At 42.6% G+C, this 268,045-nt stretch overlaps 4 protein-coding genes, 2 long non-coding RNA genes and 1 pseudogene across 8 annotated transcripts; 2 read left to right on the forward strand and 5 right to left on the reverse strand.

The window, feature by feature from the left end:
• Positions 1-745: 745 nt before the first annotated feature.
• Positions 746-9,677, reverse strand: LOC106567403 (heat shock protein beta-1). The gene is made up of 3 exons (XM_014136598.3): positions 9,103-9,677; positions 3,211-3,274; positions 746-1,793 (listed from the first exon to the last, which is right to left on the reverse strand). Exons 1-3 carry the CDS (start codon positions 9,563-9,565, stop codon positions 1,565-1,567), a joined length of 756 nt encoding a protein of 251 aa, XP_013992073.1. The 5' UTR covers positions 9,566-9,677; the 3' UTR covers positions 746-1,564.
• A 2,814-nt stretch (positions 9,678-12,491) lies between these two features.
• Positions 12,492-183,420, reverse strand: LOC106567404 (uncharacterized). The gene is made up of 14 exons (XM_014136599.3): positions 183,184-183,420; positions 76,149-76,450; positions 53,447-53,548; positions 43,914-44,030; positions 39,137-39,217; positions 38,344-38,412; positions 31,249-31,284; positions 31,044-31,094; positions 29,692-29,802; positions 29,179-29,365; positions 19,384-19,691; positions 18,454-18,723; positions 18,079-18,201; positions 12,492-16,464 (listed from the first exon to the last, which is right to left on the reverse strand). The coding sequence occupies exons 2-14, from the start codon at positions 76,436-76,438 to the stop codon at positions 16,257-16,259; spliced, it is 1,953 nt and encodes a 650-aa protein (XP_013992074.1). The 5' UTR covers positions 76,439-76,450; positions 183,184-183,420; the 3' UTR covers positions 12,492-16,256.
• Positions 60,775-65,656, forward strand: LOC145860047 (uncharacterized). The gene is made up of 2 exons (XR_014380107.1): positions 60,775-60,918; positions 63,895-65,656. It is a non-coding gene; the product is annotated as an uncharacterized LOC145860047 (long non-coding RNA).
• Positions 183,421-189,152: 5,732 nt separating the features above from the next.
• On the reverse strand, positions 189,153-228,180 carry LOC106567405 (carbohydrate-responsive element-binding protein). The gene is made up of 17 exons (XM_014136600.3): positions 227,760-228,180; positions 223,033-223,139; positions 222,351-222,433; positions 222,090-222,179; positions 221,932-221,973; positions 209,659-209,833; positions 209,187-209,267; positions 200,161-200,312; positions 199,212-199,902; positions 198,936-199,009; positions 198,552-198,825; positions 198,329-198,441; positions 195,293-195,412; positions 193,526-193,653; positions 193,322-193,445; positions 192,873-193,002; positions 189,153-192,677 (listed from the first exon to the last, which is right to left on the reverse strand). The coding sequence occupies exons 1-17, from the start codon at positions 228,128-228,130 to the stop codon at positions 192,532-192,534; spliced, it is 2,901 nt and encodes a 966-aa protein (XP_013992075.1). The 5' UTR covers positions 228,131-228,180; the 3' UTR covers positions 189,153-192,531.
• A 9,022-nt stretch (positions 228,181-237,202) lies between these two features.
• Positions 237,203-242,004, forward strand: LOC106567407 (RPA-interacting protein B). Its single transcript, XR_001320061.2, has 4 exons — positions 237,203-237,274; positions 238,808-239,112; positions 239,247-239,310; positions 241,342-242,004. It is a non-coding gene; the product is annotated as an RPA-interacting protein B (long non-coding RNA).
• Position 242,005: 1 nt separating this feature from the next.
• On the reverse strand, positions 242,006-246,766 carry LOC106567406 (complement component 1 Q subcomponent-binding protein, mitochondrial). 2 transcript variants are annotated; one of them, XM_014136601.3, is made up of 6 exons: positions 246,361-246,766; positions 245,344-245,494; positions 245,015-245,108; positions 244,812-244,907; positions 244,488-244,631; positions 242,006-242,537 (listed from the first exon to the last, which is right to left on the reverse strand). In XM_014136601.3, the coding sequence occupies exons 1-6, from the start codon at positions 246,611-246,613 to the stop codon at positions 242,388-242,390; spliced, it is 888 nt and encodes a 295-aa protein (XP_013992076.1). In that variant the 5' UTR covers positions 246,614-246,766; the 3' UTR covers positions 242,006-242,387. The 2 variants fall into 2 exon arrangements, with proteins under 2 accessions (XP_013992076.1, XP_013992077.1); XM_014136602.3 differs by having other exon boundaries at positions 244,488-244,613; positions 246,361-246,764.
• Positions 246,767-252,189: 5,423 nt separating this feature from the next.
• Positions 252,190-256,403, reverse strand: LOC106567466 (ATP-dependent RNA helicase DHX33-like; annotated as a pseudogene). Its single transcript, XR_014379943.1, has 6 exons — positions 256,267-256,403; positions 255,864-255,953; positions 255,459-255,587; positions 255,123-255,326; positions 253,888-253,974; positions 252,190-253,630 (listed from the first exon to the last, which is right to left on the reverse strand). The product of XR_014379943.1 is annotated as an ATP-dependent RNA helicase DHX33-like (transcript).
• Positions 256,404-268,045: the final 11,642 nt, after the last annotated feature.

Here is a 268,045-nt window from a genome sequence, read left to right on the forward strand (position 1 = left end):
AAGTTGGAAATAAACAACAACTAGCCTCTTTCTACTACACCTCCAACTCAGACAGACCTTTCCAACTGCAATGAAGGTTGGAGAAAACCAAACAACTGTAGTAGTAAGTTAATTCAGCCTCGCAGGGAAAATGTCAGAATGGCAAATCTATAGCATAGACTGACATTTTGAGTTATACACAGGAACTTCAGTAGATGGCATTAGGTAATAGCATGCTGCTGGAGGGGACAGTATGTGTGTGTGTGTGTGTGTGTGTGTGTGTGTGTACTAAGGCATGGTATAACCATGTAGGAACAGTGACGGTAGGGATTTTAACACTTCCTCTCACAATATCCTTTTCTAATGCCAGTCCTGGGTTTCTCCATAGTGGTCTGATCAGCACTTCGTGTGAGTCCTCTACTGTACCTGCAACCATGGAAACAGGTGTGTGACAAAGTGTGACACAGTCAGTGATCATCACACCCCATCATGTGTATTGGGATGTGATTTACAGCAGTGTTGCTCAATCTCCGGTCTGGCCATCTATCTACCTGATATCTATCGCTCCTTTCGCTCGTTCTCTCTACAGTATTTATCTTCAGACTAACACATGGTAGATTGTCAGATGCTACTGATGCCACCGCCACAAACAAATATGACATAATTGATATCATATTATTCAAAACAACATGTTAATAATTGTGCTACATCACTCAGATCGCATCTTACCTAAATAGAAGAGATAACAGATAAAGGAGGCCCAAGCTATTAGGATTTTTCTTTACTCACCATTATACGTGGGTACAGCTTTCCAAATGCAACTACAGTACAGACCAGTATTAAATACCATATTTTAACAACAGTGATTGGCCAGTAACAGTCAGAGGATGGTGAAATCATAGAAAAAGAATGAATAGAATTTCTGTGCTGTGCTGGCCCATTGGTTCTTTGGTGTTCTGTGTGTATCACTAGCCTGGTCCAGATCAGTATGTGCAGTCTTTCCAATTCCATTGTCAACAAAATTATCTAGGACTAGGCTACAGAATCACTGGTGTCCTGGCTCTTCTTGGCTGTGTTAATGTCTGTAAGGAGAGAGAGAGAGAGAGAGAGAGAGAGAGAGAGAGAGAGAGAGAGAGAGAGAGAGAGAGAGAGAGAGAGCGCGAGAGAGAGAGAGAGAGAGAGAGAGCGAGAGAGAGAGAGAGAGAGAGAGAGAGAGAGGCAGCAAGCACAGAATGATGATGCAACAGCAGGGCTGCAGTCACTGTTTGCAGATCTAATCGTTTTCAGTTCCTAGCAAGCGCATAATAGGAATGAGGATTGTGTGTGTATGTGTGTGTGTAACTGTTTTTGTTGTTGTTGCTTGACTCAAATGCAGATAGTAATTACTGCAGTGTGGAATAGAGCAGGCAAGTGGTGTTAGTGTGAGCACACGTGAAACGTATAACATCATAGATGCATTTCCAGAGCCTACTGTAACTATACAATACGTGTGGAATTATCACAGTTTTGCCTATCTTCCCTCTTTCTGTCTAACCATTTCATCTGTGTCTACTATGTGTGTGTGAGTGTGTTTATGTTTGGAGTTTCACTCCTCTTCTTCCTTCTCTTCATGATGCTCATCATAATGGTGCCCATTGCCACTTCCCTTCCTCGTCGTCATGTCGTAGGGCTTGGTCTTGCTGCTGCCCATGGTGACAGGGATGGAGATCTCTGCAGCCTTGATGGCCTGCCTGTTCAGAGTAGTCTCCACGGTCAGCACTCCCTCAGGAGACAAGGTGGACGTCACCTTCTCAGCGTCAGCCATAGGGGGAAGTCTGGACCAGTGAGGGAAGGTAACATTACAGTCAGGCTACTATAGAGTACAAAAATACTTTACTGAGGCAGACAGTGCTTTTATCTCGCAATATACAGTATCTTTAATGTAATTTGATATCAACTTTATTCAGAATCACTGGTGTATAAATTCAGCTTCAGCACTAGGGGGCAGTCTGGATGCAGGGATGAGAGATAACAGCACAGTCGTTACTGTACAAGACCAGACACGCTGGAAAGCTGTTATCGATGGCTTATGCTCCAGGGGGAGTATGAGCCTAAGCAAGTAAGGAAGGCTTCTATTTGGATGCTGCCTATAAAATACTTTACTGAGACATCTTAATTTTCTTGAAATGTAATTTGATAGAACCTTCATTTATTATAAGCTTTCCAGCCTGCCGGTGGGGCAGTGTTGATTGTCAGAGTCATGGTATATGTAGTGGCCCATGGATGGCGATACAGAGACCCATGCAGCTCAGCTCAGAGGGAGGACGGCTGGCTGTACAAACACAGTCAGTCGCCGCCGGTATTGCTTTGCTCAGCCTTCCGCTACACTCAACCCTCTGCAGGCTTGACCAATCAACCAAAAGAGGCTCACAGGACCAGACCCATGATAACAGTATCACTGGCGTCTGGACTAATCCTGGAGCATGCAGAATATGACGGAAAGCTGACAAAAGCTGCCATGAAGTAGCATAACTGTCACGTCCTGACCAGTAAAAGGGATCATTTGTCATTGTAGTATAGTCAGGGCGTGGCAGGGGTTGTTGTTTTTGTGTGTTTTGGGGTTGGTTTGTTTCATGGGGATTTGTTCTAGTTTTCATTTTCTATGTTCATTTTCTATGTGTGGCCGAGTATGGTTTCCAATCAGAGTCAGGTGTCTTTTGTTGTCTCTGATTGGAAGCCATACTTAGGCAGCCTGTTTTTTCCTTTGGGTTTGTGGGTGGTTGTTTTTCGTATAGTCAATGTTACCTTACGGAACTGTCGTGTGTCATTTTGTTCATTTTTGTTTAAGTGTTCACTTTATACGTTAAATAAAGAAGATGAGCACTCAACACGATGCGCCTTGGTCTCCATTCAACGACCCCTGTGACAATAACCAACCAATTTCTGTAGCAGAAGATTTAGGAATAGCTTTGAAATAGCTTTAAACAACCCTCCACTGAAAATATACTTTTGTTGATGAAATCAGGGAGAGACATTATTTTGGCCAGTCATTGACAGAGACACTACACACATTTTTATGATGCCTTTTTCAGCATGGTGACAAAATTGCTACGACGGGTTGTGCAACAATGAGTTATTCATTTGTTGCACAGTCTGCCAGGTTCGTTGATAGGAGTGTCACTGTGAGTTGTATCATCGTTATTAACATTGGCAATGATGTGTCAATATTGACAATGACGTTGTGTTACTTACGTGTATTTCCTAGTGAAGCATCTGGACACAAATCCATGCTCGTCCTTCCTCTCCTCATGCTTGCCTGTGGACACAAAACACACACGGGTCAGTCTTAGCCCTGTCTCACACTGGGGACTGCAGTCACTTCATGTGCCATGACCACTGTGTATAAATGTTATTTTGTGCAAAAACACAAGCTTCCTTGATACTTCAACACTATCAAGGGAGCGTTTTTTTAGGAAAACCTTATTTTCTGTTGGACAAGGGGCTGAGAATAGATGTCATGTCCCTGTCCCTGTCCCCCTGCCTGGTGTCTGTACTGTACATGCATGTCCCCTTTGACATGTTCCCTAGCATGTTACCTGTGTGATGTACACTCAGTAGCCAATTTATTAGGCACACCATCTAGTACCGGGTCAGACACCCCTTAGCATCCAGAACACCCTGAATTCTTTGAGGCATGGATTCTACAAGGTGTCGGAAACATTCCACAGGGATGTTGGTCCATGCTGACATGATGGCATCCCGCAGTTGCTGCAGATTGGACGGCAGTACATTCATGCTGCGAAATGCCCATTCCATCTCATCCCAAAGATGCTCTATTGGGTTTGGTCAGCAATAATGTTCAGATACGCTGTGTTTTTCAATCGTTGCTCAGTTGGTATCAAGGGACGTAACGTATGACAGAAGAACATTCCCCACACCAGTACACAACCACCACAAGCCTGTACCGTTAACACCAGGCAGAATGGGTCCATGGACTCATGCTGCTTAAGCCAAATCCTGACTCTGCCATCCTGACTCTACATGACCCAACAGGAACCGGGATCCATTGGACCAGGCAATGTTTTTCCACTCCTCAATTGTCCAGTATTGGTGATCGAGTGCCCACTGGAGCTTCTTCTTCTTGTTTTTAGCTGATATGAGTGGAACCCGGTGTGGTCGTCTGCTGCAATTGCCCATCCGTGACAAGGATTGAGTTGTGCATTCCTTGATGCTATTCTGCACACCACTGTTGTATTGTGCTTCTTAACTTGCACAATTCTTGCCATTCTCCTTTGACCTCTCTCATCAATGAGCTGTTTTCGCCCACAGGACTGCCGCTGACTGTATGTTTTTTGTTTGTTGTACCATTCTCGGTAAACCCTAGACACTGACGTGCGTGAAAAGCCCAGTGTCACGTCCTGGCCATAGTAAGTTGTTATTTTCTATGGTAGAGTAGGTCAGAGCGTGACAGGGGGTGTTTGTCTGTTTTTCTATTTCTATGTTCAGTTTCTAGTTTTGTATTTCTATGATGGTTTTTGTTTGGCATGACCTCCAATTAGAGACAGCCGGTTGTCGTTGTCTCTAATTGGAGGTCCTATTTAAGTTGATGTTTGTCCCACCTGTTTTTGTGGGTGATTATCTTTCGAGTAGTGTGTTTTCCTCTCTGCATCACGGTATGTTGCTTTTGTATTTTCAAGTATTTAAGTGTATTGCATTCAGTTTCACATTTAATAACTATGTGGAACCACAACCATGCTGCGCGTTGGTCCGATCATTCAAACAGCCGTGACACCCAGGAGGGCGACCGTTTTCCAGCGTGCCTGGCACCGATGATCATACCACATTGAAAGTCGCTTAGGTCATTCATTTTGCCCATTCTAACATTCAGTGAACAGTAACTGAATGCCTCGATGCCTGTCTGCCAGGGGCGGAAATCACGGGGGGGACGGGGGGGGGGACACGACCCCCCCATCCTGGGAAAAATATGATTTGTCCCCCCCAATATATCACTGAAACATAACTATGTAATTTAAATAATTTAATAATACGCAATGAAAGCAATTGTGCTGATTATAGACACTTAATAGCGCGTTTTTAAGTTTCAAAAGATTGCGACCCCCTCACCCTTTGCCTCACAATGGTTTGATCCACTGCCAGTTCCTTAGCTTGCTACGTAACTGACGTGAGGTTAATCCAGTCAATCGCGCACACACACTAGCTGAATATGCAGAGCTAGCGCGCAAATATTAACTATTAAGCTAGCTAGTACCTATTCCATTTATGTGGCCTCGTCAAAGATGGAATCTTTGCTATCGTCAGTTTATTCCAAGATCAGCATGCATGTAAGTTAGTGCTGTGATAAGGTTAGCGATAAACTGAACAGAACTACACTCTCTTCTACCATTGTTTTAAATATATTTAATGGTCTCGTTGCAAAAGCTAAATTGTCGCAAGGGAACTTTTATTTATATATTTTATTTCACCTTTATTTAACCCGGGTAGCAAAGATTATAGCAAACACCACTGAATTGGTGCTCGCTAGCTTTGCAAATTCAGCTATTGTTAGAAGCCAGCCAATATGAAACAAACGATTAAAATTACAAAAGGTTGCAGCATATGTTGTGTAAATGGTGAACTCATACAGCTGTCAACTCTTGTCACTGCAATCCGTTTCACATTTGCTAGCTACCTTTTAGATCGAAGCCCATATAGAATGATAGAAGATAAGATGATAGATGCCCATCTCCTACTGTAAATAACCTACATATTGTGTGTGTAGCCAACCAGGTAGAAAAATGGCAGAAAAAAGACGGACATCAGAGCATTTTTCAGTACACCAAAACGCAAAGTAAGAACCCTAGTAGCCTAATATCTCAAAGACTAGTTGATAAAATGTTCATAAGAAAGAAATGAAATTCTAATGGAAATGTTTCACAATGATGTCATTAGGCAGAGCAGGCAACAGATGGCACACAGACAGCAGAGTTGGGGACAGATATGCAGGGACAGACTGGCAGAGACAGGGAGTCTCAGGTAAGTTTGTTGAGTCTTTGTTTGGCAACATTATGAAAGGTTCTCAATTTTTTTTACTTGTAAAATAGGAACATATTTGGAAAATGCCATGGATACCCCCACTCTCAACTTAAACTGGTGACTGAACTAAGATTTGTTAAAGGCAATGGTATTGCTGTTGTGATTAGTTGTGTAGTTTTGGGTACCGGTAATTAGGAGTACGGCAAACACCTTATTTCTTTGGTTCCTCAATATACATTTACCATATTAAACATAGGCTATGTGTTACAGCACTACTTTTGGTGTCCCCCTCAGGAATTGCTCTTGAGAAAATGTAATGTAATTGTCCCCTCCAAAGTTCATATCAGATTTTCGCCCCTGCTGTCTGCTTGCTTTATATAGCAAGCCACAGCCACGTGACTCATTGTCAGTAGGAGCAATCCATTTCCTTGAACCTAATAAACTGTCCACTGAGTGTATGTGCCAACTGGTATATATCTCTATGTCTCTCACCAGGTCCCTACAAATACACATGCCAGGCTTGAAATACTGACAGCATATCTTTTTGTTATGATTATGTTATGACAACAGCTGATCTGATAATAGGAGTTTGCCACAGGGACCAGTCCCCTTTCCTGCAGGACTACAACACTGATAAACAGCCACACCACTTTCTCAGCTTTGATAGGAACATGAGAAGTGTGCAAGTGTTATAAGCAACTATACAAGGATGCAGTGTTCATTCCCAGTGTCAGAGCTTTGTTGATCATAACCGTCTGCCGCTAGAGGAGGAGAGAACAAGAATATGCTCTGGAACTGGACCAGCAGCCCATTTAAAGTAGCAGATCAGAGACACAGCGAGAGTGAGTCACGGATAAATTTCCTCCTCTCTCTCTCTTTCTCTCTCTCTCTCTCTCTTTCTCTCTCTCTCTCTTTCTCTCTCTCTCTCTTTCTATCTCTCTTTCTCTCTCTCTCTCTTTCTCTCTCTCTTTCTCTCTCTCTCTCCATCGCTCTCTCTCCCTCCCTCTCTCTCTCTCTCTCTCTCTCTCTCTCTGAGTGGATATGGCACCAGAGAGGGTCTGGGTTCTCTCATGGATTTGATGATACCATTAACTATTCTCCGACATTATTAATACAGGTCCTTGAAAGTGCTTTCTGCTCCAGACTAACCAACAAGTAAGTAAGGGAAGATATTCAATGTCAAGATGAAAAAGTGTTATTTTAAGTCCAATCTACAGTTTGTACACCCTAACCCTAACAGGGTATGTTATACTTCACCATACAATACAGGGTCCTTATTACATTTTATTCATTTAGCAGACACTCTTATCCAGAGCGACTTACGGGAGCAACTAGGGTTAAGTACCTTGCTCAAGGGCACAGATGTTTTACCTAGTCGGCTTCAGAGATTCAAACCAGCAACCTTTCAATTACTGGCCCAACGCTCTTAACCACTAGGCGACTTATTGTAAGTCTAGCTTACAGTTTGGACATACTGCCCAAGTCCCCACTATAAAACAATGTTATTGTTGTAATAGTCTACTCAAAACTAGCATATGTAACACAATAAAATGGGTTTGGACATAACGTTAAACCCACTTGATGTTGTTGTAATGGTCTTCTTCCACTAGTGTACAGTTCAATACATATCTCTGTTGTTGTAATGGTCTACTTCCACTAGTGTACAGTTCAATACATATCTCTGTTGTTGTAATGGTCTACTTCCACTAGTGTACAGTTCAATACATATCTCTGTTGTTGTAATGGTCTACTTCCACTAGTGTACAGTTCAATACATATCTCTGTTGTTGTAATGGTCTTCTTCCACTAGTGTACAGTTCAATACATATCTCTGTTGTTGTAATGGTCTACTTCCACTAGTGTACAGTTCAATACATATCTCTGTTGTAATGGTCTACTTCCACTAGTGTACAGTTCAATACATATCTCTGTTGTTGTAATGGTCTGCTTCCACTAGTGTACAGTTCAATACATATCTCTGTTGTTGTAATGGTCTACTTCCACTAGTGTACAGTTCAATACATATCTCTGTTGTTGTAATGGTCTTCTTCCACTAGTGTACAGTTCAATACATATCTCTGTTGTTGTAATGGTCTACTTCCACTAGTGTACAGTTCAATACATATCTCTGTTGTTGTAATGTGAATAATGAATCAGGAATCTATGGGCTCTGTTCCAGCAGCCCCCAACCCCTCTCTCCCTCTGTCCATCTTCCCCTCCCTCCCACCCTCAGGTCTACAAAGACCATGGCTGTGTAATATATTGTGATGTTATGTGATGTGACTTTGGGCTAAGCCCTTCACATAAAACAATCAACACAGGGCTACAACAAGTGTTACTCTCACTGTCCTCCATGTCACAGCAACAACTCACTTACTATGACAAGTGAAACACTACAGTGTGCTTAGTAGTATTTAGTAAGTGAGACATCTCATGTGCCTCATTCATCGTTAAATGCATGTGTAACATATACCCACTAAAACTCATTAGGTCCAGGTCCAGGTCTCTCTTGAAAAATTTATTTTTATCTCAACGAGACTAACCTGGTTAAATAAAGGTTAAATAAAACATTATGATGCTAAGAGATGCAAAACAGAAACCAGCTCCACTAGACACAGATGCTGTATTCATTCTAATAAAATAAAATGTTTTGATGCACATAAACAAATTCTGCATATTATGAAGTCAATTGAATGTACTGTGGTAGCTACAAAGTTATACTGATTTTGTCTACAGAGACAGACACATAGACACAGGGAGAGAAAGAGACAGATACAGAGAAAGGGAGAGCCAGAGACAAAGCAAGAGCCAGAGACACACACAGAAAGAAAGAGACAGACAGAGACAGAGCCAGTGAGACAGAAGCAGCCTAATTCTGATCGTTTGACCAATCACATCAGATATTTTCTCATCAGTTCTTTTTCAGCGATGATCATATTGGTCAAACGACCAATTAGTGAGAGAATTTAGTTAAATTGTGCTGCCTGTGTAAACACAACTATAGAGAGAGAAAGATACAGACAGAGACAGCGCTAGAGACAGAGCCAAAGCCAGACACAGAGCCAGAAACAAAGACAGAGCCAAAGCCAGATAGAGATATGAGTTTATTACCAGTGATCTCTACCACGCCATCCTTGGTCCTGACCACCAACTCTTCAGGGGAGAAGTGGTTGACGTCCAGAGTGACCTTCCAGGCTTCCTGGGTCTGCTTGATCTCAGACATGCCAGTGCTGAGCTGGCGGGAGAGGGCGCGGGCGTACGATGCTGCCCCAGCCTGGGCCATCATGGGGGCCTGGACCATCATTGGGGCTTGGGGCATCATTGGGACTAAGGGCATCATTGCACTCTGCTGGTGGGGCATCATAGAGGACATGAAGCCGGCAGAGGACAGGTCGTGGCCGAGGGCGGGGCGCATGTATCCAGGCCAGTGGGTGCTGGAGAAGGAGGGTAACCCCTCTGCGTGGGCAGGCATACCGAAGGACTGGTCGAAGAGTCGGTTGCCCTGGTACCAGTCCCTGTAGGGGTCCCAGCTAGGGGTGCGGAGCAGGCTGAAGGGGATGCGTCTCTCTGTCATGTTTTCTGGAAGAAGAGGACTAGTACTGTTGCAGTAGTAGAGCTGTGAAGCTGGCTGGCTGTAGATGCCTTTGGTTGGTGTCTCTCAAACTTCCACCGAAAGTACCGTCTGCTCCTCGGCAGAGGGCTTTTATACACACAGCCACCGCCCACTTTTAGTCAACACTGTCACTGACCCTCCCTTCACACCCCATCTGCCTCCCCCTCCCAGGACAGATATTTATAGAATGAACTAGGTCTATTCGTGGCAGACGTAGCACTAAAATGGAATCCATGTCCAAGGCAGTGGCGTAGAGCAGTTTCGCTGGGATTTTATAGCTAATCTCATGCTATTTTACATACTTGCCATGAGGCTTAGAGAGAAAATGTTACTGTTTTAGAGGTCATTTCCTGCTATTCTACACATTTTGCCATGAGGCGGAGATAACATTTAGCAGTTTTAAGGCTAATTTCCTCTTATTCCCCCTAAAATTGTCATGGCATATGACGTGTTCATATGCTATCTGCAACTCCCAAAGCCTGGGGACAATGACGGGGTGTGCCACACCAGTGCAAAGGCCCTCCCCTTTACCCCACTACCCCTCTAACAACTGCCCAGCACTCCGTTTCACCCCCTCCTCCGCCCTTCCTCCCAATTGTAATCCCCCTCTGAGCCCATCCTAGCCATGACACAGGGCTAGAGGAATCTGAGAGTCTGTTGTAAAGCAGACAGCCCTGCTCAGCAGAACTAGAGCCCCCCTGCATAGAGGGGAGACATAAGTATGCTGTTTCTAACACACAGGCTGGTAGAGGACAGGGCATTATGTGACAAGCCAACCAGCCACATACGTGCTATTAGAATGCACACTATAATCCTAGGAGCTCGGACAAGCAAAACACAACACAGACACCACTGACAACACACACCCACACTCAAGCATGCTTGCATAAAGTACACACCCACAAACCCGCGAAAACACACAGAGACTGCACACAAACATGGAGGTATTTGGTGTGATATGAGTTACTCCTGATATAGAGGCATGGAACCAGAGCTTATTTAGACAGGGGTTGATACTGATGTAGATCCTATATCTCCTTCCTATTTCTGATAGCAAAGTCACCTACAGAATGGCATCCCACTAATCTCATGGACACCCTGTTTAGTTTCACATCTGTTCCACTGCTGTCTCTATGCCCTGTGCTATTTTGGCTCCAATAATTATTTTTTACCAATCTTGAACAAGGACTTGGTTTTGGTATGCACCTTTTAATGCTCAGCTTACATTATATTGATTTCAGAAAATGTGGATAAATGTTAGGACTAATGTCCATTTAGTCCATGGTATCAATACTGCTCCTGTACAGGTAACATCAGAGATGCAGCGCCACGTCTGATTGAAGAAAATAGAATTATGCCACAGATAACATTTTAGTCCCAGTCTAAAAATAGTAAAATGTACTCTGGCAACAGTCATTTTTTCTGAGTTGCATTCTCTCAATTTAGTCTTGATATTTAACTCTGCATCATTGCGTTTCACTCTGTACAGTATTAATTGAAAATAACTTTTCCTTTTTAAACTCCCTGTAGTGTTGATCAGTGTTCTAGAGTTAATTGTTTACTCTCACAGTAAAATCGCAAGAGCTAATTCAACTCCTATGGAGTCAAATGCAGCGCTAATTTGGGGTTAATATGGTCCCATTTGAGGTATAATGGTGTTTAAGTTTCATTTGCATATTTCTTAACGTGTCACATTATGGTAGCTTGCAATGTGACATCCAATCTCTATATGACATCTGCCATAGATTTAACTCTCTGTCTCTGGTTACTCTTATTGGTTAAAAGTACTCAGTCCCAATCAACTCCAGTTATCAACACTAACTCTGGGGAGAGTATCACTCTGTTGAGTTAAAATAACTCCAGTATAGTCAATTTAACTCTTAAATGTTTAACTCTTAAATGTCGCCTTGATTTACTGTGTAAAATTGGAGCTACTGCTTGGGTGGACCTCATACTTGTGTGAGCCTGGCAGTCTTTACATCACTATGGGTCTACATGTTACTGTACTATTTCCATAAACTCATGGACCTAGGGATGGGATGGGTCGTTGGCATACTGTACTGCACAGCTAGGTATTCGTCTTTGCTGAATCAGCACTACCACTAACTTGACAGTTCATCCATCTTATTTGAGGGTTTTATTGAGGGGGTAATATTGCCTTGTGTCTCTTCCAAAGAGCAGCACTGGATGGGAGTCAATATTCCATCACATTAACTCAGACTAGACTGAGTTGAATGCACAGTCCAAATATTTGAAATTCTCAATGTGTATTTGGTTTGGCACAATGAAACCAATGGAATAGTTCCAAAAGTACACACTTCATTTGCCAGGCAAGATAAATCAAGCACACAGGTTTAACTCGGACTCAAGAGTGCAGTGCATGGTTGAACATACATGAGCTGGCTTTTTTTTATTTGCCAACTCATGTCAAACGATACCTGTTGTTGTATAGATCAAAAGTACAGAGCCTAGGGTTATGGTTGTGGTTCAGGTTAAGGTTAATGCATTTTCATTCATTCATCAGACTGTGCCTCAGACTCAGACAGATACAACAATAACGTTGTAATTTCCTGGGAGCGATGCTGCCTGTATTCATCATATATTCACAGGTTACATAACATAGGTTGAATTTATGGACTTGGGAGGAAAGATAAACAGGGAGTTGGAAAAGTACACCAGGTTACAGAATATTTCAGTCCTTTTCTCTCAGGCCAGAGGTTTCCAGTATCACTATGAAATAAAGTAAACATTTACATTAGTAACCTCTGTTGGTGGTACCTACAAATAGCACATGCACATATTACAGTATGAACATCGTGTAGACCTCAGTGACAACATGTTATTCCCATGTCAAAAAGAGTATCTATCGAAAGACAACACAAGTAGCTCATTTTTGGTTTATATTTATTGTCCTGTATAATAACTTTTACACTACAACTAAATTACTTTTATACAATCCAAAGGTTTAGCGCTGTACTCTTAATATCGGAACAGGTTTTGTTTAATATCATACTAGGTTACAGTAACTCTGGTTACATTTTTAATGTAACACTGCATGAGTGACAGGAGGCTTGACGAATGGGAAGGAAGACTGAAGGGGTTCCCTGATTGCATCATCACCAGCAGCTGTCCTATCAGCACAGAGTAATAAACTGAGGCAGGGTACATGATGGGCTTCTTGTGGGACTACCTGTGTCTGGGTTCCAGCGTTTTGAAAGCAGGGGCATTTGCTGCGTACGTAGTTTAGCTGACCACCGGCTTGCAAAATGAGTAGACCCTCTGTCTGAGACCTCATGCCAGGTCAGAGCCAGTTACTAGGACACCTCTGGTAGAAGCAGGGTGCAGGGGATAGGGCCAGCCTGTTACAGTAGGGGCAATGTGATTGGTTAGACCAACAACAAACTAGCCCAATCAACACGTCTATGTCTGGAGGGAGATAATCCAGGCCTGATCAACGTTTTGGACAGAAGGAGTTGGTAGAAGTGGACCTTTGGAGCCCTGCAGAGTAACAGCCCCTCTACGTAACTTTAACTATGTATCCCCTGCACCAGGAAACAGACAGGCAGAAGAATAACAGATTGCATCAACACAAACTTTTAATACATGGTCTCTGTGGACTGTTCCATTACTGTAATGAACCCTGTGTAAGAGCATTATAAAATACATCAGGTAAGGGAACACCGCCATAGAAACAAGCTACCGCCAACTCAGCTCCCTCCCCTATTCTTAAAGGAAGCAGAAGCTTTCATCACAAATAAAAAGGATTTGGGTTAAAACATCAATGGGCATACTGTATATTCAAAGATGAGAATACATACATTTGCAGCAATTCTCCCATGATATATTAGTATCTCAATGACACGATTCTTCAAATTACTTTAAAAACATTTGATGAGACAAAACAAATAAATAATCAAATAAATAAACAATAAATAACTTAATAGATAATTGGAATAAATAATGTAATAAAGAGCTGTGGATAAAATATAGAACCACAAGAATACATGGATGCTTTTGCAGAAGGTTTCTGAAGTATCTTAAGAAAGGGCATCTTTACAGAGCGACTTCACCTCATTGGTCATTGCAGAAGAGGTACAGTAGTATCTACATTAAAGGTGCAGTATGCAGAAATTCTAATAGTTCGACTAATTTCAGTTTATGTGACAAAACACGCAATGCATAGTGTAGAGAATCATTGTAACAGCTAAACCGCTGTGAAATATATTGTCAATAACCCAAAACATTGTATTTTCAGCCGTTTGAAGCTGGTGTACAAACCGAAAGTAAAAGATGCAAAAACGAAACCTAAGAACGGGAATAATAGAAATAGCGCACATAGAACAGATCTACTGGTTCTTAGACAAGCTTTCAATGAGAATGACAGATCTATAACTCACATTTCTATGTGTATTTGGTCAGGCCGCCCCAAAATGTACATATTGCAGCTTTAATAGTTTGAACACAATAAATAGTGGAATAGGGAAGAGAGGAAAAGTACATCATAATACATTGTTTTTTATATCCCTTCTTGCCTTTGTGTGTAATTACAGGTCCGGTATGTCACATACAATACAGATCAGAATGGGCGGAGAGATGACAGATTCACCCTGGGAGCTGTAGTACTTTAGTGACAGGGACAGATGCACCCTGGGACCTGTAGTACTGTAGTGTCCGTGACAGATGCACCCTGGGACCTGTAGTGGCAGCCAGCAGGGCTCTCTGGTACAAGCAGCAGCCTTCCTCCTTCCTGGTGCATCATCATACTAAGTCACCATCAAATAACAAGCCTCTTCAAAATCACATGGAATATACAGTGCATAGTTTACAAGCCAGAACTTACAGTTTAGAATCATTTATATATCCTGACATATATGCTACAACCTTTAAGCAAAACATATATCAGTTCCCTTCTGTGTGCTAAATTGTCAGCCGACTTTTGTTTTGTTCTTTATCGCTTCTCTTGATCTCTCAAGTTCCTAAAATAGAGCATTAGTGTCTTTGGGGAAATGATGTAATGACATTGGAGAAAAAATGGCCCAGTACTGTTTGATTTAATTTGACTTCTTTTCCATTTGTGTCTCTTATTTTCCTCTTCTTCCACAAACTCATGAAGTGTCCCAATGCTAGAATATATCAAATAAAATAACAACTTTATTTTCTGGTTACTTTTGCTCCGTGGAAGATTATGGAGAAAGTGCTAACAGACTTGTTCTTTAGGCTTTATCATTTATTTTCTAAAACCATGATCCGAGAAATTTTATTTTAAATAATTGCCAGTGTGTTGCATTTAATATTATAGCACATTCATTTGAAATATCTATTTTTTTTTTCTTCCTTCTTCCCACCTGTGAAAAAAAAAAAATCGATATTTCAAATGAATGTGCTATAATATTAAAAACCTCCCTCTTCCTTCCATTGATCCAGGCTCGGGTTAAGAGAAAGGGGTAGCAATAAAGCGACCGGAGTATGGGCGAGTGGGGGTGTCGAAAGGAAAGTAGTGGGCGTGTGGAAAGGACTGGGTGTGTCGAAAGGAAAGTAGTGGGCGTGTGGAAAGGAGTGGGTGTGTCGAAAGGAAAGTAGTGGGCGTGTGGAAAGGAGTGGGTGTGTCGAAAGGAAAGTAGTGGGCGTGTGGAAAGGAGTGGGTGTGTTGAAAGGAAAGTAGTCGGCGTGTGGAAAGGAGTGGGTGTGTCGAAAGGAAAGTAGTGGGCGTGTGGAAAGGAGTGGGTGTGTCGAAAGGAAAGTAGTGGGCGTGTGGAAAGGAGTGGGTGTGTCGAAATCGCTCTGCTATAGGTTAGAATGTTTTGACTGAGCCGTTTTTTTTTGGTTCCGTTTCTTACCCGCAACTGCCGTACACTGACCTACCATACCGCGAGAGTTTGGACTTCTGCTTGAGTCTGAGTTGTATTTCACTGTTAGTTTTACACAAATAATTGTACATTTTCAGTTAGAAAACTGACGATTGTTTATTTTAGATTAAAGGTATTGATGATGGGTGTACTGTTGCTTCATGCGTTGTACACGTGTGCTTACTGTGACTGTCACCCTGATATTGCCTACTAGGTAGTGGTGTCGCGGTGTTCTTGACGTTCATGCCCTTCCCATTGAGTAGTAGACTGTATCAAGGTGACATCTAGATGGTTATCAATATTAGCTATTTCTTGTGAAGGCTGCTATACTACTTGAAATAAAATCACGTTAGTGAAAAAATTTCCACGTAAGATACCGCCAGCGACACGACCGTGATACCCAGTAGGAAGCACTTCAAGTCAGCAGGCATGTTGATACAACACCGGTGCACTGGTTGACTCATCGTGCAGCCCAATCAGCCACGCAAAACGGTCTTGAGTGGCAACAAATCTGCCCAATTAGATTATTCGCTTTCTTTTCACCCAATGCCCATACTCCGGTCGCCATAATGGGCAGCAGCCACCCATACTTGCGGGTTAACGCGGGTTAACGTGAAGTATACAGAGATGGAGACCGAGGGTAAAAATGGACCAGAGGTCTGGCCGTGTTTGAACCATTCAGGGACATAAGAATACATAACATCATTTATCTTATCTTTCTCTCTATTTCCCTCTCTGTTTCTCTCTCTAACCCCCTCGCTCGCTCTCTTTCTCCCCCCACCCTTTCTTTCTCTGTCTCTCTCTCCTCAGAAGCCGGGGCTCTCGTAGCTGCTGCGACTGTAGTAGCTGTGGTTGCGGCTGCGGGAGCGGCTGTGGCTCCTGGTGCGGCTGTGACTGCGGCTGTAGCTGCTGTAGCTGTCATGGCTGCGACTCCTCTCCGAGTGGGAGGGGCTAGACATGGAGCTGGAGGAGGAGGGGCTTGGACGGTAGTACGGGATAGGCCGCTTCCGAGCGCTGAGGAGAGGAGACGATAGAGGGATAGAAGGTTATACAGTGTATAAAAAGCTTGTGACCAGTTAGTGTGAGGAGGACCACCACTCTGACAGCTGATCTGAGAGCTGCTCTTTTGGCATGCCTCTGCATTGTACAGTACACTCCAATGGGAATACTGTAGGTTTGCAATATTATCATATGCTTTTCTGATTCCCAAAATATTTTGTACTTCAACTATACTTCGTCAAATGTTATAATCACATAAAAAGATCATGAGAGGGTCATGTTTGGATCATAATAGAGGTCAACCAAAAGGGTCTGGGTCAGCTGTCTTCAAGGGGCAGGCCAGAAATGTGGCATAGTAGTTATTCGGTGCGGCAGTCAAATTGAGAAGTGCTGAAAGAGAGCGGCTCCATGTGTTAGTTAGTAGGAGTCCGCAAGCACACACACACACACACACACACACACACACACACACACACACACACACACACACACACACACACACACACACACACACACACACACACACACACACATACACACATTTCAAAAGGGTTAGGAGCATTGAGATTGCCTTGTTAGTGAGCACCCTCAAGGTGCAACTTAAGTGCCCACAGAGGTTGCTGTCGGTAAATTGAGAGCTGTTAGCCGCAAAAAGACAGGAAATCATCTGAAGGTTAGCCATCACCCAGGAATCAGGAGAGTTAATCTAGAGGCAGGACGTCAGCGCTATCAAGGTGCTCACTACCTATGGGGATGTTTTGCAAAAAAAATGTGGTAGTTGTGGATCATAAATACAGAATCCCAAAGAATTTATATAGAACCACAATTTCTGGTTTACAGACAGACATCGTTTGACGAACCTTGATAGCGCCTTTATCAAAAACGTGTGTTACAGAATTAGTGCACATCAGTGACTGTTTGTCTAGTGCTGGTGTACGTGGATTTACAAGAAGAAAGATGGATAGAAAGAGGGAGATCGAGAGGAAAGGGGAGGGAGCAGCGTTACTCTAGGGAAGTCTGTTCGGTTGGTTAACTGCTTCACAAGGCTTCAGCAAGGAGGACTAGGGGAGTCATGCTGCACGGCAACTGTTACCACGGTAACCTAGCCTGCAGCTCAGCAGTATTCCGTTGTCTTGGCTTCGGGGGGGGGGGGGAGAGACGGGGGAACCTTCCTTCGTACAGGAGGAGTGAGAGAGAAGTGTCACAGAACATTTCACCTGCATTTTATGGGAAACCACTACACACACATTCTGGGAAATACAATGGAATCATATTATTGCTACAGTGTGGCATAACTCAGCTGTGGCAAATTCAATCGGTGATAAAGGTCGTACACTTCTGTGATATAAATACATTTCACCTGAAATAATATAACGTGTTGAGTTCCACTTGGATGGTACTATACAACAGACACTCACATTTACACATACACTAAATACTATGGCATGTCAGATTAGAGAACATATAAGCACCCCACATTTACAGTAATTATGCTGAGGATTCACAATAAAATTGTTGAGAAAGAAAACCTGAGAGGGAGAAACCTTGACAAACTCTCTCATAGATGTCAGTGTTACACTTGTATTCTGCTTTCACTGAGGGAGCATGGTTAGATAGAGCCTATGTTACCTGGTGATCCTGCGAGCCTCCATGAAGCTGGGAGAGTCTCGTCTCCTCTTCCTGATGGGAGAATAGCTCCTGGAGCGACGGCGAGCACGGTCAGCATCAGAGTGGTGAGGGCTGTCTCTCTCCCTAGTGGAGAAAGGAAAATATACGCATCAAATTGTCATGTACTGGAAAGAAAAAATGAATATATGAGAAAAGTAATGTTTGTGTCTAAATAAATCACTGGATAGCAAGAACAGTTGCAAAAGTTTCTAGTTAATCCAAAACTAGTGTTATCTGGCCTTCCGGGTCAGGTAAGCAGGAAAGCCAGTGGCCCCTCTTGGTGGTAGGTTAACCATCCTTCATAGACCAATAAGTAACCCTTCCGTAAGCGGTCACCTGGAGTTGTTCTGTCTGGCATGGGGGTGGGGGGACTTGGCCTTGCTGGGGCCTCTCTCTCTGGAGCCGGAGCGTGATGAAGAGCGTCCGGAGCTCCAGGAGCTGCTACGCTGTCGGACCCCAAAGCTACCGCGCCCCCGAGACTCACTCTTCTTCCTGCCTGACCCAGATGTGTGGCGGTGCCGCCCCGGGGAGCCAGACTGGCTCTGGTGATGTGCCTGTCCCCGAACCCCATGGTGGTGCCGCTTGGACGAGTGGCCCCCTTTAGTCCTTGAGGTAGATGGATAAATGAGTATCAATTGATTATTGATAACAGAGGAAAGATAGGGGTCAGGATTGTTGGATACCTTTAGTAGGTAATGTATGATGAAATGGGAGAGTGAGGCAAATAAATGCATCACTAATTTTTTTGTGACGTGCCACATTAGAAGATCACCAAACAGGATGTTTAGTTCTCAAAGCGATCAGCCTGTTTTCATTCTAATTAGCATATTTTAGGATAGCACAAGCCAGGATAATGAGAGTGGAGAGGGAAGTGCACAGGACTGTGCCCTGGACAGCAAACCAAGCACCAAACACAATGGACATAAAAGAAGGAGCGAAGACCTTGTCCTAGAACTTGTCCCAGACCAATCTGGCCTTAATGTACTCTTATAATCTTCACCTGGATTAGAGGACTGGCCACCCCTCAGAGACTGGTTCCTCTCTAGGGTTCTTCATAGGTTTCTGCCTTTCTAAGGTGTTTTTCCTAGCCACCGTGCTTCCACATATGCATTGCTTGCTCTCTGGGGTTTTAGGCTGGGTTTCTGTATAAGCACTGTGACAACTGCTGATATAAAAAGGGATTTATAAATATATTATATTTAGTTGATTGAAGGACAGAACAGGTAAAGGTTATGTCAGTATGGAAGGTCGAATCTCTCTGCTTACTTCTTCCGGTGAGAGCTTTTTCCTCTGTGAGGATGCAGGTTACGTTGAGAGTGGGCGGAGTCACTGCTGTGAGCTGGCGAATGGGAGCTCTTCCCATGAGCTCTGTGACCTCTGTGACCTCCCCGTCTGCCCGACGACCCTATCGTCTGCCTTTCCTCTCCTTGTAGGGCCTCTCCAGCCTGGATTGCAGAACCTCCTCCTGGGGTCCTGTAAAGGGCATTGTGGGTCTTGTGCTCTCCTCCTCTCAGCTGAGGCTGCATCATGGTCGACTGATCTCCCGGAGTAGCAGCAGTCAGCATTCTCAGCTTCTGTAGAGAAATGATAACCAACAAAAGAAAAAAAAAAAAAGAAGGGGAAAAAATAGAAAAAGGGCCTTAGAGTTTGTCACAGTGGAGTGTTTGAGCGCTACGGTGTACTTGGCAAAAGAGGGTCAACATCTAAAAGAAAAGATCTAGGTTTTTTCTCGATATGGCTTATAGACAGTCCTCTATGGTGCAGCGCATGCAATACTTGGCATGCAAAAACATAATGAGTCGAAGAAATCATAATCCCGAAAATAAACGGAAAAAAACTAGAAGAGAAAGGGATTTTTTTATTTGTATTATGACCCAAATTAAGTTAAAGAGCAGAGAGAAAAGAGAGTATAGAGCTACAGACTTTGTAGAGTAGAAAAGGAGGACTTCTTCAAGTTTTAGTAATGGTTAAAAAACAAATATGAAAAAAAAGAGTAGACAACTTGACAGAACATCACAGAAATGGAAGGAACAAAATAAAATAGTCAAGGAACAATTATAGAGTCAAATCGAATCAGAAAAACTAATCGTCTGCTACTCAATAATTTTCTCTTTGTGGATTTTTTTCCCCTGTAGTAGACAATTGCTGAGATGTGAACAGCGACCCATTTTTTGTAATTTTTTTATTGTTACTCTTGTTTAACTCCCTTTTGGTTAACATCCACTTACCAATAAAGTGGCATTCCCTCCTTTAGTAGGTAAGGTATGAAGAAAAGGGAAAAGTGGGGCAACATAAGTGCATCATTAGATTTCACAAAATGCAAGAGAAAAAGACACAAAACCCTTCCCTGGCTGAGTGAGGCATCAGACAATGCATGGAAATCAACTGAAATTAAATCAAAAAGAAAAAGAGGAAGGAACACACCACAATGTTCAGGGAACCTCTCACACTGAGAGTAGCTATGTCTTCCAGATCATTAATTCTCCTGCCCAGCCCACTCCACCAGAGGGCAGGGCAGACAGTCTGTGTGAATGACCATTGAGTTAAAAGTAGTCTCAGCGATATGACATAGACGCAGAAAGTAAACAGCATAGTGGACCAATTTCTGCAACAACTAAGAGCGTTGGAGCGAGAGGCTCAACTTCTGAGGTTTTGGTGTGAAGCGAACCTGTACACATGCGCAGATACTGTGTGTGACTGTGTGAGAGCAAAGTCTTTCATCTCGCTCATCTCAATATCTGTGGTGGTGCTCGTAGCAATGTCATCTTGCTGAGTCTACCTTTAAGTTTAGGGCTTCCAGAGAGTTACGTTTAGGAGTTCAACTCCCAGGTACTGTATTTTAGGTTACAGTTTGTTCAAACCAAGGCATTTCTTGTCAGTGTTGGGTTGCGCATCCCCTGTAAGCTTCAGGCATATGACATTTTAATTGGCTCTGTTGAGATCTCTGTTTTAGTTCTCTGTTTTAATAATATCCATTCATATGAAAAAATCTGTACTGTTGAATTTAACTCGAGCAAAAGCAGCAGTCCTCTGTGAGAACAGAACCTCTGCAAATATTGTGTACTTCTAGACATTTATTGATGGGATTCTTAAAACTACAGCTTCATTTTAAACACAAATGTGTTTGGTAGATCAACTTCAGTAGGAGGCTTTTAAGCAAGTGGACGATGTTGAGAGATAAGGTATGCTGAGGACATTGAACTAGGACGCAGGAATATTCTGTAATAGCAGTGTACACAGGGCAAGGGGTTTCACAAAGTATTGGGAGTGCAGATGTTTTTTTGTGGAGCAATTGCATGGCTGTGTGTGTCTCCGGGATATAAAGGCAGATCAAATGTCAAAGCAGGTAAATATCAAAACACAGCGAGTTCTCCTGCATGCATTAACCTTCTCCCCTGTAAACGCTGACCGCTGAACTATGACTAAAACAGGGACTCTTCATTGAAAACAACAAGAATATTAAAACCTTCTCCACAAAACAAACAAAAGACTGAGCTGTAGATATAAAACAAACACAACCACTGACGCAGATGATGACAGTTGTTAGAAACAGCCATCAAGGAAATAAATATGATCAAATCATAAGACAAACGTTACTATTTCACCAAGTGAACAGAGAGATGCTGGACAAACAGGAATAAATGCATTCTACCAAAACAGAAAGAAGTATACAAAGAAATGGGCCTTCTTGATATATATATATATAGGGTGGGATACTGGACTGAATTCAGTATGAACATCTAAGAAGGATAGAGAAAAAAGGATAAACTATAATCCAAATCTTAAAAGCAAAATATAACAGAAAAAAGGAACGATAAAATAAACTTCCTAAAGCTAAAGTTCCCTGGTGGTTAAATCATAGAAAGAGAGACAAAGAAACATTGACATCAAGATAGAGGGTGCTTCTGACATTCTCATTTCTGCATAAAGAAAGACCACGTGCCAAGGCAGAGCGTTACCTACCTTCCATTTCAATCAGTGACACGTATGCAATATCAACAAAAAAAGGAAAGGAAGAAAAAAGAAAACAAGGAGAAAAGGAATGTTCTCCGCAGCGAAATGGGAAAAAGACAATGAACCTCTTTTAGTATCAATGCTACGAACTTCTTCCAGAGACTAAGGAGGAGAAGGTAAACAAACCAACAAACCGACAAAAAAGCTAAAGAAAATGGACAAACAAAACCAACACTTAAAATCAAAATCAAACTAAAGGTTAAAAAATGAATCTAAAAACTAAAATGATTTGCCGTCTTTTTCGCTTGTTCGAATGCAGCCATGGTTGCATCAAAAGGGAGAGGTGGGTAAAGATTGGGTAAGTGAATAGAGTGATTCATGAAACAAAATGAAATCCATTGTTAAGATAGAATTGCTAGAGGAAAGGAAGGAAGAAGGGATGGAGGGATGGATGGAGAGAAGGAAGAGCAGGCAGAGCTGGCATATGACAGACGAGAAGAAGGGAGAAGAGCATGTCCGGACAACGGAGGGCGAGAAAGATGTGTCACACACAACACAGATGGACAGAACACGGATGGACAGATAGAGCGGATGAGTGTTGGAAAGAGGGAAGCTGAGGGTGGGGCAGTCACTGCTAGAATGAACAACTAATAGAGTCAGTAAATTTAAAGGGACCCCAGTCACATTTTGGAAAATATATTATTCAACAAGAGAACAATACCCATTGTGGTTTACGAAAGCTATTGAATCCGTCTCAGAAAGCACATTGTGGCCTCTTTCACTTCTTACATATTCCTTTTGGGCTCAGCAATGCACCAGGGTCGTTACAGTGCCCCATGTTAGTACAAGGCGATTGTTATTAAGGCAGAATAAAAGGGTGATTCTTGGTGAATTTAAAGCCTTGTAAATTGAATAGTACAGTGAGCCTTGGGGAGGGTGGTACTGAACATATCAATATCAATACAAAGGGGAAATTAAATGCGGCACTCGCATTCAAAATGGCTTGGGTCCCTTTAAAATACCAATGTTACTAAATGTTGTGTGTGGTCCTATTTAGTTTCAACATTTATATCACTGTTTTTTTGTGTGTTAGCCGATATAAATTTACCCTGGACAAGAAAACTACAGACAGAATCAGAAGGACAAACCGAGATGTAAAAATAGAAGAGACAGAAAAGACCCAAGTTGCTGCTGCACATGTGCTAACCATAGAGATACTACAGTATTATCTAGCTTCTGTTGGATCTATGATCTCCCAGAAAGGTTTGGTATCCAAAATGAACAATATTGAGCGAGCAACCTCCCAAATACACAAGTTGTCTGAGCGCTGATGAATTGTCAGCAAGGGAGAGAAACAATAATTCCCCTGTATGTGGCGATTGACAGGAGAGGTCTCATGAACCAAAAACCTGTTTAAGGCTGATGGTATAGGATGAACTGTCAAAGGGTTGACAGATTTGAGCTTCAGTGATAAACACCTAGCAATTCTACATTCACCTCAACACAACCGATTGGCTCAAATATTCAAACACTGAGCCTCATTATGCAACAATGGCACATGAGACTCCCCTTGCCAATCCCCATTGACTTGGAACACAGAGATATAGAATATACTGTATATCAACATCAGGGAAAGTCTGATAGAAATGATACTGTCACCTGAGGCAACATGTAGGTCACATGATACAGTAAACAGGAAGTAGTAAACAGGAAGTGAATAGAGAAAATAGAGAGACTAGAGCGAGAGAGAAGGGGTTGTTGTACACCTGATGTCTGGGAGCTCTCTCAGACTTCTGAAGGAAGGTGGCTAACTATCACTGAGCAAAACATTGTGCTTTATAAAGACTGTATTGACAAGAAAAACTAGTAGTACACATACCCAGTTAACCTACTTGGTCCAGTTCCAAAGCATATGAGTGCTTTTTACATAAATGAGACAGAAAAGGAGCATTGGGCATTTATTTCATTTGGGTAAATACTACTCAAATTGATAAAAAGCAGGAAATAAAACAGTCATAAATGAATACAAGCAGTAAGAGAGAGAGAAAGAGACAGACAGACAGACAGACAAATAGAGCAGCTGAGACCTCTCGTAAACACATGGAAAGGAAAGGAAATTGAAGGAGATAGCATCATCTGTCATTCATTATTCTAGACAGAATGTTTTCGGAGGCTGCTCTACACCCCATTTAGTTGCTTAGTCAGCAGTGAAAGTGAAACAGTAATGGCTATTGCCTTTGGTCTAAATGATGTCTGTTGTTTTGTTAGCAGAGCACACTGTTACAGTGGCTTGCAAAAATATTCACCCCCTTGGCATTTTTCCTATTTTGTTGCCTTACAACCTGGAATTAAATTGATTTTTGGGGGGTTTGTATCATTTGATTTACACAACATGTCTACGACTTTGAAGGTGCAAAATATTTTTTATTGTGAAACAAACAAGAAATAAGACAAATAAACAGAAAACTTGAGCGTGCATAACTATTCATCCCCCCCAAAGTCAATAGTTTGAGGAGCCACCTTCTGCAGCAATTACAGCTGCAAGTCTCTTGGGGTATGTCTCTATAAGCTTGGTGCATCTAGCCACTGGGATGTTTTCCCATTCTTCAAGGCAAAACTGCTCCAGCTCCTTCAAGTTGGATGGGTTCTGCTGATGTACAACAATCTTTAAGTCATACCACAGATTCTCAATTGGATTGAGGTCTGGGCTTTGACTAGGCCATTCCAAGATATTTAAATGTTTCCCCTAAAACCACTCGAGTGTTGCTTTAGCGGTATGCTTAGGGTCATTGTCCTGCTGGAAGGTGAACCTCCGTCCCAGTCTCAAATCTCTGGAAGACTGAAACAGGTTTCCCTCAAGAATTTCCCTGTATTTAGCGCCATCCATCATTCCTTCAATTCTGACCAGTTTCCCAGTCCCTGCCGATGAAAAACATCCCCACAGCATGACGCTGCCACCACCATGCTTCACTGTGGGGATGGTGTCTCGGGGTGATGAGAGGTGTTGGGTTTGCGCCAGACATAGCGTTTTCCTTGATGGCCAAAAACTACATTTTAGTCTCATCTGGACCATAGTACCTTCTTCCATACGTTTGGGGTGTCTCCCACATGCCTTTTGGCAAACACCAAACATGTTTGCTTATCTTTTTCTTGCAACTTTTTCGTAAAGCCCAGCTCTGTGGCGTGTACGCCTTAAAGTGGTCCTATGGACAGATACTCCAATCTTCGCTGTGGAGCTTTGCAGATCCTTCAGGGTTATCTTTGGTCTCTTTGTTGCCTCTCTGATTAATGCCCTCCTTGCCTGGTCTGTGAGTTTTGGTGGGCGGCCCTCCTTGGCAGGTTTGTTGTGGTGCCATATTCTTTCCATTTTTTAATAATGCTCTGTGGGATGTTCAAAGTTTCTGATATTTTTTATAACCCAACCCTGATCTGTACTTCTCCACAACTTTGTCCCTGACCTGTTTGGAGAGCTCCTTGGTCTTCATAGTGATGCTTGCTTGGTGGCCCTTGCTTAGTGGTGTTGCAGACTCTGGGGCCTTTCAGAATAGGTGTATATATACTGAGATCATGTGACAGATTATGTGACACTTAAATAAAGTCCACCTGTATGCAATCTAACTAATTATGTGACTTCTGAAGGGAATTGGTTGCACCAGATCTTATTTAGGGGAATCATAGCAAAGGGGTTGAATACATATGCACGCAGCACGTTTCCGTTTATAATTTTTATAATTTTTTGAAACAAATTATTTTTTTCATTTCACTTCACCAATTTGGACTATTTTGTGTATGTCCATTACATGAAATCCAGATAAAAATCCATATAAATTACAGGTTGTAATGCAACAAAATAGGAAAAACACCAAGGGGGTGAATACTTTTGCAAGGCGCTGTAGTTAGGTTAAGTTAGATTCAAATGCAAAATGCTACCTCAGTTCTAATGAGCCATCTATAGTAGGGAGATTATGGTGACGACTGAAAGATAGTGATTTAAAACATAACAGTCTAGTCAGTCTGTCGTTCTTTGTGGTTGTTTCACAGATAGATCAAAATAAAGCAGATTAGGAGGGGTTACCGTTTTCAAAGGAGCCAAAGCATGGAAACAGTTCCAAACGAGACAGTTAGGGAGGAATAAGAATGACAGAAGACAAAATCAATTCTGAGTAAACTAGACAAGATGTCTGGTTAGTTTCAGTGATAAATACCTAGCAATTATACATTCACTTTTTATACACCTATCATTCTTGCTACTGTACCAGTACAGCAATGACTTCTCTGTCGCTCATTCTGTTCTGAGCAATTGTATCCATGTTATAGCCTATTTCAGTGACTGTAATGAGGCCTTTGGTGGCACTAGAGCTGAACGCGTAACCAAACTGAAACCTATCACGTGTATAAACTAGAAGTATTGGACATTTCATAAATTAGGTTCAGTTCAAATCACCACACAATCTCACAGGCCAAACCAGATAATATCATTCTCATATGACAACATAAGATAGAACTGGTTGAGTTCAGATGTAAAAATAGCATAGTTGAGACCTACATTTTTACATCCATCTTTGTTTGTTAGATCAGTCAGCTACAGATGGTTTCATTGATGGCTGTTATCAAGCATTACCATCAGCATGATCAAATGACAACTTTTGACTAACATTTACAAAATGTCCTAAACTCTACAGCATATCAAAGAAATAAAACAGTGCCTTCATGAGAACTATTAATAAGGACTTTTTACATAAGCATCCTCCTGTTTCATATTTATTACATTTGAGGGAGCTGTAGCAAAAGCAAACTTTAAAAGTATTATTTGTTTCCTTTCCCTGGCTAAACTGATTCAGATGTGAGCTCTCACTACTTCATCACTGCAGGAGCTTGCTGCGTAGCAAAAACCAAAGAGTTTCCAGCTCATTAGCAAACCCTGAGGCTCCGTCCCAAATGGCACTCTATTCCCTATATATGGGTCCTGGTCAAAAGTAGTGCACTATCCTGTATATAAAGTGCATTCGGAAAAGTATTCAGACCCCTTGACTTTTTCCACATTTTGTTATGATACAGCCTTATTCTAAAATTGATTAAATAATTTTTCCCCTCATCAATTTACATACAATGCCCCATAATGACAGTTTTGCTAATTTATTTAAAAAAAAGAATAATATCACATTTACATAAGTATTCAGTATTCCTTTACTCAGTACTTTGTTGAAACACCTTCGGCAGACATTACATCCTCGAGTCTTCTTGGACATGACACTACAAGCTTGGCACACCAGTATTTGGGGAGTTTCTCCCATTCTTCTCTGCAGATCCTCTCAAGCTCTGTCAGGTTGGATGGCGAGCATAGCTGCACAGCTATTTTCAGGTCTCTCCAGAGATGTTCGATCGGGTTCAAGTCAGGCTGTGGCTGGGCCACTCAAGGACATTCAGAGACTTGTCCCAAAGCCACTCCTGTGTTGTCTTGACTGTGTACTTAGGGTTGTTGTCCTGTTGGAAGGTGAACCTTCACCCCTGTCTGAGGTCATGAGAGCTCTGGAGCAGGTTTCCATCAAGGATCTGTGTACTTTGCTCCGTTCATCTTTCCCTCAAGCCTGACCAGTCTCTCAGTCCCTGCCACTGAAAACCATCCCCACAGCATGAGGCTGCCACCACCATGCTTCACCGTAGGGATACTGCCAGGTTTCACAAGACTTGATGCTTGGTATTCAGGCCAAAGAGTTCGGTCTTGGTTTCATCAGACCAGAGAATCTTGTTTCTCATGGTCTGAGAGTCTTTAGGTGCCTTTTGGCAAACTCCAAGCAGGCTGTCATGTGCCTTTTACTGAGGAGTGGCTTCCGTCTGGCCACTCTACCATAAAGGTCTGATTGGTGAAGTGCTGCAGAGATGGTTGTCCTTTTGGAAGGTTAACCCATCTCCACAGAGGAACTCTGGAGCTTTGTCAGAGTGACTATCGGGTTCTTGGTCACCTCCCTGACCAAGGCCCTTCACCCCCGATTGATCAGTTTGGCCGGGCGGCCAGCTCTAGGTGGTTTCAAGCTTCTTCCATTAAAGAATGATGGAGGCCACTCTGTTCTTGGGGACCTTCAATGCCGCAGAAATGTTTTGATACCCTTCCCCAGATCTGTGCCTCAACACAATCCTGTCTTGGAGCTCTATGGACAATTCCTTCGACCTCATGGTTTGATTTTTTGCTCTGACATGCACTGTCAACTGTAGGACCTTATATAGACAGGTGTGTGCCTTTCCATATCATGTCCAATCAATTTAATTTACCAAGTGGAAACTTGGTTTTTAAGGTATTTCTGTTTTTATTTCTAATACATTTTTAAACATTTCTAAAAACCTGTTTTCACTTTGTCATTATGGGGTATTGAGTGTAGATGGATGAGGAAACATACATTTTAGAATAAGACTGTAACGTAACAAAATGTGAAAAAAGTCAAGGGGTCTGAATACTTTCCAAATGCACTGTATGGAATCTGGTGTCATTTAGGACACAGCCTAATACTAAACCTCCATATTATCATTGTGCGGTACATCACATGTGCCATGCAAACGCTCACTTGGGCCAGAGATGAATTGATCATAGACAGTCTTCATTTTTTTTTCTCTTATCTCCAGCAAACTTAGCCTGGTCCCAGATCTGTTTTTGGCGTGGACATGTTTGTGCTGTCTTGGCGTGGAAATGACCATAGGAGGCAAGGCAGCACAAACAGATCTGGGAGGAGGCCACAGCAAACTCATCGTTACGTATGTATGACTCAAACATCCATCCCTCCCTCTAACCAGTTACATCAAAGGAATGTTGAGATGGTATAAGTATCAAAGTAATGACAGAAATAATTAGTGGCAGCAAGATTGCACAGGAGGACAAAAGTGGTTGGAAGATATACAGAGTAAAACTACCCTGCAAAAACAGGAATAACTAAAAGAAGAGTCATTCTATAATAGTACCAAATAAAGAGAGAGGAGATAATGTCACAAACCGACACAAAGAAAATCAATCATGTTCATAGGAGAGGGAGACAGTGTGGAGGTTACCATTTGAGTGTAGATTAGAATGTGGGGGGGTTAGGGAGGTGGCGGGGCGAGATAGAGGAGACTACATACATCTTGCCCTTTGTTGCCCTCGGCCACGTGGTTGTGGTTGAGTCTGCCGGCTTTGCCGTTGCGGGCGTGGTCTTGGTGGTGGTGCCCGTTGTGCCACGTGACAGGACCGTCAGGACCGCCAGGACTGGGAGACGGGGACGGGCTCACACAGGCCTTGTGTCCATCTGTCTTGTGCTTGGAGTTGGGCCTGGAGGGACAGACGGACAAACAGGAGTACTGAACCAAGCTGCTGAAATGACACAGACTCAAGAGTATATTATACTATACCAGCTACGTATAGGCTGTTTAAGACTCAACACTATAGTCTAGGCTATCATTACCTTTTCAACTGGTCAGTCATGAGTCAACTACAGTCAACTACATTCTGATCAAATAATAATCATGGATCTCTAGCAAAGCTGTTGCAAACCTTAAATCAGTGTTACATCAATAGAACAAGAAGAGTATGATTAAAGGGTGTGTGAAACAGTGAAGGCATGCATCTGGGGGGGGGGGGGGTAATGGGAGTCCTACCTGCTGGGGGACTTGGAGGGGCTGTGGCCTGTGGAGGAGTGTGATGCACTGCGGGAACTACAGCAGCTGCCTCTACGCTGAGACCTCCTACTGGGGGACTCTACTGGGGACCTGTGGGACACACGTACATTCAGAGACACACACGCATACAGACGAGTACACGCCCGCAAGCACACAAACATAAACATTCAGACAGACGCATGCATGCATGCACACACAAGCCCACACACACACACGTAAATTTACACATACACAACAGAGTTGCCAGCACACACACGCACAATGACAGACACACAAACACATTCAGCAACTCAGTCATGAAATCTATTGAAGCGTTTTCAATGAAACAAGACTGACACCATGTCACATTCAAGCTTGTGGCATGCATACATTTATTTAGATACTGTCTGTTTCTTTCAAATATTAAACTTACAGTTGAAGTTGGAAGTTTACATACACCTTAGCTAAATACATTTAAACTCAGTTTTTCACAATTCCTGACATTTAATTCTAGTAAAAATTCCCTGCCTTATGTTCGTTAGGATCACCACTTTATTTTAAGAATGTGAAATAGTAGTAGAGAGAATGATTTATTTCAGCTTTTTTTTCTTTCATCACATTCCCAGTGGGTCAGAAGTTTACATACACTCAATTAGTATTTGGTAGCATTGCCTTTAAATTGTTTAACTTGGGTCACACGTGTCGGGTAGCCTTCCTCAAGCTTCCCACAATAAGTTGGGGGAATTTTGGCCCATTCCTCCTGACAGAGTAGGAGTAACTGAGTCAGGTTCGTAGGCCTCCTTGCTCGCACAGGCGTTTTCAGTTCTGCCCACACATTTTCTATAGGATTGAGGTCAGGGCTTTGTGATGGCCACTCCAATACCTTGACTTTGTTGTCCTTAAGCTGTTTTGCCACAACTTTGGAAGTATGCTTGGAGTCATTGTCCATTTGGAAGCGCCATTTGCAACCAAGCTTTAACTTCCTGACTGATGTCTTGAGATGTTGCTTAAATATATCCACATCATTTTCATTCCTCATGATGCCATCTATTTTGTGAAGAGCACCAGCCCCTCCTGCAGCAACCCCCACAACATGATGTTGCCACCCCCGTGCTTCACGGTTGGGATGGTGTTCCTCGGCTTGCAAGCCTCCCCATTTTTCCTCCAAACATAACGATGGTCATTATGGCCAAACGGTTCTATTTTTGTAGAACCTCAGTGTATGTAAAACCTCCGACTTCAACTGTATACGCAACTAAAATCTACGAAACATCTAAAATCTTCTCAGTTCAGTCAGATCTTCTCAGTTCAGGGTCCATTATTGTTAGATTATGAAAAAGAGGGATCATTACCTCTTTCTGGTTTTGTTCTTGTCTTTCTGTTTGTTCTTTGGGCTACCGGATCTGAAAAGGGAAACACGTTGATGCATCTTCTTTAAACAGGTAACAAGGTACGTGCACTGTAACAAGCAGTCATTGACCTAGTGTCCCTGACTGTAAAACCTATGTGATGTGGACTGTACAGTACACAGAGTACTTCATTGATCTGCATCCTCACCTGTATCTCCTCTTTCTCCTGGAACCAGACGTCGACCTACAGAGAAAGAGAAACCTGAGTCATCTGTAGCTCAGTCGGTAGTGCTTGCAATGCCAGGATAGTGGGTTCGATTTCCAGGACTGCACGCATGACTGTAAGTCGCTTTGGATAAAAGCGTCTGCTAAATGGCATATGTTATTTTTATTCAAATTATTAAACCTCTGTTACACACACTGAACTCCAGTTAGCCTGACCATCTCTCTAGACCTTAATGAGGGGATATATAATGAGGGGATATATGCTTGACTGACTACATACAGTACTTCAAAGTCCTTAGTACGTTCACACTACTGTTGCCACGGTGATAAGTCAGACTGGACAACAAAAGCTCTTCTTTTCCCTCTTTTTACACAACACTGTATTCTCCTTATGTGAACATAGACACATACACATAATTCACCTGGCACATGTACCACAAGGAGAGAGGAACACAAAAACTATGTCAGGTCTGTGCTAGTGAAGAGAAAGAGACTAATAAAGCTGTCAGAGTAATATAGGGCCAGTGAAGAATTGTTGTGGCGTCTAGGCTATGAGACCATGTGGGTGTTCCAAATGGCACCCTATTCCATATTTAAGTAGTGCACTAACTAGGGAATAGGGTGCCATTTGGGATGTAAACCATGTTGTTGTTCTACCAGAGAGAACAGACTGGGGGCTCTAAGGAGGCTTCGCCTTTCATTTATTTTACTCCCATCAATTGTCAAACACAATGTCCCCTGATAGTGGTCTTCTTATTATAGGGCTATAACCAAATAGTAGCCTATATTAACCATACAGTCTACCATATAGACTACACCCTCTGTGCCTTTGTGCCCTTGTGAGTTGTTCAGTCTATTGGAGGAACACCGATCGACCCTCAGGAGTCAAGGGGCCTTTGGGAGTCTGTTAGCCCACCACCATTATGGCTTAGGTTATTTTATTTTTAATTTTTATTTATAATTTTTTTACCTTTATTTAACTAGGCAAGTCAAATTCTTATGTACAACGACGGCCTACCGGGGAACAGTGGGTTAACTGCCTTATTCAGGGGCAGAACGACAGATTTTTACCTTGTCAGCTCGGGGATTCGATCCAGCAACCTTTCGGCTAACCACTAGACTACCTGCCGCCCCTGAACTAGAGAGGTTTAGCTGGGGGGACATCAGTCTTAGAAAGACCCACCCTCGTAAGACAAGGAATGTGGGTTTAATGTATACATTGGGTTGGCCTATTGTAATTTATGCTTCTGTTTAGGCAGAGATCCCACAGGATGTAAGGAGGGAGAGCCTCCTCTATATAGTGTGTTCAGACAAAAGCCTATGCTTGTAATGCTCTTTTCCATGACCAGTCATTATTAAATAACCTGAACTTGGTTTCAAGTCTGTGTCTTTTTTGTTCTTGACTATCTTCATACCATCAAGTCTTAGAACCCTACATTATTAATACCCTCCTCTATCGCTCTCCTCCCTCCTTTTCTCCTAATTGAAGGGATATACAGTGCTAGTCTATACTTCAAATGGTAGCCCAAACCAAAGAAAACGTAATCTTCTGTTGTTACAAAGAGACTTTTCTATGTTGGCAGTGTAGTAAAGTGAGTATTGGTTGGTGGACACCATAGTTCAGGTTGTAACAACTGCATCGGAAAAAGCTCCCCTCCCCCTCCACCGCCTCCTCCAATGCCCCGACAGACACACACAGTAGAGCATATCACAGGAGGCTACCTAACGCTAGGGATGCACCCGCCTCCTCCTTCTCCCCCTATCTAACCGTACATTATTCATGTGTAGACAATACCTGCAATGCAGTGGATGTTTGGAGAAATCTGAGGAGGGGAGAGAGAGAGCGAGAGAGGCTAAAGGTGGGAGAGAGGGGGAGGAGGAGAGTTTTATAAGTGTGAGGAGGGTAGGGGTGTTTAGGGGTATATTGGGGGGGGGGGGCAGCACAGCGATGCTCTGCAATTTGGTGAGAGGCTCATTTTTCTTCTTTTGCGGCTCTCATACAGGCTTGGTTATTAGAAGAATGAGTTTAGCTCCCACAAGAGAGAGAGAATTAAAGAGAGAGAGAGATAGGGAGATAGAAATAGAGAAGGAGAGAAAAAGAGCGAGAAAAAAGGAGGAGGGATGTGCTATTTAGAATTGCTTATTGTCCTTATGATATCCCTGGGCGAAGCAGTATTATTCTCTGCTGAGTTCTCTTTCTCATTCTCTCTCTCTCCATTCTTTTTTTCATTTTGTGCTGACACTATAATTATTGCTTTATTGTCGGAGGAGGAGGATTGCTTCGTAAGAAAAGTATAAGCAACATTTTTTCAAGGTTTTATTAAACATCATCAATAATGAATGAATGCGCTGGAAGAATATCCTCTCCAATATCCTACTTCTCACTTTGAGTTTCAATATCCTTATCAATACTACGTGACTCGTTTCAAGAAACATAGGCGTATGTCACGCTTCACTACTTCACAGGAGAGGCATTTGAACGTAAACTTTAAAAAAAAGGAAGAAATGCCTTCTGGAACATGTGAACTTTCATGTGCCTTAATAACAAACTTGTACGCCATCTCTAAATACTATGGTTTAGCCATAGAAAAAGTCAGGAACCTTCCCGTTAGCCATGATTGACTGAGATAATGGATGGGCTTGTCACGTCCTGACCATAGAGAGCTCTTATTTTCTATGGTAGAGTAGGTCAGGGGGTGACTGGGGGGTTTATCTAGTTTATTTATTTCTATGTTGTGTTCTAGTTTCTTTTTTCTATGTGGGGTTTTTGTATGATTCCCAATTAGAGGCAGCTGGTCATCGTTGTCTCTTATTGGGGATCATATTTAAGTAGTTATTTTTCCCACCTGTGTTTGTGGGATCTTATTTTGAGTTAGTGCATGTTGCACCTCTGTCGTCACGGTTTGTTGTTTTGTTTATAGTTTATTGTATGTCTTGCATAGTTTCACATATTAATAAAGATGTGGAACGATACTCACGCTGCGCCTTTGTCCACTTCTCCTTCTAACGACGAGCGTGACAGAAGATCCCACCAAAAACGGACCAAGCAGCGTGGCCAGGAGGAGTGGACATGGGAGGACATCCTGGGCGGCAAAGGATCCTGGACGTGGGAGGAGATCCAGGCCGGAAGGGAACGCCTCCCATGGGAACAGGTGGAAGCAGCGAGGGAAGAACGGCGACGAGATCGGGAGTCACGGCAACGACGGAAGCCTGAGAGGCAGCTCCCCCAAATATTTTGGGGGGGCACACGGGGAGATTGGTGCTTACTGTGGTGAGCATGTGACCGGTCAGGCACCGTGTTATGCGGTGATGCGCACTGTGTCTCCAGTGCGCATTCACAGCCTGGTGCGCTCTGTGCCTGCGCCCCGCATTTCCGTGCTAGAGTGGGCATTCAGCAAGGACGGATTGTGCCGGCTCAGCGCTCCTGGTCTCCAGTGCGTCTCTTCGGCCCCGGATATCCTGCGCCGGCTCTACACACTGTGTCGCCAGTGCGCCTTCACAGCCCAGTGCGTCCTGTGCCAGCGCCCCACACTTACCGGGTTAAAGTGAGCATCCAGCCAGGACGGGTTGTGTCAGCCCTACGCTCCAGATCTCCAGTGCGCCTCCACGGCCCAGTATATCCTGTGCCTGCTCCACGCACCCGGCCTCCAGTGCGTCTCCCCAGCCTGGTAAGCCCTGTGGCAGCTCCATGCACCAGGCTGCCAGTACGTCTCCTCAGTCCGGTGAGACCTGTTCCGGCTTCACGTACGAAGCCTCCAGTGATGATCCATGGCACGAAGCCTCCAGTGATGATCCATGGCCCGGAGCCTGTAGTGATAATCCATGGCACGAAGCCTCCAGTGATAATCAATGGCCATGAGCCTCCAGTGATAATCCATGGCACAAAGCCTCCAGTGATGATCCATGGCCCAGAGCCTGTAGTGATGATCCATGGCACGAAGCCTCCAGTGATAATCCATGGCCCGGAGCCTCCAGTGATAATCAATGGCAAGAAGCCTCCAGTGATGATCCATGGCCCGGAGCCTGTAGTGATGATCCATGGCACGAAGCCTCCAGTGATAATCCATGGTCCGGAGCCTGCAGCGACGGTCCCCTGTCTGGAGCCTCCGGCAACATTTCACAGTCCGGAACCTCCAGAGACGGTCCACAGTCCGGAACCTCCTGAGACGGTCCGCGGTCCGGAACCTCCTGAGACGGTCCGCGGTCCAGAGCCTCCAGCGACGGTCGGCAGTCCAGAGCCTCCAGGGACGGTCGGCAGTCCAGAGCCTCCAGCGACGGTCGGCAGTCCAGAGCCTCCAGCGACGGTGGGCAGTCCAGAGCCTCCAGCGACGGTGGGCAGTCCAGAGCCTCCACCGATGCTGGTGGATTCGCAGGATGAGAGGGTTCGTCGTCCTGCACCAGAGCCGCCTCCAATGTTGGCGGATCCGCAGGATGAGAGGGTTCTTCGTTCCGCACCAGAACCGCCTCCGATGCTGGAGGATCCGCGGGATGAAAAGGTTCTTCATCATGCACCAGAGCCGCTACCAACACTAGACACGCATGTTGCACCTCTGTCGTCACGGTTTGTTGTTTTGTTTATAGTTTATTGTATTTCTTGCATAGTTTCACATATTAATAAAGATGTGGAACGATACTCACGCTGCGCCTTGGTCCTTCTCTACGAACGAGCGTTACAGGGCTGGACATGACGAGAGATAAGTTTGGATTGGTCTGCCATGTAGCACGTTTCTGTCTATAACATGAGCTGGTCAGTATGTGTAGGTAATCCTTTCTAACGCAGATTTTTTGAAAGGTATCACATAGTAGAACTGCAAAAGTGTTGCTCTCGACTTTCTGGAGGACTGAGTTTTGAAATCAGTGGAATGCCTGGTGGAATTAGATTATGATGGAGAAAATTATGGCGTTTGATTGCAAATATGCAGAGGGAGTCGAAAAGAGAACACCCAGAAGGCTGTTGTATAAAACACCTGTCTCCGGATTATATCTTCAAACTAAGGGCAACCATGGCATCCGTGACAGAGAGGGAGATGCGTCCATCCACGTATATGGGTAAGAGAGTCTAGCTAGCTAAATGTTCAGATATTATACGTTTCTAATTTTGTCGTTTTCAATTCAAGTTAGAGCGTACTGTTAGCTAGCTAGCTAAAGTTAGCTGGCTGGCTCGTTAGCTAACATTACGTGTATGATCTGTGTAGTAATATTATTCCTAGCTCAGGAGCCATTTGCATTGCTAGTTGTAGCCGGTTGTTAGCTAGCTAGCTAACATTGAACCTGGTTGGTTAGCGACCTGCAGATTCATGCAGGGTAGTAAAGTTATGAGTTGGAATTATGGTTAATTGTTTAGCTAGCTACATGTCTAAACAAAATACTCCACTATGCAAGTAACCATTTCACTACACCTTCTGTATCCTGTGCATGTGACACATAAATGTTGATTTTAATTGATATAGTATGTGTTTACCAGAGACGGTAATGTGAAGAACAAGACCTTCACCAAAGTCAAATTAGGACATAACGTTAGGCCACCGAGACAGTGTCCAAGTTCTAAAATTCTCTAGTAGAATGACCTGCTTTCATTTCATCACACTCACAACCGTAAGCTATTTTCTTCAATTGGCTTGCTATTAACTTGTAAATGATGATCTTGTTGTGAATTTATTTTCCTGTAATAATGAAGACAAATGAGCTAAAGTGAAGACGTTGGTCAGCTATATGATATGGTCATTATTTGAAATGGCTAGCCAGCTAACTTAACATTAGCTCCCTAGCTAGCTATCAAGCTAGAAACAAACCAAACCATTGTTTAGAAAGTTGATTTTAGTTGCCTGGTTTGCTAGATTGACATATACTGAATTCATTTTTAAACGGGTGGGTTCATTGGTGTTAAAATATACTAGTGTAACGGCCGTCGTAGGAAGTGGACCAAAATGCAGCGGGTACGTGAATGCTCATCTTTACTTTATGACGCACACTATACAAAAACAAAACGAAAAAACGAACGACAGCTAAACAGTAATGCAGGCTAAGCATAGCAGTGCACAAACAACCTCCCGTAATTCCCATAACAAACACACCCCTATACATTGGACCTTCAATCAGAGGCAACGAGGAACAGCTGCCTCCAATTGAAGGCCCAATCCCAATAAACTAAACATAGAAATAGATAGACTAGACTGAACATAGAAAAACACTAACATAGAACATAGACCAAAACCCCGGAAACTCTAAACAAACACCCCCTACATAAATACACACCCCGAACCACATAAAACAAATACCCCCCTGCCACGTCCTGACCAAACTACAATAACAAATGACCCCTTTACTGGTCAGAACGTGACAACTAGTGATGCTATTTTGGACCACCAGGCTGCTGATGTCATGCAGTCTGTAGTTTTCGTGTTTATACTTTTTCATAACGACAATGACAAGTTTGATGTCAGACGATAATATAATATTCATGATATCACTGCGACAACTGTCGATATATGTAGTATAAACCAGCTTTTAGTCTTGAAATCTTTGGTTGTTTAGTACATGGCCTCACATGTGAATCTGTAGGCGGGTGGGGCTAAAGCTTAAGAGGGTGTGAACGATGCTGAATGGGTGTAGACAAAGAAGAGCTCTCCAGTAGGTTTACCAAAACATTCAAGGAAAATTTTCTCAAAAGTGAGGTTACAAGTTTATCAACTTTCAAAGCAGAATTACTTTCCCATTGTTCCTCAAATGCAGTGTATGATATACCATTTTGCAGCTCTGTGTCTCTGCTTTTATCCAATGTAATAAACACATTTTCAAATGTTGCTACATAAGACCGAATCGAGCAGGTCAGTCATATATAGTCTGTTGTTTTCTAGAAAACATAGCTTATTTGTGATTCCTATACTATTTGGGCCTATAGGAAAGTGAGTAGTGAAAGTACAGTACTGAGTGCTCCTCTTTCTTTTTCTGTGATAGTTATGCTGAGCACCATTCCCCTGTTACGCAAACCGGCTGAAAAGCATCAGGGTATGCTCACATTCTATGAGTAACCTAGAGGATGAATGTTCATGAAAAGTGCATGCACATGCATACACACCTGTCTCGCTTGTGTTCCTTTCCACTTTTCTTCTTCTTCTCTCTGCGGGAGGGAGAGGAGCTATCGAACCTGGAGGAGACATGGAGAGAGAGAGAGAGATCTCAGAGAGAGAAAGAGAGAGAGAGAGAGAGAGAGAGAGAGAGAGAGAGAGAGAGAGAGAGAGAGCGAGAGAGAGCGATGAAGAGAGCGAAAGAAGAGCAGTCCTACACAATAAAGCTTATCCAGAAGGAATTGAAAGATTGTTAAGAAAACGTAGCAAAGCACACCTCTAACCTTGCCACTATTAATGATATAGCAGGGTCACTCATACATTATTTCTTCAGAGAATTGGCTGTACTGTCAAAGCAAACAATGAACCCAGTCCTCCATTCTATTCTTTACATTTCATCGTTACATTTCCTCTTGTAGCTTTGCCAGTTCTCCTCACCAAGAGTCCTTGAGAGCGGCCAGAGATTTCTATGTGCCGTACGTCTCTATTCACCTGTGTCCTTCTCTCCCTACAGTCGGTCTCTCGCTTTCATCTGTAGCACTGCCTCTGTCTCTCTGTCTGTCATCCAGACCAATCTCTCTCACTCCCTTGATGACCTTGAGGAAAATCAGGGAGCTGTCTTACTCTTTTTCAATTCCAATCTGTATCTACCATCACGTCGGTGTCCAGGGCCCTGCCCATCTTCGTGTTTAAAGGGAATACACACACAATACATATGCAATGATTCAAATGCAATGTAACAACAGCATAATGCATATCTCATCACTGAGGAAGAATTGTTCTACATCTAGTGAGGCCACTGACCGACTCCTTCTGCGTCCAGATTTCTTTTTCTTCCTCTTCTTTGGTCGAGGAGATGGAGAGCTGCTAGATTTCCTCTTCATTCTATAGTAGCCAGGCAGAGTGAGAGAGAACGAGAGAACGAGAGAGAGAGAAAGAATGAGAAAAAAAGAGAAATGAGAGAGTTGGAGGGGAGGGTGTTCAGTGAGTGAAACATACAAGCGTTCGTCATTACAGTAATCTTCAGTCACAAATAAATTGATCAGCTACAGGCAAGATTTTCTCCAGGCGAGCAAGCTTAATTTCCTCTGAGTGATGCGACAATCCATACTGTACATGCAAGTGCATGGGAGCGTACCACTTCATACTGCCTCTGGCAATCTGGCATACAATTATTAATTTCTGTGAAAATGTAATTCCGATAATACATTCTAATGAATCCATGGTGTATTGGCTATACTTCAAAAGACAAACAACAATGTAGTGTAGTGTATGTCAGAATTCCCTGTACTGAGCGTGTGTATGTATGTGTGTGTGTGTGTGTTTGTGTGTGTTTTTGTGTGGGGGTGCATTCTGAAGGCTATGGCACTTGGTCTGAAGGGCCCTCTTCAACTGATATCTATCTAATCTGCATATACACTACATAACCAAAAGCATGTGGACACCTGCTCGTCAAACATCTCATTCCAAAATCATGGGCATTAAAGTGGAGTTGGTCTCTCCTTTGCTGATATAACAGCCTCCACTTCTGGGAAGGCTTTACACTAGATGTTGGAACATTTCAGGGACTAGCTTCCATTCAGCCACAAGAGCATTAGTGAGGTCGGGCAATGATGTTGGCCAATGTTTGTCTATGGAGATTGCATGGCGGTGTGCTCAATTTTATACACCTATCAACAACGGGTGTAGCTGAAATAGTCACATCCACTAATTTGAAGGAGTGTCCACATACTTTTGTATATTTAGTGTATATGAAACGGCAAAGGCCACATGGAGAGGATGAGGTAAAGGCTGATTGAATTTCCATCTCAAGAGGTGGGTAGTGTGTGTGCGTGCGTGCTTTGTCTGTACTTGTGTCTGTCTTTGCGCGTGCATGTGTGTGTGTGTGTGTGTACCGCAGACCTTAATTGCTGACAGCATGGACTACATCCTCTCCGGAGGGCTTGGAGGTAAGCTCCTGTACTGGCAGGCCTCCCACCTCCGCTCCCCTATCTGTGGCACACATGTGCTGTGTAGGAGTGGTGTATGGGGCAGGCTTCCTGACATTTCTTAAAAGTGACACAGTAAATAATATCATATGTATTATTGTAATCAGTAGACTTTAGGGAAAACGCATATAGCTTTTTTAGAGTGTAAAAGGGAACACTGTATTTAATACAACCCTTTGAAAGTGAAAATATCAAAATTTTACTGCAAATGTTGCCGTTTTTTCCTACTTTTTGCAACCATAAACAAAAGGCCATACGGTTTGGTAGTTGAGTAAATGTGTTCGCAAAACAAATACAAACATTTTAAGCTGTTTTGGGGCCATGTAGACACAACATAGGGGAAGCCATGACCAAAACGTAAATGGGGGTACATTTCACCGGCTCGGCTAAAATGGTACCATATCAAATCAAACTTTATTTGTCATAAGCACCGAATACAACAGGTGTAGACCTCACCGTGAAATGCTTACTTACAAGCCCTTAACCAACAATGCAGTTGAAGAAAGTGTTAAGAAAATATTTACCAAATAAACTAAAGTAAAACATAATAAAAAGTAACACAATAAAATAACAATAACGAGGCTATATACAGTGGGTACCGGTACCGAGTCAACGTACGAGGGTACCGGTTAGTCAAGGTAATTTGTACATGTAGGGGTAAAGTGACTATGCATAGATAATAAACAACGAGTAGCAGTAGTGTAAAAACAAATGGGGGGGGGGGGTCAATGTAAATATTCTGGGTGGGCATTTGATTAATTGTTCTGCAGTCTTATGGCTTGGGGGTAGAAGCTGTTGATGAGCCTTTTCGTTCTAGACTTGGTGCTCCACTTGAAGTGCGGTAGCAGAGAGAAAAGTCTATGACTTGGGTGACTGGAGTCTTTGACATTTTTTGGGGCTTTCCTCTGACACCACCAAGTATATAGGTCCTGGATGGCAGGAAGCTTGGCCCCAGTGATGTACTGGGTCGTACACACAACCCTCTGTAGCGCCTTACGGTCAGATGCCAAGCAGTTGCCATACCAGGCGGTGACGCAACTGGTCAGGATGCGCTCGATGGTGCAGCTGTAGAACCTTTTGAGGATCTGGGGACCTATGCCAAATCTTTTCAGTCTCCTGAGGGGGTAAAGGTGTTGTCGTGCCCTCTACACGACTGTCTTGATGTGTTTGGACCATGATAGTTTGATGGTTATGTGGACACGAAGGAACTTGAAACTCTCGACCGGCTCCACTACAGCCCCGTCGCTTGTTAATGGGGGCCCATTGTGTCATCAGCAAACTTATTGATGGTGTTGGAGTTGTGCTTGGCCACGGAGTCGAGGGTGAACAGGGAGTACAGGAGGGGACTAAGCACACACCCCTGAGGGCCCCTGTGTTGTGGATCAGCGTGGCAGACGTGTTGTTGCCTAACCTTACCACCTGGGGGCGGCCCGTCAGGGAGTCCAGGATCCAGTTACAGAGGGAGGTGTTAAGTCCCAGGGTCCTTAGCGTAGTGATGAGCTTTGTGGGCACTATGGTGTTGAACGCTGAGCTGTAGTCAATGAACAGCATTCTCACATAGGTGTTCCTTTTGTCCAGGTGGGAAAGGGCAGTGTGGAGCGCGGTTGAGATTGCGTCATCTGTGGATCTGTTGGGGCGGTATGCGAATTGGAGTGGGTCTAGGGTATCCGGGATGATGCTGTTGATGTGAGCCATGACCAGCCTTTCAAAGCACTTCATGGGTATCGACCTGAGTCCTACGGGGCAGTAATCATTTAGCCAGGTTACCTTCGCTTCCTTGGGCACAGGGACTATGTCGGTCTGCTTGAAACCTGTAGGTATTTAAAACAGGGAGAGGTTGAAAATGTCAGGGAAGACACTTGCCAGTTGGTTTGCGCATGCTTTGCGTACACGTCCTGGTAATCTGTCTGGCCCCGTGGCTTTGTAAATGTTGACCTGTTTAAAGGTCTTGCTCACATCGCCTACCGAGAGCGTTATCACACAGTCGTCCGGAACAGCTGGTGCTCCCATGCATGTTTCAGTGTTGCTTGCCTCGAAGCTAGCATAAAAGGCATTTAGCACATCTGGTAGGCTCGCGTCACTGGGCAGCTCACGGCTGGGTTTCCCTTTGTAGTCCGTAATAGTTTTCAAGCCCTGCCACATCCGACAATCGTCAGAGCTGGTGTAGTAGGATTCAATCTTAATCCTGTATTGACGCTTTGCCTGTTTGATGGTTTGTCTGAGGGTGTAGCGGGATTTCTTACAAGCGTCAGGATTAGTGTCCCACTCCTTGAAAGCAGAAGCTCTAGCCTTTAGCTCAATGCGGATGTTGTCTGTAATCCATGGCTTCTGGTTGGGATATGTACGTACGGTCACTGTGGGGACGATGTCATCAATGCACTTATTGATGAAGTTCGATGACTGAGGTGGTATACTCCTCAATGCCATTGGATGAATCACGGAACATATTCCAGTCTGTGCTAGCCAAACAGTCCTGTAGCGTAGCATCTGCATCATCTGACCACTTCCGTATTGAGCGAGTCACTAGTACTTCCTGCTTGAATTTTTGCTTGTAGGCAGGAATCAGGAAGATAGAATTATGGTCAGATTTACCAAATGAAGGGCGGGGGAGAGCTTTGTATGCATCTCTGTGTGTGGAGTAAAGGTGGTCTAGAGTTTTTTTTCTCCTCTGGTTGCACATGTGACATGCTGGTAGAAATGAGGTCAAACGGATTTAAGTTTGCATGCATTAAAGTCCCCGGCCACTAGGAGCGCCACTTCTGGATGAGCATTTTCTTGCTTGCTTATGGCCTTATACAGCTCGTCTTAGTGCCAGTATCGGTTTGTGGTGGTAAATAGACAGCTATGAATAATATAGATGAGAACTCTCTTGGTAGATAGTGTGGTCTACAGCTTATCATAAGGTATTCTACCTCAGGCGAGCAATACCTTGAGACTTCTTTAATATTAGACATCCCGCACCAACTGTTATTGACAAATAGACACACACTCCTGTCCCTCATCTTACCAGAAGTAGCTTATCTGTCCTGCTGATGCATGGAAAATCCTGCCAGCTCTATATTATCCGTGTCGTCGTTCAGCCACGACTCGTGAAACATAAGATATTACAGTTTAACGGGACATTAAACCTCCACTATCTATTTTTTTCTCCAATGATTGCACGTTGGTCAATAGAACGGATGGTAGTGGAGGTTTAGTCACTCGCCTACGATTTGGGCCAGTTCTCAAGAAAGCAGTATATCCTTTGTGTCGTACTCGTTAAAGAAAAAATCTTTGTCCAGTTTGAGGTGAGTAATCGCTGTTCTGATGTCCAGAAGTTATTTTCGGTCATAAGACACGGTAGCAGCAACAACATGTACAAAATAAGTAAAAAATAAGTTACAAACATGTGAAAAAACTAATAAGATAGCACAGTTGTTTAGGAGCACGTAAAACGGCAGCCATCCTCTCCAAGACCATTCTCAGTTACTGGTCAGCGAGTGTGTGTGTGATTGTGTTTTTGTGTGTGTGCATGTGTGCGTACATGCAAATATAAATGTGTGTGTACTATACGTGTGTGTGTATGAGTGAGAATACATGTGGTTGTTCCATACCTATAACCGTCTTTATCGTAGTAGTCTCCATGCCAGTCTGCGTCCTCCTGGTAACCTTCAGCCAGGGCTGGGTCGGTCTGCTCCTCACCATGCTCTCCATGGACCATGTGTTTGACCCTACAGGGAAAACACAGGTCATAGGTCACTGGAAGCAGCCAATTGGGAGACCAGGGACCAGGAATTGGGTGTATGTGTGGTAAGAATGACAAGAACCACTGCAGCTGCATGCGGCTCAGAACGACTCCGAAAATTAACCCTATTTTCTAAACATTCTGTGATACAAAATCATTTGTTCTAACACAAATCTTTTACTTATCCGAGTCCAAATGTTCTTGTCGGAGCACAAATAAAATAACTAAAATCTGACCTTAAAATGTGACTGTTAACATCTCTCCATCCTAGAGTTAACACATCTCTCCATCTCACACTATTTCTCCCTCTCACACATGCAGATGGCTGTGTTGCACTCCTACCCCCCCTAATCCCCCCATCCCTTTCCCTTCCTGGCCTGCACCATGTGCCCTCTGCTGATCCATCTCATCTGGCCATGAACAGTACACCCACACAGAGAGAGGAGGGCACATGGAACACACACGCGCGCATATGAGGGGTGATGAATGCCATAAATGAACCATTGAATGTGTGAACGCGTGAACATTTTAAAAGATTACCATTCAACCAAGTTTATTTATAACAACAACGTGTTAACGTCTGATTCATTCAATTCCAAACAGCTGCCTTAAGGGAATTAACTCCACAGTATAAAATCCACTGTACTAACAGGACCCCTGCATTGTTTATCATCTGTCAAGGTGGGGTTTATAATGCCTGTATATAAACACATTAACCACATTATAACATTGTTTATTGGGTCTACATTAATTAGGTAAATGTAAAAAAGTAATTGACCTATCAATTCTTTCATGTTAGGCTATTACATAAGCTATAAAGCGGGAACATATAGCAACATTCCATAACATTTAAGAGTTGAAACATGTTTGAATCTTTCTTATTAATAATCTTGTCACAATTGTTTGTGTGTGAGGGGTTGAGGCTGCAGGTAGCCTGGCAGTTAGAGCATTGGGACAGTAACTGAAAGGTCGCTGGTTTGAATACCTGAGCCGACAAGGTGAAAAATCAGTCAATGTGCCCTCGAACAAGGCCCTTAACCCTACCACTATGGCTGACCCTGTAAAACAACACATTTTCCTGCACCTATCCTGTGTATGTGACAATAAAACATGTATCATTTTTTGCAATGAAGGGGGGAGGCGGTTCCTGTCGTAGCTGTTCGTTTGGGAGAGGAGGACAGCAAACCTGTTAATTGTCTGAGCACAATAGTGTAGCGCATAACAGACAAATATTAAATAACCACATGCACACCTTAGAGATAGATGCATGCCCTGGTCTAATTTAGTTAGAGAGGTATGATCATTTTCAGCCTGAAATCATCTGAAGAGATTTCAAATCAGTGAAAACAAGAACTCCCTTGAAAGCCGAAGGAGATGGAAATAGACAAGACAGCTGTAAGTACTAAGTAGTGTTGTGGTTCAACATCAGAGTTAAGAAGAATGGGGATGGATGCTCTGGGTTTTCAATGTACAATTAAAAATAAAGGTGCAAGTTGGAACCAAATAAGGTTCTTGAGAACGATGCCATAGGGCAGGGGTGTCAAACTCATTCCACAGAGGGATGAGTGTCCGCGGGTTTTCGCTCCACTCTTGTATGATGAATTAAGGTCACTAATTATACTGAACAAAAATATAAATGCAACATATAAAGTGTTGGTCCCAGGTTGTAGGTGTTGGTCCCCATTTCCAACATGGCGTAGCAGTGGGATGTCTGTTCTGATTGTCTTGTCCCGTCCTGTGTATATATATCGTTATTCTTCGTATATAGTTTGTATATATTTGTAACATTTTGAATCTGAATTTCCTTCTACGGACTGATCATGCTCTCCTGCAACCCGCCTCACCCAATGTGGTACGGATCTGCTATTTTTATACATTAGAACCGGAACCCCCTTCAGAAGATTGCCAGCTAACTAGCCAGCTAACTACTAGATTGCCAGCTAACTACTACTAGTTAGTAGTCAGTTAGCCACTGCTAGCGGTCATCACCGTTAACTCGGACATCTGCCAGCCTAAGCCCGGTCAATTCCTGCCAGTCTGCACATCGCGATATCAACCCAGAGCATATCGGACTGCTTTTCTCTACCACATCTCCGGATTCCTACCACAAGCTCCTACCGCAAGCTACCTTTACTCTGGATCATTGCAGCTAGCTAGCTGCTATCCGAGTGGCTACTCCTGGCTAACGTCTCTGTCCCGAAGCAAGCACCAGTTAGCCTGGAGCTAGCCTCGAGCAAGGCCCATCTCCCGGCTAGGCGAAGAGAACCATCAGACAATTCCTGGGCTTCAATACCTCTTTTGCCAATTGGCCTGGACTCTTTGCTGCCGACACGGAGCCCCGCCGATCCATCACGACTGGTCTGCCGACGTAACCATCCGAGGGGGTTTCAAAAGGCTCTCCCGTTGCCACGTCCCCCTGAGGTCCGTCTGCTAGCCTGCTAGCAGTCTGAATCGCCGTGCCTCCAGCTCGCCTAGCTACTCACTGGACCCTATGATCACTCGGCTACACATGCCTTTCCCTAATGCCTTGTCTATTGCTGTTTTGGTTAGTGATTTTTGTCTTATTTCACTGTAGAGCCTCCAGCCCTGCTCAATATGTCTTAGCTAGCCCTTTTGTTCCACCCCCCACACATGCGGTGATCTCACCTGGCTTAAATGGTGCCTCTAGAGACAAAACCTCTCTCATCGTCACTCAATGCCTAGGCTTACCTCCACTGTATTCACATCCTACCATACCCTTGTCTGTACATCTGCTCCTTTTACTCACCATTTCAAATGCACTAGACAACCAGTTCTTTTAGCCTTCAGCCGTACTCTTATCCTACTCCTCCTCTGTTCCTCTGGTGATGTAGAGGTTAACATTCTGTATACCTCTGGCCCTTCTTTGGATACTGTGCTAACAAACCTCCAAACGAGCTTCAACTCCATACAACACTCTTTCCGTGGCCTCCAACTGCTTTTGATTCTAGTAAAACTAAGTGCATGCTCTTCAACCAATTGCTGCCCGCACCCTCCCGCCCGACGAGCATCACTACTCTGGATGGTTCTGACCTAGAATATGTGGACAACTACAAATACCTAGGTGTCTGGTTAGACTGTAAACTCTCCTTCCAGACTCACATTAAGCATCTCCAATCCAAAATTAAATTTAGAATCGGCTTCCTATTTCGCAACAAAGCCCCCTTCACTCATGCTGCCAAACATACAACCATAAAACTGACTATCCTACCGATAGCAACATCCACCCGTAGCATGCGCTCCAGCAGGTATATTGCACTGGTCATCCCCAAAGCCAACACTTCCTTTTGGCCGCCTATCCTTCCAGTTCTGACTGGAATGACTGGAACGAATTGCAAAAATCTCTGAAGCTGGAGTCTTACAGTGGGGGAAAAAAGTATTTGATCCCCTGCTGATTTTGTACGTTTGCCCACTTACAAAGAAATGATCAGTCTATAATTTTAATAGTAGGTTTATTTGAACAGTGAGAGACAGAATAACAACAAAAATAATCAAGAAAAACGCATGTCAAAAATGTTATAAATTGATTTGCATTTTAATGAGGGAAATAAGTATTTGACCCCTCTGCAAAACATGACTTAGTACTTGGTGGAAAAACCCTTGTTGGCAATCACAGAGGTCAGACGTTTCTTGTAGTTGGCCACCAGGTTTGCACACATCTCAGGAGGGATTTTGTCCCACTCCTCTTTGCACATCTTCTCCAAGTCATTAAGGTTTCGAGGCTGACGTTTGGCAACTCGAACCTTCAGCTCCCTCCACAGATTTTCTATGGGATTAAGGTCTGGAGACTGGCTAGGCTACTCCAGGACCTTAATGTGCTTCTTCTCGAGCCACTCCTTTGTTGCCTTGGCCGTGTGTTTTGGGTCATTGTCATGCTGGAATACCCATGCACGACCCATTTTCAATGCCCTGGCTGAGGGAAGGAGGTTCTCACCTAAGATTTGACAGTACATGGCCCCGTCCATCGTCCCTTTGATGCGGTGAAGTTGTCCTGTCCCCTTAGCAGAAAAACAACCCCAAAGCATAGTTTCCACCTCCGTGTTTGACGGTGGAGATGGTGTTCTTGGGGTCATAGGCAGCATTCCTCCTCCTCCAAACACGGCGAGTTGAGTTGATGTCAAAGAGCTCCATTTTGGTCTCATCTGACCACAACACTTTCACCAGTTGTCCTCTGAGTCATTCAGATGTTCATTGGCAAACTTCAGACGGGCATGTATATGTATTCTTGAGCAGGGGGACCTTGCGGGCGCTGCAGGATTTCAGTCCTTCATGGCGTAGTGTGTTACCAATTGTTTTCTTGGTGACTATGGTCCCAGCTGCCTTGAGATCATTGACAAGATCCTCCCGTGTAGTTCTGGGTTGATTCCTCACCGTTCTCATGATCATTGCAACTCCACGAGGTGAGATCTTGCATGGAGCCCCAGGCCGAGGGATATTGACAGTTCTTTTGTGTTTCTTCCATTTGCGAATAATCGCACCAAATGTTGTCACCTTCTCACCAAGCTGCTTGGTGATGGTCTTGTAGCCCATTCCAGCCTTGTGTAGGTCTACAATCTTGTCCCTGACATCCTTGGAGAGCTCTTTGGTCTTGGCCATGGTGGAGAGTTTGGAATCTGATTGATTGATTGCTTCTGTGGACAGGTGTCTTTTTTACAGGTAACAAGCTGCGGTTAGGAGCACTCCCTTTAAGAGTGTGCTCCTAATCTCAGCTCGTTACCTGTATAAAAGACACATGGGAGCCAGAAATCTTTCTGATTCAGAGGGGGTCAAATACTTATTTCCCTCATTAAAATGCAAATCAATTTATAACATTTCTGACATTCGTTTTTCTGGATATTTTTGTTGTTATTCTGTCTCTCACTGTTCAAATAAACCTACCATTAAAATTATAGACTGATCCTTTCTTTGTCAGTGGGCAAACGTACAAAATCAGCAGGGGATCAAATACTTTTTTCCCCCCACTGTATATCTCCCTCTCTAACTTTAAGCATAAGCAGTCAGAGCAGCTTACCGATCACTGTACCTGCCATCACTGTACCTGCCAATCTGAAAATAGCACACCCAACTACCTCATCCCCATATTATTACTTACCCTCTTGCTCTTTTGCACCCCAGTATCTCTACTTGCACATCATCATCTGCACGTCTGTCACTCCAGTACTAATGCTAAATTGTAATGATTTCGCCTCTATGGCCTATTTATTGCCTACCTCCCTACTCTTCTACATTTGCACACACTGTACATAGATTTTTCTATTTTTCTTTTCTATTGTGTTATTGACTGAACGTTTGTTTATGTGTAACTCTGTGTTGTTGTTTTTTGACGCACTGCTTTGCTTTATCTTGGCCAGGTCGCAGTTGTAAATGAGAACTTGTTCTCAACTGGCCTACCTGGTTAAATAAAGATGAAATAAAAAAATTAGCTGAAATAAAAGATCCCAGAAATGTTCCAATCACACAAAAAGCTTTACATCTCTGTTAGTGAGCATTTCTCCTTTGCCAAAATAATCCCTCCACCTGACAGAAGCTGATTAAACAGCCTGATCATTACACAGGTGCACCTTGTGCTGGGGACAATAAAATGTGCCGTTTTGTCACACAACACAATGCCACAGATGTCTCAAGTTGAGAGAGCGTGCAATTGGCATGCTGACTGCAAGAATGTCCACCAGAGCTGTTGCCAGATAATGTAATGTTAATTTCTCTACCATAAGCTGCCTCCAACGTAGTTTTAGCGAATTTGGCAGTGTGTCCAACCGGCCTCACAACCGCAGACCCCATGTAACCACGCTAGCCCAGGACCTCCACATTCAGCTTCTTCACCTGTGGGATCGTCTGAGACCAGCCACCCAGACAGCTGATGAAACTGAGTAGCATTTATGTCAGTAATAAAGCCCTTTTGTGAGCAAAATCATATTCTGATTGGCTTGGCCTGGCTCCCCCAGTGGGAGACTGCCTGCACCCCTGCCCAGTCATGTAAAATCCATAGATTAGGGCCTAATAAATGTATTTAAATTGCTTTTATATTTTTGTTCAGCATAGTAAGGAACTCCCCTCACGTGTTTGTGTAGGTCTTAATTGAAAGGAAAACCCAAAAACTCACAGACACTCTGCCCTCCTTGGAGTTTGACACCCCTGCCATAGGGGAACTATTTTAGGGTCTCTGAAGCAATGTGAATTTTGGCACTCCTTTAGTTTTTAGTCTAGTCTTAGTCATTTGACTAAAATAGTATTAAGTCTTAGTCACATTTTTGGCATTTAATTAATGATTTCATCTAGTTATTGTCTGGGCCATTTTAGTCAACTAAGGGCCTAATAACTTGTCACATTGCAGTCACATCACATTTGTATTACCTCATTAACCTACAGTAAAGATAAATCACTGACTTCCATGTGCACAAACATACATAGCCTTGCCCAACACCAACAACATCTGCATTTCCTATTCTCTTTACAAGAGAAAAATATGACAAACATATATAAGAGTATATAGATTTTGCACGTTACATACAAAAGAGAGAGAGAGAGAGAGAGAGAGAGAGAGAGAGAGAGAGAGAGAGAGAGAGAGAGAGAGAGAATCCCCTGAGCTCAGACTGAAATCAATGGTGGAACTGAAATACGAGGAACACTTGGCAGTAGGGATAAAGACTGTCAAGTGGTGGTGGTTATTGCTTGTTCTGCAGAATCTGTGCGTGTTCTTCCTGGTCAGAATCACTAACGAGGAAGGCTTTTTGCTGAGGTCTGATCATGATTGGTCAATGCAGAGCAGACATTATTGCCTATGGGAGCAGTAGCATTCTGATGGTCCTGCATGAAACAACAGACAAGCAAACTGCTACTACTGCTCCGTATCCCCATGGAAACCACAGGAGGAAGTTATAAAGTACCTCCGGATTTAATTTATATATATATATATTTATCATGATTGGTCAATGCAGAGCAGACATTATTGCCTATGGGAGCAGTAGCATTCTGATGGTCCTGCATGAAACAACAGACAAGCAAACTGCTACTACTGCTCCGTATCCCCATGGAAACCACAGGAGGAAGTTATAAAGTACCTCCGGATTTAATTTATATTATGGCTGGAAAATGATAACTGACCAAAAACCCTGTCTCCAAGACACTTATTCAAAATGTGTGTGTGTGTGTTTTGGTCCCCTGTGGCTCAGTTGGTAGATCATGGCACTTGCAACGCCAGGGTTGTGGGTTTGATTCCCACAGGGGATGAGTACAAACAAATATGAAAATGTACGCACTCACTCTGGATAAGAGCTTCTGCTAAATGTTTGTGTGTGTGAGAAACAGCGAGAGTCAGTAAACTTGGCTCAAAGGAGCAAACTCTTTTGCTAATTGCTACCCTCCTGTCTCAATTTTCCACACCAAGGCTTTCCTGAGCTCTGAATGCTGCAGAAGGGAGAATTATGTCTATGCCTCAGGAACAGGGCCAAATTCATCTCTATCTCTCTCTCTCTCTCTCTCTCTCTCGCTCAGAATTGATGCATAGGCAAACGTCAGGTCACAGCCAAGGTGACAATGCATGCCAGGGAGAGACAGTCATTAGTCAGCCCTATGTGATGATACGGGGCATCAGAAACATTACACATCATTAGCTCTGAGATGGGACGACAGGACTGGAGAACCTGATCTGATAGGCCTATAAAATAGGAAGGGTGCTCAGTGATAACCTTCTGGCTATGCTCATATTCTATTTCAATTGATGCTTGGGGCATAGGGAAGGGCAGAGGGAAAATGTAACTGAAAATACACGTAACGATATGAAGTGGGTTAACGTGTGTGAATTATATATATATATATATATATATATATATATATATATATATATATATATATATATATATATATATATATATATACAGTTGAAGTCGGAAGTTTACATACATCTTAGCCAAATACATTTAAACTCAGTTTTTCACAATTCATGACATTAAGTCCAAGTAAAAATTCCCTGTCTTAGGTCAGTTAGGATCACCACTTTATTTTAAGAATGTGAAATGCCAGAATAATAGTTGAGAGAATGATTTATTTCAGCTTTTATTTCTTTCATCACATTCCCAGTGGGTCAGAAGTTTACATACACCCATTTGAGACCAAGCTTTAACTTCCTGACTGATGTCTTGAGATGTAGCTTCAATATATCCACATCATTTTCTTTCCCCATGATGCCATCTATTTTGTGAAGAGCACCAGCCCCTCCTGCAGCAAAGCACCCCCACAACATGATGCTGCCACCCCCGTGCTTCACGGTTGGAATGGTGTTCTTTGGCTTGCAAGCCTCCCCCTTTTTCCTCCAAACATAACGATGGTCATTATGGCCAAACAGTTCTATTTTTGTTTCATCAGACCAGAGGACATTTCTCCAAAAAGTACAATCTTTGTCCTCATGTGCGGTTGCAAAACGTAGTCTGGATTTTTTATGGCGGTTTTGGAGCAGTGGCTTCTTCCTTGCTGAGCGGCCTTTCAGGTTATGTCGATATAGGACTCGTTTTACTGTGGATATAGATACTTTTGTACCTGTTTCCTCCAGTATCTTCACAAGGTCCTTTGCTGTTGTTCTGGGATTGATTTGCACTTTTCGCACCAAAGTACGTTCATCTCTAGGAGACAGAACGCGTCTCCTTCCTGAGCGGTATGACGGCTGCCTGGTCCCATGGTGTTTATACTTGCGTACTATTGCTTGTACAGATGAACGTGGTACCTTCAGGCGTTTGGAAATTGCTCTCAAGGATGATTTCAAGGCTGATTTCTTTTGATTTTCCCATGATGTCAAGCAAAGAAGCATTGAGTTTGAAGGTAGGCCTTGAAATACATCCACAGGTACACCTCCAATTGACTCAATTGACTCAAATTTTCTGGAATTTTCCAAGCTATTTAAAGGCACATTCAACTTAGTGTATGTAAACTTCTGACCCATTGGAATTGTGAAACAGTGAATTATAATTGAAATAATCTGTCTGTAAACAATTGTTGGAAAAATGACTTGTCATGCACAAAGTAGATGTCCTAACCGACTTGCCAAAAGTATAGTTTGTTAACAAGAAATTTGTGGAGTGGTTGAAAAACGAGTTTTAATGACTCCAACCTAAGTGTATGTAAACTTCCGACTTCAACTGTATATATATTTTAACCTTTATTTGAGGCAAGTCATTTAATAACAAATTCTTATTTAAAATGACGGCCTACACCGGCCAAACATGGACGACGCTGAGCCAATTGTGCGCCTCCCTATGGGACTCCCAATCATGGCTGGTTGTGATACAGCATGAAAGGAGGGAGAGAGACAGAGAGAGAGAGACAGAGAGAGAGACAGATATAGAGAGAAAGAGAGAGCAACAGAGCAATACGGAGGAGAGTATGACTTACGGTGGGCGTGTGTGTGCTCCCACTCTGGTGATTACCCCCTCTTTCTCCATCAGCATCTGTCTGAAGGTGCCGACCTTCTGCCTGATCTCCTCCTCAGAGTACCTACAGGAGAGAACACACACTCAGTGGGAGTAGACCAACAACACACTCAAGGCACACACAGAGACACACACAGTCGCAGGCACACACGCAAGCATGCGCACAGCATATGTTTAACTATCCTTGAGGGGACCTAAAATGGATTTCAATTCAAAATCCTATTTTCTCTAACCCTAAACCTAACCTGTAAGCTTAAAATAGCTTTTGTCCTCGTTGGGATGTGGGAAATACCCCCACGAGCGAGAATTTACCTTGTTGTACTATCCTTGTAAGGACTTCTGGTACCCATGAGGATATTAATACACACACACACACACACACACACACACACACACACACACACACCACACACACACACACACACACACACACACACACACACACACACACACACACACACACACACACACACACACACACACACACACACACACACACACAGTTGATTTACTCGGTGGAACAGAGCAGACAGGGCAGGACTCAAAGATATATTTGCAAGGCAGTGAGGAGGAGTGATGGCTAACTGTCATGGCAAAGGCAAAATATGGGAACCACTAAGTCTTAGTGACTAAGATATGGTGCAGACAGGAGATGGAGAATATAGCCAGGCACAGAGAGCAACAGCATCACACACACACACACACACACACACACACACACACACACACACACACACACACACACACACACACACACACACACACACACGGCTAGTCATTTACAATATCACACGTTTCCCGTCCTATCAGAGAGAGCAGCAAGGCTTATCGCCATCTGTCACAACGGGCGCTGGTGCGTGTGTAACGCCACGTCATCTCCAAACGGGGGGCATAAATGTACAGCTTGACCAGAAGGGGATAAGATGGCTGGCCAGAAAACATATGTAGTGGAATGCGTTTCCCTTAGTATGGCTTAATTGATACACAACACAACTGGGGAAAGGACATGCAGGTGATTTGCTGTGCCAGCTCAACTTAAAATCTCCCTAGTCCTTTCTTCCGGCCCCTGTGTTTGTGTGTGTACACACGTGAGAGAGAGATGATTCGCTGTGTGTGGGCATGCGTGCGTGTGGCCTGCGCATGTGTCAGATGATTCACTTTGCTAGATCACCAATTCCCCAGAGTCATTCCTTGATGCCCCTTTCTACATACCATGTTTTATTCTGACAGCAGAAATAGGGGTGGAGCTCACTAGAAACCCCAGTGGTACACAACACATCAATACACTCAATCCTGTTAGCCAATTTCTCAACGTTATCAGCATTGGCTAGAATCCTGTGGGTCACCATCATGTGGGGTGAAACTCATAGTAATTTAATAGGATCTCTGTGGTGAAACTCAGATTGACATATTAGGAATTTAATAGGATCACTGTGGTAAAACTCATAGATTGACACATTAGTAATTTAATAGGATCTCTGTGGTGAAACTCAGGTTAACATATTAGTAATTTAATAGGATCTCTGTGGTGAAACTCAGGTTAACATATTAGTAATTTAAAAGGATCTCTGTGGTGAAACTCATAGATTGACATATTAGTAATTTAATAGGATCTCTGTGGTGAAACTCAGATTGACATATTAGTAATTTAATAGGATAACTGTGGTAAAACTCATAGATTGACACATAAGTAATTTAATAGGATCTCTGTGGTAAAACTCAGATTGACATATTAGTAATTTAATAGGATCTCTGTGGTATATACGTATACTTTATGTTAGAAGAACCAGAGTGGGATAATTGCCTATTGAATGTATGTTTTGTGGCTATGTTAACTAATGCTGTACTAGATATACTGTATTTGTATGTGGGTGGAAAACAAGCTCTATTTCTCAGCGTAGCTTTGTAACAAACCCGTTCAGACATTACCACTGACAACCGCTCCAATGTCCACACACAGATTGTACAGTTCTGGATGGGAGTCATGACTCCCTGCCAGTTAGTTCTATTGGAGGACTGCCAGAAGAACACAGAGCACACAGTCTCTGAGAAGGAAAACTGTTCAGCGAGCATCACAGAGGAGCTATTTAGAACACAACTCAAGGTCAAATGCAGAGAGAGCTGTGGAAGGAATGAAGGACGACCGTCTGTATGATTCCTTTTGTTCAATATCTTGTATTTTAGTATTTGTCAATCTGCTACTTAGCATTTTACAACATGCTCTCTCTATCAGTTGTTTCAATGGCACTATCTTTCTCTGTAGATGTAGCAAAAGCTGCTGAACTGAACACACTGCGTGAGCTGTCCACTGGTGGTCGGTGCTGAAACACATTCAAAAGCTGCTGAACTGAACACACTGCGGGAGCTGTCCACTGGTGGTCGGTGCTGCTGAAACACATTCCCACTCAGTAAAAGAGACTCCCTTTGTTCATTGCCAGTCAGTCACGGCACCAATCCCAATAAATAGTGAAAATAATAGCAGTAGTCTGAACCAGACCAGAAAGCTGAGTAGGTGCTGTGTCTATTTATCCCAGAATTGCCCAGCGATATCAGTACCGCGGCTAGGGACAGGAGATTAAGGTAGTGGTCTAGGAGGTCTCACAGTACAGAACAGAGACAGCCCAGTGTGACACCACCACTAGTCACTCCCTGCTCTACTGTAGTGTGTGTGTGTGTGTGTGTGTGTGTGTGTGTGTGTGTGTGTGTGTGTGTGTGTGTGTGTGTGTGTGTGTGTGTGTGTGTGTGTGTGTGCGTGCGTGCGCGCGCGTGCGTGCGCGTGCGTGCGCGTGCGTGCGCGTGCGTGCGCGTGCGTGTGCGTGTGTGTGAGACACCAGTCATTCCCTGCTCTATAGCAATCTCTAGTAATTTCTCAGCCTAGCAGGGCTTGTCAGCCACATCACAATCACAACAGAGTGGCAAAGAACTCAACTCACTTTATATTCATATCTTTCCATGCATGAGGCAGGCCCCATCACCATACATAATGTTACTTTACTGTGTTTGTGTGCATCACTGTAGTCACTAGACATACAGTGAGGGAAAAAAGTATTTGATCCCCTGCTGATTTTGTATGTTTGCCCACTGACAAAGAAATTATCAGTCTATAATTTTAATGGTAGGTTTATTTGAACAGTGAGAGACAGAATAACCAAAAAATCCAGAAAAACGCATGTCAACAATGTTATAAATTGATTTGCATTTTAATGAGGGAAATAAGTATTTGACCCCTCTGCAAAACATGACTTAGTACTTAGTGGCAAAACCCTTGTTGGCAATCACAGAGGTCAGACGTTTCTGGTAGTTGGCCACCAGGTTTGCACACATCTCAGGAGGGATTTTGTCCCACTCCTCTTTGCAGATCTTCTCCAAGTCGTTAAGGTTTCGAGGGTGACGTTTGGCAACTCGAACCTTCAGCTCCCTCCACAGATTTTCTATGGGATTAAGGTCTGGAGACTGGCTAGGCCACTTCAGGACCTTAATGTGCTTCTTCTTGAGCCACTCCTTTGTTGCCTTGGCCGTGTGTTTTGGGTCATTGTCATGCTGGAATACCCATCAACGACCCATTTTCAATGCCCTGGCTGAGGGAAGGAGGTTTTCACCCAAGATTTGACGGTACATGGCCCCGTCCATCGCCCCTTTGATGCGGTGAAGTTGTCCTGTCCCCTAAGCAGAAAAACACCCCCAAAGCATAATGTTTCCACCTCCATGTTTGACGGTGGGGATGGTGTTCTTGGGGTCATAGGCAGCATTCCTCCTCCTCCAAACACGGCGAGTTGAGTTGATGCCAAAGAGCTCCATTTTGGTCTCATCTGACCACAACACTTTCACCAGTTGTCCTCTGAATCATTCAGATGTTCATTGGCAAACTTCAGACGGGCATGTATATGTGCTTTCTTGAGCAGGGGGACCTTGTGGGTGCTGCAGGATTTCAGTCCTTCACGGCGTAGTGTGTTACCAGTTGTTTTCTTGGTGACTATGGTCCCAGCTGCCTTGAGATCATTGACAAGATCCTCCCGTGTAGTTCTGGGCTGATTCCTCACCGTTCTCATGATCATTGCAACTCCACGAGGTGAGATCTTGCATGGAGCCCCAACCCAGGGGGGATTGACAGTTCTTTTGTGTTTCTTCCATTTGCGAATAATCGCACCAACTGTTGTCAACTTCTCACCAAGCTGCTTGGCGATGGTATTGTAGCCCATTCCAGCCTTGTGTAGGTCTACAATCTTGTCCCTGACATCCTTGGAGAGCTCTTTGGTCTTGGCCATGGTGGAGAGTTTGGAATCTGATTGATTGTTTGCTTCTGTGGACAGGTGTCTTTTATACAGGTAACAAACTGAGATTAGGAGCACTCCCTTTAAGAGTGTGCTCCTAATCTCAGCTCATTACCTGTATAAAAGACACCTGGGAGCCAGAAATCTTTCTGATTGAGAGGGGGTCAAATACTTACTTCCCGCATTCAAATGCAAATCAATTTATAACATTTTTGACATGCGTTTTTCTGGATTTTGTTGTTGTTATTCTGTCACTCACTGTTCAAATAAACCTACCATTAAAATGATAGACTGATCATTTCTTTGTCAGTGGGCAAAAGTACAAAATCAGCAGGGGATCAAATACTTTTTTCCCTCACTGTATATACTATGTCTGGGTGTGGGTTCTACATTGTGTTCTACCCTTCCGTGCCTTGACAGTGCTATAAAAAGAGGGAGAGGGTGAAAAGCTTTAAAATAGAATAGGATCGTATTGTGCACTAATGCTCTCACACACCAAAACAAAATGCTTGGCTTTAGGCACTCTCCTTCCTTCACACTTCACTGTCCTGATGATAGCAGGCTGAGATATATTAACGCTTTACACCCGCTCTGTTTACTGACAGCTAGTGTAAAGACATAAATAAGGTGTCAGACTCACAACCCCAAGCTATAAGAGCTCTGTGGAACAGATAGTTATAGTGTACTGTAATGTCCTCCTCGTCCTCCTCTCTTCTCCTATTCCTCTCCTTGTCTCCTCTTCCTCACCCTCCTGGCCTCCTCCTCCACCACCGTCTTGTGATGGAAAATGTTATGTTTGTGCTTTTCTAATAACCAATTTCTGTGTTCATGCAAGTGACTGATTGAACGAATCCTCACCATCAGTATCTGCAATTTGACAGTACGCACAGAACCTTGTTTTGAGAATGAAAGGATATCTCAGTTTCAAGGTCTCAGCTTGGAGAGAAGAAGCCTCGTATTAGTCGGTCACATGCATGAACCAAACTTTAATGATGAATAAGCTAAATCATGCAAATATAACTTGTCTGTGTAAGCAGTATATAAGAGAACTAACGAGACTGCCCCGGCGGAGCTCACTTCAGACTGGTACTTTATGCATCTAAATTTGACTGTGACCTCTCAAGCTTGCTGTTAATTTACAACGATTCATTTAAGACTGACTTCAAGTGTCCCTGTGTAGAATATACACAACAGTCTCCTCCCTCTCTGGACTCCTCTCACATGGATTTATGGCGCAGCCAAGCCTAAAGTCAGACACCTCCGTTCTCCCCGATTGGTCTACCCTGCGGGATTGTCTGAGGGGATTGGCTAACCATGGGCAGTGGGCGTACGCTTAACGGTGCGTGTAACGGCTGTGGTTTTACAACAATACTGGGGTTGAGGTTGATGTGCTGTGGGGCTAGAATACCCCTGCATCACCTGTGGATCTTCTGACCAGAAGATATTTGTTTGAGATTCCAGGCCTCTCTGCAGAGGTTATGCATTTTGATACATTTTTTTCTCTCTTCATTTCAGACGCAAATGTAACAGTATTCCTTCTGTCCCTCTCCTTGCCCCAACCTGGGATCGAAACAGGAACCCTCGACTTTGACTCATCGTTACCTATCGCTCCACAAAAGCCGCAACTCTTGCAGAGCAAGAGAAACAACTACTTCAAGGTCTCAGAGTGAGTGGCATCACTGATTGAAATGCCACTAGCGCGCACCGCAAACTATCCTGCCATTTCACACCGGTTACACAAAGATCAATCAAAATGTTATTTGTCACATGCGCCGAATACAACAGGTGTAGACTTTACTGTGAAATGCTTTCGAGCCCTTTCCCAACAATGCAGAGACAAAAATAAAGAAAGAAACAAGAAAATACGATTTTTGGGGGGAAATGGTAACAAAATAAAACGAGGCTATATACAAGGAGTACCGGTGCCAAGTCAATGTGCAGGGGTACACCTCTTTTCTAAAAAAGGGCGATCTAAATGTATTCATGGTAAGCTAGAGCCCATTCACAGACAAATACCTACTGGGAATTATTCAGTGTAGTTCCGTAACACAACAAAATCTGTCCTTTCTGGGTCTCTCAGATGCAAGATTGCTTTTTGAGTTGCATTAGAGTGGTAAAAATCTATTCTAAACTCAAAATCAATGTGCATAAATGGTGATGTATTGAGTTTTTTTTTCAGGGGCTATTAGTGGACTAGCAGCCAAACTTTACATCTCTGATCCTGTCTGTTAATTAGTGCTGTTGTGGGGGTTAAACGTCACTGATTAACACACACACACACACACACACACACACACACACACACACACACACACACACACACACACACACACACACACACACACACACACACACACACACACACACACACACACACCTGTTTAAATTAATGTTAAACTGAGTGTGGATTGTGTGTATGTGCGAGTGTGTGTGTGTCCATACAGTAGAGAACAGAGAGAACAGCAGCGATAGATACGCTAAATGAGTTGAGGGCCATTTTGCCAGCCCCATTGCCCTCAACATACACAGTCACAGTGACTGACTAGGGCATACAGTATATCAGACAGACTGGCTCCCTGTTCCTGTCTCGCCAGCCCAGCCCTGACAAATCACCTCGATTAAACAGCCTGATTGAAGTAATTAGACAGAAGCAAGAGAGAGAGAAAGAGAGACAGAGAGAGAGAGAGAAAGAAAGAGTCTCCATTAGCTAGGGGCTCAGGGAAATCAAATTCAAAATGCTTTAATGGCATGAATGACAAGGCCAGTGTTGTCAAAGCGAAGTGATACACATTAAAAAAAATCTAGAGCTGTGTTCGAATACTCATACTAACCGCAGTAACCATACTATTTGTGATGTGAATTGATTATTATATTATGCTTATTGGTCATAGTATGGATATAGTATGCCAAAAGTTCCCCGATGTCGTACTAAATTCGACAAAATATGAAGTATACATGTAGAGGACACTATTTCAGTACTTTAGGGTCCATAATGCAATTCTTCAGGAAATGGGCGTGGCTTCACATTGTTTCCAGATCTGAAGAAAATGGCAGAAAATATGCAGTCGAAGTACAACGAGAGCGGATACAAATTCATTACTTTAACTAATTATGACAAATGTTAAGAATCAGTATTCAAGAATCATTACAGCAGTATGTACCGGTATGTCGTTAGCTAGCTACCTAACATTAGTTGGCTACTTATACATCAAACTTGCCAGTATAATAACTATAGGCTAACTAACTAACTAACAACCCACACAATGTTTATTGACTTGACTAGTCCCGTCATTCTTAGCTTAGCTAAATGGTTTAGACATTGTGCGTTCTCAATGGACATTCGGGTGCTTTTGTAAATTCGCTCTGGTTATCTACTCCGATTTCAGAGGACTCTCGTCTAAGTGTACCAGAGAGCAGAACAATGAATTTACGAGCGCTCAACACCTGTTGAATATGGCCGGTGTCAGTAAACGTCGGCAAAAAAGCGTAATTAAATTGTTGCCATCAGCACAGTTACAGTCACCAATGCTCTGGATAACATGACATCTGCTTAACCAGCTCTGCGAGGGCGAGTAAAATGATCAGAGTGGTCCCATTTGTGTCTGGAAGTAGCTAGCAAGCTAACCAACATTAGCTTGGGTGCTTGACTGCCGTTGTAAGGTCAGAACGCTCAAATCAACCATACTCCTCGGCCCGAGCTTCCAGTGTACGCTCCAAGAGCAAAACGCTCTGAATTTACAAATGGACAATCTGACAACACTCTGAATTTACAAGCTCGCTCTCGCACTCCAGATTGAATTTAAAGAACACACCCGAAGTCGTAAAATGTCTAACTAGTAATTTGTTATGCTAACTAATTAGCTACCAAGAGGTTGCATAGCAACAGCATCAACTTCCGGTAGACATGTGAAGAGCTAGTACGCTCAACTGAAAGCATACTGTTTGTTTATTGTATACTAAAATGAACTAATAGTATATAGTATGCAGTAAATACTCATTAAGTATGTAGTATACAGTATGTTAGTATGGGTATTCGAACATAGCTTATGTCTCTGGGCTAGAGAGAGACTGTTCTTACACCATCTCAACTCACATCCCCAGGTGCAGCCGTAGCACACGTAGGACAAAGGCAGTGGCCATCAATACTTGTGCAATAAGTTTATGCCAATATGATGCAGTTAGTAAGATTGAGTGGCTTTGGGTTTGGTGAAGAGGGGTAAAGAAATTGATTTCAATTTCAGAGACCAAATTAAAAGACTAGCAACAACTTCATAATGAAATGGTTCAACTCTCATGTGGAGGAGAACATTTAAATCAGGAATTTAATTGAATAACAAATTATAAAGTTGCACATGTTCAAGTGAGATGTGCTTATACTGTAGAGTCGAGAAAGGCAGAAAGAGTGGGAGGAAGATGGAAAGAGAGAGAGCAGAGAGAGAGAGAGAGGTGTGTGGAGAGAGGAGAATACTGAATTTCTTCACAAAGCTGCCCTCTACATCTCCCACACAGCAGCAGCTCTAGGAGGATAAGCAGATCCGCGGATGACATGACAGTGCACCAATTCTCTGCCTCTCTTTCTGATTGCTCATCCTCACTAAGCCCTTGACCAATAGGAACAACATTTGGGGGAATAAACACAGTGGCTAGATGGTCCAAAGCAGATTCAAGTCAGATTCACATAGGGCAGGCAACTATAGCCCAAGTCCCAGTTGTGTTTGTGCTGTCTTGCCAACTCATTTGATGTCATTGTCATGTGGCGTTGGCAAGACAGAGCAAACAGGTCTGGGACTCAGGATAGTGCTGAACTTGGTGACATTGAATAAGAGGGGCATTTGCTCTTAGCCTGGTAAATCCCTCCTGCTCCTGCCTGGTGGAGATTAATCCCTGCAGACTTTATAAAGAGCTTGTCCCTACTTGGCTGTGGAAAACACTCATCAGAAGACTTCTTCATAATGAGAAAGATATTTCGCTCTCTCTATACAACTTCATGTGATAGCAGCAAGACCACAGTCTCCTCTTTTAATAAGACTTCCTTGCTACATTCCTCCCTTGATTTTTCTATTTCATCCTGTCTGTCACTAACACCTCAATCAGACCGACAGCATCATTGCATTTTGGTACACCAGAAGTACAGTTGAAGTCGGACGTTTACACACACTTAGGTTGGAGTCATTAAAACTCGTTTTTCAACCACTCTACAAATTTCTTGTTAACAAACTATAGTTTTGGCAAGTCGGTTAGGACACCTACTTTGTGCATGACACAAGTAATTTTTCCAACAATTGTTTACAGACAGATTATTTCACTTATAATTCACTGTATCACAATTCCAGTGGGTCAGAAGTTTACATACACTAATTTGACTGTGCCTTTAAACAGCTTGGAAAATTCCAGAAAATGATGTCATGGCTTTAGAAACTTCTGATAGGCTAATTGACATCATTTGAGTCAATTGGAGGTGTACCTGTGGATGTATTTCAAGGCCTAACTTCAAACGCAGTGCCTCTTTGCTTGACATCATGGGAAAATCAAAAGAAATCAGCCAAGATCTCAGAAAATAAATTGTAGACCTCCACAAGTCTGGTTCATCCTTGGGAGCAATTTCCAAATGCCTGAAGGTACCACGTTCCTCTGTACAAACAATAGTACGCAAGTATAAACACCATGGGACCACGCAGCCATCATACCGCTCAGGAAGAAGATGCGTTCTGTCTCCTAGAGATGAATGTACTTTGGTGTGAAAAGTACAAATCAATCCCAGAACAACAGTAAATAACCTTGTGAAGATGCTGAAGGAAACAGGTACAAAAGTATCTATATCCACAGTAAAACGAGTCCTATATCGACATCGGCTCAGGATGGTAAGTTGGTGGTTGAAGCTATCCCTCTAGTGGTGTGGGGGCTGTGCTTTGGCAAAGTGGGTGGGTTTATATCCTGCCTGTTTGGCTCTGTCCGCTGTTATCATCGGACGTTAGTGTCTCCTGACCCCTCCTGTCTCAGCCTCCAGTATTTATGCTGCAGTAGTTTATGTGTCGGGAGGCTAGGGTCAGTCTGTTATATCTGGAGTATTTCTCCTGTCTTATCCGGTGTCCTGTGTGAATTTATGTATGCTCTCTAATTTTCTCTTTTTTTCTTTCAGAGGACATGAGCCCTATTACCATGCCTCAGGACTACCTGGCATGATGACTCCTTGCTGTCCCCAGTCCGCCTGGCCGTGCTGCTGCTCCAGTTTCAACTGTTCTGCCTGCGGCTATGAAACCCTGACCTGTTCACCGGACATGCTACCTGTCCCAGACCTGCTGTTTTCAACTCTCTAGAGACAGCAGGAGCGGTAGAGATGCTCTCAATGACACTGACATTTACTCCTGAGGTGCTGACTTGTTGCACCCTCAACAACTACTGTGATTATTATTATTTGACTATGCTGGCCATTTATGAACATTTTAACATCTTGGCCATATTCTGTTATAATCTTCACCCGGCACAGCCAGAAAAGGACTGGCCACCCCTCATAGCCTGGTTCCTCTTTATGTTTCTTCCAAGGTCTTGGCCTTTCTAGGGAGTTTTTCCTAGCCACCATGCTTCTACACCTCCATTGCTTGCTGTTTGGGGTTTTAGGCTGGGTTTCTGTACAGCACTTTGAGATATCAGCTGATGTAAGAAGGGCTATATAAATGTGATTGATAAATTTAACATGAAAGGCCGCTCAGCAAGGAAGATGCCACTGCTCCAAAACCGCCATAAAAAAGCCAGACTACGGTTTGCAACTGCACATGTGGACAAAGATCGTACTTTTTGGAGAAATGTCCTCTGGTCTGATGAAACAAAAATAGAACTGTTTGGCCATAATGACCATCGTTATGTTTGGAGGAAAAAGGGGGGGCTTGCAAGCCGAAGAACAGCATCTCAACTGTGAAGCGGGGGTGGCAGCATCATGTTGTGGGGGTGCTATGCTGCAGGAGGGACTGGTGCTCTTCACAAAATAGATAGCATCATCAAAATATGTGGATATATGAAGCTACATCTCAAGACATCAGTCAGGAAGTTAAAGCTTGGTCGCAAATGGGTCTTCCACATGGACAACGACCCCAAGCATACTTCCAAAGTTGTGGCAAAATGGCTTAAGGACAACAAAGTCAAGGTATTGGAGTGGCCATCACAAAGCCCTGACCTCAATCCTATAGAAAATTTGTGGGCAGAACTGAAAAAGCGTGTGCGAGCAAGGAGGTCTACAAACCTGACTCAGTTACACCAGCTCTGTCAGGAGAAATGGGCCAAAATTCACCCAACTTATTGTGGGAAGCCTGTGGAAGGCTACTCAAAACATTTGACCCAAGTTAAACAATTTAAAGGCAATGTTACCAAATACTAATTGAGTGTATGTACACTTCGACCCAAGTTAAACAATTTAAAGGCAATGTTACCAAATACTAATTGAGTGTATGTAAACTTCTGACCCACTGGGAATGTGATGAAAGAAATAAAAGCTGAAATTAATCATTCTCTTGTAACGTTCTGACCAGTGTGAGGGTTATTTTGTTAGTGTAGGCTGGTCAGGACGTGGCAGAGGATATTTGGTTTATGTGGTTCAGGGTGTGTGTATTATGTAGAGGGTAGTTGATTTATGTATTCTGGGGTTTTTGGTCACTGCTCTGTTAGTCTATGTTCTTTCTAGTTAGTCTGTTTCTATTTTTAGTTAATTGGGGTGTGGACTCTGAATTGAAGGCAGGTGTTGTCTAGTTGCCTTTGCTTGAGAGTCCTATATATTAGGGTGTGTTTGTAATTTGTGGGAGGTTGTCACTTGAATTGCTGTCTTGTGCCTTCAAGTCTGTCTTCGTCGTCCATCGTTTTGTTTTGTTTGTAGAAGTGTTTTCATTAAAAAGTTAATTATGAGCACTCAACCCCCTGCGCCTTGGTCCATTCCTGACGACCGTCGTTACATCTCTCTATTATTATTCTGACATTTCACATTCTTAAAATAAAGTGGTGATCCTAACTGACCTAAGACAGGGAATTTTTACTAGGATTAAATGTCAGGAATTGTGAAAAACTGAGTTTAAATGTATTTGGCTAAGGTGTATGTAAACTTCCGACTTCAACTGTACATTAATTTCCAATGGAAAGCTGCGTTTGCATTGCATTGCAGAGGCAGTTGCAGTGCATTCTGTGTTCTGTGTGGTCCAACGTATGCATTAAAATGTATGCGTAGACTTGACAGAAATAGTAGCAAAAGGTGTAGTTTGTTGACCACATCCAGAAAAAAATATGGACTACATAATGAAAAAAGACTGCAGAATTTATTATTGATGCAATGGCGATGTCTGTCTGATCAAGGCGTAAACACCCCTCTCTTTTCTACACTAAAGTAAACCTTATAAGGTATTCAGGATGTTAAGTGACTTAATATTCCTGGGTTCAAATACTATTTAGGTATTTAAATGACTTTCAAAAGACATTTGGAAGTAAGTATTATTATTATTGTATTTTTTTTTGGGGGGGGGGGGGTGAATACAAGTAGTTGAATATTGGAATATATTTGGAAAAACACTTGGACAGTATTGGCTATATACTCATATTTTCAAATACAAATATTTCAATACTGCATGTTTTTCAACCCAGGTCTTTTTAATACTTGAAATAATGTATTTGGAAATACGTTCTTGAAAATAGTTTCAATTAGTATATGATATTTATAGGAAATTCTAAAACAATCCGGGCCACATTATTTGAAAATACTCAAATACACAGAAAATAAGTATCTCAAATACAAATAACCAAATACATATGTATTTGAACCTAGGTCAGGAGGAGGTGTTGGGGAGAAAGCCAAATTCAATCCCAGGTACCCCAAAAAGTGAATACAATATCATGAGTTTCTGAATATGAAACACACAATCTATAGCCTACACTCCTGTAATGAAGTTGGCTTTGCAATATGATGGCTTTATACGGTTTAAAGGCGTTTGCAAATATCCCATGTGTATCCTTGTGTGTCCTTTTCCAAAATTATTATTTGGCTGTCCCCATAGGAGAACCCTTTTTGGTTCCAGGTATAACTATTTTGTGTTCCATGTAGAACCCTCTGTGGGAAGGGTTTTACATGGAACCCAAAAGGGTTCTACCTGGAACCAAAAGGGTTCTTCAAAGGGTTCTCCTATGGGGACAGCCAAATAACTGTTTTAGGTTCTAGACAGCACCTATTTTTTCAAAGAGTGTATGTGTGTTTGTCCCTGTCTGTGTATAATCCTACTTCACACAACAAATACCATTTCCCTGAAGCTCCGCGTGTAAATACGCTCATCTTCCTGAGGAGGCTAGGGAGGTGAAAGGACCACTTTCCTCAGTCTTATCACAGCTTTTCTAAAATCGCCCATCAGTGTGTTGTGGATGGAGGAGCTAGACAAGCCTCAGTTCAGCCAGTATACAGCAGTGTGTAGTTTTAACTAAGTGAGCGTGGCATTGTGAAAGGCGAGTGTTAACTAAGTAAGTGGGTGATGCTGTAGGTCTTTGTGGATGAAAGACCTAGCCAAGCAAGAGTTCAGTCAGCAGTATGTAGCGTAGGTTTAACTAGGTGAGGTAGTGTGTCCTTGATCGTTTACGTCCCCCATTAATAGGACAGAGGAAAGGCTGGGGCTCTCCACAGGGACTAATCATGCAACGCTCATTACAGCTCAATTACTTCCTGGAATAACACTCCACAACACACTGCTACTGTGCACTGTTAGTAGCATTTCGGTGGCGCCAGTGTACTATGATACAGTGCCTTCAGAAAGTATTAACAGCCCTTGACTTTTTCCATATTTTGCTGTGTTACATCCTGAATTTAAAAATGTCAATGGCCTATATACAATACCCCATATTGTCAAAGTGGAATTATGTTTATAGATTTTCTTTTACAAATGTATAAAAATAGTATTTAACCCCCTAAATAAGATCATGAGTACAAATTTGCTTAAGAACACACACACATATATATATATATATATATATATATATTATATATATTTATTTTTTATTTTTATTTATTTAACAATTTATTTAGGCAAGTCAGTTAAGAACAAATTCTTATTTACAATGACGAACTAGGAACAGTGGGTTAACTACCTTGATCAGGGGCAGAACAACAGATTTTTAGCTTGTCAACTTGGGGATTCGATCTAATGCTCTAACCACTAGGCTACCTGCCGGTCCTGATAATAATATAATAAGTTGCATGGACTCTGTGTGCAATAACAGTGTTTAACATGATTTTTTTGATGACTACCTCATCTCTGTACCCTACAGGTATATTTCACCGGTCACCCGCAAAGCCAATTCCTCCTTTGGCCGCCTTTCCTTCCAGTTCTCTGCTGCCAATTACTGGAACGAACTGCAAAAATCACTGAAGCTGGAGACTCATATCTCCCTCACTAGCTTTAAGCACCAGCTGTCAGAACAGCTCACAGATCACTGCACCTGTACATAGCCAATCTGTAAATAGCCCATCCAACTACCTCATCACCATATTGTTATTTATTTGGTTTATTTTGCTCCTTTGCACCCCAGTACTGCTACTTGCACACTCATCTTCTGCACATCTATCACCCCAGTGTTTAATTTGCCATACTGTAATAATTTCGCCACTATGGCCTATTTATTGCCTCATCCCCCTTATCCTACCTCATTTGCACACACTGTATATAGACTTTCTCTATTGTATTATTGACTGTATGTTTGTTTATTCCATGTGTAACTCTGTGTTGTTTTTTGTGTCACACTGCTTTGCTTTATCTTGGCTAGGTCGCAGTTGTAAATGAGAACTTGTTCTCAACTAGCCTACCTGGTTAAATAAAGGTGAAATAAAAAAATAAACAATACAATTATCTGTAAGGTCCTTCTGTCGAGCATTGAATTTCAAACACAGATTCAACCACAAAACCCAGGGAGGATTTGATCAACAACCAAATTGACAAATAGAAGAATTTAAAAAATAACAATGTGCAAATATTGTACAATCCAGGTGTGCAACGCTCTTAGAGACTTACCCAGGAAGGTGAATACTTATGTATATTACATATTTCTGTCTTTCATATTTCTGTGTTTTCACTTTGTCATTATGGGTATTGTGTGTAGCTGGGTAAGAGGAGAAAAAAAGTCATCCATTTTGAATTCAGGCTGTAACACAACAGAGTGTGGAATAAGTGGGGTATGAATACTTCCTGAAGGCACTGTATATATACCCCAAAACACACTGCTATAGGGTTGAGTATAAGTCAGTGTGTAGCATAGTTGTTATAGAGGGATAAAGATACAGATTTTTATTGGGGCGCCAGGCAAGTATTTACACTGCCGATGTGAAAAGAGTAGGATAGATAGAGTACTGCTACCAGCCACACACACATCAGCAGAAGATACTGCCTAGAGTGTAGGCTGTTTACCAGATAGCCAGTGGAGAGAATGGATAAGACACACAATATAAACACAACTCACAGCACAGGGGTAAACCAACCAATGAAATCTTATACAATATTAATGATTAGAGCAACTCCAAGGCAATTTAATAGAGGTAACAGACAATAAAGAACCCAGTTATCAACATTAGATGATTTGCAATAATCCGTATTCATTCACAGAGTGAAGAGTGAGTTGGTGCATGAATGTGTGTGTGTAAGTGTGTGGGGGGGGGGGGGGGGGGGGGGGGGCCTTTAAATGTTCCAAAGTCAGAGAACAGGAGATGGAGAAGGGAAGGAGAAGAGAAGGAGAAGGGGGCGAGGGTCTTAGTTGTAGGCCAACTCCAGGACTCCCATTTCCGTTTGTTTGACAAAGCTTCACAACAATGTTGCTAGTAATCCAAGAGATCCAAGTGTTGAACGGCCACAACAGGTTCCAAACACTTCAGGAGTAGAGCGATAACACAGGCGATCAAACACAGGCGATCAAACACAAAACTTTTATAATCTAAGCACTCTGAAAATGACCATGGCTTCTGCAATTGGTTGCGCACACATTGAAAACTGCCACGCTGACCAAGACCTCTCATACCCATTTAGGAGAGCCATATTTACTTCCTCCATTCTGACAGACGGTGCACTCTTAAAGTTGCAGCGCACGGTGTAGGCTCCGTCCAGGATTTTGCCACACTCCTCCCCCCATGAAAAAACAATGCCTGTAGAAACGGAGAGGGTGCAGGCTTTGGTAGGCTAGGTTTATACTAAGCAAAACCAGGGAAGTACTCATCAGAGTCCTCCAAGAAGAGTTCCTGCCGGCGTTGCTTTTGCCTGCGATCCAGCTCTTCTGCCATAGGGTAGCAGGGCTTTAGGTCAACAGTATGTACCGTCCGAACATCTTCCCCAGTGTTCTCCAGAGAATTTCCATCTCAAAGCCAGCTTTGCAGAGAACTGTTTGGCCACCTTTGAAAGAAGACGAGAACGGACCCAGACACAAGACTGGGGTGGGTAACACACAGCTCATCTATGTTTGCCATAGCTTCTGCACCATTGCTGCTTGGCTTTGATTCTGCTGGCCTCCACTCTGGCTAGCAAGGTATGGTGGTGGTGGACTGCATCAAAGGCAGGGCAGTCAGGTGAAACGTTGTAACTTTGCAAGTATCTGTCCATCGGCCTTTCAGTGGTCTTCCCATGTTTAGTTCGGTGTGAGTGACCCCAGAAGTCTCCTGGACAGCAGAGTTCAGCGCAAAGTGGAACTCTGGAAGATGATTCTGACTTGTGTGCTGATCCCCCACAAATGAAGCAATCATCCCCTTCAGGGTGCGGGTTGGTCTAGGTAAGGTTGGTCTGAGGATAGTTGGCCGTGGTCAGTTTGGCAACTACATCCCAGTAGGTACATAGCTCTTTGTAGATTCCTGAGATGAACTGCTGACCTCATTCTGCGAAGGGAGATCTTTACCCGATATGGAATTCCAGATCTTCTTCTCTCTGACGAGGTTCATCTCATGAATCTACAAAGAGCTATGTACCTACTGAGGTGTTGTTGCCAAACTGACCATGGCCTACCATCCTCAGACCAACCTGACCGAGAGGGTAAACTGAGGTCAGAGATAATACAGTATATGACCTGTTTCAGGAAACTATGCGTATGTCGCAAGTCACGACATACGCATAGGAGAGCCATTTGAAAGTTGTAATTTTTTTTAGCAAAATGCGTTTTTTGGCAGAAATGCCTTCGGGAACATGGTAACTTTCATGTGCCTTAAGACATGAAGGTCAGTCAATCTACAAAATTTCAAGAACTTTGAAAGTGAAGTCGCAAAAACCATCAACCGCGATGATGAACCTGGCTCTCATCAGGACCGCCACAGGAAAGGAAGACCCAGAGTTACCTCTGCTGCAGAGGAAAAGTTAATTAGAGTTAACTGCACCTCAGATTGCAGCCCAAATAAATGTTTCACAGAGTTCAAGTAACAGACCCATTTCAACATCAACTGTTCAAGGCAAAGGGTGGCTACTTTGAAGAATCTCAGATATAAAATATATTTAGAAAATAGTGAAAATAAATTAGCAGGGTGAGTATTTTATATTTTTGCCAATTGTTTTTATTTTCGATTGGTTATTTGTTTTTGGAGGGGGGGGGGGGGGGGAGGAACTCTTAAGGATCGGCCCCTTTTTTTAAATTTTCGCCTAAAATGTCATACCCAAACAACCGTTTTTTTTGTATTTGTTTTGTACCATCATCTTTGAAATGCAAAAGAAATGTAACGGTTGTCGTCGGGAATGGAGGACCAAAACGCAGCAGGAATGTGGATGCTCATCTTGTTATTTATTTTAAGTCAAGAAATCACCAAAATAACAAACAAAGAACGCACGAACAACAAAACAGTCTTGTCATGCTCACACACGCAAAACAAGAAACAATCTCCCACAACACCAAACCAAACAATTACCCATATATAGGACTCTCAATCAGAGGCAACGAGAAAGCACCTGCCTCCAATTGAGAGTCCAACCCCCATCAACCTAAACATAGAAATACAATAAACCAGAAAGAACATAGAAATACAAAACATAGACCAAAACCCGGAAATAATAAATCAAACACCCTACTACATAAATCACCACCCCGAACCACATAAACAAAATACCCTCTGCCACGTCCTGACCAAACTACAATAACAAATAACCCTTATACTGGTCAGGACGTGACAAGAAAGGCCATAATGTATTATTCCAGGCCAGGTGCAATTTAGATTTTGGCCACTAGATGGAAGAAGTGTATGTGCAGTCTTAGACTGATCCAGTGAATCATTGCATTTCTGTTAAAAATGTATCAAGACTGCCCAAATGTGCCTAATTTGTTTATTAATAACTTTTCATGTTCAAAACTGTGCACTCTCCTCAAACAATAGCATGGTATTTTTCCACTGTAATAGCTACTGTAAATTGGACAGTGCAGTTTGATTAACAAGAATTTAAGCTTTCTGCCAATATCAGATATGTCTATGTTCTGGGAAATGTTCTTGTTACTTACAACCTCATGCTAATCACATTAGCCTACATTAGCTCAACCGTCCCGCAGGGGACCCACCGATCCTGAAGAAGTTTAACTGCATTGTTGGTTAAGGGCTTGTAAGTAAGAATTTCATTGTAAGGTTGTAATTTCACCTGTTGTATTCGGCGCATGCGACTAATAAAACGTGATTTGATTTGATATGTGTCCAAACTTTTGACTGGTACTGTATATTACGATGACATTTTGGAATGTTTTTATTTGTTCTGGCCTTCTGCAAGGTTTTTTTTGTGTGTTCATGCACACAAAAAAATGTCTTGAGGCAAGTCTACGCCCCTTCGTCAGTGATTGGTCAACAGTAGGGCTTCTTCAATTAAGCGTTTTAATGCACATTTTTTTACTTGAGAAACACTGCTCGAAACATCCTAGTTAGATGTAAAATTGCGCAACTAAGATCTCCTCGGCAAAAACATCGAAAGAAATGACAGATTTCTTGAGTTATTTTAGAGTAATTAGGACTATTTTGAGGAAGTGTATACTGGCTATGTCATCTCAAGATGGACAAACTCTACTATTGCCGCTTTTTTCTTGTTTTTCAGGCGAAGGTCTTTTCAAGCTAAGATCAAAGGTACACGAGCACACTCGTTTGGCTAGGCGTCAGTCGAACCGAAACATGCGGAAGCCTTAAGTACCAGTAAATGGGGGAGGCTGGCAGGGTTCAGATACCTTAATGAGCAGGCTCCTTTAATTGCCTGGCTGTTCTAATTGGCTCCCAGGGTGATGCTGCGAGGCTATAACACACGGCAGACTATTAATCCACTGATTTAATACATCCTGGATGGGGAGGGAGGAGGGAGGGAGGGCGAGAGGGGGATGGTAGGGAAGTTGCACTGATGATGGGGGTGCTGTTAGAGGGGGGTGGTATACAACCTGTCACTTTATTCTAATCCCTGACCATAGCCTTGGAGGGTGCCTGTGTGTGTGTCTGTGTGTGTGTGTGTGTGTGTGTGTGTGTGTGTGTGTGTGTGTGTGTGTGTGTGTGTGTGTGTGTGTGTGTGTGTGTGTGTGCGTGCGTGCGTGCGTGCGTGCGTGCGTACGCACGCGACTGTGTGTGTTTAGGTTAGAGGGTGACCCGCTGGCTTTAATCCACTAGCAGATGAAAACAGACTCCTGACACCATTTTAATTGCTTCTAATGCCTGAGCCCTGCGCTCCTCTCCCTCTCTATCGCCCTCTACTTCATCCCTCTCTACATCCATTTATCCCCTCCTCCCCAATCCCTCCCACTCTTTTTCATTTAAAGTGGCCTTGTTTGAATGTGGAGGAATATGGAGGGCTGGGATAAAAACACGTGGCTCTATCGTACTTAACAAACAAACTGGTAGTCAGGGGATTCTACTTTATAATAGCTGTCACTGGGGCTCTCCATTGGACATATGGCCCAATTACCAAACCAGAGGCAATTAGTCCAGAGCCTGGAGAGGACCGCCTGGAGCCCAGAGAGAGTGGGCCCTTCCCTGTCTGACAGATGGCAGTGGTGCCGCTCTCCTATCCTCTGCTGATGACATCCAGGCAGCCAGCTCCCTATCAGCCACATCAATCTGGCCCAGCCAGGCATGGCCTTCCAGCCGCCATTAACTATCAGCCCTAATGAGGCTGAGGCCAGGTTCCAGCATGGCTCCTCACTTGAGAGGGGGGGCTGGGAGGGAGGGTGGTTGGCTGCTTACTGTTGGGTAGGGATGGGGGGGCTGAAAAGGGAGCAAAGAGGGTTCCAGGCAGAGGCACATATGATAATGTTGCTAAGACGCAACCGACCCTACTTATCCTAGACCCCCAGGCAGGAGACATGGATTAGTTCATTGCTCTGGAGGAGGGGGGATGCACTTCAAAACCCTTTATCCTGTACTTCTCATACAATACACCTAAGCGTGACAGCATCTCATGTTACCCAATCTATTCACTGTGACTCCCCTAAAGGACAGTTTGAATGACCCTTCTGGAAAACAGCTGCCAGAGAATATACAATATAGTGTACAAAAGATTAAGAACACCTGCTCTTTCCATGACATAGATTGACCAGGTGAATCCAGGTGAAAGCTATGATCCCTTATTGATGTCACTTGTTAAATCCACTTCAATCAGTGTAGATGAAGGGGAGGAGACACGTTAAAGAAGGATTTTTAATCTTTGAGACAATTGAGACATGGCTTGTGTATGTGTGCCATTCAGAGCGTGAATTGGCAAGACAAAATATTTAAGTGCCTTTGAACAGGGTATGGTAGTAGGTGCCTGGCGCACCGATTTGTGTCAAGAACTGCAAAGCTGCTGGGTTTTTCATGCTCAACAGTTTCCCATGTGTATCAAGAATGGTCCACCACCCAAAGGACATCCAGCCAACTTGAAGCAACTGTGGGAAGCATTGGAGTCAAAATGGGCCAGCATCCCCTGTGAAATGTTTTTGACACCTTGTAGAGTCCATGCCCTGATGAATTGAGACTGTTCTGAGGGCAAAAGGGGGGGGTGCAACTAAGTACTTGGAAGGTGTTCCTAATGTTTTGTACACTCTGCGTGCAGTTACACTGTAGGCATGATGATCCAATTTCTGTTAGAAATACTGTTTGGCAGTACTAGCGAACATGCTTATCCTATCCTGCAATTCAAACATACACCACTGCTGCTAACTGGGAGTAGCATACACTTTGTACTGAGGCAACTTTATTCCAAGGTCTGCATTTTTGCATACTGCTATCCATCCAGTAACATTGCTGTGTCATCCAGCTGCTGTGTCATCCAAAATCTCTATTCATAAATAATAGCCATATCTCTGGGTTTAAGTGTCTACCATAAACATTATGATGCTATAACTTACGTCACAGCAAACCTCTATCAGAAATGACGAGGCTCAATCGTTTTCTAGTTGGTAGAACCCTCTGAGTTCCACCAGGGCTGTGTACAGTGCAGTCGTCTCAGAGGATAACTCTGTTCACACCTCACAGCCAGTCACAAGGTCTCACTACACCTTTTTAAGGACTGTCACAGCTAGACTGGAGAAGTATGTCTGTCCCTGGAACACCTGTTTAGTGTACCCTCCATGAGGCTGGTCTGCTGGCCTGAAGTATCTGCCTTGAAGGCCTGTTTACACACACACACACGCGCACACACACACACACACACACACACACACACACACACACACACACACACACACACACACACACACACACACACACACACACACACACACACACACACACACACACACACACACACACACACACACACACACACACAGCCAGGCTGAATGGATGAGCCACAGCCAGCCAGAGCCTTAGGAGGATTAGAGCAGATGCCAGTCACCACACAAATCCACCATGGTAGTAGTGTAGATAGTGTAGCGCCTGCCTCTTAGCTGTTACTGTATCGCTAAGGCTCTCTCTCATTTAGCTCTGGAGGAGTGATAGCATGCTAATGAGAGTGGCTGTGTCTTCCAATGACTCTCAGAGCTCTCTGGCTCAGACTGACTGGCAGCCATTACTGACTGGAGGCAAGAAGTGCTGTGTTGTCATATTCTTTTAGTGCAGAGATTTTCGATTAGAATGGTAATGTGCATCAAATGCTGCATGATATATCATTATTAAAGGGTAGAACCTGAAGGCTCTGTCTGTTTGGTATTTTTGGTTTCTCTCTCTCCATGCTAGAGCATCTTGATGTCTAATTGTTATCAGGAGTCTAATTCATCGTGTAACCTGTAGTGAGCAGGTCAAAATTGCTTTTTAAGATTCCAACGTGTAGTCCTGTCAATGTAAAAATCTTCATTAACCAAGGCATACACCTATGCTGTGTATCCACCAAACTAGCCCAGCGTGTGTCTACATGAGAGACCCTCCAAACAAGGGTGTATCCCTCCAAATGTAAACCCAGTGTGTATTGTACCCCTCCAAACTTAACTCACCCTTGTTCCTCCATCATCTCCTGCAGCTCCATGCACTTCAGCTCCACCCTCCTCTTCCTTTCATGGTCTAGGATCTCCCTATGGGCCTTCTTCACCAGGACAGGCTCTGGTCTGGGCTCCTCCTCTTCCACCTCAGGCCCCTCCTCTTCTTCTGGCTTGGGCTGCACGGCCAGGGTGGGCACTGACGCTGACCCACCTGACCCCGCATCTGTTCCTGCCAGGTTCACGGCAGCAGGGGGTACACCGTTGACACTGTCCTGGGGGGAAGCTACCCTCGCCCCATCGTACATGGCCACAACGCTCTGTAGAGACAGACAGAGGAGGAGAGACAGAGGAGAGATATATAGAGAGATAGAGATAGTGAGAGAGATGGAGAAAGAGAGATTAGATAGATAGAGAGGGAGGGAGAGCAAGAGAGAGAGAGAGAGAGCGAGAGAGAGACAGGGATTTAGTGGGACCAGTTCAATTGTTTACCTGGCATATACTGTAAGTTTATATTCACACAAATGCATTTATTTTCATTTCCAACTGTATAGGGATGCATTTCCAACTCTGTTACAATAGCTAATGTAGGTATGTTAAGATAAGGGGTGAGGGATGATAAGGGGGAGGTCGGAGATCGCGGCCTATTATAAGCGTAACAGAACCTGGGATGGCAGGCTCCTGAGGTGAGAGAGTGTCACATTTTTTCGAAACTACTCTGTCTCACCTGATGGCAAACAATAGGCTGATCTGGACGGTCCTAACAAGCCCCTCATTATCTGTTTCAGACTTTTGGCTTCTTGAGCCCTCATAACACATACTGTTAAGCCAACCATGCAAATAATATACTGTACTGTATTCCTCATCACAGAAAAGTGAGCTGCTGCTGTGGTAGTTTTGATGGTTATATCTCTGGACAGGATGAAGTATTTGTCCCTTAACTGAGCAACACCACACACTCTCTCACACACAGACACACACAGTCAGGGTTATTTTGGATCGTAGGCACATGTCGACATGCATCACTACCAACAGAACCGGCCGCCGACAGCAGCCGCAGCAGCAGCCTCTGGTCCATGCATGCGTCAACACTAGAGTAGCTGACAGATCTATACTGTAGGACAAACAAGTCTCGTGACACCGATTGTACACACACTGTAGATCAAGGTCACATAAACAAAGTATAGCCTAATAGATGAGTTGGAGAGGAGAGGAGAGGAGAGGAGAGGAGAGGAGAAAGCTGGGGAAATATGACTCCCTTCAGGACATCTCTAGGATCAAGTTTGACTTTTAGATCATAATGAATAAGATTGCATGGACATATCCTAGATCAGCACTCCTGCTCTGAGACGCTTTGTGGATAAAGGCCCTGGCTTAGCCTGCAGTGAGTGAGAGGACATTGAAAATCACTCACACACACTATAACACCAGGACAATGTGGACGTTTGGACATGTGTTGAACACACAACAAAGACTGAATATAAACAAAAATGGATCGCTATGCTGTAGTCAAAAAGCTAGATTCAAATACTGTATTAAAATGATTATCCTGTACATTTGTATACTTTTTAGCCTTTTTAGCCAGTGAAAGTAGCGCTCACAAGCCAAAAGTGGTCCCCAAAAATTGCATACTACATCACAAATGTGCAGATAAGTGCACCACATTATTGCTCTTGCTCTAGCAGAGCTATCTTGCTAGCTGCCTCTCAAATGGCGAGGGGTTGAAGTTAATTGGCTAGAACTCGAATTGCTAGGGGGCTGGCCCACGTAAGTGGAAATGTAGAGAAAATGGTGCAGCACAGCTTCCAAAAACACAGTTGCTTAAAACTAGGTATTTTGTGGTAAATTGAGGTGAGACTAATTCTGCTCATAGATTATGCATGTGAAACTACACATCGACAAATCCAGCCCAAAGCGGGAGACTTAAAAAATTATATTGTAGTCACCAAAGTTCCAGAACATGTCTTTAAGTATCAATGTGACTTGCCAAAGTTCCATTCACAATACAAGTGGATGTATACATTTCCACATCTGAATGCTGTCCTGTTCTGGCTAGGCTCAGGCTGGGGTTGTGATTGAGACGGATAGGTTAGTGATGCAGGCGTGTGATGCCTAAGAGCACACAAATACCAACACACACACGACACACACACATCTTCCCTGCCTACCCCAGCACCGGTCGGTCCTGCAAAACTAATGGCTTCATTTTTCACTGAGGAGTCAGAAAAGCCCAGCCAGGGCACTTCATCACTGTCACAGATAGGAGAGTTAGGGGAGGATGGGTAACAAGATCTCATAGTTTCACTTCGAAATTCTGTGCATTATGGATTAATGTCTATTTTTGACGCATTAATTAAGCGTGGTTACAAGGTTTATTCCGTGAGGTTACAGGGCTAAAACAGAAACAACTCAAAGGGTTAAGTTTAGGTATTAATTACGACTGGTCAAGGTTAGGGCTACGGTTTGGGGGAGGCTTGCTAGAGCATTGTGAACTGCTGTGACGCAGTGGACAGAACAGCACATTTAGGTCTGAGCAGTGCACTTTGCCTCTGAGCATCATGAGTTCGTGCCAGTGCTGGGCAATAAGTTGTTGTTTTTTTGGTGAGCACAGCGGAAGGCATATATCGATGTTCTCAGGACCTTTTCAAACGTACAAAATAGAAGTGAATACACTAGTGATCAGCCTGGGATGGGAGAGTTAGGGGATGAGAATGACATAATACTCCCTCTGAGTCAGTGTAGACCATCATCTCTGAGTGCCCAATCCCTGTCCAAAGCTCTGTTGTTTTAGCCTTCAATGACAATGAGCATAGCAACAGTGAGTAATCTTGGCACCCAGACCCAAATCTCGCATGCTTGCTGGTCAGCTACAGTACCATTGAATGGAAAACTGTCTGTCACGAGAGACTGCAGCAAGTGAAGAGTTTATTTTCAAAAAGCTAAATCTACCAATTTTTTACATTTGTGTTTTTTCACCAGAAATAATTTCTTACGGGTACCTTCACGAGTGAGTAAAATATTAGTGTTCTCAGATGTTGTATTCATAGATTTGAGATGTTTATTAAAATGTGTGGGTTTTTTTGTTGAAAAATGCTATTTATCCATTGTTTAGCTGGAATGGAATACTTTATATTTGAATGTATGTGGTTGGCTCACCTAGCTATCTTAAGAAGAATACTGTAAGTTGCTTTGGATAAGAGCATCTGCTAAATGTCTTAAATGTCAAATGTAAATGTTTTACATACAGATCTCATATTACTGTATTGATACATTTAAAAAAAAAATACATTTGATTAAATATTGATGTCACATATGTATAATTTGTAGTTATTTGTTACATTTGACTGTGTAAAATCTAGGAGTACTCCTTATTTGGGGTGGCAGGTAGCCTAGTGGTTAGAGCTTTGGACTAATAACTGAAAGGTTGCAAGATCGAATCTTCGAGCCGACAAGGTAAAAACTCTGTCATTCTGCCCCTGAACAAGGCCGTTAACCCACTGTTCCTAGGCTGTCATTGAAAATAAGAATTTGTTCTTAACTGCCTATTTAAATTAAGATAGGAGAAAAAAAATTCTCTGAGTGAGACGATATAGCGTTTCACCAAAAAAACTTAATTTTTTTGAGAGATTAAAAAAAAAATACAGCCATTGAACAGCCCCTTGCCGTGAAAATAAAAATTTTAGCGTTTTGGAAAGAAGCTCTTCAAGTGTAAAGAAAGTTCTATGTATAACCTCCAATGGAGTTTTTTGGTGTGTCACTGACTGGGTAAAACAGCATTACTGTATATAGTGATGTGTTTCGTTCGTTGTTGAGAGGCAACAGTGAGTCTTGATTCTGTCTTTGATTCTGCTGGGTAAAGTAGCATTATAGTGATGATGTTTGATTTTGGGGAGCTGTGCGTTGGTAAACAAGCTGTGTTGTGAATTCACAGTGACATGACTCTGTTAACTGTGTGTGTGAGTGTGTGTGTGTGTGTGTGTGTGTGTGTGTGTGTGTGTGTGTGTGTGTGTGTGTGTGTGTGTGTGTGTGTGTGTGTGTGTGTGTGTGTGTGTGTGTGTGTGTGTGACTGATAGAACAGAACAGGTGGCAGGACAGCAGGAAAAATCATCACTGAATCTATTTTACAGTAAAGCACCACTTGATATTCTGTGACAGTCCTCGCTCATCCACACAGACAGACAGACAGACACGCACACGCACACGCACACACAAACACACAAACTCACTTGCAATGAAGAAGATTCCAAGGAGGACATGAACTCTTGTCTGTTTGTTTGGTAAAACTGTCCTGTAATTGCTGTATGGTGAGGGGGATTGGAACAGGACAAGCAGGCTGGCGTTGAAGACAGATATGAGAATACAGATGTGGGATCTTCATTTGATCACTCTGTTGTTGCGGTCAATGTCCTGTACAGCAGGAAATGCAAACTTGTAGTGTATTCGAGATTTAAAAAGGCTTCTAAAGTTTGCAATTTCCACTTTAAATTTCAGACATGATTTGCCCTAACTAAAAATGTATCAACCCCAACAAAAATGTCCATTAATTATAATTCCCACAATTATTCACATTTCCTGTTGTTGCATGAATCCAGCTGTGAGAAACTGGCTAAATTAAGATCCTACACCGGTAAATAAATTGTGACTGTGTTGAGTGACCATAACTGTTTTTATATTAGGTAGACAACACAACAACAAGACAATCTTCCTATGTTGTCCTGTCTTCACTAAATAACAGCATCCTTCCTTGTTTTACAATCAGTCTAGTGCGTCTGCTGTTGCCAGTAGCCTGGGGCAGACCAGGCCTGGGTCTGTCTCTGACATCAGCCTGCAATGTAGAGGAGACAGAGCTAGATGCTGGATGCTGGATGCCATTACCCATGCTATTCACGTGCACCATGGCCCAAATGTCTGAGTTGCTGGGTTGCCACAGGTGACACACACACACGCACGCACGCTCACACAGACACGAACAGAGCACCTCATCTCATTGAAGCATCATGGGGGGGCCACACACACTCCAACGCTGACACTATAATGTCTCCTCCCTGCAAATCATATCAAATCGAATACAACAGGTGTAGAACTTACCGTGAAATGCTTAATTACAAGCCCTTAGCCAACAACACAGTTCAAGAAATAGAGTTAAGAAAATATTTACTAAATAAACTAAAGTAAACATTTATTTTTTTATTTTTTGAAGTAACAAAAGAAAATTACATAACAATAACGAGGCTATATACAGGGGGTACCGGTACCGAGTCAATGTGCGGGGGTACAGGTTAGTGGAGGTCATTTGTAAAGTGACTATGCATAGATAATAAACAACGAGTAGCAGCAGTGTAAAAACAAAGGCGGGTCAATGTAAATAGTCCGGGTGGCCATTTGATTAACTGTTCAGCAGTTTTATGGCTTGGGGGTAGAAGCTGTTAAGGAGTCTTTTGGTCCTAGACTTGGTGCTCCGGTTCCGCTTGCCGTGCGGTAGCAGAGAGAACAGTTTATGACTTGGGTGACTGCAACTCTGTACCGTAGTCTGTCCGGACAACAACAGACTGGAACTACATTAAAATGAACATGTCACAGAAAAAACTGTGTGAAAACAACAGATGATCCAATCCCACAGAAATGCCCCAACAGATCCCAGGTGTTGGGTCTAAAATAATGATGGTGATGGGAACATAACAGCTCACCACATGAACACATCATGTAAATCCAGTTAGTTATGTCTGGTGGTCCTTGGTCATTTCCTGTTGTTCCCACGAGAGGCCATGGAAAATCTGTTTCCTTTCTCTCAAGTTAACAACTAAATTGTTTAATTTGTTTAATGAAACAGTCACAGCAGAAAGAGGCTTGTCAGGGGGCTGATAAGGTGGCAGAACAGAACTGTGTGTGAGTCCTGTTCCTCTGGGAGTTTATCTGAGATCTATTACTGGTGGGGAGACATTTTTCTCCATTGTTTCAAGGGTGAAGAAGGTTGCTTGCAAGACTGAAGTATATCGGTCACACGTACTAAGCCATTTAGCAGACGCTTTTATCAAAAGCGACGTACAGTCATGCGTGTATTCATTTTTGTTACCGGGGGTCCCAGGAATCGAACCCACTATCCTGGTATTACAAGCACCAACGCCATACTCTACCAACTGAGGTACAGAGGACCAGATGCTTATATCCACATGTTCTTACTATCAGTGTGATATAAATTAGCGTCTAGGAGCAACAATGGCTCAGCCGCGAAGTGGTAGGCCACACAAGCTCACAGAACGGGACTGCTGAAGTGCGTAGCGTGTAGAAATTGTCTGTCTTCGGTTGCAACACTCACTACCGAGATCCAAACTGCCTCTGGAAGCAACGTCAGCACAAGAACTGTTCATCTGGAGCTTCATGAAATGGGTTTCCATGGCCGAGCAGCCGCAAACAAGCCTAAGATCACCATACACAATGCCAAGCATCGGCTAGAGTGGTGTGAAGCTCGCTGCCATTGGACTCTGGAGCACTGGAAGTGCATTCTCTGGAGTGATGAATCACGCTTCACCATATAGCAGTCTGACGGACGAATCTGGGTTTGACGGATGCCCGGAGAACGCTGCCTGCCCGAATGCATAGTGCCAACTGAAAAGTTTGGTGGAAGAGGAATAATGGTCTGGGGCTGTTTTTCATTTTTCGGGCTAGGCCCCTTTGTTCCACTGAAGGGAAATGTTAATGCTACATGTCACGTTGGTATGAAGGATCGGGAGACAGGCGCAGGAATGCGTAACAGGGTTTTTTATTATACCCAAATTACAGGCACTGGGACGAAGACCAAACAAACACACATACAAAACATAGGGTTGAAACCCAAACAAAATAGCAAGGAGTACCTCGAATAAATAACACAAGTGCACAATGATACCACACGGGATGAGACCCGTAATCATCTGCGCAATACAAGTGGCACGAAAGCCAAAACAACACAGCACAGGTACTCACACTGACATTGTAACAATAATGAACAAGACCACGGTGATCAAAGGGCACACTTATACAATTACGAATCAAGGAAATGGGGACCAGGTGTGCGTAATGACAGTTCCGGAGGGATCAGTGACACTACAGCATACAATGACATTCTAGACGATTCTGTGCTTCCAACAGTTTGGGGAAGGCCCTTTCCTGTTTCAGTATAACAATGCTCCCGTGCACAAAGAGAGGTCCATACAGAAATGGTTTGTCAAGATTGGTGTGGAAGAACTTGACTGGCCTGCACACAGCCCTGACCTCAACCCCATCGAACACCTTTGGGATGAATTGGAACGCAGCCTGCGAGCCAGGCCTAATCACCCAACATCAGTGCCGACCTCACTAATGCTCTTGTGGCTGACTGGAAGCAAGTCCCCGCTGTAATGTTCCAACATCTAGTGGAAAGCCTTCCCAGAAGAGTGGAGGCTGTTATATTTTGGAATGAGATGTTCGACGAGCAGGTGTCCACATATTTTGGTCATGTAGAGTAGGTGTTCCTCTTGTCCAGATGTGTTATGGCCATGTGAATAGCGATGGAAATGGCATCTTTCGTGGATCTGTTGGAGCGGTAGGCAAACTTGAGTGGGTCCAGTGTGCCTGGCATGCTGGCCTTGATGTGGGCCATGACCAGCCTCTCAAAGCACTTCATGATGACCTGGTGAATGCGACGGGAATGTCATTTGGGCATGTCACCTTGTTTTTCTTGGGCACTGGGACGATGATGGTCTCATTGAAGCAAGTGTGGACTACAGCCGGGGACAGGGACAGGTTGAAGATATCCGAGAAGACGCCCACCAGCTGGTCAGCACACACTCTGGGCCGGTGCCATTAGGAGTTTCCACTCTTTTGAGAGTTTTCCTCAAGTCAGCCTCGGAGAGCGAAAGCACCTGGTCGCCCAGAGCAGCGAGAGTCTTCCTGGATGGTTCGGTATTGGCAAGCCTAGAATGTGTTAAGCTCATCTGGGAGGGAGGCTTCGGTGGGCACCACACAGCTGGATTTGCCTTTGTAGTCTGTGATAGTCTGTGGTCCTTGTCACATGCGTCCTAAATCTGAGTTGTCCAACATCAATTCAAGTTTAAGTCTGTATTGTCTTTTTGCAACCCTAATGCATTTGCAGAGCTCATACCTGCTTGCCTTGTATGCGTCGCACGCCACCGAGTCATCGGGGTTCGTTATGCTGGCATTGAATGCTGCAGTACGGGCACTCAGCATGGTACGGATATCTCTGTTCATCCAGGGTTTTTGGTTGAGGTATGTCCGGATTGTCATTGTGGGTACAACATCATCAACACATTTCCTAATGATGCCTGTGACCGACGATGTACATTCCTCAATGTTGGTGAATGATTCCTGGGTGGGTACATTTCTTAACATATTCCAGTCAGTATTCTCAAAACAGTCCTGAAGCATTGATTCTCTGTGTTGGTGGCTCCCTCTTGAGTTGCTGCTTGTTGGTGGGGAGTAGGAACAGACAGCCTCCACTGATGTGTGTGTGCATGCATGTGTGTGTGCAGCATAAAGACACACACAATGACTGGATCTGCACCTCGATCTGAGATTATTACAGGCTGAAGTAACAGGGGGCCTGACCTTGGCACAGACATAGACACTCCAAATACCAGGAGATAGAGCAAGAAAATCTGAAAACCTGCTTCCTGGGTGGGTAGTTATCTATTGGATGAGTTTTTCTGGAAGGGTGGATCTTTTTGGTTGTGTGTGTGTGTGCGTGTGCGTGTGTGTGTGTGCGTGCGTGCGCATGTGTGTGACTGATAGAACAGAACAGGTGGCAGGACAGCAGGAGAAGTCATCACTGAATCTATTTGTGACTGATCGCCTTGATGCCTTGATTTGGTCTTATGTAGCAAGATTTGAAATTGTGTTTTTTACATTGGATAAAGGAAGAGACACAGCGTTACAAAATGGTATATCATACACTGCATTTGAGGAACAATGGGAAAGTAATTCTGCTTTGAAAGTTGATAAACCTGTAACCTCACTTTTGAGAAAATGGCCTTTGAACATTTTGGTACCTACTGGAGAGCTCTTCTTTGCCTACACCCATTCAGCATTGTTCACACCCTCTTATGATTTAGCCCCACCCATCTCTTTAAGGGTTGATCCGAGCGTTCTGTCCTTTCAACAGCAGTCAAACACCCAAGCTAACTGGCTAATGTTGGCCGGCTACTTCCAGACACAAATAAGAAAACAGCTCACTGACCATTATACTCGCCCCAGCAGAGCTGGTTAGTGTAACGGCCGTCGTCAGAATTAGACCAAGGTGTTCATCATTAGAATTTTAATTAAAAAAACAAGAGAACACTACAAAAATGAACAAAAACGACAGCAAACAGTCCTGTTAGGAAAATACTCAAAACAGAAACAATTACCCACAAAACCCAAAGGAAAAACATGCTCCTTATGTGTGACTCCCAATCAGCAACAACGAACTTCAGCTGTGCCTGATTGGGAGCCACACACGGCCCAAAACAAAGAAATACAAAAACATAGAAAAAGGAACATAGAACGCCCACCCAATGTAACACCCTGGCCTATCCAAAATAAAGAACAAAAACCCCTCTCTATGGCCAGGGCGTTACAGTTAGGCTGTTTTTATGTTATCCAGAGCGTTGGTGACTGCAACTGTGCTGCTGGAAATTTTTGGGCCAACATTTACTGACACCAGCCATTCTCAACGGGTGTTGATAATTTGTAAATTCGTCAGTTATTCTGCACTCTGGTACACTCAAACGAAAGTGCTCTGAAATCGGAGAAGATAGCCAGAGCGAATTTACCAGCTACGTCTATCCCAACTCATGACATTACTACCCTGCATGAATCTGCAGGTAGCTAACCAACCAGGTTCAAGGTTAGCTAGCTAACATTAGACTATAACTAGCAAAGCAAATGGCTCTGAGATACGAATAATAAGATCATACACGTAATGTTAGCTAGCGAGCCAGCCAGCTAACGTTAGCTGGCTAACAGTACACTTTAACTTGAAATGAAAAAAAAATTCTGTCAAAATTAGAAACGTGCAATATCTGAAAACCTAGCTAGCCAGACTATCTTACCCGTATACATCATGAATGGGCACTTCTCACTGTCACGGATGCCATGGTTGCACTTAGTTTTAAGATGTAATCCGGAGACAGGTGTTTTCTCCATCTCCTTAGCTATCATACTCTAATTCCACTGGTTTCAACACTGTCCTCCAGAAAGTGGAGAGCAACACTTCTACTACGCAAACTATTTTTTTTAAAAGCTGCGTTAGACAGGATTACCTACACATACTGACCAGCTCAAATAAACAGAAGTGGGCTATATGGCAGACCAATCCGAACTCATGTCCAGCCCACTCATTATCTCAGCTAATCATGGCTAGCGGTAAGGTTGCTGACTTTTTCTGTGGCTAATCCAACTAGGCTTGTAATTTAACAATTTTATTCGCATTTACAGATGGTATACAAGTTTGTTATTAAGGCACATGAAAGTTCACATGTTCCATAAGGCATTTCTGCCAAAAAACACATTTAGATTTTTTTTTTAAAGTTTATGTTCAAATGGCTCTCCTGTAAGTAGTGACCCGCGACATACGCCTAGTTTCCTGAAATGAGTCACATTTTACACTAAATCACCACTTGATATTCCGTGACACTCCTCTCTCATCCACACACACGCAGACAGGCAGATAAACTGAACAATCGATTTTCACTTTGGTTTTCCACGTGTGAAAGTGCAAATTCGATTTTGCAATTGCACATGTGAGAGTTAGATTTTCATGTAAATGTTTTACACATGTGAAAGTGCAATTGTATTTTGGAATGCTTCATGACTGGTAGGTTTTGGTAGGAAACTACAATTCACAATGAGGTGAAAAACATGTTATTCTCCTCACTTGTGAAAAGGTGGTAACGTGAACTCTAAATGTAATATATGTGAACATATGGTTTCCCATGTGAACAACTGACGTCACCTGTCTCTTTTGTTTTCACACGTGAAAACAGCTATCTTACATGTGTTTTTTTGTAAGGGAAGTAATAAAATGTTATGAAAAGTGGGTAAGTGGTACGCTGTTCAACTAAAATAGTATAAAAATCTTTAATCAATGACAATAATGTTGTCCAGTAGCACTCACTTCTGTCATGATCAAGTGCTTTAAAAGGCTAGGACCATATCACCTCCATCTTATCCAAAACACTAGACACACTACAATTCGCATATCGCTCCAACAGATCCACGGACAACGCAATCGCCATTGCATTGCACACTACCCTATCCCACCTGGATAAGAGAAATACCTATGTAAGAACGCTGGTCATTAACTGCAGCTCAACCTTCAACACCATAGTGCCTCCAATCTCATCACTAAGCTCATGGCCCTGGGTCTGAACACCTCCCTGTGCAACTCGGTCCTGGACTTCCTGACTGGCCGACCCCAAGTGGTGAAGGTAGAAAACAACACCTCCTCCACACTGATCCTCAACAAGGGGGCCCTACAGGGATGCGTGCTTAGTCCCCTCCTGTACTCCCTGTTCACCCATGACTGCATGGCCACGCACGTCTTCAACTAAATCATCAAGCTTGCTGACGACACAACAGTGGTAGGCCTGATTACCAACAACAATAAGACAGCAGGGCTCTCCAACCCTGTTCCTGGAGAGCTACTGTCCTGTAGGTTTTCGCTCAAAACCTAATCTTGCACCACTGATTCAAACAATTAGCGGGTTGATAAGCTGAATCAGGTTAGTTACAACTAGGGTTGGAGCGAACACCTACAGGAGGGTGGCTCTCCAGGAACAGGGTTAGAGAGTCCTGTACTACATGGAGGATGTGAGAGCCCTGGTGGAGTGGAGCCAGGAAGACAGCAGAGAAGGTACACTCCCATCCACATCAACAAGGCCACAGTGGAGAGGGTCAAAGGTTCCTCAGCGTGCACATCACTGACAATCTGAAATGGTCCCTTCACACAGACAGCGTGGTGAAGAAGTTGCAACAGTGACTCTTCAACCTTAGTAGGCTGCAGAAATGTGGCTTGGACCCTAAGATCCTCACAAACTTCTACAGGTGCACCATTGAGAGCATCCTGTTAGGCTGTATCAGCACCTGGTATGGCAACTGCACATTCTGCAATCGCAGGGCTCTACAGCGGGTGGTGGGGTCAGCCCAACGCATCAACAAGGGCACACTGCCTGCTCTCCAGGACATCTACAGCACCTGGTGTCACAGAAAGGCCAATTAAATCATCAAGGATCTCAACCACAGCCTGTTTACCCCACTACCATCTGGAATGCAGAGTACAGGTACATCAAAGCTGGGACAGAGAGACAGCTTCTATCCCAATGCCATCAGTCTCCAGTAACCACTAGTGAACCTTAGTTACTGTTCTACCCTGATACCACCTGGTACTCTACCCTGCACGTTAGAGACTGCTGCCCTATGTGCATAATCATTGAACACGGGTCCCTTTAATCATGTTTACATACGGCTTCACCCACTTTATGTATATACTGTAGTCAAGTCATGGCTCATCCTATATAACTTATTTTGTTATATTTCTGGATTATGTGTGCATCTTTTCTTTATTGCTAGGTATTACTGTACAATTGGAGCTAGAAACACAAGCATTTTTTTCTGCACCTGCGTACATGTAACAGTGTAGGTTCCGTCCCTCTTTTCACCCCAACCTGGGCTCGAACCAGGGACCCTTGCACACATCAACAACTGACACCCACGAAGCATCGTTACCCATTGCACCACAGAAGCCGCAGCCCTTGCAACGCAAGGGGAACAACCACTTCAGGTCTCAGAGCAAGTGACGGCACTGATTGAAACGCTATTAGCGCGCACCACCGCTAACTAACTAACCATTTCACATCGGTTACACTCAACCCCCTTTTGACCTCCTCCTTTTCCGCAGCAACCAATGATAAAGGTCAACAGCATCAATGTAACAGTGTAGGTTCCATCCCTCTCTTCGCCCCAACCTGGGCTCGAACCAGGGACCCTTGCACACATCAACAACTGACACCCACGAAGCATCGTTACCCATTGCACCACAGAAGCCGCGGCCCTTGCAACGCAAGGGGAAGAACCACTTCAGGTCTCAGCGCGAGTGACGTCACTGATTGACACGCTATTAGCACGCACCACCGCTAACTAACTAGCCATTTCACATCGGTTACATACACAACCAATAAACTTTGATTATATTTTAAACGATCACCTATACTGAATTTGCACTATGACCCTAACTGGGATTTGAATTCACAACCTCTGTATTTGGAGTATGCTGATCTTTTTGCTGCGCCACAAAGTCTGGAGCATTCTCAGAAGTTCCCTGCACATTCATTATCCTTCCCTGTGGTTCAGTTGGTAGAGCATGGTGTTTGCAATGCCAGGGTTGTGGGTTCGATTCCCATGGGGGGCCAGTACAACAACAAAAAAAATGCATGAAATGTATGTATTCACTACTGTAAGTCACTCTGGATAAGAGTGTCTGCTAAATGACAAAATAAATTAATAATTAAAAATAAATAATCAGTGATGACCTGTCATCCAGGGCAGGTGTTTTGAGCCCCACATTTTTAGGTTTAAAAAATTTATAAAATAATCATATATTTTTTTGGGGGGGGCTTGCCTTGTTTTGATTGTTATTTGGCATTAATACATGTCACATATCAGTTTGCAAACAATGTACCAAAAAACATGTCATTGAGTTAATAAAGCCGCATACAAACATGGTCTCTTTTACGCTTTCCTGAGTAAGGCAGCTCAAAAATGCAGGTGTTTCAGCCTAGCTCAGTGCTTTCTGTGGTGGTGGGGCAGCCAGCGGAAAATACAGAGCATTGCACCTGATTGGCTCAGTCTTCTGTCATGATTGGCTCAGTTTTCTGTCACTCATAGCACAGTACGTCATCCCCAATTCTAAGGTCAGAGCTCAAAAAAATGCCATAGAGTTATATTAGAAGTGCCCATCCAAGAAGACTCAAGGTCATTGGCCACAGATATAATGACATCAAATCACGTTATAGCTTTGATTGGACTGATCATGTCAACATCATACTTTCAAAATCTTAGCTAGCAAGCTAGCAGTCGTCACCATGAATCAAGTCAACAATCAAATCATTTTCAATCCTTGCCATATGAAGAGAAATTAGAGATAAAATGTCTCGGTGCTCATCGGTCATTGGACATAAACATTACACAAGTTGGAAATTGCAAATTAAACAAAGTTTGGGAAGGAATAAGTGGCTAACTGTGAGTTCAAGACAACTGGGAACTCGGGAAGAATTAGCTACAACTGGGAAAATACATTTTGAATGGTCATTCAACTTTGCCCACAAAGGACCGCCGCGCCACTTTCCTGTTCAAGCACATCACAACGTGAGTCCAAAAATGTCTTATGCTGCTTCATAAATTATATAGGATGCCAGAGAGATATGTATACTGTAGCTAAAGTAATACTAAGTGTATGTTGTGTAGTAAGCTGTTAGTAGCTCATGTGCCACACCCTAATAATTTGGTCTATTTCCACCAACACGGTATTGTAAACACATCGTTCGTGGCCGATGTGTGCTTGTTTGCCTATAATCTGTTTTAGAGAAATGTAATCACCGAATATTGTAAGAGCTTTCATTGTCTGTTTATATGTAAGAACGGCCCATGTTCTGAATTCTGTCGCTGTACATTTCAAAAGTGCTGAACAAATAGTTATATTGACTACGTCCGTCGTCTCGCGCTCATTAATGTCCTAATCGAAATTACGGATTGCCTCTTATCCGCTTGTCGTCCCCTTATGCCATAGTTTGTACATCTCAATTGTCATTAGAAACCACATTTGTTTAAGCAAATCAGCCATATCAGCTATGTTTTATAAAGGCAATAAATGAGGCTGAATGAACTGTAGCATTGGTAAGGTGTTGGTACTGCTGTTGGGACTCTGCTGTTGGGACAGCTTTATGTAGGCCCTAACAGTTTGTGGGCAAAATTTCTCACTGTTATAGTGCAATAAATGTATTGTTTAGTGTGGTGTTGTTGCTTTGCTGGCCTGCATCATCATTTTTTTTTTTGCCCCACCAAGATTTACATGCTAAAATCGCCACTGTCTATAACACATTTTTGCACTTAGCAAAAGAGTGCCATCTGTAGTGATTTGATTTGATTTACATATTTAATCAATTTGAGGGTTTTCTGTATAGTTGTCTAATGTTGGTGGGGCATATTATTCTGGTTTAATGTTACTCCTGAATCACTATGATTAACATAATAGGTTTTTCTTGTGTGTATTTTGAACAAAGCTGAGATTTAATCTGAAGTCCAAAATGTAGGGATACAGGTGAATTCAGTCATTGACACAGACATGGTGGTGTAGCAGGAAGATCAGAATGCCGTGAACTAAAATGGTGTGAGTTAAATCCCCAGTGAGAACATGTTGGTAAACATACACAATGTCATCATGTATGTCAGTGTGTCAAATATGTAAATTGAAAACACTGCGGCTATTTCGTGACACCCTAATACCCTGACTACACCACTCGCGTCGCGTGCGCGAGCGTTGCAAAATAAATTTAGTAATATATGTTATTCAATTATTGCACCCACACTGCTTGTGCGCCCCAACGAGCGTCTGCGTTGCCAAGGGCTAAAATAGAAGTCATTCCTATTTCTGACGCAGATCGCGCTGCAAGTCCTGCCTCTCCCATCTCCTCATTGGTTTATAGAAGCAGGTACCCACGTGCCATCTCCTCATTGGTTATACCCACGTGGGTGATTGAAAGACAAACTTTCTTGCCATTTGTCGTGGTAATACTATGAAGGTGTAGATGCCAATCACCATATAAGTTCCAAGATGAAAAAACCTGGAAGGAGGAGATGACTAGAAACGATTCGGTTGACCGTTTTATGTTTGGATTAATTGTCGGAGTAGAGGATCTTGTGCATTTCAGGTAAAATAACAACTCAATGTTTATATCCCAGGACAAATTAACTAGCAACAGCAAGCTACCTCAATAGGACAAATTAGCTAGCAAGTGCAAACTAACTAGCTAAATTGCCATACAGCTTTTGGACCTGTCCCCAAATTAATGTCATTGGTTCAGAGTTTGTTTTGATATTTTAACCTGCATGTCGTGATCGCATTTGGTGTAGGGGGACAAAATAAATGTATGCACGATAGCGCACGATGGCGCACGCGCGCAGCCGGTTTGGGTTCCGTGTAACGAGTTATTTTTGTTTACAGGGCATCACCTGTGAAATCGCATGTGAAAAATATTTACATGTGAACATTTTAATCCACATGTGAAAGGTTATGTAATCACGTGAAAATTCACATGTGAAACTTCATGTGAAATATCATCACATTTGAAGTGTTCCAAAACCACATGATTTCACGTGCAAAATGTGAACATTTCCCGTGAAATTATATTATTCTCCACATGACAAATCATGTGTTTTTTCCATAAGGGTTTGTCTCTCTCTCTCTCTCTCTCTCTCTCACCCCCCTCTCTGTTTCTCCTCTCATCACCCTCCGCCTCTCTCTCCTTCACAATATCCTCCATACTAATCTGACCCTTGGCTGGAGGCTGCTGTTTTTGTTTATTACAGTGCGGTACCCAAAATATGTATTTGTCATCCTCAAAGTTGGAACTCTTCATTCCAGGCACGTGTCGCTTTCTGTATGGTGCCAGACCTGTGCCAACCTTTTGTTTTAATCAGACTCCGAGCGTCCGAGGGTGTATAGTGCATACCAATTGCAGAGCTCTTGAGAATATTCATGTGAATACAAAAGAAGGTAGGAATAGACCTACACAGTACAAAGCATAATTTGAAGTGTCTGATTAAGGGTTCAAAAATTGAGGAAATCATCTTCACACAGTAATTGCATATTTCCTCATGTTCAGCATAACTCCCTGACTATGGGGGATACAATGACTTGCTGACTGATGACCTGAATTGAATTAGACCCACTAATTATGGTTACATAAATGACATTATAAACTGGGTGGTTTGAGCCCTGAATGCTGATTGGCTGACAGCCATGGTATATTAGACCCCGACGGGGTAAGAAGAAACGACTACCAGAGGCAGAGGGGACCGTTCACACGGTCTTTCATTATTGAGCCCTGCCCATGTCTCCTTGCTTAATAAAGGGTTATATTTTGTGACTACAACTCAGTGCAACGATTTCGATGTTAAGGTAGACATGTTTAAGTTTTTTTTAGAAACATCCATTTAAGGGAATACTTTAGCTCCCCTAATCATGATATTTCAACTGATCATGTAGGCTGCTCACTTGCACATACACCGACTCCTTTTCGAAGTAAGAGTTATATTGTACCTCCAGCCAATCGCAATCACTCTTTTGAGACATATTGCAGACTCGTTGAAAAATATGTTGGTAATCTCCTTAAGAACATTTACATTACATTTACATTACATTTAAGTCATTTAGCAGACGCTCTTATCCAGAGCGACTTACAAATTGGTGCATTCACCTTATGATATCCAGTGGAACAACCACTTTACAATAGTGCATCTAAATCTTTTAAGGGGGGGGGGGGGGGGGTAGAAGGATTACTTTATCCTATCCTAGGTATTCCTTAAAGAGGTGGGGTTTCAGGTGTCTCAGGAAGGTGGTGATTGACTCCGCTGTCCTGGCGTCGTGAGGGAGCTTGTTCCACCATTGGGGTGCCAGAGCAGCGAACAGTTTTGACTGGGCTGAGCGGGAACTGTGCTTCCTCAGAGGTAGGGGGGCCAGCAGGCCAGAGGTGGATGAACGCAGTGCCCTTGTTTGGGTGTAGGGCCTGATCAGAGCCTGAAGGTATGGAGGTGCCGTTCCCTTCACAGCTCCGTAGGCAAGCACCATGGTCTTGTAGCGGATGCGAGCTTCAACTGGAAGCCAGTGGAGAGAGCGGAGGAGCGGGGTGACGTGAGAGAACTTGGGAAGGTTGAACACCAGACGGGCTGCGGCGTTCTGGATGAGTTGTAGGGGTTTAATGGCACAGGCAGGGAGCCCAGCCAACAGCGAGTTGCAGTAATCCAGACGGGAGATGACAAGTGCCTGGATTAGGACCTGCGCCGCTTCCTGTGTGAGGCAGGGTCGTACTCTGCGAATGTTGTAGAGCATGAACCTACAGGATCGGGTCACCGCCTTGATGTTAGTGGAGAACGACAGGGTGTTGTCCAGGATCACGCCAAGGTTCTTAGCACTCTGGGAGGAGGACACAAGGGAGTTGTCAACCGTGATGGCGAGATCATGGAACGGGCAGTCCTTCCCCGGGAGGAAGAGCAGCTCCGTCTTGCCGAGGTTTAGCTTGAGCTGGTGATCCGTCATCCACACTGATATGTCTGACAGACATGCAGAGATGCGATTCGCCGCCTGGTTATCAGAAGGGGGAAAGGAGAAGATTAATTGTGTGTCGTCTGCATAGCAATGATAGGAGAGACCATGTGAGGATATGACAGAGCCAAGTGACTTGGTGTATAGCGAGAATAGGAGAGGGCCTAGAACAGAGCCCTGGGGGACACCAGTGGTGAGAGCGCATGGTGCGGAGACAGATTCTCGCCACGCCACCTGGTAGGAGCGACCTGTCAGGTAGGACGCAATCCAAGCGTGGGCCGCGCCGGAGATGCCCAACTCGGAGAGGGAACAAACAGGAGTACATTTAAACAAAAAAAAGAAACGTCACAGATCTTCATTGTAAAGGGTTTTAACACTGTTTCCCATGCTTGTTCAATGAACCATAAACAATTAATGAACAAGCCCCTGTGGAACGGTCGTTAAGACACTAACAGCTTACAGACGGTAGACAATTAAGGTCACAGTTATGAAAACTTAGGACACTAAAGAGGCCTTTCTACTGACTCTGAAAAACACCAAAAGAAAGATGCCCAGGGTCCCTGCTCATCTGTGTGAACGTGCCTCATCTGTGTGAACTTAAATACCCATCTAAGACAGTAAATATAGTGTTCTGAAATTGGGAAGTGGGGTCACTTCAGAGTTTCTTGTAAAAGGTGTAGTCAAGCAGTTGTCTATGACACTCATTTACATAGACTGTCCTATCCATGATAGGACAGCATGCTGCAAGGAGGCATGAGGACTGCAGATGTGGCCAGGGAAATAAATTGCAATATCCTTACTGTGAGACGCATAAGACAGCTCTACAGGGAGACAGGACAGACAGCTGATCGTCCTTGCAGTGGCAGACCACGTGTAACAACACCTGCTCAGGATCGATACATCCGAACATCACACCTGCGGGACAGGTACAGGATGGCAACAACAACTGCCCGAGTTAAACCAGGAATGCACAATCCCTCCATCAGTGCTCAGACTGTCCGCAATAGGTTGAGAGAGGCTGGACTGAGGGCTTGTAGGCCTTTTGTAAGGCAGGTCCACAACAGACATCACCGGCAACCTTGTGCCTATGGGCACAAACCCACTGCCGCTGGACCAGACAGGACTGGCAAAAAGTGCTCTTCACCGATGAGTCGCGGTTTTGTATCATCATGGGTGATGGTCGGATTTGCGTTTATCGTCGAAGGAATGAGCGTTACACCGAGGCCTGTACTCTGGAATGGGATCGATTTGGAGGTGGAGGGTCCGTCATGGTCTGGAGCGGTGTTTCACAATGCCATCAGCCATACTGCTCGTTCTGTGCGTGATTTCCTGCAAGACAGGAATGTCAGTGTTCTGCCATGGCCAGCAAAGGGCCCGGATCTCAATCCCATTGAGCACGTCTGGGACCTGTTGGATCGGAGGGTGAGGGCTAGGGCCATTCCCCGCAGAAATATCCAGGAACTTGCAGGTGCCTTGGTGGAAGAGTGGGGTAACATCTCACAGCAAGAACTGGCAAATCTGGTGCAGTTCATGGGGAGGAGATGCACTGCAGTACTTAATGCAGCTGGTGGCCACACCGGATACTGACTGTTACTTTTGATTTTGACCCCACCTTTGTTCAGGGACACATTATTCCACTTATGTTAGTCACATCTGTGGAACTTGTTCAGTTTATGTCTCAGTTGTTGAATCTTGTTATGTTCATACAAATATTTACACATGGTAAGTTTGCTGAAAATAAACGCAGTTGACAGTGAGAGGACATTTCTTTTTTTGCTGAGTTTATTTCCATAATTTCCATAAGGATGAAAAATAAGCTTTGCTTGATTTACAATCCGATACGTCAGTCCTTAACCGCCCTGTTGTTAAGGGTGGGACGGATGTACTCATGGATAGGACAGTCTATGTAAATGAGTGTCATAGACAACTGCTTGACAACACCTTTTACAAGAAACTCTGAAGTGACCCCACTTCCCAATTTCAGAACACTATATTTACTGTCTTATATGGGTATTTAAGTTCTGGTCAAATCACCAAAAAAGAACATTACTTTTTGGCTATTCAACACCCTTTTTAATTTTGCTGAAATTACACAAGAATGTTACAAAACCTCCAGGGCGCCTTATTGTTGCGGGCATTTACACAGTGACGGCCCCTTTATCGACTTTTGCTGACTTTTTTATTAGACCACTCGCAGAACAGCTCCCCTCCTTTGTAAAGGACACCAGCTGTAACGAGTGTGCTGACAGTCGGGAAGCAAGTACGGGGAGTGAGTGTTTTAATAAATAAACACAACATAATACAAAATAAGAAACACGAACAACGCACAGACATGACACAAGAACAGAAACAATAACGCCTGAGGAAGGAATCAAAGGGAGTGACATATATAGGGAAGGTATTCAGGGAAGTCAAAAAATTTGATCATATTACTCCAGTGCTAGCCTCCCTACACTGGCTTCCTGTTAAGGCAAGGGCTGATTTCAAGGTTTTACTGCTAACCTACAAAGCATTACATGGTCTTGCTCCTACCTACCTTTCCGATTTGGTCCTGCCGTACATACCTACACGTACGCTACGGTCACAAGACGCAGGCCTCCTAATTGTCCCTAGAATTTCTAAGCAAACAGCTGGAGGCAGGGCTTTCTCCTATAGAGCTCCATTTTTATGGAATGGTCTGCCTACCCATGTGAGACAAGCAGACTCGGTCTCAACCTTTAAGTCTTTACTGAAGACTCATCTCTTCAGTAGGTCATATGATTGAGTGTAGTCTGGCCCAGGAGTGTGAAGGTGAACGGAAAGGCTCTGGAGCAACGAACCGCCCTTGCTGTCTCTGCCTGGCCGGTTCCCCTCTCTCCACTGGGATTCTCTGCCTCTAACCATATTTTCAGGGGCTGAGTCACTGGCTTACTGGTGCTCTTCCATGCCGTCCCTAGGAGGAGTGCGTCAATTGAGTGGGTTGAGTCACTGACGTGGTCTTCCTGTCTGGGTTGGCGCCCCCCTTGGGTTGTGCCGTGGCGGAGATCTTTGTGGGCTATACTCGGCCTTGTCTCAGGATGGTAAGTTGGTGGTTGAAGATATCCCTCTAGTGGTGTGGGGGCTGTGCTTTGGCAAAGTGGGTGGGGTTATATCCTGCTTGTTTGGCCCTGTCCGGGGGTATCATCAGATGGGGCCACAGTGTCTCCTGACCCCTCCTGTCTTAGCCGCCAGTATTTATGCTGAAGTAGTTTATGTGTCGGGGGGCTAGGGTCAGTCTGTTATATCTGGAGTATTTCTCCTGTCTTATCCGGTGTCCTGTGTGAATTTAAGTATGCTCTCTCTAATTCTCTCTTTCTCTCTTTTTCTCTTTCTTTCTCTCTCTCAGAGGACCTGAGCCCTAGGACCATGCCTCAGGACTACCTGGCATGATGACTCCTTGCTGTCCCCAGTCCACCTGGCCGTGCTGCTGCTCCAATTTCAACTGTTCTGCGGCTATGGAACCCTGACCTGTTCAACGGACGTGCTACCTGTCCCAGACCTGCTGTTTTCAACTCTCTAGAGACAGCAGGAGCAGTAGAGATACTCTCAATGATCGGCTATAAAAAGCCAACTGACATTTACTCCTGAGGTGCTGACTTGTTGCACCCTCGACAACTACTGTGATTATTATTATTTGACCATGCTGGTCATTTATGAACATTTGAACATCTTGGCCATGTTCTGTTATAATCTCCACCCGGCACAGACAGAAGAGGACTGGCCACACCTCATAGCCTGGTTCCTCTCTAGGTTTCTTCCTAGGTTTTGGCCTTTCTAGGGAGTTCTTCCTAGCCACCGTGCTTCTAAACCTGCATTGCTTGCTGTTTGGGGTTTTAGGCTGGGTTTCTGTACAGCACTTTGATATATCAGCTGATGTAAGAAGGGCTATATAAATACATTTGATTTGATTTGAAGTGATGGAGTCCAGGTAAGTCTGATAATGCGCAGGTGCGCGTAACAATGATGACATGTGTGCGCCATAACGAGCAGGCTGGTGACCTAGAGGCTGGAGAGGGAGCACACGTGACACCAGCAGTATGATCTATATTATTGAATCTCTTGATCCTCTCCCTGATAATACTTTGTTAGTTACTTTTGATGTTGAGTCGTTATACACAAATATCCCACATGAGGGTCGGCATTGAAGCCATGGAACATTTTCTTCTGCAACGTGACCCTAATGAAGTACCTTCCAGTGCATGCATTATAACATTGGCTGAAATAGTACTCACACACAACTACTTCATGTTTCTAAATGATTTCTTTATTCAAACGAAGGGTACTGCTATGGGATCCCCTATGGCTCCGAACCATGCTAATTTGTAAGTGGGTTACATGGAGAAACAGTCAATATTCAATCCTCTCAAAAATGTTTTCTTGCCTAACATTATTATTTGGAAACGGTATATTGATGATATTTTTGTTCTATGGAGGGGTGATGCAAAACAACTCCAGGCATTCCATGCTTTTACTAACTCTTGTTCTGAGCACCTGAGATTTACTATGCAATCTGACACACATCAAATCAGTTTCCTTGATCTTCTGATTTTCTGTGAAGATAATGTTCTATATACTGATCTTTACAGGAAATCTACTGATCGTTAACAGTTTGTTGAGGGCTGATAGTTGTCACACGCTTCCCTTGAAAAACAGTTTGCCCTACAGCCAATTCTGTCGAATCAAAAGAATTTGCAAAAAACAATATGATTTCGACAGAAATATGGCTGAGATGCAAAGAAAATTCAAGGGGGGGGGGGGGGTACAAAAATAGTCAGATTAATACAGCCATTGAAAAAATTCTAAACAAATCGAGACATGATCTCTTTCAAGGACAGTTTCGCAAAAAGAAGCATTCTTGCGTTCTAACTATCCGCTATTCAAAGTGCTCTGAACAAATTAAGGGAATCGTTCACAAACATTGGCACATTCTAAGATCCGATGACAGTATCGCTAATGTGTTTTCGGACCCTCCCTTGGTCGTATTCTGGCAGGCAGAAATCTCGGAGATCGATTGGTAAACTCTGATTTACCACCCCAAAATATCCTTACACAACATCCATTTGCGCCTCTACCGGATGGAAACTGCAAGTATAATGGCTGTGCTCAATGCAATGGCACCTACAAATGTAGATCCTTCAAACACCCCCAAATAGGGAAACAGTACCCAATCAAAGGTGTTATCACGTGCTCCACGAAGGCAGTTATTTATCTTATTACTTGTCCTTGTGGTAAAAATGATGTGGGTAAAACAAAGCGCAAATTAAAAGTGTGAATCTCGGAGCATCATAGCACCATTAGGTGTAGGAACTCGACTTACCCAGTTGAGGCTCACTTTTTGTAAGCGAACCACTCAATTTCGTCCCTACGTTATATCGTCATTGAACATGTCACCCTCGACAATTTATTGTTAAAACGAGAGGCTGCGTGGATCCTCTTAAGGATCCGCCCATTTTTTTAATTTCCGCCTAAAATGACATCTAACTGCCTGTATCTCAGGCCCTGAAGCAAGCATATGCATATTCTTGGTACCATTTGAAAGGAAACACTTTGAGGTTTGTGGAAATGTGAAAGGAATGTATGAGAATACAACACAATAGATCTGGTAAAAGATAATACAAAGAAAAAGCCAACCATTCTTTTGTATTTTTTTGTACCATCATCTTTGAAATGCAAGAGAAAGGCCATAATGTATTATTCCAGCCCAGGTCCAATTTAGATTTTGCCCACTAGATGGCAGCAGTGTATGTGCAACATTTTAGACTGATCCAATGAACCATTGCATTTCTGTTCAAAATGTTGTATCAAGACTGCCTAAATGTGCCTAATTTGTTGAATAATAACTGTTCAAATTCAGAATTGTGTACTCTCGTCAAACAATAGCATGGTATTCTTTCACTGTAATAGCTACGTAATTTATTATATTTCTGCCAATATCAGATATGTCTATGTCCTGGGAAATGTTCTTGTTACTTACAACCTCATGCTAATCGCATTAGCCTATGTTAGCTCAACCGTCCCGTGGAAGGGACACCAAACCCAAAGAAGTTAAATTAAAGACCCTTGCTCCCATTGGTCTCAACGTAGATTTTGATCTGAAGCCAATACTTGTGAATATTGTGATTTAGCTATTCATTGTAAATGTTTGTACGCCTAGGTAGCCAAATTGTATCTATGATTGTATGCTATCATTCATGTTTTTGTATGTTGTTTTTATATCTAAGACTTAACCAATGATATCAGGCCACACCCGGCCATGATGACAGACACCCTTGTGTGTCCTTTGACACCATATAAACTAGTGATGTGCATTGTTTGTCATTATACCCTGATGAAGACAGCTTGTCTGTCGAAACATTGGATATTAGGTTATTAAATTATTGCATCTGAGTTCCTGAGCCCCTAGAGTGGCTCTCCTTTTCTTCTTCAAATATTAGACCGCATACCATGGGAATGACAAAACATGTATTTTTACTAATCTAATTAAAATCAAATCAAGTGTAATTTGTCACACGGGCCGAATACAACAGGTGTAGACCTTAGCGTGAAATGTTAACTTAGAAGCCCTTGACCAACAATGCAGTTTTAAGAAAACTATGAGTTAAGAAAATATTTACAAAAAACCCTGAAAGTTTCAAAAAGTAACCCAATAAAATAACAATAACGGGGCTATATATACAGAGGGTACCGGTACCGAGTCAATGTGTGAAAGTACAGGTTAGTCGAGGTAATTGAGGTAAACAGCGAGTAGCAGCAGCGTAAAAAAAGGGGGGTCAATGCAAATAGTCCGGGTAGCCATTTGATTAGCTGTTCAGCAGTCTTATGGCTTGGTGGTAGAAGCTGTTAACTTTTTAGGGTATAGGGGGCAGTATTTTCTATTTCAGATGAAAAGCGTGCCCAGAGTAAACTGCCTAATACTCGGGCCCAGAGTCAAATGTTTGCATATTGTTAGTAGATTTGGATAGAAAACACTCTGAAGTTTCTAAAACTGTTTGAATGATGTCTGTGAGTATAACAGATCTCATATGGCAGGCAAAAACCTGAGAAAAATCCAACCAGGAAGTGTGGAAATCTGAGAATTGTAGTTTTTCTTTTGAAACCCTATCGAAACTACAGTGTCTGTGGGGTCACGTTGCACGTTGCACTTTCTGAAGGCTGTCAACAGCCATCAGAAAGTTTTTCCATCATTCTCCTGTTACTGGGCAGAGAATAGTAGCTCAGTCAATGAGTGGACTGCCTGAGGACAAAGGGCTTGGTGATGCGCGAGCCTGACAGCGCGCCCCTCCTTCTTTTTCTTCTTGAATGAATACGCTATTGTCCGGTTGGAATATTATCGACATTTTATGTTAAAAATACCCTAAGGATTGATTGTAAACAACGTTTGACATGTTTCTACAACCGGTAATGGAACATTTTGACTTTTCGTCTCTGGTACTGCACTCACGCGTTATGCCTTTGGATAGTGATCTGAACGCACGAACAAAACTGAGGTATTTGGACATAAATATGGAGTATTTCGAACAAAACAAACATTTCTTGTGGAAGTAGGAGTCCTCGGAGTGCATTCTGACGAAGATCAGCAAAGGTAAGAGAATATTTATAATACTAATTCAGAGTTTTGTTGATGCCAGAACTTGGCGGGTAGCTGTATAGCTTGCTTCGATGGCTGTGCTATGTACTCAGAATATTGAATTGAATATGTGCTTTCTCTGTAAAGTTATTTTGAAATCTGACAAAGCAGTTGCGTCAAGGAGTAGTGTATCTATAATTCTTTCAATAACTGTTGTAAATTTTATCAACGTTTATGATGAGTATTTTTGTAAATTGATGTGCACATTCACCGGTGGTTTTGGTGGGAATACATTTTCTGAACATCACGTGCCAATGTAAAAAGCTGTTTTTGGATATAAATATGAACTTTATCAAGCAAAACATACATGTATTGTATAACATGAAGTCATATGAGTGCCATCTGATGAAGATCAAAGGTTAGTGAATATTTTAGCTGTACTTTTGGTTTTTGTGATACATGTCCTTGCTTGGAAAATGGCTGTGTGGATTTTCTTGTGAAGTTTATGTCCTAACATAATCAAACGTTTTGCTTTCGCCGTAAAGCCTTTTTGAAATCGGACAATGTGGTTAGATTAACGAGAGTCTTGTCTTTAAAATGGTGTAAAATAGTTGATTGTTTGAGAAAATGAAATTCTAAGATTTTTGCTGTTTTGTATTTCGCGCCATGCTATTTCACTGGCTGTTGAATAGTGTGGGACGGTCACGTCCCACCTAGCCCAGAGAAGTTAAGGAGCATTTTGGACCTAGACTTGACACTCCAGTACCGTTTGCCATGCGGTTGCAGAGATAAGTCAAATTTTTAGGGCCTTCCTAAAAATCCTTCCTGACATCACACTGCCAGGTTTCTGTCCTCCTCCCTATAGGCTGTCTCATCGTTGTTAGTGATCAGGTCTACCACCGTTGTGTCGTCAGAAAACTTAACGATGGTGTTGGAGTCGTGCTTGGCCATGCAGTCGTGGGTGAACAGGGAGTACAAGAGGGGACTAAGCACGCACCCCTGAGGGGCCCCCGTGTTGATTATCAGCATGGCAGATGTGTTGTTGCCTACCTTCACCACCTGGGGGTGCCCCGTCAGGAAATCAAGGATCCAGTTGCAAAGGGAGGTGTTTAGTCCCAGGGTCCTTAGCTTATTGATGCGGTTTGAGGGCACAATGGTGTTGAATGCTTAGCTGTAGTCAAAGAACAGCATTCTCACGTAGGTGTTCCTTTTGTCCAGGTGGGAAAGGGCAGTGTGGAGTGCAATAGAGTGCATAATCTGTGGATCTGTTGGGGCAGTATGCGAATTGGAGTGGGTCTAGGGTTTCTGGGATGATGTTGTTGATGTGAGCCATGACCAGCCTTTCAAAGCATTTCATGGCTATAGACATGAGTGCTATGGGGCGGTAATCATTTAGGAAAGTTACCTTGGTGTTCTTGGGCACGGGACTATGCTGGTCTGCTTAAAATATGTAGGTATTACAGACCCGGTCAGGGACAGGTTGAAAATGTCACTTGCCAGTTGGTCGGCGCATGCTCTGAGTACACATCCTGATAATCCGTCTGGCCCTGCAGCCTTGTAAATGTTAACCTGTTTAACACTTTGACACATATCAACAAACGGGTGTGATCATTCTACAGTGGTCCCTGTAGTGTACGCTCAAACTGGTTTGATTAGAATGCTTATTTAGAACATCCAGTTTTTATTTCTGCAACAGTCAGCGATTGAGCTGGCCACACTGTTTTTTCACAGAATAATTTTGCACAAACACAGTCCTTTCAAAGTTATGTCCTGAATGTGACCAGTTTATTTTTGTATGTAATGTTCAGACATTCACAGAAATAGCGCCAGCATAACACAGTCATCCAAACAAGAAAATGTAAGCAACATTATTCCTAGCGCTAACTGAGGAAAGATTGACGTAACATAAGCGGTCATATTAAGCTAACTCTTGGGCTGACAGAAACAGCAATATGATTTAGTTAATAGCAATTACTATTTATAAATCATCACATCACGGGTGAGCTCACCATTGAACTAAATACTTGAGTAAAACACTTTCTAAAAATCAAAAGTAATCCGACGATGGGCAGTTTGTGCGCGTCAGCATGTTTGTTCTTTCGCATCTTTCCCAAATCGGATGCAGTCTATCACAGTGCCATCCGTTTTGTCACCAAAGCCCGTATACTACCCACCGCTGCGACCTGTATGCTCTCGTTGGCTGGTCCTCCCTACATATTCGTCGCCAATCCCACTTTCTCCAGGTCATCTATAAGTCTTTGCTAGGTATAGCTCTGCCTTATCTCAGCTCACTGGTCATAATAGCAACACCCACCTGTAGCACGCGCTCCAGCAGGTATATTTCACTGCTGATCCCCAAAGCCAACACCTCTTTGGCCGCCTTTCCTTCCAGTTCTCTGCTGCCAATGACTGGAAAAAAATCACTGAAGTTGGAGACTTATATCTCCCTCACTAACTTTAAGTGTCAGCTGTCAGAGCAGCTTACCGATCGCTGCATCTGTACACAGCCCATCTGTAAACAGCCCATCCAACCCACTACCTACCTCATCCCCATATTTGTTTTGGTTTTTCTGCTCTTTTGCACACCAGTATTTCTACTTGCACATCCTCATCTGCACATATATCACTCCAGTGTAAATTGCTAAATGTAATTACTTCGCCACTATTGGCCTATTTATTGCCTTACCTCCTTACTTCATTTGCACACACTGTATACAGATGTTCTATTGTGTTATTGAATGTTTGTTTATCCCATGTGTAACTCTGTGTTGTTGTTTTTGTCACACTGCTTTGCTTTATCTTGGCCAGGTCGCAGTTGTAAATGAAAACTTGTTCTCAACTGGCCTATTTGGTTAAATAAAGGTGAAATAAAATAAAATAAATTTAAAAAAATCAACCAAAGATAAGAAGAGGAGACGATGAGTTTGGTCTGTTTACAGTGTGCATGTTGAAGGGTGTGTGTCGTCTACGATCATTCACTTCCCTTCATTCACTTCCAGAAGTTTACTCGAAAGATGAGTGAACCATTCCTTCACCTCATTATAACATCTTTGGTGTGACAGATGTTTACGGGACACCCAGAATGCATTGTATAATGTCAACAAACATGGCGCCACACATGGCTGGCAAATAGCTTAGCATTAGCTCATCATAATCAGTACAACTTTAAAAATAACTATTTTACACACATCATAGGTGTCCATTACCATCTATGAAGTAATTGGAATGCATTATTTGTCATCAATACTTGAAAACATGACTAAAACTGTAAATACATTATGCTCCATACATACATACATACTGTATGCTACAGTGGAAACAACAACACGATATACAGAAAATAAGGCACTTACTTTGATAGGAACACACACGTCCAAAGTTATTATTTGTAAGGAAAACAACAATGAAAGCAATGCGAGCACCTGCCAGAAAATGTGCCATGGCGAAAAGGTTTGTGCAAGACTGAGCAAATGTCTGCATACTTGATCTGCGGAAACACTGGGTAAGTGCTTAGGCTCTCTTCGAAGAGAGAAATTTGTCCTGCTCAGTAAAGCCTCAACAGTGAAATGGGCTACTTCTATGTGAATTAATGAGGAGGCGGAACACACCTCAATTCAAACTGTAGTTAGAAATAAAACTTGTTAGAAAATCATTTGTAATTGACAAGTTGAAACATAATCTATAGATAATTAGCAGGCAGCGCGGGTTAACTGTCCTGTTGCGTAACAATAACATTTTGGAACAGTGAGTGCATTCAGGCATCACGTGCATAAAATAACTCACGCTGGGGCGACCGTTAGAGATATTTGGAACTCACTTGTGAAACGGTTAAAGGTCTTACTCACACCGGCTACGAAGAGCATGATCGCACAGTCGTCCGGAACAGCTGGTGCTCTCATGCATGCTTCAGTGTTGCTTGCCTCGAGGCGAACATAGAATTAATGTAGCTTGTCTGGTAGGCTCGTGTAACTGGGCAGCTCGCGGCTGGGCTTCCCTTTGTATTCCGTAAAAGTTTGCAAGCTCTGCCACATCCAACGAGCATCAGAGCTGTTGTAGTAGCATTCAATCTTAGTCCTGTATTGATGCTTTGCCTGTTTGATGGTTTGTTGGAAGGCATAGTGGGATTTCATATAAGTGTCCGGGTTAGAGTCCCGCTCCTTGAAAGTGGCAGCTCTACCCTTTAGCTCATTGCGGATGTTGCCTGTAATCAATGGCTTCTGGTTGGTGTGGGGACGACGTCGTCGATGCACTTATTGATGAATGTGGTAAATGTGGCATAGTCTTCAATGCCATCGGATGAATCCCGGAATATATTCCAGTCTGTGCTAGTAAAAAAGTCCTGTAACTTAGCATCTGCATCATCTAATAGCAATAAGGCACCTCCGCGTTGCAATTTGTATAAGAACAGCCCTTAGCCGTAGTATATTGGCCAAATACCACACCCCCTCGGGCCTTATTGCTTAAATAGAACAACATCAAACGTGAGGGAACTGGATAAAATAAGACAGAAACAGAATGGGGTTCAATGGGGATTTTGAGTGATCTGCCTCTATTAAAGTTTTCAATGATGGTCTCAGGTTTCTATGGGTCCTATTCCAACCTACACAATACCAATTTGGACTCTTTTTCAGCCCACTCTCCTAGAAAGGAGAGTGAGAGAGAGTGAGTGTTGTAAAGTGGTCCACTTATTTCTGTTGGCCCTTTGAGGGCTGGGGCACAGAGTGCAATGCGAGGCTGTAATAGACATGGCTATGTATCGCTCCGTGGGCAGTAGCTAGAGAGGCCGTTTGAGACAGAGGGGAGAGAGAGTGAAGGAGAGGGAGAGAAGAGAGAGAGTGGGAGAGAGTGAAGGAGAGAGTGCGAGAGAGATAGAGAGAGAGATTGTGCTGCTTGCATTGCTGTTAACAACCATTATTTAATTGCTCCTATTAGACCAAGAAGCATTCATCACTAATCTATACAAGTCCTAATCAGAGGAATGAAAATATCAAGTGTCCTTGACAAAGGTGGTTCTGGTGAAGCTGGGGTTCTGTCTGTCATGTTATTGCTTCTGTTTTGTTCTGTAAGGCAACCCGGTCTCAGGTCAATTCCTATGATTTGGGACATTTTTTTATTTCTCTCCAATTAGTATGATGAGTCAAGGCTGTGTGAAAAACTAGTGTCTGGTGAGCTGGAGCTAGCTCCCCGACACCCACAGAGCTGTAGAGGACAAATGATGTTTTCATGGATCAGAGAGGAGGCTGTGGAGAAGACAGCACTCGCCTCCGGTGCAAAAACACCCACAGCGGCTACAGTATAAAACACATGGACAGAAAGACACAAACACGACAGAGGGAGAGGGTAAGAAATAAACAACCGCTCTGGTCCGGTTTCATTTCAGCGACCGAAACTAACTTTTGGCTTCAGATTCTGAAAGAGATACAATCTGAAAGGCAATTACCTAGCCTACTCTTTCTAGTCTAGTCTAGTATGAAGCAACATTTTCAGACTTTTAAGTGGGGGTGAGGGTTGACAACACCAGCTGAAAACAGCTCTCAGGATGAGACTGCTTAGCTGTGAGCAATCCTCCTCAGAGACCAGCTGACTGCTTCTCTGCTCTGGCTTTTATGTCTGCTATCCTCCTCTCTCCACTCCTTTATTTCTACAGCTGGGTTATTTCTGGATGAGCTAACAGGCGGGCTGGCAAACTCTTGAACTGCATTCACACCCAAAAGGCGCTTGAACCAACAGCAGCCCTCAGCAGGAAGCACACGTGTGCGCGCACACATTCCTACAAAACACACGTCAGTGTGTGTCCTCTCATACTAGTCTGTTTGTGTGAGAGCAGAAATAGGTCCTGGAGTGGAGCGGTTAGCATAGAAAAGCTGGAAGATTTAGCAGGGCCACTGACAGGGGATCAAGGGATAGAGAGAGAGAGAGAGTATATACAGTTGAAGTCGGAAGTTTACATACACTTAGGTTGGAGTTTTTCAACCACTCCACAAATTTCTTGTTAAGAAACTATAGTTTTGGCAAGTCGGTGACACAAGTCATTTTTTCCAACAATTGTTTACAGACAGATTATTTCACTTATAATTCACTGTGTCACAATTCCAGTCGGTCAGAAGTTTACATACACTAACATGACTGTGCCTTTAAACAATTTGGAAAATTCCAGAAAATGATGTCATGGCTTTAGAAGCTTCTGATAGGCTAATTGACATCATTTGAGTCAATTGAAGGTGTACCTGTGGATGTATTTCAAGGCCTAACTTCAAACGCAGTGCCTCTTTGCTTGACATCATGGGAAAATCAAAAGAAATCAGCCAAGACCTCAGCAAAACATTTGTAGACCTCCACAAGTCTGGTCCATCCTTGGGAGCAATTTCCAAACGCCTGAAGGTACCACATTCATCTGTACAAACAATAGTACGCAAGTATAAACACCATGGGACCACGCAGCCGTCATACCGCTCAGGAAGGTGACGCGTTCTGTCTCCTAGAGATGAACATACTTTGGTGCGAAAAGTGCAAATCAATCCCAGAACAACAGCAAAGGACCTTGTGAAGATGCTGGAGGAAACAGGTACAAAAGTATCTATATCCACAGTAAAACGAGTCCAATATCGACATAACCTGAAAGGCAGCTCAGCAAAGGAAGATGCCACTGCTCCAAAATCGCCATAAAAAAGCCAAACTACGGTTTGCAACTGCACATGGGGACAAAGATCGTACTTTTTGGAGAAATGTCTTTCTGGTCTGATGAAACAAAAATAGAACCGTTTGGCCATAATTACCATCGTTATATTTGGAGGAAAAAGGGGGAGGCTTGCAAGCTGAAGAACACCATCCCAACCATGAAGCACGGGGGTGGCAGCATCATGTTGTGGGGGTGCTTTGCTGCAGGAGGGACTGGTGCACTTCACAAAATAGATGGCATCACGAGGAAAGAAAATGATGTGGATATATTGAAGCAACATCTCAAGACATCAGTCAGGAAGTTAAAGCTTGGTCGCAAATGGGTCTTCCAAATAGACAATGACCCCAAGCATACTTCCAAAGTTCTGGCAAAATGGCTTAAGGACTACAAAGTCAATGTATTGGAGTGGCCATCACAGAGCCCTGACCTCAATCCTATATAAAATGTGTGGGCAGAACTGAAAAAGTGTGTGTGAGCAAGGCTCAGGGAAGCCTCCCACCGGATGAAAATTAAAATGTGCCAGTTAGTCACTTTCACAAGGTTGGGGTAATAACATGTTCAACTACTTAAGACATTGGCTCGAATCTAGGTTCTGCCTTTAGATTGTGAGAAAATGTACATCTAATAAATATTTTTTTACTTCTCTCATTGACTTCTCAAACCCCGGCCTGGTCTGTTTGGTCTGTAGTTACTCCACAATACTAACCTAAATGACAGAGTGAAAAGAAGGAAGTCAGCAGGACAATAACCTAAAACACAACGCCAAATATACACTGGAGTTGCTTACCATGACAACATTGAATGTTCCTGAGTGGCCTAGTTACAGGTTTGACTTAAATCGGCTTGAAAATCTATAGCAAGACCTGAAAATGGCTGTCTAGAATTTTAAAAAGAATAATGCACAAATATTGTACAATCCAGGTGTGCAAAGCTTTTAGAGACTTACCCAGAAAGACACAGTTGTAATCACTGCAAAAGGTGATTCTAACATGTATTGACACTGTGAATACTTAAGTGAATGAGATATTTTGCAAAAATGTATAAAAACATGTTTTCACTTTGTCATTATGGAGTATTGCGTGCAGAAGGGTGAGAAAAAAACACAATTTAATACACTTTAAATTCAGACTGCAACACAAAAAAAGGTGGAATATAAGTCAAGGGGTATGAATACTTTCTGAAGGCACTGTACATGTAGGGTGAATAAGAGACGAATACAAAAAGTGCCAAAGAGTAATTTCCTTGTCAGATTTTCAATTTAGGCCTATGTTCTCTTTTCTCTTTTGTAACAGTGTTAATAAATAGGCCTATATTTCAGGTGCAATTGTTTCCTTTTTAAAATTGGAAATGGAGTTTTGATATGATGAATATACTGTGAGTAATCAAATTCATAACAAAAAAACATTCTGTTGTCTTTTTCATTTTCAGGAGAGCGGATTGGTGTGGACTACCTGCTCAGGCAGATTGTTGAAGGACTCGGAGGAGACTGATTTTGAGGACTAAGAAATGCACTCACAGTTCATACTCTTCTGGATGAGTTCACCACCACCACCATTGCTGACTTATCTGCTGCCACCCCCACCAAGGCTGCTCCTATTACAGTCCAACCTGCTCCCTCCAGTACCAAGTCTGCTGCTACCAGTACCTGGCCTGTTTCACCCACAGCCCAGTCTGCTGCCAGCCAACTCCACCCATGCAAAAAAAAATATTGGTTTGATAAGTGGCGTCCATATAGACCCTGCTGTACTCCAGCCCTTTTTTATCTTCTTTCTAAAATTAGGGGCTTGATTCAATCAGATCGAGCATACCCGTGCTAAGGTTTGTTCAATGCTGGTTTGACCAATCAGAATCCAGGCTTCAAGATTGTTTTGATCACGCGGGCTGGGATATGTTCCTGGTTGTCTCTGAGAATAACATTGACTTATACACTAACACGGTGACTGAGTTCATCAGTTGTTTCAGTATGATATGTTGGATAAAGGAATAAAGACAGACACCAATGTCAAGTTCAATAGCCTTGTTCATGCATTGTTCAAATCACTACGCGCGGAGTCCGGGGAACAGTCCAGCTAGTCGATTACCTATCAACTAGACTCCGTAACATCATCCTTTTCAATAGAGAGTGCAAACATAACGGCATAACATTAAGTTCTTAACAGTCAAGTCATAACAATTGAAAAAGCATGACATTTTCTTTTTACTTCAGTTGTCATCTTCCCCTTTTTCCCCTCTTTCTTTATAAACAGAGGACAAGTTAACACAGTCTCTTGCTTTCAGAGTAAGCCTGTCCGGTGGCTTGTACAGCCGACCCACCCGTGAGTAAGTATGGGCTCTGACAGGGGTAGGATTAGGGCCACGAGCTGGAGAGCTTGGTGGGGTAGAAGCCTCACCTTCAGTTGGCTCATGTCTCAATTCTGCACCCCTTACCCTTAGGCTTGGACTGTGATCCAGCTCATCTAGGTGAGTGTATGGCGTGTTCTGGTTTGTTATCTGCTCTGCTACGCGCAGATCCACCCGGTTGCAACGATAGAGGGAGCCACCAACATCCACCAGGTAAAAACGTGGTGCAACTCTCTGTAGGCACGTGCCCAGCCTCCAAAATCCTGTGTGGTCTCCCGGCAGCAGTTTCATCCTTATCGTTTCACCCAGCTCCAGCTCTGGTAGGTCTCGAGCAGCCCGGTCGTAGAAGCACTTAGCGAGCTGCCTTCCTGCATAAAGCAGCATCCAAGTCCCCTTTGGCTGGAGTTGCTCTGGATTGTGACAGGCTTCGTGACGTCGTAGTAGCGCAACACTGGCATGGATGAAGCCAGAGATTTCATCTCCTGCACTGCGGCCTCATGCTTGGGTAGCCAGTGCCACGGTGTGTCTTTGTCCAGCAACCGGCGCAGAGGCTCACAGACTGCTGATAGGTGTGGCATGAACTTTGCAAGATAGTTTGCAAAGCCGATGAGACGCTGTACTCCTTTTGCATCAGACGGGTTTGGCATGTCGAGGATCGCTCTGACCTTGTCTGGGTCCGGCTTCAGGCCTTTTGCCAAGAGAATGTGGCCATGGAAGTGGACGTCTTTGACCTTGAACTGCAGCTTCTTCAGGCCAAGACGAAGCTTAATTGATCAGCAGCTCTCCATCAGTGCCAGCAGCTTCACATCGTGGTCGCGTTCTGCTTCTTCGTCTGTTTCACCACAGCCTACGATCAGGACATCATCGGCGATGGGTTCAATGCCCTTGAGCCCAGCCAGTAACTCGTGCTGCTTGCGTTGGTATACCTCAGGCGCCACTGAGACACCAAACGGGAGCTTGAGCCAGCGTTTCCGACCCCAGGATGTCCAGAAGATAGTCATGAAGCTGCTTTCTTCATCCAGCTTGCATTGAAGGAATGCATCTCGGGCATCCACCAAGGTGAAAATCCTGGCCTTGGCAAGCTTGTAGAGGACATCCTCTAGTGTCAGCAATGTGTAGTGGGATCGTTTCAGTGCTTGGTTCAGATGCTTTGGGTCGATGCAGACCCTCAGCTTCTCTGTTTTTTTCACTATGACCATACTGCTGATCCAGTCAGTTGGTTCAGTCACAGATGTCATGTGGCCATCGGCCTCATACTTGTCCAGTTGGGCCTTCCCAGCCACTTTCATTGCATTGGGCACATTGCGAGGAGCACACTGGACTGGAGTGATGCACTCATCCACTACAAAGTATACCTCCCCCGGCACTGATTCAACGGGCCTGTTGAATACATCGTCATATCTGCTGAGTAGTTGTTCTTTGGACAGGGGTCCATGCTGGACATGCTCCACAATGTGCAGGTCATTTGGTACAGTGAACTGCATCAGTCCCAGGCGTTCGCATTTAGAGCCTGAGAGGAGAGGATGTTGACTGGTTTTCACAATTTCAAACTCCAGCTTGTGTTTGCGTCCCCGAATAACACATTCGGTCTCAAAGGTGCCCATAGAGCTCATTAGTTCTCCTGAGTACAGCTTTAGTCTAGTATCGCTGGGCAATAGATGTGTGTCAGGTGCCAGATTGATTTTGTCTTTGTAGCTCATTACATAGCATGTAGCATCGGAATCCAGTTGACATTGTTGTTGCTTGTTGTGTAATCGTAGTTTCACAAACCATTTCTTCCCTCTTGAGTGTACAGCCCCAATGGATTCATGCATGTAAATGTCACTTTCACTGTTCAGCTCTGAACATTGAGTGACATCATCAACACAGTGAATCATGCCCTCACTCACCCTTCTTTTGCTTTTGAGACACACTTTTGCAAAGTGATTATTAGTTCCACAAGCTCTGCATGGTTTTCCGTAGGCAGAACAGTGCTCTTTGCCACTTGTTTATTTTATTTTATTTCACCTTTATTTAACCAGGTAGGCTAGTTGAGAACAAGTTCTCATTTGCAACTGCGACCTGGCCAAGATAAAGCGTAGCAATTCGACACATACAACAACACAGAGTTACACATGGAATAAAAAAAACATACAGTCAATAATACAATAGTACAAAAGAAAACAAAAGTCTATATACAGTGAGTGCAAATGAGGTAAGTTAAGGCAATAAATAGGCCATGGTGGCGAAGTAATTACAATATAGCAATTAAACACTGGAATGGTAGATGTGCAGAAGATGAATGTGCAAGTAGAGATACTGGGGTGCAAAGGAGCAAGATAAATAAATAAATACAGTATGTGGATGAGGTAGGCAGATAGATGGGCTGTTTACAGATGGGCTATGTACAGGTGCAGTGATCTGTGAGCTGCTCTGACAGCTGGTGCTTAAAACTACTGAGGGAGATATGAGTCTCCAGCTTCAGAGATTTTTGCAGTTCGTTCCAGTCATTGGCAGCAGAGAACTGGAAGGAAAGGCGGCCAAAGGTGGAATTGGCTTTGGGGGTGACCAGTGAGATATACCTGCTGGAGTGCATGCTACGAGTGGGTGCTGCTATGGTGACCAGTGAGCTGAGATAAGGCAGGGCTTTACCTAGCAGAGACTTGTAGATAACCTGTAGCCAGTGGGTCGCAATGGTGGGTAGTGTATGGGGCTTTGGTGACAAAACAGATGGCACTGTGATAGACTGCATCTAGTTTGTTGAGTAGAGTGTTGGAGGCTATTTTATAGATGACATCACCGAAGTCGAGGATCCGTAGGATGGTCAGTTTTACGAGGGTGTGTTTGGCAGCATGAGTGAATGATGGTTTGTTGCGATATAGGAAGCCGATTCTAGATTTAATTTTGGATTGGAGATGCTTAATGTGAGTCTGGAAGGAGAGTTTACAGTCTAACCAGACACCCAGGTATTTGTAGTTGTTCACGTATTCTAAGTCACGAGCAGTCCAGAGTAATGATGCTGGACGGGCGAGCAGGTGCGGGCAGTGATCGATTGAATAGCATGCATTTAGTTTTACCTGCGTTTAAGAGCAGTTGGAGGCCACGGAAGGAGAGTTGTATGGCATTGAAGCTCGTCTGGAGGTTAGTTAACACGGTGTCCAAAGAGGGGCCAGAAGTATAGAGAATGGTGTCGTCTGCGTAGAGGTGGATCAGAGAATCACCAGCAGCAAGAGCAACATCATTGATGTATACAGAGAAGAGAGTCGGCCCGAGAATTGAAACCCTGTGGCACACCCATAGAGACTGCCAGAGGTTCGGACAACAGGCCCTCCGATTTGACACACTGAACTCTATCAGAGAAGTAGTTGGTAAACCAGGCAAGGCAATCATTTGAGAAACCAAGGCTGTCGAGTCTGCCAATAAGAATGTGGTGATTGACAGAGTCGAAAGCCTTGGCCAGGTCGATGAATACGGCTGCACAGTAATGTCTTTTATCGATGGCGGTTATGATGTCGTTTAGGACCTTGAGCGTGGCTGAGGTGCACCCATGACTAGCTCTGAAACCAGATTGCATAGCGGAGAAGGTACAGTGGGATTCGAAATGGTCGGTAATCTGTTTGTTAACTTGGCTTTCGAAGACCTTAGAAAGACAGGGTAGAATAGATATCGGTCTGTAGCAGTTTGGGTCTAGAGTGTCACCCCCTTTGAAGAGGGGGATGACCGCGGCAGCTTTCCAATCTTTGGGAATCTCAGACGATACGAAAGAAAGGTTGCACCGGCCAGGTCGATTAGAAAGGCCTGCTCGCAGAAGTGTTTTAGGGAGCGTTTGACAGTGATGAGGGGTGGTCGTTCGGTCGCAGACCCATTACGGATGCAGGCAATGAGGCAGTGATCGCTGAGATCTTGATTGAAAACAGCAGAAGTGTATTTGAAGGGCGAGTTAGTTAGGATGACATCTATGAGGGTGCCCGTGTTTACGGATTTGGGGTTGTACCTGGTAGGTTCATTGATAATTTGTTTGAGATTGAGGGCATCAAGCTTAGATTGTAGGATGGCCGGGGTGTTAAGCATGTCCCAGTTTAGGTCACCTAGTAGCACGAGCTCACAAGATAGATGGGGGGCAATCAATTCACATACGGTATCGAGGGCACAGCTGGGTGTGTGTGTGTGTGTGTGTGTGTGTGTGTGTGTGTGTGTGTGTGTGTGTGTGTGTGTGTGTGTGTGTGTGTGTGTGTGTGTGTGTGTGTGTGTGTGTGTGTATTCCCACAGTATTTACATGCTACAGGGCTCTCTGTGTTCACCGTTCGTGGTGAATTACTCTGCCTCGATTGGTTTTGTCTGAATGTCTGCCTAGCAACAGCGTGAACAGTATCAACGTCGGAGCATGGGGTTTCGATTTCCATTGCTCTCATTCTCATGTCAGTGACTTCAGCAGTGCGGCATATTTCAATGGCAGTTACTTATGTTAAGCCTCTCTCTCTCAGTAAACGCTGGCGCGTATCCTCATTTGCAATTCCCAGTACTATTTTGTCACGAATCAATTAATCTTTCAATCCCCCATATTCACAAGTGGCGGATTTTTCTCTCAAACGGGTTACAAAGTTGTGTACTGACTACCATCTTCCTGTTTGCAGCTTCCGAAAACGAACTACTCGTAAATTACGTTTCTGGCGGGTTTGAAGAAATTCTCCAATGCATCCAATATAGCCTTTGCATCACACTGTTGTCGTGCTGTGAGGGTGAGATTTTGCCGGTAGATATGCCTGCATTTGCTGCCCATTAAACTCCTCAGAGTTGCCGCTTGTACCTCGTTGGGTTTCTCATGTAGACCGGTGGCCAGTGCATAGTCCTCGAATTCATCCCTGAAGTTGTCCCAATTAGTATTCCAGTCCCCTGTGAGAACCATGGAATTTGGTGGCGGAATGTTCGCTGCCATAGCAATGGAATAGGAGATTTCTTTGCCTTCAGTCATCGAGGTAGGTAGTGATGCTAGCTAGCCAGCTAACAACGAGTTGATCAGTGTGACTAGGAGTAGGAAACGGCGTGTGTTCGCATATGGAACGTAACTGCGCCTATACTGTACTTAGCTACAAAAATAACAAACGTGTAGTTTTCGAGCCACTTCTGATACCATGTTTCAGAATGATATGTTGGATAAAGGAATAAAGACAGACACCAATGTCAAGTTCAATAGCCTTGTTCATGCATTGTTCAAATCACTACGAGCGGAGTCCGGGGAAGAGTCCGGCTAACCTATCAACTAGACTCCATAACAGAAGTGTATAGGGGATGATGTTCCCACTGTGATGATTAAAACCTATCCAAACCAAAAATTGTGGATAGATGGCAGCATTCACGCAAAACAGAAAGCGCCAACCACCACATTTAACCATGGCAAGGTGACCGGGAATATGGTTGAATACAGACTGTCCAGTTATGCCCTCCGTAAGGCAATCAAACAAGCAAAACATCAGTATAGAGAGAAAGTGGAGTTCAACGGCTCAGATCAGTACGTATGTACTATTACATTACAACGTAACGACTTGATTAGTGTGGTGTTAGTGTTAGTTAGCCGGCTACATAGTTGTCTTTGCTGTCTCTGTATCTAAGATAATTGTGTAGTTTGAGTTTGAGTATTATCGAGGTGAGCTAGCCAGCCGCGACGCGGCGCCAGACTTACTCAACACACCTAGTCATCATTAACCCACTGCCAGCTAGCCAACCGTTACCGACTAGCAGCGCTGTAGATACTAATACTTTACAACGGAACGATTTGACTAGTGCAGTGTTACCTAGCTAGCTACTTAGTTGTCTTTGTCATAGCTTGATAATTGTTAGCTAGCCAGCCATCGAGGTTAGCTAGCCAGCTATTTCCGTCCCCCGCGACGCCATTTTTCCTAACCCAGCCAACTATTACCGACGAGCAGCATTGTAGAAACTAAATACATTACAAGGAACGTCTTGATTAGTGTTATGTTAGCTAGCTAGCTACAAAGTTGCTTTGTATCATGACAAGGTGTAGTACTGAAACTATCGAGGTTACCTAGCCAGCTACACGTTCAAAGTCAACAACGCAGCCACTGCTAGCTAGCCTACTCCACCAGCCAGCAGTACTGTATCATTTTAGTCAATAAGATTTTTGCAACGTAAGCTTAACTTCCTGAACATTCGAGACGTGTAGTCCAGTTGTCATTCCAATCTCCTTTGCATTAGCGTAGCCTCTTCTGTAGCTTGTCTACTATGTGTCTGTCTATCCCTGTTCTCTCTCCTCTGCACAGGCCATACAAACGCTCCACACCGCGTGGCCGCTGCCACTCTAACCTGGTGGTCCCAGCGCGCACGACCCACGTGGAGTTCCAGGTCTCCGGCAGCCTCTGGAACTGCCGGTCTGCGGCCAACAAGGCTGAGTTCATCTCAGCCTATGCTACCCTCCAGTCCCTAGACTTCCTGGCGCTGACGGAAACATGGATTACCACAGATAACACTGCTACTCCTACTGCTCTCTCCTCGTCTGACTACGTGTTCTCGCATACCCCTAGAGCATCGAGCCAGCGGGGTGGTGGCACTGGAATCCTCATCTCTCCCAAGTGGACATTCTCTCTTTCTCCCCTGACCCATCTGTCTATCTCCTCATTTGAATTCCATGCTGTCACAGTTACCAGCCCTTTCAAGCTTAACATTCTTATCATTTATCGCCCTCCAGGTTCCCTTGGAGAGTTCATCAATGAGCTTGACGCCTTGATAAGTTCCTTTCCTGAGGATGGCTCACCTCTCACAGTTCTGGGTGACTTTAACCTCCCCACGTCTACCTTCGACTCATTCCTCTCTGCCTCCTTCTTTCCACTCCTCTCCTCTTTCGACCTCACCCTCTCACCTTCCCCCCCTACTCACAAGGCAGGCAATACACTTGACCTCATCTTTACTAGATGCTGTTCTTCCACTAATCTCATTGCAACTCCCCTCCAAGTCTCCGACCACTACCTTGTATCCTTTTCCCTCTCGCTCTCATCCAACACTTCTCACTCTGCCCCTACTCGGATGGTATTGCGCCGTCCCAACCTTCGCTCTCTCTCTCCCGCTACTCTCTCCTCTTCCATCCTATCATCTCTTCCCTCTGCTCAAACCTTCTCCAACCTATCTCCTGATTCTGCCTCCTCAACCCTCCTCTCCTCCCTCTCTGCATCCTTTGATTTCCTCTGTCCCCTATCCTCCAGGCCGGCTCGGTCCTCCCCTCCTGCTCCGTGGCTCGACGACTCACTGCGAGCTCACAGAACAGGGCTCCGGGCAGCCGAGCGGAAATGGAGGAAAACTCGCCTCCCTGCGGACCTGGCATCCTTTCACTCCCTCCTCTCTACATTTTCCTCTTCTGTCTCTGCTGCTAAAGCCACTTTCTACCACTCTAAACTCCAAGCATCTGCCTCTAACCCTAGGAAGCTCTTTGCTACCTTCTCCTCCCTCCTGAATCCTCCTCCCCCTCCCCCCCCTCCTCCCTCTCTGCGGATGACTTCGTCAACCATTTTGAAAAGAAGGTTGACGACATCCGATCCTCGTTTGCTAAGTCAAACGACACTGCTGGTCCTGCTCACACTGCCCTACCCTGTGCTTTGACCTCTTTCTCCCCTCTCTCTCCAGATGAAATCTCGCGTCTTGTGACGGCCGGCCGCCCAACAACCTGCCCACTTGACCCTATCCCCTCCTCTCTTCTCCAGACCATTTCCGGAGACCTTCTCCCCTACCTCACCTCGCTCATCAACTCATCCTTGACCGCTGGCTACGTCCCTTCCGTCTTCAAGAGAGCGAGAGTTGCACCCCTTCTGAAAAAACCTACACTCGATCCCTCCGATGTCAACAACTACAGACCAGTATCCCTTCTTTCCTTTCTCTCCAAAACTCTTGAACGTGCCGTCCTTGGCCAGCTCTCTTGCTATCTCTCTCAGAATGACCTTCTTGATCCTAATCAGTCAGGTTTCAAGACTGGGCATTCAACTGAGACTGCTCTTCTCTGTGTCACGGAGGCTCTCCGCACTGCTAAAGCTAACTCTCTCTCCTCTGCTCTCATCCTTCTAGAACTATCTGCTGCCTTTGATACCGTGAACCATCAGATCCTCCTCTCCACCCTCTCCGAGCTGGGCATCTCCGGCGCCGCCCACGCTTGGATTGCGTCCTACCTGACAGGTCGCTCCTACCAGGTGGCGTGGCGAGAATCTGTCTCCGCACCACGTGCTCTCACCACTGGTGTCCCCCAGGGCTCTGTTCTTGGCCCACTCCTATTCTCGCTATACACCAAGTCACTTGGCTCTGTCATATCCTCACATGGTCTCTCATATCATTGCTATGCAGATGACACACAATTAATCTTCTCCTTTCCCCCTTCTGACAACCAGGTGGCGAATCGCATCTCTGCATGTCTGGCAGACATATCAGTCTGGATGACGGATCACCACCTCAAGCTGAACCTCGGCAAGACGGAGCTGCTCTTCCTCCCGGGGAAGGACTGCCCGTTCCATGATCTCGCCATCACGGTTGACAACTCCCTTGTGTCCTCCTCCCAGAGTGCTAAGAGCCTTGGCGTGACCCTGGACAACACCCTGTCGTTCTCCACCAACATCAAGGCGGTGACCCGATCCTGTAGGTTCATGCTCTACAACATTCGCAGAGTACGACCCTGCCTCACACAGGAAGCGGCGCAGGTCCTAATCCAGGCACTTGTCATCTCCCGTCTGGATTACTGCAACTCGCTGTTGGCTGGGCTCCCTGCCTGTGCCATTAAACCCCTACAACTCATCCAGAACGCCGCAGCCCGTCTGGTGTTCAACCTTCCCAAGTTCTCTCACGTCACCCCGCTCCTCCGCTCTCTCCACTGGCTTCCAGTCGAAGCTCGCATCCGCTACAAGACCATGGTGCTTGCCTACAGAGCTGTGAGGGGAACGGCACCTCCGTACCTTCAGGCTCTGATCAGGCCCTACACCCAAACAAGGGCACTCCGTTCATCCACCTCTGGCCTGCTCGCCTAACTACCTCTGAGGAAGCACAGTTCCCGCTCAGCCCAGTCAAAACTGTTCGCTGCTCTGGCACCCCAATGGTGGAACAAGCTCCCTCACGACGCCAGGACATCGGAGTCAATCACCACCTTCTGGAGACACCTGAAACCCCACCTCTTCAAGGAATACCTGGGATAGGATAAAATAATCCTTCTAACCCCCCCCTTAAAAGATTTAGATGCACTATTGTAAAGTGGTTGTTCCACTGGATATTATAAGGTGAATGCACCAATTTGTAAGTCGCTCTGGATAAGAGCGTCTCCTAAATGACTTAAATGTAAATGTAAATGTATGTGGCAGGGACTCCAGACAATCACGGATTTTAAAGGGAAAACCAGCCATGTCGCGGACACTGACATTTTGCTCCCGGATAAGCTAAACACCTTCTTCGCCCGTTTTGAGGATAACACAGTGCGGAGTGGTGAGGGCCCTGGCGGAGAGGTGCAAGGAAAATAACCTCTCACACAACATCAACAAAAGAAAGGAGCTGATCTTAGAGGAAGCACGCCCCCATCCACATCAATGGGGCCGCAGTGGAGAAGGTGAAAAGTTTCAAGTTCCTCGGCATACACATCACTGACAATCTGAAATGGTCCCTTCACACAGACAGCATGGTGAAGAAGGCGCAGTGACTCTTCAACCTCAGGAGGCTGAAGAAATTCGGCTTGGCCCCTCTCAAACTTCTACAGATGCACCATTGAGAAGATCACCGCTTGGTACGGCAACTGCACAGTCCACAACCGCAGGGCTCTCCAGAGAGTGGTGCACTCTGCCCAACGTATCACCGGGGGCACACTGCCTGCCCTCCAGACATCTACAGCACCCGGTCACAGGAAGGCCAAGAAGATCTTCAAGGAACTCAGCCACTCAAGCAACTGCCTTTTCATCCTGCTACCATCTAGAAGGCGGAAACAGTACAGTTGCATCAAAGCAGGGACCAAGACACTGAAAAACAGCTTCTATCTAAAGGCTATCACTAGCCCGGCCTCCCCCCAGTACCCTGCCCTGAACTTAGTCACTATCACTAGTCGGCTACCACCTGGTTACTCAATCCTGCACCTTAGAGGCAGAGCCCTATGTACATAGACATGGAACACTGGTACTTTATTAATGTTTACATACTGTTTTAACCATTTCATATGTATATATGTATATACTGGATTCTAGTCAACTATTGCTGTACATATGCTATTCTATCCTACGTACTATTCAGATATACTACATATTCTATCCACATACTGTCCAGAATGACTACACATCCATTCACACATTTTCACTCCTTTTCTGCTATAACAGCATCCACTCTTCTGGGAAGGCTTTCCACTAGATGTTGGAACATTGCTGCGGGGACTTGCTTCCATTCAGCCACAAGAGCATTAGTGAGGTCGGCACTGATGTTGGGTGATTATAGGCCTGGCTCGCAGGCTTCGTTCCAATTCATCCCAAAGGTGTTCGATGGGGTTGAGGTCAGGGCTCTGTGCAGGCCAGTCAAGTCTTGACAAGCCATTTCTGTATGGACCTCGCTTTGTGCATGGGGGCATTGTCATGCTGAAACAGAAAAGGGCCTTCCCCAAGCTGTTACCACGAAGTTGGAGGCACAGAATCGTCCAGGATGTTATTGTATACTATAGAATTAAGATTTCCCTTCACTGGAACTAAGGGGCCTAGCCCAAATCATGAAAAAGAGCCCCAGACCATTATTCCTCCTCCACCAAACCTTACAGTTGGCACTATGCATTCGGACAGGTAGCGCTCTCCTGGCATCCGCCAAACCCAGACTTGTCCGTCGGACTGCCAGATGGTGAAGCATGATTCATCACTCCAGAGAACACATTTACACAGCTCCACAGTCCAATGCCGACGCTTGGCATTGCGCGTGGTGACCTTCGGCTTGTGTGGCTGCTCGGCCCTGGAAACCCATTTCATGAAGCTCCCGATGAACAGTTCTTGTGCTGACGTTGCAGTTTTTGTGCTGACGTTGCTTCCAGAGGCAGTTTGAACTCGCTATTGAGTGTTACAATCGAGGACAGACCACTTTATGCTCTACGCGCTTCAGCACTCGGCGATCCCGTTCTGTGAGCTTGTGTGGCCTAACACTTCACGGCTGAACCCTTGTTGCTCCAAGACGTTTGCACTTACAGTTGATCAGGGCAGCTCTAGCAGGGAAGAAATCTGACCAACTGACTTGTTGGAAAGGTGGCACCCTATGACTGTGCCACCTTGAAAGTCAATGAGTTCTTCAGTAAGGCCATTCTACTGCCAGTATTTGTTTATGAAGATTACATGGCTGTATGCTCGATTGTATACACATTTTAACAACAGGTGTGACTGAAATAGCCGAATCCCCTAATTTGAAGGGGTGTCCACATACAGTACTTTTGTATATATTGTGTATGTGTATGTGAGTGTGTGTATGTTTGTGTGTGTGAGTGTGTGTCTGGCTGCTTTAGAATTCTTTATAATGCCTGTGGTCCATTCACACTGTGGCTTATAGGCCTCTAAAAGGTCTGGCAGACATTGTGAAATTTGGTGGAGGATTGATGATCTGGGGGTGCTTCAGCAAGGCTGGAATCGGGCAGATTTGTCTTTGTGAATGACAGTGTGTGTATTTATTTGAATGACAGTGTGTGTACAGTATATGCATGTGTACAAACTGGCATTAGCTATAAAAACACTGACCCTCAGTGGCATTCAATCATACTTTTTATTTTTTACTTTTATCTTTGACCATCATTCTATCTCCTGCACAGCAACTCCACTCCCACTTGTCACCAATTTCACATCCCAACCCTCAGCTTCCCTCAGCCCATCCCACCTACGTATGTCTGCTGCCCACCCTCTTCGGATTTCTACGCAACATATATCTTTCAACTATGCTGTGATGTTTAACGTACAATTTCAATCTATCTAATCGAATAGAATCCACAGATTGCGAATTGAAGATAAATACTTTTACTAAGAGTATTAGTTTATTAGTAATTGACTGACCCTGTCTCTCCAGTTCTCCTAACAGTACTATTTCTAGGGTCAATTTTAGATCAATGCTATGCATTTTCTGCCATTCCTAAACCTGAGACCAGAAACAGGCTACCTGGGGGCAATACCAAAATAAATGGTCTATTGATTCTGTATCATCACAAAAAAATCTGCAGAGCTTCGATGATTTTATGCCCCAAATATTCAACATTTTGTTAGTGGCAAGAATTCTATATAATAATTCTATCTGAAAAGCACGAAGTCTTGAATCTTGCGTTGTTTTATATATCTATAAGAAAAATCTATAAGAGTTATGTGAATGCCAATTCAATGATGATCCGATCGCATTCTGTCTCCTATTAAAACTTTTTTAACCTTTGATGCAAGAGAGAATGAGACAAGAAAGCAGTCAAGACGACTAGCTTGATTAAGTCTCCTCCATGTATATCTCACTAGGTCAGGGTTTTTTTAGACTCCAAATATCCACTATTTCTAATATGTCCATAATATTTGTGATTTCCTTAGGGGCACGGTGATGATAGTTTGTAGAGTGATTACCTTTACGGTCCACTGAGGTACTTAACACTGTGTTATAGTCTCCTACCATAATGATATGATAATTTGTTGCCTGTAAATTCAATAAATTGGTATCAATTTTTTTCGAAGAAGTATGGATCATCCTGATTTGGATCATATTGATTAATAAGCCAAATCTCTTTTTCATCCACTTTCATTTAAAAAATATCCACCTTCCTTGCGAATCATTCCTGACTTTTTGCACATTCAGATCGAAATGTTTGTTAATTAATATCATCGCACCTGTTCAGTTCCTTTGTCCATGACAGAAAATTATTTTGCCACCCCATTCCTTTTTCCACGCAACTTCATCTAAGGATGCAGAGTGAGTTTCTGTCACATCCTGACCTTAGAAAGCTGTTATTTTCTATGGTAGAGTAGGTCAGGGCGTGACAGGGGGGTTTTCTAGTTTAATTTTTCTATGTTGTCAGGTTCTAGTTTTGTATTTCTATGTTGGGTTTTGTTTGGGATGATCTCCAATTAGAAGCAGCTGGTCCTCGTTGTCTCTAATTGGAGATCATACTTACGTAGGAGTTTTTTCCACCTGGCTTTGTGGGAGATTGTCTTTGAGTTAGTGTATGTTTCTACTCTGCGTCACAGTTTGTTGTTGTGGTTGTTCAGTTTATTGTGTATTTATTGCAAAGTTTCACAGTGAAAATAAAATGTGGAACGACACACACGCTGCACTTTGGTCAGCTCCTTCCTACGACAACCGTGACAATTTCCTAGTAAACAGTATATGTTATATTCCTTTTCTTTTAGCCACGTAAAGAATCTTTATTTATAATCTGGTAAACCGTTACAATTATAACTGGCTATATTTATTTCACCCCTTACCATAACTAGATACTATTCTCAGTCTAAATTGACCATCATTAGTGCTTGTAAAGTTACTGCCGTCAGAGGTATTATGACGGTCAAAATTAGAGCTTTCAAATGTCTAATATTTAGAATTCAAGAAATAGGTTCTAGCAATATGTGTTGTATTCCCTTGCCTGTTTGCCTGTGAGCCAATGCCACAGATGTTAGAAAATTAAGACAAGATATTGTGTGTAGTAAATCTGAGTAGGTTGATGTGTATGATATTGGATGTGATTTAGTGAGTGTGTACGATGTCTGTATAAAAGTAAGACTATAATGTGTGCTGTCCAAATAAATAATAACTCTGCCAATTTGCATGGTTGAGTGTCTGTGTGTGTAACGTAGTGCGTATAGCCTTAATATTAATGATGATAATTGTAATTCATATCATATCACCGTCATAGTTGCATCATAATTACCTTTAACATCATTGAAAAACCCATCCCAGCATTTCCATAGCAATTGACGTTTCACATGATCATGAAAGAGACCTTGTATTACTCTAGAGACGGCTTCACTACAGTACAAATGTATTCCATACAATATGTTATTCCCCAATGCCCCTATTCTGATATCTTCCCCTTGCTTGTTGTAAACATATATAAACTTGTAGACAAATACATAAAAAGATAGACAAACAAGAAACAAATGAAATTATAAAACAGTTCTCAACAAAAGAGAGAGGGAGAGAAGAGAAAAGAGAGAGTGACAGAAGAGAAGAGAGTGAGATCAGGTGTGTGTGTGTATGTATAAGTCCGTATGTGTAAGCGAGCACGTAATTGAGTACGTGTGTGTTCATATCCACTTCATAGTGTTCAGATATTTTTACAGTTCCCACACTTTCTTTTTTTCATAAACTGAGGTCCCTGTAGAATTTAGTACAGCCATAGATGTTGCGTTTGCGTTATTCGAGGTCTGACAACACTGATGACGTATTTTCTTTGCATTACTCGAGGTCTGACAACACTGCATCTTTTTTGTTCTTTTGACCATTTGACATTTTATGCAAATAAATACTCTAAATGACAACATTGTTATTTGGAATTTGGGAGAAATTTTGTCAGTAGTTTATAGAATAAAACAAACATTTTAATTTTACCCAAACACATAACTATAAATAGTAAAACCAGAGAAAAATATCATTTTGCAGTGGTCTCTTAATTTTTTCCAGAGCTGAATCTCAAGGATATCAAGGAAATATATAACACATCTTATTCCACAAAACGGTTGTGAAACAACTGTTACAAAGACTTGAGGAAGAGTTGTAATATGGATGTTTTGCTAATGTTGTCTACCAGACAGTTTTTCTCTAGTGTATTTTTACTCCTGCATATTGAAGGGCCTGACAGACATAGACAGACGGACAAACGGACAGACTCACTAAGGCGGTTCATATTATTTCTCCAGAGCTTCGCTGAGTCCACTCTAAGATGTATCTGTGTCAGTAATGATCAAGAGTCTGGGGCCTTGGCCTTCTTCACTTCACTTCACTGACTTAATGGTCCCTCTACTACAGTCTCTCAATTCAAGACAAGGCTGAATCTCTAAAAAGGCTTTCACACATCAGACTACCACACACTCTACCAGCCAAACAGTTCAGTTCAAAGAGTCTCTCAGATTTAGGTCACAGAATTAGCCTAACTTTATTTTGGTGGGAAGAGGCAGAGAAGAAAGAGGGCAGGGAGACATTTTAAGAAAGTAGAAAACTGTACACAAAGATGGTAGAGAGAAGGAGAGAGGGAGGAGAAGGTATTAGAGCAATCCTTGGAGCTGGAAGAAGGAGCGGAGCAGAAGATGATTCCTCAGAGTGATTAGTCACAGCTGGACACTAAACCACAGAGAGAGAGACACACACACACCACAGGATGTGTCCTCAGATAGCATGGTAATGTACACCCCTCTGTGCTCTCTGTGGTATAGTGGTTAAAGACATGACCAGAAGGTACAACAATCCTTGTATTAGAAGAATCCGGTCCTCTGTAGCTCTGTTGGTAGAGCATGGTGGTTGCAACGCCAGGATAATGGGTACGATTCCCAGGACCACCGTACGTAAAATGTATGAACTGTAAGTCGGTTTGGATAAAAGCACCTGCTAAATGCCTATGCCAAGTAAACATCTTCTGCTTATGGAGACTACAAGGGAAATGAGTATGGTATAGGCTAGCCTTGGCAATGCAAGCCTTTTAGTGTCATGAGCATGTGTATGAACATAATGCCTTCTGAATATACAGTATGTCTAGCCAGGCAAAGTGAACAAACACCCAGAAGATGAAGTTAATCAGACCGTAATTATGGAAATGCCATCCAGTTTACCACATCCTCCTCTGGCTATTGTGCCAATGCATCTGCTAAAGTCAGTCTGCTGCAGCACTGAACATGAGTCAGAGGCTGAGTCTCAGACAGCACCCTATTCCCTACATATAGGACAACATTTGGGAGGCAGCCAGAGTCAGAGCTCATATGAAGCAGGCTGAGCTATGGGGGCTACTCTGACTCAGCCATCCCTATTGGCATCCACAGCCCCGCTGTCACACAGTCTCCAGCTTCCTGAACCAACAGACAGCTCAACCAGAAAGAGAGAGACCAACCAGCAACCATTCTCCCATTCCTCAATTTGAGTGCCGGTACAGAGAGAGAGAGTGGGACACACTGGGAGAACGACAGAGAGAGTGACAGAGAGAGATAGAGAGAGGGGGAGGGAAATACAGTCAGAAAGGAAGACAGACAGAAGACAGACAGAGAGCAACGGAGAGTCCTTATCCAACCAATTCCTCAACACTGAGTGCTGCTACGCAGAGAAAGAGACCCAACAAATGTGGAAAAGAGCGAGAGAGAGAGAGCGAGAGAGCGAGTGGGACAGACTGAGAGAGCAACAGAGAGAGTGACAGAGATAGAAAGATTACAGAGAGATAGAGGGGGGGAAAGACAGTCAGACAGGCAGACAGGCAGACAGACAGACAGAGAGCGAAAGAGAGAGCTTAACCAGCCAGAGAGGGAGAGGGAGAGGGAGAGAGAGAATATGAGAAAAATAAAATGAAAGCAAAGACAAACAAGATCAGGCAATTGTGGGCTGGTATCAGGGGCTCCCTGCGCAGCAGAGTGGAAAAAACTGGACAGATTACAGACTCTGTCTCTCAGGATTACAACCAGTCAGCGAGGCAGACAGATAAAGAAAAGACTGAGCCCATCTTTTAGAAAATTGGGAGTGAGAGAAGAGAGTGTTTAGTGAGATGGCCATGAGAGAGAGAGAAAGTCAGAAAGAAAGAAAGAATGAAAGAGAGCAAGAGAGAGGGAGAGAGGGATGAGAAAAAGGGAGACAGACAGCAGAGGAGGGCGAAGAGGGGGGAGGGTATTGGAGAGCCGCAAGGCAGTCAATTTTCCATTTAAAAAACGCTTTGAAAACATGATGTATAATTTTTTGGACATTTGATCGGTTAGACTACACCAAGCAGGCCATTTAAAATCTGATTTAAAATCAACACTCAACAAAACACTCCTGCTGCAGGAGGGAGACAGTTTGTTAACGGGACAACTAGGTGTGACAGAGAGAGGGGAATCAGGTAAGTAGGTAGGCTTAGATACTGGGATATGCAGCATATGATATCCCTACAGCACTGCTGTGATTGCCTGGAGAGAGAGAGAGAGAGAGAGAGAGAGAGAGAGAGAGAGAGAGAGAGAGAGAGAGAGAGAGAGAGAGCCTACTCTGACATCTGGAAGTTAGGAGAAGAAGAAAAACTCTTTGAGCATCATCCATCTGCTGTCTAAACAAGCTGAATGTACATGTTCTGTTAATGAGGAGAATGTGTTCAGTTATGAGAAAAGATGGGAATAGAGGAGTAGAAGAGAAAGAAGGCTAAAGCCTCAGAGACAGAATGATGATGATGTACTGAAATAGAACACCACAACGAAGTGCAGCTCGTTAGTACGGTTCTTTAAGTGTGAGCTGACGATTCATTAAGCAAACTTCCTTCATTAGCCTCATCAGCACATCTGACAGGACGTGTAAATTACTTTTGCTACCTTTTTGGGTGAGAATTATGAGGAATAATTAACACTTCTGAGTATTTCTGGCAGTTACATTGTAATTCACTGTTAAAATTATGGGTGCTTTGCAATTCTTTCAAATCAATCAAATCAAACTTTATTTGTCACATGCGCCGAATACAAGTGTAGACTTTACCGTGAAATGCTTACTTACAAGCCCTTAACCAACAGTGCAGTTCAAGAAGAAGAAAATATTTACCAAGTAGACTAAAATAAAAAGTAATAATAAAAAGTAACACAATAAGAATAAGAATAACGAGGCTATATACAGGGGGCACCGGTACCGAATCAGTGTACGTGGGTACAGGCTAGTTGAGGTAATCTGTACAAGTAGGTGGGGGCGAAGTGATTATGCATAGGTAACAAACAAACAGCGAGTAGCAGCAGTGTACAAAAGGGAGGGGGGGGGTCAATGTAAATTGTCCGGTGGCGATTTTATGAATTGTTCAGCAGTCTTATGGCTTGGGGGCAGAAGCTGTTGAGGAGCCTTTTGGTCCTAGACTTGGCACTCTGGTACTGCTTGCCGTGCGGTAGCAGAGAAAACAGTCTATAACTTGGGTGACTGGAGTCTCTGACAATTTTATGGGCCTTCCTCTGACACTGCCTATTATATAGGTCCTGGATGGCAGGAAACTTGGCCCCAATGATGTACTGGGCCGTTCGCACTACCCTCTGTAGCGCCTTATGGTCAGATGCTGAGCAGTTGCCATATCAGGCGGTGATGCAACTGGTCAGGATGCTCTCGATGGTGCAGCTGTAGAACCTTTTGAGGATCTGGGGACCCATGACAAATCTTTTCAGTCTCCTGAGGGGAAAAGGTTTTGTCGTGCCCTCTTCACGGACCATCATGGATCATGATAGATCGTTGGTGATGTGGACACCAAGGAACTTGAAACTCTCGACCCGCTCCACTACAGCCTTGTCGATGTTAATGTTCGGCCTGCCTTTTCCTGTAGTCCACGATCAGCTCCTTTGTCTTGCTCACATTGAGGGAGAGGTTGTGGTCCTGGCACCACACAGCCAGTTCTCTGACCTCCTACTATAGGCCGTCTCATCATTGTCGGTGACCACTGTTGTGTCGTCAGCAAACTTAAGGATGGTGTTGGAGTCGTGTTTGGCCACGCAGTTGTGGGTGAACAGAGAATACAGGAGGGGACTAAGTACACACCCCTGAGGGGCCCCAGTGTTACATTTACATTTACGTCATTTAGCAGACGCTCTTATCCAGAGCGACTTACAAATTGGTGCATTCACCTTAAGATATCCAGTAGAACAACCACTTTACAATAGTACATCTATATCTTTTTTTGGGGGGGGGCGGGGGGTTTAGAAAGATTACTATATCCTATCCAAGGTATTCCTTAAAGAGGTGGGGTTTCAGGTGTCAGCGGAAGGTGGTGATTGACTCCGCTGTCCTGGCGTCGTGAGGGAGCTTGTTCCACCATTGGGGTGCCAGAGCAGCGAACAGTTTTGACTGGGCTGAGCGGGAACTGTGCTTCCGCAGAGGTAGGGGGGCCAGCAGGCCAGAGGTGGATGAACGCAGTGCCCTTGTTTGGGTGTAGGGCCTGATCAGAGCCTGAAGGTACGGAGGTGCCGTTCCCCTCACAGCTCCGTAGGCAAGCACCATGGTCTTGTAGCAGATGCGAGCTTAAGGATCAGCGTGGCAGACGTGTTGTTGCCTACTCTTACCACCTGGGGGCGGCCCGTCAGGAAGTCCAGGATCCAGTTGCAGAGGGAGGTGTTTAGTCCCAGAGTCCTTAGCTTAGCGATGAGCTTCGTGGGCCCTACAGTGTATGAACACTGAGCTGTAGTCAATGAACAGCATAGGTGTTCCTTTTGTCCAGGTGAGAAAGGGCAGTGTGGAGTGCATTTGAGATTGGGTCATCTATGGATCTGTTGGGGCAGTATGCGAATTGGAGTGGGTCTAGGGTGTCCAGGAGGATGCTGTTGATGTGAGCCATGACCAGCCTTTCAAAACACTTCATGACTACCAAAGTGAGTGCCACGGGTCGGTAATCATTAAGGCAGGTTACCTTCGCTTCCTTAGGCACAGGGACTATGGTGGTCTGCTTGAAACATGTAGGTATTACAGACTCGGTCAGGGAGAGGTTTAAAATGTCAGTGAACACACTTGACAGTTGGTCCACACATGCTTTGAGTACACGTCCTGGTAATCCATCTGGCCCTGCAGCTTTGTGAATGTTGACCTGTTTAAAAGTTTTCTTCACATCGGCTACCGAGAGCGTTATCACACAGTCATCCAATACAGCTTGTGCTCTCGTGCATGCTTAAGTGTTGCTTGCCTCAAAGCGACCATAAAAGGCAGCCACGTCTCGGTGAAACATAAGATGTTACAGTTTTTAATGTCCCGTTGGTACGATAATCTTAATCGTAGGTCATCAATTTTATTTTCCAATGATTGCACGTTAGAAAGAAGAATGGAAGGCAGTGGGAGTTTACTAGCTCGCCTCCGGATTCTCAGAAGGATGCCCAATCTGCGGCCCCTTTTCCCGGCGTCTTTTCTTCATGCAAAAGGCGTGGATCTGGGCCTGTTCCAGTGAAAGCAGGATATTCTTCTCGCCGGACTCGTTAAAGGAAAAAGTTTGTTCCAGTCCGCGGTGAGTAATCGCTTTTCTGATGTCCAGAAGTTATTTTCGGTCATAAGAGACGGTAGCAGCAACATTATGTACACAATAAGTAAAAAAAATATGTTACACAAAACGCAAAAAAAAATTACAAAATAGCACAATTGGTTGGGAGAATGTAAAACGTCAGCCATGTTCTTCGGCGCCATCTTGTTAGTCATCCATCTCATTTTCTAACATTGCTATTTGCAGAGCTAAACAACAGAAGTGATGGATTCAACTTGTGCTTTACTTACCTACTGCAGTATGCCGGTGGCAAAGTTGCTCGAGTAAATTATTAGGAGTCAATTTATAGACTATAAAAGTCAAGTAAACAAGTGTAAGTGTAATTTTATATGTATTTCATTCAAGTTCGCCAACGTTGGCTAGACTTACTAGTAGTTATGTTGTGATGATTCCTTTAATTGTGTCGTGTAAGAGTTCAGGGCCTCCACCAAGCAAATAACTATAACGATTACTATAATGATAAACTATAAGCTACATAACTACTAAAAGTTGGTGAGCATCCACACTAAAGGAAAGTTTACCGTTTATCGTCCTACAGTCCTGCGCCTGTTAATCAACTGATCGACGCATCCTACTGCACACTGCCTATAAATAAGGTGGTAACTCAAGACCATTCATGAGGTCTCTAACACACAGATGGTCTACATCTTCAGACTTTCAGGGTGTGTTCATTGTTATAGTGACAACTGTAAATTATACTTCAAGGTACTGTACATGAAGGCCTAACAACCAAATAATATAGCAACTTACATGAGGCAATTTAACAACAAACGCAGGGCCAGTGCATATTTTACAGCATGTCATTGCCTCGTTGCTCAAGTGGCTTGCAAGTGATTTTTTTTTTTTTAATTCATCAAGCAAGAGCAAGCGTGCATCTGTTAGTAGGCTAAAGAAAAATGTTGAAGTGTCCAAAAAGCTTTTGTAGTCTGTTTTTTGCAGACTCCACAAGATTTAATAGGAATAGCTGTGTCAGTGGAGAGGCAAAGTGCGCAACAGAACAAAGACAGATAGGCTCGAGATGCAGCCTATAGCATATGTTGAAGTGTATGCATATTAGACAATAATTCATAAGCTCAATGTTGGGATTAATAATGCAGTGAATATATCCAGTCAATGTACACAGTGAAATAAGAAAAGTTTATCAGATAACGAAATCATAGGTAGCTACACTATTTGCGCTCCCAAGGCTGCGCTGAGTGCGCGCCCTCCCTCCGAGTCCCCGGGTGTGCAATTGGAAAAGCAACCATATGTTTCAGTTTCTTACAGACAAGAAATGTATCCTACCTAGCACTAGCGGTTCTGGGCGGGGGGCCAGTGCCCCTGTGACAACCATTTGGGACCCGCTTGTGGCCCCCCTAAATGTGGAGTATGAAATCATTTTTACATAACAAATTTTTGCTATCGTTCTTTTTTTACATCCGTTATTAGACAGTGGCAACACGGAACATGGTCTTTTGCCTGCTAATGCCTGCAATGCAGTGAAGAACACGATATGACTGTCACGCCCTGACCTGAGAGAGCCTTTTTTATGTCTCTAATTAGGTTTGGTCAGGGTGTGATTTGGGTGGGCATTCTATGTCCTTTTTTCTATGCTTTGTATTTCTTTGTTTTGGCCTGGTATGGCTCTCAATCAGGGACAGCTGTACATAGTTGTCGCTGATTGGGAGTCATACTTAGGCAGCCTGTTTTCCTTTGGGCTTTGTGGGTGGTTATTTTCTGTTTAGTGTTTTGCACCTGACGCAACTGTTCGGTTGTTCTTTTGTTTTGCTTGTTGCTTTAGTGTTCAGTTGTACATTAAAATGACGAACACTTACCATGCTGCATTTTGGTCTGATTTCTCTTCCCCTTCATCCGAGGACGACGAAGACCGTTACAATGACAACAATAACATTAATGTAACTGGCCCCTCTAACAGTACAACTGGCCCCAGCTTGGCCTCCCCAGTTGAAATGGTCTAGAACCTCCACTGCTACCTAGTCTACAACAACACAATGTAATGAAGAATGTTACTATTGTTTTCAAGTGAGTACACAACTTTAGTCTAGCCTGTAAACTGCAGTGAATAGCCTATCTCATTTGAATAACCGCTCAAAAGCCTGGCGTTATGAAAGCATCCCGGTATACTTTTCGAAATAACTGCATCTAGCCTGCCTGATTGGGCAACCATTTGGATCAGTCATGTGTTTTTTCTCGGTAATTTAGTCAACAAGGTCCAGGCACATAAGACCAGTAATATGCTGCATTTTGTCAGGATGTTTCGGCTAACATAAATATGATAATGCAGGGATTTCTAGTTCGCACATATGAATTATGATAATGCACGAGCGCGTTGGAAATTGTATCCATAGTTTTCGTGCTTCCGTGTTTTAAAGCGTGGTGGATATAGAACCCTTTTTAAAGGCCATATGTGCAGTTAGCCATTGAAACCTTTTAGGTTCTATATAACAATTTATTTTAGCAGTATGCTATATGTGTTGTTGTAATGAAATACTGTATATGAAATGTGTGCTGGCCTTGAGAAGGCAAACATGAATGACCTGACTGAACCCTATTTGTAATGTAATATGACTTTCTCAACTCCATTCTTCTATATCATATTCAATGAGAGGCTTTCCCAACCCCTCACTCACTCACCCAACCTTCACAAATTAATTTCTTGATTCTGTAGCCTTAACATCCTTCCCATGCTCATTCTCTCCCTGACAGACAGCCAATACAAGTACATCGCACAGGGAGGAAAGGATTCACTTCACTATGTCTCCAAGGCAACCCTGACATTCCATTTCAAATTAAGCCGATACGTAGGTCGACAGCAGACACTGGCTACATTCCATTTAACATAGAGAAAGAAGTGCAAAATGTCACTCTGTCTAAGCAAAGAAATGTACAAAATATTTATCTGCCTTCTGTGCTTCCTTTGAATTAAGGAGAAGCTTATTATCAAAAGAGGAAGAATGACTGGGTATTGCGTCATCAATCATCATTTAATTGTAGTGATCTACAAAATGGCGTTTTACTTCTTCATTTGGGTAATCCATGTTGAATATCTTACGCAGGTACAGTAAAATAGATGATATCAAGTAGTTGTTTAAAAACTCAACAGATCAAGGTGAGATTGTCCATCTTAGCTCTCCTTGGGTCACCTCAAGTCAGTTTCATTGTGCCCTTGTATCATTAAAGGCACCCATTTCACAGATTCACAGATGACTGGTTTTGGATGGGGAGCATTTAGTATGTGGATAAACGGAGAGATTATCAAATCAAACTGGAATTAGAGGGCGAGTCAGGCAGTGATGTCTGTAGTCAAGACACACCTCTTTCTGTCTTTCCCTGACACCCACCCTTCTCTCTCTGACAACAGCAATAACAGATAAGATGCAGAGGAATACACAATTCACAGGAGCAGTGGAGCGGTGACACTAGGGCTGGCACAATTACCGTATAACCGTGTAACCGACGGTTATGGATGAAGACTGCTGTGAAAATAAAATAACTGTCATAACCGTTTATTTAAATTTTGGGGAAGAACATTGTCAACAGCTGACTAAAGACAGGATGGCCGGGCAATCGTGCGGTTAAGTCCGTTTCTGCGATAACATGGACTCTGAACAACATGATGAAACTTTGTGCCTCTTGTCTGAAACAAGCAAGGTGTTGTGACAAATTATGGATAGAATGGGCTGGGAACCTCTAACCCTTGCAATTTGATTGGTAAACTCATGGGTACACTCGCAATGGTTGCCTGGTAATGTGATGCATAATTTCCATGGTAATTTAGAATGTTCATTCAAATGATGGTAACTGATGTGGCTCATGCAATGGAATGTAGTTTTTGTAGTGTCAGTTGAAGTGAATCAACAAATCACAGCACTTATTAATGGGTACACTTCCTGCTTTTACTTTCTGCTTTGCTCCTATGGGTACACTCGCAATGGCCGCCCGTCCAACCATCCTTAACGTGAATGGGGACGCCTGTTCTATTCATTATATTTCTATGCAGCACATGCAGTCAGGAGCGGACAAAATGTGAAAATGTGCATAACAAAAAATATACAGTACCAGTCAAAGGTTTGGACACCTACTCCTTCAAGGGTTTTTCTTAATTTTTGACTATTTTCTACATTGTAGAATAATAGTGAAGACATCAAAACTATGAAATAACACATGGAATCATGTAATAACCAAAAAAGTGTTAAACAGATCAAAATATATTTTTGATTTTAGATTCTTGGTGGTTCCAAACTTCCAAACATTTAAAAATGATGAAGGCCACTGTGTTCTTGGGAACCTTCAATGCTGCAGACATTTTTTGGTACCCTTCCCAAGATCTGTGCCTTGACACAATCCTGTCTCGGAGCTCTACAGACAATTCCTTCAACCCCATGGCTTGGTTTTTGACATGCACTGTCAACTGTGGGACATTATATAGACAGGTGTGTGCCTTTCGAAATCATGTCCAATCAATCGAATTGACCACAGGTGGACTCCAATCAAGTTGTAGAAACATCTCAAGGATGATCAATGGGAACAGGATGCAACAGAGCTCAATTTCGGGTCTCATAGCAAAAGGGAATACTTATGTAATTAAGGCATTTTTCCCCTTTTGTTTTTAGAAATGTACAAACATTTATAAAAACCTGTTTTTGATTTGTCATTATGGTGTAATGTGTGTAGATTAATGAGAAACAAATATTTAATCAATTTTAGAATAAGGCAGTAATGTAACAAAATTTGGGAAAAGTTTGGAGAATGACACAAATATTAATTTCCACAAAGTTTGCTGCTTCAGTGTCTTTAGATATTTTTGTCAGATGTTACTATGGAATACTGAAGTATAATTACAAGCATTTCATAAGTGTCAAAAGCTTTTATTTACAATTACATAAAGTTGATGCAAAGAGTCAATATTTGCAGTGTTGACCCTTCTTTTTCAAGACCTCTGCAATCCGCCCTGGCATGCTGTCAATAAACTTCTGGGCCACATCCTGACTGATGGCAGCCCATTCTTGCATAATCAATGCTTGGAGTTTGTCAGAATTTGTGGGTTTTTGTTTGTCCACCCGCCTCTTGAGGATTGACCACAAGTTCTCAATGGGATTAAGGTCTGGGGAGTTTCTTGGCCATGGACCCAAAATATCGATGTTTTGTTCCCCGAGCCATGTGGCAAGGTGCTCCATCATGCTGGAAAAGGCATTGTTCGTCACCAAACTGTTCCTGGATGGTTGGGAGAAGTTGCTCTCGGAGGATGTGTTGGTACCATTCTTTATTCATGGTTGTGTTCTTAGGCAAAATTGTGAGTGAGCCCACTCCCTTGCCTGAGAAGCAACCCCACACATGAATGGTCTCAGGATGCTTTACTGTTGGCATGACACAGGACTGATGGTAGCGCTCACCTTGTCTTCTCCGGACAAGCTTTTTTCCGGATGCCCCAAACAATAGGAAAGGGGATTCATCAGAGAAAATTACTTTACCCCAGTCCTCAGCAGTCCAATCCCTGTACCTTTTGCAGAATATCAGTCTGTCCCTGATGTTTTTCCTGGAGAGAAGTGGCTTCTTTGCTGCCCTTCTTGACACCAGGCCATCCTCCAAAAGTCGTCACCTCACTGTGCGTGCAGATGCACTCATACCTGCCTGCTGCCATTCCTGAGCAAGCTCTGTACTGGTGGTGCCCCAATCCTGCAGCTGAATCAACTTCAGGAGACGGTCCTGGCGCTTGCTGGACTTTCTTGGGTGCCCTGAAGCCTTCTTCACAACAATTGAACCGCTCTCCTTGAAGTTCTTGATGATCCGATAAATGGTTGATTTAGGTGCAATCTTACTGGCAACAATATCCTTGCCTGTGAAGCCCTTTTTGTGCAAAGCAATGATGACGGCACATGTTTCCTTGCAGGTAACCATGTTTGACAGAGGAAGAACAATGATTCCAAGCACCACCCTCCTTTTGAAGCTTCCAGTCTGTTATTCGAACTCAATCAGCATGACAGAGTGATCTCTAGCCTTGTCCTCGTCAACACTCACACCTGTGTTAACAAGAGAATCACTGAAATGATGTCAGCTGGTCCTTTTGTGGCAGGGCTGAAATGCAGTGGAAATGTTTTTTGGGGGATTCAGTTAATTTGCATGGCAAAGAGGGACTTTGCAATTAATTGCAATTCCTCTGATCACTCTTCATAACATTCTGGAGTATATGCAAATTGCCATCATACAAACTGAGGCAGCAGACTTTGTGAAAATTTATATTTGTGTCATTCTCAAAACTTTTTGGGCCACGACTGTATATATATATATATATATATATATATATATATATATATATATATATATATAGAGAGAGAGAGAGAGAGAACACCTGCATTAAGAACATCTGCTCTTTCCATGACATACTGACCAGGTGAATATTAATGTTACATGTTAAATCCACTTCAATCAGTGTAGATGAAGGGGACGAGACAGGTTAAAGAAGGATTTTTAAGCATTGAGCCAATTGAGACATGGATTGTCTATGTGTGCCATTCCGAGGGTGAATGTGCAAGACAAAATATTTAAGTGCCTTTGAACAGGGTCTGGTAGTAGGTGCCAGGTGCATCTAGCCAACAAAGGACATCCAGCCAACTTGATACAACTGTGGAAAGCATTGGAGTCAACATGGGCCAGCATCCCTGTAGAACGCTTTCGACACCTTGTAGAGTCCATGCCCCAACAAATTGAGGCTGTTCTGAGGGCAAAAGGGGGGGTTGCAACTCAATATTAGGAAGGTGTTCCTACATTTTTGGTATACTCAGTGTACACACATATATATATATATATATATATATATATATATATACTGTACCTTCATAGGAAGACAGACGGAGAATCTCAATTGCATTTTCTTGATTACTCATCGCCTCCCTCATCGCCTCCTCTCAAAACCCATTGGAGGAAAAGGTCAGAGGGGAAAAACCTTTTTATTTTTCTCAACGCAATTGATATTCTCCCAATGTTCGTCTTCTCTCCTCTGCCATACATAGGGAAAGTTCCACTGAGGGAAAGGTGAACCTGCCAAAACACTAGCTTGTTGAGTCAATGAGTAATGATAACTTGGCTATATACAAGGTGTACCAGTACTGAGTCAATGAGTAAGGATAACTTGGATATATACAAGGGGTACCAGTACTGAGTCTATGTGCAGGGGTACGAAGTAACTGAGGTAGATATGTACATATACTAGGAATAAAGTAACAGATAGTCAGCAGTAGCAGCAGCGTATGTGATGAGTCCAAAAGGTTAGTGCAAAAAAAGCCTGGTATCTATTCACGACTGTGTTGGTATGTTTGGACCATGATAGATTCTTCGTGATGTGGACACCAAGGAACTTGAAGCTCTCATCCTGCTCCACTACAGGCCACTCACAGGCCACTCGGAGTACCGCCTCTGGATGAGAATTGTCTTGTTAGGCTTTAGGCCCCACACAGCTCATTGAGTGCAGTCTTAGTGCCAAAATATAGATGAAAACTCTCTTGGTAAATAGTTTGGTATACAACTTATCATGAGGTAGTCTAACTCAGGCGAGCAGAACCTCAAGACTTCCTTAATAGTAGAGAATGTACATCAGCTGTTGTTAACAAAGAGACACACACCTCCCCCTTGAGTTTACCCAACGCTGCCGTTCTGTCCTGCCGATGCATAGAAAAACCAACTAGATGCATATTATTCATGTCCTTGTTCAGCCACAACTCCGAGAAGCATAGGATATTACAGTCTCGAACAGAGCTCGTCCAGTTTATTCTCCAGCGATTGTATATTTGCCAAATAGAACACGTCAGCCTCTATATCGGCGTCACTTTCTCTTCCTAGTTTCGGGGGTTAGGGCCTGGTCCGTGGTCAGCAGTATGTCCAGCTCCGCTGACTCTGTTCTAATGACCAGAAGCTCTTTTCGGTCATAGGAAATGATGCAGGAAACATTATGTACAAAAAAGGTGAAGATCAGTGCAAAAAAACACACAAAATAGCAGAATTGGTCAGTAGCCCGTAAAACAGCCGCTATACATTCCAGCGCCAAACATGTGTATGTGTGTGAGCGTGTGTGCGTGTGTCTGTTTCCTGTAATCCTCTATGTCAATAGAAACCACAGGAATATTCCCAAGGAGAAGAGAATAAAATATCCTATTCTTTATTTTAATGATCAAGATCAACAAATAGGATAGGTAGAGGATGGAAGTCTACATCTTATTTTAGTGACTCACAGCTGCTGTGTGTAATTCAACCCTTATACTAAGTGGTTCCCAGTGGTTCCCTATGAGCCATAATTTACTAGACAGAAGTAATTTAAAAGACGGGAGCATCATAAAGATTAGTTTTTAGCAGCAGGGTCATTTGGAGCTGGTTGGAGGGGGATTCTAGAATGATCCTGTTGTGGAAATTCACTTTCCTTTACAATCCTAATGGATCAGATGGGTCAATCAAGTCCTTGTCGTTTTTAGTCTGGTGACTTGCCTGAGGATGATCTAACTACTGGAGTCAATGACAGAAAGGAGAGCATAGGAGGAGGGGAGGGGAGGGGGAGAGGAGTGGATTTGTGTTAAACTGCTGGAATCTTTGGTGTCCTTGGAGGTGACCTTGAGCTGAAAGTGCTATGACAGCTCAATGGAATCAGTGGCTAAGTAACACTACACTACTGCACACTACACTACTACACACTACACTACTATACCAGTCAGTGGTGACACTCCGGAGTCCTGAATTCACTAGAATATAGATAGATATTCCCTCTGTCTGTCTGCCAGTGGGTCGCCCTCTAATGTCACATCCATCCATCCATGTGTGTGGATTTGGATTTCAATGCAGAGCCAGACAGACAGGCTATGGTGGTCAGGCATAACTCAGGGGAGCTGGGGACAGCAACAGCAGTTTCAGCCTGGCTGCCAGAGGCAGGAGGGGACTAGCTGGGCAGGATGGTGGTGGTGGGGGGGGGGGGGGGGGCTATAGTGGAGCCAGTAGAGAGAGAGCGAGAGAAGGAGCGAGAGAGAGACTATGTACTACTGAGAGAGGCCCGCCGTAGGCAGATCTGGCTTTCAAGAGAAAACAGGCTATGTGCACACTGCCCACAAAATTAGGTGGAAACTGAGATGCACTTTCTAACCCCTGCCAAATGTATAACATTATTCAAGACACATGTTTCCCTCAGATAACACAGACCCACAAAAAATGCAAAAACAATCACATTTTGATCACCTCCTATATCTATTGGGTGAAATACCACAGTGTGCCATCACAGAAGAAAAGATCAACCAGTGAAGAACAAACACCATTTTAAATACAACCCATTTTTATGTTTATTTATTTTCCTTTTTGTACTATTTGCACATCGGTAAAACACTGTATATAGCCATAATATGACATTTGAAATGTCTATTCCTTTGGAACATGTGTGAGTGTAATGTTTACTGTTTATTTTACATTGTTTATTTCATTTTTATTTATTATCTATTTCACTTGCTTTGGCAATGTAAAAATATGTTTCCCATGCCAATAAAGCCCATAGAGAGAGAGAGAGAGAGAGAGAGAGAGAGAGAGAGAGAGAGAGAGAGAGAGAGAGAGAGAGAGAGAGAGAGAGAGAGAGAGAGAGAGAGAGAGAGAGAGAGAGAGAGAGAGAGAGAGAGAGAGAGAGAGAGAGAGAGAGAGAGAGAGAGAGAGAGAGAGAGAGAGAGAGACAGAGAGACAGACTGACTGACTGACTGACTGACTGACTGACTGACTGACTGACTGACTGACTGCTTGCTTGCTTGCTTGCTTGCTTGCTAGCTAGCTTGCTAGCTTGCTAGCTAGCTAATTTTTGGAAGCCCTATCATTTTGGCACCTCATAGGTTATCCCCAGCCCCTTGCGGCACCGTTAGTGCTATCCGGAATCCTTGGGACGATCCTTCCCTAACCTTAGCCCTAACGCTAACCCTTCCCTCAACCGTGTAAGCCTTAAAGTGGAACTGACAGCGTTTTGACTACTTTGCAGATATGAAACACACAGACAATCATAATATCAGTCAATAATATCAAGTTCCCCAGTTTATGCTACAAAACCAACTTTATAAGAGGTTTTAAAAATAGGTTATATTTGACTCAACATTCCATGACGTACACTAAGGAATTGTTGGCAGAAAAGATGGATGCAGTTCAATGCATGATTCATATACTTTACCAATGCATTTCTAGGCAGTCCCCAAAATATTGCTATCAGGTTGTAAATCACAGCTGGCCTGCTACATTGTTTGCTGCCTCCATTCGGGATGCACTGTTTCAGTTTCAATGACTCAATATTGTGGACAAAAACGGACAAATGTAACTAAGGCTGGGAATGTCAATACAATCAAACAAGCAAGGGCAATGATCACAAGTCAGCCATAACGTAGGCTAGTGTATGTGGCTATTTATTTAGCAAGCTACAACACGGAGCCTAACGTTAGCTAGCTAGGAGGATGTCATGTCATTGGAGGAGTGGTTGAGTGACCTACTTTTTTCCCATCATATCATTTTTCGGTGGCTACAGCTAGAGATGCAGGTGTCATTTGGTTAGCTAGCAAGAAATGTGAATCGCTCTAGCTAGCTAGCTATGCTGAACTTGAAAAACTGTTATCCAGTTAGCATATCTCTTGCGTTCGTAAATTCTCTCTTGCTATCTACTACGATTTCCGAGCACTCTCGTCTGAGTGTGCCAGAGTGCAGAATAACTGAAGAATTAACAAACACGCAACACCCACTGAATATGATCAGTGTCAGTAAACGTTGGCAAAAAAAGTTATTAAATTGTTGCAAGCAGTATAGTCAGTTACTAATGCTCTAGATAACATCTAAACAGCCTAACCAGCTCTGCTTGGGCGAGTAAAATGGCCAGAATGAGGTGTTCTCTCATTTGCGTCTGGAAATAGCTAGCAAGCTAGCCAATTTTAGCCAGTTAGCTTGGGCGCTTGACTGCCGTTGTGAGGAATGCTTGGATCAACCCTAATCCTCGGCCAGAGCATCCAGTGTTAATAGCGCAGTGTGCGCTCTGAACACTCGGAGAGCAAAACGCTCTGAATTTACAAACAGACAATCTGACAACACTCTGAATTTATGAACTATCCAATAATGAATGCACACTTAGTTGTCAATCAAATGTATTTGGCATTGATCAAATGGGCGGGCAGGCAAGTTCCCATTCAGTTGTCAATACGTGGGTTGGGACAAGCATGCATTGGCAGGCGAGCTGCAGAAGGATGAGGAGGCTACTATTCCCCATTATTTATCAGTGCAATTTTGACGACCAACTAGCTGAAAAAGTTTGACAAAGTTTATCTAATGTTCCCTCGTTAGATTTGAGTTAATCTCATCTCGCTCTGGCTAGCATTAGTTGTTGATCTTGTTGTTGTTAATGTGCATAGTTGAGGGCGAGATAGACTACCTTTTCATGGTTGTTTGATCAATAGGACAGTAAAGTTGCCAAATGTAAGAGGACTCCCGTGGTATTTACATATTTGCAGAATTCCATTCAGGTGTATTTTGTGGCTTTTGGCAAACGCGTTCTAAAGATCTAAAGTTGCGCTTTTGCTACAGCCTGTGAACACACACTCCAGTTCAAAGTGAATGATGGCAGGCCCATGTGGCAAATGGCTTATTTGCATAAAGGCCTACTGTAGCTCTGATTGGCTAAGGCGCAACGGACTGCGTAGACTTGGTCATAGACGAGACATGTTTTTATTAGGTTTTATTTACTGCAGTGTCTATTAATTGTCCAAACGCATGGCCGTTTTCCCACTCTATATTCCTATAGAATTTTCACAAATGCCTTACTCTACTTCATTCCCAAACATTCTATGAATTTATGAAAACGTGAAAATTACGATATCTAAGTGCTCACTTTTTTAAAAGTGTTTTATTCTTCCTGGGAGTGTAAATGAACAGAGTTTAATAAGATTTCATGTTGCTAAAATGCTGTAAGTCCACTGTAATGTCACACCATTGAAATTTCAACTTTGGGACATCCCAAAGATCCCGTTTGGACTTTTCCCTTGCAGCACCAGAGGCGAGGCCATAATACCAGAATTGTCACTGGATGCAATAAAACAGCAGAGAAAGTCAATACTTAGGCTGATGCTGCCGTTACACACCTAACACTATCTGCTACAACAGCCCTTAGTTAAAGAAATCCATTTGGCAAAAGGTGGGGGGACAAAATCACCCGATGCCTCTACAGAGACCAGGTGAGAGGAAAAGGGAGGGAAAGAGGGAGAGGAGGGAGGGAGAGAGAGGAAGAGAGGGAGAGAGAGGATGGAGAATATTCCACCCAGCCAAGTGAGAGGAATAGACGAGGCGAGGGAGGGAGGGAGGGAGGGAGCAGGTGAGGGGGAGAGAGGGAGTTGGAGAGAAGGAGAAGAGAGAGAATATTCCAGTCATTTAATATACATGCTGAGCTGAATGAGGACACCTGCTTCAGCTAAAAATAGTGCTAGCTGCACCTGGAAAGTGGTCTCACTGGGGGAAGAGGACACACCTCTCCACCACCACCACCGTCTCTCTCTCTCTCTCTCTCTCTCTCTCTCTCTCTCTCTCCAGCTCTCTTTAGCCCAGCATAGGTCGATAGAGTAGAAGTTCCTGGAGCCTCGCAGTCCTGACCCCTCTATACTGCAGAGGCCAGGGGTCACTGAGGGAGACTGTATCATGTGACAGAATGGCTGTGAGGAGAGCAGCAGCAGCCATCCTCCAGTCCAGGGTAGCGTTAGCCCTAGTTCAAACACTGCACCATCGCCGCACCGAACTAAAAAATACTTAACTTTCTCTTTGGCTTGGATAAAGTGCCGTCTGAAACCACGAGGTGCGCCTCGCTGGACTTTTGCCGATAGTTTGGCAGCCTCTGCCGCTTTTTCTGCGCTGTGCGGGTGAAGCACGCCTCTGTTTCATGCAGCGCACCAGAGCAGTTTTTCCACTGACAAGAGAAATGGTCATGCATATTAATATATGTTAATTGCATGTAAATAAATGTTGTTTTGCTACCACACCCACAACGGAAGCACAATCATGGATTTGCAGGTGGATGCGTTAGAACAGACCCAGGAAACCAGCAACTGACGGTAAAAACATGACCTCTCAACATACGAATTGTTTTGCAATCTCGGGAGAAAATAGAACTTCTATATTGCACAGTAACATCGCTATTGCTAACTTATATCAGGGTTTATTTTAGGGAGGAGACTCGTGATTCCTTAAAAGGGAGTTATGAAATCTGAAGACACGTTACATTAACCAAGATATATTAAACCGATCATGTTTCAGACATTAACTTCAGCACTGCACAGGTGTGTAAATTGTCTTTCTTTGCCTTTTTAGTGCAATAAACTTTGTGGTTTCTATAACATAAAAGAGGTCGCTATTATGCCTAAAATCAACGAGAAAGTCTGCAGTGTTGAGAACGGTTGTATGAAACCAATCGGGACATCAAGAAAAGCTCTCAACCGTGCCAGTCCACGCTTAATATCTATTCAGTTCGACATGCCATAAGTTCGGCATCTAAACTGTGCTTTAGTTAGTTAGAGTTAATGCAAGAACAATTGCTATATAACCGTGTAACTGACGGTTATGGATGAAGACCGTCATGAAAATAAAATAATGTTAATCTTTGGAACGAACAGCTGACAACACATAAAGGCCGGGCATTCGCGCGGTTGATTCCGTTTCTGCTGTAACGTATTCCATTTTACAGCAGACACGGATTCAACCGCACGAATGCCCGGCCGTGATTACAATGTGACAAAACTTTGTCACCCCTTGCTGAAATAAGCAATCTGTCCAGGCAGGGTGTGTGTGTGCGTCTGTTTCCTGCCTCCACTCAGGCCAAAGTCAGTTGTGAATGGTGCTCCCTGCTTTTCCGGTTCATTTATAAAATTGCAGTGCTCAGCATTTCTGACCTCTAGAGCATCATACTGAAACACCACACTGAGTGACTCTGAGAGGCACACACCTCACTGAGGCAGAGGCTGTGAAACGCTCTACAACAAAGCTTTCTTAGTGTCCAACAAGCTTTCTCTGCCCTTAAACTTGTTCTGAACACCTCCAAAACAAAGGTCATGTGGTTTGGTAAGAAGAATCCCCCTCTCCCCACTGATGATTTAGAGCTTGAAGTAGTTACCTCCTACAAGTACTTGGGAGTATGGCTAGATGGTACACTGTCCTTCTCTCAGCACATATCAAAGCTGCAGTTTAAAGTTAAATCTAGACTTGGTTTCCTCTATCGTAATCGCTCCTATTTCACCCCAGCTGCCAAACGAACCCTGATTCAGGTGACCATCCTACCCATGCTAGATTACGGATATATAATTTATAGATTGGCAGATAAGGGTGCACTTGAGGCTAGATGTTCCTCTACCATTCCGCCATCAGATTTGCTACCAATGCTCCTTATAGGACACATCGCTGCACTCTATACTCTATACTCTGTAAACTGGTCATCTCTGTATACCTGTCGCACGACCCACTGGGTGATGCTTATTTATAAAACCCTCTTAGGCCTCACTCCCCCCTCCCCCTATCTGAGATACCTACTGCAGCCCTCATCCTCCACATACAACACCCGTTCTGCCAGTCACATTAAGTTAAAGTTCCCCAAAGCACACATGTCCCTGGGTCGCTCCTCTTTTCAGTTCGCTGCAGCTAGCGACCGGAAAAAGCTGCAAAAAATACTAAAACTGGACAGTTTTATCTCCATCTCTTCATTCAAAGACTCAATCATGGACACTCTTACTGACACGTGTGGCTGATTCACGTGATGTATTGTTGTCTCTACCTTCTTGCCCTTTGCTGTTGTCTGTGCCCAATAATGTTTGTACCATGTTTTGTGCTGCTACCATGTTGTGCTGCTGCCATGTTGTGTTGCTACCATTTTGTTGTCATGTTTTTCTACCATGCTGTGTTGTCATGTGTTGCTGCCATGCTATGTTGATGTCTTAGGTCTCCCTTTATGTAGTGTTGTGGTGTCGCTCTTGTTGTGATGTGTGTTTTGTCCTATATTTTTATTTTTAATCCCCCGTCCCCGCAGGAGGCCTTTTGCCTTTTGGTAGGACGTCATTGTAAATAAGAATTTGTTCTTAACTGACTTGCCTATTTCAATTAAGGTTAAATAAATCAAATAAATAAATAGAAGAGAAAGTTGCCCCACCTGACCCACACTTTAACATGGACACCCACAACGCAGGTTGCAGTTTGGCGAGTGAGTGTAATGCTAAAGACAAGGGTTTTATACTAGTTAGGCTAGTGACTGACTACTTACTACAGTGCACGGCTGCAATAGACACACACAGGTTCTTTGATTATTAATTAATTAATAATAGTATTGAGAAAGCTTGAGGTGATCGATTTTAAATTGAATTTTACTCTGACTTCTCCAATCCCTAAGACAGAGCATGCACTATTGAGGAAAATGTCAGGTACTTACTTGCTACATATCTGGATAAATATCTGGAGAATGTACTGGGATATTGTAGCAGCATGCAATCCTCTCATGGATCCTTTGGCCTAGGTAGTGTGCAGTAAGCCTCCTACTGTAAGGGTTTCTCAGGGTTTTGTGGTAGCTGTTTCTTTGAAGAGTTTTGGAAAGGTCAGCTCAAACTGGCACCATCCCATCAGTCAATAAAATATTGTACGGATATAGAATCCAAAAACACTCTGCCTCCTTCTCCCTGACCTTTCCTCCTTTCCTCATCCTCCTTCTCCAGAGGCCTGCAGCTAACTACACCAAACAACTCTCCCTCCATCTCTCTCTCCCTTTCGTTTCTTACTATCTCTCTCCCTCCATCTCCCCAAGCTCTCTCTACCCCCTCGCTCTTTCTCTCCATCTCTCTCTTTCATTCTCTCCTCCTCTCCTCCGCCTCTTCTCTATAGGGTTCACGCTTCACAAATTGTCACAGTGCTGGGCCCTAGAGGAGGGAGGTGGACTCCACTGTTCCTGCCTCCCTAATAGAAAAGGGCAGTCGGCATGAAATCTCCCCCGACGCCCATCTCTCCTAAACCCACCAGAGGATCTGATGCTATACTATACACTGTGGGGTTAATCGATGGGCTGGGGGTGACAAAGGCAGAATACTGATCAGACAGAGGAGAGTTGAGAGAAGAGACGGAGAGATAAACACCTCTAAAATTGCTTCTCTCTTTCTCATCCCTCTTTGTCTCTTTCTGTTTTTGAAATCCTGCTGAGATTAAACCTGCTCAGTCTCTCTCGCTCTCTTTCTCTCCACCCCTCTCTCTCTCGCTCTCTTTCTCTCCCCCTCTCTCTGGCTTCCCCTTCTCTCTAGCTCTCCTCTCTCTCTCCCTCTGCCTACCATCCATCCTGTCCTTGTTAGAGCTCAGAGCTCCTGACGTACAGCTACCATTGTGTAGCGGATCAGACACAAAAGGCTAGGCGAGCTGAGCGGCCAATCGAAGCCACTGTGTTAATAACCAGGCCTGGAGGCTGGAGGCTGGGCTCAGATCATCCGTGACCCAAGGGCAACCATCTCCACTGGGCTGGAAAAGGTCATACGGCCCCCTCCGCCCCACTCAGTCACTCTGAACGGAGGTCACCTGGAGAACATGGCCGCCAGGTCGCCCTTCCCTTCACGCTCATTTCCCCTGACTGTGCGCTTCAGCAGATAGTGGGGCAGACTAGGGATGTGACAAATGGAAACATTAATGTTTAAACTGAAAAAAATGTATCTGTTAAAACGATAAGAACAATTCATAAAATTCCATGTGAATTCACAATGCACCTGCCAGCAACTGTTTGGGTCTGTCACGTAACCTCCCTCTCTGGTGCTCGAGGTCACCAGGCTGCTAATTATTACGCAGACCTGTCACCATCGTTACGCGCACCAGCCCCTCATCAGACTCACCAGGACTCCATCACCTGTCTGATTACCGTCCTTATATATGTCACTCCCTTTGGTTCCTTCCCCAGGCGTTATTGTTTCTGTTCCAGTGTTCATGTCTGTACGCTACCCGTGTTTCTTGTTCTGTTCTATGTTAATTTAATTATTAAATACACTCCCTGAACTTGCTTCCCGACTCACAGCGTACATGTTACAGGGTCTCTATACCTCGCAAAGTTTGCATTTCCTTCTCATTTAACTTCTCAAAGCATTATCATACAGGACTTTGCTGCTGTCGCTTGCCTTTCTCTGCAATTTTTCCAACTGTTAACGACGATGTGGTGGTGGAGAGTTGACTCAAAAATGATTGATTCCTCGACTCCTTGCATGTCGACTCCCGGGGTCAACTCCCATTTTTGAGTGTCCCAAAATTCAGTATGTTTGGAACGGAAGAGACTGATTCGTTGTTGTACTTTTGAGACCACTTGCATATTTCATAGCGAGCTAGCGAGGGACGGAGAGAGAGGGGAGGGGCACAGTATAGGCAGGTCAGCCACCAGGCAGATAGTCATAGCTGTGCAATAGTCCTATCTATTGGCTATCAAAAGATGTGTCTGGCAATGGAATGATTTATCTTGCAATTTCTTGGATTGCAATGTTACGCAACTTCAGTGAAGCAGGCCCTCTCATCAATGAATAGGTTAGGATAATGAGATGAGTGAGATGCAACACTTCCCCTTTCACACAGTATCTGCTCATGTGCACGTGTTTGCTTCAGCTGTTTACAGCGTGGTAGCCAGGGCACCAAGACAGCAGAGAAGTTGAGCCTCACTCTTACGAAAATTAACCCACTATGCCAGGGCTATTCAACTATATTCTTACGGGGTCCAGATTTGAAAAAGGTTATTTACAGGGTGGGCCAGATATTTTCTACATAAGACCGATATAAAAAACAATGCACAAACACAATTACAATCTTATAAAGTACTTTTATTAAAATGAAATATTGCTAATAGTTCATTTTAAGTGCTTTAAGAGTAATGCAGTGCATCAATTACTAATTCAGTGCATCAAGAGTAGCCTAGTTCAGTGTGTCAACCTTTTAAATAATGGAATACATTTCTACTTATAACACAGTTGACCTGCATCACATTAATAAAAGTTCTGGTTTCCTGTCTGTTTTACATACATAGCTTCATATTTTGTTGTTATTTACACATAGAACACCTTTTATGGCATATCTCAGTTTACCAGCATCACATTCTGTCACATCCTGACCAGTATAAGGGGTTATTTGTTATTGTAGTTTGGTCAGGACGTGGCAGGGTGTGTTTGTTTAGAGTGTTTTGGGGTTTGTTGGGCTATGTTCTTGTTAGTCTATTTCTATGTGGTGTTTGTTGGGTTGACCTTCAATTGGAAGCAGCTGCTCCTAGTTGCTTCTAATTAAAGGTCCAATTTAAGAGGGGTGGTTTTTCTATGGGATTTGTGGGTAGTTGTTCCTTGTTTAGCCTGTTGGGGATAGGGGGCAGTATTGACACGGCCGGATAAAAAACGTACCCGATTTAATCTGGTTACTACTCCTGCCCAGTAACTAGAATATGCATATAATTATTGGATTTGGATAGAAAACACCCTAAAGTTTCTAAAACTGTTTGAATGGTGTCTGTGAGTATAACAGAACTCATATGGCAGGCAAAAACCTGAGAAGATTCCTTACAGGAAGTGGCCTGTCTGACAAGTTCTTGTTCTTCTTGGCTCTGTTTATTGAAAACTGAGGATCTTTGCTGTAACGTGACACTTCCTACGGCTCCCATAGGCTCTCAGAACCCGGGAACGAGCTGAATGATGTAATTCCAGCCCCTGACTGAAAAACATTAGCGCGTTTGGATAGTGGCCGGTCAGAGGACCATCAGACTGAGGCTCGTGCACGAGGGGATCCCATGTTTTTATTTTCTCTCTCTTTGAACGTAAACACGCTTTCCCGGTCGGAATATTATCGCTTTTTTACGAGAAAAATGGCATAAAAATTGATTTTAAACAGCGGTTGACATGCTTCGAAGTACGGTAATGGAATATTTAGAATTTTTTTGTCACGAAATGCGTCGTGCGCGTCACCCTTCTTTACCATTCGGATAGTGTCTTGAACGCACGAACAAAACAGAGGATATTTGAACATAACTATGGATTATTTTGAACCAAACCAACATTTGTTATTGAAGTAGAAGTCCTGGGAGTGCATTCTGACGAAGAACAGCAAAGGTAATAACATTTTTCTTATAGTAAATCTGACTTTGGTCAGGGCTAAACTTGGTGGGTGTCTAAATAGCTAGCCCTGTGATGCCGGGCTATCTACTTAGAATATTGCAAAATGTGCTTTCACCGAAAAGCTATTTTAAAATCGGACATAGCGAGTGCATAGAGGAGTTCTGTATATAATTCTTAAAATAATTGTTATGCATTTTGTGAACGTTTATCGTGAGTAATTTTGTAAATTCACCGGAAGTTTGTGGGGGGTATGCTAGTTCTGAACATCACATGCTAATGTAAAAAGCTGGTTTTTGATATAAATATGAACTTGATTGAACAAAACATGCATGTATTGTATAACATAATGTCCTAGGGTTGTCATCTGATGAAGATCATCAAAGGTTAGTGCTGCATTTAGCTGTGGTTTGGGTTTATGTGACATTATATGCTAGCTTGAAAAATGGGTGTCTGATTATTTCTGGCTGGGTACTCTGCTGACATAATCTAATGTTTTGCTTTAGTGTTTGTTTACCTGACAGGACTGTTTCGTTTTGTTCTTTTTTTGTATACATATTTATTTGTTTCTCCTTCTTCAAAATAAAAAGAAGATGAGTATGCATATTCCCGCTGCATTTTGGTCCAATCCTTACGACAACCGTGACACATTCAGTTCTATGTCTATTTCATTTCATTCTTTCCGGTCTTATACCTTTTGTTTTTAACATAACAATCACTTTTTTTATTGTGAAAGAACAGAATAGTTTGGCAGATAGGAAGTCTGGGCAGCATTCATGTGAGATAAGCTGGAATCACGTGTTGATCCAGACATAAAGAAAAAACGCCAATGCTGTCATGTAGGGCCAGTCTTAGCCTAGAGAACATTTTCAAAACTTCAGCAATTTTATTAGGCCATAATCTATGGATCCCACATGACCGGACGACTGTGTGATCACACTCTCCGAAGCCGATGTGAGTAAGACCTTTAAACAGGTCAACATTCAGAAGGCCACAGGGCCAGACGGATTACCAGGACGTGTACTCTGAGCATGCGCTGACCAACTGGCAAGTGTCTTCACTGACATTTTCAACCTGTCCCTGACTGAGTCTGTAATATCAACATGTTTCAAGCAGACCACCATAGTTCCTGTGCCCAAGAACACTAAGGTAACCTGCCTAAATAACTACCAACCCTTCTGTAGCCATGAAGTGCTTTGAAAGGCTGGTAATGGCTCACATCAACACCATTATCCCAGAAACCCAAGACCCACTCCAATTTGCATACTGCCCCAACAGATGATGCAATCTCTATTGCACTCAACACTGCCCTTTCCCACCTGGACAAAAGGAACACCTATGTGAGAATGTTATTAATTGACTACAGCTCAGCGTTCAATACCATAGTGCCCTCAAAGCTCATCACTACGCTAAGGACCCTGGGACTAAACACCTCCCTTTGCAACTGGATCCTGGACTTTCTGATGGGCCGCCCCCAGGTGGTAAGGGTAGGTAACAACACATCTTCCATGCTGATCCTCAACACGGGGGCACCTCAGGGGTGCGTGCGTAGTCCCTTCCTGTACTCCCTGTTCACTCATGATTGCACGGCAGGCACGACTCTTGAACAGCTAATCAAAGGGCTACCCAGACCACTCTTTTACGTTGCTGCTACTCTCTGTTTATTATCTATACATATTCACTTTAACTCTACCTACATGTACATATTACCTCAATTACCTCGACTAACTGGTGCTTCCGCACATTGAGTCTGTATCGGTACCCCCTGTATATAGCCTCGCTATTGTTATTTTACTGCTGCCGTTTAAATATTTGTTACTTTAATTTTCTATTTTTTACTTAACACTTATTTTTCTTAACTTCTTAAATCATTGTTGGTTAAGGGCTTGTTAGTAATCATTTCACTGTAAGGTCTACCTACACCTGTTGTATTCGGCGCATGTGACAAATACAATTTGATTTGACTGGGAATACAGATATACATCTGTTGGTCACAGATACCTAAAAAAAAGGTAGGGATGTGGATCAGAAAACCAGTTAGTATCTGGTGTGACCACCATTTGCCTCATGCAGCATGACACATCTCCTTCACATAGAGTTGATCAAGCTGTTGATTGTGGCCTGTGGAATGTGGTCCCACTCCTCTTCAATGGCTGTGCGAAGTTGCTGGATATTGGCGTGAACTGGAATACGCTGTCATAAATGTCAATCCAGAGCATCCCATGCTCAGTGGGTGACATGTCTGGTGACTGTGCAAGAACTGGAACATTTTCAGCTTCCAGGAATTCGGTGCAGATCCTTGTGACATGGGGCCGTGCATTATCATGCTGAAACATTGAGGTGATGGCGGCGGATGAATGGCACGACAATGGGTCTTAGGATCTCATCACGGTATCTCTGTGCATTCAAATTACCATCAATAAAATGTAATTGTGTTTGTTGTCCGTAGCTTATGCCTGCCCATACCATAACCCCACCGCCACCCTTTATTGTACCCAGCACAAGGTGCACCTGTGTCATGATCATGCTGTTTAATCAGCTTCTTGATATGCCACACCTGTCAGGTGGATGGATTATCTTGGCAAAGGAGAAATTCTCAACTAGCTAACTGTTATTGAAGCTGGCTTTCTGTTTGTATGTACCTTGCACTTTAATGGCATCACTCAGAGATTTTATGTATCTTTCCAACCTAGGCAAAGTACCATGAAGGCACCATTGATCCCGACAAGAGGCACAACATTCGTAGGGAGGGCAGAGAAATTCACTATTCAGGTTAAGTAGCTAGCTAAATAGTTAACTTCTATTAGATGGCTGGAAGGATTTATTTAACAATTTTTCAGCACTTAGCCATCTACAGTGCCTTCAGAAAGTATTCATACCCCTTGAATTATTCCACATTTTGTTGTGTTACAGCCTGAATTCAAAATGTATTAAATACATCATTTTTATCTCAACATCTAAACACAATACCCTATAATGACAAAGAGAAAACATGTTTTTAGAAATGTATGCAAATGTATAAAAAAATGAAATACAGAATTGTCTCATTGGCATAAGTATTCAAACCCCTGAGTCAACATATTGTAGAAGCACTTTTGGCAGCGATTACAGCTGTGAGTCTTTCTGGGTAAGTCTCTAAGAGCTTTCCACACCTGGATTGTGCAAAATTTGTCCATTATTCTTTTCAAAATTCTTCAAGCTCTGTCAAATTGTTTGTTGCCATAGATTTTCAAGCAGATTTAAGTTAACTGTAACTTTGTCACCCCGGAACATTCATTGTCTTCTTGGAAAGTAACTCCAGTGTAGATTTGGTGTTGTGTTTTAGGTTATTGTCTTGCTGAAAAGTGAATTCATCTCCCAGTGTCTGGTGGAAAGCAGACTAACCCAAACATAAAACTTTGTATTCAGGACAATGAATTGCTTTGCAGTATTACTTTAGTGCCTTGTTGCAATCCGGATGCATGTTTTGGAATATTTTTATTCTGTACATGCTTCCCTCTTTTCACTCTGTCAATTAGGTTAGTATTGTGGAGTAACTACAATGTTGTTGATCCATCCTCAGTTTTTTCCTATCACAGCCATTGTAACTGTTTTAAAGTCACCATTGGCCTCATGGTGAAATCCCTGAGCTTTATTTTTTATTTTATTTTTATTTCACCTTTATTTAACCAGGTAGGCAAGTTGAGAACAAGTTCTCATTTACAACTGCGACCTGGCCAAGATAAAGCAAAACAGTTCGACACATACAACAACACAGCGGTTTCCGTCCTGTCTGGAAATTGAGTTAGGAAGAACACCTGTAACTTTGTAGTGACAAGGTGTATTGATACACCATCCAAAGTGTAATGAATAACTTCACCATGCTAAAAGGGAAATGTAATGTATGCTTTTTTATTTTTACCCATCTACCAACTAAAGTCAGCAAAAAAAAAACGTCTCTTTTTCAGGACCCTGTCTTTCAAAGATAATTCGTAAAAAATCCAAATAACTTCACAGATCTTCATTGTAAAGGGTTTAAACACTGTTTCCCGTGCTTGTTCAATGAACCATAAACAATTAATGAACATGCATCTGTGGACCGGTCGTTAAGACACTAACAGCTTACAGACGGTAGGCAATTAAGGTTACGGTTATGAAAACTTAGGACACTAAAGAGACCTTTCTACTGACTCTGAAAAACACCAAAAGAAAGATGCCCAGGGTCCCTGCTCATCTGCATGAACGTGCCTTAGGCATGCTGCAAGGAGGCATGAGGACTGCAGATGTGGCCAGGGAAATAAATTGCAATGTCCGTACTGTGAGACGCCTAAGACAGCGCTACAGGGAGACATGAAGGACAGCTGATCATCCTCGCAGTGGCAGACCACATGTAACAACACCTGCACAGGATCGGTACATCCGAACATCACACCTGAGGGACAGGTACAGGATGGCAACAACAACTGCCCGAGTTACACCAGGAACGCACAATCCCTCCATCAGCGCTCAGACTGTCCGCAATAGGCTGAGAGGGCTTGTAGGCCTTTTGTAAGGCAGGTCCTCACCAGACATCATCGACAACAACGCCTATGGGCGCAAACCCACCATCGCTGGACCAGACAGGACTAGCAAAAAGTGCTCTTCACTGACGAGTCACGGTTTTGTCTCACCAGGGGTGATGGTCGGATTCACGTTTATCGTTGAAGGAATGAGCGTTACACCGAGGCCTGTACTCTGGAGCAGGATCGTTTTGGAGGTGGAGGGTCCGTCATGGTCTGGGGCGGTGTGTCACAGCATCATCGGACTGAACTTGTTGTCATTGCAGGCAATCTCAACGCTGTGCGTTACAGTGAAGACATCCTCCTCCCTCATGTGGTACCCTTCCTGATGGCTCATCCTGACATGACCCTCCAGCATGACAACGTCACCAGCCATACTGCTCGTTCTGTGCGTGACAGGAATATCAGTGTTCTGCCATGGCCAGCAAAGAGCCCGGATCTCAATCCTATTGAGCACGTCTGGGACCTGTTGGATCGGAGGGTGCGGGCTAGGAGTGGCTTCCGTCTGGCTACTCTACCATTGGTGGAGTGCTGCAGAGATTGTTGTCCTTCTGGAAGGTTCTCCCATCTACACAGAGGAAAAAAAAATATGTAGTCCATTTTAAATTCAGGCTGTAACACAACAAAATGTGGAAAAAGTCAAGGGGTGTGAATACTTTCTGAAGTCACTGTAGTTGGTCATCTACATGTCTGTCACGACTTCCGCCGAAGTCGGCTCCTCTCCTTGTTCAGGCGGCGTTCGGCAGTCGACGTCACCGGCTATCTAGCCATCGCCGCTCCATTTTTCATTTATCCATTCGTTTTGTCTTGTTCCCTGCACACCTGGTTTTCATTCCCCAATCACACTACATGTATTTATTCCTTTGTTCCCCCTCATGTCTTTGTGTGTGATTGTTTCGTGTTACGTGTCATTTTTGACGCGCTATTTCTGGTGTGCGTTTATTCCATGTTTTATATTGTACGAGGTATGTTTATTTGTTTGTACTTTATTATTCTGGATATTCTGGATAAGAGCGTCTGCTAAATGACTAAAAAAATTGTGACTGTTTGCGCGTTTTTGCACTTTGGCATATTGGATGGAGGTTTCTCCTGCCTAAATAAAGTGTGCACCTGTTCACAACTCTCTGCTCTCCTGCACCTGACTCCGCTCCCAGTACGCACACCATTGACAATGTCGCTAGCTATACATTTAGTTATATGTCTGTCATATTGAGGTATCTAGCTATAAGTTAACCCTGATCAATCAAATGGATAGGTGTAAACAACTATTGTAACTCCAACTGCCCTTAACTAGGTGTCTTCGTTAGACAGACAGACAGAGAGAGAGGAAGAAAGTGCGAGAGGATGAAAGTTAGAGATGAAGAGAAAGAGGTGAGAAGAGTTAAAGACAGAGAGAGATCAAGACAGCAGTGCAAATTGACCTACACTTTAGTATTTCAACAACTGTTGTCTTTCAACTTGTTAAGCAATCACATGTACCTACGGGGGAAGGATGGCCAGCCACACAGGAGGGTTATTTCACCAAGGAGGAGAAGGAGGCTGTTCTGACCAAGATGCATGCTGGCCATTTCGGAGCAAGGCGCATGATTGCCAAAATCAACCTACGCTTCTTCTGGCATGGGATTGTTAAGGATGTGGACAGCTGGGAAAGTGAAATAATATTTTGTTTATCAATCACATTCTATCATATCTGAAATTATTATGCGTTCAATGAATGTGATAAAAAGCGCATAATGTTTCAATATGTCAATTTGTTCTTAAAGGTCTAGCCGGCCGGAAGTTTGAAAGCGTGAATACTGTGGCCCCCGAAGCCCATCAAAGTTGTTTCACCATGGCACATGATCTGTAAGTGTGTCACAATTCAAATTTTGCACTGGTTACTTTATTTGATCACAGCAGAGTTCAATATCATAGAATGTGTGCGCGTGTGTCAGTACCCTTACAAATAAGAAAATCTGCATTCAGTATGTCACAGATACAGTGGGGGGGAAAAGTATTTGATTCCCTGCTGATTTTGTACGTTTGCCCAATGACAAAGAAAGGATAAGTCTATAATTTTAATGGTAGGTTTATTTGAACAGTGAGAGACAGAATAACAACAAAATTATCCAGAAAAACGCATGTCAGAAATGTTATAAATTGATTTGCATTTTCATGAGGGAAATAAGTATTTGACCCCCTCTCAATCAGAAAGATTTCTGGCTCCCAGGTGTCTTTTATACAGGTAACGAGCTGAGATTAGAAGCACACTCTTAAAGGGAGTGCTCCTAACCGCAGCTTGTTACCTGTAAAAAAGACACCTGTCCACAGAAGCAATCAATCAATCAGATTCCAAACTCTCCACCATGGCCAAGACCAAAGAGCTCTCTAAGGATGTCAGGGACAAGATTGTAGACCTACACAAGGCTGGAATGGGCTACAAGACCATCGCCAAGCAGCTTGGTGAGAAGGTGACAACATTTGGTGCGATTATTCGCAAATGGAAGAAACACAAAAGAACTGTCAATATCCCTCGGCCTGGGGCTCCATGCAAGATCTCACCTTGTGGAGTTGCAATGATCATGAGAACGGTGAGGAATCAGCCCAGAACTACACGGGAGGATCTTGTCAATGATCTCAAGGCAGCTGGGACCATAGTCACCAAGAAAACAATTGGTAACACACTACGCCGTGAAGGACTGAAATCCTGCAGCGCCCGCAAGGTCCCCCTGCTCAAGAATACATATACATGCCCGTCTGAAGTTTGCCAATGAACATCTGAATGACTCAGTGGACAACTGGTGAAAGTGTTGTGGTCAGATGAGACCAAAATGGAGCTCTTTGACATCAACTCAACTCGCCGTGTTTGGAGGAGGAGGAATGCTGCCTATGACCCCAAGAACACCATCTCCACCGTCAAACACAGAGGTGGAAACATTATGCTTTGGGGGTGTTTTTCTGCTAAGGGGACAGGACAACTTCACTGCATCAAAGGGACGATGGATGGGGCCATGTACCGTCAAATCTTGGGTGAGAACCTCCTTCCCTCAGCCAGGGCATTGAAAATGGGTCGTGGATGGGTATTCCAGCATGACAATGACCCAAAACACACGGCCAAGGCAACAAAGGAGTGGCTCAAGAAGAAGCACATTAAGGTCCTGGAGTGGCCTAGCCAGTCTCCAGACCTTAATCCCATAGAAAATCTGTGGAAGGAGCTGAAGGTTCGAATTGCCAAACGTCAGCCTCGAAACCTTAATGACTTGGAGAAGATCTGCAAAGAGGAGTGGGACAAAATCCCTCCTGAGATGTGTGCAAACCTGGTGGCCAACTACAAGAAACGTCTGACCTCTGTGATTGCCAACAAGGGTTTTGCCACCAAGTACTAAGTCATGTTTTGCAGAGGGGTCAAATACTTATTTCCCTCATTAAAATGCAAATCAATTCATAACATTGTTGACATGCGTTTTTCTGGATTTTTTGGTTATTCTGTCTCTCACTGTTCAAATAAACCTACTATTAAAATTATAGACTGATCATTTCTTTGTAAGTGGGCAAACGTACAAAATCAGCAGGGGATCAAATACTTTTTCCCCCACTGTATGGGTAAGAATAAAGTAATCTTCTCTCTAACACTTGAATTGTTAGGGGTGGACCTCATCAGACTCTTCAGGAAATCAAGGAATGGCAACCGCTAGTGTTTGACGGCGACCAATTACTTCACCAAGTGGGGAGGCAATACCCACTGAGGTCAGTGAAGGAAGAGAACGTGTTTAACTCTGAATTCCTTTCTGTAACCTGTCGTGTCTTTGGGTCCCCATTAAACTGAAGACATGTTTATCAAAATAACTCCCTGTAATTATTATCACGCGATTAAACTGATTAACCTGTTGGGTCTAGGGGGCAGCATTTGCACGTCTGGATAAAAAAAATGTACCCGATTTAATCTGGTTACTAATCCTACCCAGTAACTAGAATATGCATATACTTATTATATATGGATAGAAAACACTCTAAAGTTTCCAAAACTGTTTGAATGGTGTCTGTGAGTATAACAGAACTCATTTGGCAGGCAAAACCCTGAGACATTTTCTGACAGGAAGTGGATACCTGATGTGTTGTATTGATTTTAAACCTATCCCATTGAAAAACACAGGGGTTTAGGAATATTTTGGCACTTCCTATTGCTTCCACTAGATGTCACCAGCCTTTACAAAGTGTTTTGAGTCTTCTGGAGGGAGATCTGACCGAACAAGAGCCATGGAACGGTGATGTCCCATTAGACACCTGGCGCGCTACTTCATGTTGGGTACCCTCGTTCCAATACGTTATAAAAGGCTATGCATTCGTCCACCTTGAATATTATTCATGTTCTGGTTAAAAAAGGCCCTAATGATTTATGCTATACAACGTTTGACATGTTTGAACGAACGGAAATATATTTTTTCCCCTCGTTCATGACGAGAAGTCCGGCTGGCTTACATCATGTGCTAACGAGACGGAGATTTTTGGACATAAATGATGAGCTTTTTTGAACAAAACTACATTCGTTATGGACCTGTGATACCTGGAAGTGACATCTGATGAAGAGAATCAAAGGTAATGGATTATTTACATAGTATTTTCGATTTTAGATCTCCCCAACATGACGTCTAGTCTGTATCGCAACGCGTATTTTTCTGGGCACAGTGCTCAGATTATTGCAAAGTGTGATTTCCCAGTAAGGTTATTTTTAAATCTGGCAAGTTGATTGCGTTCAAAAGATGTAAATCTATAATTCTTTAAATGACAATATAATATTTTACCAATGTTTTCTAATTTTAATTATTTAATTTGTGACGCTGACTTGACTGCCGGTTATTGGAGGGAAACGATTTCCTCAACATCAATGCCATAGTAAAACGCTGTTTTTGGATATAAATATGAACTTGATAGAACTAAAAATGCATGCATTGTCTAACATAATGTCCTAGGAGTGTCATCTGATGGAGATTGTAAAAGGTTAGTGTATCATTTTAGCTGGTTTTATGGTTTTGGTGACCCTGTCTTTGACTTGACAAAACATTACACACAACTCTTGTAAATGTACTGTCCTAACATACTCTAAATTTATGCTTTCGCCGTAAAACCTTTTTGAAATCGTAAAACGTGGTTAGATTAAGGAGATGTTTATCTTTCAAATGGTGTAACATAGTTGTATTTTTGAAAAATTTGAATTTTGACATTTATTTGGATTCAAATTTGCCGCTCTTGAAATGCACCTGCTGTTGATGGAGTGCACCACAGGTGGCACGCTAGCGTCCCACCTAGCCCCAAGAGGTTAATCGTTTAACTATAATTAACTAGGAGATCGGGGCACCAAGGAAAATATTCAGATTACAAAGTTATAATTTTCCTAATATAACTTTCCTATATTATAATATTATATTATAGTATAGGCCGATTATCTTCTGGTTTAACCTCTTAGGGCTAGGGGGCAGTATTTACACCGCCGGGAAAAAAACGTACCCGATTTAATCTGGTTACTACTCCTACCCAGTAACTAGAATATGCATATACTTATTAGATATGGATAGAAAACACCCTAAAGTTTCTAAAACTGTTTGAATGGTGTCTGTGAGTATAACAGAACTCATATGGCAGGCAAAAACCTGAGAGATTCCTTTACAGGAAGTGGCCTGTCTGACCATTTATTGGCTTTCTTTGACATCTCTTTCCAAAACAAAGGATCTCTGCGGTAACGTGACACTTCCCACGGCTCCCATAGGCTCTCAGAGCCCGGGAAAAAAGCAGAATGTCGTCATTCCAGCCCCAGGCTGAAACACATTATCGCCTTTGTCAAGTGGCCGATCAGGGGACAGTGGGCTTAGGCGCGTGCACTGGTCGCCCCCGTCTTTCTTTTTTTTCCTCTATTTACCGAAACGCAGATTCCCGGTCGGAATATTATCGCTTTTTTACGAGATAAATTGCATAAAAATTGATTTTAAACAGCGGTTGACATGCTTCGAAGTACGGTAATGGAATATTTAGACATTTTTTGTCACGAAATGCGCCATGCTCGTAACCCTGATTTACCATTTCGGATAGTGTCTAGAACGCACGAACAAAACGCCGCTGTTTGGATATAACGATGGATTATTTGGGACCAAACCAACATTTGGTCCACTGTCCCTTGATCGGCCACTTGAGAAAGGCGATAATGTGTTTCAGCCTGGGGCTGGTATGATGACATTCAGGTTTTTCCCGGGCTCTGAGAGCCTATGGAAGACGTAGGAAGTGTCACGTTAGAGCAGAGATCCTTTGTAATAGATAGAGATGGCAAAGAAGTTCAAGAAATGGTCAGACAGGGTACTTCCTGTACAGAATCTTCTCACGTTTTGGCCTGCCAAATGAGTTCTGTTATACTCACAGACATTCAAACAGTTTTAGAAACTTTGGAGTGTTTTCTATCCAAAGCTAATAATTATATGCATATTCTAGTTTCTGGGCAGGACTAATAATCAGATTAAATCGGGTACGTTTTTTATCCAGCCGTGAAAATACTGCTCCCTAGCCATAACACGTTAAGACGCCGGCGCCCCTGGTTACCCTCCCCTTTCGAAACGTTTTGAAACACATTGCAATCGTCCCCCTCGAATCTTATTGGAGCTCTCGTTGAAAAAGGCCCTACAGATTTATGTTATATAACGTTTGACATGTTTGAACGAACCTAAATAAGAAATAAAATCATTTTTTTGAAAGAGTAGCCCCGCGCACGTCGGAACTTTTGGTGAAGCCTTCAGAACGCGCTAACAAGAACAAGCTAATGGGACGTAAAGGATTAACTTTTTCGAACGAAAATACATTTGTTGTGGACCTGGGATTCCTGGAAGTGCCTAAGGATGAAGATAATCAAAGGTAAGGGATTATTGACAATAGTATACAAGACTAGATGTGATATGCGATTGTTCCAAGATGGCTAGCCTATTGCTATTGCTAGCCTATTGTTCTGAGTATCGCATCCCCTTTTATCGCAAAGTGTGATTACCCAGTAAAGTTATTTTTAAATCTGGCATTACAGGTGCTTTCAAGAGATATTCATCTATAAATCTTAGAATGACAATATTACATTTTAAAAATGTTTTCGAATAGTAATTTAGTAAATTGTAGCACTGTTTCACCGGATGCATTTGAGGGAAAATAGTTAGTCAACGTTACGCGCCGATGTAAAATGCTGTTTTTATATATAAATATGAACTTTATCGAACAAAAGAATGCATGTATTGTGTAACATGATGTCCTAGGAGTGTCATCTGATGAAGTTTGTAAAAGGTTAGTGCTGCATTTAGCTGTTTTTTGGTTATTTGTGATGCATGTGGTTGGTCGGAAAATGGCTATGTGGCTACTTTTACGATATACTCCTCTAACATAATCTAATGTTTTGCTTTTTCTGTAAAGCCTTTTTGAAATCGGACAACGTGGTTCGATTCAGGAGAGGTGTATCTATAAAACGATATAATTTGGAAAAAGAATTGAAAATAAAAAATTATTCAATTTTGTTATGCTAATGGCGATATGATTTTTTGCTGGAGGCCGCACAGGGGTTAACTAGTGATTATGTTAAGATTGATAGTTTTTTATAAGTCTAATGCTAACTAACAACTTACCTTTGCTTCTTGCTGCCCTCGCGTAACAGGTAGTCAGCCTGTTAATCCTTGTGGAGTGCAATGTAAGGCAGGTGGTTAGAGCGTTGGACTGGTAACCGAAGGTTGCAAAAACGAATCCCCCCTGAACAAGGCAGTTAACCCCCGTTTCTAAGCCGTCATTGTGAATAAGAATGTGTTCTTAATCTGACTTGCCTAGTTAAATAAAGGTGTAAAAAAAAAAAAAATATATATATATATATATATATATATATATATATATATATAATAATAATAATAATAATAAAATCGGCAAATCGGTGGCCAAAAATAACGATTACCGATTGTTATGAAAACTTGAAATCGGCCCTAATTAATTGGCCATTCCGATTAATCCGTCGACCTCTAGTTTACAAGCACCTTTGATATCCCGCTTAACCATGAATAAACAGAAAATCCTCATTTAAGTTCATATGGGTTAAATGGAATAGTAACTGAAATAAGGACACTGACTGTAGGCCTATAACCTTCTACATGTAGAGTAAAATAATATAAACTCCAGGCGATTTATGCATTTCTTGCAGTAAAATTATACCTGTAACCTGTGTGTTTGCTTGTTTACGTCTCTGTCTCGTCCCCTGTTCCATTTATCTCTGCTCCTGTTCTCCAGGACCTAGGGGTTCTGCCTATCACCCAGACATGGATCAACCTGATGTCCTCCATTACCAACCACCGTAAGAAAGTTAGCTTGCTGTATTATACTGGGAACATAATATGTGAGATACACTAGCACCGCAAACACTTAGAACAAAGTGGCAGTTAGTTCAATAGTATTCATTGTTGTATCCTAGGACCTACAATAGATACATATATATTCAAGGGTGTATTAATGAGCTATGTGAGAGAGAACATTTTTTATCATAATAGAGGAATAATGAAATTATATTATTTCAGTGTAGATGAGGAAAGGGCAGGTTAAACTAAAGCATGACAGCCAGACAAGCCAGGGTATGAATCAAACGGGTTTGAATGGAATGGAAATTAGCTGACTTTGTGATCTATAAGGTACGTAACATGGATTTGTCAAGCAGATTACAGGTTTTCTTTGCTATTTGGAAATGTAGCAACGCTTAAAACATGTATTTCGTGTTGTTGACATGTTAACAAGGTACCCAAAAGTAGTTCAAGTAATGTTTTCATCTTATTAGCTAAACAAAACTAGTTTAAGAAGCGACATTTTCGTGGAAATCAGCTTTGTTTACATAGCAGGGATGAAAACAACGTAATTTTGGCTGTAATTATCTATAAATTATATTTCAAAATTGCACCTTGTGTATTCTACTATTCTAACTCTCAACAGTAATGCTAACCTCCCTTGTTATTGTAATGGTGACAGGTTAGAATGTCTTGGGGGTATGATATATGTGCATCTGTAACTTTCTCACTCATCATTATTCACGATTCATTCAGGATTATCCGTAACCATGGTAGCATCCACATTCACATAGAAGTGTTTAAAAACTTATTATATTCTTCTTTACAATAAAAGTGACTTCTATAGAGCACAAAATAATCTGAAACACAACCAAAACAAACAGAAAATGCATCCAACGACTTTGTAGAGTCACAAACTTGATGTAGTCATTGTGTGCTATGAATATGGGACCAAATAATTAACTTTTCACTATTTCTTTAATACACATATAAGTGAATTTGTCCCAATACTTTTTGTCCCCTAAAATGGCGGGACTATGAACAAAAAGTGCTGTAATTTCTAAACGGTTCACCCGAACCTCATAGTCATTGTATCATAGTCATTTTATCATTTCAAATCCAAAGTTCTGGAGTAGAGCCAAAGCAACAACAAAATTGTCACTGTCCCGATACTTTTGGAGCTCACTCTATGTAAAAAAAAGAAGTGTTTTTCGGATAGGGATTTTTCTTAACATTAATCCCAATTTTGTTGAAACGTTTTAACGTTTAAACGTTCACACACTTACAGCAGACATGGAGGCAGTTAACACCTCCTGGTGTTAAGCTACAGTAGCATATCTTGCTTTCTCTTCTTCTCTCAATCTTTCTCTCTTCTCTGTCTCTCCCTTTACCTCAATCTTCTCCTTCTTTCTCCCTCTATTCTTTCTCCCTCTCTTTCCCTCTCTTCTCTCTCTTTCTCTCTCACCATTCTTGGAGTAATGATTCAGCCAGCTGCGTGCAGAGATGAAGCATCACTGATTGCAGTAACTTACGTTACTTAATGATGCAGTCATGAGCTCATGGTCTCTGTAGGAACCAAAGAAGCATATAAAACGGCTTTTTCATGCCTCTAATCAATTACAAAACCAATAGAATGACTGTGGAACATCATAAAAGACTTCAAACCGAAACACTGCTGATGCTAGGAGAAGGTATAAAACCCCATGAAAAATAAAATAGGCCTATCCTCCTATCCCGTCTTGCTGAGAAAGCAAGTCTTCAAATCTCATCCCTTAAAAGTGAAAAGAGCCATCAGTGGTTTAACAACATTGGGAGCCTCACAAACCAAAGTGAAGGCACCGTTCTCAGTCTCTGCACGCTGACTCTTTTTATCAGACTGGTAATATAACCACGGTCGGTTGGTAAATAGCAGTTCTATATTGCCTGCCGACAAATGCTCTGACTTCAATACAATTGAAATACTAAAACGTCCAGCTTTATCTCCATCTTCCCTCACTGCGCCTGCATGCAGGCCCTCCCTCTGTGTGTGTGTGTGTGTGTGTGTGTGTGTGTGTGTGTGTGTGTGTGTGTGTGTGTGTGTGTGTGTGTGTGTGTGTGTGTGTGTGTGTGTGTGTGTGTGTGTGTGTGTGTGTGTGTGTGTGTGTGTGTGTGTGTGTGTGTGTGTGTGTGTCATTAGGCCCCATGACGAAGAGCGCAGAAAAATAAACAGGGCTCTCGCCTCATACTGCCACCGACGCTACTCCCTGCCCGCCCACCCTCCAACCACCTACATTTTTCCAATTCTCCATGTACGTGTGTGTTCCAATTTCCAATTCTCTGAGCAAGGAGGGAGCCATAGGGAGCAATGAAGAGAAACATTCCCTGGTAAAGAGATTGGATAGAGAGGGGCAGCCAGGGGCCACAAGCAGCATTCACATTAATCATGCTTTCTCTTTCTCTTGGTGGTTTGTTTGTACTGCTGCATGCTGCTGATTCTCTGCCCCACATAGTCCCTCTCTTGGTGAAAGCAGAGGATGTCTACACAGCTCAATCACACAGCAATTACTGTTGCCGTAGTTGGTGTTTCAAATTAGTTCGTTAGCATTAGAGCTTTTAAAGATGTTTATTACTACTGTATAATTAAGCAATGAGGCCCTTAGCCGTGGTATATTTATGCAATAAGGCACGAGGGGGTTTGGTATGTGGCCAATATACCATGGCTAAGGGCTGTTCTTAGGCACGACGCATCGCGGAGTGAATGAACACAGCCCTTAGCCGTGGTATATTGGCCATATACCACAAACCCACAAGGTGCCTTATTGCTATTATGAACTGGTTACCAGTGTAATTAGAGCAGTAAAAATAAATGTTTTGTCATATCCTTTGTATACGGTATACCACGGCTAAGGGCTATGTCCAGGCACTCCGCTTTGCGTCATGCATAACAGCCCTTAGCCATGGTATATTGGCCATACACCACACCTCCTCGGGCCGTATTGCTTAATTATACAGTGGTCCTCTGTAGCGCAGTTGGTAGAGGATGTCGCTTGCAAAGCCAGGATAGTTGGTTTGATTTCCAGGACCACAAATAAGTACAAAAATAAAAGTATGCATGCATGACTGTAAGTTGCTTTTCTAGCGCATCTAATTGGAGGAGGTACCGTAGTTTAGTTTTTGTTGTATTAATGGAGTGTCAAAGAAAGGAGAAAATCGGAACGTCTTACGATATGGATATTGCACACGTCAATATCCCAATTTCGAATTCGATTAATGCAGCCCTAGAACATCGGCACTGTCAAACATCAGAGAAAAAAATGGATTCTGTAAAATAGCAGTTGGGAATTACATGTTTTACGACGATGGTCATTTCCCACTCAGAAGGCGGATCAGGAAGGCAGGCCACCACGACTGATAAACACTTCACTCTGTAAATTGGGGCCACTTAAGAAATTGTGTTGGGGAAGGAACTGCTCACGCCTGCCCTGTCACAACAGGATGGATGTCGGGTGACACAGACTCTAAAATGTTTTTAGACACAAGCTGCCGGTTGTGTTGCAGCCTGCCTGTCAGACTAATGGAAGCCTGTCTTTGCATGTCTGTAGACTTACAATAATCCTCCCAATGACACGCAGCACACACAACATACACACACAAGCACACACAGCCAGCAGGACAACCAATCAGACTTACATCCAATCAACCTCGCTCACTCAAAATGCAGTAATGTCTGTAACTATATAGCTATTTCTTTGGAGCATAGATTGATGTAGTACTCTGGGTTTTGCGAGCACACCTACATACACTTAGGTTAGAGTCATTAAAACTTGTTTTTCAACCACTCCACAAATTTCTTGTTAATAACAAACTATAGTTTTGGCAAGTCGGGTTAGGACTGCCACGACCTCCGCCGAAGTCGGCTCCTCTCCTTGTTGGGGCGGCGTTCGGTGATCAACGTCACCGGCTTCCTAGCCATCGCCGCTCCATTTATCATATGTCCATTTGTTCTGTCTTGTTCCATACACACCTGGTTTTCATTCCCAAATCAATCTACATGTATTTAGTCCTCTGTTCCCCATCATGTCTTTTTGTGTAATTGTTTATTGTTACGTGATTATTTTGTCAGGCGCTGCACTATTGTATTAGACCGTGTTTGTGGCACTAGTATGTTTTATGTGCTGTCGTTGTTGACCGGTATTAAAGTGCGCCTGTTTAATATACTCCGCTCTAATGCACTTGACTTCGCCTCCCATATACACGCCTAACAAGGACATCTACTTTGTGCATGACACAAGTCATTTGTCCAACAATTGTTTACAGACATATTATTTCACTTACTGAATCACAATTCCAGTGGGTCAGAAGTGTACATACACTAAGTTGACTGTGCCTTTAAACAGCTTGGAAAACTCCAGAAAATTATGTCATGGCTTTAGAAGCTTCTGATAGCCTAATTGACATCATTTGAGTCAATTGGAGGTGTACCTGTGGATGTATTTCAAGGCCTACCTTCAAACTCAGTGCCTCTTTGCTTGACATCATGGGAAAATCAAAAGAAATCAGCCAAGACCTCAGAAAAAAATTGTAGACCTCCACAAGTCTGGTTAACCTGTTGGGGCAAGGGGGCAGTATTTGCACGGCCGGATAAAAAACGTACCCGATTTAAACTGGTTACTACTCTTGCCCAGAAATGAGAATATGCATATAATTAGTAGATTTGGATAGAAAACACTCTAAAGTTTCTAAAACTGTTTGAATGGTGTCTGTGAGTATAACAGAACTCATATGGCAGGCCAAAACCTGAGAAGATTCCATACAGGAAGTGCCCTGTCTGACAATTTGTTGTCCTTCAGTTGCATCTCTATCGAAAATACAGCTCTGCTGTAATGTGACATTTTCTAAGGCTTCCATTGGCTCTCAGAAGGTGCCAGAAAGTGTTGTGGGGTGTCTGCTGTCTCTGGGCGAAGAACAGCAGGAGAATTTGTGAGTGGTCAGCCTGGGAACAGTGACACTAGAGATGCGCGTTCATGAGAATTCTCAATTTTTTTCTTTCAGCCTTTGAATGAATACAACGTCGCCCGGTTGGAATATTATCGCTATTTTACGAGAGAAATAGCATAAAAATGGATTTTAAACAGCGTTTGACATGCTTCGAAGTACGGTAATGGAATATTTGGAATTTTTTGGTCACGAAATGCGCTCGCACGTCACCCTTCGGATAGTGACCTGAACGCACGAACAAAACGGAGCTATTTGGATATAACTATGGATTATTTGGAACCGAAACAACATTTGTTGTTGAAGTAGAAGTCCTGGGAGTGCATTCTGACAAAGAACAGCAAAGGTCATCCAATTTTTCTAATAGTAATTCTGAGTTTGGTGAGGGCCAAACTTGGTTGGTGTCAAAATAGCTAGCCGTGATGGCCGGGCTATGTACTCAGAATATTGCAAAATGTGCTTTCGCCGAAAAGCTATTTTAAAATCTGACACCGCGATTGCATAAAGGAGTTCTGTATCTATAATTCTTAAAATAATTATGTATTTTGTGAACGTTAATCATGAGTAATTTAGTAAATTCACCATAAGTTTTCGGTGGGTATGCTAGTTCTGAACATCACATGCTAATGTAAAAAGCTGGTTTTTGATATAAATATGAACTTGATTGAACAAAACATGCATGTATTGTATAACATAATGTCCTAGGAGTGTCATCTGATGAAGATCATCAAAGGTTAGTGCTGCATTTAGCTGTGGTTTTGGTTTTTGTGACATATATGCTTGCTTTGAAAATGGCTGTGTGATTATTTTTGGCAGGGTACTCTCCTGACATAATCTAATGTTTTGCTTTCGCTGTAAAGCCTTTTTGAAATCGGACAATGTGGTTAGATTAACGAGAGTCTTGTCTTTAAAATAGTGTAAAATAGTCATATGTTTGAGAAATTGAAGTTATAGCATTTTTGAGGTATTTGTATTTAGCGCCACGCGATTCCACTGGCTGTTGACTAGGGTGGGACGCTTGCCCAGGGAAGTTAATCCTTGGGAGCAATTTTCAAACGCCTGAAGGTTACACGTTCATCTGTACAAACAATAGTACGCAAGTATAAACACCATGGGACCACGCAGCCATCATACCGTTCAGGAAGAAGATGCGTTCTGTCTCCTAGAGATGAACGTACTTTGGTGCGAAAAGTGCAAATCAATCCAAGAACAACAGCAAAAGACCTTGTGAAGATGCTGAAGGAAACAGGTACAAAATATCTATATCCACAGTAAAACGAGTCCTATATCGACATAACCTGAAAGGCCGCTCAGCAAGGAAGATGCCACTTCTCCAAAACCGCCATAGAAAAGCCAGACTACGGTTTGCAACTGCACATGGGGACAAAGATTGTTCTTTTTGGAGAAATGTCCTGTGGTCTGATGTAACAAAAATAGAACTGTTTGGCCATAATGACCATTGTTATGTTTGGAGGAAAAAGGGGGAGGCTTGCAAGCCGGAGAACACCATCCAAATCGTGAAGCACTGGGGTGGCAGCAGCATGCTGTGGGGGTGCTTTGCTGCAGGAGGTACTGGTGCACCTCACAAAATAGATGGCATCACGAGGAAAGAAAATGATGTGGATATATGAAGCAACATCTCAAGACATCAGTCAGGAAGTTAAAGCTTGGTCGCAAATGGGTCTTCCAAATGGACAATGACCCCAAGCATACTTCCAAAGTTGTAACAAAATGGCTTAAGGACAACAAAGTCAAGGTATTGGAGTGGCCATCACAAAGCCCTGACCTCAATCCTATAGAAAATGTCTGGGCAGAACTGAAAAAGCTTGTGCAAGCAAGGAGGTCTACAAACCTGACTCAGTTTCACTAGCTCTGTCAGGAGGAATGGGTCAAAATTCACCCAATTTATTGTGGGAAGCTTGTGGAAGGCTACCTGAAACTTTTGACCCACGTTAAACAATTTAAAGGCAATGCTACCAAATACTAATTGAGTGTATGTACATTTCTGACCCACTGGGAATGTGATGAAAGAAATAAAAGCTGAAATAAATCATTCTCTCTACTATTATTCTGACATTTCACATTCCTAAAATAAAGTGGTGATCGTAACTGACCTAAGACAGGGAATTTTTACTAGGATTAAATGTCAGGAATTGTGAAAAACTGAGTTTAAATGTATTTGGCTAAGGTGTATGTAAACTTCCGACTTCAACTGAACATAACACATAGTGTAAGCGGGGGATAGAATATTTCGACTAGGGGGGTGCAATCATAACCCTCACTTCTTCCATAACAGTTCAGGTTGTAACCACAGTGAGGATAAAACAACCAGCTCACTATGTGACAATGTCTGATACGGACTGAGCCTCTAAATGATTCACTATTCACTATCAATGTCCTTTCTTTACCTGTGGATCCCTCTCAAGAGGTCAAGTACTAAAACTAGGTTCAGCTACAGAGTCTGTCTGGGGAAAATTGTCTTAGACACACAGTACTGCTGTATACAATAGACACTAGTCATTACACACTCAACATAAGAAATACATTGCATGTTACCCATTGTGTTAGCATTATGTAGGCTAATAGTGTCAGTGAGCAATTTAGACATTTATGACACCCAATTCCGATCTAATTACACAGAGTCAGAGAGATTGTCAATGGGTGGAAAGAATATTGCCATTTGATCAAATGGCTGCTTTTCCTGGACTTTCATGGTTCTAACAATGTGTTTGTGTGTAAAGGTGTGTACATGTTTAGCATGTCTGACCGTTCCCCATCTTTCTCTTTTTGTGTGGTAAGTGAGCTATACATTATTTACAGAGTTCTCTCAGCATGGCCGGATGGTAGAGGAAAACAGTCAGGTGTTTGAACCATCCAGCCAAGACCTGGGTAGACTGTAGTAGGCACTTGAACACTCATAAATGAAGCACTACGCCCACACAGACCTATAGACAGACAGACCTATAGACAGGCAGACCTATAGACAGGCAGACCTATAGACAGGCAGACCTATAGACAGACAGACCTATAGACAGACAGACCTATAGACACACAGACCTATAGACAGACAGACCTATAGACAGGCAGACCTATAGACAGACCTATAGACAGACAGACCTATAGACAGACAGACCTATAGACAGGCAGACCTATAGACAGACAGACCTATAGACAGACAGACCTATAGACACACAGACCTATAGACAGACAGACAGACCTATAGACAGGCAGACCTAGAGACAGACAGACCTATAGACAGACAGACCTATAGACAGGCAGACCTAGAGACACACAGCTCTATAGACACACAGACCTATAGACACACAGACCTATAGACACACAGACCTATAGACAGACAGACCTATAGACAGACAGACCTATAGACAGGCAGACCTATAGACAGGCAGACCTATAGACAGGCAGACCTATAGACACACAGACCTATAGACACACAGAGCTATAAACACACAGACCTATAGACAGATAAACCAAGACACACAGACCTATAGACAGACAAACCAAGACACACAGACCTATAGACACACAGACCTATAGACACACAGACCTATAGACACACAGACCTATAGACAGACAGACCTATAGACAGACAGCCCTATAGACAGACAAACCAAGACACACAGACCTATAGACAGACAGACCTATAGACAGACAGACCTATAGACAGGCAGACCTATAGACAGGCAGACCTATAGACAGACAGACCTATAGACAGACAGACCTATAGACACACAGAGCTATAAACACACAGACCTATAGACAGACAAACCAAGACACACAGACCTATAGACACACAGAGCTATAAACACACAGACCTATAGACAGACAAACCAAGACACACAGACCTATAGACAGACAAACCAGGACACACAGACCTATAGACAGACTTGAGTGAACATACAGCTACCACACCCTTCCGTCAAAACACACACACGAGTGTACACACACAGAGAGACACAGGTTTATAACAGCAACATCCCTCCCCCAAAACACACACATACCGCTCTATGATAGGATGATGATGAGAATGCTGGTGTATTGTGTTTTTAGAAGACATTTACTAGACAATCGAGGACCCCCCCCCCCCCCCCCCATCTCTGCACTGTGGGGCTATCAGTCTCTGGGCAGAAAATTAGATCGTTTGAAATCCAGCCCAAGAATGTCAGTCTGAATCCTGGCTGTGTCTGAAAGGACAGCGGATCAGCAGGAGAGGTCTGATATGAATTCCCAGACTGTTCCGGAAAGAAAAGAGTGAAAGGGTCAGTAGAGACATTATTTTCCATATATCATCTTTAGTCCAGTTTGCTCATCTAGAACTGATCAGAATATTTTGCTAGCATGTTATGTAGCCTAGTATAACAAGTGGATTATTTTGCAAGTGGATTATAGAAGCCTATATCCCGACTAAAAGCCCTTGACTTGTCTGATAATCAATCATAATGTGATTTTGTTTCACTGAATCTCCGTCTGTAGGCTACATTTGGTTATTTCATCACAATTGAACACCCTACGCCTGCTCACTACTTTGCGTAGAATATACACCCAGTCGTATCTCATAGAAGAGCTTATGCCCAGATGGTGCAACAGATATCATTTTTAATGTTGAACTAGTTACGACCCACTTACTGCCAACTGGTTAGTCACTAAACTGACTTGAGTTAAACGGCTAGCTTAATCACACCCAAAATACTGTTAGTTGGTTCTAAGCAACTTGAGGTGTATGGTCTAATTTGACTACACTGAACAAAAATATTAATCCAACATGTAAAGCAGGGATCATCAACTAGATTCAGCAGCCGGCCGATTTTTTTTTTTCTGGAGCGGATGGTCGTGGGGCCAGAACATAATTACAAGACTGCAAATTGTTGACTGCAAATTGATCAACCGCAGGAAGTCCTAACAGATCTAATGTTTGACTAAAGATAATAATTTCAAACCTTGCTTACATTTGTATACGATCACGTGTCTCTCTATTATGTGTACTTCGGAACAGATGTCTTAAATAAAAATCACTTGGAGCTGATTTCCTGTTATTTTTACAGTCTTTTATGTCAATAAAAAAATATATAATAAAAAAAAAAAAATGTAAACGTGTTGTTTGTCTGAGAAAGCTTGTGGGGCCAAATTCGGTCCGCGGGCCACCAGTTGGGGAACCCTGATGTAAAGTGTTGGTCCCATGTTTCATGAGCTGAAATAATAGATCCCAAAAATGTTCCATATGTACAACAAGCTTATTTCTGTCAGTATGTCTAACCGGCCTCACAACCGCAGACCACGTGTAACCACGCCAGCCCTCCACATCCAGCTTTTTCACATGCGGGATCGTCTGAGACCAGCCATAGCTGATGAAACTGTGTGTTTTCACAACCAAATAATTTCTGCGGTCAGAAACCGTCTCAGGGAAGCTCATCTGAGTGCTCGTCGTCCTCACCAAGTTCTTCACCTGACCGTATTTCGGCATCGGAACCGACTTCAGTGGGCAAATGCTCACTTTCAATGGCAACTGGCATGCTGGAGAAGTGTGCTCTTCACGTATAAATCCTGGTTTCAACTGCACCGGGCAGATGGCAGACAATGAACACAATTGCATTTTATCGATGGCAATTTGAATGCACAGAGATACCGTGAGGAGCTCCTGAGGCCCATTGTCGTGCCATTCATCCGCTGCCATCACCTCATGTTTCAGCATGATAATGCATGGCCCGATGTGGCAAGGATGTATACACAATTCCTGGAAGCTAAAAATGTCCCAGTTCTTCCATGGCCTGCATACTCACCAGATATGTTACCCATTGATCATGTTTGGGATGCTCTGGGTCGACATGTACGACAGAGTGTTTCAGTTGAAAAGGAGGGGGACAAGCCATTGAAAAGGAGGGGGATATCTGTATTCCCAGTCAAGTGTAATCCATAGATTAGGGTCTAATTTATATACACTGCTCAAAAAAATAAAGGGAACACTTAAACAACACAATGTAACTCCAAGTCAATCACACTTCTGTGAAATCAAACTGTCCACTTAGGAAGCAACACTGATTGACAATAAATTTCACATGCTGTTGTGCAAATGGAATAGACAACAGGTGGAAATTATAGGCAATTAGCAAGATACCCCCAATAAAGGAGTGGTTCTGCAGGTGGGGACCACTTCTCAGTTCCTATGCTTCCTGGCTGGTGTTTTGGTCACTTTTGAATGCTGGCGGTGCTTTCACTCTAGTGGTAGCATGAGACGGAGTCTACAACCCACACAAGTGGCTCAGGTAGTGCAGCTCATCCAGGATGGCACATCAATGCGAGCTGTGGTAAGAAGGTTTGCTGTGTCTGTCAGCGTAGTGTCCAGAGCATGGAGGCGCTACCAGGAGACAGGCCAGTACATCAGGAGACGTGGAGGAGGCCGTAGGAGGGCAACAACCCAGCAGCAGGACCGCTACCTCCGCCTTTGTGCAAGGAGGAGCAGGAGAAGCACTGCCAGAGCCCTGCAAAATGACCTCCAGCAGGCCACAAATGTGCATGTGTCTGCTCAAATGGTCAGAAACAGACTCCATGAGGGTGGTATGAGGGCCCGACGTCCACAGGTGGGGGTTGTGCTTACAGCCCAACACCGTGCAGGACGTTTGGCATTTGCCAGAGAACACCAAGATTGGCAAATTCGCCACTGGCGCCCTGTGCTCTTCACAGATGAAAGCAGGTTCACACTGAGCACGTGACAGACGTGACAGAGTCTGGAGACGCCGTGGAGAACGTTCTGCTGCCTGCAACATCCTCCAGCATGACCGGTTTGGCGGTGGGTCAGTCATGGTGTGGGGTGGCATTTCTTTGGGGGGCCGCACAGCCCTCCATGTGCTCGCCAGAGGTAGCCTGACTGCCATTAGGTACCGAGATGAGATCCTCAGACCCCTTGTGAGACCATATGCTGGTGCGGTTGGCCCTGGGTTCAATTGAGCACATCTGGGACATCATGTCTCGCTCCATCCACCAACGCCACGTTGCACCACAGACTGTCCAGGAGTTGGCGGATGCTTTAGTCCAGGTCTGGGAGGAGATCCCTCAGGAGACCATCCGCCACCTCATCAGGAGCATGCCCAGGCGTTGTAGGGAGGTCATACGGGCACGTGGAGGCCACACACACTACTGAGCCTCATTTTGACTTGTTTTAAGGACATTACATCAAAGTTGGATCAGCCTGTAGTGTGGTTTTCCACTTTAATTTTGAGTGTGACTCCAAATCCAGACCTCCATGGGTTGATAAATTGGATTTCCATTGATTATTTTTGTGTGATTTTGTTGTCAGCACATTCAACTATGTAAAGAAAAAAGTATTTAATAAGATTATTTCTTTCATTCAGATCTAGGATGTGTTGTTTAAGTGTTCCCTTTATTTTTTGAGCAGTATATTTCAATTGAATGATTTCCTTATATGAACTGTAACTCAGGAAAATCTTTGAAATTGTTGCATGTTGCGTTTATATTTGTAATTTCCCAAAACAGGCCATTGGAAACAGCCCTTTGCAATCATGAGAATTGGCATATACGGTTGGAGGTAAAGTGAAATGTTTCTTACAGAAGAAATATGAAATGCATATACCTAACTATGGTCGCAATTGAAAGGGAACAGTTTTGAGATAATGGGTGAGGAGACAACCGTTCACCTGACACAAGACTAAATCAAAACATTACACTGTTGATTTTATGTGTATTTTACATTTACTGTACTTTTTGGTGCATTTGTTGATAACGAAATCTTAAAATACTCTGGATACATTCAGTAACATGATAAACATATTCCTGTAAAATGTGATGTTGGTGCAACATAAGAAAAAAAAATTGACAAAGGTTTGCGTGAGGAGACTCACTGGAGTCTCCAAGTGACCACACACACCTCTCCAAAGTGTGCACGTAATATCAACGCACTTTTTATGACTCAAAGAAGAGTCTTCAAATATAAGGTACTTTTTTTGGAGCTCTCCTAGCTGTGTCATTGAGGAACTAGAACAAGCAAGCTTGTAAGTTGTTCTGTTGGAAACACAAGCCTGCATCCCTGCTCTCACACAATTACTGTTGTTGTTTTACGCTATCCAAAAAAACGGTCCATTATAGATCACAATCTGGGGCAGTTGGGCATCATTTGAAAGCCTAAGCTATCGACAACATAACTAGCCAAGTTATAAAATACGATATTACAGTGTTAGGCTTTGACAAGGCAATTTCGGTGTGCATAGAAAGGAGTCATGCCTGAGTGCATTCAGGTGCGTGTGCCGTGTCAAATTTTCTTCGCAATAGACAAACATAAGTTCATTCAGTTCAGAACAAACCCAGGGTATGATGCCAAAGTCATCTTGTCACTGTTCATCACACAAAGTGTTCGTAAATGTTTGACACTGTATATGACATGAGTTTCATGATATGGAAATGTGAAGTGCACATTTGGACTCACAAGTGTTTGGATTGCTTTTATGACATCAACGCGCTATTTATTATAATCCTCAATGTTTCATCTTTCAAAATACATCCGAGTCATCGTATTTTACAGCATTTCCCTCACTCGGATAACAAAACACTTGCAAAAGTTGCCCAATTAGCAGGAGGGATGGGGGAACTTCTTGTCGCACAAGGTGCTCAAGTTCAGAGCGTCTGTCAGTCCAAACTCCTACACAGCTGTGAAACGCAGAGCCAGAGCTCTGACATCATGTGTAGCATGTTACTGTACAGCCACTGCGTTCCAATTCAGGCGTTTATCAGTGCCACAATCTGCCATTTCCAACCTGTTTACAGGTATGAGTGTAAAGAGTCAGTAGAGGAGCTGATAGTAGGCACTACAACCCCACATGACGGCTGTTATGTCTGCGTAGGATAAGACACTGATACCTTCAGCACCAAATTATAGAAAATTATAGCATTATCACTGTGTGACTGAGCTGCTTTCTCAGTGTGAGTTTTGTCATAACAATAAATAAAAGCTTGACTTCTCCTCTCACTCTTTTTTCCCTCTCTTTCTCTCTCAGGTAGATGGCTCCTTCAAGGAGATGATGAGAGTGTGATGTCTCATAGGTACTCCAGGTACTCAGTGTGTGAATAGGTCAGGGTATGTGTGTGTGTGTGTATGTGTGTGTGGTTCAATACAACACAACAAATGATCAGTTGTTCAACAGTTCAGTTGAGCGGCAGCTGTTCATATCATGTACCTCCCCCCTCCCCTGTAACCCAAGCCAGGAGAGGGAAGCCATCATCTGATCCTGCTTTGTGAGCTCTGGAACCAGACACTCCTCTCCTCTATTATTCAGAGGCTCACTGAGGGGAGGTGCACTGTGCTCCACCACGCTCCAAAGTCAAACACTCTCTTTCCCCTCAGTCTTCTCTCCTCTACTCGTCTCCTCTCCTCTCTACTAATCTCTTCTCTCCTCTCTACTCGTCTCTTCTCTCTTCTCCTCTCTTGTCCTCTCTACTCGTCTCCTCTCTGGTCCTCTCTACGTCTCCTCTCCTCTCTTGTCCTCTCTACTCATCTCTTCTCTCCTCTCTACTCGTCTCTTCTCTCCTCTCTACTCATCTCTCCTCTATACTCGTCTCCTCTCCTCTCTTGTCCTCTCTACTCATCTCTTCTCTCCTCGTCTCCTCTCCTCATCTCTTCTCTCCTCTCTTGCCCTCTCTCCTCTCTACTCGTCTCCTCTCTTGTCCTCTCTACTCATCTCTTCTCTCCTCGTCTCCTCTCTTGTCCTCTCTACTCATCTCTACTCGTCTCCTCTCTTGTCCTCTCTACTCATCTCTTCTCTCCTCTCTAGTCGTCTTCTCTCCTCTCTTATCCTCTCTACTCATCTCTACTCGTCTCCTCTCCTCTCTTGTCCTCTCTACTCATCTCTTCTCTCCTCTCTAGTCGTCTCCTCTCCTCTCTTATCCTCTCTACTCATCTCTACTCGTCTCCTCTCCTCTCTTGTCCTCTCTACTCATCTCTTCTCTCCTCTCTACTCATCTCCTCTCTTCTCTTATCCTCTCTACTCATCTCTACTCGTCTCCTCTCTTGTCCTCTCTACTCATCTCTTCTCTCCTCTCTACTCGTCTCCTCTCCTCTCTACTCATCTCTCCTCTCCTCTCTACTTGTCTCCTCTCCTCTCCTGTCCTCTCGATTCATCTCTTCTCTCCTCTCTACTCGTCTCCTCTCTTGTCCTCTCTACTCATCTCTTCTCTCCTCTCTACTCGTCTCCTCTCCTCTCTACTCATCTCTCCTCTCCTCTCTACTTGTCTCCTCTCCTCTCCTGTCCTCTCGATTCATCTCTTCTCTCCTCTCTACCCGTCTCCTCTCTTGTCCTCTCTACTCATCTGTTCTCTCCTCTCTACTCTCCTCTCTTGTCCTCTTCTCCTACTACTCCACTGAAGGAGAATGGACTTAGGGAAGAGACCAGGGGCAAGAAATAAAGCAGCTCCTCTCTTTCTGTCACTCTCTTTCTTTCTCTCTACTCCTTTCCTGTCCTCTTTTCCTATCCATATCTCCCTCCCTTCATCTTTCTCTCTTCCCTTCACCCCGTTACTGTGGAGGAAACTTCAAAGCAGCTCTGAAGTCAGTGGGAAAGAAAAGAGAGAGAGGGGATCCCAAGAGGACACACACACACACACACACACACACACACACACACACACACACACACACACACCACACACACACACACACACACACACACACACACACACACACACACACACACACACACACACACAGCACCCAGAGCTGTCCAAAGGCGCAGTGTGCCCTTTCCTCTCGCTGCAGAGTAGTAACTCAGTGACAGCTTCAAACAGAGCCAACCCTCTAAGAGTGCCTGTGTGTGTGCGTTTGTGTTTGTGCATGCGTGCGTGTGCCTGTTTGTGTGTGTGTGTGTGCATGCGTGTGTGTGTCTGTGTGCCTGTTTGTGTATGTGTGTGTTTATGCATGCATGCGTGCGTGTGAAAAGCTCTGCATTTTCATTCTCCAGTTTTTGTCATGACTGTGTGTTCACTTCAATAATGCAGTTTCATCTGATCCTCTCATCAAAAACACTAGCCTTCCCTGCTCTAATATCTAGGTAGCGTCCCAAACGGCACCCTATTATAGACTAGTGCATTTCACTACTTTTGACCAGGGCCCATTATGCAGGGAAGAGGGTGCCATTTGGGACGCAGCTCTACTATACTGCAGAGAAGCCTGTTAGCCCTGTAGAGGAGTAATGTTTTTATTATTCATCCAAATGATGAATAACAACACCAATATTTAATTGAGTAATAACAAATCTAAGGGGGGAAAAAAAGAGAATAAATCAGTCTTGATTTAACAACTACCAGCCTGCAGAGGACACAATATATTCGTAGAAGACTCAGTTAAAAAAATGTATCTGGCTGGTTTAATTATTAAATGATTCCATTTGGGTCCTTGATCTAAATTGTATGTAATGTTTTTTGCTGCTTGATGAGAGAATCTAAGCCTTGACTGTCTCTGATCATATGAAAAATAGCATTCTTCTGGATGTAAAGGAATATCTAGATCATACGCTTTTATGCTGACCTCACTCACATACCTCAGGTAGCCAACATACACCAACACACAAGGACACACACACAAACTATCTAAGTAAATAAAGTAAACAGCACGCCAGAATGGTGGCTTATCTTAAAGGGACAATCCGCAGTTTAAACGATAACAAAGCGTTGCTGTAAAAAGCTGAGGGATGGGGCCGGAGAAACATAACCACTCATCAAATTCATAGACAGAGCTATGGATGCAAGAACTGACCATACATGATATCAACGTTAGAGTTTTAACCATGTTTTGAGGCTATACAGTGTTTGTTAACAATTACTTTGTTTACAAACATTGGCGTGAAAAAGCTTATATTTTGGGTTCTGATGGGGTACAGCAGTTGAACTAAGCTCATGAGGCATTTCAAAAGTTAAAGAATCAATGGGTACATATTATACATTTGATATAGCAACTGCAGATTGCCCCTTTAAAGCCTCTATCAGATGTGAGTAATATAAAGAGCTGAGGTCTAGTTTTGTAGACGAGTCATCTGGTGTGGTAATGCAAGCCTTCTCCAGTAGCATCTGCTGTAGAGGGATACATGGGAACTACTGTACATGCAGAGGGGCTCTAAAAGGAAGAGGAAGCATACGTTCTCCCATCTGTGAGGAACACGACATTGGGACCATGACTAGGTCTCCAGTAGCGCAGACAGGCAGATGAGCACGCAAACAAGCACACACACATGCACATACACGTGTGTTTCTCACTCTCACTCACTCACACACACACGCAAACACACACACACACACACACACACACACACAGGCCTGCCACCTGCCAGATCTCACTCACATACACAAACACACAGAATGACATTAAGAGACAGATGAAGACAAAGAAAGCAGTGTGTGCGTGATTGCGTGGACGGGGATAAGATCAAAATATGTATGTGTTATAACATGGAAACAGAGGTGTGCTATTTTGGCCACCATAACTGTATGTCGAGTCCCTGGGCGTATATGGGGCAGGCTGACAGGAAAGACTAGGGGCTTGTCTTTATGTGATAATTCATATTACACTCCGTAGTTTGTCTACTGAAGAGGCAATACAATACAGTTTGCAATCCTTTGCATCATTATAACCCAAATAGAAAGCCTCCTTTGATAGTACAGATCTGAAGGTGACTTCCTGGATCAAACAACATGTGGTAGTCACACATTACTGCCTTCGTCATACATCTTTGACCAAGTTCAGGTCTTTTGAACTGTCAGAGACTTTACATACAACCAGCTAAATGTATATGACCTATTACCATTAGTGCCTCACACTGTCTCTCACCCCTCCTGTCCTCTCCGTTCTCCACACACACACGCATATGCCCGCACACACACATGCCCACTCGCACAAACACGCACAAACACGCACACCCACACCAGCCCAATGCTGCCTGGTGGTTCAAGGGGGTTGAAGGAGATCAGTTTCTGGCTGCGTTCTCCATGTTGCTCAGAGATAAGAGCATAATTTGGAAGGAATCGCTGTCTTTAAATAAGGAAGAGTTATCCGCCACCCGCTGTGCTCTAACATTCACAGTTGGGATTTAAAAACAAGGAGGTGGATATGGGGCGACGTGCAGGCCGTGATCATTCGCTGCTTGGAAAACGTCTTTGTCGAAGAAGCCTCGTTTGTAGTTTGAGGATATACACCCCCCTTCCCTGGGTCCCTCTTCCCCCTCCACCTCCATTCTTGTCCTCCCCGCACCCCATAAATGACACAGCTCCCTCTCCCTGCTACAACCTTCATCTCCCCCTCCCTTCCTCCCCCTTCCAGCTGTGCTGGGTGTCCTTCATAAGAAAGATGGATGAGGGAAGTAGGACAGGAGGAGGAGGAGTAGCGTGTGTCTGCTGGGGGATGAAGCACTGGGGAGGGAGGGAGGCAGTGACTGACAGAGCCTGGATGTGAAGAAAGAGAATTGCAGGAGTAGCTAGACTCACAGAGAGAGAGAGGGGTAGCAGACAGGGGGAAATGTCACTGCTCGTCAAATAACCAAGTTAATAGAACAGCAGACAGATGGTAAATGTAGATAAAAAGAGACAAAGAAAGAGAGCAGGAGAAAGAGAGCGATATAGAGTACAGGAGAGATTTCTGCTGAGAGTAGCTGTTCGGTGACCGGCTTCAACGAGTCCCTAGGTGACTAGGGATCTCTTATTGGCCAGACTACAACTTTCCTTTCTTTGTCACCTTGCGTGTGAACAACAAGCAGCCAGCAGCTAGCTTCATCTTAATACAATCTGATCTAATCCTTTTTATCAGCCTATTGGGCTAGACTGGACTAGGTGGCTGACTAGCTGACCGCCTCAGGGTTGCCGAGGTGAGGGCTAAACAAACACACACAAACACACTAACAGTAATATTGGATGAGACCTATCAGCAAGACGACAACTGCAAAAGCAACACCATGTGACAAACAACTGCTACACCGTATGACGGCGGCATCTTCTGTACAACCAGTTCATCAGACAAAACAAGGAACAGTTGTTTGATATTGGTTAGGATGACACCAACTCTCTCCTTGTCTTTCAATGCTGTCATGATGTGTACATTTAGTTATTGTAAATCTGTCTACCTCCACGCATAACTAAGCCAGACAGACCCACTGCTAAACAAGTACAAACTGCATCAGGAACCATGGGGAAATGGGAGCAATTTCAAATCAAATCCCATTTTTATTGGTCACATACATATATTTAGCGGGTGTAGCAAAATGCTTGCAGACATTTACCCGTTGAGTTTAGCCTATTGAACTGAAGTGGATTCCTGCGTCCATGGATGCAGGTCAATTTCAGTATGTACTGTATACTGTACCATTATTATTTATTGGGGAACAATCAAGGACATTCATCACAATCGGGACTCTGACTATGATAGTGAGAAATGCAACATTGAAGATTATGTATAACTAAGGGTTTGGGGGAGGGAGTCAAGCATAGGATGAAACATACTCCATTGAATTCACTATCAAGTAAGATGAATAACAGTTTGCAATTATAAACACATCTCCTCCAAGCATACCCAATGAACTTTGTCATCACCCACTCATATCAATGTGGCTCATATTCGAGACAAAAATTATTATGAACAACAACAGACAATTCACTGAACGGTAAACAGTAAACATCTCTACTCATGAACCTGCAAATTAAAGACGTAGCAGGCAACATCTTAGCTCCGGAAATAAATAAAAAAAATCAGGGACATCTGCAGAGCACGGATCAGTGTGATTAACAACAATAACGGTCTTTCTTTGTACATGGACAGTTCTCGAACGCAGAAGTTAGCCGGTACCATAGCAAAATAGATTGTCGTGTTTATCTGATGCAAACACAGAAGTAATTGTCAAATAAAAACGGCGAAGTTAATCTGTTTATTTAATCCAGCCTGCGTATGCTAACGGGGCTCGAGCTACCGTTCATTCTTCACTGATGCGCGAACAGCCTGCTGTCGCGAGCTTGCCAACTTCATCCTTTCTACGAATAAGCACGGTTTTACGTGATGTTTCTTACCTTATTCTTCTCTCTCTCGTGAATAACGGAGTTGTAGGACGGCTGACTGCGGTGATGGTTTATGTATTTCGGACACCGTGTGACGCTTAGCGGTGCCGTCCTCTTGTGAAGGTTTTGTTCGTGGTCCTGGATTCCAAAGTTCGAGCCGACTGTTATCCTGCCTGGTGCTGAAGTGGACAGCACTAAGAAGCGGCAAAGCAGTATTGTAAAAACACAGCGCTCCACGCCCAAAATATTGCACAGTAACCTCTACCGGATGGGAGGGAACATTGCCTCTCTGAACAACGCAGGATGACGTCTGAGAAAAATAGCCTACAAAATCCTGGACATGGAAGAGTAATATTTAGTGGACGTGTACGCTCGGATAGCGCCATCTAGCGCGACTTTTTGGACCACAAGCACATCCTGGTTGATTGTGGAGAGTACAAAATAATATCATAAGGACTACGTTCACATGCACAAAATAATACCGTTATTGTGAATCTTGGATTTTTTGGGGAAAGTCCAATTGATTCCGAACTCACTTCCTTGTAGATTAATAACAAGCAATATTTGGTCGCGGACAGCCCCACCTTGTGGGCAAAAGGTTTTAAAACTAATTTCATCCAATTCTACACATGCTTTACGCCATGTTCACATGATATGAATATCTGCAGTGGTATAAAGTACTTAAGTAAAAATACTTGAAAATACTACTTGGGGGGGTATCTGTACTTTACTAAACTATTTATATATTTTTTACAACTTTTACTTCACTACATTCCTGAATAAAATGATGTACTTTTTACTCCATACATTTTCCCTGACACCCAAAAGTACTTGTTACATGTTTAATGCTTAGCAGGACAGGAAAATGGTCAAATTCACAAATTTATCAACAGAACATCCCTGTTCATCCCTACTGCCTCTGATCTGGTGGACTCACTAAACACATGCTTTGTTTGTAAATGATGTCCAATTGTTGGAGATAGCCCCTGGCTATCCCTAAATAAAATAAATAAATGGTGCTTTCTGGTTTGCTTAACATAAGGAATTTGAAATTATATATACTTTTACTTTTGATACTTAAGTATATACTTGCCTTCGGAAAGTATTCAGTCCGCTTGACTTTTCCCACATTTTGTTACGTTACAGCCTTATTCTAAAATTGATTAAGTCGTTTTTTCCCCTCATCAATATACACACAATACCCCATAATGACAAAGCAAAAACAGGTTTTAATTTTTTTTTGCTAATTTTTTTTTTTTAAAACAAGTGAAATATCACATTAACATAAGCATTCAGACCCTTTAATCAGTACTTTGTTAAAGCACCTTTGGCAGCGATTACAGCGTCGAATCTTATTGGGTATGACGCTACAAGCTAGGCTCAAATGTATTTGGGGAGTTTCTCCCATTCTTCTCTGCAGATCCTCTCAAGCTCTGTCAGGTTGGATGGGGAGCGTTGCTGCACAGCTATTTTCAGGTCTCTCCAGAGATGTGCGATGGGGTTCAAGTCCGGGCTTTGGCTGGGCAACTCAAGGACCTTCAGAGACTTGTCCCGAAGCCACTCCTGCATTGTCTTGGCTGTGTGCTTAGGGTTGTTGTCCTGTTGGACGGTGAACCTTCGCCCAGGCTGAGGTCCTGAGCACTGTGGAGCAGGTTTTCATCAGGGATCTCTCTGTATTTTGCTCCATTCATCTTTCCCTCGATCCTGACTAGTCTCCAAGTCCCTGCTGCTGAAAAACATCCCCACAGCATGATGCTGCCACCACTATGCTTCACCGTAGGGATGGTGCCAGGTTTCCTCCAGATGTGACGTTTGGAATTCAGACCAAAGAGTTCAATCTTGGTTTCATCAGACCTGAGAATCTTGTTTCTCATGATCTGAGAGTCTTTAGGTCGTTTGGTAAACTCCAAGCGGGCTGTCATGTGCCTTTTACTGAGGAGTGGCTTACGTCTGGCCACTCTACATAAAGGCCTGATGGGTGGAGTGCTGCAGAGATGGTTGTCCTTCTGGAAGTTTCTCCCATCTCCACAGAGAAACTCTAGAGCTCTGTCAGAGTGACCATCAGGTTCTTGGTCACCTCCCTGAGCAAGGCCCTTCTCCCCGATTGCTCAATTTGACTGGGCGGCCAGTTCTAGGAAGAGTCTTGGTGGTTTCAAACTTCTTCCATTTAAGAATTATGGAGGCCACTGTGTTCTTGGGGGCCTTCAATGCTGCAGAAGTTTTTTAGTACACTTCCCCAGATCTGTGCCTCGACACAATCCTGTCTCGGAGCTCTATGGACAATTCCTTCGACCTCACGGCTTGGTTTTTGCTCTGACCTGCACTGTCAACTGTGGGACATTATATAGACAGGTGTGTGCCTTTCAAATTATGTCCAATCAATTGAATTTAACACAGGTTGACTCCAATCAAGTTGTAGAAACAGCTCTTGGATGATCAATGGAAACGGGATGCACCTGAGCTCAATTTTGAGTCTCATAGCAAAGGGTCTGAATACTTACAGTACAAGTCAAAAGTTTGGAAACACCTACTCATTCAAGGGTTTTTCTTTATTTTTAACATTTTCTACATTGTAGAATAATAGTGAAGACATCAGAACTATGAAATAACACATGGAATCATATAGTAACCTAAAAAGTGTAACAAAATTAAGACATATTTTATATTTGAGATTATTCAAAGCAGCCACCCTTTGCCTTGATGACAGCTTTGCACATTCTTGGCATTCTCTCAACCAGCTTCACCTGGAATGCTTTTCCAATAGTCTTGAAGGTGTATAATGAGCACTTGTTGGCTGCTTTTCCTTCACTCTGCGGTCCAACTCATCCCAAACCATCTCAATTTGGTTGAGGTCGGGTGATTGTGGAGGCCAGGTCATCTGATGCAGCACTCCATCACTCTCCTTCTTGGTCAAATAGCCCTTACACAGCCGGGAGGTGTGTTGGGTCATTGTCCTGTTGAAAAAAAAAGATAGTCCCACTAAGTGCAAACCAGATGAGATGGCGTATCGCTGCAGAATGATGTGGTAGCCATGCTGGTTAACCTGTTGGGGCTCGGGGCAGTATTGAGACATTTTGAAAAAAATATGTGCCCATTTTTAACTGCCTCCTACACCAACTCAGAAGCTAGGATATGCATATTATTAACACATTCGGATAGAAAACACTCTGAATTTTCTAAAACAGTTTGAATGGTGTCTGTAAGTATAACAAAACTCATATTGCAGGCAAAAACCTGTGAAAAATAGATCAAAAAAAATGTGAATTTTGTGACTGTACTATTTAGTGTCATTGTTTTATAGATACCATAGTGAGAAAGGATTCATTTCGCAACACCTACGGCTTCCACTAGATGTCAACGATCTTTATAAAGTTGTTTGAAGCGTCTATGATAAACAGAGAGCAAATTAGAATCCAAGGAAGTTGACATGTCATCACTTCATTTTTTTGCGCCTGCGCATAAATCTGAGAAACGTGAGTTTGTCATCATTTTTTATCTAGACATAGGATAGGTTGTGTGAAAATATTACTGATGTTTAACGTTAAAAATGGACCAAAAGATTAATGCTAAACAACATTTGACATGTTTGAACGAACATAAATAGATTATTTACTAGGTTTTTTTAGCTTTTCGGCGTGATTTTACCAGCCCCCACCACGTTTTGTGGGAGCATAATGAACGCTAAGTACTTGGTGTTATTTGGACATAAATTATGAACTTTGTCAAAAGAAACCACATTTGTTCCGGACCTGGAATGCCTTCCGGACCTGGGATCCTGCCTTCTGATGGAGATAATCAAAGGTAAGGGGGTATTTACAATGTTATTATCGATTTTAGATGATGCTAACTGTATAGCATAGCCTGTTGTTCTTAGCATAGCACCCCGTTTATTGCAAAATGTGATTTCCCAGTAAAGTTATTTTGAGATCTGGCCATTCGGTAGCAATTACGAGATGATAATATATTATTCTTTGAATGACAATATTATAATTTACCAATGTTGTCGAATAGTAATTTTGTTATGTTCACCGGAAGCATTTCAGAGAAGAAAAAAATCTGAATTTCACGCTACTGTAAAATGCTGTTTTTGGATATAAATATGAACTTGATGGAACAAAAAATGCATGTATTGTATAACATAATGTCCTAGGAGTGTCATCTGATGGAGATTGACAAAGGTTAGTGCATAATTCTAGCTGGTTTCTGCTTTTGGTGACGCCTGACCTTGAATTGAAAATGGATGTTTGTACTTTTGTGGCTATGTACTGTCCTAACATAATCTAACTTTATGCTTTTGCCGTAAAGCCTCTTTGAAAATCAAACAATGTGGTTAGATTAAGGAGATGTTTATCTTTTAAATTGTGTAAAATAGTTGATGGTTTGAGAAATTGAAATTATTAGATTTTTGATGTTTTGAATTTCCAGCCTTGTTAGCAATCCCGACTCGGTTCATTGCTAACCTGTAGCCCCAACAGGTTAAGTGTGCCTTGAGTTATAAATAAATCACTGACAGTGTCACCAGCAAAGCACCCTAACACCATCACATCTCCTCCTCCATGTTTCACGTTGGGAACTACACATGCAGAGATCATCCGTTCACATACTCTGCGTCTCACAAAGACACGGCGGTTGGAACCAAAAAGCTCACATTTGGACTCATCAGACCAAAGGACAGATTTCAACCGGTCTAATGTCCATTGCTCGTGTTTCTTGGCCCAAGGAAGTCTCTTATTATTGGTGTCCTTTAGTAGTGATTTCTTTGCAGCAATTCGACCTTGAAGGCCTGATTCACACATTTATTTGGGCTGGTAACTCTAACTTATCCTCTGCAGCAGAGGTCACTCTGGGTCTTCCTTTCCTGTGGCGGTCCTCATGAGAGCCAGTTTCATCATAGCGCTTGATGGTTTTTGCGATTGCATTTGGAAGTTCTTGACATTTTCCGCATTGATTGACCTTCATGTCTTAAAGTAATGATGGACTGTCGTTTCTCTTTGCTTATTTGAGCTGTTCTTGCCATAATATGGGCTTGGTCTTTTACCAAGTAGGGCTATCTTCTGTATACCAGCACTACCTTGTCACAACACCACTGATTGGCTCAAACACATTAAGGACATAAATTCCACAAATTAACTTTTAACAAGGCACACCTGTAAAATTGAAATGCATTCCATATGTGTTATTTCATAGTTTTGATGTTTTCACTATTATTCTACAATGTAGAAAATAGTAAAAATAAAGAAAACCCTTGAATGAGTAGGCGTGTCCAAACATTTGACTGGTACTGTATGTAAATAAGGTATTTCTGTTTTGTATTTTTAATACAAATGTTTGGACATACCTATTGTTTGTAGACTTCTGAGGAATTGTTTTTAGGCTGTAACGTAACAAAATGTGGGAAAAGTCAAGGGGTCTGAATACTTTCAGATGGCACTGTAAGTAGGCTATATTTAAAACTTTTAACCTTTTACTCAAGTAGTATTTTCCTGACTTTCACTTTTTCTATCAAAGTATCTTTACTTTTACTCAAGTATGACAATTGGGTACTTTTTCCACCACTGTAAAAGTAAAAATAATTTCAAATTTCTTATGTGAAGCAAACCAGAAAGCACCATTTTATTTAGGGATAGCCAGGGGCTATCTCCAACAATTGGACATAATTTACAAACAAAGCATGTGTTTAGTGAGTCCACCAGATCAGAGGCAGTAGGGATGAACAGGGATGTTCTGTTGATAAGTGCGTGAATTGGACCATTTTCCTGTCCTGCTAAGCATTCAAAATGTAATGAGTACTTTTAGATGTCAGGGAAAATGTATGGAGTAAAAATAATAATAATTTTCATTAGGAATGTAGTGAAGTAAAAGTTGTCCAAAAATATAAATTGTAAAGTACAGATACCCCAAAAAACTACTAGTACTTTACACCACTGCAAATCTGATTGGTGTCACAGTTGTCCAAAGGAGCAGACCAAAGTGCAGCGTGGTTGTAGTTCCACATTTTATTTACTCTGTGAAACTCATGCAATACATAAAAAACTGAAAAATGACAACAACAAAAAACCAACAAACCATGACACTGAGGAGAACAAACAATCACCCACAAAACCCAGGAAGAAAAACCCCTACTTAAATATGATCTCCAATTAGCGACAACGAGGACCAGCTGCCTCCAATTGGAGATCATCCCAAACAAGCCAACATAGAAATACAAAAACTAGAACTTAATAACATAGATTATAGAAAACATAGAAAACCACAAAACACCCCCTGTCACGCCCTGACCTACTCTACCATAGAAAATCACATCTTACTATGGTCAGGATGTGACAATTGGATAGAGCTTTGATTATAGAAATATCAACCTCAATTTAACTTTATAGTTTATCTTTCTGAGGGCTGATCGGAGACATTTCTGGGGACAGCTCCAGCCTGGGACAGGCCACCAAAATCGGGGATGTCTAGTGATCCTATTCTGGACACGTTGGTATGACACAGCAGAGTTCGCAAAAAAAGACCCCCCTTCAGCCTCATGGCAAAATGCGTATAATAGCAGGAAATTAGCTCAGAGACTCTTGAAAGTCGGGACAATCCTTGTCAGGCAGGGAGACTTTATTTTTATAGTTAAAAAAAAGCTTAAAACGTTTCCTCTTGTTGTGTCAGTCACTGACAGTCAATCAATTAGTCCATGTCAGCTAACATTTTATAGATTGCTAGGTAAGTTAGTCTAGCCAGCTATCTAAATCTTGTAGTATTCATGGACGAATTACTGACTGGGCACCCAAGTCACTCTCACTCAATTAGTTTAAAAAATATTATCTGTGTAGAATTGCAGAAAATCTGCTTTAAAACGGCAACATTTTCTCCACGCACCATGGCAAAATGTGTAGAATTGCAGGACATTAACTTTAAAGCTTCACATGTTTCTCTCCGCGACCCTGAGGGGAGACACTAAAATGTTTTGCCTGCGAGGTTGGGGGGGAGCAACCAGATCTAGATTAGGGCCCCCAAAACACTAGACATATTCAAATTATTAGCCTTATGAACATAGAAACTTGGTTGCAGTTTCTATGTTACAATGATAAAAATGTAATACATCTTTAATACTGTTAATCCGAATGTGTTGTTAGGTGTAAAGTTGTATGGCTACAATTTCATTGTTTTAAGTGTAATTTTATGATTACTTTCAAAAAAGCTATTGTTTAAAGACTTGAAAAAGCTATTGTTTACCTTTTATTTTTCTAAATAAATATTGTCTATTTGTTCGGCCTGAGGTCTACCACTCAGATTATATTTTGGCCCACCAATACCAAAACTTTGAGCACCCCTGATTTAGACAAACCCTCAATGTTGCAAATGCAAGCATGGGGAAATAATGTCTTGCTGCTTTTTCCCCCAGGGGAGATGAAGTTTATGAATGGCCTGGCTGGGCTTTGGCACAATTTAAATGGAGCTGTGAACCGGCATTACCCGGGTATTGTGGTGAATAACTCCCTGCTATCAACCAATCAGCATCCAAGATCCAAATAACCAGTTTAGATGGCTGGCTAGAATACCTTAGCCCGCAATCTAAAAAATGTTTAGCTGACATGGGCTAATTGAGTGACTATCAGTGACTGACATAAGAAGTGGAAAACTGCTGATGCACAATACAATTTTGAAATTGCACATTGTGTATTATACTTTTATAACTCTTAACAGTAAGTTGAGACCTCAACTGAGTTCCCAAACTCAGTCTAGGGGGGCCCTGCGTGTAGTCTGTGCGTAGTCAACATAGAGGAAGAGGCGGCTTTACTTTGGCCAAACATTTTAAATATACAGGTATCACATAGGCCTACAGGTAGGACATGCACAGAACACACCACAGGTACTCTGATTGAAGGGGCAATCTGCAGTTGCTACATCAATTTTTGGACTTATAAATTCATAATATATACCATTTGATTCTTGAAGTAAATAACTTATAAATGCCTCATTAGCTTAATTCAACTGTCATAGCCCACGATAACCCAAAATATTAGCTTGTATTATTCCAATGTTTGTAAACAATGTTCATTTAAACAAATACTTTATAGCCTCAAAACATGGTTAAAACTTGAATTTTAAAATGGATGGTCAGTCCATGGATGGTCAGTCCTTGCATCCATAGCTCTGTCTATGAATTTGAGTGGTAACATTTCTCCAGGCCCATCCCTCGGCTTTTTACCAAAACCAGAGGCGGGGTGTCTGCCTTGTTATTGTTTCAACTGTAGATTTACCCATTAATGTTTTTACATCATACATGTTGAATCCTATATAAAGAAATGTAATAGGATCTGTGTGGTTTACAAGTTTGAAAGAGCTGAAAATCCACGTGTTTTAATCGGTTTATGCATAGATTATGACCTTACTCCAATAAACATAATCAGAGTAAGGCGTTAAAATGACTAATGCCAAACTCGGAGTATTGTCATAATCAGATTAATATCGAAATATTAGCGTGCCTGTAGGAAACATATGGCTCATCTATTTGCCTTCAAGACAGAGTTTTATTAAGCAGGGGATAGTGTGTTGTTGGGTATGACCATACTTCCAATATACAATACAATCATAACCCGAGATAGACAATTAGCACAGAATAGTTAAATACCTTTGGCAGCTGTGTTACCATATGTCATTTCAAAATGATATAACTACAGGATATAATTATAGTTACAGAATTAATTCACAGATATAGTAGCCTATGTGGATTTGAATAGCACCCCCGTTCAATCCCTCATTTGAATTTTATTGGGACAACAGAACACAAAAATGGTCACTTCAAAATTATTTCAGTGCTATAAAATCACCCATAAAAGTGCATTATCTGAAGTAACCTTATAGAAAGGTTATAGCTAAGAATATAACTAAGATTATAGCTTTGGAATGTTTTGTGCTCATTCGAGTACATTGGTTCATCAGGAAATGGTGAGGTGGTGGGTGTTGGTCTGGGATTAAGTATCAAGTCCCTCCATGCTGAACCTCTAGTCCTCCTTATATACATGATCCCTTTTGTAAAGGATAGAAATGTTCTGGTCCTTCCAAGAATCATATAGTTATTTTGGGCACTAAACCGTACCATACCTACTATATGTGAGCATGAAAGTGGGTTCAGCTCTGTGATCCTTTGGCACCGTTTGGTTTTCCATCTACAGTATTCAAAATGTTTAATAAGGTCACTGGGCTTTTGTGTTACAGGGTATTATAATGTTCCATAGGGTCACAAAGGCTGTGTGTTTTCCCTATTAATGGGCCACGTGGAGGGGGAGTGGTCCTGGGGATGGGTAGGGTGGGGGAGGCCCTGGGTGACAACTTGGGTGGCTTGCTTGGGGAGCAGGCTACGGTCTCTCAGTGGTCCTGGGGTTGGCCAGGGAGGTGAGGGTGGGGGAGGCCCTTAGCCTGGGTGACCGCCTGGGTGGCCTGCTCTGGCACCAGGCTGGGGTCTGTCAGGATGGACGTGGAGGTGCTCAGGAGACGGAGTGAACTAAGGACCACTGAGGAGAGGATCAGGTAAGAGCGAGATGAAGAGCGAGAGAAAGAGAAAAATGAGACAGACACACAGAGTAACACTTGATGACTAACTGACAGAAGACAGATAAACACACAGACAGACAAAAACTAGATGGCTAACAGACAGACAGACTAGATGACGAACTGATAGTCATTGAAGCTGGTGATGTTGAACTCACTGGGTCTGAGGGCAGGCAGAGAGCAGTGCTGGTCCAGCCAGGACAGAGTGGTGCGACAAAGATCCTCAACACTGGCTGTGGACACCATCCCGTTATAGGACTCAAACAAGGGCTCTATGATAATGCTGAACTGAGCTCGTGTTTAGGAAAGCACCTGATTCATGTATTATTATGACACACATGACACTATTTACAATATATGATACAACATTTACATATCCATACTTCTGATTGGCTGTTCATATGCTTTTTCCAAATACTGTAGGCGCGGTTGACTGATCTTGTCTGGTGCAATGTAAACAATGGAGTCATCTATTAAAAAAAGACCACCTGGCACTCCAGAAAAATTACATTATTTGAAAGAAAACAAATACTATTTCAACCCAGGTCTGGATCTAACACTGAATCTATGCTTCTCCTAATTGTGCGATCACTGAGTTTAAAGATACGATCCAAAACTTCCAGTTCTGTAGTGTCTGTGCCCGGACGTACTCTCTGAACTTCTCCCTCATGTGGTCGAAGCGTTGACGGGTAATGGGCACACCAGTGGCAGGCAGCTGCTGCTGGCATACACTGCATCGGGAGAGAAGTGGTATGATCACATACACACGCACACAGATTATGTTTAATGTGTTTCAAGATGGTGGTCTTACTTGATGGCAGAGTTGAGAAGCAGAATTTCGTCCCTGAGTCTCTGAGCCTCCTCATGTAGCTGAGCTCTCTCCTGTTGCATCTTACTGATGTACTCGACTGTCTTATGTAGCGTTGTGGCCTTGCTGATCTGGGACATGGGAGAGAGCACAGAGACAATAATGTAGATACATAATGCTCCATGTATTTACTTGTTCTATTTCTATGGAACAAAGGGGTTACTGCTGGGCAACACCACACGGAATCTCATGCTGTGTGTTTGGAATAGTGGGAGGATATGATTACTAAAACCATTTTGTGTTACTGTAACTGAGGTGATTGGTGTTGATAACAGTTCCTAAATACCGCTCATCGCAGCTTCCCATCCTCTGCACCACTATGCCTTGTGTTGTGCAGTAGGCATTTCCATGTAAAAACCTGCATGAGCACTAACATATGAAGTTCATAGTAGCACATAAAAGTTGGTGTCAAATGAATGATAAGAGTCTATATATTTGAGAAATTAAGGCATATAAAAAAAATCTAACATTTTCTCACAAAATGTAAAAAAGCAAAGACATTGATTTCTGGTCAAACAGTTGGAAAATGGGTCTTAGAAAACACCTAGCAGCAAAAGTCTTAAAAGGTATTAGAAATACATCAAAACACAATAATGCTGAAGTAAAGAGCCCTGCCAACTAAAATCAACATTTATAGTTAGTTTTGCAGAAATGATTTGTCTTTGACCAAAAACCCACATATATTTAAGATATTTTCTAATTTCTCTCCGTCATGAGGATGGAGGATAATGAAAATTCACGGAAGTAACAAGTAAAGGTAGACCGACCAATTAGCTATAGTGTTTTTACTGATAGCAATTTGGTTTATGATTTTATTAAGTGATTAAAATGCATCATTCTGCTACCAGATCAGTAACAGAATAACCCAAAATCAGTAACAGAATGACTGCAACTGAATTGCCTGCAATGGGAAATCATAGTAGTTACAAACCACAGTTGGGTCACCTGCTACTGTCTTCTCTTCCACTCTTTTCTTTCTCTTTCTGTAACATGGTAGTTAACGCAAGAGTGTGAAAACAGTCTGAAGAACCCCTCCCTCTCTCTCCCAGTCTCTCTTCTCTCTCTCTCTCTCTCCAGTTAATGTCACCTCTCCCGGCTCTTACAGACAACTACCCATGAGCCCACTCTCTTTCCATTTACTGTAACCAGCCCTCTCAACCACTGTGCAACGACCAACACCGGACGTTGAAAAGTAGATGAAATTTGATCAGTCCAAATCTGAACCAATAATAGAAGTCTGTTTCACAAGTTTGGACAGCACAGCACTGTACAGTACAGTAAAGGAAAGTAGAGTATAGGTCAGTGCAATATAGTACAGTACTATATTATAGAGTTTAGTACAGTACAGCAATTTAGAGTAGAGTACAGTATAATCTACTGTATTGTACTGTACTGAACCAGAATATATTTTTTCAAACTCAAGTTGTCATGTCATAGCTGACACCCCATTCTTTCTGCAGACATCTTTGAATCTTAATTCGGAGTAGATATTTAACTGAGTTTTTGGAAAACGTGGTCACATAAAAAAAACTGAGGGTCATTCTGTTGCACTTTACATTTATTTTTGTAAAATTTCCTGTGGAAATTGTTAAAAGTAGTCCTGGTGGATAGAAGACTATAGTTTGTTTAACTTTGCAATCAAAGATTTTTGTTTGGAATACTTTTTAATGTGAAAAATCGGAGTCTTGGATATCTTACTGCAGTACCTACCTTTATACTTGGCTGAGAGCTTAGTGTGGTGACGAGACTGTGTAGAGTATCAAAGCCTAGCTTGATGTTGAAACGTCTCTTCTGCTCAGCAGAGATGTGAGTTATCCTCCTGGTCTCTGTCTGCAACAAACACACACCTCATAAATCAGGAACTGTATGCTTATAAATTGAGATTGTCAACATCTATCTATTGACATTCTCCTCAACACAGACACTATTCATCTCTCTAACACTGGTGGAGTGCAATGAAGAATGGCGCCGGAGGGGAGGGCTGCCGTTTTACGGGCTCCTAACCAACTGTGATATTTTGTGTGTTTTTTGTCATTGTTTGTAACTTATTTTGTACATAGTGTAGCTGCTACCGTCTCTTATGACAGAAAAGAGCTTCTGGATATCAGAACAGCGATTACTCACCTCGAACTGGACAAAGATTTTTTCTTTAATGAGTCTGACGCGAAGGATATTCTGCATCTCCAAGACCAGGCCCAAATCCACATCATTTGCATGAAGAAAAGACGGAAATACAGGGGGCGGAGGTAGGGGTGCCTTGTAAGAATTTGTCGGCGAGTGGGTAACCCGCCTCTACCATCCTGTCACGTCCTGACCATAGTAAGTTGTTATTTTCTATGGTAGAGTAGGTCAGGGCGTGACAGGGGGTGTTTGTCCATTTTTGTATTTCTATGTATAGTTTCTAGTTTTGTATTTCTAGGTTGGTTTTTGTTTGGCATGACCTCCAATTAGAGGCAGCCGGTTGTCATTGTCTCTAATTGGAGGCCATATTTAAGTTGATGTTTGTCCCACTTGTGTTTTGTGGGTGATTATATTTTGTGAGTGTGTTTGTTCCTCCTGTGTCACGGTTTGTTGTTTTGTCTTTAAGTTTATTTTGTTATTGCATTACGTTTCACGGATTAAATAAAATATGTGGAACTACACAAACGCTGCATCTTGGTCCGCTCCTTCAGACAGTCGAGACACATCCTTTCTACTGAACAACGTGCAATCACTTGAAAATAAACTGGATGATCTCCGCTCAAGACTATCCTACCAACGGGACATTAAAAACTGTAATATCTTATGTTTCACCGAGTCGTGGCTGAACGACGACACAGATAATATACAGTTGGCTGGGTTTTCCATGCATCGGCAGGACAGAACAGCTGGTAAGACAAGGGGTGGTGGAGTGTGTCTATTTATCAATGACAGCTGGTGCATGATGTCTAATATTAAGGAGGTCTTGAGGTATTGCTCACCTGAGGTAGAGTGCCTCATGATAAACTGTAGACCACACCATCTACCAAGAGGGTGTTTATCTATATCTTTCATAGCCATCTATTTACCACCACTAACCGATGCTGGCACTAAGACCGCACTCAACGAGCTGTATAAGGCCATAAGCGAACAAGAAAATGCTCATCCAGAAGCAGTGATCCTAGTGGCCGAGGACTTTAATGCAGGCAAAATTAAATCCGTTTTACCTCATTTCTAGGTAAAACGTGCAACCAGAGGGGAAAAAATGACTACCACCCCATAGCAACCCTAGACCCACTCCAATTTGCATACCACCCCAACAGATCCACAGATGACGCAATCTCAATCGCACTCCACACTGCCCTTTCCCACCTTGAGAAAAGGAACACCTATGTAAGAATGCTGTTCATTGACTACAGCTCAGCGTTCAACACCATAGTGCCCACAAAGCTCATCACTGCACTAAGGGCCCTGGGACTAAACACCTCCCTCAGCAATTGGATCCTGGACTTCCTGGCGGGTTGCCCCCAGGTGGTAAGGGTAGGCAACAACACATCTGCCACGCTGATCCTCAACACGGGGGCCCCTCAGGGGTGCGTGGTTAGATCCCGCGTGTACTCCCTGTTCACCCTCGAGTCCATGGCCAAGCACGACTCCAACACCATCATTAAGTTTGCTGACGACACAACAGCAGCAGGCCTGATCACCGACAACGATGAGACAGCCTATAGGGAGGAGGTCAGAGACCTGCCAGTGTGGTGCCACGACAACAACCTCTCCCTCAACGTGAGCAAAACAAAGGAGCTGATCGTGGACTACAGGAAAAGGAGGGCCGAACACGCCCCCATTCACATCGGCGGGGCTATAGTGGAGCGGATCGAGAGTTTCAAGTTCCTTGGTGTCCACATCACCAACAAACTATCATGGTCCAAACACACCAAGACAGTCATGAAGAGGTTGCAACAACACATTTTCAGCCTCAGGAGACTGAAAAGATTTGGCATGGGCCCCCAGATTCTCAAAACATTCTATAGCTGCACCATTGAGAGCATCTTGACCAGTTGCATCACCGCCTGGTATGGCAACTGCTCGGCATCAGATCGTAAGGCGCTACAGAGGGTAGTGCGTATGGCCCAGTACATCACCGGGGCCAAGTTTCCTGCCATCCAGGACCTATATACTAGGCTGTGTCAGAGGAAGGCCCAAAAAATCCCAAAATCCCCAATCCCTAAACCTTATCCCCAAGCCATAAGACTGCTGAACAATTAATAAAATGGCCACCCAGACTATTCACATTGACATCGCTGTTTATTATCTATGCATAGTCACTTTACCCCTACCTACATATACAAATTACCTTAACTAACCTGTACCCCAGCACATTGACTCGGTACCGGTACCCCCTGTATATAGCCTCGTTATTGTTATTTTATTGTATTACTTTATATTTTATTTTTTACTTTAGTTTATTTAGCAAATATTTTCTTAACTCTATTTCTTGAACTGCACTGTGGGTTAAGGGTTTGTAAGTAAGCATTTCACGGTAAGGTCTACCTGTTAAATTTGGTGAATGTTACAAATAAAATTTTATTTTATTTGATTGGTAAAAAAAACACATAAGTCGTCTGATAACCATACCTTGAGTTCAATTTAGGAAAGACATAATAACAACTTACCTTTCCCTTTCAGTATTTTGTTTATTCATCATTGTCTTTCTATCAGACAGTAGTTTTAGGTATTCCATAGGATGTGTGTTGAGTAATGAATGGTCAAGTTGTTTTTACTTACCTTGTTTGACTCCATTTTGGAATGTCCAGGTAAGGAGTGCGGAGACTCAGTGTTGGGGTCCCTCTCTAGAAGGTTGGTTGGGGACATCTGCCCTGGGTGACCCGAGAAGCTCACTAAAAACAAACAAACAAACAAACAAACAAAGACGAATGGCTTTCTTTGCTTTACAACCACACATGACATGTTAACATTTTTACATGAAATTATGTTCGTCCTTAATTACCTGTTAAACTAGTTCTCTCAGAACCATAGATCTGTACAGGGGAGAGTTTTTCTGTCTTGGGGATGAGGAGAGGTATGTTGGGGTGTGTTGAGCCCTGGGTGAGGAGAGCAGAGACGGCAGATCCGTGGGAGGTACTAGCGTATAGACCGGCGTGGCTGTGAGTGGACGTCTGGCAGTGAATTGGTGTAAGAAGTGGGATCCCTGAGGGCCAGGGAGACCCAGGCTGCAGCTGAGATCCAGATAGTCCTCCGATACGCATGCTGCTGCTCGAATGCTGAACCAAACACATTATCTGATTAAAAGTACTGTAATCTGCAGTAAAGGTTTGAATTATGTCTTTGAAACTCACACCTGTGTTAACTAAATAAACTATATTGGCCTTACTGGAGAGTTGGGAGAGGTTGACCTGTGCCCTTTGGTTGCTACTAAAGTTGCATCGAATCCCAGTGTTGGTTTGCCTAAAAACAAGATGGTCAAAAGTGAACTGTGCGGAGGTAAAACAAGCGTACAATGGTTTTGGGTAATGTTTCTGTAAGACAGTGATATTGGATAATGGTGAATACAAGACCAAGAGTGTTGGAACGGCATGTGCATGCATCAGTGTATCACTGCAGTATGAAAGTATGATGAAGGAAAAAATAAGTGAATGGATATGCTCACGTTCTTGGGTGCTGGAGGACAGCAGTTTTGCCAGGAAGCTGGTCTGGGGGGGAGCCGTCTGAGGGGTGGACAGACGGGACCCCATCTGCACCCCCACTGCTGTCTTCTGCTTGTGCTTCCCCCTTCTACCACCCGCCACACCCGGCTGCTGTGGGGCTGAGAAGCAGTGAGGAGGTACACTGAGAGAGGGGAGGGCCGGGGCCGAAACCACGGACGAGTACACCTGAGAGAGGCAGGATGTTGGGGAGTACATGTCTCCCGTGGTGGAGTACCCGTGATGACCCTGGGGATCCGATCCCAGAATACTGCCACCCATAGTGGATCCCGTGTGGGTGATGACGGTAGAGGTCACTGAGCTGGCAGTGGTGGCGTGGTAACTGTACTTGTGACAGGGAGGCGGATACAAAAAGGTTCCGTCTCCTGGGGAGACGGGCTGCTGTTGTATGTTGGTGGTTGCGATGGAGACGGCGGCGCCGGAGTAAGTCTGGTGTCCATAGGAGGGCATGGCCCCTGATACCATGCTTGGAGTATGGTACTCGCTGTGGTAATCCTGTTGTTGGTGACCTTTGAACTTGGGGTTGTTAGTGGGGTTGAAGGTAATTTCAGAGGTCAGGGGTTGTCTGTGGTAGCCAGGGCCTGACAGAGAGTTGGATGAAGAGGGCTGAGACAAGCTGTCAGATGAGAGGTTGGACTGGAAGAGAGATTCATTGTCATTAATCATGACTAAAACATTTTGGGTACAATTTATATTATAAACTATCACTTTAACAGTAAACAGTAAAACAAACTATGCAATGATAACACAGGAATCCAAAACAAAGAATACATAGTCCAGGCAATATGTGCCAAATTTGATGTGAATGGTTTACATTTTCATCACTTTTCCATCCCCTAACAGTGGAAGAACAACAGTTTCCAAAGTGTCAAGCAAAGTGCTTAGCTACTGTACCTGAGCTAGTTGCGTGTCGACATGTAGCTGTGGAACGGTGACCACAGGGCTGGACACAGAGGGGAAAGCCCCGCTGGAGGAGCTCTCAAAGTAGCCACAGTCAGCATAAGCAGCCTGCTCCAATGACTGGCCCCGGTAGCTCATAAAGATATCTAACACAAGACAGGAAAAAAGACAATCATCAACCCTATACTCTTAGAAAAAAGGGTTCCAAATGGGTTCTTTGGCTGTCCCCATAGGAGAGCCCTTTTTGGTTCCAGGTAGAACCTGCATTGACAGATGGAAAGAGATGATACCCTGCCATTAGCAAGGCATATGCCCCACCCACCTGAGGATCTGTCTTTTTCAGCGACCTATTTCCTGTGTTTGTGGGGTGCAAAATCCACTTGTCACTTAAATCTCGCTGGATTGATTGCTTTCATTTTACTCCTGCAACTCTTTCATACTCTTGCTTATGTGTGACGTTTTTTCCCGTTAACGTTACGACCGCGGAAATGTTTGTAATGACCTGTCAAACACACCCTGGTAATGGCTGGAACGGGCTTAATGGAATACATTGTTCTACTGTTGAATCTATAAGAACGCTAAAGCTTTGTCAGCGATTAAACACACAGTCTCGACACTTACATCACAAGAAAGAGAAGAAAGATCACTTTATTTTGATGGGTGTTAATTTTTTTGTGGAATTGAAAAAAGTTATAATTTAATAAATGTTTACAAATTAGATGCACTGAAATGAAAGCAACTTCCAAAAACACCCAGTTTATAGTGACATTATGTCTGAAATTGCAAACAATGTAGAGTATGCTTAAATAGGTGTAATCTAGAGCCAAGCGTGTTATCCTGCTATTAACACAGTTGTTGAATTATGCAACAGAACGTGACAACAGTAATTAATGAGGCAGTCTAAACAGTGAAGGTAGGGTAGACAGAGCAAGTGATTGGTGGTTGCAGCCCTGTCCCACACCTTTATGTTACTGTGTTCATATATGCAAACACAGCCACCATATTTATGCAAATGAGGTGCATGTAATTCAATTTATTTTAACACAAAATATACAAAAAATACCTGATACAGTAAGACAATTTATATATGAGTGCATTCTAATAAAAAAGGTGAAGGTTGGCTTCCCTGTGGCTCAGTTGGTAGAGCATGGTGTTTGCAATGCCAGGGTTTGATTCCCACGGGGGGCCAGTACAAATAAAAAAATTAAAATGCATGAAATTAAATGTATGCAGTCACTACTGTAAGTCGCTCTGGATAAGAGCGTCTGCTAAATGACTAAAATGTGAAATTTGACAATAAAATGAATACCTGAATTCCAACCAAAATCCCTGAACTCTATTCATTATTTGTCAGTGCCAGCACATTTTTTTTATGTGCTATAATTATGTCAATATCTGATGGATTATAAATAATTCAAAAAGTTTGAAAAAGTATCTTCATCCATTGTCCAAATGTTGCATTCATTAGTTGTTTTTAAAACCTTTTAACAATTTTGATGACAGTTCAACTAATGGCAATAGCAACAATGTCACTGACTTTGAAGGAAAGATCACACATGAACCATGTTGATGAATCAACATACTGTCAATAAAACACATCTGCAGTCTTGGCAAGTATAATGTCTGTACTGAATAATGTACATGTAGGGACCTAATTTTGGTGCAAATGGATAAAAAAGTAGATAAAAAAGTACGAAACAAGTATGAAAATGTATGCACTCACTACTGTAAGTCACTCTGAATAAGAGCATCTGCTAAATGATTCAAATGTTAAATGTAAATAAATAAAGATATTTTCTATTTTAGTCAAGTCTATTACAGTCTATTCTGTGTACTTCATTCAGTATTATGTTTGCCGGTCTGTTGCTTACTCAGGAAAGGCATCTGATCCAGTACATAATTCTATGGTCTTATCTGCTTGTGGCGTGATGATGACATCATAGAATCTGACTGGGTGGGTTTCCAGAGTATGTCTGCCCTTGCCAGCGGTCATGACGCATCATAAAACAATGTGCCCACTGCCAACTTGGCAAGGCACAGTGATACTGTACCAACTGGACAGACATTGTTTCCACCTTGCACTAAATGCTTTTCAAGCAGAATATGGAATACCTAATGCTGTTGCGGTGACCGTATTACCGCCACACCAGCGGTCACGAGTCGTGAAGGCAGTCAAATTCCTCGTGACCGTTTAGTCACGGTAATTAGGATTCTCCAAGCTCTGATACTGCTGATGGCCATTAGTAGCCTACCAAACTTGCTAACTGCCTGGTATTCAGCACTCTATTGTCCTTCTAATCACTCTGACATCTATGCAAATGCATCCGAAAATCTAATCAAACACTTCATGATGGCCCATGAGCTCATGTCGCACAACATTTCAATAGGCTATGCAATTGCGTGAGAAAACAGAGTGATGGCCTCTACTAAAAAGAGGTGGCTCAGCTTTCTATAGGCTTGACCTACTATATTTATTTCTCAACTTTCCTAATATTAAGCACATGAATTATATTTACTACAGGAGTATAGCCTACCTGACTGTCATGAAAATAAACCACGGGGAAAAGCGTCCTCCTTTATTTAAGTGTATAGATAAAATGTATTTTTTCCGCTGCCCCTGTTTTGATACAGGTGACAATATTAGCCTATCACTTGTGAATTATATATTATCACCTGTGAATGATGCCCAGCATAAGAAACAAAGCCTTTTTTTTTTAACTTTCTCGAATCATAGTCACACACCTTATGTAGCCTAGCCCATAGGCCTATATGTTTTAATAAGGTTTGTATTACAACTAAAGTGGCCAAATAATTTCTTAAAATGAAGCACATTAATCTGCTTTAAAAGGGGTGTAGAGCCTAACTGGTATACATAAGCAGTGCGTGAGTTTCAAGTTTGGGGAAGATCATTTTCACCATAAAAATGCACCTTTATAATAAAAGCATTACATGCATAATCGCATTTGCGGTCACTTTTGATAATAGTGTTTTCCGCTAATGAAACATTCAAGCTTATAGCCTACTACCATGTGTGCATTGCTACGCTTATAATGTTAAGAAATAGCGTAATAGTTTATCAACATTTTAAGCTCAACGTTCTGATTTGTTGTGTCAGCCACATTGCATAAAAAAGTTTTTTTGATGCTAGTGGTTGTATTCATTTGGGACCTATCGCATCCCACAACTGTCGCAGACTATGTTTGGAATATTTATTTATCGCACAGAATTGAATAGGTCGTCTTTTGTACTATGGGGGTTAGTAGATTGGCATAGCCTAGTGCTTTTGCTGTTCATTAGGCCTACTCATCTTGTTGGCTGACGAAAATTAAATGTAGACAGTTCAATATCATCAATATGTACCTCGGAATTGGATAAGGATGCATGCAGTTGCGTCCCCAATGTGTCTGTCTTCACTTGTAGCCTGTGAGAAAGACCTGATCACGTGATGGAGCGAGCAGCACTCAGGGAGAAGGGCACACTGCCCGTAAATGGCATAGATTTTAGGGTGTATTACGGCCACACAATGGGGATTCCGCCGTTAAATTCTAGGCATTATCAAGTGCTTGTCAAATTCTGAATGAGAGACTGATAAAGTATGTATAGCCTACTCAAAAAAACAAAGCAGAGCTCATGCCTTTCAAGCAACTTTTTTCAAATCATCATTAGAGTTGCATCATGCAGCCTTACGATGTATTAAAAATCTAAACATATAGCCCAATGTTTGTAGAACAACTAAAGTTACATTAAGAACTCCAAATTAAGCATATAGGAATACCTATTTATTATTTAACCGCTCAACACAGAATAGCCACATTCCCTCAAATCGTTTGGAGAAAATAATGCCATGGAATTCTAAGCAAATCTTAGAAGTCTGCTAAATGAACTAGTGTAGCCAACAGCCATTTGGCATAGGACAACTCAGAGTATGTTATTCTGTTCTGTTCTTCTGAAATAGACAACATTTTCTTCATATCATGCTTCTTTAGACCTGTCTAAAATAAATAATGGATTTATTGTGAAGGTGTAGGCTATATTACATGGATTTATTAGACTTTTTAAAATGTAGATGTTCCAAAGGTCTGCATCAGTGGCTTGTAGGCTATGTGTGGAAGCCAGGAGATGCTAAATTTGTTTATGTTAATTAACATTCAATTACCATGACACCGACAATTATTTGCTTGACAATCACCGGCTGACGAAATTTCGTGACCGTCACAACCTTAAGTATACCCTTTCAGGACAAATACCGTAAAGTACAGCAGTCAAAGCAAATAAACACACGTGAGTACATCACTGCACCATGATACTGGCCCAAGCCCATTGTTGTCAATCACTTATTTAGTTGTTTCTATCATTTTAACCCTATTCAATTCCTGCCTCAATGATAACAACATTCTGTGAATCTTTTGCACAGCAGGAACCAGGAATTTATTTCAGTGAAATCAGGAAATCGTTTTTTAAAGTTTAAAACAAGTTGAACGAAATTATGTCCTTCCCCAATGAATGCAATATTTTAAGGGAATACCTGTTAAGATGTGAAAAAATACCATAAAATCTAGCAGTAGTACATTTTCAGAGATAATTTACAAGAATACTTACCAATATGAACCTTAGTTCCTTAGCAATGTGAACCTTCAAGAAGGTTCAATAAGACACTGTATCAGTGGGCAACCCTACTCTAACAACAGAGGATCATACCCACTCACACCAACCTGGTATTATATACAACCTGAGATCAGTGACCAGCGGCATAGCTTTGTTTCCTTCTGTCTCAGTCACATCATGGCATGGTGTATGTTGTGACACAGTCACATGGAGGGATGGGAAGGGAGTCTCTATTTGTGTGTCCATTAGTTAAACACATGGGCCCTGACAAGCACCCTGCCACCCTGCTGACCCTGGTGACGGAGGCAGAAAGCTGATCCCAAAGGACCCTACTGCCAAAGGACCCTGGTACTGGCAAGGCCATAAGAACAGACCGGGAGGAACATGCTCATGCCAATACCCCTGACAACCCACTCACACACACAGTACAGGGGACTACAGTACCGGTATGTAGAGGGACTAAATGCAGCACTGACAAATATATAATTATCAAATCAATATGGCAGTCCAGGGCATATTACTATCCTAGGAAGTGATCAAACTGAGAGTTGCAACAATGCAATAAAGAGTTCCTGTAATAAACAATGTTATCCTCTACTCCATCTCTTCATCCCTCTATTCTCTATCCCTCCATCCTTTTATCCCTCCGTCTCTATCCCTTGATCCTGCTGGGCCCCTTTGCCACGTGTTGCGGTTAACCACATGCGCTTCCACTTCCCTACTCTACTGTGCCTCAACCCAGCCTCTGACCTCCTGCTCACTCCGGACATGGCATAAACACACAGGGGACACAGAACAGAGAGCCCAGCCCAGGGGTGCCACTCACAGAGGAATCCTTAACTCAATAATATAATAATACATGCCAAAATATTCATTTTCATATGGGTGGCCCCAGCTGCATATTTAGAAGAGAAGCCCTAAATATAAATCAATTAAAGATGCATACCTGGCTACCTGCTTAACAGAGTCCTTTTGGCTCATGCAGTGATTCTGTTTGTGAAAAACTATTCTTGTAGCTCTAACTCTCTTCGACAGAGTGCATAAGTCTAATCTATATATAGGTAAAGACACTGATAAAGTAGCATTTATAACTTTTTATCAGGAGCTTCAATCGTTTCTGGTCACCACATCTGTCCATCAGATTTCCCTACACATATAATAACCCACATGGCACAAACTGGTTAAATCAACATTGCTTCAACGTAATCTGCTAAAGTATTGTGGCGTGGAATCTACGTGGAAAATACATTGATTCAAAAATGTAGTCAATGTAAACTGCTGTTTTGAAGGTGAAATGTCAATCACAGGATTGTCATCACCTCTTACTGGAGAGTTGATCTGTCTACAGCTATACATTTGGTGTACCATCCAGCACTCCTGAGTGGCATAGCGGTCTAAGGCACTGCATCTCAGTGCAAGAGGCGTCACTACAGTCCCTGGTTTGATTCCAGGCTGTGTCACATCCGGCCGTGATTGGGAGTCCCATAGAGAGGCGCACAATTGGCCCAGCATCGTCCGGGTTTGGCCGGGGTAAGCCGTCATTGTAAATAAGAATTTGTTCTTAACTGACTTGCTTGGTTACATAAATAAATAAATATTAAAAACCAAGCCCAGCTATGCTTAGAATTGATATTTGTCACTGACTACTACCAATGTGCTGTCATGAAAATTATTATTGAGGGATCTCTTACTAACTAAAATAGATTCACTGTTGCCGTCGAAGTCATTCCAAAGGGTAGGTTTAACAGAGCAAATTAAATGTAACCATACTTTATAAGTCATATCAAGAGCTTGGGACTTTAAGTTTATATCGGCAAAAAGATGATTCTGAGATAATTGACTTTAAAGTTCTGAACCCTCATTGGTTTAAATGGTGTAGGCGATTTTTATATTGTACTCTTTTGAACTTAACAACATGAATTGGAGGTACGTAGAGTACTATGTAGGTAGAAAACATTGAACAGAACAAGGCTATGTCAATAACTCAATTTTGACAAAAATGCAGATACAACCTTATAGTCCCAAGCTTTCGATATATCACTATATATACAAAAGCATGTGGACACTCTTAAACTTAGTGGATTCAGTTGTTTCAACCACACCCATTGCTGACAGGTGTATGAAATCGAGCGCACAGCCACGCAATCTCCATAAACAAACATTGGCAGTAGAGTGGCCTTACTGAAGAGCTCAGTGACTTTCAATGTGGCGTCGTGATAGTATTCCACCTTTCCAGCAATTCAGTTCGTCAAATTTCTGCTCTGCTAGAGCTACCCCAATCAACTGTAAGTCCTGTTATTGTGAAGTGGAAACGTCTAGGAGCAACAACAGTTCAGATGAAGTGGTAGACACACAAGCACGGGACCGCCGAGTGCTGAAGCGCACAGAGCGTCTTTCCTCTGTTGCAACACTCACTATCGAATTCTAAACTGCCTCTGGAAGCAACGTCAGCACAAGAACTGTTCGTCGGGAGCTTCATGAGATAGGTTTCCATGGCCGAGCAGCCGCACATAAGCCTAAGATCACCATGCGCAATGCCAAGCGTCAGCTGGAGAGGTATAAAGCTTGCCACCAGTGGACTGTGGAGGAGTGGAAATGCGTCCTCTTGCGTGATGAATCACTCTTCACCATCTGGCAGTCTGACGGACAAATCTGGGTTTGGAGGATGCCAAGTGAACGCTACCTGCCCCAATGTATAGGGCCAACTGTAACATTTGGTGGAGGAGGAATAATGGCCTGGGGCTGTTTTTCATGTTTTAGGCTAGGCCCCTTAGTTCCCATTAAGGGAAATCTTAACACCACAGCATACAGTGACAATCTGTGTTTCCAACTTTGTGGCAACAGTTTGGGGAAGGCCCTTTCCTGTTTCAGCATGACAATGCTCCTGTGCACAAAGCGAGGTCCATACAGAAATGGTTTGTTGAGATAGATGTGAAATAACTTGACTGGCCTGCACAGAGCCCTGACCTCAACCCCATTGAACTCCTTTGGAATGAATTAGAACGCTGACTGAGAGCCAGGCCTATAATCGACCAACATCAGTGCCCGACCTCACTAATGCTCCGCAGCAATGTTCCAACATCTAGTGGAAAGCCTTCCCAGAAGAGTGGAGGCTGTTATAGCTGACTTTAAGAGATCGGAGAAGTCATGAAAAAACATCGGAGCCAGCCAGGAACGGATCGGGTAGACCTGATAGTGTGTAAACCGCTAGAGAAATCCAGTACACACACACAATACCTGGGATATTCATGAAATCGTCTAGATTGGGCTGCAGTGGGGTGAGACCTGGCTGACCCCACTGAGGCTATTATAGCAGCAGCTCCAAATCTGTTCCCTGGTATTCTCACAAATAATATAGAGACACGTGATGTTATACAAACGTACATAAGCAAGGTCTGAAATGATTGTTTTAGTCAAACATCTGTTTGGGCTTCTTGCGATCAATTTGCAGTCTCCAAACTATTTGTAACTATGTTGTAGCCCCCCTACCATTCGCTCAAGAAAGAATCGTCCCGCGGCTGAATCTACTTGATGATCCCTGGTCTAGGTTTTCAAGCTTGGGTTGATTTCAAATTTCATCTTCAAGTTAATAATTAATATTTTGGATTCACGTCTCTACCTCAACTAAAAACCTAAGTTACAGAATAAGACTAAATCTAAACGTATTTAAAGTGCATTTAAAGTTTGATTTGTTTTAATCCTATTCTGTAACTTAGATTTTTGGTCACTGCAACAAAAAAGACATCTGCTTCAAATGTTGATGTTTGGTTGCATTCACAATTTCTAGAATAATCTGTGCAGACTCTTGAACAGCATTGATCACTTGCACTATGTACTTTTAATGTAATCTCAACAGCAATCCAGATCATTTGGTTGTGCTATTAGATGAAGCACATTGATAACACATTAAGTTGTTGTATAAATGCAAAATATCTGACATTGTATTCCCATTTGAACTTTGTTGTGCTTTTAAATGGTTGAAAGCGCAGTTTTAACACATTGGGAATTCAACAAAGTTCTGGCTGTCTTTTTAAAGTCTGTGAATAAAGGTTGAAATCTCACTGATCAACATCTCAACCAAATATTTCCCAAATGTCCATGTTGAAATGACGTGGTATGCCCAGTGGGAAGTGTTTCTGTCCCCTGTCTCAAGTACATTTTGTGCTTAGACTATATGTTTAGAAGGACAGAAAAATCATTTGATTATATGTACAAGGTATGGCAATCACCAATTGTGTATAGGCATATCAAACTAAAGATAGAGCGCGCTTACAAGCAGCTCACTTTAAGAGATCGGAGAAGACATGAAAAAAACATCTGAGCCAGCCAGGAACAGATCAGGTAGACCTGATAGTTTGTAAACCGCTAGAGAAATCCAGTACACACACACACACAGACACACACACACACAATACCTGGGATATCCATGAAGTCGTCTAGATTGGGCTGCAGTGGGGTGAGACCTGGCTGGATCATGTCAGCATTGCTGGTGTACGCTGAGGTGGAATGAGGTAGAACACTACTATCACATACAGAAAAACATACCAGAGACAGGGAGACAGTGGGTGTGTGCCTCTTTTTGCATCTTTAGCCTAATTTATTTACTTGAAGTTCCTCATTTGTTGGGTGGTTTCTTTCCTGCATTATTGTCTCACATGACCATAGGTTGGATAAATGGTAAGTGGTGTATTCTGTTATTTTTGTCAATAAAATAAAAAGAAGTAACATTTTCAATTTCATAGGGATTTGTATCATAGTGTTACAAGTATCGTAGACAGGGCTTCTGTAGGGCTTCAGTAGACAGTAAAATGGTTCCTCTAAGTATAATAGACATACTGTAGGTAGGTAGATAAGTAAGTAGAATGGACGTTGTGGTGTGGTACTCACTGTTGTGCCGGTCGTTGGCCCACGGGCAGGGCTTCTGGGTCATGGTGAACAGGGTGTCAGAAATATCGGACAGAAAGCAGTCCAGGTCAAACATGTGGACCTCCTCTGGCATGACCTCAGGCTCCTGGTACATCTGACTGGACCATTTCTCCAGCTCCGCCCTGCAGATCTGACCCTGGACACAGTAGGGTGGGGATAACATGAAGGCTCCAATACTAAAATGAATCCTTCCTGCCTCCCTTGAAGAAATCCCTGATCTAAAAAGGCTCTATCGCAATTAATCTTTATGCACTTCCTCCCATACTATTTCCTCGCGTCATTCTCAAAACCCTTTGAAGAAGAAGGTCAGAGGGGAGAGCCTTTGGACCTTCTCCTCCAATAGGGTTGAGAAGGAGGCGTAGAGAGGTGCAAGGAAACGCGTAAAGATTAGTTGAGATAGAGCCGAAGAGTGGACACCCAAATTGAGATTTCAGGACACAAATCACAACTCAAAACCTGGTCCTCACACTAGAGGGCACTAACAACAACACTAAAGTATGTGATAAGGAAAAGGTCTTCACAGATGAGTGCAGGAATACAGTACAATATTTGACAGAAGTAGATGAAAAAGACTGGCAAACATCACATTAGAATATAGAGTAAGTCCAATAGAAAGTAATTCACAGCGTGTCATGTGAATTTAACTGCTCTAAAACTATGATAAAATATTTAAATTGGCCAATTCTCTTAATTCTAAACAAATGCAAGAATATGAAAATCAACTCAAATCAAAACAGCAAAGGAATGTTTCACAGTCCTTATCTGTCCACTAAATATACTAAACTCAGACAAAAACAACTGAACAATAATGGAACTTCACTTGCCTCCCTCATTGTGTCCAATAATGTCCAATTCAGCTATTCACCCACAGTATTTGGAAGCCCAAAGGTTAAATATAGTTTAAATATTCTTCATCAAGTCCCCCAAGCCCATCCAATAATCATATAAATATTCACAATCACTCACAGCTAATCTAGTCTCTGTCTGCTCTCTGTGTTTAAAATGCTGTGTTATACCCTCATGTCCTAACCTTTTAATATTCAGTCCCAAACCAGGGGAGACATTTATAGAAAAGCCCTGAATGAAGCGGAAATGACTTTTGATTACGACAAACCCCCTGTTTACACCTTTTAGTTTTTTTCATTCACAAAAAGGGAATTATAGCATAGATGTGCTGTGTGTACGTGCCGGGAACCTGGTTCCATTATTCGTTATTTTTAGTAATTTCTTTATTTTAATGTCTCTCCATATAATGAGAGCAGCAGCCTATTGTCCCTGACCTAATTCTGTCAGTCACACATTCACGTGCAGACGGACAGACATGAAGAGAGACCCCCGCCCCTCTGCAGACACACGGACGCAATGAACCTCAGAGAAAATACAGAAGAAATACTATCCTATTCTGTCACTTCTACCTGTTTAATTCAGTTATTCTTTCAATCACATGCTATTTCCCTCCACTTTCCCTCCACTTTATCACAATAATAATAGCAATATTTAATCTATGTCAATTGTGATAATGCCCTAATATTAAGCCAATAATTAACACCTTACATTCGTGGAAATTGGCCTATATGGATAGGGCCACATTTAAATGTTTCTAACAGAACAACTATGTGCTTTTTAAATTTACTGTACTTTTCACAGAATTTGTCAATAACAAAATCTGAAAATACTCTGGATACATTCAGTAACATAATAAGAATATTCATAGACATTTTTGATTAGGTGCACGATAAGAAAAAATTATTAGAAGGGTTTGAGTGAGAGGTCTAACTGATGTCACAAGCTGGCCACATACCTTTCCAAACTGTGCATGTTGACATCCGCAAAACCGCTCACTCACACGACGCCATACATGCTGTCTGCCATCTGTACAGTTGAAACCGGGATTCATCCATGAACAACACACTTCTCCAGTGTTCCAGTGGCCATCGAAGGTGAGCATTTGCCCACTGAAGTCGGTTACGACCCAGAACTGCAGTCAGGTCAAAACCCTGGTGAGGATGCACGCAGACGAGCTTCCCTGAGACGGTTTCGGACAGTTTGTGCAGAAATTCTTCGGTTGTGCAAACCCAAAGTTTCATCAGCTGTCCGGGTGGCTGGTCTCAGTCAATCTCGCAGGTGAAGAAGCCTTATGTGGAGGTCCTAGGCTAGCGTGGTTACACGTGATCTGTGGTTTTGAGGCCGGTTGGATGCACTACCAAATTCTCGAAAACGAAGCTGGAGGTGGCTTATGGTAGAGAAATGAACTTTCAGTTCTCTGACAACAGCTTTGGTGTACATTCCTGCCGTCAGTATGCCAATTGCATGCTCTCTCAAAACTTGAGACATCTGTGGCATTGTGTTGAGTGAGAAAACTGCACATTTTAGAGTGGCCTTTTAATGTCTCCAGTACAAGGCGCACCTGTGTAGTAATCATGCTGTTTAATCAGCTTCTTGATATGCCATGGATGGATTATCTTGGCAAAGGAGAAATGCTCACTAACAGGGAAGTAAACAAATGTTTGCACAAAATTTGAGAGAAATAAGCTTTGTGTGTGTGTATGGAAAATTTCTGGCCTCTTTTATTTCAGTTTATGAAACATGGGACCATACACACACACAAAGCATAAGTTCCGTTTATATTTTTGTTCAGTGTAATTTCAATGCACTTTACTGACTCAAAGAAATAGCTTTCAACTATCATACAATTACTGTTGTTGTTTACGCAATCCAAAACGTTATAAATCACAATCTGGGTCAGGTGGTCAAAATTTGAAAGTTTATTCTACTGCCAACATGGCTAGCTAGGTAAGTTATAAAATATGATCTTACAGTGTTAGGATTTCAAAAGGCACTTCAGACAAACAGATTGTAATTTTGGTGCAAATAGAATGGAGTCAACCCGCTAAGCATTTACCGTCAGGTGACGTCTTTTGTACATATTTTTTAGATGGGGTCTGGACCAGCCTTGATTTCAACGTCCACGGACGTAGGTTTTTGGTCCGATTCTGACCAAATCAGAACGAATCATAGAAGGCCTTGATTTCAATTTCCACAGACGTCTGCTCCAGACCGGCCTATATTTGGGCCAAACAGACGTATATAATTGGTTCAGATTTGGTCCGATCCGTACAGGCCTTGATTTGGGCCAAACATGGACGTCTATGTTTGGTTCAGATTTGACCCGGGCCGGCCTTAACTTAAACGTCCACAGACGTCCGGTCCCGACAGGCCTATATCTGGCCCAAACATAGACGTTCAGAATATGACCGGACCAAATCTGAACCAATCATGGACATCTACGTTTCACCAAACTTCACCAAATCTATGCAAACTGGTATTGCTCCAAAGATTTTAAAATTGCTAAAGTTATTCCCCACTATAAATCTGGGGATCCAAGATCTTTTACAAATGTTCTCCCAATATCTGAATTACCATGTTTTTCCGAAATCCTCGAAAAATGTATCTATAAAATAATGTTGAAATATTAAAATCAACACTGTATTCTTTATGAGCACCAATATGGTTTTCGTAAAAACTACTCCACAGATATGGCTCTTTTGCAATTTGTGGATAAAATCTTTACAGCCCTTAACAACAATGAATACGCTCTTGTCATCTGACACGGTGAATCATTAAATATTACTTTCTAAATTGCATTATTATGGTTTCCATGATTATACATATAATTGGTTATATACAGTGGGGGGAAAAAGTATTTGATCCCCTGCTGATTTTGTACATTTACCCACTTACAAAGAAATGATCAGTCTATAATTTGAATAGTAGGTTTATTTGACCAGTGAGAGACAGAATAACAACAAAAAAATCCAGAAAAACGCATGTCAAAAATGTTATAAAATGATTTGCATTTTAATGAGGGAAATAAGTATTTGACCCCCTCTCAATCAGAAAGATTTCTGTCTCCCAGGTGTCTTTTTATACAGGTAACGAGCTGAGATTAGGAGCACACTCTTAAAGGGAGTGCTCCTAACCGCAGCTTGTTACCTGTAAAAAAGACACCTGTCCACAGAAACAATCAATCAATCAGATTCCAAACTCTCCACCATGGCCAAGACCAAAGAGCTCTCCAAGGATGTCAGGGACAAGATTGTAGACCTACACAAGGCTGGAATGGGCTACAAGACCATCGCCAAGAAGCTTGGTGAGAAGGTGACAACATTTGGTGCGATTATTCGCAAATGGAAGAAACACAAAAGAACTGTCAATATCCCTCGGCCTGGGGCTCCATGCAAGATCTCACCTCGTGGGGTTGCAATGATCATGAGAACGGTGAGGAATCAGCCCAGAACTACATGGGAGGATCTTGTCAATGATCTCAAGGCAGCTGGGACCATTGTCACCAAGAAAACAATTGGTAACACACTACGCCGTGAAGGACTGAAATCCTGCAGCGCCCGCAAGGTACCCCTGCTCAAGAATACATATACATGCCCATCTGAAGTTTGCCAATGAACATCTGAATGATTCAGAGGACAACTGGTGAAAGTGTTGTGGTTAGATGAGACCAAAATGGAGCTCTTTGGCATCAACTCAACTCGCCGTGTTTGGAGGAGGAGGAATGCTGCCTATGACCCCAAGAACACCATCTCCACCGTCAAACATGGAGGTGGAAACATTATGCTTTGGGGGTGTTTTTCTGCTAAGGGAACAGGACAACTTCACCGCATCATATGACAGGGCCATGTCCTGTCAAATCTTGGGTGAGAACCTCCTTCCCTCAGCCAGGGCATTGAAAATGGGTCGTGGATGGGTATTCCAGCATGACAATGACCCAAAACACACAGCCAAGGCAACAAAAGAGTAGCTCAAGAAGAAGCACATTAAGGTCCTGGAGTGGCCTAGCCAGTCTCCAGACCTTAATCCCATAGAAAATCTGTGGAGGGAGCTGAAGGTTCGAGTTGCCAAACGTCAGCCTCGAAACCTTAATGACTTGGAGAAGATCTGCAAAGAGGAGTGGGACAAAATCCCTCCTGAGATGTGTGCAAACCTGGTGGCCAACTACAAGAAACGTCTGACCTCTGTGATTGCCAACAAGGGTTTTGCCACCAAGTACTAAGTCATGTTTTGCAGAGGGGTCAAATACTTATTTCCCTCATTAAAATTGAAATCATTTTATAACATTTTTGACATGTGTTTTTCTGGATTTTTTTGTTGTTATTCTGTCTCTCACTGTTCATATAAACCTACCATTAAAATTATAGACTGATCATTTCTTTGTAAGTGGGCAAATATACAAAATCAGCAGCGGATCAAATACTTTTTTCCCCCACTGTATAACATTGTTGACATGCGTTTTTCTGGATATTTTTGTTGTTATTCTGTCTCTCACTGTTCAAATAAACCTACCATTAAAATTATAGACTGATCCTTTCTTTGTCAGTGGGCAAACGTACAAAATCAGCAGGGGATCAAATATTTTTTTCCCCCACTGTAGTTATGTTTATGATAGAGAACAATGTGTTTATGCAAACGGCTGGCTGTGCATCTAACAGGGCCAAAATATCCTGTGATGTGCCACAGGGTTGGATAATTGTGACCTTTGTTATTCCTAATCTATATCAATGACCTTGCTGCTGTGTCTTCTACTGTACTTCCCATTCTCTTTGCTGATGATACCAATTTGATTCTTGTCACACAATCATTTTGATTCACTAATTAATGAAGCCAACTCAGGTATGGCAACATTTTCTGAATGGTTCCAGATAAACAAATGATCTTTAAATGTAAAAAGAAAATCTAACTTTATTGTATTCACTAGTAAGGATAAGAAATATATATATATATATATATATATATATATATATATATATTTTTAAAGCCAGAATCTCAATCATCACCAATAAACTAGAATGGTCATATACTAGAATTATCATATATGCATAGTCACTTTAAGTATACATTCATGTACATACTACCTCAATTAGCCCGACTAACCGGTGCCTGTATATAGCCTCGCTACTGTTATAGCCTCGCTACTGTATATAGCCTCGCTACTGTTATTTATCACTTACTTTTTACTGTTGTTTTTTTATTTCTTTACTTATCTATTGTTCACCTAATACCTATTTTTTACTAAATTTCACTGTTGGTTAGGGCCTGTAAGTAAGCATTTCACTGTAAGGTCTACGCCTGTTGTATTCGGCGCACGTGACATATAAACTTTTATTTGATTTGATTTGATTTGGAATTGGTCGGAATGAAATGGAACAAGTCACATCCACTAGATTCCTTCGAATTGATGAAAAGTTATTCTGGAAAGATCATGTTCAATTTGTCTTTAGCAAAGTAATGAAATCTGTTGGTATCATCAAAAAGATTAGTGGTTTGGTTCATCAGGCTTGCTTCCTAACTCTATACTATAGCTTAATTTACCCATATCTCATTTACTGTAATATTGTTTGGGCCAGTACACAAATACTCATACCTCCCAGACTGTTTACCTAAACCCTTCAATGGATTATTCCAGGTTAATTCTGAAATCCATCTATAGAACACAAGACACTGCGATAACCTTCACCCTCCCCACTGCCGCACCTCACATAGTCGATTCTCTATCAGATAGAGAGGTACCATACTCCGGAATCATTTTCTTAATCTTGCCAAAACTTCATCATCCCTCAATAACTTCAAGTGAAGACTGGGGGTCAGTCTGATGAACCAAACTACCAATAATACCCTCCATGTAGCCTAACTCTCACACTCTTTGTACTAATTTGTGGTGTGGTTTTCATATCAGCGCTTTTGGGCTTCCAACCTCACCTGCACACCGTTTTTACCAGTTTTTTTGTCCGTACTGTTTTGTCTTTCACTTCTTTTCTTTGGTGCGAATAAATAAAACCCCCAAAACAGACCTACAAAAATTTGACAGCACACTACAGTACAGTACAGCAGAGTACATTACAGTAGAGCACACTAGAGTACTGTAAAGTATAAAGTAGTGTACTGTATTGTACCCTACTTTAATGTTCTCTACTCTACTAAACTAAACTGTACTCTACTGTACTGAATTAAACTACTGTATTGTACTGTACTGAATTAAACTATGCGTAATGTACTCTACTGTACTTAACTCTAATGAATTAAACTACTGTAATATACCATACTGTAATGTACTCTACTGAAAAAACTACTGTCCTGTGTTCTACTGTGATGTTCAAACTTGTGAAACATAGCCTAGATGTCTATTTATTTATTTTACCTTTATTTAAGGCAAGTCAGTTAAGAACTAATTCTTATTTTCAATGACAGCCTAGGAACAGTGGGTTAACTACCTTGTTCAGGGGCAGAACAACAGATTTGTACCTTGTCAGCACAGGTATTCAAACTTGCAACCTTTCGGTTACTAGCCCAACACTCTAACCACTAGGCTACCCTGCCGCTCCAATGATTCGTTCAGATTTGGATCTGGTCCTCAATGAGCAAATGTGTACTTGTTTGGGGGCGGAGCTCATTAGAATAATAACTAGTATGCCTTGCAAGTGTTGTTTTTTACAATTACATTTTGGTCATTCAGCAGACGCTCTTATCCAGAGTGACTTACAGTTAGTGTATTCACCTAAGGTAGATAAACAACAACATATCATAGTCACAGCAAGACAAATAATATGTAATCGTTACTCAGAATCTTATTGTAGTTGAAGTGGTTTTAAAAAAAAAAAATTCTATGTATTAGACTACTTTGAACATCATCATTCAGATTTAAAGCTTTCAAAAAAGCTTACTTAATTGCATGTGATTTATGGGAGCAATAATAAATATTTTTTTGCGATCTACATTTGGCTCCTCTTTCCTTTTAAGAGGTGTGTAAAATTATTATTGTGGTATAATGCTTACCTAATTGATAATGTATATCAGTTAAAATTTGTCCATAGAATCAATGACTGAAAAATACGCATTTTCATCGTAAGGAAAATAAGTATTTTCAATGTCCGGAAAATATATGTCCGGAAAATATATATTTTCAACGTCCAGGAAATACGTATTTTGTATTTGTGAAGTCCGTATAAGATGTGTTTTTATCGTCCGTATAAGATGTACTTTCGACCTCAAAAAAATAAGTCTTTTAACCTTTCACTTGATGTCAATTTCTGGAAAAGAAAGATGTCTTTTCAATGTAATTTCACTAACTGAATGATAACACATTTCCTCCTTGTAATCAAACATAGCGATCATAAACATTGATACTGTAAATTACATGAGGTTTAAAATATGAAGTGCACATTTGGACTCATGGGTGTGTGGTTTGCTTGTATGACATCAAAGCGGTATTTATTATAATCCTCAACATCTCATCTTTCAAAATACATAGAGTCATCTTAAGGTACAGCAGTTCCCTTACTCAGACAACAACAAATGTGCAAAAGTAGCCCAATTAGCAGGAGGGATGGGGGCATCTTCTTGTCGCGCGCGGTGCTGAAGTTTATAACGGCTGTCAGTCAAAACCTATACAGCGCTGTTAAATGGAGAACCTGAGCTCTGACATAATATAGCATGTTACTGTACAGCCACTAGTTTCCAATTTAGGTGCTAATCAATGACAAAATCTGAAATGTTCAAGCCGTATATGGGATGATGGACTGCGAGTGGACAGGGATACTGAACTAAACAAAAAGGGCCCAACATAAGCCATATACGCAACTGACCAAAATTCTAGCTTGTCAAGACAAGATAAACTACAAAAGTTGTGTGAATGATGTGAGCTGATAGCAGGTGCTTTCGCTCTTGTCAAGTGAACTTTGGCCTCAGTGAGGTTTGTCGGCTTGTGTTCCTTTGAACCACAGTCAGTCCTGTAATATTCTGCCCTGTATACACAGTTTTATCTCTCTATCCTTCTAGTACAGCACAGTCCCAGACAACACAGAGTTCTACACACAGGCAAACATTATCTCTGGTGCTCACAAACCTGATCAGGTATTACAAGGACCTGCAGAACCTTCGACACAGTAAACAATGACTTAACTGACTTCAGACTTCCCATGCAATGTATAGACTTCACAATGCAATATATTTGCACTTCAGATGGGTACATACAGTTGAAGTCGGAAGTTTACATACACCTTAGCCAAATACATTTAAACTCAATATTTCACAATTCCTGACATTTAATCCTAGTAATAATTCTCTGTCTTAGGTCAGTTAGGATCACCACTTTATTTTAAGAATGTGAAATGTCAGAATAATAGTAGAGAGAATGATTTATTTCAGTTTTTATTTCTTTCATCACATTCCCAGTGGGTCAGAAGTTTACATACACTCAATTAGTATTTGGTAGCATTGGATTTAAATTGTTTAACTTGGGTCAAACATTTTGGGTAGCCTTCCACAAGCTTCCCACAATAAGTTGGGTGAATTTTGGCCCATTCCTCCTGACAGAGCTGGTATAACTGAGTCAGGTTTGTAGGCCTCCTTGCTCGCACACGCTTTTTTGGTTCTGCCCACAAATTTTCTATGGGATTGAGGTCAGGGCTTTGTGATGGCCACACCAATACCTTGACTTTGTTGTCCTTAAGCCAATTTGCCACAACTTTGGAAGTATGCTTGGGGTCATTGTCCATTTGGAAGACCCATTTGCGTCCAAGCTTTCACTTCCTGATTGATGTCTTGAGATGTTGCTTCAATATATCCACATCATGTTCCTGCCTCATGATGTCATCTATTTTGTGAAGTGCACCAGTCCCACCTGCAGCAAAGCACCCCCACAGCATGATGCTGCCACCCCCGTGCTTCACGGTTGGGATGGTGTTCTTCGGCTTCCTTTTCCTCCAAAAATAACGATTGTCATTATGGCCAAACAGTTCTATTATTGTTACATCAGACCAGAGGACATTTCTCCAAAAAGTATGATCTTTGTCCCCATGTGCAGTTGCAAACCGTAGTCTGGCTTTTTTATGGCGGTTTTGGAGCAGTGGCTTCTTCCTTGCTGAGTGGCCTTTCAGGTTATGTCTATATAGGACTCGTTTTACTGTGGATATTGATACTTTTGTACCCGTTTCCTCCAGCATCTTCACAAGGTCCTTTGCTGTTGTTCTGGGATTGATTTGCACTTTTCACACCAAAGTACGTTCATCTCTAGGAGACAGAATGCGTCTCCTTCCTGAGCGGTATGACAGCTGCGTGGTCCCATGTGGTGTTTATACTTACGTACTATTGTTTGTATAGATGAACGTGGTACCTTCAGGCGTTTGGAAATTGCTCCCAAGGATGAACCAGATCTACAACTTTTTTTCTGAGGTCTTGGCTGATTTCTTTAGATTTTCCCATGATGTCAAGCAAAGAGGCACTGAGTTTGAAGGTAGGCCTTGAAATACATCCACAGGTACACCTCCAATTGACTCAAATGATGTCAAATAGCCTATCAGAAGCTTCTAAAGCCATGACATCATTTCCTGGAATTATCCAAGCTGTTTAAAGGCACAGTCAACTTAGCGTATGTACACTTCTGACCCACTGGAATTGTGATACAGTGAATTATATGTGAAATAATCTGTCTGTAAACAATTGTTGTGTCATGCACAAAGTAGATGTCGTAACCGACTTGCCAAAACTATAGTTTGTTAAAAATAAATTTGTGGAGTGGTTGAAAAACGAGTTTTAATGACTCCAACCCAAGTGTATGTAAACTTCCAATTTCAACTGTACACTCTCAGAGAAGAAAGTGCTACCTAGAACCATAAAAGGTTCTTCAATTGTCCCCATAGTAAACCCTCTGAAAATAACTACTTTGGGCTCCAAGAGGAATCCTTAAACTAATGTGAGGTTCTACGTCGAACCCTTTCACCACTAAATGGTTCTAGGTAGAAATGTTTTCACCACCAAAGGGTTATAACTGGAACCAAAAAGGGTTCTCCTATGGGGATAAATGAAGAACACTTTTTTTAAAGAGTGTAGTAAGATGATTAAGATGGAGTAAAATGGAGGTGAAAAGTAGGAGGTGCAGGAAAGGATGGGGAAGATGAATAAGGAGATAGAGTGACAGAATAGTTGGGAGACAACACAGGAGCATAGGGGAAACCTGACCATGTACTGCATAATGCAGAGTGGGTGTGGGACTTCACCTGACCATGTATTTTGCACACAGAGTGGGTTTAGGGTTTTGTGGGTTGAGAGGACACACGTGTGCTCATGTGAGTCATTAATAAGGTACATATCCAGCATCTCTCCCCACTCCATCCCTCAACCTCTTTCTTTCCTCCCAATGCCTCTCTTCTTAAACAAGTGGCGCAGCGGTCTAAGGCACAGCATCTCAGTGTTAGAGTCGTCACTACAGACCCAGGTTTGATTCCAAGCTGTATCACAACCGGCTGTGATTGGGAGTCCCATAGGGCGGCGCACAATTGGCCCAGCGTCGTCCGGGTTTGGCCTGGGTCGGCCGTCATTGTAAATAAGAATTTGTTCTGAACTGACTTGCCTCGTTAAATAAAGGTTAAATATAAAAAATAACAAAAAATAAACCACATCCTCTTCCCAATATGGCTAATTTGTTTTTGCGCCAGAGTGACACCAACGTCACGAACTCACGTTCACACATCCAGTAGAACAACAAAGACCTTACATTTCCCCCTGCTTCACAATGCAACCCATCAGCAAGTGGGTCAGATTTGATTAAATTACATATTAAAGTCTGAAGCCACATCCTTGGTGAAAGACAGGCAGAGCAGAAAAAGAGAGAGATTGGGTGGGGGTATAGAGAGAGAGAGAGATTAGAGGTATTGTCACAGAAGGCAATACAAACTTGATCACCAATGTCGGCCTGTGACGCAAGTACTTTTGCATGTTTTCTATTTTTCCTTTTTCTGCCTCCCCTCTGTTTTCTTCTCTGACTGACCAAGGCCGGAAGAATCTGAATGGAATCTATTAATAGACAGTGATAGGACATTGACAAACATATTGTGAGCTCCAAACCTACTAAGGTAAACACAATACACCTGGGTCATTAATCCGCTCTGTCAATATCACACAGCCACGCACACACGCTCACGCATGCATGCACGTTTGGCTAAACTTAATGGCATAAACGGTCAGCTGTCAGACGATGGTCAGTTTCCATACTTGACCAAACATATATAATTATTGAGATATGGAAACTCTCCTCACACATGTTTTCAACGTTTGACTAAGGAGTGCACATACTGGCAGGGCCTGTTACAAAAATGTTGGGAAATTAAAACCTGTTCCAAAAAGAGGGAAATTATAAGTCGAGTTGAATTATTAAAGTCTTTATCTTACCTTCTGTAGCATTGACAAAAGGCCATCTTTGTTTTTCTGAAGCTTCAATGGACGAAGAAGAAACGGAATTTAGTACAATTGGAATGACATGAAAAGAATGTATAACAAAAGGTCATAATGCAAAAGGATCCTTATCTATGTCCAAAATGAGCACTCACCCTCTTCTTGTAGTAGATCCTCCACTTGTGGTATTCTTTGATCACTACCTCAATCCTACGCTTCCAGTAGCTGCCTTCTAGAACTATTGCCTTGCAAGAGAAAACAAAAAACATAGTTAATAGGAGTTGATTTTAAATGGGTATGTCCTATTCCCTACATAGTGCACTACATTTGACAAGAGCCTTATAGGCCCTCCCCAAAAGCAGTGCACTATATCGGTTACTTCCTCACTAGGCCTTGGGGGGTCAAAGGTCACCTACTTCAGGTTTGCGATGGGCGTCGGCCTCGGAGCCCTCCAGTGGGGTGACGAACCCACACACAGGGTTCTTCCTCTTCTCCACGTCTGTACCACGGGACGGATGAGAAACAACTGATCATTCAATCATGACTTGGATTAATGGTTCAATGGACTCTCAAATCTGTCAACTCTGCCAATTCTCTCAATCAATTCTGTTAGTTTTTTGTGTGTTTTCTTTCCAAATGTGGCTTCTACATTATGTGCATAAAGTAATGGAGCTCTCAGTATGTTTTTGGCATGGAAAGCTGTACGCTGCATTGTGTTAAAATGTATTCAGTCCACATTGTAGGAGACATCCCACTCAAGCTATTCTCTTTGTTGTGTGACTGTATTGTAGTAACAAGTCCATGTATCAGTTCTGTTGAACAAAGCTCTCCCTGTCTGTTATCAGATTAAACAACCCTGGGACGACAGGAGACATGCAAGATGCTCAGAGTGAAAGAACAGATTGAGGATGAATGGAATTACATTTTAGTCATTTAGCAGACACTCTTATCCAGAGCAATTTACAGAAACGCATACATTTTGGTACTTTTTCATACTGGTCCCCTGTGGGAATCGAACCCACAACTCTGGTATTGCAACCATCATGTTCTACCAACTTAGCTACACAGGAGAGGAGCGGAGAGGAGAGGAGAGCTTACACTGGATGAACCAGGCTCTCCATATTCCATTATTCAGACGGATTTTGTCTCTCCAGAGCAGCCGCAGGCCTTTGAAAGACTTCCACTTCGGAGAGACAATTTTACCACTGAAAAGACATAACATAATCCTTACAATCACACAAAATAAAGGAATTAAGACATTATAAAGGTGCATATACATGCTTATAACAAGTAACAAAGCATTATACCTGTGAGATTTAAGTAAAACATTTGCGTCAATGTAATTTGTGTCCCACTTCAAGATATTCTATTTATTAGGAAGGAATGGTTGTTATGACAACCTCGGGCAAAGTTTCCTTCCCTCCCATTTACAAAGAGAGACAGAGAGACAAGCAATTGACAGAGTTAATGATTGTCAAAACACAACAATGAGATTACAAGCAGAGGATAAATATTAGAGATGCAGAAACTGGATGCTCTATTCTATTCTTCTCTATTCTATTCTCCACATATCATCCAGCATTGAGAAAAAGCTACAATATATGAAAGGACCAGTCCTCTGCCTCATTGTTAAAAACAAAAGCACTGAAACTGTATATTAATGCTGCCTCTTTCTTTGACATCATCATTTCCACACAGCCCTGATGGCACCCAATCAGAGGAGCCTATACACCAGAACACTGAAAGGGTATGTGTCCAAAATGGCACCCTCTTTCCTAAATAATGTTCTACTTTTGGTGAACTATACAGGGAAAAGGATGCCACTGAGCAAAAAAGCAGGCTGTTTTCAACCCTGTGCCTTTCCAGTGTCAGACTAAAACAGTCAGCACATCAGATGGTGAGAAGGGGCCACTTAATGGCTGGTGCTTATTGGGTTGCTAGGAAGCCAGGTGAATCATTTCCTAGGGGCTGGATGCTGGATGATGTCAAATGGCTAAAGTGAAAACCCTGTCAGCATCCACGTTCAGCAAAACAGCAGAGGAGGCACATTAACCGGGTACAAATTGACTTGATGAAGCTAATGGGTTAAATAAACCATAACGTTCACCCATCTGGAGGGTGACTAATAAATGTTCTATGTAAAATGTTGTTTTAACAAAGTACCTGACATAAACTATGCTGTTAACACCTTACAAAAAAATCTAACACTAAGATGTCTCAGAAAAACTGTTTGAAAAAGCAACGTTCATTAGATCCATCAGCGGACATTAAAAAGAAATAACAATTCCTGTGCTAATAGTGTGTATCCTATCAGATTCAGTGCTGCATTTCATTTGCAATAGCTAGCTTTTGTTTAAACTGATACCGGATACATTCATTGATTGGTTATGCTTAAAGATTGAATGATTGGTTATGCTAGTACACTTTGTTGTTGTATCCTTAGCATGATAAAATATTCCTAGTTTCCTTCCTCAATCAAAGTAAGGTATATTCGCTGAATATAGTCTAGTAAACACCTGAAACATGGATTTAGTAGCAGTCTTTCTTTAGGGCTGCAGTATTTTTCTTGGCTCTGGTTGTGTGTGTTTTATTCATGAAGCAACTATCAGATTGTAAAAGCTAGATTGGAGTAGTAGAAGGAATAGACTTCCTCTCTGTGCCAAGGATTGTTGATGGCACACACACACACACACGCACACACACACACACACACACACACTGAAGACATTGTTAGGGCAGTTCTAAAGGCCATGACACATTGGCAATTTTTTTATGCAATATTGATGAGCAATGTTGGTGGCAACGGAGAGGAGTATGAGAAGCTGGAGCAATGAGTAACATGGACATGATAATAGATTTCATATGAAGCATAAATCAATTTAAAACTTAATTTCCCCATTTATTTACTCATCTCCTATAGTTTGTTATTGCCAGTAGACTGCCACAGCTGTACTGAAATTCATCAACTAAGAAACAAACAATAAAGAGGTGCCAGTCAAGTCAATGCAGACATACAGTAAAGATAACTAAATTTAGCAAACATCTAACGTCATAATCATAAGCTAGTAATGGTTTTAAGCTAACTAGCAAACTAGCTAAACATACAAAAACTATCTAAAACGGAAAACTAAATGTAAATGGCTATAGCTAGCTAACAAGCTACGTGGCTAGTTAGCTAATTTAGCCAGTTTGTCCCATTGACTTTGCATGAGCTCCGGTTAGCATGCTAACTGATTAGCATGCACCAACCATGGATATTTTCGTCAGTTAAACATGACAAACTGTACACAGTATGTATGTATTAACATATCATGATCATATATTGTAGAGAGAAAACATTTGAGATGTGAATGGCCAACATTTCACTCCAAAACGGGAGTTGATTTTCTCTCACGTCAGCTCAAAAACAGTTGCCATGTTTTCCTAAATATTTTATAACGGCAGACGGATCACATGACCAATGGTTTATTTGTTTTTATTTAACTAGGCAAGTCAGTTAAGAACAAATTCTTATTTACAATGACGGCCTACACCGGCCAAACTCAGACGACACTGGGCCAATTGTGCACCGCCCTATGAGACTCCCAATCACGGCTGGATGAGACTCCCAATCAAGCCTGGATGAGACTCCCAATCAAGCCTGGATTCGAACCAGGGACTGTAGTGACGCCTCTTGCACTGAGATGCAATGCTTTAGACCGTAGAGCCACTCGGGAGTCCATATCTGTGCTTTAATTGGAGGGTTTGTAAAAAATACAACTGTCCACAAGGTGGCGCTGCATATCACAATTCCCCAGATAATAAAGGCCATGATTCACCGCCAATATGCGGACAAATGAATTGCGGTCATGGCTAGAAGGGATCCAGCTTTTGTCAAAATTAACGTCAAAAGTTTATATTTTTTTGCGTTTTTGGTAACTCTAACCCTTTTCTTAACCTCATTTTCCTAAACTGCTACGTTAATTCTCCTAACCTGATGCGTAAGTTATTCTACCCTGTTACGAAAGTCAAATCTGATGTTAATTTAAAAAAAGCTGGATCCCTTCTAACCAAGACCCAATACAATATTGCTGAGCAATGTTGCCAGCAATGGTTGCTGCAACTAATTTACATTGAAAATTAGCTACTTTTTGTTGTCTGGCGACTCTTGATCGGCAGCTCCACCTAGTGAGCAATTTGTAGGAATCCTCCAATCAGAGCACAGATATTGGTCATGGCGACTGTTTTTGAGCTGAAGTGAGAGAAAATCAACTCACATGTTGGAATGAAATGTTGGCCATTCACATCCAATATGTTGCTCCACTACAATATTATAACATGATGCTGTACATTATTACATACATACTATGTTCCGTTTGTCAGGTTTGACTGCCGAAAACATCCACGGTGGTGCGCATGTTAATCGATTAGCATGCTAACCGCAAACCCATGCTAAGTAAATGAGACAAACAGGCTAATTCGCTATCTAGCTAGTCATGTAGATTTTACATTTAATTTTATATAATTTTTTTATATTTAACTAGCTGGCTAGCTTGATGAATACTGTTTGCACTTCCTAGCTTAGAATTGTGAGGTAAAACGTTTTCTAAATCTAATTATCCTTATGTCTGCATTGACTTGACTGGCAGTAGGTTGAGTGGGTGCCCAGGGCAGGGGTGTGGGCACCCAGAGAAAGGGCTATAGGAGATTCGTAAATAAATGGGGAAATTGAGTTTTAAGTTGATATATGCTTCATAACACATCTATTATTCATGTCCATGTTGCTCATTGCTCATCATTGCTACAGTGTCTCATACCACACTCCGTTGCCAGCAACATTGCATGGCAAAATTGCCCCTGAAAATTGCCAATGTATCATAAAACTATTTTGTCAGGTATTCTTGTTTCATTCCTTCCTTTATCATTCCTGATGATGGTGAAAATATTTTATTTTCAAGTTTTTTTGGACATTTGTGTGTCGCTATCTGTCCATTTCTCAGCCAAAAACAGTTGCTTTACTCAATGGAAGGTGGGCAACAATGTTGGACACTGTAATACTGTATACTGTCTATCAACCAGTGGTTGTTAAATAATTTTTTATAACAAATACTTGTGATGTAACTGATTCACAGAAAGGGAAGTGCTAATAATAATGTATAGACTAATCAGCAGTGAAATCTCCTGCAGCATGCTAAAGTCCCTGTTGGCATCAGTTTGTATTCTTCATTACAAAAGGAAAAACACTGAATATATGGTAAGGGGATAGAGGTGAGCTAGCAGGCACAGGGTCTTTGTGGTAACTGTCTCTTATCCTTTCCCTTAGTTACACTGTAATCTTCCATAACATACCGGCTGCCAACTCAAACCAAAGTCCACTTCTCTGTCAAGATCTTCAAAACAGTTTCGCAAGTAGGCTACATACAGCCTGTTCTGAATCCCTTCACCCAACCACACATATACGCACACACACAGTACACACACACGCACATACATACACACACACACCGTTTGAGTTTATGTCATTTTCTATTAAAGCCTAATCATTCTCTATACATACAGTATCAATCAATTGTTTTATGAAAGTGTAATAATATTAGGCATATACGGAGACTTGTAATACTAGCTTTTACGGAGACTTGTAATGCTAGCTTTTACAGTAAGGCCAGACAATATTTTGACGAAGTGACGCAACAAAAAGTTTTTAATTGGTGGTACAGTACTGTGCTTAATTTTCATGCAGTGTGGAAATGCAGAAACCTTTGACAACTTCCCTCGTGGAAATGTTGAAACCATTGACAACTTTACACACAAGTAAACAATACAATAATCAATAATGAGGTATTTACCTGTAGGCCAGTGACATACACTCAAATAACCGGGTCAGCGTTGGGTCGATGCTAAGGCTCCCAGAACTTAGCGGACCGAATCTGTATGTTTGACACCAAGTCCTGTTCACAGTATCGAAATCATATCGCACCGTAGCTCCGCTTTTCCGTCTCCGCGGGGTGCAGTCGCTGTGCGGGGAGGACACCATAAAGTGTCCGCTATGGATGACCTGCGCGCGGAGAAAAGAGCCAGCCACAGCCGGTCCAGTCCCGGTGGTCGCCGCATGATCTTCCTCTTGGTCCGAATCTGATTCTAAGTCGTTGAGCTGGTTCTGCTTTCCTTGTCCCTGTCCCTGAGACAATTCTGGGGACATTATTTCTGCCATTGCCATTCCAGTAAAGAATTCAACTTGTTCCGCACTGCAATGAACTTTTCCCCCGGTTTTGGACTGAGGTAAAATTAGTTTGATACTGGATATTCTGGGATACTGGGGTTTCTCTTGTCAATAGCTATTGAACCAAGCATGCCATTACTATGAAGATGGTATATTTTGAATCAGGGGTGGATGGAAAAATATCCACACTTTTGAAATGTTCTTTAATTTTTTATTATTATAAGATTTCGGCTTTCAATCTTCTATAGCTCTTACACAAAGCGTGCCATGATTATGAACATCATATATTCTGAGTCAGGGGAGGATGGACAAAAATCCAATGCATTTTGTTTTTATCTAGAGAGATTTAAATATATATATATATAATAAGATTTTGACTTTCAATCTTCAATAGCTCTTAAAAAAGCATGCCATTACTATGAAAATGATACTATATTCTGAATCAGGGGAGGATGGACCCAAATCTCTGACTTACATTTTTTGCTTTCAATCTTCAATAGCCCTTACCCAAAGCTTGCCATGACTATGAAAAGTATATATTCTGAATCTCCCCCAATTCAGAATATATAATTTTCATAGTCAGATGGACATCAATTTATCTTTTAATCTTCAATAGTTTACACAAAGCGTGCCATTACTTTATTTTTTTTGCATTAGTGCCACCAACTGGTCTGTAATGTGGACCAGAGACATTATTCCCCCCCGCCCCATCCCTGAAGATTTTATCAGCAGTTAATTTAAGCTTGGCTCTTCAACACCATTACTCCTTAAATCTAATAACAATCTCTCCCTTTCCCTCCCATATTGCTGGCACTGGAATAGAACGTGTTCCACTCAATGATTTATATATAAACAAAAACAACAACAATAAAATACATAATTTCCATAGTCATGGAAATCTTTGAGTAAGACCTAAAGAAGATTGACTGCAAAAAAGTACCAAATTATTATAATATATATTACATTTTAAGCCATGGATTTTTGTCTATCTTCCCCCGATTCAGAATATATCATTTTCATAGTCATGGCACACTTTGTGTAGATTGAAAGCTGGAATATTTTTTGTCTTCTCAAAGTCCCCCCCCCCCCCCCCCCCCCCAAAAAAAGCTGTTTTTTTCCATCCAACCCCCATTTTAGAATATATATTTTTCATAGTTATGGCATGTTTTGTCTAAACACTAGGACAATTCCCACCTCAAACTACCCCTCCTTGCCAATTCCCCCTCTCACCCATCTTATAAAAATAAATATATAATAAAATAAAAACATTCTCCATACACTACTGATTCAGAATATACCATCTTCATAGTCATGGCATGCTTGGTTCAATAGATATTGGTGAGAGAAAACAGAATAGCACTGAATATCCTGTATAAAACTAACTTTATCTCGGTCAACTTTGGTCCAATTCTAACTTGGCCAGTCACTGTGGCATTTGAGTAAGTGCAGAACATGCCGAAATTGACAGATGTAACCTGGAACGCATGGGATACATCCAATCCAAAACTGGCCCCACTAGCCTCTAGTGTGGCACAAAATCAGATGTGTTGTCCCATGCCATGTAAATGTCCTGTTAAGAGGCCCTGGGTCAGCTGGGAACCAGCTGAAAGGAGGCCACTCTTTCTTACAACAACTTATCTGGAACAGTGGATGATAAGATCAGTAGGCTATGCCCCATTCTAGTCCAATCTGCTCAATTTTGTTATTGTTAACAATTAATAATTGGAAATTCTTTAAAAATTAATATAGTTTCAATATAGTATTCAAAGAGTTGGCAATATGTTGGCAAATAGGCTAATAGAGCCCCACAGTTGATGCGTCATAATACCCATAAAACCTAGCGATGAAACACGAAAATGGTTCAAATTGTTTTTTCACCATTCCATTTGCTCTCAGACTGTAAAATGCTAAATTAGCATCTCCTGCACGTAATCTCTAGCTGACCCCTTTGCTGTCAACTAGCTAGCTACTAGCTACTTTGATCCAAAATGGAATACAGAACCAGTGAAAAGTTTGGACACAACCACTCATTCAAGGGTTTTTCTTTATTTTTACTATTTTCTACATTGTAAAATAATAGTGAAGACATCAAAACAATGAAATAACACATATGGAATCATGTAGTAACATATATATATATATATAGGAGATTCTTCAAAGTAGCCAACCTTTGCCTTGATGACAGCTTGTCACACTCTTGGCATTCTCTCAACCAGCTTCATGAGGTAGTCACCTGGAATGTATTTCAATTAACAGGTGTGCCTTCTTAAAACTTAATTAGTGGAATTGCCATCCTTCTTAATGCATTTGAGCCAATCAGTTGTGTTGTGACAAGGTAGGTATACAGAAGATAGCACTATTTGGTAAAAGACCAAGTCCATATTATGGTAAAAACAGCTCAAATAAGCAAAGAGAAATGACAGTCCATCATTACTTTAAGACATGAATGTCAGTCAATGCTGAACATTTCAAGAACTTTGAAAGTTTCTTCAAGTGCAATCGCATAAATCACCAAGAGCTATGATGGCTCTCATGAGGACCGCCACATGAAAGGAAGACCCAGAGTTACATCTGCTGCAGAGAATAAGTTCATTCGTTACCTGCCTCAGAAATTGCAGCCCAAATAAATGCTTCACAGAGTTCAAGTAACAGACACATCTCAACATCAACTGTTCAGAGGAGACTTCCGTGAATCAGTACTTCTTGGTCGAATTGCTGCAAAGAAACCACTGCTAAAGGACAACAATAAGAGCAAGAGAATTGCTTGGACCAAGAAACACGAGCAACGGACATTAGACCGGTGGAAATCTGTCCTTTGGTCTGATGATTTTTGGTTCCAACAGCAGTGTCTTTGTGAGATGCAGAGTAGGTGAACGGATGATCTCTGCATGTGTGGTTCCCACTGTGAAGCATGGAGAAGGAGGTGTGATGGTGTGGGGGTGCTTTGCTGGTGACACTGTCAGTGATTTAATAGAATTCAAGGCACACTTAACCAGCATGGCTATCACACGAGAAGACCCAGATGCAGACAGTTTCAAAGTAACAAAGGTTTATTACAAAAACAGGGGGCAGGCAAATGACAGGTCAAGGACAGGCAGAGATCAGTGATCCAGAGCAGAGTCCGAAAGGTACAGAACGGAAGGCAGGCTCAGTTACAGAGCAGGCAGAATGGTCAAAATATGGAAACTAGAAAACAGGAACTAGAGCAAGACAGGAGCATGGGAAAAACGCTGGTAGGCTTGACGAAACAAAATTAACTGGCAACAGACAAACAGAGAACACAGGTATAAATACACTGGGGATAATGGGGAAGCTGGGTGACACCTGGAGGGGGGTGGAGACAAGCACAAAGACAGGTGAAACAGATCAGGGTGTGACAGATACGAAATCCCATCTGGTTTGCGCTTAGTGGGACTATTATTTGTTTTTCAACAGAACAATGACTCAACACACCTCCAGGCTGTGTAAGGGCTATTTGACCAAGGAGGAGAGTGATGGAGTGCTGCATCAGATGACCTGACCTCCACAATCACCCGACCTCAACCTAGTTGAGATGATTTGGGATGAGTTGGACCGCAGAATGTAGGAAAAGCAGCCAACAAGTGCTCAGCATATGTGTGAACTCCTTCAAGACTGTTGGAAAAGCATTCCAGGTGAAGCTGGTTGAGAGAATCCCAAGAGTGTGCAAAGCTGTCATCAAGGCAAATGGTGGCTGCTTTGAAGAATGTCAAAGATAGGTTCTGAAACCATTCCAAGGTTTGCTTTGGCTGTATGCTTGGGGTCATTGTCCTGTTGGAACATAAATCTTTGCCCCAGTCTAAGATGATTTGCACTCTGAAGCAAGTTCTCATCAATGGTTTGCCTGTATTTTGCTCCATTCATTGTTCCCTTTAGCCTTACCAGTCTCCCATTCCCTGCCGCTGAAAAGCATACCCATAGCATGATGCTGCTACCACCATGCTTCATGGTAGGGATGGTTTGACGGGTGATGAGCTGTGCTTGGTTTTCTCCAGACATAGTGCTTTGCATTCAGGCCAAAGAGTTACATTTGTGTCTCATCAGACCACAGAATGTTTTGCCTTATGCTCTCAGTCTTGTGCCTTTTTGCAAATTCCAGGCATGTTGTCATATGCCTTTTTCTCAGGAGTGTCTTCCATCTGGCCGCTGTCCCATAAAGCCCAGATTGGTGAAGTGCTGTAGAGACTGTTGTCCTTCTGGCAGGTTATCCCATCTCAGCCAAATAACTCTGTAGTTCTGTCAGAGGGTCATTGGGTTCTTGATCTCCTCCCTGGCGAAGGTCCTTCTTGGCCGGTTGCTATGTTTGGTCGGATGGCCAGCTCTAGACAGGGTCTGGGTAGTTCCAAATGTTTTCTATTTCCCAATGATGGAGACCATTGTGCTCTTGGAAACGTTCAACACTCTAGAAATGTTTGTATACCCTTCCCCAGATATAGGCCTCATCACAATCCAATCTTGGAGATCTACGGACAGTTCCTTGGACTTCATGGTACAGTTTCAACTCTGACATGCACTGTCAACGGTAGGTCCTTTATATATACAGTACCAGTCAAACATTTGGACACACCTACTCATTCAAGGGGTTTTGTTTATTTTTATGTTGAGATTGTTGATGGTGAGATTGTAGAATAATAGTGAAGACATCAAAACTATGAAATAACACATATGGAATCATGTAGTAAGCAAAAAGAAGTGTAAAACAAATCAAAATATATTGACATTCTTGACATTCTTCAAAGCAGCCACCATTTGCCTTGATGACAGCTTTGCAAACTCTTGCCATTCTCTCAACCAGCTTCACCTGGAATGCTTTTCCAACAGTCTTGAAGGAGTTCCCACATATGCTGAGCACTTGTTGGCTGCTTTTCTTTCACTCTGAGGTCCAACTTATCCCAAACCATCTCAACTGGGTTGAGGTCAGGTGATTGTGGAGGCCAGGTCATCTGATGCAGCCTTCCATCACTCTCCTTCTTGGTAAAATATCCCTTTTCCTGTTTAAAAAAGCAAGTGATAGTCCCACTAAGCGCAAACCAGATAGGATGGCGTATCGCTTCAGAATGCTGTGGTAGCCATGCTTGTTAATTGTGCCTTGAATTCTAAATAAATCACCGACAGTGTCACCAGCAAAGCACCCCCACACCATCACCCCTCCTCCTCCATGTTTCACGGTGGTAGCCACACATGCAGAGATTATCCGTTCACCTACTCTGCATCTCACAAAGACATGGCGGGTGGAACCAATAATCTCAAATTTGGACTCATCAGACCAAAGGACAGGTTTCCACCGGTCTAATGTCCATTGCTTGTGTTTCTTGGTCCAAGCAAGTCTCTTATTATTTTTGGTGTCCTTTAGTAGTGATTTCTTTGCAGCAACTCGACCATGAAGACCTGATTCACGCAGTCTTCATGGACAATTGATGTGGAGATGTGTCTGTTACTTCAATTCTGTGAAGCATTATTTATTATTTGGGCTGCAATTTCTGAGGCTGATAACTCAAATGAACTTATCCTCTGCAGCAGAGGTAACTCTGGGTCTTCCTTTCCTGTGGCGGTCCTCATGAGAGCCAGTTTCATCATAGCGTTTGATGGTTCTTGAAATGTTCAGCATTGATTGACCTTCATGTCTTAAAGTAATGATGGACTGTCATTTCTCTTTGCTTATTTTAGCTGTTCTTGCCATAATATGGACTTGGTATTTTTTCCAAATAGGGCTATCTTCTGTATAACACCACTACCTTGACACAACACAACTGATTGGCTTAAATGCATTAAGAAGGACAGAAATTCCACAAATTAACTTTTAACAAGGCACACCTATTAATTGAAATGCATTCCAGGTGACTACCTCATGAAGCTGGTTGAGAGAATGCCAAGAGTGTGAAAAGCTGTCATCAAGGCAAAGGGTGTGTACTTTGAAGAATCTCAAATATAAAATATATTTTGATTTGTTTAACACTTTTTTGGTTACTACATGATTCCATATGTGTTATTTCATAGGTACGGTGTCTTCACTATTATTCTACAGTGTAGGAAATAGTAAAAATAATGAAAAGCCCTTGAATGAGTAGCTGTGTCCAAACTTTTGACTTGTACTGTTTTTCATTTTGGATCAAAGTAGCTAGTACTGTAGCTAGCTAGCTGACAGCAAAGGTGTCAGAGAGAGACAAATATATTGATAAAAGTCACTTTGTCCGAGAGATGGTTATCAACGCGTCACGCCAGGGCGAAAAACCCTTGAATAAATAGGTGTGATCAAATTTTTGACTGGTACTGTATATTCTTTCTAAATCCAATTCAAACAACTGATTGGCCAAAGGTGGACTTCAATCATGTTGTAGTGATATCCCAAGGATGATCAAAGGAAATTGGACAAACCTGTGGTCAATTATGTAAAGTGAGATATTTCTGTATTTTATTTTCAATAATTTGCAAACATTTCTAAAACATGTTATCACTTTGTCATTATGGGGTATTGTATGTAGATGTGTGAGAAAAAATCTATTTAATTGATTTTGAATTCAGACTGTAACACAACAAGATATGGAATAAGTAATACTTTCTGAAGGCACCGTATTTCAATTCATGGTGTACTGATGTATTAAAGCAATTTGGAACAAACTTGTTGACATGTTCTGTTGTAGATTCAAAGCCAGATGAACTAATTGCAGAATGTATCCATAATCATGAATGAATAAGCATATTTATTTGGCATATTTATTTGACAAGAATGCACCTAGCCACCACATCAAACACCTGAACTGAAACAATTAATTAATTAATCAATCAATCAAATTATTTATAAAGCCCTTCTTACATCAGCTGATGTCACAAAGTGTTGAACAGAAACCCAGCCTAAAACCCCAAACAGCAAGAAATGCAGGTGTAGAAGCACAGTGGCTAGGAAAAACTCCATAGAAAGGCCAGAACCTTGGAAGAAACCTAGAGAGGAACCAGGCTATGAGGGGTGGCCAGTCCTTTTCTGGCTGTGCCAGGTGGAGATTATAACAGAACATGGCCAAGATGTTCAAATGTTCATAGATGACCAGCGGGGTCAAATAATAATAATCACAGTGGTTGTAGAGGGTGCAACAGGTCAGCACCTCAGGAGTAAATGTCAGTTGGCTTTTCATAGCCGATCATTCAGAGTATCTCTACCGCTCCTGCTGTCTTTAGAGAGTTGAAAACAGCAGGTCTGGGACAGGTAGTACATCCGGTGAACTTGTCAGAGTTCCATAGCCGCAGGCAGAACAGTTGAAACTGGAGCAGCAGCATGACCAGGTGGACTGGGGACAGCAAGGAGTCATCAGGCCAGGTAGTCCTGAGGCATGGTCCTAGGGCTCAGGTCCTCAGAGAAAAAGAAAGAAAGAGATAAAAAGATTACAGATTAAAGGAATTACATTGCTTTAAATAAATCAAAATAGTAACAATGCATACGCCTTTTAAACATAACATATAAACATCTGACTTGAAGTAAAGATTAAATGATTTATTCCTGCCACAAACCTGGGACATCGAAGAGCACCATATGAACTGTTAATTGTATCCGAGAGCATACAGATTCTTCTGCTTTTACATTTTAGGAATTAGACCTGCAGAAATAACACAAAATGTAAAACAGCATATTGTGATTTTTGGTGGGTGAGATGCAGATGGAGAAACAACTGGATGCGTAAGGTAGGTTTTATATAAAATGCCAGGTCAACTCCAGCAGAATGAGAAACACACTTAACAGACTCAAAACCGGGAAGCCATGCCTAAACACTGCTATATCAACACCCTTCTTGTCAATTTAACAGGTCCATGTTGCTGCTGTCAATTGTTAGCAGCACATTCAACACTGCATTCAGTCTGAACCCCAGAATAAGCAGGACATCATTACACAGGTGAAAAAAAGGTAGCCTAAACTGTACACATCAACCCTTTTAAATGTGTTACTCAGTCTAGATGTCATCCAATCAAGAGAAGAACAAGTGAAGGAAGCAGCATAGGGGAAATTGGTGAAAGTAGGGTGGGTTTATAGAGATAAGATGGAGAGTTCCAAAGTTTTGGAAGTTGAGGGACCAATGGTCATAAAAGGCATAGTGTGGAATAAGGGGTAGCTAGAGGGATGGTTGGCTATATAATAGACTTAAAACGGTGTGTTGTTGTGCTTCTGCACCCCTTTTATGTCGTTGTCACAAATATCTGGCCGAAGTCCAGTCATACTCGGGGTCTCAGCATGTATCCCTCAACGTCATACATTCTCAGTTGCAGCATTCAAATCATGGTCATCATTTGTCTGTGAATCACAACATTAAAGAAGATAAGTGATCACAGCATTTCCACAAATGATCCATTCACGATACAAATTAAGCACTGAGGACAGCTTGCTCTCAAAGTGCTGCTTCAAATGTCTTCGGGTCTGCGTCTAAAAAAGTAAAGTGCAAAATGGAGGAATTGGCTTAGATTTAATTCAAAGTAGACAAAAATGATAAACTAAGCAATACGATGTGACAAACTACTACACATATGAAAGACTGTACCACACAGGCCAGTACAATAGCCTACACATGGAGAGGAACCTAAAGGCACATACAGTACCAACTAATACTACTCACCCGACAGACAGAACAGGTGTGGACCAGTGCTGCATTGGCTGTAGGCTTCTGGTCTGCAGCTGCTCCCTTCTTCTTGAAGCCAATTTATGCTTGATCTGAAAACGTGGTCGAATGCTCTGTATGGAGGGTGTGATGCAATAGCGGAACCTCTGGAGGCATGCAGAAGCCAAATTGAGCTCTGTACCGCATCGCCCCACGCCTCCCAAATTTTGTAACAATGCGGAGGGCTATGAATAGCTCCGCACTGACATGATTAGTTGATGGTAAGTGGTGGCATTAGGTCCTGTATAAACAAACTCGCTTCCTTGACAACTTCCTTCACAACTTCCTTCACACAGCTCTACTCAACAGCTCTACGCTGCTTTGCGAAGCGCACGAAGTATGAATGCCCTGACATCTGCAGAGGCCGTATCACCATAAATGCTTCACTGCCAATGCGTTTATCAGATTGACCATGCAGCACCTTTTAGCAGCTGCCGCTTTGGCATCAGTCAGCAAGTTCAACTTCTACCTGAGAGTGGAGCATGTATTATATATCATTACCATCTAAATGAATTCCCCCCAACCCACCTCCAATTGTACCCATAGTACAGAATAATGACTTACAAGGGTGGACAGCTTCAGATCTGAATGGTAGGAGTGTGTATAAGCTTTTGTTTCAGCCCAGCTCATACTTGATTACATATCATAGCCTATCGCCGGGATTAGTTATGTTGATCAACATGTTGATCTAACACCTGACTATCAAGTCAACACTTTACGTTGTAAAGATTGTAAAAGTAGTTTTAAAAAAATAATTTGATTCTTTTGTTGAGGTCCTTTTTGAAATAGAAACAAAACAAACAAAAATGTGTGGAATTAACCACATCACTGAGACTTTCAAGGGCCCTTATAGCGATTGCACTTTCACCCAAGTAAAAATAATAATTTAAAACATTAACTCGTGAAAGATCCTTCGTAGTAATCAGAGGAATGAAAATTGATGTCAACATTTAAATAGGCTAACTCTGAATGTCTGATACGAAACCTATTTTACCTCGGTCTAACACCAATGGAAAATGGCACCCAATATTTTCCAACTTTTTTTAACCTTTATTTAACTAGGCAAGTCAGTTAAGAAAAAATTCTTATTTTCAATGATGGCCTATGAACAGTGGGTTAAGTGCCTTGTTCAGGGGCAGAACAACAGATTTTTACCTTGTCAGCTCAGGGATTCAATCTTGCAACCTAAAGGTTACAAGTCCAAAGCTCTAACCACTAGGCAACCTGCCGCCCCAACTAACCTGGTCTTAGCAGCTTTATAAGTTCTCGATTCAGGGGACAAAGTGTATCTTATAAATAATAATAATAGATTTATTTATATAGAGCTTTTCATTCCAAGTAGTATCTCAGTAGCCGTTATACCTTGGCTAGCAGAAAGGGTTGGAAGCAATTTTTCAACTAACCTTTTCTTGCCGATACTTTATGAATGTCCGTGTTCAGTTGCAGGTGGGTCCCCACAATTTTTTTTTGGGGGGGGGAATATTCAGAATGTTGTGTATCTGGTGAGAACTGAGAAATGCCTCTTGCTTGTGTGTAGATCTTTGTTTTGGTTGTACTGTGTGATGCACTGTCTACTTCTACACGTGGCCGAGGCAGAGTCGCATAGAAACCACAAGTTCCTGCAAAGATGTTGGGAAATCCAAGATGTCTGGCAGCTAAAATGGCAAGGCAACTCTTACTCGGAGAAAAACAAGCATTTTACTATCTTTCTGAATAATCTCTGGTGTTTGGAGAACCACCTGCAACTGAACACCAACATTTATAAGTCACACTTTTCTTCAGAATCAAGAACTAAGAAAGTATCGCCAAGACAAGGTTAGCTGTTTGAAAGGATTCACATATCACCACCGTAACGATGTGTTGCTTCCAGTCGACACAGCCTTATGGAGGGCCCAGAAACATGGGTTCGAACCCTAATTGGTAACATTGGTGCTGTGACCCAGGTGGGTCTCTTTGAGGAGGAGGAGAAGGGGTGACGTGTAACTTCTTTTGATGGCTAACTTTGTTTGTTCCTCAGCGTTGCGTGGATTGGTTGAGAAACAGCAGATCCAGGCTACTGGAGAAGTACCGCCAAATGGGAGAGAGTCAGCACTGTTTAATTTCCCAAATTAATGTTGCCTGAATGCATTACACACACACACAGAAAACGGGACGAAAGCCCAAAAATGAATGGTTCTCACTGTGAATAATATGTACTGTATTTTGTCTTTATACAGCGCTCTACATCATTGATGAAAATGAGAAAAGTATGCAGTTTGAAGAGTTGTATGTGTATTCAGTTGTGGAAGAGATGGTCGGGGAAAGGGAAATCATATAGCATGTGTAAGTGTTTCAATCTCTCAGAGATGTGCCTTTGCCCCAAACTCACTAATATGCTATTGTACTTGCTCAGATTTTGTCATAGTTTAGACTGTAAACCACTCTGACTGTGTGACTGTCTTCTTTTTTAATTTCAGAAACAACCTGACTGTGAACAGCCATTTTACCTCCTGTCCCTGTGGGCTTTATATCAACACAAGGGTTTGTATTATGTCATACACCATTAAAGTAACAGTCCAGTGAAAATCTCACTTTCAAAAGTTCATACCCAAATAATGTTGTTGACTCGTCCTATACTCTTATCTGTGGCAAAAACATCAATTGGAGAAAAAAACCCACTTAAAAACCCCACCTCAAACTTGAATCTCAAACAATACGGTTTCAAAAATGCTTGCTATTTCCTATGGAGTACAATGTTGTACTCCTGAGGATGAGCTGGCCAATCAGCAGTCTACTCACGTAGCTCAGTTGGTAGAGCATGGTGTTTGCAACACCAGGGTTGTGGGTTTGATTCCCACGGGGGGCCAGCACAGAAAAAAAAGGTATGAAATGTATGCATTCACTACTGTAAGTTGCTCTGGATAAGAGCGTCTGCTAAATGACAAAAAAGTAAAAAATAATAATATTTTTAATAAGCCAAATACAGAAAACCTGAAAAAGTGGAAGGAAAACAATTTCACTCGTATTATAATAAATTATAGGTCATATTTCATAGAAATCTTCAAACACTGGACAGTTACTTTAAAATTTACCAACCTCCCAAACCAAGATGCCCTTTTTACACTGAATAAAAATATTAACGCAACATGCAACAATTTCAACGATTTTACCGAGTTACAGTTCATATAAGGAAATCCGTCAATTGAGAAAAAAAAAATGATTAGGCCCTAATCTATGGATTTAGCATAACTGGGAATACAGATATGCATCTGTTGGTCACAGATATCTTTTAAAAAAGGTAGGGGCCTGGATCAGAAAACCAGTCGGTATCTGGTGTGACCATCATTTGCCTCATGCAGCGCAACACATCTCCTTCACAGAGTTGATCAGGCTGTTGATTGTGACCTGTGGAATGTTGTCCGACTCCTCTTCAATGGCTGTTCGAAGTTGCTGGAACTGGCACACGCTGTTGTACACGCTGATCCAGAGCATCCCAAACATGCTCAATGGGTGACATGTCTGGTGAGTATGCAGGCCATGGAAGAACTGGGACATGTTCAGCTTCCAGGAATTGTGTACAGATCCTTGCGACATGGGACCTTGCATTATCATTCTGAAACATGAGGTGGCTGGCGACGAATGAATGGCACGACAATGGGCCTCAGGATCTTGTCATGGTATCTCTGTGCATTCAAATTGCCATCAATAAAATACTAGTGTTCATTGTCTGTTGCTTATGCCTGCCCATACCTTAACCGCTCTGCCACCATGGGGCACTCTGTTCACAATGTTGACATCAACAAACCGCTCACCCACACGACGCCATACAGTCTGCCATCTGCCCGGTACATTTGAAACCGGGATTCATCCACGAAGAGGATACGTCTCTACTTCTCATTTGTGCAGAAATCCTTAGGTTGTGCAAACCCACAGTTTCATCAGCTGTCCAGGTGGCTGGACTCAGACAATCACACAGGTGAATCAGCTGGATGTGAAGGTCCTGGGCTGGCGTGGTTATACGAGGTCTGAGTTTGTGAGGCCGGTTGGATGTTGTAAAATGACGTTGGAGGCAGTTATGGTAGAGAAATTAACAAATTATCTGGTAACAGCTCTGGTGTACATTTCTGCAGTCAGCATGGCAATTGCACGCTCCCTCAAAAGTTGAGACATCTGTGGCATTGTGTCAAAACTGCAGTTTAGTGGCCTTTTATTGTGCCCAGCGCACCTGTGTAACGATCTTGCAGATTAATGAGCTTCTTGATATACCACACCAGTCAGGGAATGGGCTATCTTTGCAAAGGAGAAATCCACACTAAAAGGGATGTAAATAAATTTGTGCACAAAATCTGAGGAAAAACTTTTTGTGCATATGGAACATTTCTGGGATATTTTATTTCAGCTCATGAAATATGGGACCAACAATTAATTTATATTTTTGTTCAGTATAGTTGGCCATTTTCTGTTGTCCTGACCACTGATATTCCTCACGATCATTTTAAGTAAGCCACTTTTTTCTGTTCTATGCTCATGGCTGATTGATGTCTTATCAGTGTTTTTTAATCTCGTGTCCAGCAAATGAACATGACCGCAGAGGTGCTGCAGTGTCTGTTGGAGAGGAGGGTAACAGAACACATGGAGGACTGTCACCAAATCCCAGCCGTCTCCATGGCCTCCAATACAGACAGCTTGCCTAACCTCATAAACTACCTGACTGACTGGGTTAAACACTTGGATGCATCGCAAATGGCACCCTAATCCCTATATAGTGCCTTATTGGCCCTGAATTGATATTTTCTTTCCTATGGGCCCTAGTCAAAAGTAGTGTACTATAAAGGGAACGGTGTACCATTTGGGACATAGGAAGACTGTTTATCATAATGAATTCTGTTTGGGACGTCAGCCAGGCCATAACACGACACTTACCCAGTATCACTACTCCCTCCACTTAGCATGTTAAACATTCCTATTGTATTCATCTAATAAAACCATCATATTTTGAGATTAAGTATTAAGGGGTCCTTCACTAGAACTGGAAGTAGCATTGATTTATAGAATTGTTCATTTAAGGTGTCAAACCAATAACCCTTTTCTTCAATGGTTATGTATTGACTATCAAATACTTGAATGCAGAGTACAGCGACTATGTGGACACTGACTGGATCTTCATTACTCCTTTTATAAAATGTCAGTTGACCATGCTTGGATACTATCTGAAATAAAATCATGCTAAAACCACTCATTTATGAAACATATTATTTTGTCATACAGTGACTTGTGTGGTGACTGACATGCGTCCATAATGTTGACAAATGAAAATGACAGCCTTCATACATTAACATTATTTTCAGATACAGTAAAATACAGAAGCATTTGCAACACTGACATATTTGCAGCAAAGCAGTAGTTCAATATTAAATTACTGTTCAACGCAGCACAAACTCATACAACAGTTTCAATGATAACTGACATGTCCAAACTGGGCAATGACTTCAATCAGTGCCTATACTTTCCCTCAAATTTAAACACTTTCGATGTAGAGGGAGATGGTGTCTTACTGAAATTAGTTTGGTTTGTGAATTTACTTATACACAGCTTGTTGAATCTATTAATTCCAAACATTAATTGCATTTGACAAAGCCACTGAGGTCCTCCAGGAACTTGATGTATTCGTGATGCTCCATGGCAGTGCTCAGCTCGATCAGTTCGTCAGCAAACGTGTTGTCAACCCCCCGGTCAGCCAGGAAGTCCATGAGGTGGTCATACAGGGCCTGAGGTAAACCACAAAGGAAAGGCCAGTGAGAACTTCAAAATTAAACCGTAACCATGTGATCCGCAATATAATATGGGCTCCCGAGTGGCGCAGCAGTGTAAGGCACAGCATCTCAGTGCTAGAGACGTCACTACAGACCCTGTTTCGATTCCAGGCTGTATCACAACTGACCATGATTGGGAGTCCCATAGGACGGCGCCCATTTGGCCCAGCGTAGGCCATCGTTGTAAATAAGAATTTGTTCTTAACTGACTTGTCTAGTTAAATAAAGGTTAAATAAAATAAGCCAGTCACCTTAACCGTCGTGGGAGTAGGTTTGTGGTGTCTGGAGACTAATACACCTCATAATTCCTGGTTATAACTCATGTTGCTTTCTAAAAAGTATGTCACAATTCTACCAAAGCTGCATTAAGACCAATATTGTAGGCAGCCAAGTCATCATTGACACTCAGAAGTATTTGTAATGATATTTAACCTCTCTTGGGTAGGGGGCAGTATTTTCACATCCGGATAAAAAACGTACCCAATTTAATCTGGTTATTACTCCTGCCCAGAAACGAGAATATGCATATAATTGTTTGATTTGGATAGAAAAGACCCTCAAGTTTCTAAAACTGTTTGAATGGTGTCTGTGAGTATAACAGAACTCATATGGCAGGCCAAAACCTGAGAAGATTCTATACAGGAAGTGCCCTCTCTGACCATTTCTTGGCCTTCTATAGCCTCTTTATCGAAAACAGAGGATCTCTGCTGTAACGTGACATTTTCTAAGGCTCCCATAGGCTCTCAGAAGGCACCAGAACGGGGAATGATGACTCTGCAGTCCCTGGCTGAAAAACAGTAGCGCATTTGGAAAGTGGTCGATCTGAGAACAATGACACGGGCGCACGCGTGCACATGAAGACACCATTTTCTTCTTTCAGTCTTTGAACAAAAACAACGTCTCCCGGTCGGAATATTATCGCTATTTTACGAGAAAAATCGCATAAAAATTGATTTTAAACAGCGTTTGACATGCTTCGAAGTACGGTAATGGAATATTTTGACATTTTTTGTCACGACATATGCGTCCGCGCGCCACCGTTCGGATAGGGACCTGAACGCACGGACAAAACAGAGGACATTTGAACATAACTATGGATTATTTTGAACCAAAACAACATGTGGTTGAAGTAGAAGTCCTGGGAGTGCATTCTGACGAAGAACAGCAAAGGTAATCCAATTTTTCTTATAGTAATTCTGAGTTTAGTGAACGCCAAACTTGGTGGGTGTCAAATTAGCTAGCCCGTGATGGCCGGGCTATCTACTCAGAATATTGCAAAATGTGCTTTTGCTGAAAAGCTATTTTAAAATCTGACACCGCGATTGCATAAAGGAGTTCTGTATCTATAATTCTTAAAATAATTGTTATGTTTTTTGTGAAAGTTTATCGTGAGTAATTTAGTAAATTCACCGGAAGTTTTCGGTGCGTTTGCTAGTTCTGAACGTCACATGCTAATGTAAAAAGCTGGTTTTTGATATAAATATGAACTTGATTGAACAAAACATGCATGTATTGTATAACATAATGTCCTAGGAGTGTCATCTGATGAAGATCAAAGGTTAGTGCTGCATTTAGCTGTGGTTTTGGTTTTTGTGACATTATATGCTAGCTTGAAAAATGTGTGTGTGATTATTTCTGGCTGGGTACTCTCCTGACATAATCTAATGTTTTGCTTTCGTTGTAAAGCCTTTTTGAAATCGGACAATCTGGTAGATTAACGAGAGTCTTGTCTTGAAAATGGTGTAAAATAGTCATATGTTTGAGAAATTGAAGTTATAGCATTTTTAAGGTTTTTGAATATCGCGCCACTCGATTCCACTGGCTGTTGACTAGGTGGGGCGATTTCGTCCCACATACCCGAGAGATGTTAATTTGCAGACAGATGGACCAAGATAAGGTACTTACCCAGTCCAGAGAGTCTGTGTTGAGTGTGTAGGCGGTTTCCTTCCACTCTACATCTCCCTCAGGCTGGAAGCTGACCTCACGGATGGCAAAAATATCACTCTCTTCTTCCCCTTCACCATGAATTGCCTGGAAAATGTATTTAGCCTAACACTGTCAGATATATTGCTTATTAACAAAATGTGGTAAGAAACAAGCAATAAAGCCTTAAGTGATTAGCAACTGAGGGGGCATGCTTCCCAATTATGTTGATAAAGATGTATTTTGTTTCAACTTGGTCTGGGCTTTACATGAAGCCAATGATGATTCACTTGTAGGATAACTTACCTCATCTTCAGGATAATGGCAGTCAAACACCAAGGAATGTTTTGCCGCCTGTTTCGTCACCTCGACAACGAAGTTGGGTGAAGACACAATATCTGGCTTTAAGGAAACAAAATACACATGGTTCAAAACCTAAACAATGTAACAGTGCAACACGTTCAGTGCAGTGCGTGTCCATTTCGGAAAAGACAGTACAAAGAGGTTACCTCATTCTCTGCAGACTTCTGTCCCTGTGCTTGTTCAGCCTCCTCTTCAAACTTAGGGGGAATACTGTTGTTGACGTTGAATGTGACGGTCACTCTAAGTAAAAGGACGAGGGGTCAGACAATGTAGAGTCGCTTATAGAAAATGTAGTTCAAATTACTTTCAAATAATGTTAACTGGGTTCATTTTGTGCAGTTATGGATTTATTAATACAACATCTAGGTTAATTATTAGTCAAATAAAATGTCTGCAGGGAGTGTATCAGTACCGGTCATTTACTAATCTACTTGGTGTAGCGGGCAGGCATAAACTAATATCGAGATGGCCTTACTTTTCTCCAGAAATTGTCCTAATGAGTTTGGCTTCTGTGCCGTTCTGCTGTAGCTCCCACCCTCCAGACATCTTGGGAAGAGTATTGCTTTTCTGGATCTTCTTCTCTTCTTTGATTTCATCCGAAAGGAAATTTCCAAAGGCTTTGTCTCCTGAAACCAAGCAATTATATAGGATCTTAGATCAAAAGATAAGTCAGTATTAGCTACATGCTAGTCATATATAGCGTCGCAGTGCTAGAGGCGTGACTACAGACCCTGGTTCGATCCCAGGCTGTATCACAACTGGCCGTGATCGGAAGTCCCATAGGGCGGCGCACAATTGGCCCACCGTCGTCCGGGTTAGGGGTGGATTTGGCTGGGATAGGCCGTCATTGTAAATAAGAAATTGTTCTTAACAGACTTGCCTAGTTAAATACAGGTTAAAATTGTATATACACACTGTCCCATAGATTATGACCAACCCCTATACATTGCACCCACCCATGTTCCATTCCCATGGTCACATGTGCATTGAATTACACACAGGTCCAGATGTAGATGCCATCAAGGTTAACTAGCCAGCTAATATCACTTTCAATAGTTACTGATCGTTTCACTATCAGCTTAGCCTTTCGCACTGCTCTAGAACAAGCAGTCTTAACTGATAAACAAACTAGCTATGAATACAATTCTGTTGCCAATTTCGTCCAACCTGTCAGCTACATGACAACGGTTAAATAAATTATGTCCATGTTCTGCATGATGGTCGCAGCTATTCCTGCACTGCTTTACATACAGGAAACTATAGTAATTATATTCAACAAGTCCAAGTTGAGGCCTATTTAGCAGGTTAGGAGAGCATTTTCACTAACCCTAACCCATGTCCAACCTTAACCTAATTATCCTGACCTGCTGCGTAAATATAGCCGTATAGAAGAGGCGTGTTTTTAGGGATTGTCATATTTAGCTAGCAGCTAGATAGCTAACGTTAGCTAGCGCACTCACAACAGTAGATACTTAATTTAGCTAGTAATTACCTTCTGTGTGTAGTGATCCACATCCACACGACACAGGAGTAAATCCTTTTGAACTGAAGAGTTTTGGTCTGTATACCGATGCTGCCCCGTTATGGCTCATCATCCAGAGAGACCGGCTAAAAGGCCGTATTGCTCCCGAGTTTGAAGAACATAATGTCGACCTCGTAAGAGGCTGGAGAGCTCGGGCCGAAAACATTGTGCTTGTAGAAATTCGAACTGCAGTACTCACCGCTCGGGAAAGAGACTTTAGCATGGTTATAGATTGGTAAATTTGACTAGATAAGAAAATACAAAAGTTAGATAATCACAGAGTTTCCGTTACCCAGTAATGACGTTTCAGACAGATTACTGCCTGAGAAAACACGTGGGAAGGACACCCTGACCTCCTCAAACTTTGAACCGGAAGTGGTCCGAAGGTCCAGCCCACTGAGGTTTTGCAACGTTTTTTGTAATTTGCGGGAAAATAATAGGTATTAAAATATCTTAAATATCGGACCCTTTTTTTTCTCAAATTTTCGCCGAAAATGACATGCCCAAATCTAACTGCCTGTAGCTTAGGATCTGAAGCAAAGATATGCATATTCTTGATACCATTTGAATGGAAACACTGAAGTTTGTGGAAATGTGAAATTAATGTAGGAGAATATAACACATTAGATCTGGTAAAATATAATACAAAGAAAAAAACATACATTTTCTCTTTTTTTCCCCTTCATCTTTGAAATGACAGAAAGGCCGTTATATCACTCAGGAGTCTAGGCGCAATTTAGATTTTGGCCACTAGATGGCAGCAGTGTATGCGCAAAGTTTTAGACTGATCCAATTAACTATTGCATTACTGTTCAAAATGTTGTATTAAGTCTGCCCAAATGTGCCAAATTGGTCAACTGATACATTTTCAAGTACATAACTATAGAGAACATACAACAATTATATGGTAATAAGAAATTTAAGTTTATACACTCCCAGGAATGTGAAATGATGGATAATTAGCTTCCCTACGGAAAATACACTAACCTTCACACATCCTACATTTGAATTTAAAAATAGATTTTATCAAACAGAACTTTTGTTGTTGTGCACTCTCCTCAAACAATAGCATGGTCTTTGTTCACTGTAATAGCAACTGTAAATTTGACAGTGCAGTTAGATTAGCGATAATATAAGCTTTCTGCCAATATAAGACATGTCTATGTCCTGGAAAATGTTCTTGTTACTTACAATGTCATCCTAATCACATTAGCACACGTTAGCTCAAGCTTCCCGCGGGGGGGGGACACCGATCCCGTAAAGGTAGAGAGGAATAGGAAGAGAGAGGCCCAACTCTGAGGAAAATCTGTCTCCCTCCAGCAGGTGTCATTTTTTCATTGTTTCGCCCACCAAGCAAAGAGTTTTTGTTTGGAGGTCAATGAGAGTGTTGGATTTGGTCAACAAAAAAATCTATGGCTTATTTTCTACCTAAGGTTTATTTGATCAAAAATAAGTTTCGTAATGCTTAAGTCATTATGAGTGTACTGATATAAGTAGAACACGTAACATCCCAGCAACTTTGAGAAAAAACACTTTATATCAGAGTTGTCTCGAGATGGCTATGCATATTAATAGCATGAGGCTAGTAGCATAGCATCTCTCTCCATTGAATACAGGCAATTGACGTCAACAACCCTCATCGAATATTAAAAATAGGATTAAAATAATGACATGTATCCACCAATCCAAAGAATGGAAAGGCAGGAGCTAGATAGCCCACCTTTTTCATAGCTAGTTTGTTTATCAGTTAAGACTGCTTGTTCTAGAGCAGTGTGAAAGGCTAAGCTGATAGTGAAATGATCAGTAACTATTGAAAGTGATGTTAGCTGGCTAGTTAACCTTGATGGCATCTACATCTGGACCTGTGTGTAATTCAATGCACATGTGACCATGGGAATGGAACATGGGTGGGTGCAATGTATAGGGAAGTCTGTTAAGAACAAATTCTTATTTACAATGACGGCCTATCCCAGCCAAATCCTCCCCTAACCCGGACGACGGTGGGCCAATTGTGCGCCGCCCTATGGGACTCCCGATCACGGTCGGTTGTGATACAGCCGGGATCGAACCCAGGTCTGTAGTGACACCTCTAGCACTGTGATGCAGTGCCTTAGACAGCTGCGCCACTCAGGAGGCCTGTTTTCACAGATTTTCAATGGGATTCAAGTCTGGGCTTTGGCTGGACCACTCAAGGACTTTCACATTCTTGTTCTAAAGCCATTCTAGTGTTGTTTTGGCGATCATTGTCCTGTTGAAACGTAAATCTTATCCCCAGTCTAAGGTCATTTGCACTCGGAAGCAGGTTCTCATCAAGGATTTGCCTGTATTTGGCTCTAATCATTGTTCCCTCTATTCTTACCAGTCTCCCAGTCACTGAAAAGCATCCCCATAGCATGATGCGGCCACCACAATGCTTCACAGTATTGTGCCTTTTTCTCAGGAGTTGCTTTGCTCCGGCTACTCTCCCATAAAGCCCAGATTGGTGAAGTGCTCTAGAGACTGTTGTCCTTCTGGCAAGTTCTCCCATCTCAGCCAAGGAACTCTAGTTTTTTCAGTATGGTCATTGGGTTCTTGGTCACCTCCCTGACCAAGGTAATTCTTGCCCAATTGCTCAGTTTGGTCGGAGGGCCAGCTCTAGGCAGTTTCATAACAATGAATGGATCCAAATACAGGCATATCCTTGATGAGAATCTGCTTCCGAGTGCAAACGATCTTAGACAGGGGATAAGATTTACGTTCCAACTGGACAATTTGTCACGGTTGTCGAAAGGAGGAGACCAAAGTGCAGCGTGTGTGTCATTCCACATTTTATTTATACTGTAAAACTATGCAATCCATAAATAAACTGAATAACAAACCATGACGCAGAGGTGAAACATACACGACTCAAAATAAATCTCCCACAAACCCAGGTGGGACAAACACTAACTTAAATATGACCTCCAATTAGAGACAACGATGACCAGCTGCCTCTAATTGGAGATCATCTCAAACAAAGCCCAACATAGAAATACAAAAACTAGAACAACCCAACATAGAAAAACGAAACCAGAAAACTCCACTGTCACGCCCTGACCTACTCTACCATAGAAAATAACAGCTTACCATGGTCAGGACGTGACACAATTATTATTTTTTAAACCTTTATTTAACTAGGCAAGTCAGTTAAGAACAAATTGTTATGTTCAATGACAGCCTAGAAACAGTGGGTTAACTGCCTTGTTCAGGTGCAGAACAACATATTTTTACCTTGTCAGCTCACGGTCTCATCTTGCAACCTTTCGGTTATTAGTCCAACGCTCTAAGCACTAGGCTACCTGTCAACCCAAGCAATGATTCCAAGCATACAGCCAAAGCAACGCTGGAATGGCTTCAGAAAAATAATATGAAAGTCCTTGAGTATACCAGCCAAAGCCGACTATAATCCCATTGAAAATCTGTGGAAAGACTTGAAGATTGCGGTTCACTGCCTCTCCCCATCTAACTTAACAGAGCTTGAGAAAATCTGCAAGGAAGAATGGGAGAAAATCCCCAAGTTCAGATGTGCAAAGCTGATACAGATATAGATATACAGACATGGACATAGCGATTAATCAAAGCTGTAATAGCCACCAAAGGTGCTTCTACAAAGTATTGACTCAGGGATGTGAATACTTAGGTAAATTAAATATTTCTGCATTTCATTTTCAATACATTTGCAAAAATGTCTAAAAACATGTTACTTTGTCATCATGGTATTGATCAACCCTGGATCAATTAGTGTTAAGTACCTTGCTCAAAGGGCACAGATTGTTCACCTAGTTGGCTCAGGTATTTGAACCAGTGACCTTTTGGTTATTGGCCCAAAGCTCTTAACCACTAGGCTGCCTGCCACCTCAAATGGTAAACATAAGACAGAACATTAGAAGATACTGTACCGTCATACTGTGTCTTCACTTAATCATGCAGTTGAAAAGACAAACATTATTGCAAATAAAACATAATTGAGGAAAAGGTTTTTATTAGAAATACTAGTGGATATAACCAGCGTATGTCATATAAAGTCACCCTGTCATCTTTTATAATAATATTCTGACCTTCAACACAGGTCAGGTTGTTCATCATCCAATGAAAAACACTGCCTCTAAATGCAAATATTCTGCAAACAATGACTTTTCAATCAAATATATTGCCATTGGTTATCCAATAAACCTATCACACTCATTGAAACAACCATTCTTGATTGGGGAAATTTTTTATCAGCAGATTATCAAATTCTCCATACGAAATCTTCAGCAATCACATATCTTAGATGCACTCAGAGGATCTAAATTTGGCATTAATTTAGAGTCTACATTTTAGACAATGGTATTTCAGTGTTAGGTGAAGGTGAAGAATGGCATATCAATTGCACAACAGACACCCTGTTTTTTCCTGCCCACCCCCACAGCCTCAAACCTTCAGTTGCTCTGGACAATACAAAAGGGAACTTTGGAAGAGAACTGATACATTCCATTCCAATCCATCCACAAAATGTGCAAATGTATCAAAATCCTGAGTGATCAAACCAATCTCTACTATCTATTTATGAGTAGGATACCAGACATGGTTTAACAGGTATTTGTGCACAGTGCAGCACATTAATTGGCTAAATGAAGTGACCAACCTCACAATAAGCTTTGAAGTCCATTTAACCAGAGATCAATGCAGCTTCCTTTGGAGCTGCCAGTTAATGTACATTACAGCAGCAGCAAAGCATGCATTAGGTAATAAAAAGTGATTGAAGTTGAAACAGCAGGCATTTGCGAATGAAAGACATTCAATTCACTCCTTCAACACCACCTCAACTGACAAATGCCATATCATATTAACCCAGCCACACACACAAACACACTATGACCACTCACCCCCACTAATGTGGACAGATGTCTTGGTAGCCTTTTAGGACTATTGACAGAGTCATTTTCTTTGTCAGTAATAACACAGATTTCCATGACAGTTGATGTAATTGTGACAAAATGAATGACAAAAATGAAGACAAAAAAGTAAACCTATGCCAAAGTGGCTCCTCTATGCAAAAGCAACAGCTGCTTACCATATGTTTAATTAAATACTGTGATATGATATCTAAATATTTCAATATGTCAACAGAAAATATGTACATGTTACATGGTATGGCATTTATGGTATATACAGGTAACTACCAAAATAAAGGAAACACCAACATAGTGTCTTAATAGGGTGTTGCCACGAGCTGCCAGAACAGCTCCAATGTGCCTTGGCATAGATTCTACAAGTGTCTGGAACTCGGTTGGAGGGATGCGACACCATTATTCCATGAGGAATTCCATCATTTGGTGTTTTGTTGATGGTGGTGGAAAACGAGATCCCAGACACCGCTCCAGAATCTCCCATAAGTGTTCAATTTGGCTGAGATCTGGTTACACGTGCACACACACGCTCCTTTGAGACCCCTCTTTCAAAGTCACTGAAATCCCTTCTTTTAGCCATGGTACCAAAATAATGGGCAACTGGGCATTTCTATACAATTGCTTAATTAAGAGTTAGTGATATCCAAAATCCTTGGGATGCCCGTACCCTAAACCATTTTCAATTTAAATGGGATAAGGACGTCCCAAGGATTCCAGATAGCAAGGCCTCTTAATTAACTCAGGAACTACTCCTGTGTGGAAGAACCTTCTATCAATATACTTTGTATCCCTCGTTTACTCAAGTGTTTCCTTTATTTTGTCAGTTACCTGTATGTCCCATTTTATAAGCAAGTGACAAACAGCCAATAAGTTAGACCAGGCGCCAATATTTAAATATGAACATTTAATTTAAGTCAGATGTTAAATATTTATGTTTGAAGGAATAACCAGGAATAACCACCTACTTCTGTGAGTTACATTTACATTTAAGTCATTTAGCAGACGCTCTTATCCAGAGCGACTTACAAATTGGTGCATTCAGCATATTATAAGGTGCATTCACCTTATAATATGCTGCTAAGAAACAGGCAAATATTTATAATGAGTGTTTGAACTCAATCATGATGAGACCTCATTTCTGGTTGTGTAGCAAATATGTGGCAACATGCAATGATTTGGCAATAGCTGGAAGAGAGAAAACAAATGAAGAAAAAATGTCAGCTTGTAACTACAGTAGCAGGAACTTTAGTTTGTAACTTCAGTCATAGACGGGTTAGCTGACGTCACAAAAACAATGTGCATGCTTCAATGGGGCAGAAAGCCATGTGTTGTGATTCTGGATGACAAGATAGCTAGCAAAAATGACAGTAAGCTGCCATGTGGGGAATCGTATGGGGCTAGTTTTATCTTGTTCTTGATACCATGTCTTGTTTTGACTGATGTCACGTCTATGCAAATATGGTTCAAATTCACAAGCTAGCTAACCAATGACTGTAACAATGTATTTGAGAGACAACAAGTGCTCATTGTGCAAATGTATTTATGTTTTCAAGAAACATTGGAGACTAAATATAGTTTACATGTTGTCAACAATCTAAGCCAACCCTGTCTGTTTTGCCCCATAGTCGTGCACGCGCCTATAGGCCAGAGGAATCTAGCTCTTTGTTGTTGAGCAGATGTCAACTCTAATAAAACATGCTGCTTGTCCATGAAGAGGTAGAAGAAATCACAGAGAACCCACACGCCTCTCTCTTTCAGACCTGTCCAAATGCTAAATGTTCTGCCTTGGACTGGCACACAAGGAGTGCTGAAGAGTTTTTCTATGCTGTGAATCTTTGTGTAAACAAAAACTAGCGATTCAGCAAACAGGAAATAGTAGAATGTCAATCTTCTTTCTATCATGCTTCCATCCAGTATTGTCACTGGGTTGGGGGTGAGCGGGGGTTAGGTGTGTCACTGGTCAGCAAGGTTAGGATCTGCTGTAGTCTCTTGTCACTCCAGAGGTCTGTCCAATCAGAGGCTAGCTCTTGGTGGGGCGGAGCTTCCGGAGGAAGTTCTCGGGTGCGGCTTCCATCAGCCAATCAGCATCAACCAGACACAGGTCCCTCATGTAGCACTTAGAGGTGTGCAGGGGCTCATTGAAGACCACGTAGGTGGGCTTGGCTTGGAAGAGGACAGAGGAGGGGTGGAAGGGTACAGGCTGGGGGATGTCCAGGGCCATGTAGCTGCCGTCTGGCTGCAACTCTGCAGCGTTTACAAACAGACCCATGGGCCAGGCAGCGACGCACGCTCCCCGTGTCCGACCCACACGACTCCAGCTTCATGCTCAGCTGGAACAGAGGGCAGAAGGAGATGGTCATTATGTGTGAAAAGAGGTACATCATTTGTGTATATACAATGGATTTGTTCAGGTGAAAGATATCCATGTATTAGTTCATCAAGCAAATAAGAAGACCTTAAAAGTTGAAACAATGCCGCAAACACATTTGGAAGCATACATTTCAGTGTGCAAATTCCCCTTTTTTGCTGATGAACAGCAATTTTGAGAGAACTGGTTACTTGTGGTGTTATGGATTTGTTTCGGTACCTTGAGGCAGATATCTCGTAGCTGTGCACGGACCTCTCCAACCACGGTCATGTTCCTGCTGTTGACAAAGTTCTCCCGACACCACTCCTACAACACGGGACACACATCAGAGCCTGTACTGAATCTACACTATATATAAATGATAACACTGCACAAAGAACACAGGGGCCAGTTTCCCAGACACAGACTAAGACTACTTCTGGGCTAAAAACAATGCTCAATAGAGAACCTCTATTGAAACAGCATTTTAGCCTGGAAATTTAACTCTACGCGGTGCATTCGGAAAGTATTCAGACCCCTTCTCTTTTTCAACATTTTGTAATGTTACAGCCTTATTCTAAAATAAATTAAACTAAAATGTTCCTCATCAATCTACACACAATGCCCATAATGACAAAGTGAAACTAGATTTTTATACATTTTTGCCAATTTATTAAAAATAAAAAACTGAAATACCTTATTTACATAAGTATTCAGGTGTATCCGGTTTCCATTGAACATCCTTGAGACGTTTCTACAACTTGATTGGAGTCCACCTGTGGAAAATTCAAATGATTGGACATGATTTGGAAAGGCACACACCTGTCTATATAAGGTCCCACAATTGACAGTGTATGTCAAACCAAGCCATGATGTTGAAGGAATTGTCTGTAGAGCTCCGAGACAGGATTGTGTCGAGGCACAGATCTGGGGAAGGGTACCAAAACATTTCTGCAGCATTGCAGCATTAAATGAAAGAAGTTTGGAACCACCAAGACTATTCCTAGAGCTGGCCGCCCCACCAAACTGAGCAATCGGAGGAGAAGGGCCTTGGTCAGGTAGGTGACCAAGAACCCGATGGTCACTCGGACAGAGCTCCAGAGTTCCTCTGTGGAGATGGGAGAACCTTTCAGAAGGACAACCATCTCTGCAGCATTCCACCAATAAGGCCTTTATGGTAGAGTGGCCAGACGGAAGCCACTCCTCAGTAAAAGGCACATGACAGCCAGCTTGGAGTTTGCTAAAAGGCCATTAGAAATAAGATTCTCTCGTCTGATGAAACCAAGACTTAACTATTTGGCCTGAATGCCAAATGTAACAAATGTAATGTAACAAAATGTGGAAAACGTCAAGGGGTCTGAATACTTTCCGAATGCACTGTATGTCCAGAGGTACTGTATACAGCTGATCATAGCTGAAGTGCATTTTGTATAGACTCCCCCACAGGCTTCTTCTTCCTCGAGTTATCCACTGACCCTGTTGGCGTTCACTTTCTTGAAGGTTCTGTAGCTGTTGAGCAGGGTCAAGTGATCTCCCTCGCTGGCGGTGAACTTCTTTCGTGCGGCAAGACACTCCTCTCGGCGTACAAGGGGGTTGTAGAGCACCGTGTCCACCGACAGCAGAGAAACGATGGTCAGCACCTCCTCGGAACACTGGATGTCTGGCGACAGCAGGATGGTCTGTAGATGTAGACACACAAGAGAGAGATACAGCAAGGGAGAATGTTTTAATACAGTATTTATTGTTGGTCATGGGGATCAATACAAACAACCTCCAATAAAAAGCCCCTTTCCTGTGTGTCTGTGTCTTACCTTGGCATAGTGTGGCTCCAGGGGGAAGCTGGCAAATCTTCTTGCCCAGAGGAGTGAGGGTGACCTGCTCATCTTTCTTCTCTACAGCCCCTAGTAGATCCAGCTGCTACACTGCCATACGCATTGCCTCTGAACAGTCATATTAACATTACGTTATTACAACCAACTCTGACCAAACACGTCGACAACATGACACTATTTCAACAAGATGAATGCAATAACTAAATGTAAGTTGCTCTGGATAAGAGAGTCTGCTAAATGACTAAAATGTAAACGTAATTACAGTAGTACGACTAACTCTTATCTGAGTCTACATATCAGTGGATTAATGTAATAACACTTCTGAAGACGTTAACATCACAGTGAACACACAGCAGACCTGGGACTGGATGACAGACTGCTTACCAGGAGAAGGCTTAGACATGAAGTCAAAGTTCATCACGTCAGGAATCCCCCAGAGCCAGAAGCTGCAGCATGACACAGGCCAGGTTACACCTACAGGGGAGAACACGGGAGCAGAACAGTTCCACCTGCAGAGGAGAGAACAGAGGAGCAGAACATTCACTCATAATGACCTAGAGATGTATCAATTTATGCTGCAGCAAGAACAGGGTCGTGTTCATTAGGGCACACCGTAGCAAAAACTTTTACAGTGGCGAATGAAAACAAGCGTTTCTTATTGGACATGTTAAGGTGCCTCACCATTTCGTGCCTACTGAAAATTACCCTGTTCTCTTTTAACAGGTGAACAGTGACAGTAACTAGATTTGCTTCGGCTCCTAATCTAAGCCATGGTGGTCCTACTCACCTCTGTATCTCAGGCACGGTCATGGGGATGAGGTTGTCAAACTTGTCCTCGGTGTAGAGGCGGTAGACAGACCCTGAGTCCTCTCTGCCAGCCCTGCCCACCCTCTGCCACGCCTGGGCTTTACACTTTCCAATCATCTCTTAAATATTTATGAATAGATCCACCATTGAGCACAAAAACAACACTTGTTACAGAATATTTTACATAGAAATGACATCTGTCAGACAAACCATGCTTGACAACATGATCCAATAAGACAGAAAAATAGAACAACATTGTACTGCTAACACCTCCAGACCACTCTCTGGGGGGCAGACAGAAACACATTACAAATAATGAGGAACACAATGAAAATAAGTCTGTAGACTTTATTATATATGTTAATCTTCAATTCTTTTTTAAAGCCTATTTTTGTTTTATATTTTTTTGAAATTATAACATTTCATTTCATAATTCGAGTTCATTCATTTATTTGTTCACACTAGGCCACAGACCTGAGTGACTCGCAAGTAGAGAAACAGAGTTTAAAAAGCATTGTGTACAGTCAGTGAGGAATCTCACCTGGGTTGAAGTGTTTTGCTTTCACCATGCCTGTATCAATTATGTATTTGATCCCTGAGATGGTGATCGACGTCTCAGCGATGTTGGTTGAGAGAATGACCTTCCTACAACCCTGGCAAAACAATACAGTTGCTTGAGGAGACCATGTATCACATTATACAGTGCCTTCAGAAGGTATTCATACCCCTTGACTTATTCCATATTTCATTACAGCCTGAATTCAAAATGTATTAAATCAATGTAACATGTTCCCCTTCTTTGCGAGGCATAGGAAATCCTCTGTGATATTTGTGGTTGAATCTGTGTTTGAAATTCACTGTTCGACTGAGTGACTTTACAGATAATTGTATGAGTGGGGTACAGAGACGAGGTAGTCATTAAAAAACATTCATGTTAAACACTAGTATTGCACTTAGAGTGAGTCCATGCAACTTATTATGTAACTTGTTAATCACATTTTTACTCCTGAACTTATTTAGGTTTGCCATAACAAAGCGGTTGAATACTTATTGACATTTCAGCTTTTCATTTTTAATGAATTTGTCAAATTTTCTAAAAACATAATTCCACTTTGACATTATGGGGTATTGTGTGAGGCCAGTGACACATTGCAATTGAATTCATTTTAAATTCAGGCAGTAACACAACAGAATGTGGAAAAAGTCAAGGGGTGTGAATACTTTCTGAAGGCACTGTAAATGACTGCAGGACATTGAGGTGGGTGTAGGTGTATCCTACCTTAGGTGCGGGCTGGAAGACCCTGAGCTGCTGAGCAGGGGACAGAGAGGCGTACAGGGGGATGACTGTCATGGGACCACAGCCGTCAGGGAGGTGCTTGGCGATGTCACGGCAGGTACGGGCCAGCGCCTCTATCTCCTCCTGACCTGTCATGAACACCAAAATGTCATGTGATCTAGGGGCTTCCTGTTTAGAATGGACACATCACAACCCCATCCTGTCTGTCATCATATGGTGATTTGGAATCATGTCTCCAACTTGTGTTTCCAGAAAGGTATGATTAATGTAAGTTATAAGGTTGAGTAGTGATAGCCTGGTTAGTAGCCTGACTGAACTAGTGAGTGCAGCGTTCAGTCTGGTTTAACCAGGCCAGTTGTCTGGGCCATCTTTAACTGAATCAACTCTTTCTACATGAGACATTTCTCTTCAGATAAAGCACCCCAGCAGCCAGGCCAGTCACACTTATGTACCTGATGGATCTGGAAGACTGAGGCCAGTGCAGCCTGCAGATAGTCAGACTGGGGATGCTTGGTGTAGTAGATTTGGATGGGGTGCAGCCTGCCCTCCAGGTACAGCACAGGAGACTTGTTGAAGTACTGAGAAAAGAGGTCCACATCCATGGTGGCAGACATCACGATCACCCAGAATGGTACATTGAAGAGACAATACATCAGATTTATTTATAAACCCTCTTCTTTTTTTTTTATCAGCAGTTGTCATAAAGTGTTTTTACAGTAAGAACAAGACTACAAGCCACCAGTCTTAAGGTGGTCTGTGCAGAGTAATGTTGACATTGTACATCTGTGCTTTGAAGAATGAAACATCAGCCCAGGGGGGGCATGTACGTGCGCGCACACACACACACTTATGTTAAGAAACACAACTACCCTATGACATTTTTTATCTATGGAGCCTAACGTTAGTGACCGAGCCTGAAATTGAAACTGAAATGTTCTGTTTCACCGTTGTTTCAGATCCTATCAGTTTTGAGTCCAGGCTTCTGAGTCTAGTAGTGACCTACCGTGAGGGGAATCTTGTTCTGTTCTCTGCGTTTGTGTTGGGCTACCTTCATCACTCCAAACAGCACGTCAGTGTGCACCGTGCGCTTGTGAGCCTCATCTAGCAACACCACAGTGTAGCGCAGTCGTAAGGGGTCTCATATGACCTCCCGCAGGAGCATACCATCCGTCATGAACTTTAGCTTTGTCTCTGAGGAGGTGACATCCTCGAATCGCACAGTGTAGCCAACCTGAAGAGCATGATTGGATTTCCTGTTAGGCCCATCTTGAGTGTTTGGTAATGGTATCAGTCCCATATATGCAGCCATGCTGCTGCCACTCGACCATTGATGATGATCTAGGCTGCGAGGGAAAGTATGAGCACCACATACTTGCTATTTGATGCGTGTTCAAAATGTGTCTGTCTTTTTCGCCATAGAGTTTGACCCCTGATTGTAATGTAAAAGGTTGTTTTTATTTACCAGCTTCCCCAGTTGAGCTCTCTTCTCCTCTGCCACCCTCGATGCCTGGGAGATAGCTGCCAGTCGGCGGGGCTGTGTGACTGCAACGATGCCCTGTCGCCCGATGCCATACAAGTACTGAGGGATCTGGGTGGTCTTCCCAGAACCAGTCTCACCTGAGGGACAGGGCATCGCAAGACACAATGGTTTGTCAGCTAGGTAGCTAACATTATAATAGTTCAAGGGAAAAATCTACAGTATATGCAACCACATGAAGAAGAAAGTCAACATTGTTAATCAGGTGAACAGGTGAGACCTATGGTGTATTACTGTATTACTAGGAACCAAACAGAATCAAACAGAAGCAAACTGAATGAAACAGGGAGCATGGTGCTACAGTGGGTTGAGATTTGAGATAAAATATCCACAGGAAAGAATTATTAAACTGACTTCAAAATGCGGTTCTCTGTGTGTGGCTGGCAATCAAGATGTGTTTTCTCATAACCTAAGGCATGTGCACAAGATGGAAGTACATGCACGTGATGCATGCATATTAACAAAAGTTTTTCAGGTGTTCACATTGTTTTGTGCATGTGCCAGGTGATAGAAATTTCAACGACAATACTTATTTCCCTCATTAAAATGCAAATCAATTTATAACATTTTTGACATGCGTTTTTCTGGATTTTTTGTTGTTATTCTGTCTCTCACTGTTCAAATAAACCTACCATTAAAATTATAGACTGATCATTTCTTTGTCAGTGGGCAAACGTACAAAATCAGCAGGGGATCACATACTTTTTTCCCTCACTGTACATTTTAAGCTAAAACATTGTTGTATAATGGATTATACTACAATGATGGCATAACCTGAACCAGGGGTGTCAAACATAGGGGTCCAATCTGGCCAGCGGGTGACATGAGTAAAAAATTCAAATAGTAATATGTTTAGTAAAAAATTGTTGAACAAACTCAATATACTTTAAAATGACTAAAACCGAATTGAAACTGTGTATAAATTATATTCATAATTATATTCATACAGTTTCCAGACTGTCCAGCTAAGAATCAGCTAAGAATCAGACTGTCCAGCTAAGCAAATTTTTAAGGCAAGGAAATATAACCAATTTTCAGTATGGCCCTCCGGACCTCGTTGAAGACCGAATGCAGACCCCGCGGCAAAATGAGTTCGACACCCCTGGCCTAAACGAAAAACTCTGATAAGACTTTTATTTTCCTTTTGACACACATGTTAATCTCAGAGACAATCAGAGGAAATCCATAATTACATTTACATTACATTTTAGTCATTTAGCAGACACTCTTATCCAGAGCGACTTACAGTAGTGAATGAATACATTTCATGCATAATATCAAAAGTGTCAGTTTAACAAAAACATTAAGATCCCGCCACAAAGCCTACAAGCTTTAAAACTATTGTGACATTAATTTTCATTAAACACCGAATACTCGTCCCACCAGTAGGTGGCAGTATAGTCATATCATTGAGGGCTCTGGTGTTCAGCACAGTAGGTGGCGGTAATGCACCAACGTTGGATGCCAACCACCGAAAAACCCTACCGAAGGAGGAGGCTGCTAGCGAGCTAGGGAACTACGGTACAGTGTCCCCCACCTGCCAAGTGCTGCTGTTCTGCAGTTCTGTTAATGTTACGTTGAGGGAAGTACAGTCGTGGCCAAAAGTTTTGAGAAAGACACAAATATTAATTTTCACAAAGTTTGCTGCTTCAGTGTCTTTAGATATTTTTGTCAGATGTTACTATGGAATACTGAAGTATAATTACAAGCATTTCATAAGTGTCAAAGGCTTTAATTGACAATTACATGAAGTTGACACAAAGAGTCAATATTTGCAGTGTTGACCCTTCTTTTTCAAGACCTCTGCAATCCGCCCTGGCATGCTGTCAACTAACTTCTGGGCCACATCCTGACTGATGGCAGCCCATTCTTGTATAATCAATGCTTAGAGTTTGTCAGAATTTGTGGGTTTTGTTTGTCCACCCGCCTCTTGAGGATTGACCACAAGTTCTCAATGGAATTAAGGTCTGGGGAATTTCCTGGCCATGGACCCAAAATATTGATGTTTTGTCCCCCGAGCCACTTAGTTATCCCTTTTGCCTTATGGCAAGGTGCTCGATCATGCTGGAAAATGCATTGTTCGTCACCAAACTGTTTCTGGATGGTTGGGAGAAGTTGCTCTCGGAGGATGTGTTGGTACCATTCTTTATTCATGGCTGTGAGTGAGCCCAATCCCTTGGCTGAGAAGCAATCCCACACATGAATGGTCTCAGGATACTTTACTGTTGGCATGACACAGGACTGATGGTAGCGCTCACCTTGTCTTCTCCGGACAAGCTTTTTTCCGGATGCCCCAAACAATCGGAAAGGGGATTCCTCAGAGAAAATGTCCTCAGCAGTCCAATCCCTGTACCTTTTGCAGAATATCAGTCTGTCCCTGATGTTTTTCCTGGAGAGAAGTGGCTACTTTGCTGCCCTTCTTGACACCAGACCATCCTCCTGCTGCCATTCCTGAGCAAGCTCTGTACTGGTGGTGCCCCGATCCCGCAGCTGAATCAACTTTAGGAGACGGTCCTGGCGCTTGCTGGACTTTCTTGGGCGCCCTGAAGCCTTCTTCACAACAATTGAACCGCTCTCCTTGAAGTTCTTGATGATCTGATAAATGGTTGATTTAGGTGCAATATTACTGGCAGCAATATCCTTGCCTGTGAAGCCCTTTTTGTGCAAAGCAATGATGACGGCACACGTTTCCTTGCAGGTAACCATGATTGACAGAGGAAGAACAATGAGTCCAAGCACCACCCTCCTTTTGAAGCTTCCAGTCTGTTATTCAAACTCAATCCAGCCTTGTCCTCGTCAACACTCAGACCTGTGTTAACGAGAGAATCACTGACATGATGTCAGCTGGTCCTTTTGTGGCAGGGCTGAAATGCAGTGGAAATGTTTTTTGGGGATTCAGTTCATTTGCATGGCAAAGAGGGACTTTGTAATTAATTGCAATTCATCTGATCACTCCTCATAACATTCTGGAGTATTTGCAAATTGCCATCATACAACCTGAGGCAGCAGACTTTGTGAAAATTAAAATTTGTGTCATTCTCAAAACTTTTCACCACGACTGTACACTATATATACAAAAGTACATGGACACCCCTTCATATTAGTGGATTCGGCATTTCAGCCACAGCCATTGCTGTCAGGTGTACAAAATCAAGCACACAGCCATGCAATCTCCATAGACAAACATTGGCAGTAGAATGGCCTTACTGATGAGTTCAATGACTTTCAACGTGGCACCGTCAAAGGATGCCACCTTTCCAACAAGTCAGATGGTCACATTTCTGCCATGCTAGAGCTGCACAGGTCAACCATAAGTGCTGTTATTGTGATGCGGAAACATCTAGGAGCAGCAACGGCTCAGTCGCGAAGCGGTAGGCCACACAAGCTGAAGCACACTCGGTTGCAACACTCACTACCAAGTTCCAAACTGCCTCTGGAAGCAACATCAGCACAAGAACTGTTCATCGGGAGCTTCATAAAATGGGTTTCCATGGCCGAGCAGCCGCACACAAGCCTAAGATCACAATAGGCAATGCCAATTGTCGGCTGGAGTGGTGTAAAGCTTGCCGCCATTGGACTCTGGAGCAGTGGAAATGCATTATCTGGAGTGATGAATCACGCTTCACCATCTGGCAGTCCAATTGGCGGATGCCAAGAGAACGCTACCTGCCCCCAATGCATAGTGCCAACTGTAAAGTTTAGTGGAAGAGGAATAATGGTCTATGGCTGTTTTTCATGGTTAGGGCTAAGCGGCAGGTAGCCTAGTGGTTAGAGTGCTGGCACAGTAACCGAAAGGTTGCTATATCAAATCCCCGAGCTGACAAGGTAAAAATCTGTTTTTCTTCCCCTGAACAAGGCCGTTAACGCACTGTTCCTAGGCCGTCATTGTAAATAAGAATTTGTTCTTAACTGACTTGCCTAGTTAAATAAAGGTTAAATAAAAAATGTAAATAAATAAATAAGCCCCTTAGTTCCAGTGAAGGGAAATCTTAACTCTACAACATACAATTATGTGCTTCCAACTTTGTGGCAACACCTTTGGGATGAATTGGAACGCAGACTCCGAGCCAGGCCTAATCGACCAACTGAAGCTGAATGGAAGTCCCTGCAGCAATGTTCCAACATCTAGTGGAAAGCCTTCCCTGAAGAATGCAGGCTGTTACAGTAGCAAAAGGGGGACCAACTCCATTTTGGAATGAGATGTTCAGCGAGCAGGTGTCCACATACTTTTGGTCATGTAGTGTAGCTAGCGTAGCCAACCCAACTCTCATGTGGCACTACCAGGCAGTGATTACCCTCACTGTAACTTTAAAATAACTGTGGGAAAGCATTTACATTTACATTTTAGTCATTTAGCAGACGCTCTTATCCAGAGCGACTTACAGTAGTGAATGCATACATTTCATTTCATGCATTTTCTTGTACTGGCCCCCTGTTGGAAAGCAGTGCTCGGCAGGCAGGGGCACTGTGTGCTAGTGTCCTAGCTAGCAGGTAAATAATATTTTCCTGTCGATATTTTGTCTCAAATTTTGACCCACTGAATGACCAACTGCACAGACAACCGGTAGACTAAGTTGAAATGTAATTGTATTAAACTTTCTGCCTTAAGGGAACTTTACACGTTTTTGCAGTGCTTTGTTTCAGACTGTATACCAATAATTGGTATCACAGTCTGATTTATTAGGAAAAAGTATGGAGAGCACACAATTTGGAACTATTATGTGAGTCTATGGTAATTACATCCTTGCTATGATTTGATCTTTACTGTTAATAAATAGGCAAAATATCCAATCAAAGACCTGCGTCTGGAAAGCGGCTTTATTTATGTTTTGCACATGTTAAGCTATGAACATTGAGAAGGGTAAAATTGCAGTCTTCAATTCAGGGCGTTCCTGCATGTGCGCATTCCTGCATCTGCAGGAACACCTCTTTATACTTCTATTGGGCAATTTGTAAGCTATGACAAACGGGAGCGCTCCAGTATAGTTGGTGGCGTTAATGCACAAAAACGTTGGGTGACAGCCGCCGAGAAACTCCAAAAAAGAAGGGGCGGGGCCGATAACTGTAGCTAGCTAGCCATACACCCGTAGACAGTGTCCTTCGTCTCTGCCTTTCGGGCACTGTTTTTTTTTACTGTTCTGTTAACGACGGCGAGGTCAGGTGTTCGGCAGGAGGGAGCGAAGGACACTGTGTGCTAGTTTAGCCAGCTAGTCCGGTACACAGCAGGTGCGAGCGACATAGTGTGCTAGCTATCTAACTAGCACACGGTGTCCCTAACTAGCAAGCTAGCTATTTACCCAGTGTCGCCCCAGCCTCCTGTGTTAGCGGCTGGCAGGGGCAACCGGTAGACAGTGTCCTTCGCCTCCGCCTGTCAAGCACGGTTTTCTCCGGCACACAGCAGTTGGAAGGCGGGGGCGACATGTCCTAGCTTTTTTAATTTAACTAGCTTTTTAAATTTAACTAGCAAGCTAGCACATGGTGTCGTCCAAACCTCCCGGCTGCTGTGCTAAAGGGAGGAGGAGGCGACTGATATACAGTGTCCTTTGGCTCCTTTTGCCGGGCATTGGTTTCCCGCAGTTTTGTTATTAACTATGGTGAGGGTGTTCAGCAGGTGGGAGCGAAGGACATTGACTACCGGTGTCACTCCCACTACCTAGCAAGGAGGCAGGTGTGAAAACGGATACAATTATTATTTCCCTTTTGCCCCACAAAAAGTGTCACAAGCATGAAGATGCTCATGGGGAGGCGTTCCTGCATATGCAGCATTGCCCTAAATTGCGTATTCCTAATGCCATAAATTGCGTGATGCAGTTGCACACTATTGCGAACAGTTGCAAGGGCATGGTCTATAGAAACACGCTATACAAAATAAACCTTCATGCTTATTCTCAACGCGTGTCCAAAGGGAAATTAAACAGAAGATACGTTTTTATGGACACATACATCCGAGCTAAACAGCTGTTTACCTCATCAACACAGTTCCCATGTGGTAAATTCCGTCGCATCAGTTTGACGTCATTGAACCCTCTAACAGTGACTATGTGCAATGACAATGGGGGCCAACACCTAGCCCCACTGCGCGCGAGATGGCGCTGCCTTCAATATCTTGGCACATTTGGGTTAAAATGTCTATTTTTTCTCGTTTGGATTTTCAGGTGGGCGGGCTTAGAGGCGTGTCTAGAAACTTTATGACAGAGAGGAAACGGAAGAGATGCCCAACTCGGCAGAAAATCTATCTCCTCCAGCAGGTGGCGTGTTTTCGTTGTTTCGCCCACCAAGAAATGCGTTTTGAATGGATGAAAACACTTTATATCGGAGTTGTCTCGAGATGGCTATGCATATTCATGTCTGGCATGAGGCTAGTAGCATAACGTAATTCAATTCAAAGGGCTTTATTGACATGGGAAACATGTTTTCATTGCCAAAGGAAGTGAAATACAATAATTCGCAGAAGTAAAATAAACGATAAACATTACACACACAAAGTGCTAAAGGAATAGAGACATTTCACGTGTCATATTATGACTGTATACCGTGTTGTAACAATGTGCAAATAGTTAAAGTACAAAAGGGAAACATAAATATGGGTTTTATTTACAACAGTTTTCTTCACTGGTTTCCCTTTTCTTGTGGCAACAGGTCACAAATCTTGCTACTGTGGTATTTAACGCAATATATATGGGAGTTTATCGAAATTGGATTTCTTTTCAAATTATTTGTGGGTCTGTGTAATCTGAGGGAAATATGTGTCTCTAATATGGTCATACATTTGGCAGGAAATTAGGAGGTGCAGGCCAGTTTCCACCCAATTTTGGGGGCTGTGTGCACATAGCCTGACTTTTCTTGAGAGCCAGGTCTGCCTATGGCGGCCTGAGTCTGCAGATAGTCAAAGCTTTCTTTACTTTTGGGTCAGTCACTGTGGTCAGGTATTCTGCCACTGTGTACTCGCTGTTTAGGGCCAAATAGCATTCTAGTTTGCTCAGTTTTTTTGTTAATTCTTTCCAATGTGTCATGTAATTATCTCTTTGTTTTCTCATGATTTGGTTGGGTCTAAACGTGTTGCTGTCTCTGTGGGATCTGTTTGTGTTTATGAATAGAGCCCCAGGACCAGCTTGCTTAGGGGACTCTTCTCCAGGTTAATCTCTCTGTAGGTGATGGCTTTGTTATGGAAGTTTTGGGAAACGCTCCATTTTACGTGGTTGGAGAATTTAACAGCTCTTTTCTGGATTTTCATAATTAGCGGGTATCGGCCTAATTCTGCTCTGCTTGTGTTATTTGGTGTTTTACTTTGTACACAGCATATTTTGGCAGAAATCAATAGAGAGTCTCAATTTGGCATTTGTCCCTTTTTGTGAATTCTTGGTTGGTGAGCGGACCCCAGACCTCACAACTATAAAGGGCAATGGGTTCTATAACTGATTCAAGTATTTTTTTAGCCAGATCCTAATTGGTATGTTGAATTTTATGTTCCTTTTGAGTGCTTAGAAAGGCCCTTCTTGCCTTGTCTCTCAGATCGTTCACAGCTTTGTGGAAGTTACATGTGGAGCTGATGTTTAGGCCGACATTTCTCACCATTGAATACTGGTGGTTGACATCAACAACCGTCATCGAATATTCAAAAAGGTACAATAATGAGATGTATCCACCAATCCAAAGAAAGGATAGGCGGGAGGAGCTAGACAACCTGCCTTGCCGCTTTGTGGACAACAACTCCCATTGTTTGGGCGGAGAGACGTATCTTGTCAGTGTATCCATAATCTTTGCTCATGGCGAGGCACCATAAGCATTATACATTTTTGGTATTTCCCTTTCCCTTAATTGTAGTTCTTTCAAAAAGTAAACATACAAATGTAAAAACTTAATGTAGGCCTAAATGTATATTTTCTTTTGTTTATCATACTACCATCATCAAAATGTTCAGGAATTTTAACCACATTTAAATGGACATAAATCCATCATTTCAAAGCTCACTACATTTAATCATACATCATTTAATAGCCCGTTTCATAGAGAGTGTTACAAACTGGACTATATTTAGTAACTTACTTTAAAGAGATAGCGATTGGCTTTCAATAGGCATTTGGTGTTTGGTAATAAAAAGTCTGTCTACTTGTCTTTAACTGTCATTTCCTGAAAGTCAGACTCTTCCCACACGCCAACATATTTTTTTCAGCTTCAAAAGCATCTACATTCACAAAATTGTGTGTGGTTATCCTTAGATATATTCTCAAGACTTGCCCAGAGGGAAAATGTTGATATGTTGTATATATTTTTTTCTAGATAAAAAATGTTGGGGAAAAATGTCTTTAGTATTTTACAGATCGAAAGATGAAAAAAGTGTTTATCCTCAATCTGCTCAGGACAGGTCCGGTCCCAGAGTGTCTTAACAAAATGAAGCCAAAATATTTAGGCTGACTTCATCCAGTGTCTAGAAAAATGTATTTGCGTGATATTCAAATGTGCGCATATTTAATGAATGATCACCTAATTTACATTTTTCTAAAACATATTTCAGAACAATTTTAATACCAAAAATATTATATTTGTGTCCACATTCTACTGGTAAATGTTGATTGTGATATGATTAAGGGAAATTTGGCCTTACCTTGGAGTGAGGGACTAACTAAATAACAAATGCTTGCCCTTGTTGGCGTGTTATTGGTTGAGTATTCTTGGATGCATGACGTCAAACAGATGTGCTTCTGATTAGCTTAATGTCTGACTTGAACAGTAAGCGCCAAACGATTTGGGACTTGATACATAAGTGAAGTAATTGGGAAATAAATTAAATAGCAATACTATACCTTGAGTTGAGTGGAATCTACTTACTAAAGTTAGCTAGCTAGCTAATTACTTGTGAGCCAGCAACGCTCATATATAAGACAAAAAGACAGTCGGCTCTAGCTAAGTAACACCATAGTCCAC

The sequence above is a fragment of the Salmo salar genome, chromosome 13 (genome assembly GCF_965601325.2).
Source record: "Salmo salar chromosome 13, fSalSal1, whole genome shotgun sequence".
NCBI classification, from domain to species: domain Eukaryota; kingdom Metazoa; phylum Chordata; class Actinopteri; order Salmoniformes; family Salmonidae; genus Salmo; species Salmo salar.

Bases quoted from the DNA above. Each gene is read 5' to 3' on its own strand.
- LOC106567404 (XM_014136599.3), bottom strand. From the start codon at position 76,438: ATGTACGATGGGGCGAGGGTAGCTTCCCCCCAGGACAGTGTCAACGGT. The intron at 31,095-31,248 runs GTGAGGATGCAG...TTCCCTTTTCAG, and splicing joins AGGAGAAAGAGGAGATACAG to ATCCGGTAGCCCAAAGAACA. The intron at 18,202-18,453 runs GTGACCGCTTAC...TTTCTCCACTAG, and splicing joins GCCAGACAGAACAACTCCAG to GGAGAGAGACAGCCCTCACC.
- LOC106567406 (XM_014136601.3), bottom strand. From the start codon at position 246,613: ATGCTAAAGTCTCTTTCCCGAGCGGTGAGTACTGCAGTTCGAATTTCT. The intron at 244,632-244,811 runs GTAAGTTATCCT...TGACAGTGTTAG, and splicing joins GCCATTATCCTGAAGATGAG to GCTAAATACATTTTCCAGGC. The intron at 242,538-244,487 runs GTAAGTACCTTA...GGTTTACCTCAG, and splicing joins ACACAGACTCTCTGGACTGG to GCCCTGTATGACCACCTCAT.
- LOC106567403 (XM_014136598.3), bottom strand. From the start codon at position 9,565: ATGACAGAGAGACGCATCCCCTTCAGCCTGCTCCGCACCCCTAGCTGG. The intron at 3,275-9,102 runs GTAATAAACTCA...TTGTGTCCACAG, and splicing joins TGGCGTGGTAGAGATCACTG to GCAAGCATGAGGAGAGGAAG. The intron at 1,794-3,210 runs GTAAGTAACACA...TCACTGGTCCAG, and splicing joins TGCTTCACTAGGAAATACAC to ACTTCCCCCTATGGCTGACG.
- LOC106567405 (XM_014136600.3), bottom strand. From the start codon at position 228,130: ATGGCAATGGCAGAAATAATGTCCCCAGAATTGTCTCAGGGACAGGGA. The intron at 209,268-209,658 runs GTGAGTACCACA...ATTCCACCTCAG, and splicing joins GGCCAACGACCGGCACAACA to CGTACACCAGCAATGCTGAC. The intron at 193,654-195,292 runs GTAGGTACTGCA...CCCATGTCCCAG, and splicing joins GCTCTCAGCCAAGTATAAAG to ATCAGCAAGGCCACAACGCT.